The sequence below is a fragment of the Xenopus tropicalis genome, chromosome 7 (genome assembly GCF_000004195.4).
Source record: "Xenopus tropicalis strain Nigerian chromosome 7, UCB_Xtro_10.0, whole genome shotgun sequence".
In the NCBI taxonomy this organism is placed as follows: Eukaryota; Metazoa; Chordata; class Amphibia; order Anura; family Pipidae; genus Xenopus; species Xenopus tropicalis.
The window spans coordinates 57,969,791-58,258,148 of NC_030683.2; the positions used below are offsets into that span (position 1 = coordinate 57,969,791).

The 288,358-nt window shown below is 40.3% G+C and overlaps 3 protein-coding genes and 1 long non-coding RNA gene across 4 annotated transcripts in view; 2 read left to right on the forward strand and 2 right to left on the reverse strand.

Moving 5' to 3' along the window:
* kdm2a (lysine (K)-specific demethylase 2A) overlaps window positions 1-10,546 on the forward strand; it is a 145,047-nt gene extending 134,501 nt beyond the window's left edge. The window contains 3 exon segments of the mRNA NM_001011176.1: window positions 4,463-4,621; window positions 4,715-4,930; window positions 9,543-10,546. Coding sequence (NP_001011176.1) covers window positions 4,463-4,621; window positions 4,715-4,930; window positions 9,543-9,724 — 557 coding nt within the window. The 3' untranslated portion in view covers window positions 9,725-10,546.
* A 34,538-nt stretch (window positions 10,547-45,084) lies between these two features.
* Window positions 45,085-46,287, reverse strand: LOC101730767. Its single transcript, XR_208488.4, has 2 exons — window positions 46,198-46,287; window positions 45,085-45,188 (listed from the first exon to the last, which is right to left on the reverse strand). It is a non-coding gene; the product is annotated as an uncharacterized LOC101730767 (long non-coding RNA).
* Window positions 46,288-46,573: 286 nt separating this feature from the next.
* Window positions 46,574-211,954, forward strand: ssh3 (slingshot protein phosphatase 3). The gene is made up of 14 exons (XM_002938500.5): window positions 46,574-46,652; window positions 70,628-70,665; window positions 70,776-70,935; window positions 124,573-124,691; window positions 162,774-162,845; window positions 162,927-162,992; window positions 163,067-163,255; window positions 179,083-179,164; window positions 191,155-191,283; window positions 193,680-193,726; window positions 193,881-194,027; window positions 197,065-197,265; window positions 197,387-197,888; window positions 210,722-211,954. The coding sequence occupies exons 1-14, from the start codon at window positions 46,590-46,592 to the stop codon at window positions 210,971-210,973; spliced, it is 2,067 nt and encodes a 688-aa protein (XP_002938546.1). The 5' UTR covers window positions 46,574-46,589; the 3' UTR covers window positions 210,974-211,954.
* A 38,830-nt stretch (window positions 211,955-250,784) lies between these two features.
* On the reverse strand, window positions 250,785-259,653 carry clcf1 (cardiotrophin like cytokine factor 1). The gene is made up of 3 exons (NM_001016067.2): window positions 259,592-259,653; window positions 256,877-257,040; window positions 250,785-251,910 (listed from the first exon to the last, which is right to left on the reverse strand). The coding sequence occupies exons 1-3, from the start codon at window positions 259,605-259,607 to the stop codon at window positions 251,419-251,421; spliced, it is 672 nt and encodes a 223-aa protein (NP_001016067.1). The 5' UTR covers window positions 259,608-259,653; the 3' UTR covers window positions 250,785-251,418.
* Between the last annotated feature and the right edge of the window lie 28,705 nt (window positions 259,654-288,358).

The following is a 288,358-nucleotide window of genomic DNA, read 5'->3' on the forward strand; positions in this document are numbered from 1 at the left end:
AGTTAGAGATTTGAGTCTCAGTTTCGACTGTTAACGAAGGGGTCGAAAAGTAAATTTGGGTATCATCAGCATACAGATGATATTTAAAGCCGAATGAACGGATCTCCCAAAGACAGCGTGTAAAGGGAGAACAACAACGGCCCAAGTACAGAGCCTTGGGGTACCCCCACATTAAGAGGAACTGGAGATGAGGTTTTGTTCGCATAGGAGACAGTGAATGAATGGTTAGAGAGGTAATAAGAGATCCAGGATGCAGCCTGACTACGGAGACCAATCGAATGCAGAATTTGCATCAGGAGGGAGTGGTCAACCGTATCAAACGCAGGCGATAGATCTAGGAGGATTGGTATAGAAAAGTGACATTTGGCTTTGGCAACCTGAAGATCATTCGTAACTCTGCACAACGCCGTCTCAGTAGAGTGCGCAGGCCGAAAGCCAGATTGCAGCGGGTCCAATAAATTATGTGCATTAAGAAAGTTAGTAATACGGTAAAAGACAATACGCTCTAAGATTTTGGAGGCAAGCGGTAGAAGCAGGACAGGACGGTAGTTAGAGAGACAGGACGGGTCCAGCGTGACCTTTTTAAGGATAGGCTTGACACAGGCCTGTTTGAAGGAAGAGGGGAAACTTCCAGAAGTCAGAGAAGAGTTGAAGATGTGAGTAAGAGCTGTAGTAAGTTCAGCAGCACAGTGTTTAAGCAGAGAAGAAGGTATAGGGTCTAGAGAACAAGTGGTGAGGGGAACCGACAATAGAAGCCTGGAGACTTCAGAGATAGTTAAGGGACCAAAAGAGCTAAGACATGCAGAAGGGGGCTGAGGAAGGAGGAGCTGGTTATTATTAATAGAGGGGGGAATTTGATTGCGGATGGACTCCACTTTGTTCATGAAGAAATCAGCAAAGTCCTGGGGAGAGTGCATAAAGTGAGGTAATGGAGTCTGTGAGGGACGCAGAAGGGTATTGAATATAGAAAACAGGTGTTTCGGGTTGGATTTATTATTGTTTATAAGGGTGTTGTAGTATTCCTGCTTAGCCTTCGACAAGGCAGAGTTGAGGCAGGCCAATAGGAATTTATAATGGATTAAGTCTGCTTGCGTACGGGATTTCCTCCACATACATTCCACAGGCCTCGCACAGGAGCGTAAGAATTTGGTGCGCACATTCAGCCAGGGGCGTGGGTTTTGAACTTGAGTACGCTTAGGCTGAAGGGGTGCAAATGAGTCAATGGTGGAGGCTAGTATACTGTTGTACTCGCTAACCAGAGTGTCAGGGTCAGGCATCTCATTAAAGGAGGAGAGACTGGATCTGAAAGAACGAGCTAAGGCCGTGAGGTCTATGTCACGTGTATTTTGAACTAGTAAAGTGGGGGAAGGAGCAGGTTGGGAAGGGGATTGAGAGACAGAAAATGTAACCAGGTGATGGTCAGAGAAGGGGAAGGGGACACTGTTCAAATCAGAAAGGGACAGATTTTTGGTAAAGACTAAATCCAGAAAGTGGCCATCCTTATGAGTCGGAGCGTTTGTCCACTGCTGGAGTTCAAAGGAGGAGGTTAGGCGGAGTTAATGTGAGGGCCAGGGTTGCGAGGGATCATCAATGTGGGAGTTGAAATCCCCAAGGATAATTGCAGGGCCATCAGTAGAGAGGAAAAAAGAGAGCCAGGTTTCAAAAATCAGAGAGGAAGGTAGCAGGGGAGGAGGCTGACGGGGGCCTGTAAATGACAGCCACCCGTACAGAGAGAGGATGGAAGATCTGAAGGGCATGCACTTCAAATTAGTTAAACAAAAAAGCCAGGGGAATAGGAATAGATGCAAAGCGGCAACAGGAGGAGAGGAGAATTCCAACTCCCCCACCGCGTCCATTGGTCCGGGGGGTGTGGGAGAAACACAAACTGCCATGAGAGAGCGCAGCTTCAGTGGCGGTGTAATTTTGCAAAAGCCAGGTTGCTGTTAGTGCAAGGAGATGAAATGATTTAGTCAGCCAGCAACAGGAGGAAAAAGAGTGAGAAGTTGTGAGCAGAGGATTTAAAATGAGAGCGCCTCCGCGTACGGACAGTAACCGGGGGACAGAGGTGTTGTAAATAATTATAAAGGGTGAAGGAGCTGGAGTATGTAGATGGCAGCAGGGAGGAGGATATGTGTATGGAGTATGAACAGACAACAGGGAGGTTAAAGGAAGCGACTACCTTAGGGAGCACCATGCTCCAAGTGAGTTTTGCCATTTGCAGGTCAAGTCCCAGATGGACTATGTTCACTGCTGTTCCAACTGGTGTCCAGCTCTGTCTAACTCATTGCAGTATACTTAAATTTGCTATACCTTAAGCAGCTATACTGCCGAGCTGCAACCCCCAAACTAGTTGAAGAACCTTTTGGTTTTATTACAGCACTCAGTCTTTTTGGGTAAGGCTTGGCACATCTGGACATGGCAATTTTTGCCAACTCCTCCTTTTTAAAAACTTTTCCCGATCTGTCAATTGCAAAGGCATCTCCTGGGCACAGGTCTCTTTGGGTAAACCGACTGATTTTCAATCAGTTTAAGGTCTGGGCTCTGGCTGGGTCATTCCAGAACATCGTTCTCTGGTGAAGCCATTGCTTTGTTGATTTATATGTATGATTTGGGTCATTGCCATGCTGAAAGGCTGAGTTCATCTTCAGCTTCCTAGCAGATGCATGAAGATTTTGTGACAAAATAGACTGAATTGGATAGTTGGGTGGTTTCAGGCAAACCTTCACACAGTGCTTGTGGGTGGGTTCGGTGCAGATGCAGGTATTTTGGCCCATAATTTATATTATGGGTCACATTTACATTATGGTCAGTAACATTTTAAAGGAGAACTGAAGCCTAACTAAAGAAGTAGGGCAGAAATGTTGTGCATCATGTTTTGGGCTTCTGTACCAGCCTATTGCAGGGAAGATCTGTGCCTCCACAGATGCCCAGTAACTCCCCATCTGATTCACTGCAGATGCTCTGTGCTGGTTTCAGTTACTGAGCTTAGGGACAGACTCAAAATATACTGCATGAATACAATATAAATGTAACAGTAAAAGGCTGATTAGTAATTCATTGAGATTCACTTTAAATGACAGATCTGAAACCAGGGCAACTGCATCAGAACTGAATAATTGACCAAGTAGAATCAGCTTATAGACATAGCTCATTTTCTGCTTGATAATTTGCAATGACCCCTAAGCTTAGCTTCTCAACAGCTGCCCGAAGCCCACTGAGCATGTGCACTGTCCTGGACAGTTCTAACAAAATCCAAGATAGGAAACTACTGTGACAACTATAAATACCTATAGCATTACTACTATAGAGATGCTGAAACTTTGAGCCAGTCCAGTCAGTTTATTATATAAAATATGGCATTTTTAGCCATATTCATTTTTAGGGTTTAGTTCTCCTTTAAGGCTCCAAATCACTAGTTGTATAGCATTGTGATATGACACCCTCAGGCCAGTGTGTGTGCGAATATATTTTGCTTATTGTTGTAATTAAAGTTTTTTGCTATTTTTAAAGCATTAGTGGAAAATTGTGGCTTCTACCGTCTCTCTTGCCCCCGTGTAACAAGGTTATTTATTAATATGGAAATAATGGGCTCTGTGTAAACAAACCTTGTGAGGAGAAGCTTACTATACAGAGGGCTTATCTATGGACTGGTAATGAAGTTGGGAAGTCAAACTGGCTTCAATTCAGTTTCCTCTTTCGCTGGTATTTAACCCCAATTAGACTAGCAAAAATAAATTAAAAAAAAAAAAGGCCTAAGCAACACTTTTTAGAGGTTGCTGAAATCAAGGTACTATGGGCACTGCCCAAAAGTAATTAGATTCTGGGTGAGAGTCTACAACCTGATTTTTTTGTTTTCCACTTAATTTTGCTTAAAAATCCATAGTTAGCTTAGCTTGACTAGGCTTACACCAGGAAACTAGTTTCCATTAGTTAAGTTTTATTGATTTGCATAAATCTACAGTTAATGTTTTATTCTATTTTTTCTTCATTATCACTGATGGGATGTGAAATTCCAGAATATAAACCCACTGCTTCCAGTGTGATATTAAAGTGGCAATATTCACGTTATGGATAAAAACATGCTTTAGGGGTTAAACTCCAACTTTATATGCATAACCGGGTAAAAATGTTAGATATTCTCTGTTAGATATATTCTGTCAAAACTACCTGTCAACTTTCATGTGTAATAAGCAATTTTGATGACTGATGTGAAAAATTTCTAAAAATAAAAATATTAAAAAAAAAAAAAAATAGGCAAAAAGTATATTCAGCACAAGTCCTGTTCAGTGAACTAATGTACTGCTTGTTTAAATGTCCCCCTTGTCTACCTATGCCACACATTCATTTTCATAGCATGCATGTTTTTTCCATAGTTTTATGAATGCATGAAATTTGACACAAACTTAAAATGAGTGATTCTTATATATAAAAAATGAACATTGAACTTTTATATGTGTAACAGGTCTGAAGGACTTAATCCTTGCTGGTTGCACTTGGTCTGCTGTCTCTGCCCTTGCTAGCTGTAGTTGTCCCCTTCTGCGTACTCTGGACCTGCGCTGGACAGTTGGAATCAAAGATACTCAGATTAGAGATTTGCTTACACCAGCCTCGGACAAATCAGGTAAATTTTGAAGAAGGCTGTCATTATGTGTTTTTTGCTGTGTTATGGTATCTCTAATATTTGTGTCCACCCATTGCTTTTTTTTTCTATCAGGACATGATTCTCGCAGCAAGCTACGCCTGCTAACAGATCTGCGCCTGTCTGGCCTTGATATTTCTGATGTTACTTTGAGGTTAATCATACGCCATTGCCCACTTCTGTCTAAGCTTGACCTTAGCCACTGTCCACTGCTTTCTGATCAGTCTGTAAACCTCCTTACAGCTGTAGGCTCTTCTACAAGGGGAACTCTCACTCACATACACTTAGCAGGTAAGCAACCTCTACATCTCTTGTAAAATATATTATTTTTTTTGAGAATTATTTGATATTGTAATCTATTAACAGACTTCAAATGAAATTGCTTTGAGGATTGCTTTGATTATGGCCTAAACACATTTACATAGTACATGTGAATCTCCTAAACGTAAACAGTATAGGTTGTTAGACACAGCTGACACCACTTACCTTTACCTTAGGCTAATGCCACAAGGGGCTGATCCTCGGCCTGCGGAAAAATGCAGTGTTTGAGAATTAAACTTTTTTTCACATATATAATAAAATATATTTTTGATGCATGTCTCTATGGTATAAAAAATTAAATTTTCATATTATATAGAAGTTGTACTAAAGTGAAATTGCACAAATTCGGCCAGACTTAGAAAGTCCTGTAAAAACAGTGTATAGATTTCATATGTAAACTAATAGTTTCCCTAGGAAATGCCCCTAAATGCCTCTGGGGCATATTAGAAAGGCTTTAAAAGACTACAAGATGGCAATCAAACCAGTCCCTGGATCAACTATGAGCTATCTTCAAGATCCTGTATTTTCTCACTTGCTAAAAAGCTGCCCAATCCCTCCTTGAAGCTATCTAATGTATCAGCCAGCACGACTGATTCAGGGAGAGAATGCCACAACTTTACTGCTCTCACAATAAAAAAACGTTTCTGAGTATTACCATGAAACATCAGAATGGGTGCTCGCACGTGTCTGTTGGAAGGACCTACTGGTAAATAAAGCATTAGAGAGCTTATTACATGATTCCCTTATATATTTATACATAGTTGTCATACCGCCCCCAAGCACCTCTTCTTCAGCATAAACAATCCCAGCCTGGCCCGTCTTTCTTCGTAACTGAGACTTTCATAACATTTATAACATTTTATTATTGTTGTATATTATACTGTATATTATTATATCATGATATATTTTAGTAGTATTTTATTATTATACAGTATATATACAGTGGAGGAAATAATTATTTGACCCCTCACTGATTTTGTAAGTTTGTCCAATGACAAAGAAATAAAGTCTCAGAACAGTATCATTTCAATGGTAGGTTTATTTTAACAGTGGCAGATAGCACATTAAAAGGAAAATCGAAAAAATAACTTTAAATAAAAGATAGCAACTGATTTGCATTTCATTGAGTGAAATACGTTTTTGAACCCTCTAACAAAAAAAGACTTAATACTTAGTGGAAAAACCCTTGTTTGCAAGCACAGAGGTCAAACGTTTCTTGTAATTGATGACCAAGTTTGCGCACATTTTAGGAGGAATGTTGGTCCACTCCTCTTTGCAGATCATCTCTAAATCCCTAAGGTTTCGAGGCTGTCTCTGTGCAACTCTGAGCTTGAGCTCCCTCCATAGGTTTTCTATTGGATTAAGGTCCGGAGACTGACTAGGCCACTCCATGACCTTAATGTGCTTCTTCTTGAGCCACTCCTTTGTTGCCTTTGCTGTATGTTTTGGGTCATTGTCGTGCTGGAACACCCATCCACGACCCATTTTCAGTTTCCTGGCAGAGGGAAGGAGGTTGTCGTTCAGGATTTCACAATACATGGCTCCGTCCATTTTCCCGTTAATGCGAATAAGTTGTCCTGTGCCCTTAGCAGAAAAACACCCCAAAGCAAAATGTTTCCACCCCCATGCTTGACGGTGGGGACGGTGTTTTGGGGGTCATAGGCAGCATTTTTCTTCCTCCAAACACAGCGAGTTGAGTTAATGCCAAAGAGCTCTATTTTGGTCTCATCAGACCACAGCACCTTCTCCCAGTCACTCACAGAATCATTCAGGTGTTCATTGGCAAACTTCAGACGGGCCTGCACATGTGCCTTCTTGAGCAGGAGGACCTTGCGAGCCCTGCAGGATTTTAATCCATTGCGGTGTAATGTGTTTCCAATGGTTTTCTTGGTGACTGTGGTCCCTGCTAATTTGAGGTCATTAACTAACTCCTCCCGTGTAGTTCTAGGATGCTTTTTCACCTTTCTCAGAATCATTGACACCCCACGAGGTGAGATCTTGCGTGGAGCCCCAGAGCGAGGTCAATTGATGGTCATTTTGTGCTCCTTCCATTTTCGAACAATCGCACCAACAGTTGTCACCTTCTCTCCCAGCTTCTTGCTAATGGTTTTGTAGCCCATTCCAGCCTTGTGCAGGTCTACAATTTTGTCTCTGACATCCTTGGACAGCTCTTTGGTCTTTCCCATGTTGGAGAGTTTGGAGTCTGCTTGATTGATTGATTCTGTGGACAGGTGTCTTTTATACAGGTGACTAGTTAAGACAGGTGTCCTTAATGAGATTGACTAATTGAGTAGAAGTGTCTAACCACTCTGTGGGAGCCAGAACTCTTAATGGTTGGTAGGGGTTCAAAAACTTATTTCACTCAATGAAATGCAAATCAGTTGCTATCTTTTATTTAAAGTTATTTTTTCGATTTTCCTTTTGATGTGCTATCTGCCACTGTTAAAATAAACCTACCATTGAAATGATACTGTTCTGAGACTTTTCATTTCTTTGTCATTGGACAAACTTACAAAATCAGTGAGGGGTCAAATAATTATTTCCTCCACTGTGTGTGTGTGTATATATATATATATATATATATATTATATTATATATATATATATATATATATATATATATATATATATATATATATATATATATATATATATATATATAGGAATTTATTTCAATAAAAACACTTTGTATCAAGTCCCTGTGTGTGCAGCACTCTTTCTATTATATTTTCGTTTTTGACCTGCACCAAGGCATTTGGACTTACACCACCATTTTTAAATATACCATTGCCTAAATATATTACTGAACCTTTATTATTTACCTCAGCTCAATCAAAAATTATTTTGATAAAAATTACAATTCAAGAGATGTTGCCATGTTAAACTAATTTAAAATTAAATATGTGCCAGCAAACAGTGTGTACACTATATGCTTTATTTCTGACCATGTTATCTTTTGTTCTGCTAACAAAAAGCTAATTTATCTTTAGTGATGTGATTGTAAAATAGTTTCTAAAAATGGGAGTCCTGTGATGCTGCAAAGATTTTTAATTATTTAGAACAGAGCTTTAGGAGGATGATTTACCAAATACTGAACTTGAAATCCTGAAAGAATTGCAGCAGTGTTATATTTACCCCATTTAGCACAATGTTTTTGCATAAGTTATGTAAACTGTGTAATTTTAGGGGCCCATTTACAACCTGGGCTCTGGGGTCAGAAGTTGTTCACAAAATAATTAATGTAACATAGTAACATAGTAAGTTAGGTTGAAAAAAGACATACATCCATCACATTCAACCATAATGCCTATATATAACCTGCCTAACTTCTAGTTGATCCAGAGGAAGGCAAAAAACCCCATCTGAAGCCTCTCTAATTTGCCGCAGAGAGGAAAAAATTCCTTCCTGATTTCAAGATGGCAATCGGACCAGTCCCTGGATCAACTTGTACTAAGAGCCATCTCCCATAACCCTGTATTCCCTCACTTGCTAAGAATCCATCCAGCCCCTTCTTAAAGCTATATAATGTATCAGCCAGCACGACTGATTTGGGAGGGAATTCCACAACTACACAGCTTTCAGTAAAAAAACCTTTCTGAATATTTAAATGGAACCTCTCGTGTCTGTTGGAAGGACCTACTGGTGAATAAAACATTAAAAAGGTTATTATATGATCCCCTTATATATTTATACATAGTTATCATGTCACCTCTTAAGCGCCTCTTCTCCAGTGTAAACAGACCCAACTTGGCCAGTCTTTCTTCATAACTGAGACTTTCCATACCCTTTACCAACTTAGTTGCCCTTCTCTGGACCCTCTCTAACTCAATAATGTCCCGTTTGAGCACTGGAGACTAAAACTGAACAGCATATTCTAGATGGGGCCTTACCAGTGCTCTGTAAAGGGGAAGAATAGCCCCCTCCTCCCGTGAATCTATACCCCTTTTAATACAGCTAAAAACCTTGTTTGCCCTTGCAGCTGCTGCCTGGCATTGCTTGCTACAGCCAAGTTTATTATCTACAAGGACTTTCTCCATTATGGATTTGCCTAGTGCAGTCCCATTAAGGGTATACGTGGCTTGCATATTTTTACATCCCAGGTGCATGACCTTACATTTATCCACATTAAATATCATCTGCCACTTAGCAGCCCAGATTGGCAGTTGGTCAAGATCCTGCTGCAAGGATGCCACACCCTGGATAGAATTGACTGGTCTGCAGAGTTTTGTGTCATCTGCAAACATCTGCTTGTGTCAATCTTCTTCTTTAAAAGCAATGTAAGTTTTTGCATAAGTTACATAAATTGCGTAAGCATAGGAGTCCTATGATGTTGCTGCGGGGCCCACTGCTGGAAAGTTCATGTAGAAGTAGCGCATATAAATTAGTAAATAGCGTCCAATAGCATGCCTAGAATCTAGGCACTTTTGCGGAGTGGCAGGTCCCCCATTGAGAAAGTGTTCACAGGGTTTGGCACAGGTACCCCTCCTGGTGGTAGCCCTGCATGTGTAAAAAAAAATGTCAAATGTATTGTATTTTAGAAACTGTAAGCTAGGTTTAACCAAGCTATTCTCTTTTTCTCACAGGTTGTAAAGGGGTAACAGACGAGTCTCTTCTATATCTGCGACGCGCCACTAATCTGTCCCTTATTGACTTGCATGGTTGCAAGCAGGTTACTCGGGGAGCTTGTGAGGAATTTATTTCAGACCTCTCTGTGAGCACCTTGTATTGTTTATCAGATGATAAACTCATCCAGAGGATCAGCTAGAGTGAAAGGACCTGTTAAAAGGACCGGAAGTAGTTATCTGCTTTCTCCTGCCACTCCATAACATACAAAGAAGGAGCAATAATTGGTATCTCCACCTACATCATTTACCATCTACAGTGAAACCATTGTTTGGTCCAAGGAAGTGTGCCATTAAAACGGGTATATAACTAACTCTGGTTGCCCTAGTGCCCTAATAGTTGGAGGAGCACTTTTTTCCCTTAAATGCTGACATCAATAGAACCAGATTTTCATCTCCACAGAGCAAAGAACACTCTATTTTTCTTACTCTTAATTTTTGCTTAGTTCACACTCTCCTTAAGGCTGGTCAGCATGGAGAGCAAGGGTGGAGGAAGGTTTTGTTTTTGTTTGTTTTGCTTGTTAGGAATTTGTGAGAGAGAATGTTCTGCTAATGTTATATGGGTGTCTGATGAGTTGTGTGTTTCATTATATTTTGGAGAGGAAGGAGGCAGCTTTTGTGATAGAGTTAATATTTTTTTTTATTATTATTATTTAATTGAATTGTAGCTTTTTTTCCATTACCTCTCATACAGAGTACACACATTCATTTACCCTTAACAGTAAATTTATTTCATGCAACCAGTGCAGCCATGTGTGGATATATACATATATAAATATATATAAATGCCGGTATGGCACACAGAGTGTTATGTGTGTCAGTGCCACTTATTTTGGCACAATCGGCTGTCCTCTCCCTTGACCCTGGGATTAGATTGTATAAAAAAAGAGCCTGGATAATATTTTTCTCTGTGGAGGCGATCTCGCTTTCTCTTTATTTCTTTTGCAATAAAAAAAAGTTTATGATACAATGGTCCTGTGTTTCTGATATGTTTGCAATAACTATTCTAACAACCTATTTTGTATTATTTGAACTTCGTAATGGAAAAAGATTTCCTTCAATATGGTGTCCACAAGCGGATCAATTTAATGGGATTCTGTCATGTTTTTTATGGTGTCCTTTTTACTTCTAAATTACACTTACATTGCTAATAATTCTACTCTTAAATATTTTATTCTTGGACCAATGTATGTATGTATAACTTTATTTATAAAGCGCCACAAGGTTACGCAGGGCTGTACAATCTTACAATATACAAAATTACACACAGGGAGGACAAGTGTTACAATAAATACAATAAATAAGTATAAATACACAGGGAGTAAGTGCCATGTGGTATGAGACACAGTAGGAAGGAGGTCCCTGCCCCGTAGAGCTTACAATCTAAGTGGTTGGGTAAGAGTGCACTAGGTATGGGCATTTGCCCTTAACTGCAGGACTAGGCAAAATAATGTTTTTAGTACTCCACAAGGTAGCATCTGAGTTTTATCTTAAAGAGAGAGGGTGAGTGTTCCCTACGGAGGGATTCAAGGATAGAGTTCCAGAGGTAAGGAGCAGCGAGATAGAAAGGTTGAAGATGAGAGAGCGCAGTGGGTATGGATGGTGTACAAAGATGGAGGCTCTGAGAGGAAAGGAGGAGACGACCAGGAATGTGCAGAGAGACCAGTGAAGAAATGTAGTGAGGAGCAGAGGAGTGAAGGGCTTTGAATGTTAGCAGAAGGATTTTGTAAGCTATCCTTTGCTTAACAGGCAATCATGCAAGAGAGTTTAAGTGAGGCTGAGCAGGTTCCCTCTTAGGAGAGAGCAGGAGGATCCTGGCAGCAGAGTTTAAGATTGATTGCAGGGGAGAGAGGTGGGAGACCTGAACAGGAAGTGGGGGCGGGGCTTCACTCTGCACAAGGAGCAAAGAAAAACGAACACCTTCTGACTGAGGAACCAGGTCAGAGAGAATGCTGTGACAAAGGTAGGTAATTCTGGAGGCTGTTTAGAGTAATTTTACTGATAAAAAAAAGGTTTACTTATTCTTTTAAGTTTGAGGTGGCATTGGTTCATCCAGGAGGAGGAAGCCAGGAGGCAGTTAGCAATCTGGGTTTGAACATCAGAGGTTAGTTCAGGGGTGTCTAAAAATATCTGGATGTCATCTGCATATGTGATATTTAAGACCAAAAGAAGAAATAAGGTCTCCTAAGGAGAGAGTGTACAGGGAGAACATAAAGAACCAAACACAGAGCCCTGAGGCACCCCCACACTAAGCGGAACCGGGGTAGAGGATTTGTTAGCAAGAGCAACAGAGAAGGAGCAGTTAGAGAGATAGGAAGAGAACCAGGATGCAGCTTGATCCCAGATACCCAGAGAATAGAGAATTTGGATAAGGACTGAATGGTCGACAGTATCAAAAGCAGAGGAAAGGTCAAGGAGAATGAGGACCAAATAGCGTCCTTTGGCCTTGGCAGTCTGGAGATCATTTGCCACTTGAACATAAGGCCATCTCAGTGGAGTGCTCAGGCCGAAAACCAGACTGCATAGGGTCCAGCAGATTATGGGTGCAGAGGAAGTTAGTGACACGAGAAAAGACAAGACGTTCCAGAAGTTTAGAGGCTAGGGGCAGGAGCGAGTAGGGACAGTAGTTAGATTGGCAGGATGGGTACTTTGTAGAATGAGTTTGTAGTAGGCGGAGAGGAACGGAGAAGCTTCGGAATCTGCTACGAGATCAAAGGAGCTGAATACGGAAAGAGGAGATTCTGGAAGGTTGAGATTATTGGTATCTGAAGGTTGGGAAAATTGGTACTTTCACTTTTTGATAGATATGCCTCCATGTCCTTAAAAGAATGAAGTATATATAACTAATTGTAGGGGAATGTGATTAACCTTTGAAAAAGAATGCAGAAACAGCCATTTTGTGAAACATGCCAGCCTTGGACAAAAAGAATTATGAAAGGAAATAAAGTGCTGGTGTTTCAGAAACAGGAAAAATGAAGGATGAAGATGGTAAAATAAATGTGTAGGAGAGAAATTAGGCTACAAGCAAGAGAGGAGCGGCTGGTAAGAAGAAGGAATTCCTAAGCTCCAGCAGAGAAAAAGACCTAAAGTTAGATTTTTAAAAAAAGGTTCAAAGTTTAAGGGCCACAGCTGATGTAGAAATTAATTGCCCACCGTTAAATCTCTACCATAGGCCGCTAATCTCCCCAAAATGCCTTTCCACTGGCTATAAATTGAATCGCTGGTAGGAAGGCATACGTGGTGCTTTATCTTACAAAGTTGCCTGAAGATTCCTCCAGGAGGAAAATTCTGTATGAAGTGCCACATATGCCTTCCTACTGAAGTGGATCCACACCTTGGTAAAACTGCAGTTATAAGTATGGCTTCCACCTCTGCTCAGCTACATGGAGCAATACTGAGCAGGGATCAGCCTGAAAAGTGAAAGAAGGCACTTTCTGACTGATCCCTGCTTGGCTGAAGGCAGAAGCTGTGCTTGTCAATCCAGTTTTACTGAGGTGCATTAAGCGATAAGATCTGCTGCACTCAGACTGCAAAAAAAAAATGCAGGCTGAGAACAGCGGAGCAAATACTCTGTGTGAGTTCCAATGGATTTCTATGGATAAGCATTCCTCGATGTTTTGGCACAAAGACCAGCGAATTTATTTGAGTTTTTCTGCTGCAATTTATATCTAATTGAGTTTTTAAATGAAAAACTCATGTGGTCCCTTTCTGAAAAGTGTAGTAGGAGGATGTGCTTTAGAGAGCTGCCCAGATTAACAGGCTAAATTCAAAATTGGCAGTTGGAGGGAGGAGGAAGGGGAGTATTACTCCAGCTCTGAGGAGTTGGAGGTCAGGCTGGAGAGGAAAGTTAGAGGAGTCCTACAACGCAGTTTGTGGGATCTGAGTGGACGCAGGAGGGGGAAGGCTAGAGAGTTGGAGGAAAGGTAGGGGGTCAGAGGGAGTGGTGTTTGGGGGGGGTGGAATGGCCATCCGAGCCTGGGTGGGGGGGAGCAGGCTTGTGAACCTTCGGAGGTTAGGGGAAGTAGGGATCACAAGGTAGGGAGGACGGGGAGGGTAGGCAGGGCAACAAGGGAGTGAGGACAGGGGGGAGGGTAGGTGGGGGAAACACAGGAGTGAAAAAGGGGAGGGTAGGTGGGGGTAAGCACAGGAGTGAGGACAGGGAGGGTAGGTATAAGGGGAAGCAAGGGAGTTCGGACGGGTGGGTAAGTAGGCGGGAGCAAGGGAGTATGGAGGAGGGTAGAGTGGGCAGGAGGAGAGGCAGTCTAGAAGGAGACCTGATAAGCTCTAAGATTCACTCATTTGGGGATGTTGCCAAGCAAGCAGATCTTCTCCAGATATGCAATATTAGGCTAATTCATCATTTGGCCCTAGGTGGGCATAGGCACAGTTGGTTTGGGGACCACATCAACGAGCCAATGAGGACCACGATCCAACAGAAAAATCAAACCTGCTCAATCAAGATCTGTCCCATTTCAGGCCAGATGTCAGTCAGGCAGATAAGCTGCAGAATTGCCCCGTGTATGGCCACCTTTAGAGAGCCCTCAAGGAACGAGGAAGACCCTGGGGCCTAGATTTACCAGTGATAAGAATGCAGCACTAGTTGATGAAGTGATTGCACAATGTGACATTTTATTTGAGGCTCAGCCACATCACATTATTGCTGCAAAAAAAAAAATGCTGCTGAAAAGCCCGGTGCAACATGCAGAGAAGGCACAACTGCGTGCAAGAGTTTTATCGACTTGAAGCGGTGTATTCAGTATGTGACCAGGAGTACCAAAGTGCAAAAGGCAGGGGGGGCCTCTCCCTGAAGTCAGGCTCAGGCCATATAGTAACATAGTAAGTTAGGTTGAAAAAAGATGTACGTCCATCACATTCAACCACAATGCCTATATATAACCTGCCTAACTTTTAGTTGATCCAGAGGAAGGCCAAAGACCCCATCTGAAGCCTCTCAAATTTGCCGCAGAGGGGAAGAAATTCCTTCCTGACTCCAAGATGGCAATCGGACCAGTCCCTGGATCAACTTGTACTAAGAGCTATCTCCCATAACCCTGTATTCCCTCACTTGCTAAGAATCCATCCAGCCCCTTCTTACAGCTATATAATGTATCAGCAAGTATGACTGATTCAGGGAGGGAATTCCACAACTTCACAGCAAAAAAAACCTTTCCGAATATTTAAACGGAACCTCCCTTCTTCTAAACAGAGTGGGTGCCCTCGTGTCCGTTGGAAGGACCTACTGGTAAATAAAGCATTAGAGAGTTTATTATATGATCCCCTTATATATTTATACATAGTTATCATGTCACCCCTTAAACGCCTCTTCTCCAGTGTAAACAGACCCAACTTGGCCAGTCTTTCTTCATAACTGAGACTTTCCATACCCTTTACCAGCTTAGTTGCCCTTCTCTGGACCCTTTCTAATTCAATAATGTCCTGTTTGAGCACTGGAGACCAAAACTGAAAAGAATATTTTAGATGGGGCCTTACCAGTGCTCTGTAAAGGGAAAGAATAACCCCCTCCTCCTGTGAATCTATACCCCTTTTAATACAGCTCAAAACCTTGTTTGCCCTTGCAGCTGCTGCCTGGCATTGCTTGCTACAGCCAAGTTTATTATCTACAAGGACTTCAAGGTCCTTCTCCATTATGGATTTGCAGTCCCATTAAGGGTATGTGGCTTGCATATTTTTACACCCTAGGTGCATGACCTTACATTTATCCACAATAAATCTCATCTGCCACTTAGCCACCCAGATTGCCAGTTGGTCAACCTGCTGCAAGGATGCCACATCCTGGATAGAATTGACTGGAGTTTTGTGTCATCTACAAACACTGATACATTGCTTATAATACCCTCCCCTAAGTCATTTATGAACAAGTTAAACAAAAGTGGACCCAGTACAGAACCCAGAGGGACCCCACCAAGAACCTTACTCCAAGTAGAGAATGTACCACTGATAACCACCCTCTGTACCCAATCCTGTAGCCAGTTTTCTATCCAGGTGCAAACTTTACTAAGACCAATAGACCTTAGTTTAGAAAGCAGTCATTTGTAAGTAACACGTTCTGCATGGGCAAAGTGATTTTTTAGGGGTTGGGAGGTGAACACCTTGACACTTATGTTAGATATAAGAATACTGTTATTTATGTTCCTAATGCATTTTTTTTACCCAAATTTGCCATGATTTTTACAATAATCTTTATTAGTATATGCACTTAACTATTAAATCTTAGATATATATTTTCACGTGAGTCCCAGTCTTCCATGTGGTTGCTAGGGTGAGTTCCTTTCTCTTTTTTCAGTAGAATTACTACAAGGGCCCACAGACAGGGACTAGGGCCAGCATGCTGAACATGCCCAAGAAGAGGCAGAGGTACATCAGCATTGTTGAGTGGGCTGCAGAAGTAGAAGAACAAGCCCTGGAGGCTCAAGGTAAATACTGTATATGTTTCTTTGCTTGCTCAACTCTTAAAGACAAAGCAAAGGTCTAATCACCTGGGGGGTGACAACATTTAAGGCACCCCCCCAGTAAATGTAATCACTTGATTGCCCGGCCAGGGCATCTGTGAATGAGCATTTCTCTTCCATCTTCTGTATTTGCACCACATGGGCAGTAGAGTGAAAAGCCAAACTTTTCTGCTACTTTTTTTGCACCGGCCTGTGGTATCTAGCCATCATTGCTACTGCATGTAAAGTGTCTAAGTAGCAGTGTAAGGATGATAGACCTGTTTATTAATGACCTGGAGGTGGGCATAGAAAGTACTGTTTCTATTTTTGCTGACGATACTAAATTGTGCAAAACTATAAGTTCAGTGCAAGATGCTGCCACTTTGCAGAGCAATTGGAAAACTAGGCAGCAAAATGGAAAATGAGGTTCAGTGTTGAATGCACTAGCCAAGAAATGGTGACCAAATTGAAACATGTGAATAAAAAGGTCATTGTGAGTTAAGCACAGGGATGCACAGAATCCAGGATTTGGTTCGGGATATGGCCAGAATTCTGCGTTTTTTTTGACAGGATTCGGATTTGGACGAATACACGCTCCTGGCCGAAACGAATCCGAATTCTAAAAATCATGTGAGTTTTTGTCACATAAACACAGATGTTGATTCGGGGGTTCTGCCAAATCCAATGAAGTGGATTCAGTGAATCCCTAGTTTAGCACTGGGGCAGCGTTACATTACATATGAGCTAGATTTGTGAGTGCTTTACATCTTATTGTGCATGTATGCTAAACCATGTTAATGCAACTGTCCAAAATTTCAGTAAAAAATTGCTGTTTGTAACTTACCATTTCCTGCCCACCCTGTTTTTTTGAAATAACAACTCACTGGTGCGCTGGTGCCTTTAAATGCCAAAAGTATTGCAATTGTTGCCTGTCAAATGCCTACTTTATGTTGGCAGCACTGCTAATCTGGGCAACCCTTTAACCCTTTAAGTGCCAGCACAATTTCACATTTCTGTTCCCCTCAGTGGCAGATGTTTTGTAAACATTCTGTGCTCTCTCATTTTAGACGCATTTACTGGGGTTGGGGGGGTTTAAGTTTGGTAGGCAAACTATATATCGTTTTTTTCAAGAGAACCTGAGCTTTGCAAATCTACCAGAGTTTTTGTGTATTTTCATGGGATTTATACCAGAAACATATTTTATTTTATGGACAAAAAATTAACTGATTTTGAAAGCCTGATTTTGATGTCTCCCAAATCTGCCAATACCTGATATGTATAGTTTTATGGAGATTTCTGACTTCTATAGATCGAAAACTCCCAGCGGTAAATTACCAAATTTTCAAAGCATTACAGCAGAATACGGCATACTTTACATTCCAAAGCCAAAAATCCAAAAAATTAGGTTTACCCCAAGAAACCATATATTTTTGAAAAGTACACATTCCGAAATGGGTAACCATGTCTTTAATTTTTAATTACCAAACAGCAATGCTTTCCTGAATTTAGCATTTTCTATAAAAAATTATGAAAATTCTAAAAAAAAATGCCTCAAAGCTTCCACTTTCAAGCATCATATCTCTCACATAACATTAGGTATCAATTTTTGCACCTGGTATGTGTATTATGTGCCATAAGATCCCCTAACAGTACGGAGACCCTAGAATACTATACATTTTCCGAAAGTACACATTCTGATGAAACAAAAATGGGTAAATACATCTTTCTACTGCAAACTACCAAAATACATAGCTATGCTAAACAGAACGGTTCTTATAACACTTCTGAAAATCGTCACAAAGCTTGCATTTTACCCCTGTATGTACCCCCACAATTTGTAACATATCAACATAAAACATTATAAATATGATTGCATAGATAATGCATAGACCAAACTATGTGGTGTATAGGGGCATCCAAATAAAAACAGTTCATATGAATTTTAACATCTGACGCGCTGGCTGGTGAAATTTTTGCACACAGTATGTGTATTATGTGCCATAAGACCCCCTAACAGTACGGAGACCCTAGAAAACCATATATTTTCCAAAAGTTCACATTCTGATGAAACAAAAATGGGTAAGTGCATCTTAACTATCAAACTACAAAGCTATGCTAAACATAACTTTTTTATTAAATTTCTGCCAATCGTCACAAAGCTTGCATTTTGCCCCATTATGTACCGCACATTTCGTAACATATCAACACTTTAAATATGACTGTCAGGGGTCTGCTGAACAGTTTGATGCCCAATATGGATAAATTTACCAAACTATTTGGTGTACAGAGGGACCCAAATTTATTTATAGCAAAAATTTCCATGTGCAAAGACAAGTAACAAAGAAGAATGCGAAATGCAATAAAATCGCTAAAATCCCCCAAAAAACACTAAAATCAATGTTTTTTTTTTTTCACCTAGTGTAATCTGCAGTGAGAATCACAGTTTGAGTATTTTGGCTTGGGCAAATCAGGTTACGGTCAAAATCAAGCGAACAACACCTATGCAGAACTGAAAATGCAATAAAATGGCTAAAAATGCATAAAATGTAATAAAAGCACCAAAATAATATACAAAAGGTATTGCATAGTGTGGTTAGTGAATACGCTATCCGCAATGGCAATAAAACATTTTTTTTAAGGCAAAAAAAAAAAAACGCAATAAAAAAAATACACAAAATTGTGTAAGTGTGTATGTACACTTGGCAAAATGCATGTTGTGTGCATGTGCAAGTACATGCTGTAGTGTGTATTAGTATAATAAGTGTGTGTTTGCATTTTTTTGTGACACTAACCTGGGGACAAGCAGGCTGGAGATCCGCAGGAGTGACTCAGGCACCGGAGGACCCTCTTCATGGCCGGATCAGGTGAGTGGGTGCGCAGGGAGGGGGGAGGCAGGAGATCAGGAAAGGGCAAGCACATAGTAACCACGTGCCTGCCGTTTCCTATGGAGCCCCTGGGCGATCGCGCCTCAGTGGCCACTCATTCCCCGCCTCTGCGGGGAATGAGTGGCCCCTGCGGCACGTTGATTCTACAATCTGTAGCATTTAGGGTTAAATACCTCATCCTCCTCCTGTGTTTTCTAAATAGCAAGTCACAGGTACATTTGTGCTTTGAAAGGCCAAAAGTATATGTAACCCTTTCTTGGCACATTCACTTAATATGGGCTGTATTTTCACAGGAGATGTGTGTTTTCAAAGAATATTGATACTGGGAACTGGGAACAGCGCAGTGCCTCCACTCTTTAGTCCCCCCAGGTAGCGCTACCTGCCCCAGAGTACCTTCCCTGTTGAAAAGGGTGGCTGCTCCCACGTAGCAGGTAATTGCAATACCTGTTCCTCCAGGGGACACACACACACACAGAGTACCACAGAGGACTTTATATTCCCTGGCAGTCCAGCAGACTTTTATCCTTTCCAGTCTAAACACACACTGTTTGTGCTAACTGCTCACTCTGGGTCTTCCTCTGACTGGCAAACAACAGCAGGGGCTCCCTTTATAAACTGCTGGGCCCGCCCCTAGATTTTTTGGCTCCAAAGCTTAGGCACACCTCTCCCAGACGTGCACTGGGGCAGCCAGCCAACCGGATCCCTCCCCAGGCTGTAGCTAGGCTGGATGAGATCACAGACTGAGAAACAGGGGACAGGGTTCTCTGATCCCCTACATATACTTTACCTGCACAGCATTAAACCTTTGTTAGGTGCACCAGGAGACCAGCGCACCTTCCTACCTCCAAGCATTTCTGTGTTCCTGATTTTGCTAAAGCCCTTCTCGTGTTAGTTTCTACTGGTTTTGACTCTTGCCTGTTTCTGATTTTGATCCCTTTTGGTGCCATGTATTTGGATTAGCCTTGGCCGTGTTTATGATGCCTGTTAATTGCGCAGCAGAAAGTTGCCTGGCAAGGCTCTCCTGCTACACCTAAAAGGTTAATCCTGCCAGTCTACAGGCTTCTCTACTTTACAGTCTGTAACAACCTCTATCTGTGCATGTTTAGAAATAGGTCACATTAATTACACATATTTTGTAATATGTCATTGGATTCTTGTTTTTATTTACAGAAGGTCTATCTTTACAAACCATATTTTGTATGCATACAAAGTGCATGCATGCACCATATTCCTGGGGCTTGCAAGGCCTATGGTAAATCTTTTATGTTTTTGAGAAATGTGTTAATGAAACACAATAAATTTGTCATCAGTATCTCTTGTTTGTAATCATAAACTATTTTTTTTATTTGTAAAAACAATTCCAACTCTAGACAACTTATAACCTTTATATTCACAGCCACTGAGCAACTGCCAGTAAGCCAAATCATGGCTTACCCCTTTTATTTCACTCCCTCCGCTCAAAACACATAATACTAAAATTATTTTAGAGAGGCTTCAGATGGGGTTTTTTTACCTTCCTCTGGATCAACTAGTAGTTAGGCAGGTTATATATAGGCATTATGGTTGAACTTGATGGACATATGTCTTTTTTAAACCCAACTTACTATGATTAATGAAAAATTGATCTTATATTATCTGGAAGCCTTGGGCATTAAGAGCCAGACTTATCCCTCCTCTCAATATTTTATTGAAAATAAGTATAAAAAGAAGGTTACCATTATGTTATTAAACGATTTCCTAGTACTTTTTTATTGTGTTCTTTAACATTATAGGAGTATTACTATGGTCCTATGATATTAAGACACTGAGTAAGTCTTTTTTGCCAGTTTTTGGTTACCACTTATTCCAGAACAAAATACATTAGGCACTTTGTTTTTTTTAATATTTAGGCAATATTTAAAGACATATACAGGTAATTGTAATGACGTATTTTTACTAATGTCTTTAATTAAATATTTTAATCATTCTTTGCCTACTCTTTTGTTACCTGTACAAATATAAAGCTTTAACATGGTATAAAACAATAAATATTTGAAGAAAAAAAAAAGCTATACAAAAACAACTTCTGCCATCTAAATTATGCAGCCAGATAAATAATTAGCTGCTAACCTTATCTCCCTAATTTGCACATCTAGTCAGATGCTTGACACTATGCTGGCAGCTGGTTCACTATTTGGTTAGTGACATATATGCCATTCCTCAGACTACACAGTATGTGTATGCTGTGTTTGTCTCCACTCCAGAATTTGTACTGAACCATTCAGCCACTGTGTCCACTAGAGCATTTGGCACAGTGGGGGTTATTTATCAACACTGGACAAATTTTCCCATGGGCAGTAACCCATGGCAACAAATCAAATTGTTGAGTTCATTGTTCTACTTGCACTTGACTGTGTGTTCTCACCATCAGAATCTTATACTCTGAACCCACTTTGATGTTAATTAATCTGTGTCCCCTGCTCAAAAAGCACCCTGTGGAGCCTCTTCATTTAACTCTGCTGATGCATAGTATCACTACCATCTGCTTAAATGTATTCTAACATGATATTTATGGTGTACCTTTTATTTCTACATTATACCATTTACATTGCAAATAATTAATTCTACCATTTAGATATTTATTCTTGAACTAATGCAGTTGAAATATTCTCTAGCATTCAGGAAACCTGCTTTTTGGAAGGGTAAGGGGATCTGGGGTGCCAGAAATGAATGCATCTGTGGTGACACTACCCCATGACTCTTACTGAATTTAATGTATTTTTGGTGCCACTACTACAGCCCCTCACTGTATAATGTATTTAGGATCTGGAGTTATTGTTTAATAAGTCAAGGTAGCATTATTTACAATGGCATACTGTGTGTAAATATCTTTATTGTACAAGCTAATTGGGGCTAATGGCACATGGGGCTAGCAGGGAACTGTCTGAAGCCACCCTAAATTATTGGAAGGCAATATAAGCAGTTTTGCCTGTTTATCCACTTGCTAAAATTCAGGACAGTACCAGCTGTGCGATTTGCCCATGAAGCTTCTAACAGTTCAGGCAGCTGAATCCTTTAAGGTGGCCATACATGGCATAGTCAGAATTTCAATAAGGCTAGGGGAGGCTAAGCTGTTCTATACCTGCTTGGCATCTTAGAAAAAAAAAACCCTCCATTTCTGCACTGCTCTGGAACCTTTAACATCGAGAAATCTTCTTGCATTCCTCCTTCCTGCAATCTCTGGTTCTGTTGTAATCAGCTGTGCTCTGATTGGATATTTCTTCTTGTGGCTTCTCCAATCAGAGCACAGCTCTCTTAACAGGCAGTAAAATTGACCAATCAAGGCACAGATGTAGTTACAAACTGATGGCGCTGCAGAAATGAAGAGTGATAATAAGGATTTGCAGGCTGTAACTACCTAAGAACCTCACCTACATGCATGTCATTTTTTTTGTCATTGTTTTGTTCATTTATAGTTAGAGTGAAGCCCTCATAAGACTGCATACCTGTGAAACAAACCAAAATTGTGTTTCAGTGCCAATATTATAGTAAGAGGGCATGCCTCAATATCTGCCATCAGTACCACTGCATCTCATTGCATATAATGTGCTGGTTTTGTAAATATAACCCTGCCCGACCAAGATCTTCTTATTCACAAAGGTAATATCATATACTCCTCGAATTTGGTAGTCTTGCAAAGCCAGGATCTTATCGGCTGTCAGCTGGAATAATCCAAATAAAAACATTTTTACAATATATTCTAATCCTCTTTCTCCTTCTTGAACTTCATTCTCATAGAATTAACCCGCGCATAAGCCGAGATAGATGCATTTGTGGCCCCCTCCAATGCTGTACTGCCTGTTTTCCCTCACCAAAATGGCTCAGGCTCCCAGACAAACAGGATGAAAAACAGCCTTGGAAGGACCCTCCCCCAATAGCAGCATGGGGCTTAAGGTCAAAGACCGATGCCCCAAGGTCGAGGGTTGGTGCTCCTTAGATACCCAGCCAGCAGATGGAAAAATAAACGTTAAAGAAAACTGCTCAAAGGCAAAAAAGCAGTTTCAAAGAGCTTTATTGAAACCAATTTCATAGTAAAATCATAAATAACATTTGTTTCACAGAAGATAAGATTATAAAATCATGAATTATAACACAGTTTTTATAAAAAGATACAGATCACAATAAAATTTTAAAATAACCTACATAAAAGTAAATTACTTAAAACACTTGAGACCATTCTTTTTGGCACCATAAAAGTTCATGTTTTGTCCCCTTCTTTTTGTCAATTAAAAAATACAAATGCATTATGCTAAAAGCCAGGGCTATGCAATCACTCATTAAAATATCATCAGAGTTATAATACAGCATGTTCCGGATTCTCCAAAGAGCTTCTTTAAAACAATTTATCATTTTCCATAAAACGAGCCTGTGATGCACATTGCATGTGTCCATAAAGAATGACATTATAGTCCAGTTTTTTTAGTCCCCCTACCAGCTTTAATAAAGGGCTTACTTTTTTCCATAGTTCTTGTGCATAAAAACAATTCCAAAAGAGGTGCAATACAGCCTCTTCTTGCAAGCAATTCTTTCTGAGGCATTTAGACCGCGCCGACACACCTCTTTTATATTGAAAAGCCCTGGTAGGGAGACATTCATGCACACAGGCCCAAGCCAAGTCTTTCTGGCTATTAAAAAGCTCTTTGTGGCACACCCTGGTCCACACACATTCTGTGTCTTTCACGTTTACGTTTAAAATCGGGATCATACTCTCCGAGATATAAAAGAACTGTTTCATTTTTAACTTATTTAAAAGGTACCCCATACTTTTGTTTTGCAGATTAAAATCACTTATGGTGGCTCTTAAAATCTCATAAAACCAGGAAGGGCTAAAACAACAGGGTTTTTAAGAGATAAAACACACCACCCATGTCTCTTGAAAATAAAACCTGCAGAATATTGGATAAAAAAGGACCAGTAATTATCAGAATTATAATTCTTTAGACATAAAATCAAATATTTTATGTATAAAAACCGTTTTATGTCCACCATACCTTTTCCACCCTTCTCAGGGGGTTTTATCATAAATATCCTTTTCAGTGTCTCCATTCTTGATCCCCATATAAAGACAAAACATGTTCTTATTATTTGCTTTAAAACCAACACAGATGGAGCATAGGTAAGAGCAGTATACAATAAAATGAGCATTAAAACCATTTTGATCAATAAAACCTTTCCCTCCATAGTGAGGTGCCTTGTGGTCCATGATATAATCTGACCATTTACATTATTCAATACCATATTTCATGATTCATTTCCATCATTCTGTGAATTAAAAACCATACCTAAAATCTTAACAGACTCCCTTTGCTGTATTGGGCAGTCTGACAAGGAGTCCCAGTACCCGACTGTCAGCATGCAACCTTTCTTAAAATTTAATCTTAAGCCAGAGGCGGCACAGAAATGTTCCGTCCTCTGAACCACTCTTTTTATAGATAATACATCCGTGCATAATAACATAATATCGTCCATATACCCAGTCACTTTTGCCTGCAACCCTCCACCACCTGGTACATGGACTCCGCAAATAATTTTATCACGTCTTATTGATGATAGAAGCGGTTCAATGGCACAGATAAAAAGCAGTGGGGACAAAGGACAACCTTGTTTAACACCACATTTTAAGTTAAAACATTCTGTCATAAAACCATTTACTAAAACCTGGCTAGTGCAGTTGTCATAAAAGGCTCTTAAGGATGATAAAAAACCTTCAGGGATACCCATTTTCTTTAAAACATTAAAAAGATACACATGGGATATGCGCTCAAAAGCCTTTTCAAAATCAAGTGATAAAATTGCCAACTGCTGCCTATGATCTTTCACATACCAAATGCCGTCTCTTATTAAATTAGTTATTTGGTGGATCATGCGCCCAGGGATCCCACACACTTGGTTGGTATGGATGACTTGGTCTAAAACCTCCTTTAATCGGTTTGCAAAGGTTGGCAAGGATTTTATAATCAGTGTTAAGCAAGGTGATAGGCCTCCAGTTTCTTAAATCGGTCTTGTTGCCTTCCTTAGGGAGAAGAGAAATCACCCCTTTTTGCCAGGAGGCTGGCAGCTTTTTATCATAAAAACACTTGTTAAAAAGACATAAAAGATCGTCCTTTAAAATATCCCGAAACCGCACATAAAACTCAATGGGTATCCCATCTAACCCAGAAACCTTATTTCTTTTAAAACTTTGTATAGTATCAAAAAGAGCTCTTTCTCTTTAATAAAATCATTAAGGCCATCTGCATCATTATGATTTAAAACAAGAGTAATATCTTGTTTATTAATGACCTGGAGGTGGGCATAGACAGTACTGTTTCTATTTTTGCTGATGACACTAAATTGTGCAAAACTATAAGTTCCATGGAGGATGCTGCCGCTTTGCAGAGCGATTTGACAAAATTGGAAAACTGGGCAGCAAACTGGTGCAAAGTTATGCATTTTGGTAGAAATAATATAAACGCAAACTATCTACTGAATGGTAGTGTGTTGGGGGTTTCATTAATGGAGAAAGATCTAGGGGTTTTTGTAGATAACAAGTTCTCTAATTCCAGGCAGTGTCATTCTGTGGCTACTAAAGCAAATAAAGTGCTGTCTTGTATAAAAAAAAGGCATTGACTCAAGGGATGAGAACATAATTTTGCCCCTTTATAGGAAAGGCTAAGTCACTTGGGGGTGCCAAAATGTTAAGCACCCCCAAGTGACTTAGATCGCTTACCTTGTACCCTGGGCTGGTGCCCCTGTTAGGAGAAAAAAGCACCAGCCCAGGGTACCTGTAGGAAGCACTTCCTCCTTCCTCTCTCTTCTCCCGGCGAAATCCGGCTAGAACACATTACAAGCATATACATAAATGCTATATTTATTCTGCAGAAAGCTTTACCATACCTGAGTAAACAGCTTTAGAAGCGCCGCTGTCATTTTAGCTTTGTAGCTTCCATGCTGTAGCTCTAGCTGCTTGTAGTTTAGATCACACATTCTGATGGGAGGGGGAGTGAATTCTTATGAGAGGGGGGGCGCAGGAAAGAGCTAAGCAGACTCGGGCTTTGGAATGAAGAGAGAGGAAGGCCGAAGAACATGTTTAGAAAAAAGAAGACAAGAAATCCTGAGGGTTTTTTTTTTTTTTTATAGACAACACAGTGTAGCTTTTCTGTGAGTTCCTATGGCTGTATTTACATAGACCTTTCTGATAAAGCTTACTTAGTTTACCTTTCCTTCTCCTTTCATGTGTGCACCCATTTATTGTACAATGCTGCAAAATGTGTTGGTGTTTTATAAATACATAATGTTAATAATAATGTCTTATACTGCACATACATACACAGTGAAATGTGAAAACATAATTTTGCCCCTTTATAGGTCCCTGGTAAGGCCTCACCTTGAGTATGCAGTGCAGTTTTGGGCTCCAGTCCTTAACAAGGATATTAAAGGAGAAGGAAAGGCTAAGTCACTTGGGGGTGCCAAAATGTTAAGCACCCCCAAGTGACTTAGATCGCTTACCTTGTACCCTGGGCTGGTGCCCCTGTTAGGAGAAAAAAGCACCAGCCCAGGGTACCTGTAGGAAGCACTTCCTCCTTCCTCTCTCTTCTCCCGGCGAAATCCGTCGGCCGGCGCATGCGCAGTAGAGTAAAAAGCCGACTTTGTTTTTTAAGTTTGGCTTTGCACTCTACTGCGCATGCGCGCGCGGCGCTACAGGAAGGAGGAAGTGATCGCTGCTACCCCGGGCTGGTGCTGTTCTCTCCGTACAGGGGCACCAGTCCAGGGTATGAGGTGAGCGATCTAAGTCACTTGGGGGTGCCTAACATTTTGGCACCCCCAAGTGACTTAGCCTTTCCTTCTCCTTTAATGAGCTGGAGAGAGTGCAGAGACGTGCAACTAAACTGGTTAAGGGGATGGAAGATTTAAACTATGAGGTTAGACTGTCGAGGTTGGGGTTGTTTTCTCTGGAAAAGAGGCGCTTGCGAGGGGACATGATTACTCTGTGCAAGTACATTAGAGGGGATTATAGGCAGATGGGGGATGTTCTTTTTTCCCATAAAAACAATCAACGCACCAGAGGTCACCCCTTTAGATTAGAGGAACAGAGCTTCCATTTGAAGCAGCGTAGGTGGTTTTTCACGGTGAGGGCAGTGAGGTTGTGGAATGCCCTTCCTAGTGATGTGGTAATGGCAGATTCTGTTAATGCCTTTAAGAGGGGCCTGGATAAGTTCTTTAATGATCAGAATATCCAAGGCTATTGTGATACTAATATCTACAGTTAGTATTAGTGGTTGTATATATAGTTTATGTATGTGAGTATATAGATTGGTAGGTGTGGGTTGTGTGTGCTGGGTTTACTTGGATGGGTTGAACTTGATGGACTCTTTTTTCAACCCTATGTAACTATGTAACTATGTAACTATCATTAAAAGCATCTTCCATAAAATCACTATTAATATTCTTGGTACTATATAAATTTTGATAAAAATTAAAAACATTTTTAAGAATACCGCCTCTGGACTTCTCACCCTCTATCTCAGTAATTCATTCTCTGGATAACTCAATTTTTCTAAAAAAGTACCTGGTACATTTTTCATTTTCCTCAACATGCTGGACTCTGGTCTTAAAAATAAAATTTCTTGCTTTCTCATCCAGAGAATTTTTAATGCTTTGTTTTACTATTTAAAGTAATTAAAATTTTCATAAAACTCTCTTTTCTTTTGCTTTCAGTACCCCTAAGCTGTATAAAATAGCGCTTAATCCTTTCTTTAACAATTTCCCACCATGTTAAAATATCAGCATTGTGCACATTTTCCTGTTGCCACACTTTAAAAAAAGTGCTAAAATCATCATAAATGTTCTTATCATTGAGCAAGGTGGAATTTAGTTTCCAAAAACCCCTTCCCACTTTTTGCTCAGCTGGACTAAAAATATTAAAACTCACAACTTTATGGTCAGAGATGACGTTTTCCTCGTGTATGCATTCTAACGGTATAAAAGATTTGGATATAAAAACATAATCAAGTCTGGAACCAAAAGTATTGCTTTTCCAGGTGATTGTCTTTTCTATGGGCGCATCTTGATGTAAACACATAAAAGCATCTTTATACTTAAAATCATTCACAATATTCTTTAAAATAGTGGCTGCTGACCTATCAGCATGCCTAATTCCCAGACCATAATCTGTCAAAATCATTTAAAACACAGTTAAAATCACCAGCTAAAACTGTTGGTTTAAAATTTGCTATAAAAACATATAAAGTTTCAAATAGTTCAATACTATTTTGGCTCTGGTGAGGCATACACATTTAAAAGATTCCATAAAACACCATCAATAAAAACAGATACTAACAAAGCCCTTCCTGGTAAAATATCTTGTACAGTCTGTATCTTAACCGGCCCTTTAAACAGTATGGCAACTCCCACACATCTGTTTTCATTAGATCCAGACCACACGGATGGGCCATAAGTCCAGTCTTTGGCATAGTTCTCATAGTTGCCCAATTGTGGAATGGCACATTCTTGCAGGAATAAAACATTAAAAGCCGCATTAAAAGCCACATTAAAAGCCGCTTCTTAGTTGTCTCTGAATGCTGCACACATTAAAAGAAAGACCTTTTAAAACAGCCATGGTGAGATAAAAAAGTTTTTAATGGAGACTTACTCAGTGTCCATACTGCTCCCTGACGGAAAAAAATCCAAAACTCCTGACAAATTGGGCACAGAAGCCAGAAAATCTGAGCAAGGGGAAGCCTGTCTCGCTGGGATTTCTTCGCCTTCTGAAGAATCGCTGGAGATATCCTCAAACAGCAGACATGTGTTCCCTGCTTCCTCAGACGGTACTGCAGCAACTGCTTTAGCAACGTCGGTGTAGGATTTCCCTTGCGCTTGTCCTCCCGGTGACCACGTACGCTGTTTCTTTGACTTCGACGCTGGAAGAGATTCAAGGGGTTCACCCACAGAAGACTGTAAATCCTCTGCAAGGTCACCCCTCTCCTCTCTTGCTCTGGCCAGTCTCGCGGCGGCAGGTGCAGACTCCTCAATCGACAAACTCCATCTCTTCTGAAATAGCGGACTCCTCCCTCAGGGCTGGATCTGGAGCTGGAACCTCTGCCATGGCATCACCGGGACCTCTCTCCTCAGGACCTCTTGTGTCAGGAACCCCCTCTGGAACCGCTGCTCTCGAACTGCCTTCCACAGGAACACGATCAGCTTTCTCCACAGGTTTGGCTGCAGGCTTCACTCGATCCCCCCCCACCAGGGGCAGCATTTTGCACTTTACTTCTGCTTGGGCAGTTGTAATAAACATGACCTTCCCCAAGGCAGAAATTGCAGCGTTTAGCCTTGGGGCACTCCTTTGTCGCCTGCTCAAAAGAATTACAGTTTCTGCATCTGCAAACTTGCTGGTAATCATTAGTAGAATGTCCATATTCATGACACATGCGACAGAATCTGCCCATGCCATCAAAGAACAAGTCCCCATTAAACTTTCCGATATTAAAACAGGCTGGTGGTAAAATTCCCTTTTTAAAAGTGACCAGGTACTTGCGCTTACTAGTCCAGAGTACAAACTGGTTTACCACATTATGCAGGAATTTAACTTTTTCACAGTATAGAGAGAGCCATGTGGTAATATCTTCTTGGGGTACATTGGGGTTATACATCTTAACCACCAAAGGTTTAACGTCCTCCATGTCATAATGAGAAGTCACAATAATACCTTTTAAAAGTTCATGGTTGCGATGTTGTTCCAGTTTTTTAACAAAATCTTCTTATTCACAAAGGTAATATCATATACTCCTCAAATGTGGTAGTCTTGCAAAGCCAGGATCTTATCGGCTGTCAGCTGGAATAATCCAAATAAAAACATTTTTACAATATATTCTAATCCTCTTTCTCCTCTCTTCTCCTTCTCGAACTTCATTCTCACAGAATTATTAACCCGCGCATAAGCCGGGATAGATGCGTTTGTGGCCACTGCCATTGCTGCACTGCCTGTTTTTCCTCACCAAAATGGCTCAGGCTCCCAGACAAACAGGATGAAAAACAGCCTTGGAAGGACCCTCCCCCAATAGAAGCATGGGGCTTAAGGTCAAAGACCGTTGCACCAAGGCCGAGGGTTGGTGCTCCTTAGATACCCAGCCAGCAGATGGAAAAATAAACGTTAAAGAAAACTGCTCAAAGACAAAAAAGCGCTCAGGCTCAGCAGGAACGATGATCGAGCACCAGGAGTTGCCAGGGGCAGGTTTATAAAGGCTGCTAATTGTAAGACTAGCAAGACATGCAATTAACAAGATGGGTGGAGCAAAGAGGGAATACATCAGGGCAACTGACCCCACATAGCTCAAAGAGCATCCTGTGGCTCAGCAAGCAAGTGCAACTGAAGTTTAGCACAAAGTCCAGGGTTTGATTCCTCACAGTTCCTGACACAGCTTGAGACTAACAGGACATAAGTGTAACACAGAGAATCTTAAGGAACGAAGGAAGCTGCATATGCCATTACCTACAGCTGAGCCATCCAGAGGAATAACCTAGTTACCTATTACTGGTGTCTGCTCAGATAGTCATTGCACTGCTCACAGAATAGACAAACTAGTGTTAAGAAACATGGAAATCAGGCTTGTATCCTGAGCATTACCTCTATGCACTCGCTTACAATGCCCCCCTTTTTTTTGGAGGGGGGGGAATATCTCATCTTTGGGAAAGATGTGTGAGAGAGGCAGCTGGCTCTAAAATACTCCATTTGAAAAAAAAAAATGTTCCCCAGTATAGGGGAAAAGAAAAGGATGCCATAAGCTTAGGCCCTAAAGTAAGCCTGCGTCTCCCAGGGATATCTGCTAACCCGGTCCCATCAGGGCAAACCAGGACTCCCCAGCAGGAGTGAGTCACCCCAATGGGATAGGTCAGCTAAAACCCCAGACACTTAGCTAACTGCCACCTCTCCCTTCTGTAAAAATGAGAAGGGTTGTAGGGGGCCACAGACACCAGTGCCACTGGAAACTTCGTAAGCAAGCCCAGTAAGGCACACAGATGTGGGGACAAGCACTTGCCACCAGACCTTCTAACTGCAGCCTGGGAGGACACATGGATTAAGAACAAACAAGTTATATCTGCCATAGCACCATAGTCTCCTACCGCATTCCAGACTTTAGGTAATGTGCTTGGGGGATAAAATACCAAAAACCCCAGTCCCTAGGATGCTTTCAGGCAAGCCCTAGTGCTTTCTCAAGGCTAAAAAAAATTGCCTTCAATGGGAGCAAAACAAAAAGGGGGGTGACGTTTGCTTCAGTTGCATACGTTGGCCCCTTTTCAGAGTTCTGTGGTGGGCAAGGGACTTCCTCTGTTTGCACCTTATACCAGAAAATGACACATGCATAGTAGCATGTGTTGACGTTGCTATAGGCTCTGCTCTGACAGTAGCACCCATATTAAAGGAGTGGCAGAAATAAATAACACAAATTTATGAAGCACCAACATATTCCACAGTTCTGTACAATAAATTGGTGCATACATTAAACATACAGATTTACATACCGCGGCATTCCACAACCTCACTGCCCTCACTGTGAAAAACCACCTACGCTGCTTCAAATGGAAGCTCCGTTCCTCTAATCTAAAGCGTTGATCGCTTTTATGGGAAAACACAACACCCCCTATCTGCCTATAATCCCCTCTAATGTACTTGTCATGGCAGCAGTAGTGCCCTGGCATGGTAAATTGTTAAACCTGGCAGCATTTTACTTTGTGTCCACCAGACACCCCTAATTAACCCAATACACACTATCAACATCTGGTCTCGGGCTCCCGCAGAGACCCTTAATTAAATATGCAACCAGAGACTGTGGGAAGGTGACAAATTCATCAGACAATGCGGGACCAGCCCGTTGAGGCAGGAAGCTGGTTTCTTTGATCTGTTAATCAAAGAGAGGCAAAGTGTGGACCTAGAAACAGCAGGGGGGAACAGCATACAGAAAAATATGGATTATAGAAAGGGATCCATATCTCTGTTGCTTTAGGGTTGACATCCTCATAAATCACGTATTGTTTATGAGGGGCCCCATGCTTCCCAATGATACCAAACAAGGACTTCCTGTACCCACCAGTTAGGAGGGATAGTTTTAGGGGGACTGGGACATGAGATACCCCTCATGTTTGGTATCATTTTGATCGCCCACATATGGTCAAAACAAGCCCCTACTTTCATAATAATATTGGGCACTGGCAAGTACCAATATTATATGACAAGAAACTGGCATGAGAAGTACAGCTCTCTACAGAGGGGGGGTCATGTGACCAGTTCCTGGGCACTCCCTCCTCATGCATACGGTTTTGAGGAAGCGGCCCAGCAGCACATAAAAAGCACACATGCTCAGGTATTCTTTAGCTCATTCTGGAGGTCTCAACTTATGTTGGGGGATGGGCTTAGGATTTCCAACCTCTTGCCTCAGAGGACACAAAAGATAACTCAGTAATGTACATAGGGTTTTCTCTGTGTTTTATTTCCTTTTATTTACTGTTTTGTATGTATATGTCTCTTTTTGTAAAACCTTTTTTTGCACTGTTACCTTTGTAATATTAAATATAAAATTTAATAAGTTCTGTCCTTTGGCTCTATAAAGATTCCCACGTACCTTGTATAATTGCTCAGGCCTAAATGTAGTAACTGCTTAGTTGTATGTGTATTGAGTAGAGGGCAAGTTTTGTGTAAATTAACTAGCGAGCTGCTAGCGGGGGGGGGTGTTTGACTGTGATTTTAACCCTGTGGCTGCTAGTGTGCTGTTAAATTAGTGGAAACTAACCCTAACTGCAGTAAGAAAGTTTGTGTGTGATATATTTGTGTATTAGGTTTCTATCGCCTGTTAATGATAGATGGTGGCAGCGAATAGTTATTTGGGGTGGTGGTGTGTTTGGGGGTGCTTGATGTTAGTCTAACCTGTGTGAAAGGTGGCTGAGTGTAACCCCTTAGTTCCCCGTCCCGGGTTCAGGCGCGTCTGAGGGTGGCGTGTTCCTGACAGTACTTGTACAGAGTAATCATGTCCCCTCGATAGCGCCTCTTTTCCAGAGAAAACAACCCCAACCTCAACAGTCTAACCTCATAGCTTAAATCTTCCATCCCCTTTACCAGTTTAGTTGCATGTCTCTGTACTCTCTCCAGCTCATTAATATCCTTCTTAAGGACAGGAGCCCAAAACTGCACCACATACTCAACACATACTCATTACCAGGGACCTATAAAGAGGCAAAATTATGTTTTCACATTTCACTGTGTATGTATGTGCAGTATAAGACATTATTATTAACATTATGTATTTATAAAACACCAACACATTTTGCAGCATTGTACAATAAATGGGTGCACACATGAAAGGAGAAGGAAAGGTAAACTAAGTAAGCTTTATCAGAAAGGTCTATGTAAATACAGCCATAGGAACTCACAGAAAAGCTACACTGTGTTGTCTATAAAAAAAAACAAAAACCCTCAGGATTTCTTGTCTTCTTTTTTCTAAACATGTTCTTCGGCCTTCCTCTCTCTTCATTCCAAAGCCCGAGTCTGCTTAGCTCTTTCCTGCGCCCCCCCTCTCATAAGAATTCACTCCCCCTCCCATCAGAATGTGTGATCTAAACTACAAGCAGCTAGAGCGACAGCATGGAAGCTACAAAGCTAAAATGACAGCGGCGCTTCTAAAGCTGTTTACTCAGGTATGGTAAAGCTTTCTGCAGAATAAATATAGCATTTATGTATATGCTTGTAATGTGTTCTAGCTTGCACTAATGTGCCTTTCCTTCTTCTTTAAAAACATAAGAAAACATACCAAATAACCAATACAAGAGGCAAACCTCTGTATTTACAATGCCAACCTCAAAGTCATTAATAAACAATTTAAAAAGCAATAGGTCAAGTACTGATCCTTTGGGTACTTCACTAATAACCATGGGCTATTTAAAAATGTTCCATTTACCACCACTCTTTGACGTCATAAAAGCAGCTCTCTATCCAAACACAAATATTGTGTTTCAGGCGTTGTTCACCTTTGAGCTAGCTTTTAGTATGATGTAGAGAGTACTATGCTGAGACAATCTGAAATTGGTTTTCATTGTTTATTATGTGTTTTTTTAATTATTTCACTTTTAGTTCAGCAAATCTCCAGTTTGGAATTTCAGTTATCTGGTTGTTAGGGTCAAAATTACCTTACCGACCAGGAAGTGGTTTGAATGGCAGATTAATATATTCATAGGAGAGGATCTAAACAGAAAAGTAATAAAAAGTAACAATAACATTGTAGCATTACAGAGCAATAGAAGAAGGCAAATAATTTAAAAACTTAAAAAATAATAAAGACCAGTTGAAAAGTTGCTTAGAACTGGCAATTCTATGAGATACTAAAAGTTAACTGACTTAATTTTTCAACCACTGATGTGGGTCAGTTCTTCTGATGGAAATGAGGTCCCTTTCCCTTTTAATGTCAAGCCTTTCAATTAATCAATGAAGGGGATTTATAAGCCTGCTACAAGCAACTCCTGGTTGCTTGATCATTAGGCCTTAGGGCTGCCTTGAGAGGAAACTTCCACGACTTCAGCAAATCACAACACCGCGTATGCCATCCCACCAGCAATTTACATTCTAGCAGGTGGGATGGCATTTCGGGGAGATTAGTCGTCTGCAACAAGGGAGATTTGTCGCGTGGCGACTAATCTACCTGTGTGTCACAGCCCTAATAGCCTGATTTTGTGTTATCTATTTTTCCGGTGTTTGCTTCTCTGCCTTTTGGCTAAGAAGTAGTGAAGGGTCTTGTGCCTGCAGACACAGCCCCTCAGCCTTTGGGCATTGGCAGCTTTTTGAGAGCTGCTTTAAGCCCATCGGGGGAGGTAATTCTGCAGGCAGTGGGAGGCCTTACTCCAGTTTATCCTTAATGGGGATACTGGGTGTTTCACTACAATGGATGTGGAGAAGCATCTAGTCTCGAATTATGCTTGGGTGAAGAACTCGATCAGAATCATTGTTGATGAGGACGTGAGTTTCAAGAATAGGTTGCCGTATATCGTTGAGGTCGTCCTTTGTGATTTCGGTGGAGTCTGAAAAGGAAGGAGATTCTGCCCATTCAAGACTACTGAAGAAGAGGATTGTACGGTATTACGTTTGATGGAGTTGGCTACTATTCAAGCTTTTTGAATATTTGGCAGTCCTGGTGATAATAAACTTAGGAGTTTTAAGATCTTGCCTCATTTTCCTGAGGAAGAGGTTATTTTGGTGGCAAAATCTTATTCACCTTTTGTTCTTTTTGTTAAGTGAGACTTAACTTAGACTTAATGCCTAATTTTTGTAAAAAAAATGTCGAACATACAGTGGATATAAAAAGTCTACACACCCCTGATAAAATGTCAGGTTCCTGTGCTGTACAAAAATGACACAAAGATAAATCATTTCAGAACTTTTTCCACCTTTAATGTGACCTATAAACTGTACCACTCAATTGAAAAACAAACTAAAATCTTTTAGGTGGAGGGAAGAAAACCAAAAAAACTAAAATAATGTGGTTGCATAAGTGTGCACACCCTTAAACTAATACTTTGTTGAAGCACCTTTTGATTTTATTACAGCACTCAGCCTTTTTGGGTATGAGTCTATCAGCATAGCACATTTTGACTTTGCAAGATTTGCCCACTCTTCTTTGCAGAAACACTCCAAATCTGTCAGATTGTGAGGGTATCTCCTGTGCACAGCCCTCTTCAGATCACCCCACAGATTTTCAATCGGATTCAGGTCTGGGCTCTGACTGGGCCATTTCAAAACTTTAATCTTCTTCCGATGAATCCATTCCTTTGTTGATTTGTTGCAGTATTGTTTTTGCGCCAAACATATTTTTTGGAATTATGGCCAAAAAGTTCAACCTTGGTTTCATCAGACCAAACCACCTTTTCCCACATGCTTTTGGGAGACTTCAGATGTGTTTTTGCAAAATGTAGCCTGGCTTGGATGTTTTTCTTCGTAAGAAAAGGCTTTCGTCTTGCCACTCTACCCCATAGCCCAGACATATGAAGAATACGGGAGATTGTTGTCACATGTACCACACAGCCAGTACTTGCCAGATATTCCTGCAGCTCCTTTAATGTTGCTGTAGGCCTCTTTGTAGCCTCCCTGACCAGTTTTCTTCTCGTCTTTTCATCAATTTTGGAGGGACGTCCAATTCTTGGTAATGTCATTGTTGTGCCATATTTTCTCCACTTGACAATGACTGTCTTCACTGTGTTCCATGGTATATCTAATGCCTTGGAAATTCTTTTGTACCCTTCTCCTGACTGATATCTTTTAACAATGAGATCCCTCTGATGCTTTGGAAGCTCTCTGGGGACCATGGCTTTTGCTGTGGGATGCAACTAAAAAAATGTCAGGAAAGACCAACTAGTGCAGCTGAACTTTATTTGGGGTTATCAGGCACTTTAAATGATGGCAGGTGTATGCGGACTCCTATTTAACATGAACGCAGCTACATCCCCAGTTAGAAGAGGGTGTGCACAGTTATGCAACCACATTATTTTAGTTTTTTTGGTTTTCTTCCCTCCGCCTAAAAGATTTCAGTTTGTTTTTCAATTGAGTGGTACAGTTTATAGGTCACATTAAAGGTGGAAAAAGTTCTGAAATGATTTATCTTTGTCTCATTTTTGTACAGCACAAGAATCTGACATTTTACCAGGGGTGTGTAGACTTTTTATATCCACTGTATGGGCATTTTGTGGATTCCTGCAAGATGTGTTCCAATTGTGGTAGTTCTGCTCATGTTGGTGAGGACTGTACAGAAAAGTAATCTTTGGAAAAGATTGCATGATTCATGTCCTTTCAGGAAGTCCAGGAAGGTAAGGTGTGTTGGAAGAAAATCCTGTGCAATAGAATCCTTATCAAGTTTTTTTGGATATTTTTAGTGAAGGTGATTGGGGTGTTTCTTCTCAAGAGATGGTGGAGATTAGAGAGCCATTGGTAAAAAAGAAATTGGCCAATTTGAAGAATTTGCCTGGAAGTCCTGAGAAAAAAAAAGTCGGACTGTAAATCCTTTAACTAAGGGGGAAGTACTTATTGATTTTAGTAAAGAGAAAACTGATGTGGAAATCAGAGAGTATTTTGAAAGCTAGAGGAGAAAAGATCTTTTTGGAAACGTATGGATCTTGGGAGAATTTCAGAAAAAGATTCTTAATTTTATAAGGAAATGGAAATAAAGTCTTTTTAATATTAAAATAAAGAATGACTACTATGATGGTATGGGTACTGGTTTGGTTTTTGTTTAAATTCATTTTGAGTATTAAATAAGAAAAAAAAACAAAAACATTGTTCTGGTGTTTCCCTTGCTTTGTCCCTGCTTGTTTCCTCTTGCCTTACTCTATTGGATATCCTGGTATTTGACCTCGGCCTGTTTACTGGACTGCCCTCTGTCTTTAGCCTGCCCCTGACTTTGGCCTGTTAACCAGACATTCCTTGCTTGCTGCCAGTACAGACCCTCTGCCTGTTACATGGACTTGTGATTGTTTGCTGCCTGCCTCTGACCTTTGGCCCGGTGTAAGGATTTACCTATTTCTTCTATTTTGCTCTAAATTTGTTGTATTGTTTTCCGCTTCAATAAGTCACCTTTCTCAGTAACAATATGTTTCCAACCTAACATCAAGTCAAATACCCACTTTACCTTTGTTATATAGCATATAGGCTCCTACCTGCCAGCTACTTATCTGTGACCCAACCTGACATTCTGTGTGGTACTGTATCAAATTATTACACATAAAACCATACAGGCACAATCTCATTGTGATGATGTCTGACACCCCAGACCCCCTTAAGCCTTCCAAAAAGCAGGTTTCCTGAAGGCTGTAGAAATCAAAATGAGTTCAGAAATTGTTTGCATCGCTAAAGGTAGAATTAGCTACTTGTATAAAGTTTAATTAAGAAATAAATGCACACCATAAAATCATAACAGAATCCATTTAACCCTTTAAGTGCCAGCCGAATTCGTCATTTCAGTTCCCCCCAGTGCCAGACGTTTTGTAAACATTCTGTGCTCTCTCAATGTAGGGGCTTTTACTGGGGGCAGGGTTAAGTTTAGGTAGGCAAACTATATATTGTTTTTTTCAGGAGAACCTGAGCTTTCCAAATCTACCTGAGTTTTTGTGTATTTCCACTTCTGGAACAAGATTTAGAGCTTGAAATACAAAAAAAAAAAGAAAAAATGCTATTTTTCATGATATAAGGATTTATACCAGAAACACATTTTATTTTATGGACAAAAATTCTACTGATTTGGAAAGCCTCATGTCTCCCGAACGTGCCAATACCTGATATGTATAGTTTTATTGAGATTTCTGACTTCTATAGATCAAAAACTCCCAGCAGTAAATTACTAAATTTTCAAAGCATTACAGCAGAATACGGCGTACTTTACATTCCAAAGCCAAAAATCCTGGAATATTAGGTTTACCCCAGGAAACCATACATTTTTGAAAACTACACATTCTGACGAATCCGAAATGGGTAACTATGTCTTCCAACTCCTAAGTACCAAACAGCAATGCTTTACTGAATTTAGCATTTTCTATAAAAAATTATGAAAATTCTAAAAAATCACCTCAAATCTTCCATTTTCAAGCACCTTATCTCCCACATAACATTAGGTACGAAGAAAACACACCCTAAATATGAAAGCCAGGGGTCCACTGAACAGTTTGATGCCCATTGTGCATAGGATCACCGATGTATCTGGAATTTAGAGACCCCAAAAGGAAGTTAGTACATACAAATTGCCCAGGAGATCTCTTTAGCTACTGAAAATTCAACACATTTACTGCATTTTCTGTGGGGTAAAAACACAAAAAAATACATTGACCCCCCAAAATCATATATTTTTGGAAAGTACACATTCGGACGAATTCAAAATTGGTACCCATGTCTTTCTACTCCAAACTACTGAGTCGCAATTCTTTCCCAAAATTGCCAGTTTTGATGAAATACCTAAAAATCACATCAAATCTTCCACTTTCAAGCACCTTATCTCCCACATAACATTAGGTACCAAAAGAACACACCCTAAATATGAAAGCCAAGGGTCCGCTGAACAGTTTGATGCCCATTGTGCATAGGATCACCAATGTATCTGGCATTTAGAGACCCCATAAGGAAGTTAGTGCATACAAATTGCCCAGGAGATCTCTTTAGCTACTGAAAATTCAACACGTTTACTGCATTTTCTGTGGGGTAAAAACCCAAAAAAATACATTGACCCCCAAAACCATATATTTTTGGAAAGTACACATTCGGGCGAATTCAAAATTGGTACCCATGTCTTTCTACTCCAAACTACAGAGTCGCAGTGCTTTCCCAAAATTGCTAGTTTTGGTGAAATACCTGAAAATCACATCAAATCTTCCACTTTCAAGCACCATATCTCCCACATAACATTAGGTACAAAGAAAACACACCCTAAATATGAAAGCCAAGGGTCCGCTGAACAGTTTGATGCCCATTGTGCATAGGATCAGCACTGTATCTGGCATTTAGAGACCCCATAAGGACGTCAGTGCATAGAGATTGCCCCAGGGGTCTCTTTAGCTACTGAAAATTCAACACGTTTACTGTATTTTCTGTGGGGTAAAAACACAAAAAAATACTTTGACCCCCCAAAACCATATATTTTTGGAAAGTACACATTCGGGCGAATTCAAAATTGGTACCCATGTCTTTCTACTCCAAACTACAGAGTCGCAGTGCTTTCCCAAAATTGCTAGTTTTGGTGAAATACCTGAAAAACACATCAAATCTTCGACTTTCAAGCACCTTATCTCCCACATAACATTAGGTACCAAAAGAACACACCCTAAATATGAAAGCCAAGGGTCCACTGAACAGTTTGATGCCCATTGTGCATAGGATCACCGATGTATCTGGCATTTAGAGACCCCAAAAGGAAGTTAGTGCATACAAAGTGTATACACTGCAATATAAGCTACCGGCATGTGCATTATGCGGCATAAGACCCCCTAACAGTAAGGAGACCCTAGAAAACTATACATTTTCCGAAAGTACACAATCTGACAAAACAAAAATGGGTAAATACATCTTTCTACTGCAAACTACCAAACTACAAAGCTATGCTAAACAGAAAGATTTTTTTGACATTTCTGAAAATTGTCACAAAGCTTGCATTTTACCCCATTATGTACCCCCACATTTTGTACCGTATTCACATATAACATTCTAAATATGAACGCCAGGGGTCTACTGAACAGTTTGATGCCCTATATGCATAGATTTACCAAACTATGTGGGGTACAGGGGCACCCAAGTAAAAATAGTGCATATGAATTTTCACATAAGATGCTTCGGCTCATGCAGTTTTTGCACCCCGTATGTGTATTATGTGCCATACGACCCCCTAACAGTAAGGAAACCCTAGAAAACCATATATTTTCCGAAAGTACACATTCTGACAAAACAAAAATGGGTACATACATCTTTCTACTACAAACTACAAAGCTATGCTAAACAGAACGGTTTTTATGACATTTCTGAAAATTGTCACAAAGCTTGCATTTTACCCCATTATGTACCCCCACATTTTGTACCGTATCAACATAAAACATTCTAAATATAAACGCCAGGGGTCTACTGAACAGTTTGATGCCCTATATGCATAGATTTACCAAACTATGTGGGGTACAGGGGCACCCAAGTAAAAATAGTGCATATGAATTTTCACATACGATGCTTCGGCTCATGCAGTTTTTGCACCCGGTATGTGTATTATGTGCCATACGACCACCTAAGAGTAAGGAGACCCTAGAAAACCATATATTTTCCGAAAGTACACATTCTGACAAAACAAAAATGGGTAAATACATCTTTCTACTACAAACTACCAAACTACAAAGCTATGCTAAACAGAACGGTTTTTATGCCATTTCTGAAAATTGTCACAAAGCTTGCATTTTACCCCATTATGTACCCCCACATTTTGTACCGTATCAACATAAAACATTCTAAATATAAACGCCAGGGGTCTACTGAACAGTTTGATGCCCTATATGCATAGATTTACCAAACTATGTGGGGTACAGGGGCACCCAAGTAAAAATAGTGCATATGAATTTTCACATAAGATGCTTCGGCTCATGCAATTTTTGCACCCGGTATGTGTATTATGTGCCATACGACCACCTAACAGTAAGGAGACCCTAGAAAACCATATATTTTCCGAAAGTACACATTCTGACAAAACAAAAATGGGTAAATACATCTTTCTACTGCAAACTACCAAACTACAAAGCTATGCTAAACAGAACGGTTTTTATGACATTTCTGAAAATTGTCACAAAGCTTGCATTTTACCCCATTATGTACCCCCACATTTTGTACCGTATCAACATAAAACATTCTAAATATGAATGCCAGGGGTCTACTGAACAGTTTGATGCCCTATATGCATAGATTTACCAAACTATGTGGGGTACAGGGGCACCCAAGTAAAAATAGTGCATATGAATTTTCACATAAGATGCTTCGGCTCATGCAGTTTTTGCACCCGGTATGTGTATTATGTGCCATACGACCACCTAACAGTAAGGAGACCCTAGAAAACCATATATTTTCCGAAAGTACACATTCTGACAAAACAAAAATGGGTACATACATCTTTCTACTACAAACTACCAAACTACAAAGCTATGCTAAACAGAACGGTTTTTATGACATTTCTGAAAATTGTCACAAAGCTTGCATTTTACCCCATTATGTACCCCCACATTTTGTACCGTATCAACATAAAACATTCTAAATATAAACGCCAGGGGTCTACTGAACAGTTTGATGCCCTATATGCATAGATTTACCAAACTATGTGGGGTACAGGGGCACCCAAGTAAAAATAGTGCATATGAATTTTCACATAAGATGCTTCGGCTCATGCAGTTTTTGCACCCGGTATGTGTATTATGTGCCATACGACCACCTAACAGTAAGGAGACCCTAGAAAACAATATATTTTCCGAAAGTACACATTCTGACAAAACAAAAATGGGTAAATACATCTTTCTACTACAAACTAACAAACTACAAAGCTATGCTAAACAGAACGGTTTTTATGACATTTCTGAAAATTGTCACAAAGCTTGCATTTTACCCCATTATGTACCCCCACATTTTGTACCGTATCAACATAAAACATTCTAAATATGAACGCCAGGGGTCTACTGAACAGTTTGATGCCCTATATGCATAGATTTACCAAACTATGTGGGGTACAGGGGCACCCAAGTAAAAATAGTGCATATGAATTTTCACATAAGATGCTTCGGCTCATGCAGTTTTTGCACCCGGTATGTGTATTATGTGCCATACGACCACCTAACAGTAAGGAGACCCTAGAAAACCATATATTTTCCGATAGTACACATTCTGACAAAACAAAAATGGGTAAATACATCTTTCTACTACAAACTACCAAACTACAAAGCTATGCTAAACAGAACGGTTTTTACGACATTTCTGAAAATTGTCACAAAGCTTGCATTTTACCCCATTATGTACCTCCACATTTTGTACCGTATCAACATAAAACATTCTAAATATGAACGCCAGGGGTCTACTGAACAGTTTGATTCCCTATATGCATAGATTTACCAAACTATGTGGGGTACAGGGGCACCCAAGTAAAAATAGTGCATATGAATTTTCACATAAGATGCTTCGGCTCATGCAGTTTTTGCACCCGGTATGTGTATTATGTGCCATACGACCACCTAACAGTAAGGAGACCCTAGAAAACCATATATTTTCCGAAAGTACACATCCTGACAAAACAAAAATGGGTAAATAAAACTTTCTACTACAAACTACAAAGCTATGCTAAACAGAACGGTTTTTGTGACATTTCTGAAAATCAAGCGAACAAGAACTATGCATAACTGAAAATGCTATAAAATGGCTAAACATGCAGTAAAATACCCCAAAATCCACCAAAATCACAGAAAATGTAGTAGAAACACCAAAATAATACACAAAAGATATTGCGCAGTGCGGTTAGCGAATACACTATCCGCAATGGCAATAAAACATTTTTTTCAGGCAGGAATAAAAACGATGCGATTAGAAAAAAAAAAAAATTACAAAATTACATAAGTGTGTAAGTGTGTGTGTACATTAGGTAAAATGTGTTTTGTGTGCATGTATGCAAGTAAGTGTGTGTAAGTGTTGTGAATGTTTGAAATCTCCCAACTCCCCTAAAATGTTTGTGTGTAAATGTGAGTATAAGTGTGTATTAGTGTATTATTAGTGTATTATGTGTGTGTATGTGTGTTTTTGCCACTTACCTGTGTAGGAGATCGTGGATCTGCAGGGAGACACACACGCAGCCATTCCGGCAGTGAGTATCTGCAGCAGGAAGGAGGGGGGCCAGCAGGGGGGGGAGCAGAGAAAGGCAGAAGGCGATCGTGAAATCCAGGAATGGATTTCACGTGCCTGCCTTTTCTTATGTGGCCCCTGGGCGATCGCGCCCCAGGGGCCACTCGTTCCCCACCTCTGACTGTTGTCTGGAGGCTGGGGAACGAGCGGGGAGCGAAGGAGCGGCTTGAAAAGCCGCTTCTCCGCTCCCAAACCCGGAAGTGCCCCAGGACGTAGAATCTACGTTCTGTGGCACTTAGGTCCTTTAGTACCCAGGACGTAGATTCTACGTCCTGTGGCACTAAAAAGGTTAAAGTAAATTGTATTTATAGGAACTACTACATCAACTGTTTATATTTATCGAACTATTTACTATATTGTATAAGCTAACACCTACATGAAATTTCAACAGTGGAATTTTTTTGGAGTTATTGAGCCCCTGTAACTCCTGCATCAAGCAATGATAGAAAGGAGAGTACTGTAGTAGTGATGTACCCAAACCTAACCCGCCCATTTTCCACCCCACAGCTTTGGGTCTGTTTTTAGACCCGAACGCACCTCACCTATGACATCACGGAGGAGATGCTGCCAGACCCGGACAAGGGGCGGGCGGGGAGGCAGAGGGCCTCGACCCGCACCTGCCCATGACCAGCTTTTGATGTTGAGTTGTCGGTCAGAACCTGCCCCACCCGCAGGTAAACTGCGGCCCGAACATCACTAGTGAGTAGGGTTTAACACCTTATCAGAGCTACACAGCTGTTTATATTGTGATTTATTTGCTTAATTAAATGAGCTATTTCCTACATTAACTTTTCTGCAATGGAATGACTAGTTATTGGGCCCCACAGCAAGATCATTGGGCCCCTCAAACTGTGGGAACAAGATATCTTACATAAACATACATTACAGATTCTTATTAGTTCTGCAGTTGCAGGGCCTGTTGCCTCTATAGTTACACCCCTGATTTTCAGTAAAATAATTGGTACTATGCGTTTGTGTTTATTGGGGGCCCAGATAATTATCTGGTATGGGGGCCCCAATGTTTCTGATGATGGTCCTGCTTCTTGTACCATCAATTGTACCATTAGTAACAATTTCTACCATGGGTAGCTGGGTCATGCACTTCCCTGCCCAGTCATTTGCCTACCTGATTGACCTCACACTGAACCCTGGCACAAGGGAGACAGCAATCTGTCCAGTTGTAGCGATTCAGATGACAGATTACTGATTCACTTTCCCCTCTGAATCTTCTCAAGTCACACTTTGCCTAGGCCTAGAATCTTTCTCTGGGTGCACATTCCTCTGAAAATCTCTTCGATTTCACATAATAATGTTAATAATAACCACATGTGTTGTATATTAGCCTATTTATAGTCTGTAACATACCACCATCTAGTGGCCATTAATTAGATAAAAATAGCACAACATAGAAAAACAGTTAAAACATCAGCTATCTTTTTTTATGTTATATATATAAGTTCAGTTAGCTTGTAGGGCACTGGTTCTCAACCATCCTAATGCCGCGACCCTTTTAATACAGTTCCTCATGTTGTGATGACCCCGAACCATAAAATTATTCCTGAGACCATCGAAATATGTGTTTTCTGATGGTCTTAGGCGACCCCTGTGAAAGCGTTGTTCGACCCCCAAAGGGGTCGCGACCCACAGGTTGAGAACCGCTGTAAATGTAGGGGAACTTCCTTGCTACTGCGTTTCTTGACCTAAAAACAAATATATAACAGTTTTTTACTCTATTATCAATAAAACAACCATGAATCAATCTTTATTTTTTCTGTTCTCCACTTCTGCTCCAAATATGCATACATATCGCAAACTGATTCAGACATCCAATCTTGTACTGCACAAAAACAGAAAAGAACAAATTCGATTTAAAAAAAAAAACAAAAAAAAAAAACTTCAGTTACAGAGCAGCTATTAACAGGAGCAGTCTATTTAGGGCTCGTTAGGGTGTTTTTCCTGCACTCCCCTGTGGTGGGGTTCTCCTGTGGTCCTCTGCAGGGGAGCACAGAAAGAAATGCACCCCATTCTTCCTTATGGAGCTGTACTAATGCTAGCGCAGGTAAGTGCCAAACACAGGTGGAACGCAACACCTTACATGCTTTTGTGTTAATACAGTCCCATAAGGAAGAATGGGTTGGTTGACCTTTCATGTGTTTTACCACAGGGGAACACAAAGAAATGCAGCCCATGCCTCCTGGTTGGGTTGTACTCACTGAGGCGCATGCAAGTTGCAAGTTGAACATATCAAGTTGCATTCTTCCTGAGTGAGTACCAGCTCAATTAGGAAGTATGGGCCAGCCTATTAGTAAGCTATTTATCGAACTCCCTGAAAACCCTCCAGCCATTTTGTCCCTTGAGTGTAAATCTTACATCCTTTGTTGCTTTGTGTAGGAATTGCATCTGTAGTTCTGTTGTTCCCCAGGTCTGCATTAAAATACAGTGTTTCACATGATTGATGCAGCTGATCTATATGGTAGCAGGCACCAGGTTAAAGGAATTGCTGTGGCTTTTTTAACAGCCATAAGGGTGATCCCTGCTTATGGAGATTTCAATACATCAATATGGTTGTGTGCTTTTGGTTAATAAAAGAGCCATTTAACCATCTGTCACCAACACCCCATTGTGATCAAACCCCCTGTGGCCCCTTTTTCATATGTCTCATTTCTATGATGCTCTGGACTTCTCCCCCTTTTTGTTGGAAATTCTGTTAATGTTTTTATTGGTGGGCCAGCCTGAGTGTGAACTATTCTCCCTGGTGGCCCTGTGCTCATTTTGGTAGTGGACCAGAGGAAATCTGGAGTAAGCTTTCTGATGAATGCCCATATTACCCCCCAGCTCCCACTCACCTTCTCCGCAAAACTCCCTGGTGGCCCAGCCCCAGGGTAAGACGCATAACTTTCCTACTGTTTGTTCCAGAGAGCCAGAAGTGGCATGATGGGACATCGGTGTCACTTCCTTCCTCCCCAGTTAGAAAGCAGCTAGCCTGTGTTCCACACAGACGTCCGTATTGTCAATCTCCGCCCAGCCATCCCACCCAAACGCTTTCCTCCATCTAGGGGCATGCCTTACAGCTGAGGCGCTCTCTTCCTCTGCATACCTCTAGCTTTAAGATAGCCCCTCCTTTAGGGGTTGTCTAATACTTTCTTCCTGATTTTGCAGGAAAAGTTGTCGTCAAGTAAAAAAAAAGAGAGCAAAAGAAGCTAAATTAAACAGGGATATCGTTTAAAGTTCCCGTGCCATGGCTCTGGTAACTCTTCAGGTTTCTTCGCTCGATGCGGGTTCGAATATTACACCTGTCCAGGTGAGCCTATGGGTAACAGTTTCTCCGAACATCAGTCAGGGCAGTTTGAAATGTTTTCTCAGGCTTCCCCATGTTGGAAATGGCAGTGGGGCAAGGTTTGTCCGTTGCCCAAGAATGCTGAACATTAACTTTTGTTTGTTTCCATAACCATAACCTCGTAATATTTCTATATTATATAATATTATATAATTGCACAGTCTTTCTGCTGTCATAGCAAACGTATTTGATATTTTTACGTCCGAGTTGAATTTAGAGCACGAAGAATGTTTACACTTATAATGAATAGAGCTCAGCAGTAACAGTCCTGTAAAAATGATTTCCAGTATAAGTATTACCAACACAGCATTAAACAAAAACGATTGATTTTGCAACCTGTAATATATGAAAGTAAATGCGATTGAGTGAGGTCCTGCTACAATACGTTTCCGGTATCTCCAAAAACAGTATAACAGTGTAGTTTGTGCAAATGTGTTGGTTATGTTTTGTAGTTAAGAATAAAAGGCGCCAGGCTTACACAGAAACTACATGCAAGCTCAGGCGCATACAGAACGCTACACGACTTAATAATTTAATTAATTTAAGGGTGTATAAATGCTGACAGCATGCCTGTTGGTACCTTAGTGCTTGGTTTCTTTTTAAGCAGATTTGCCACCAGTATTTAAAATTATGTAGAAATAGTTTAAAGAAGACAAAGTGTAAGTGAAAATATATGAAATATCAGATTTTCCTCTGGGCTAAAAATGTATTATTATCTTTAAAGGAGAAGGAAAGGCTAAGTCACTTGGGGGTGCCAAAATGTTAGGCACCCCCAAGTGACTTAAATCGCTTACCTTTTACCCCGGGCTGGTGCCCCTGTTAGGAGAGAACAGCACCAGCCCGGGGTAGCAGCGACCGCTTCCTTCTTCCAATTTTGCACACATGCGCAGTAAAGTGAAAAGCCGAACTTTAACAAGAAAGTCGGCTTTTCACTCTACTGCGCATGCGCCGGCCCAGGGAATTCGCCGGCAGAAGGAAGAATAAGAAGGAAGCGCTCGCTACAGGTACCCTGGGCTGGTGCTGTTTTCTCCTAACAGGGGCACCAGCCCGGGGTACAAGGTAAGCGATTAAAGTCACTTGGAGCCTTTCCTTCTCCTTTAAAAAATTGCCCCTTAATTGAAGCTTCCCATAGATCTGATACTGTCCCTAGCCATGTTGCAAATAAGGGGTGGACATGTTTTAATGGTAGGAGGAGGATTGCCAGTCATAGTCCTGCGTCCACACAAGCAAAGACAGGCAGACAGGCTTTAGTTCTTTATCAGGTCAGTCTAGCTGCTGATTGTTTCCTATTTTACAGTTCTGTTGTTCTGAGTGTCCTCTGCTCTGCTGCACAATCCTGGGAAAGGAGGCAGCAGGAAGTAGAATACATGGGCCTAGTAGTGTTTTTGGACAAATGTTTTAATAAAGCAGCCCAAAACACATATTTATACATAAATACATTTGCATTGTTTCTATATTTATGATTATAATGCACATTGCTTTTTTTACACAATATGTCCCCTTTAAGCACACTCCAAAGCACTTTAAAGGAGAACTAAACCCTAAAAATGAATATGGCTAGAAATGCCATATTTTATATACTAAACCAGGGGTCGGGAACCTTTTTGGCTGAGAGAGCCATAAACACCACATATTTTAAAATGTAATTCCGTGAGAGCCATACAATATGTTTGGCCGCTGATGCTGCGGGCGGGGCAAGGTAGGGTGAGTCCCAAGGATGCCGGATGCGATGCAGAGGAGGTTCCCTACCCCTGTACTAAACTAGACTGCACAAGCTAAAAGTTTTAACATCCCTATACAGTAGTAGTAATGATGATCTTGGATTCTGTTAGAACTGCCCGGGACAGTGCACATGGTCCGTTTGTTCCGGGCAGCTGTTGAGAAGCTAAGCTTAGAGGCCGCCACAAGTTATTGAGCAGAAAATTAGGCTGACCTGTCATATGAACTGATGCTACTGGTCTTATTACATTTTGATGCTAACTGCACTGGTTTCAGAACTGGCATGTAATGTGACTGAATGAATTACTAATCAGCCTTATACTTTATATTTATATTTTATATATACAGTATATTGTGAGTCGGTCCCTAACCTCAGTAACTGACAGCAGCACAGATTGTGTGCCTGAATCAGCAAAAAAGAAGATGGGGAGCTACTGGGGGCATCTTCAGAGGCATAGATCTTTCCTGCTAAGGGCTGTGGCTGCCTAGGCTGGAACAGAAGCCCAAAACATAATGTACAACAATTCTAGCCTACTGCTTTATTTAAGCTTTTAATTGAACATATTCCCTCTTTCTAATATGAGCTCATTCAGTTTGTGTAGAAAAGGTACATAAACATCTAAGCTTCAAAAATGAATATTTTATACAAACACAAATTAAAAGGAAGCCATTTTATTTTTATGAAGCATTTCCAAACTTAGGCTTACAGTTTCATGGAACCCCTCCCTCAAACTCTTTCATTCTAAAGTGATGGGTTTGTAGCGCCTGTGCTTTCTATGGTGACTGATGCACAGATTCTCTGGAAAATTCTCTGTGGGCCGAAGGGGGTGAAAAAATGCTTTCTGCAGCAAAGACAGGTTGTTATGGTTTCACTAGGAGTTGGGTATGTCCATGGCTTGGCTTGGCGCCAAATAATGCATTTAATCTCTGTTTCTGTACACACTCTTGCTTCCCTGACGAAGGTTCCAGTAGAGAACCGAAACGTAGGACTAAATAAACCTCACCGTTTGCATTTACCCATGAGTATTCTCTTCAATATGATCGTGGAAACCCTTTGAGTGCCGACACCTTTCTATGCTATTTTACAAACGCCGCTCGGGCACCAAGGTAGTGCAAAAAATTCCTCTGGTGTGCTCTCCATTTGGCATTTTATATATATATATATATAGATATAGATATATATAATATATAATATTTATAAGTAGAGATACTAATTATTCACATTTCTTACATATGTCTAACTCATTGAGTGTTAAAAAGGAATTTTATTTTACCTTTTTTCTGGAAACAGTACAGCTCATACTAACTTTTAGGTGTTTTCTCCTAACAAAAAAGAGAAATACTGAACTGGTGTCAACCCTGCCTACAGAAATCGCGCTTCTTTAACAGTATCTAGTAGAATTAAATCTAAAACAACTGGACTTTTCTGAGTTTTTCTTGAAAACAGTTCACCTTCTTTAACAGTTTATGTTTGTCTTATATATATATATATATATATATAAAATAAAATAAAGGGAACACTTAAACAACACAATGTAACTCCAAGGCAATCACACTTCTGTGAAATCAAACTGTCCACTTAGTTTGTGTATGTGTCTGCTGAAACGGTCAGAAACAGACTCCATAAGGGTGGTATGAAGGCCAATATCCACAGGTGGGGGTTGGGCTTTCAGCCCAACACCATGCAGGACATTTGGCATTTGCCAGAGAACACCAAGATTGCCAAATTCGCCACTGGCGATGAAAGTAGGTTCACACTGAGAACATAAGACAGACATGACTGGAGATGCCGTGGAGAACGTTCTGCTGCCTGCAACATCCTCCAGCATGACCGGTTTGGCAGTGGGTAATGGTAGTGGCAGTAATGGTGTGGGGTGACATTTCTTTGGGGGTGCCGCACAGCCCTTCATGTGCTCGCCAGAGGTAGCCTGACTGCCATTAGGTACCGAGATGAGATCCTCAGACCCCATGTGAGACCATATTCTGGTGCGGTTGGCCCTGGGTTCCTCCTAATGCAAGACAATGCTAGACCTCATGTGGCTGGAGTGTGTCAGCAGTTCCTGCAGGATGAAGGCATTGATGCTATGGACTGGCCCGCCCGTTCCCCAGACCTGAATCCAATTGAGCACATCTGGGACATCATGTCTCGCTCCATCCACCAACGCCACGTTGCACCACGGACTGTCCAGGAGTTGGTTGATGCTTTAGTCCAGGTCTGGGAGGAGACCCCTCAGGAGACCATCCACCACCTCATCAGGAGCATGCCCAGGTGTTGTAGGGAGGTCATACAGGCACGTGGAGGCCACACACACTACTGAGCCTCATTTTGACTTGTTTTAAGGACATTACATCAAAGTTGGATCAGCCTGTAGTGTTTTTTTCCACTTTAATTTTGTGTGACTCCAAATCCAGACCTCCATAGGTTGATAAATTTGATTTCCATTGATAATTTTTGTGTGATTTTGTTGTCCGCACATTCAACTATGTAAAGAACGAAGTATTTAATAAGAATATTTCATTCATTCAGATCTAGGATGTCATATTTTTGTGTTCCCTTTATTTTTTTGAGCAGTGTAATATACCGTATATACATATACAGTGCTCTACATTTTTGTAATGCAGTAGAAGTATTAAATCCAAGCCATAATGACTATATTTAGTACCCTTCTATGTCCCTATTAACATAATTGCTCAACCTCATGCACTGTCCTCAGGACTTTGCTGATTTCTTTGAATACAAACAAAAACAAATTAGAATGCAGACTTTGCATAAGGAGCGGGGGGGGGGGCTTCTGCAACAGTCTGTACTAGGTCCATTGTTATTCTTCTTGTACACTTTTCTTTGACTTTAACTATCATCTGTATGCTGATGATAGCCAAATATATTTATCAACCCCTTCATTAACAGCTTAAAACTGAACAGTTTCCTAGCATTATCTAACCTAGATGACTGAGCACTATCTTAAACAAAAACTTAATTGAAAATGTTCCCGCTTAAAGGTGCCCATACACCAGTGATCCCCAACCAGTAGCTCGTGAGCAACATGTTGCTCCCCAACCCCTTGGCTGTTGCTCCCAGTGGCCTCAAAGGAGGTGTTCATTTTTTGATAACTTGGCTTGGAGGCAAGTTTTGGTGGCATAAAACCAAGTGTAAAGACAAACAGAGCTGCCATTCCACATAGGGGCTTCCAAATAGCCAATCATAGCCATTATTTGGCAGCTCCATGTACCTTTTTTATGCTTGTGTTGCTCCCCAACTCTTTTTACATTTGAATGTTGCTCACGAGTAAAAAAGGTTGGGGATCCCTGCCATACACTATAAGATCCGCTCGCTTAGCGATGTCGCCAAGCGAGCGGATCTCATTTGTGGTTATGGGGCAGTCAGCTCGTTGATGTGGTCCCCGATCCAACCGGATTTTCTAACCTGGCTGATCGAGATCTGGCCAATTTCAGGCCAGATATCGGTCAGCCAGGCCGCTCTGTTCTGCCCATACACGGGCCGATTAGCTGCCGAATCAGTCCAAGGGACCGATATCGCCAGCTATAGTCGGCCCATGTATGGGGACCTTAAGCCTGGTCCTACTGCTCCTTAACTTTTGAAGTGCCAGCAGAATTTGACATTTCTGTTCCCCCCAGTGCCAGGCGTTTTGTAAACATTCTGTGCTCTCTCATTTTAGGGGCATTTACTGGAGGGGGGTTTTGTTTAGGTAGGAAAACTGTGTATCAGTTTTTTTCAGGAGAACCTGAGCTTTCCAAATCTGGAGTTTTTGTGTATTTCCACTTCTGAAACAAGATTTAAAATTGATATTTTTCATAATATAGGGAATTTTACCAGAAACATAATTTTATTGACAAAAATTCATCTGATTTGGAAAGCCTCATGTCTCACGAACGTGTCAATACCTAGGGGCTGATTTACGAATCCGAATCCGAATGAGAAAAATTCGGATTGGAAAACGAACATTTTGCGACTTTTTCGTATTTTTTCCGGTGCCGATACGACTTTCCCGTAAATTGTCGCGACTTTTTCATAGCCATAACAAATTTTGTGAATTGTCGCGACTTTTCCATTGCCATTATGCCTTTGGAGAATTGTCGCGACTTTTTCATTGCCATTATGCCTTTGGAGAATTGTAGCGACTTTTTCATTGCCATTATGCCTTTGGAGAATTATAGCGACTTTTCCATTGCCATTATGCCTTTGGAGAATTGTCGCGACTTTTTCATTGCCATTATAACTTTCGTGAATTGTCGCGACTTTTTCATAGCCATTACGACTTTCGCGAATTATCGCAACTTTCGTATTGAGAGCTCGAAAAAGTCGCGACAATTCGCGAAAAAGTCGCAAAGTACCGATCATTACGAAAAAAACGCATTTGGACGCTTTTCAGACCTTCGTGGATTAGTAAATGTGCCCCCTAATATGTATAGTTTTATGGAGATTTCTGACTTCTATAGATCAAAAACTCCCAGCAGTAAGTTACCTAATTTTCAAAGCATTACAGCAGAATACAGCATACTTTAGATTCCAAAGCCAAAAATCTTGGAACATTTTTTTTACACATTCTGCCGAATTCGAAATTGGTAACCATGTCTTTCAACTTCTAAGTTCCAAACAGCAATGGTTTCCTGAAGTTAGCAGTTTCTATAAAAAATTATGAAAATTCTAAAAATTGCCTAAATGCTTCCTCTTTCAAGCATCATATCTTCCACATAGCATTAGGTACCAAGAAAAAACATTCTTAACATGAAAGCCAAGGTTTCACTGAACAGTTTGATGCCCATTGTGCCTAGGATCAGCAATGTATCTGGCATTTAGAGACCTACAAATTGCCCTGGAGATCTCTTTAGCTACTGAAAATTCAACACATTTACTGCAATTTTGTGGAGTAAAAACACAAAAATACGTTGACCCCCCCCCCCCCCCAAACCATATATTTTTAGAAAGTACACATTCTGGTGAGTTCAAAATGGGCACCCATGTCTTTCTACTCCAAACTAAAGAGTCGCAATGCTTTGCCAAAATTGGTGGTTTTGAAGAAATACCTGAAAATTGCACCTTATCTCCCACATAGCATTAGGTAACAAGAAAACAAATCCTAAATATGAAACCAAGGGTCCACTGAACAGTTTGATGCCCATTGTGCATAGGATCACCAAAGTATCTCGTATTTAGAGACCCCAAAAGGAAGTTAGTGCATACAAATTGCATAAGCTGCGATATAAGCTCCCGTATTGTGTATGTGTGTGCATGTGTATTATGTGCCATAAGGCTTCCAAACAGTACAGAGACCCTAGAAAACCATATATTTTCTGAAAGTACACATTCTGACAAAACAAAAATGGGTAAATACATCTTTCTACTGCAAACTACCAAACTACAAAGCTATGCTAAACAGAACATTTTTTATGAGATTTCTGCAAATAGTCACACAGCTTGTATTTTGCCCCATTATGTACCCCATATTTCATAGCATATCAACATCAAACACTTTAAATATGAACATCAGGGGTCTACTGAACAGTTTGATGCCCAATATGCATAGATTTACCAAACTATGTGGTGTACAGAGGCACCCAAATTGAAATATAGCAGACAAAATGTCCTTGGGCAAAGACAAGTAACGAAATGCAATAAAATCACTAAAACCAATTGGGATTTTTTTTTTCGCCTAGTGAAATCTGCAGTCAGAATCACAGTTTGAGTATTTTGTATTGGGCAAATAAGTTTTACAGACAAAGTTAAGTGAACACCTCTGCATAACTGAAAATGCAATAAAATGGCTAAAAATGCACCAAAATCACAGAAAATGTAATAAAAGCACCAAAATAACATACAAAAGGTATTGTGCAGTGCGGTTAGCGAATACGCTATCCGCAATGGCAATAAAACATTTTTTCAAGCAAAAAAAAAAAAAATGATACAAAAAAAATCCACAAAATTGTGTAAGTGTAACTATGTGTGTACACTTGGCAAAATGTGTGTTGTGTGTGTGCATGTGCAGTAACTCCCCCCCTCCAAAATGTATGTATGTATGTATGAATGTGTGTGTGAAAGTATAAGTGTGTGTTTGCACGTGTGATGCTAACCTGGGGACAAGCAGGCTAAAGAACCACAGGAGGGACCCAGGAACTGGAGTAGTAGTCTTCTCTGCTGGATCCTGTGAGTGGGCAGTGCAGGGGGGAAACAAGAAACGACAGACACTTTAAAAGCTTTTCCTCCTCTCCTAAACTCGGAAGCACTGCAGAACATAGAATCTACGTTCTGTGGCACTTGGGTACTTTTATCCACAGAACGTAGATTCTGTGTTCTGTGGCACTTATAGGGGAACTATCATGAAAAAAAAATTGATATAAGGTAGATCTCATTACAGTAAATTTTGTAAATATGATTGATTAAAAGTTATGAATCGTTTCATTGTTATAGTATGCTTTTCTGTATCTGACTGGCTGCACACATTCTTTGACTCCGTATCTTACTGAGCCCTAATTTGGGGTCGGGTTTTGAAGGTGAAGCTCAAGTTCTTATTGGTTGCTAGCATCTGCACAGGTCCTTTACCTTTAATGGTTTTTCTCAGGATACCAGGCCTGTGAAACTGATTTGCGTTAATATTTTGTGGGCAAAAGGCAAAAGCACATTTAGCATAGTGAGAGCTAGTGAGATGTGTAGGTTGCAGGACCTGACCGATGCATTACACCGCACAACAGCCATATGGGATGGGGGGGGGGTGGGCAGAATGGCAATTGCAAAGTTATGCAATCGGCTTCTCCACAGTGAAAGACTCCTATCATCGATGGTGTGTGCGATCTGCACCACCATGGTGTCCGCGACCGTCGCTTGTCAGTGGGGGTGGGGAGACACAGCAATGTCTCCAAGTTGGCGGCTAATGCACATGATCGGCGCATGGGGGGGGGGCGCGATGGGACAAGTTACGAGATCAGTGTCAGTGAAGGTCTCCTATCAGCACCGCTATCCCCCCTCCTTCCCCGACAAGTGCCGGTGCTACCACAGTAGCCACACTCCATGGTGCACATGATCGGCGCATGGGGGGGGGGCGCCATGGCACAAGTTACGTGATCGCGACTCCACAATGAAGTTCTCCTATCAGTGACACTATTAGCACCATTATCAGTAGCCAGTGCTACCACTTACCACAGTAGCCACACTCCATGGTGATTGGCGATTGGTGTCCGCGATTGGCGCTTGTTGGGGGGGCGGGGACAATTTCCCCAAGTTGCCGGCTTGAGGGTCTCCTATCAGCACCACTAACAGCCCCCCCGCCCCACCCCCCAAAAAGTAAAGTATGTATTGTTTGCTACAAAAGTATGTATCACTTGCTACAAATGTATGTATACTTGCTAAAAAAAGTATGCATTGCTACAAATGTACGTATACTTGCTACAAAAGTATGTATTGTTTGCTATAAATACTATTTCCCATTCTTATTGTTTATATATATAAACTTGTATGGAGTATACATTTTATTCGGAGACTTCCAAACAAGAAAAAGATTTTGCAAACTATTTCTACCCATAACATAGTGCCTTTTGACAACATGCGCTAGGTTATTGGGGAAAGCATGTTTAGTTTCGTATACATTTACTTTATCATTTATAAAGTGAGAAGAGGTATTTAGGTCATTTCAAGATACAATAAATCCTTGCAAAATATATTAAAATAAATAATTGTTATAGGGAAAAATAACTGTCCTTTCTGCAAAGAAAAATGGCACAAAATGTCATTTTATGCTTACAAATTAGGCATTTCACTCTTGATAATTTACTTGAGTAAAAATTACTCAGGAACCAATCATGGTTAATTTGTATACTCAGTTAGTAAGTGAGTCAAAACCTACATTGCTGGTTTTAAAGTGCCACTTGTAAAGGTCAAAAACTACCAAATTTCCTAAGCACTGCTCCAGAAAGCTGCATACTTTGGATTTCAAGGCCAAAAAGTCCACAAACAGAAGGTTTATCCCAGAAAATTATACATTTTTAACAGGGAACAGATTCTGGGGAATCCAGAATAGGCACAATTGTCTGTCTACTCCAAACTACCAAGTGATTTTTAAAAAAAATCTTTGCAAAGCTTTCAGTCTATAGTATCTTATCTCCTACAGGTCATAAAGTAACCAGATAAAACACCCTAAATATGAATGCCAGGGTCCACTGAACAGTTTGATGCCCAATATGTAAAATCCAATATCATAAATGAAGATGGCGGCGCGGCAGTAGCTCGCAGCGGCCGCTCCGGAGCCAAAAAAACTTTGAAGCTACTATACGTTTGTTTTTCGTTCGTATTTTGGTTGCAAACGTTTGTATTTTTGGTTGCAAACGTTCAGATTTACCTCTGTACCTGAACTGCTCTTAGCAATTTGCAATTATTTTAAATTTTTTAATTTATGTTGTGAAACTTATGTTGTGTTGTAATTTTTTTTTTTTTTCATGAGTTGCATGTATGTAGCATCTTGGGCCTGGAGGAACGCTGTTTTGTTTTACTGTGTACTGTACTGTACTGTATATGGTTGAAATGACAATAAAAAACCTACTGCTACTACTACTATAGGTTTACTGAAGTATGTGGCATGTAGGGGCCCCAATGTGAACATACCCCCATATGATCTATCATTTCTGTAATTTCAGCTCCAGCAAAATCAACACATTTACATAATTTTATGTGGGATAAAGCTACAAAAAAGTACACTCACCCCAGAAAGCCATATATTTTTAGAAAGTACAAATTCCCCTGAATTCATGGGTACCCATGTCTTTCTACTCCAAAGTACCAAGCTGCCAAGCTTTCCTAACTTTGCCAATTTTTATGACATTTTGATGCACATGGTGTGCAGGCATAACTCTGCCAATAAAATCAGAAAGTTCATGTATATGAAAAGAACCGCCTTACATTTCTCACAAGGAGTTTTCAAAATAACAGTTGATGTGAGGATGCTATTCAGTATGGAGGAGGGAGGGTGGGACTTTGCTAGTTGCTAAGTGACATCACAACAAGGGTGTAGCCACTCCCATTCAGCAATTGCTTGAACCAGGGGTCCCCAACCGCCGGGCCGCGGACCAGTTCCGGGCCATGGACGGCATGGCAGCGGGCCGCAGCGCACCGCATGTATTACGTGCCTGAAGTTCGCGCCACGCCCCGCACCCCTCCCCTCTGCCTCCAGTCCGTGGAAAAAAATTTTTGCCTCCTACCAGCCCGTGGTGCTAAAAAGGTTGGGGACCCCTGGCTTGAACTGTCTCTCAGAGAAAGCAACATAACTCTATGTAATAATATCTAATTTTTTTTAAAAAAGTAAGCATTTCTTATAAAGAAATATATTTGAAGATTTTAATATTTTCATCTGCACTATCCATTTGGACAATTAGATTTTCACGTTAGATCCCCTTTAAAGGGTTAAAGGGGCATTTTTTTATTTTTTTATGGCCAGTGGTATGCTCATTATAATTCTCCTTATGGTGTTTGATATTGTTTTCTCCTTGGTACAGGGTTTCTTTTAATTTTGACACATGACTGGAATGACTTGTGCCATTGGGTGTGGGTTTGTGCTTTTATCTATTTATAGCTTTGATGGTTTTTACATGTTTAAGGTCTTGACAAAGGCCCAAGATGGGGGCCGAAACGTTGACCTATTTCTCCATGTATTAAGTTTTATATATTTCAATAAAAGCTAATTTTTAAAGGATTCCCAGTGTGCACCGCTATACCTGTGGACTTTATTGAAATTGCTTGAATCGGTAGCACCTGGGTCAATTAGCCATTTGCTAAGGAGTGCTGAACCCTCGTGGTTTGTATATATATATATATATATATATATATATATCAATCCAAATGGTGTCCGCACTCCAAGGCTCAATATTCTGCGGGGTGCTTAGCCAAAATTATGTATGCATAGAAAATAATCATCTGTGGCCAGCACACCCTTCAATGTTTCATCAAAAATTTTTAACAATATATCTGCAATAAAAATTTTTTTGATGAAACATTGAAGGGTGTGCAGGCCACAGATTATATATATATATATATATATATATATATAATTAGATGATTATTTTCTATATATATATACAGTGGAGGAAATAATTATTTGACCCCTCACTGATTTTGTAAGTTTGTCCAATGACAAAGAAATGAAAAGTCTCAGAACAGTATCATTTCAATGGTAGGTTTATTTTAACAGTGGCAGATAGCACATCAAAAGGAAAATCGAAAAAATAACTTTAAATAAAAGATAGCAACTGATTTGCATTTCATTGAGTGAAATAAGTTTTTGAACCCTCTAACAAAAAAAGACTTAATACTTAGTGGAAAAACCCTTGTTTGCAAGCACAGAGGTCAAACGTTTCTTGTAATTGATGACCAAGTTTGCGCACATTTTAGGAGGAATGTTGGTCCACTCCTCTTTGCAGATCATCTCTAAATCCCTAAGGTTTCGAGGCTGTCTCTGTGCAACTCTGAGCTTGAGCTCCCTCCATAGGTTTTCTATTGGATTAAGGTCCGGAGACTGACTAGGCCACTCCATGACCTTAATGTGCTTCTTCTTGAGCCACTCCTTTGTTGCCTTTGCTGTATGTTTTGGGTCATTGTCGTGCTGGAACACCCATCCACGACCCATTATCAGTTTCCTGGCAGAGGGAAGGAGGTTGTCGTTCAGGATTTCACGATACATGGCTCCGTCCATTTTCCCGTTAATGCGAATAAGTTGTCCTGTGCCCTTAGCAGAAAAACACCCCCAAAGCAAAATGTTTCCACCCCCATTCTTGACGGTGGGGACGGTGTTTTGGGGGTCATAGGCAGCATTTTTCTTCCTCCAAACACAGTGAGTTGAGTTAATGCCAAAGAGCTCTATTTTGGTCTCATCAGACCACAGCACCTTCTCCCAGTCACTCACAGAATCATTCAGGTGTTCATTGGCAAACTTCAGACGGGCCTGCACATGTGCCTTCTTGAGCAGGGGGACCTTGCGAGCCCTGCAGGATTTTAATCCATTGCGGTGTAATGTGTTTCCAATGGTTTTCTTGGTGACTGTGGTCCCTGCTAATTTGAGGTCATTAACTAACTCCTCCCGTGTAGTTCTAGGATGCTTTTTCACCTTTCTCAGAATCATTGACACCCCACGAGGTGAGATCTTGCGTGGAGCCCCAGAGCGAGGTCAATTGATGGTCATTTTGTGCTCCTTCCATTTTCGAACAATCGCACCAACAGTTGTCACCTTCTCTCCCAGCTTCTTGCTAATGGTTTTGTAGCCCATTCCAGCCTTGTGCAGGTCTACAATTTTGTCTCTGACATCCTTGGACAGCTCTTTGGTCTTTCCCATGTTGGAGAGTTTGGAGTCTGCTTGATTGATTGATTCTGTGGACAGGTGTCTTTTATACAGGTGACTAGTTAAGACAGGTGTCCTTAATGAGGTTGACTAATTGAGTAGAAGTGTCTAACCACTCTGTGGGAGCCAGAACTCTTAATGGTTGGTAGGGGTTCAAAAACTTATTTCACTCAATGAAATGCAAATCAGTTGCTATCTTTTATTTAAAGTTATTTTTTCGATTTTCCTTTTGATGTGCTATCTGCCACTGTTAAAATAAACCTACCATTGAAATGATACTGTTCTGAGACTTTTCATTTCTTTGTCATTGGACAAACTTACAAAATCAGTGAGGGGTCAAATAATTATTTCCTCCACTGTATATATAATATATATATATATATATATATATATATATATATATATATATATAAAGTTGGGCACTTAAACCTTTAACTGCCAGCCGATTTGGTCAAAGCGGAACTTGTATTTCCAGACAATTTTATTTTTGAACATTTTGTGCTCTTTTAATTTAGGGGCCTTTCCTAGAGGATACTTTTAGTTTACCTGGGAAAACAATATATTGTATTTTTCGGGACAACCTAAGCTTTCAAAATATGCTAGAATTTTTGTGTAATTCCACTTCTGTAACAAGATATAGGCTTCTAAATGTCTACCAAATAAAGAAAAATAATATTTAAACACATTTATCAGAAACATGAATTATTTTTTGCACGAAAAAAGTGATTTGGAAGTGAAATGTCTCTTGAATGCGCCAATACCAAATATATATAGTTTTATGAAGATTTCTCACTTTCAAGGCCAAATATTCCACTTAGAATAGGTTTACCCTACAAAACTATACATTTTTAGAAAGAACAAATTCTGGTGAATCCTGAATAGGCACAACTGTCTTTCTAAATTGCAGTGCTTTCCTAAATGTACCAGTTTTTATAAAAATTTGTGAATTTGTGAATCATTTGAAAGCATCCAATTTGCAGCTTCTTATCTCCCACATATCATTAGATACCAAGATAAAATACCCTAAATATGAATAGCAGGGGTCCACTAAATAGTTTGATACCCAATGTGCATAGGTTTACCTAAGTATGTGGAATGTAGGGGCCCCAAAATGAAAATACCCCAATATGGTGTATCATTTCTGTCATTTCAATTACTGCAAAATCAATACATTTACTGCATTTTATGTACCCCAGAAAACCATATATTATTGGAAATTATACATTCCTCCAAATCTAAAATAGGTACCCGTGTCTTTCTACTCCAAAGTACCAAGCCCCAAAGCTTTTCTAAAATTGGTGATTTTGAGGAGATTTCCGAAAATCACCTCAAAGCTTTTACTTTGTAGCATGTTTTATGCCATATACCAGTGCTGTCCAACTGGCGGCCCGCGGGCCGCATGCGGCCCGCGACCCCCCTCTGTGTGGCCCCCCACCTGTCTGGCTGCTTTGATGGCTTACTCTTGTGTAAGCTTTAAATGGTATCAGTACTGTGATTAACTGCCCCCCCCTGCATGGTTCTCACCTCAGATTCAGGCTGTAATCAGGCTGTATTGTTTAAATATGTAATTCCCTATGTTGTTCACACCTTTTAATCTCTGCATTGTTCACCCCCTGCAGTGTTCACACCTCAGGCTCAGGCTGTAATCACCCATATTGTTCCCCTGTTCACACCTCAGGAGCAGTAGAAACCCACAAATAATCCCTGCACACTACAAAAAGAACATATACTGAGGTGGTACTGCAATTAAAAAGTTTTTTAATATATAGTTATTGTGCAGACTGTAGGAGCAGTGCCAGCATTGTGTCACTGTATGCTGCCTGTGTGTGCCATACACACAGGCAGCATAGGGCAAGCAGAGTATGGCACACACAGGCAGGGTAGGGCAGGCAGAGTATGGCACACACAGGCAGGGTAGGGCAGGCAGAGTATGGCACACACAGGCAGGGTAGGGCAGGCAGAGTATGGAACACACAGGCAGGGTAGGGCAGGCAGAGTATGGCACACACAGGCCAAGTTTGGCACAAACCAGCCAAGTATGGCACACAGGCAGGGTAGGGAAGGCAGAGTCTGGCACACACAGGCAGGGTAGGGAAGGCAGATTATGGCACACACAGGCAGCATAGGGCAGGCAGAGTATGACAGGTTTTTGCTGTACTACAACCATTAACATGGGTATGGTCATGTGATAACATGGGTGTGGTTTCAAGTGGGTGCAGTTTCAAAAAGGGGAGTGGTCAAAACTGGCTTCCATTATCGGCCCTCCACTACGTAGGTCAGAAAAATTCCGGCCCTCGGTACAACAGAAGTTGGACAGCACTGCCATATACTATTGGGTATAAAGATGCAACACCCTAATTATGTACCCTAGGGGCCAATGAACAGTTTGATGCCCAATGTGCGTAGGTTTGCCTAAGTGTGTGGCATGTAGGGGCAACAAGGTGAAGATACCCCATCTGTTATTTCAGCTATTGCAAAAGCATCAGCTTCTGAGGAAGTGGCGACAGGCCACAAAACGCGTTAAGCGTTAGACCCTGAGGGATGTGCATGTGCCTTTTATCTATGATGGAATAAAGATGGGATTTTAATCATATCCTCGTGGTGCTCCGCCATTCATTATCCTTCTGATTACTGCCACACCTGTTTCAATCAAGAAATCACTTAAATAGGAGCTACCTGACACAGAGAAGTAGACCAAAAGCACCTCAAAAGCTAGACATCATGCCAAGATCCAAAGAAATTCAGGAACAAATGAGAACAAAAGTAATTGAGATCTATCAGTCTGGTAAAGGTTATAAAGCCATTTCTAAAGCTTTGGGACTCCAGCGAACCACAGTGAGAGCCGTTATCCACAAATGGCAAAAACATGGAACAGTGGTGAACCTTCCCAGGAGTGGCCGGCCGACCAAAATTACCCCAAGAGCGCAGAGACAACTCATCCGAGAGGCCACAAAAGACCCCAGGACAACATCTAAAGAACTGCAGGCCTCACTTGCCTCAATTAAGGTCAGTGTTCACGACTCCACCATAAGAAAGAGACTGGGCAAAAACGGCCTGCATGGCAGATTTCCAAGGCGCAAACCACTTTTAAGCAAAAAGAACATTAAGGCTCGTCTCAATTTTGCTAAAAAACATCTCAATGATTGCCAAGACGTTTGGGAAAATACCTTGTGGACCGACGAGACAAAAGTTGAACTTTTTGGAAGGTGCGTGTCCCGTTACATCTGGCGTAAAAGTAACACAGCATTTCAGAAAAAGAACATCATACCAACAGTAAAATATGGTGGTGGTAGTGTGATGGTCTGGGGTTGTTTTGCTGCTTCAGGACCTGGAAGGCTTGCTGTGATAGATGGAACCATGAATTCTACTGTCTACCAAAAAATCCTGAAGGAGAATGTCCGGCCATCTGTTCGTCAACTCAAGCTGAAGCGATCTTGGGTGCTGCAGCAGGACAATGACCCAAAACACACCAGCAAATCCACCTCTGAATGGCTGAAGAAAAACAAAATGAAGACTTTGGAGTGGCCTAGTCAAAGTCCTGACCTGAATCCTATTGAGATGTTGTGGCATGACCTTAAAAAGGTGGTTCATGCTAGAAAACCATCAAATAAAGCTGAATTACAACAATTCTGCAAAGATGAGTGGGCCAAAATTCCTCCAGAGCGCTGTAAAAGACTCGTTGCAAGTTATCGCAAACGCTTGATTGCAGTTATTGCTGCTTAGGGTGGCCCAACCAGTTATTAGGTTCAGGGGGCAATTACTTTTTCACACAGGGCCATGTAGGTTTGGATTTTTTTTCTCCCTAAATAATAAAAACCCTCATTTAAAAACTGCATTTTGTGTTTACTTGTGTTATCTTTGACTAATAGTTAAATGTATTTGATGATCAGAAACATTTTGTGTGACAAACATGCAAAAGAATAAGAAATCAGGAAGGGGGCAAATAGTTTTTCACACCACTGTATATATATATATATATATATATATATATAGAATATATAGAAAGATGTATTTATCCATTTTTGTTTTTGTCAGAATGTGTACTTAAGGAAAATGTATGGTTTTCTAAGGTCTCCGTAGTGTTAGGGGGTCTTATGGCACATAATACACATACCGGAGCACATTGCACGAGCCGGAGCATCATATGTGAAAATTCATATGCACTATTTATATTTGGGTGCCCCTGTAAGCCACATAGTTTACTCTATGCATATAGGGCATCAAACTGTTCAGTAGACCATTGGTGTTCCTATTTGGGGTGATTTGCCTTTGTATGAAAGAAATTGTGTGAGATAAATGCGTCAAATTGCAACATTTGTAGGCGATTTTCTGAAATGTCATAGAAACCACTAACTTTAGGAAAGCTTTGCTGATTGGTACTTTGGTGTTGAAAGGACTCTTTACCCATGTTGGATTTGTCAGAATGTGTACTTTCCAAAAATATATGGTTTTCTGGGGATCTCTGTATAGTTAGGGGGTCTTGCAGAATATAATACACTGTGCAAAAGCTGAGTTGGCAGGCGAGGAAGCCATATGCCCTATTTTCGTTTTGGGGTCAATACACACTACAGACTTTAGCATATCTTCGCATTTTGGGCATCAAACTGTTAAGTAGACCTCTGGTGTTCCTATTTGGGCTGATTTGCCTTTGTATGCAAGAAATTGTGTGAGATACATTCGGCAAATTGCAACATTATGGGGCGATTTTCTGAAATTTCATAGAAACACCTAACTTTAGGAAAGCTTTGCTGATTGGTACTTTGATGTAGAAAGGACTCTTTACCCATGTTGGATTTGTCAGAATGTGTACTTCCCAAAAATATATGGTTTTCAGGGGTCACCCTACATTTCTGCAGCTTCTATCTCAGATAAAACTGCCATGTGTTTATGAATTAGGTAAATGTAAGCCAAGTGCCATGTGCTTTGATAAATGTTCAGTGGGCTTAAAACTGTTCAGAAGACCTCTGGGGTTCATATTTAGGGTGTTTTATTTAGTTACCTAATGACCTGTAGAAAATAAGATGTTGCATATTGGAAGTTTTGAGGTGATTTTTGGAAATGTCATAAAAATCTGCAAACTGATGAAAACTTTTGCGGCTTGGTACTTTGGAGTAGAAAGACATGGGTACCCATGTATCCAAAAATATATGACTTTCTGGGGTAAGTGTACATTTTACTAGCTTTATACCATAAAATGATTTAAATGTGTTGATTTTGCAGAAGCTGAAATTACAGAAATGGTAGATCATATGTGGGTATGTTCACATTGGGGCCCCTACATACCACACTTAGGTAAACCTATGCATATTGGGTATCAAACTGTTGAGTGGACCCCTGGCATTGATATTTAGGGTGTTTTATCTGGTTACTTTATGACCTGTAGGAGATAAGATACTATAGACTGGAAGCTTTAAAGTGATTTTTAAAAAATTTCACAAATTTTGATAAAAACCAATAACTTTAGGAAAGCATTGCAACTTGGTAGTTTGGAGTAAACAGATAGTTCTACCTATTCTGGATTTCCCAGAATCTTTTCTTTCTAAAAATGTATAATTTTCTGGGATAAGCCTTATGGTAGTGGAACTTTTTTCCTTGAAATATTAAAGTATGCAGCTTGGAGCAGTGCTTTGGAAATTTGATAGTGTGCTGCTGGGAGTTTTTGACCTATACTAGTGAGAAATCTCCATAAAACTATTTATATTTGGTATTGGCATGTTCAGGAGACATGGGGCTTTCCAAATCAGTTGTATTTTCATGCATAAAGTGATTTTTGTTTTTTTTTAATTTTTTTTAGACATTTAGAAGCCTATATCTTGTTACAGAATTGGAATTACACAAAATATTGATTTAGATTTGATAGCTTTTTAGTGTTTTTTAGCCTTTCATCAGTTTTTAGTGATATTTTATAACTATATTTATTGTATATAAGTATATAAATCAGGGGTCTCAAACTCGCGGCCAGCGGGCCATTTGCGGCCCTCGGTACAATATTTTGTGGCCCGCACCAACGCCTTCTCAAAAGCAATGAATGGATCGCGATTTTTATTGCGATTCAAGGGATAATGCAAGGCAAGGCGGGCGGGAGCTGCTGATTGCGGAAATGACGTTATGCCATCATAACAGTTATTATGGGAAGACGTTCTGTGTGCACAATTAGCTGCTAAGGAGCTAATTGTGCACACAGAACGTCTTCCCATAATAACTGTTATGATGGCATAACGTCATTTCCGCAATCAGCAGCTCCCGCCCGCCGTGCCTTGCATTATCCCTTGAAAGCCAATTTTTTGTGAAATCCCTTATGCGGCCCAGCCTCATCCTAACTTTGCCTCCTGCGGCCCCCAGGTAAATTGAGTTTGAGCCCTCTGATATAAATGAAGTAAACATTTATTTATTTTTTTACTACTTTTTACTGTTTTTCACCTTATATGTACAGCATGCATTTATTTTAACTTACATTTATTGTATATGCGTATGAATTTTGAAGATATTTTATTAGTTTAAGTTAAATAAGCACTGAACACGCGCATTTTTGTTGTTGCTATGTATCTCCATGGTATAGCAATTTCCCTTGCACGTCTTCTATTGGCTGACTACGTGTGTGCTGTAGGATGGCACCAGATTCCTGCACGTTGTGTGTGCTGTGGCATCCATTGGGCCATCAGTATTTGCGCAGTGCAAGATACGCGCATACGAAGACATGTTGCTCACACTTGTGCATTGCATTCCAGAAGAGAGAGGTTATTCTTTAAATAGACATATTGATTTGGTTCCTGAGGAAGCTCGGCTTTTTCCACTTAAAACGATTTATTTCACAACATAACCATTGGATCAGGTATTCTGACCACTAACCACACTGTAAAATAATAGTTTTGTTATTCCATTGATTTGCTTAATTGTATTTTATTTTGTAATATTTTACTGCAGTTTATCACTTGCATTGTTGTTCATTGCAGTTCTTTTAGCATAGCTTTTGGTTTGGTATTTTGGTGTAGAAAGATGTCTTCACCTGTTTTGGATTTGTCAGAATGTGTACTTTTCAAAAATATATGGTTACACACAGGAGCACCCATCCAAAAGATCAAAAGCCCTGGGTGCTGGCAAAAACAATAATAAAGAAGCAGAGAGCCACACACACAGGGACTTTGCAAAAAGGTAAAGCATTTATTGAAAAAGATCTGACGTTTCGAGCACTAACGGCGCTCTTCTTCAGGAACAAACCACGTTTCACCTATTTATACACATTTTATTAAATACAAAATGTGTAACCATGTCTTTCTAAGTACCAAATATCAATGCTTTTCTTAACTTAGCAGTTTCTATCAAAAATTTTGAAAACTAAAACAAAATCACCTCGGAGCTTCAACTTTCAAGCATCTTCTCTCCCACATACAGTGGTTCTTTTAAAATTGTCTTTATTTTTATATGAATGTTACCTAAAACATACTTTTTTTGTTTGTTACCAAACAAATCCTAAAAGGAGAGGAAGAAAACCTAGTTAAACAAATGTAGAAAAGTAAGTGAATCTTTAGCATTATCATCTAATTTAAAAGGTGAAATCAGTCTGGTGTTTTCAGTCAGTGGAAAACCCACCAACATCCAAAAACTGAAGCTGTGCTGTATGGTGGAATGAGCTAAAATTCCTTAGGTTCTATGTGCAGGACTGATCAACAGTTACTCAAACATTTAGTTGCAGTTATTGCTGCACAAGGGGGTCACCCCAAATACTGAGAGCATGATTTACTTACTTTTGCCACACACAGATGTTGGATTATTATTTCAATAAATACATGACCAATTATAATAATTTTTGTTCCACTTGTTTAAGTTTTCTTCTTTTCTGCTTTTAGGACTTGAATATCAGATTATGTTTTAGCTCACAGTCATATAAAATATAGAAAATTTTAAAGGGTTTGCAGACATTCAAGCACCAATGTAGCATTAGATACCAAGAGAAAAACATCCTAAATATGAATGCCAAGGGTTCACTGAACAGCTTAATGCCCATTCTGCATAGGATTACCAAAGTATCTGGCATTTAGAGACCCCAAAATGAAGTTAGTGCATACAAATTGGCCTGGTGATTACTTCACACACACATTTTATGCATTTTTTGGGGGCAAAAACACAAAAAAATACATGAGATATTGTACAGTGTGGTTAGTGAATATGCTATTTGCAATGGCAATAAAACATTTTTTTCAGGCAAAAAAAAAAGATATTATAAAAAAAAAAAGCCACAAATTTGTGTACCTGTATATGTGTGTGTGTACACTTGGTGAATTGCGTGTTGTTTGCGCCTGTATGTGCATGCAAGTATGTGTAAGTGGTGTGAATGTTTAAAAGCCCCCTGATCTCCCAAAAATGTATGTGTGTGTGTAAGTAAATTTAAGTGCGTATCACTGCAACAAGTTTGTGTGTATTTGAAACTAACATTGGCTATGATGGCTTGAAAATCTGTCTGGAGGAAGAGGAAGCCTCCTCAGAGGGGGGCAGCTCTGGGAGGACCAGAAAGTAGAGGAAGCAACAGGCACAGAGCTTACACATGCCTGCTGCTTTCACACCTCAGGGACCACTTGTTCCCCACTCCACTTGTTGCTTAGGGGCTGGGGAATGAGCAGGGAGTGAAGAGTGGCTTTAAAAGCTGCTTCTCTGCTCCCCTAGTAGGAAATGCTGCAGAACATAAAATCTATGTTCTGTGGCATTTCAGCCCTTTCATACACAGAATATTGATTCTATGTTCTGTGGCACATAAAGGGTTAATAGGGCAAATTCTAACACAATGTAATAAAAATTGATTGGGGTGGATGACTCAGGAGAAAATTCAAGACTAGAACAGCAAACAAAGGTCCAGGACAAAATGGTATGCAATCCAGGGTATTATTATACCTTTTACATGCCAAGTGGTACTACATTCTGTACAGGTACCTACGTGCTTTGCAGTAAAGGCTTTTTTTCTGTACTGGTGACTTATGCTGCCAGTTAAGAGAGTCAGATTGGCCTCCATCCCCCTTGGCAGGAGGCTGTCAAGTCGGTCCTGCAACACGATTGTCACAGACATGACTTCTAACAGCAGGCACCCATGTGTCTGCTGTTTGAACTCCACCTTCCAGCCCCCAGTGCTTGCCCACACACTTCTTGCTGCGAAGGCTCTGTGATCCTGTGACCCATCATCACTGAAAAGGACCCTCCTGTGCACAGAAACAATAAGTGTCCTTTACATACAAATATTTACATACACATACATGCATTTACACACACTTTTTTTTTTGCTTTTGCACACTTTTGTACATATTTAGACATTCACGCTCTTTTTAGAAGTGTACACACATACAATTACTTTTTTAGCTTTGTCATTTAGTATAGAAAGATGTCTTTATGTATTTTGAATTTGTCAGAATCTGTACTTTACAAAAAATATATTTTTTTGGGGGGTTTTATACAGTTAGGGGATTTACGACACATAATACACTTGTGGGGGCTCTGTTTTTCTGTATTTCCATACGTATCGCATACTTTGGTATATCTATGCATCTTGGTCATCAAACTGTTCAGCAGACCTCTGGTGTTCACATTTAAGGTAATTTGCCTTTGTATGTAAAACACTGTGTGCAAAATTTTTAGGTGATTTTTAGAAATGCCATCAAAACCGCTAAGTTTATGAAAGCTTTGCATTTTTTTGGGGAGTTTTGGGTAGACATAAATATTTACTCATTTTGGATTTGTCTGAATGAGTACTTTCTAAAAGTATATGGTTTTCAGGGGTCACCTTACGTTTTTGCAGCTTCTATCATGAAATTTGTATGTACAAGGTATATTTTGGTGCCATGTACTATGATAAACTGATTCACATTGGGTATCAAACTGTTCAGTTGACCCTTGGTTTTTATATTTAGGATGTTTTATCTTAGTACCTAATGATATGTGAGAGATAAGATGCAGCAAAGGGAAAGCTTTGAGGTGATTTTTGGAAATGTCATCAAAATCTCCAATTTAAAAAAAATTAGAATTGAAAGATGCCTACCCATTTTGGACTTGGGGAATTTTGGATGTCTAACTGTTCAGGGAACCCGTGGCATTCATATTTAGGACACTTTATCTGGTTACCTTATGACCTGTAGGAGATAAGATGCTATAGATTGGAAGATTTTGGCCCTAAACTTAAAGTATGCAGCTTTCTGGACCAATGCTTTGGAAATTCGGTAGTGTGCTGCTGGGAGTTTTTTGACCTATACAAGTGAGAGGTCTCCATTAAACTATATATATATCGCATTCAGGAGATGTGGGACTTTCTAAATCAGTTCACATATAAATTAGAAATATAAATAATTTTATGCATGAAAATACATTTCTAATTTATATGTATATTATGGCACATATTTTTTTTTTCATATTTTTGACATTTAGAAGCCTATATCTTGTTACAGAATTGGAATAACACACAAATTCTAGCATATTTTGAAAGCTTAGGTTGTAATAAAAAATGATATATTGTTTTCCTGGGTAAACTGAAAGTCCCTCCAAGAAAAGGCCTTAGAGTTGCAGTTAGAGTCCTAAAGCAATTTATGTACTGTCTTGGATAAAATAGGGCACTAACTCGAGGGATGAAAACATAATTTTTCCTCTTTAAAGGTCCCTAGTATGCAGTGCAGTTGAGGGGATGTGAAATGTGGTATCATATGATTGCAGACTCTGTGTCAAATACTACAGGCAGGTGGGGACCGAAATGATACCTGCAAAGCTGTAATAAATAATTTTTTATAAATTATTTTATTAAAAATATTTTTGTCTCTTAATAGCATGTGATTTGTGGGCATTATGAACCTATGTTAACTGTTTTATAATGCATCTAATCTATAGATATGAAAATAATGTATACTTTTCTTTAAGGATGATGAAAAAAGCAGAAGGAAGCGAATGCAGAGACGGTAAGGGAAATCATTTTCTGTAACACTTCCCTTTTAATCTAGTTTTAGTTCATGCTTTTATCAAATCAAATATTCCTGTTTCTGATCTTGCCTAGTTTACTCTAATTCAGGCAGAGCTTTGTTATGGTGAAAGGAGCAGCACTTCTTCTGCAGGATGAAGGAGAGCATGCAGTTACTACAGAACCACTTCCCTCATATGGCCCTAATGAGCAGCAAATACACCTACAGTCGATGCTAAGGCTGCTTAGAGAAGAAGACACACTTAAACTGGTGAGCTTAAACATATTATATCATCAGAAGAAAATGTACTTGTCTATGTACAGTCATGGCCCAAATTGTTGGCACCCCAGAAATTTTTCCAAAAAAACAAGAATTTCTCACAGAAAAGTATTGCAGTAACAAATGTTTTGCTATACACATGTTTATTCCCTTTGTGTGTATTGGAACAGAACAAAAAATGGAGGAAAAAAGCAAATTGGACATAATGTCACACAAAACTCCAGAAAAAAATAAAAAAAAATAGGCTGTACAAAATTATTGGCACCCATAACTTAATATTTGGTTGCACACCCTTTGGAAAAAAATAACTGAATTCAGTCACTTCCTATAACCATCAATAAGCTTCTTACACCTCTCACTGGGAATTTTGGACCACTCTTCCTTTGCAAACTGCTCCAGGTCTCTCTTATTGGAAGGGCGCCTTTTCCCAACAGCAATTTTAAGATCTCTCCACCGATGTTCAATGAGATTTAGATCTGGACTCATTACTTCAGAACTCTCCAGCGCTTTGTTGCCATCCATTTCTGGTTGCTTTTTGATATATGTTTGGGGTCATTGTCCTGCTGGAAGATCCAAGATCTTGGACGCAAACCCGGCCTCTACAGTGCAACCCAAAATCCTTTGTTAATCCTCAGATTTCATGATGCCTTGCACATATTCAAGGCACCCAGTGCCAGAGGCAGCAAAACAACCCCAAAACATCATTAAACCTCCACCATATTTCACTGTAGGTATTGTGTTCTTTTCTTTGTAGGCCTCATTCAGTTTTTGGTAAACAGTAGAATGATGTGCTTTACCAAAAAGCTTTATCTTAAACTCATCTGTCCACAAGACGTTTTCTCAGAAGGACTGTGGCTTACTCAAGTAAATTTTGGCAAGCTGTAGTCTTGCTTTTTTATGTCTGTGTCAGGAGTGTGGTCCTCCTGGGTCTCCTGCCATAGCGTTTCATTTCATTTAAATATCGATGGATAGTTCGCGCTCATCAATTTTTCTCTTCCGTCCACGCCCAGGAAGATTAGCTACAGTGCCATGGGTTGCAAACTTCTTGATAATGTTGCGCACTGTGGACAAAGGCAAATCTAGATCTCTGGAGATGGACTTGTAACCTTGAGATTGTTGATATTTTTCCACAATTTTGGTTCTCAAGTCCTCCGACAGTTCTGTTCTCTTTCTGTTGTCCATGCTTAGAGTGGCACACACAATGCAAAGACTAAGGGGCTGATTTACTAATCCACGAACGGTCCGAAGGCTTCCGAATGCGTTTTTTTTCGTAAATTGTCGCGACTTTTTCTTAGCTGTTACGACTGTTTCGCAAATTGTCGCGACTTTTTCGTAGCGTTACGACTTGCGCAAATTGTTGTGACTTTTTTGTAGCCTTCGCGCCGAGTACGAAAGTTTCGGATTCATTCAAGCTTCAGTATCGTGACTTTTCTTGGGCCAGGTTGGAGCTGCAGAGTGCCATTGAGTCCTATGGGAGGCTTCCAAAATCATGCAAAGTCTGAAAGTTTTGCCCGCCGTTTACAAGCGCTCAATACGAAAAAGTTGCGACAATGTACGAGCAAATCGTAACGGCTACGAAAAAGTTGCGACAATTTATGATAGAGTCGTAACGGCTACGAAAAAATCGTAAAAATACGAAAAAGTTGCAAGATGTTCGTTTCCAATTCAAATTTTTCCCATTCGAATTTGTGGATTAGTAAATCAGCCCCTATGTGAACTTCTCTCCTTTTTATCTGCTTTCAGGTGTAATTTTTATATTACCCACAACTATTACTTGCCCCAGGTGAGTTTAAAGGAGCTTCACATGTTTGAAACAATCTTATTCATCCACAGTTTTGAAAGGGTGCCAATAATATTGTCCAGCCCGTTTTTGGAGTTTTGTGTGACATTATCCTCCCTTTTTTTTTGTTCTGTTCCAATACACACAAAGGGAATAAACATGTGTATAGCAAAACATGTGTTACTGCAATACTTTTCTGTGAGAAATACTTGATTTTCTGGAAAAATTTCTGGGGTGCCAACAATTTGGGCCATGACTGTATGTATGTGTACTTCATATGGCAACACCACTGATGCATAAAAATCTTAAAAGGTAAAAAAGGGGTGTCCATGCAATAAAAAGAATGCACGCCTTTAAAGTATATGCAGCTCAATAAGGCACAGCATTTTTCTCTTGCGTGCCAGTGCTACACAGGGTCGGACTGGGGGTTGCAGGGCCCACTGGGGCTCCCGCCCCAGGGTCCCTGCAGGTGCCCCCGCTGGCTGCGTCCCCTAATTCCCCCCCACAGGGGCCCCCACCCAACGTCCTCCCCGAGCACATAGATTTAACGCATCAGGGGAGGAACAGTTTGCCGGGGGAGTTCCGGCAAGGGTCGGCCCCAGTCCTAAAAGCAATACAATTCTTAGGCAGCATTCGCAGACAACACAGCTTTAATGTTTCTGAAGCATCCATTCCCTTTATCAAGCCATAATGTCAGATTAGCCTGCCTGAGCTTCATAGAGCACTACAGGTCACATGATAATATCACATTACCTACCTAAAGCAGTGAAAAGTTGTGTAGCATTATAGTCTTTGAATTAAGGCGCATTAAAAAATACATTCTCAATGTTAAGACAAAAAAAAAATCTACAGCATATAAGCAAAATGCAAATTATTAACAATATTAATATTTAAATGTAATTAAAATATTTATATTTTGTAATTAATATTAAAAATTAAAGAAAGTCCCAGTAAAGTTGCATGGGAATTGTAGTTCAAACATCACCCTCTAGCCTATCCAATCCCCACTATATAGATATCACCATGCTGTTTTAAAGTTATTAAAGTTTTGTGGCAGTAAGAAAAGCTGTGCAGGAGAAAGAACATCCAGGCAACTTAGCTCATGCCCTCCCTACTCAAGTCTGCAGCTCACTGACAGCAGGGGGACCCAGCTAAACTAATTACGTGTAGCAGGAAAGGGCCCTGCTTTGGAGATATTAGTGCACCATGTACTTCTGTGGTTTTTCTGTTTTACATCAATTATTTTTCTTTTAATCCCATCAATTGACTTAGAATTCTACCCCTATGTTGCTATGTTGCATACAGTACAAACATAAATGGCGACGAGGAGCCCAGAGCCTGATGGAGCCATAATGTGTTGAGCTCAGAGACATTTATCTAATCTGACAACCAGTTACATGCTAGGACCAGAGAGCAGTTATGCAGACTACCACAGCAGAAATTCCTAGAGAATGGCAACTCAGTAAGGCAATTCCTTCAGAAATGGGGATGGTCTCAAATAGATACTATGGCTCCTCCCAAAAATAGTAGTAAAAAGCAATGGCACTCAGAGCAGTTACAAGCAGGGCAAGCCCTTGCAAATTTTATTGCGGAAAAAAAAAACCCCTTTGTCAAGCATTACAGACCAGTGAGACTGAAACTCATTTAAGCACAATTCATTTACATAATTAAAATAGTTAATTGATAAAGGCACATTGTGACAGGTGCCCTGTGCCAGTAGCGGGGACTGACTGTTTATGTATATAGTTTTACTTTGGTTGCAGTCAGTACAAGGTATTTATAAATAGATCCGGCATTGTGTCACGGTGCCTATCCTCAGAGTGAAGGGGTCTTTAAATTCCAACAGCCAATGGAGCTCAACTGTATTCACTGGCCAATCTGAGAAGCTCAAGAGAAGAAGCTTGTAACTGGGGACTTGCCAGTTGAAGCTTTCAGTTAGGAGTTTTTCTATATTAAAGAAGTTTTTTCTCTTGCAATTGTGTTTGCTGGTGAGCAGTCATTGATTAGATCACAGTACCTCCTGTGACAGAAAGGGATGGCAGCGGTGTGATAATTTTTATGCAGAGTGTAAGAATAGGGGAATCAAAACTACTGGTCTAACTAAAGCCCAGATGGCAGCTCTTATTGCCCAACACACAAAGGCTACTCAGCCAGGGCTGACAGATATGGCAAGTTTATGGATCAGGAAGAGGAGCAGACAGGTCCGTCCTCAATCCAGATGACATATGCAAGTGAAATGGATGCTGAGACTGAACTGCCAATACACGGAGCAGCAGTGTGTCAGGGAGAGGATGACCCCACTATGGTGAAGTATCAGTCAAGGCTTACGGCTCTGGGATTGAACCTCACTGGTTCAGAATGTCTTAAACTGCTGGAATTGACCATTCAGGAGGAGCAGATGAGGAGAGTCCTACTTCCCACTATGATCACAGAACTGCAGCACCCAAATACTGAGCATTGCAAACCTGTTGACAAGCTCACCCATGCAGCCTTTCCCTCTTTTGATAACTACCGAGAAGGAATTGACACTTACCTGCACATCTTTGAGATTATGTGTGAGGATTACGCTGTTCCTAAAGCAGAATGGACCAAGATACTTGCTGGTAAACTGGGGGGGAAAGCAAGTGACATCTATAGAGAGATCCCATATCCCCAACGTGCTGATTATCAGGAAGTAAAGCGCGTATTGCTGAATCATTATGCTATCTCTCCAGAAACATATCGGCAGTCATTCAGCACTCTAAATAAACTTGCCTCTGATACATACTGGGATTTTTGGAATCGATTGCGGAGAGCCTTCGACCAATGGGATAACACAGGCCAAGTTCAGACAATACAGGATATGCGTCAATTGTGCCTACTAGAACAGTTTATGGAGAAATGCTCACCAGAAATCAGGGGATGGTTATGGGATCAATCCCAAAAAACTTTGGAGGAAGCAGCTCGGCTGGCTGACAAGTGCTTAGAAGGACAGGCTCAAGCTCGACTTGGCAGAGGTAATATGCCTTCCACAGTTCTGCCATCTGTTTGGGCCCGTCCTGGAACAAAACCACAGGCAGGTTCTTCAACTCCATGCTCTGTCTGGCCAACACCAAAACAACCTTCTGCACTAAACAGGAACTGTTTCTGCTGTGGTTCTAATACACATCTTATATCACAGTGTCCAAAACCACCCAGAACCTCCATTAACCTATCTAGTATAAATAAATTAAAAGCAACTGGACTTGTTTGGTAATCATTGAAGACGTTTCACTACTCATCCGAGCAGCTTCTTCAGTTCAACTGACTGGTATGGGAAGTCCTCAGCATATATACTCTTCCACTAATCCAATCACAATGGCACTTTGTAACTCAGACAGGTGACATCTGAAACTCACAGAGGTGTGAATACTGTGGAGTTGAAAGGATTACCAAAGTATCATGCAACTCTTCAAAACAACAGGTGTTACTTGTTAGAGTTGCATGAATGGATGTGTGAAGAGTTCTGAAACTGTCGGGGTACAGATGTTAGAACAGCATTGTATGTAACGGACAGATGGTGTCGAAGTCCCCCGCCTCTGTTTAGGGATGGTTTCTCCACTTTGACATGAATGGCCTCTTTTACACCTCTTTCAAACCAGCAATCTTCTTTGTCCAAAATGTGGACGTTGCTATTTTCAAAGGAGTGTCCCTTGTTTTTTAGGTGTAGAAATACAGCAGAGTCCTGGCCTGTAGTGTTCGCCCTCCTATTCTGAGCCATTCGCTTGGAGAGCAGTTGCTTTGTCTCACCAATGTAAAGGTCTGTGCACTGCTCGCTACACTGGACTGCATATACAACATTGCTTTGTTTTTCCTTTGGTGTTGGATCCTTTGGGTGTACAAGTTTTTGTCTCAGTGTGTTGCTAGGTTTGAAAAACACAGGGATGTGTTTCTCCGACACTCCTGCTACATATTGGATGACTATATTGCGCCTTCTCTCTGCCTCAGGACGGCTTGTTTTGACAAAGGCCCAGTCTGGGTAGCCACAAGCTTTCAGTGCTCCTCTGAGATGTTTACATTCCTTGTCCTTGGACTCTGTATCAGTTGTCACACTTTCCGCCCTGTGGTGTAGAGTTCTAATGACACCCAGTTTGTGTTCCAGCGGATGGTGGGAATCGAACAACAGATATTAATCCGTGTGAGTGGGTTTCCTGTATACTTCTGTTTTCAAGATACCACCCTCTTGAATGGATATCAAACAGTCCAAAAAAGCAAGTTTGTTCTCATGGACATCCTCCCTTGTGAACTTGATGTTGTTGTCCACTGAGTTAATGTGTTCTGAAAAGGCCGCCACTTAGTTGGATCTGATTTTAAACTCACGTGTCATCTACATATCTGAACCAGTGACTTGGTGTAGTTCCATTAAATGTGAGTAGGGCCTTCCTTTCCACTTCCTCCATATACAAGCTTGCTACAATGGGAGAAACTGGTGAACCCATTGCACAGCCATGTTTTTGCTTGTAAAATTGGTCCTTGTATTTGAAGTATGTGGTGTTAAGGCACAAATCTAACAACAAACATATTTGGTTCGGACTGAGTTTCGTTCTGCTGCTGAGGGTGTTATCTTTCTGCAGTCGATTTCCTACAGTCTCAATAGCCTCTGTGGTAGGTATACATGTGAACAGTGAAGTGACATCATATGATACTATAGTTTCTTCTGCCTCTAGTTTAACTCCTTGAATCTTGGTGACAATGGGGCTAAGATGTTGGCCAAGTATTTTGCAATATATATGCTGAGGACTTCCCATACCAGTCAGTTGAACTGAAGAAGCTGCTCGGATGAGTAGTGAAACGTCTTCAATGATTACCAAGTAACTGCTCTCAGACGGGAGTTAACTGCTGCTCAAGGACAGGCCATTCAAGCAGTACAACAACACACCCATGGGGTATCGCTACCCAAACAAAAGGAGTATGTCCTTCTGGAAGTTCATTGGAATGATCACATTTCCCGTCCCAAGCATATCATCTCAGTGATGCTCAATGGGAAACCGGCTGAAGGTTTTCTGGATTCTGGGGCCTACATTACCCTAGTGGAACCTCACATGCTCTCGGATGTCCTCCCAGGACAGTCTGCTCATATTTTTCTTTTTTTATCATTAAATTTTTATTGTTTTATAGCAATCAGTTCAATATTTCACATTTTGTACACGAAATTGCATTCTTTTTTGTTTTTTTACAAACATTAGCATTTAGGAAGTAATGTCATGTTGTTACAGATTGCAAATTTAGTATCAAATCTAACCGATAACAGTAGCAAGTATTATTTTCGTATATAATTAAAAGCTAACATGCTATTCACTATCAAAAAACGGGGAACAACAAGGGGATAGTTAGTATCAGAGGAGCATGATGTTAAACATAAGTGTATTAAAACTTTTCACTACAAATTGTTAAGCAGATAGTGTCGTGGTAGAAAGAGTTCCTCCAAACCTATAGTCAATCCACGGTTGCCAAATTTTAAGAAACAGTGGGTATTTATCTAAGGCAATACTAGTTAGCTTTTCATTTGTGAATATCCAGTCTATCTTGGGTTTAAGTAAATTGTAATTGATGGAAGGGGATTTCCAAGATTTCGCTAAAACTTGCCTTGCAGCTAAGAATATTTGATTGATTAGTTTCTGCTGTATATTGGCCGTCTGCTCATATTTTTCTACCTGGAGGAACTAAGAAGGAGATTTCAGTGGCTCAAGTCAGTTGGGATGTGGGTAATGGACCTATACAACATACAGTTGGGGTCCTTGATCATCTTCCCGCTCCGGTATTGGTGGGCAATGATATTGGCGACATTCATTGCAATCTCACAGGAGGAGATATGTCATGTGTATCCTCAACAACTTTATAACTGACAGCTAGCAACACATCGGAACAGGTAACCAGAGACACTAACCTAACAGACCTTTTTAAACCTTTAAATGACGAACAACTGACTGCTTTTAGGGAAGCCCAAGAAACTGACCCAAGCCTGCTGGCAATCAGAAAAAGGGTTGGGAAACTAGATGATCACAGGGGTGACAGGATTGTGTTTGAGCAAGAGCAAGTTATTATAGGGTCACCAAGGCACCTCTGGGGTGACCATCGGCTGGCACTCGACAATTGGTAATTCCCCATTCATATCGCCTACAGTTATTGCATTTAGCCCCTATCTGGACACCAAGGAGTGAAACGAACCCGACACAGGTTAACAGAAAACTTCTACTGGCACGGGGCACCTGTCACACACATTATTAACCCAAAAAGTCAGTGTACCCAAGATGGGTTAGGTCATATCATACAACAGTGCAAAAAAGTGTGAAAATTGTGTATAGTCCATTAAAAGTCCATACAAATCCAAAATTTGAGTCCTTTTAACAAACGATGATGTAGAATTTCGAAAACAAGCAAGCCCTACAGAATGTTATGATGCAAAACCATGTTACCACATTAGTAAAACTCAACTGATAAAAAAGTTACAAACTAAGCTGCAGCTGGGGAAATTGTCAGTTAGATAAAATATAGATAAAAGGGTAAGCAAAGTACCTGTCTCTGATGTACATTCAAGGAGATTATTTATCTGTAATTAAAATACATGTATTAATAATCAGCACAGGATTATAAAAAACATGAATTAATAATCAGCACAGGTTTATAAAAAACAAGATGTTAAATTCATTGTTTAAACCTTTTGAATGGCATGATTGCAGTAGCCAAATTTAATAACATTCTCTCTGAAGCAATGTTTTCTTTTTGTTCTGTCCTTGTTTGTTTATAACTTTTTTAAGGATCTGCCATCTGACTTGCGACACCTGGTGTCCATGTGTAAAAAAGTGTTTGGCTAAGAGGGTCTCCCTTTTTGTTTTCTCTGTGTCATTACCCTTTTCATTTTTTTTTTTTTTGCAGAGATTGGGGATGGTAATTACGTATGGTAGGCTTATGTTTGTTAAGCCTAACCTTAATAGCTTTTCTGCTCTGTCTGACATACACCAATCCGCATGGGCACTTAATATAGTAAATTACATTCTTACTGTTGGATGGAAAAAAGCCATTTCGTTTCATACCATGTTGAGGATGTGATACAAAATTACCGGGAATAATACCATTACAGTGGCCACAATTTGTACAAGGGTCTGTGGAAATTGCAGAGTCCTGAGTGGAACTTGATCTATGTTTAAAAAGTTCACCTATGTTCTTACCCCTTCTATATGAAAAAAAAAACGGTGGCAATTTGAATAGATGTCCAAATATAAGAATAAAGGGAATTCTTTTGGATTTTTCAGTTGTTTTAGTTTCTATATTAAGGGCATCTTTTCTTTAAATCAGTTTAACCTCATTCCTCAGGGCTTTTAAGAAGCCCTTTAAAGAGACCTTGAGGATGAAAACTCAATGGTCTCAAAAGGTTGTTCTTATCAGTTGGTTTGTTAAAATTGGAAGTAACAAACTTGGAACCAGAGAATTTAATCATAACATCCACAATATGTATTTCACTGGAACCCACCTCTAAAGTGAATGTAATTGTAGAATGGATATTAATTAGGTAAGATACAAAATCATGTAACAAATCCAGAATACCAGTCCAAATGAAAAAAGTATCAACATAATGCATATAACCATAAAAAAGTGTTGGAAAAACTATGAGCCTTTTCAAAGTGGTCCATAAAAATGTTGGCATAAGCTGGTGCCATGTTAGCCATGTTACCCATGGCGCAACCCTGCAGCTGTAAAAAAAGTCAGGGCCATTTCCTATAAATCTCAAAGTTAACCTTGTAAGTATGTAGCCTCAGTTAAGTACCCGCGTATACATTCTATCCCCTCTTTGTGTGGAATGGATGTAAAGAGATATTTTAACATCCAAAGAGCAAAGGAAGAACTCACCTGATGTTATAGTTATATCATTCAATCTGTTTAAAAAATCAGTGGTGTCAGTCAAGCAAGACTTTAGGGAAGGTAGTATTTCCTGTAAATACATATCAATAAATATAGCCAGTGGCTGCCATAGTGATCCGACATTAGAAACAAAGGGTCTTCCTGGTGGGTTGACCAAACTCTTGTGGATTTTAGATATTGGGTACTTTAGGATACTGTAAATAAATAAACTGGAATATCTCATCAGTTATTACTCCTTCCATTACTGCAGCATTTAGGAAAATATTTAACTCATTCTTAAACTTTATTGTGGGGTCACAATTAAGCTTTTCATAATGCATGTTGGGTGTGCTAGGAAGGTCTCCTTTTTGACTCCTCCCAAAAAGAGGGTAGTAGCAATTATGACCCCTTTTGGCCATGCAAAGGGCGCCCCCTGCCACAGGGAGTGGTTGTTCATCCACACTTGTCTTCAACCTAAAAGACTGGAAACTCAGCAGAACAGACTGAGAAAACAAGGGTTCTCAAATTCAGTAATATAACTTTGTTTAAATCAGTCAAGTTTTTCTCTCTGGCTATTAGAGAATGCTTTACTCACTGTGGTCAACAGATTCTTTTGTTTCTGCAGAATGGTTTTGACCTGGGTCTTAGTTTCAATACCTTTAAAGCAGGGATCCCCAGCCTTTTATACCCTTAAGCCACATTCAAATGGAAAAAGTGTTGGGGAGCAACACAAGCATTAAAAAGGTTCTTGGGGGTGACAATAAGAGCTATAATTTGCTACTTAATAGCCCCTTTGTGGACTGGCACCCTACTGAAGTCTCTGTTTGGCATTATACTTGGTTTTTATGCAATCAAAACTTGCCTCCTTACCAGAAATTCAAAAATGAGCACCTGCTTTAAAGCCATGGGGCGCAACATCCAAGGAGTTGGTGAGCAACATGTTGCCTACGAGCCACTGGTTTGGGAACACTGCCTTAAAGGTTTAGGTGTTTACAGGCTGACGATTAAGTTACCTCTTAGATCTTCACATCCTGGGATCATCTTAAAGTTCTAGAAGCTATATTTAGTTTTTTTGAGTATTTAGAATTGTGACCTTAACGTGCAACCTTATCCTTCCAGTAACAATTTTCAAGCCAAAGTGATCTTGAGTTTCCATCTCAATGCGGAGATTGTTCTTTCCTCATTTTTTTTCTGAACCTACGTGTCAAAAAAGCAGAATTGTCATAACTTGGATGTATGCAGGTGTCCTTATCTATATTCACACAGTGAAAGCAAACCCAGTCCTCATTCAGATTAGTCACTTTCAACCAGAGCAATTGCAACCTTTTGGGTTTTAGAAAGAGGTTGCTCCAGAGTCTTTATATAAGGCTGCAGTTTGGTCTTGAGACTTGATGCTTCCTTTGGCCGTTCAATTTTCAATGTTGCTACTGCCTTATAAAATCTTCATAGCAGTCAGTATTCGACCCTAGATAGATATTTGATAGATGTTTATATTGTAAGTATATCCACACACAGATATAAAAAAATATGTTCTAAGGCAAATGAGTGTACTTAGCCAGTCAGTATCTGTGTAGTAATGGTGTAGTAAAAGTCCTTACAAAAATACAGTTCAGAGTTCACACACTTGTATACAAAATATCAATTTGTGTCTGGAAATGCCCACTTATGGTCTTAATGCAGTTATCCACAAAAGATAAAAAAGGTAACCAATTATGGTGCAGTAAATAAACACAACACAGGCTTTATACCTTTTCTTGTAACAACCAACAAGAGATCCTGATTGTTAATATACATGTGGAATCAACAGTTGCAAGGCTAGAAATCAACCGTTGCAGGAGCTAGTATCGAACACTTCCCTTTTTAGACAGTCTTGCTAGTTACATAGTTACATTGGGTTGAAAGAAGACCAGAGTCCATCAAGTTCAACCCATCCAAGTAAACCCAGCACACACAACCCACACCTACTAATCTATACACTCACATACATAAACTATATATACAACCACTAATACTAACTGTAGATATTAGTATCACAATAGCCTTGGATATTCTGATCATTCAAGAATTTATCCAGGCCCCTCTTAAAGGCATTAACAGAATCTGCCATTACCACATCACTAGGAAGGGCATTCCACAACCTCACTGCCCTCACCGTGAAAAACCACCTACGCTGCTTCAAATGGAAGCTCCGTTACTCTAATCTAAAGGGGTGACATCTGGTGCGTTGATTGTTTTTATGGGAAAAAAGAACATCCCCATCTGCCTATAATCCCCTCTAATGAACTTGTACAGAGTAATCATGTCCCCTCACAAGCGCCTCTTTTCCAGAGAAAACAACCCCAACCTCGACAGTCTAACCTCATAGTTTAAATCTCTTGTTGGTAACAACCAACAAGAGATCCTGATTGTTAATATACATGTGGAATCAACAGTTGCAAGGCTAGAAATCAACCGTTGCAGGAGCTAGTATCGAACACTTCCCTTTTTAGACAGTCTTGCTAGTTACATAGTTACATTGGGTTGAAAGAAGACCAGAGTCCATCAAGTTCAACCCATCCAAGTAAACCCAGCACACACAACCCACACCTACTAATCTATACACTCACATACATAAACTATATATACAACCACTAATACTAACTGTAGATATTAGTATCACAATAGCCTTGGATATTCTGATCATTCAAGAATTTATCCAGGCCCCTCTTAAAGGCATTAACAGAATCTGCCATTACCACATCACTAGGAAGGGCATTCCACAACCTCACTGCCCTCACCGTGAAAAACCACCTACGCTGCTTCAAATGGAAGCTCCGTTACTCTAATCTAAAGGGGTGACATCTGGTGCGTTGATTGTTTTTATGGGAAAAAAGAACATCCCCATCTGCCTATAATCCCCTCTAATGAACTTGTACAGAGTAATCATGTCCCCTCACAAGCGCCTCTTTTCCAGAGAAAACAACCCCAACCTCGACAGTCTAACCTCATAGTTTAAATCTTCCATCCCCTTAACCAGTTTAGTTGCACGTCTCTGCACTCTCTCCAGCTCATTAATATCCTTCTTAGGGACTGGAGCCCAAAACTGCACTGCATACTCAAGGTGAGGCCTTACCAGGGACCTATAAAGGGGCAAAATGATGTTCTCATCCCTTGAGTCAATGCCTTTTTTTATACAAGACAGCACTTTATTTGCTTTAGTAGCCACAGAATGACACTGCCTGGAATTAGACAACTTGTTATCTACAAAAACATTAAGGATACCCCCAACACACTACCATTCAGTAGATGGTTCACATTTATATTATTTCTACCAAAATGCATAACTTTGCACCAGTTTGCTGCCCAGTTTTCCAATTTTGTCAAATCGCTCTGCAAAGCAGCAGCATCCTGCATGGAACTTATAGTTTTGCACAATTTTGTGTCATCAGCAAAAATAGAAACAGTACTCTCTATGCCCACCTCCAGGTCATTAATAAACAAGTTAAAAAGCAAAGGACTGACCCCTGCGGTACTCCACTAACCACACTGGTCCAATTAGAAAATGTTCCATTTACCACCACTCTTTGTAATCTATCCTTCAGCCAATTCTCTATCCAATTACAAATATTATGTTCTAGGCCAATATTACTCAATTTGATCATTAACCTTCTGTGAGGTACTGTATCAAACGCTTTAGCAAAGTCCAAGTAGATGACATCAACTGCCATTCCAGCATCGAGGTTCCTGCTCACCTCCTCATAAAAGGCGACTAAATTAGTCTGGCAAGATCTGTTACGCATAAAACCATGCTGGCACAAACTTATAGTATTGTGAACTGCAATGTATTCAAGTACCCTATCCCTTATTACCCCTTCCAAAAGTTTTTCTACTACTGACACATGGAACTGGATGACTGGTTGAAAATGCTTTTATGTTCTTTCTCAGTGTAAGATCGCCTGGGACACCAGTGCGTTTCCTTACCTCTTGACTCACTGGTCCCTAGGTCTATTTGTGTATGTTGCATCCAGTGCTATGCCTTTATGTCATTTGGCACTACTTTTGAATTTTAAAAAACTGTCCCACATTGCCCAAGCTCATTTTGTGTTCCTACACTTTCTGTTTGGAGGACATTGAAGTCTCCTATGCTTATTAGTTCCTGTTTCATTTATTGGTTATTGATCCCTGCCTGTGATTGTGAATAACAAGGCTGAAGGAAACAAGACTGTAAGACAATAATTTATATAGTGTAAGTAAAGTTTATTTTGCTTGACAAACACAATGGAAAACAATTTGGAATTCTTGTTCAGGGTGGCATGTCCCCTTTAAGATTAATGCTTCTGTCTGTCTGATAAAAATTACCCTGGGGTCACTCTCTGTGGCAGAATATGCCATAAACTTTTGCACTCAGGGTCTGAATGATGATCTCTATAATGAATTGGCAGCTTGTAATTTGCCCTCTCAATTTGCATTGACACAAGAATTGAAGGGAAGACAATCACAGAAACTGCAGAGTTGCAAGTCTCTTTTGGTATCTCCCTCTCTAGCCTTGGAACCCAAGTAGCTCTGTTATTTTGTTGGACTCCAGAGGAAAGAACTCGCTGAAGAACATCTGGTTTATGTTTATATTGTGCTCAGAGGGGCCATCTTTTTAAGTCTTACCCAACTAAATCTAAGGGGCACATTTACTAAAAATCGATTTTTTGGGGGGGGGCTTAAAACACACTATGGTAAAAATTCAGAGTAACCACGATAATTTCCACGAGTTTATCAGTCGAGTTTACATCCCGAAAATCCTGAATTTTTTGAGTTGAAAGCATTGTTAAAACTCGAAAAATTTGAGTTTAAACGTACATTCGTTTCTTTGAATCCTTTTTATTTTTCCCAAACATTTTAGGAGCATTGGCACTCATTCTTGGAAAACAATAATGTGTTAAAGTTTCAGTTGATGGGTGAAACTGAAAACAATGATGGGATTAATTTTTACCGTGAAAGGTGTAAAACTGCAAACAATGAGGAGATTACGTTCCCCTTTGAAGCTGGGTGCAACTGAAAACAATGAGGAGATTAGCTTGTCCTTTAAGGACAAGCTGTCACTGACTATTCTATTCCTCTGCTATTCTAAGCCTCCATAGGACTCGACAGATCAAACCTGTCAAATTTTTATTTTACAAAAAAAAGTTAACTAAACATTAATAAATCACGAATCATGGGAGTTATTTTCGAAAAACTCAAATTTTTCTGTGAATAATAATGAAAAAATCAAGTTCTGGTGAAAACCCACTTTTCTCAGTCGGCCCTACCTGTCAGTGCAGGACGACTGGGGTTAAGTTGATCCTCTCTGGAGGCAGAACAAACTGAAAAAAATGTTCTCCCATCTCTTTCTCCATCGTAGCTCCACCTCTTCCTCCAGTTTTTTCAGTTTGTCCTGCCTTGGAGGCAGCAACTTTTCCTATCTCTTAGATCAGTGCTGTCCAACTTCTGTTGTACCGAGGGCCGGAATTTTACCGACCTACGTGGTGGAGGGCCGATAATGGAAGCCAGTTTTGACCACTCCCCTTTTTGAAACCGCACCCACTTGAAACCACACCCATGTTATCACATGACCATACCCATATTAATGGTTGTAGTACAGCAAAAACCTCCCATACTCTGCCTGCCCTACCCTGCCTGTGTGTGTGCCATACTCTGCCTGCCCTACCCTGCCTTTGTGTGTGCCATACTCTGCCTTCCCTACCCTGCCTGTGTGTGCCATACTCTGCCTGCCCTACCCTGCCTGCGTGCCATACTTTCACTGTGTGTGCCATTCTTGGCTGGTTTGTGCCATACTTGGCCTGTGTGTGCAATACTCTGCCTGCCCTACCCTGCCTGTGTGTGCCATACTCTGCCTTCCCTACCCTGCCTGTGTGTCCATACTCTGCTTGCCCTATGCTGCCTGTGTGTATGGCACACACAGGCAGCCTATAGTGACACAATGCTGGCACTGCTCCTACAGTCTGCACAATAACTATATATTAAAAAACTTTTTAATTGCAGTACCACCTCAGTATATGTTCTTTTTGTAGTATGCAGGGATTATTTGTGGGTTTCTACTGCTCCTGGGCTGTGAACAGGGGAACAATATGGGTGATTACAGCCTGAGGTGTGAACACTGCAGGGGGTGAACAATGCAGAGATTAAAAGGTGTGAACAACACAGGGGATTACATATTTAAACAATACAGCCTGATTACAGCCTGAATCTGAGGTGAGAACCATGCAGGGGGGCAGTTAATCACAGTACTGATACCATTTAAAGTTTACACAAGAGTAAGCCATCAAAGCAGCCAGACAGGTGGGGGGCCACACAGAGGGGGGTCTGCGGGCCGCCAGTTAGACAGCACTGTCTTAGATTATTCTTATTTGATTATTTTATCATTATTATATTATCTATCCAGTTCACAACAATCATCTCCTGACTCGGATGAAACTTGAATCCAGGATTATCTATGGTGAAGCCCCTCTGTGCGTGCTCCCATAGATCTACATGGTGGATAGCGCTGGTAGAGCCCTGGTGAGTGCTTCCTTACTATCCCCAATAACCTCTTCACAGCATAAGAGGTATGAAACAGTAGAGCCCTTTAAAGTGTGTGCTCCTGAGATAGCCTAACAGGCTACACTGGTTGAGCCCTTTGCGTGCTCCCAACAGGGGAGCACTTATGGCAGCGTGCTCAGCCACTGTGCGCTCCCAGGCCTTACCCCTGGTTCAACCCCGATAAGCCCGCGATCAAACGCGCCTAATGCGGCGGCGGGGAGGCGCCTGTTCCGACAAGCCGCACTTCCGGGTTTCAGGCGCTTCGCGCCTACACAACGCGGCGCACGGTGACGTCACCTGGGGTGCCCTACTTAGACGCGCCACTCCGAACGCGCTTCCTTGTTCGCAGCCAATCCTGTCTGCACAACACGCACCTACGCAATACTAGGTGTCCCTTCAGTGCACAGCGCATCTTCCCGGGGTTCTAAAAGTACAGCAAGTGAAGTCACAAGCACTTTTCCTGTCGGCTCACACACGCAGCTAATAAGAGCACTTGCCTACCTTAGGGCTGCATAGCGCTTCCCTATGATAGATCTGCCTGCACAAGCATTCTCCAGCAGAGCTACTTCAGCCAAGGAGAAAGTTTAACTCTCCACAGGCTACATCGATCCTATTGTCAAATCACACCAGGTACATTTATTATGTCTAATCCTGATGATGAGTTGTTATGCTTAATTGAGGACATAGATCTCCCTGATAAACCACAGAAAATGAAAGCAAAAATAAAAAAGCAGGTTAAAAATACTGCTAAACCCAAGGAACACTCTCCATCTCATGGCCATTCTGAGACTGGCCAAAATGAGAGTATACCTGATCCCTCAAAAATGACTACTACAGCCATTGTCCATGCCCCTCAGGACTTTCAGTCCCAGTCACTTAATTCGGGTTTAATTGATTCACCAACACCGAGTGTGGCACAGAATTCTGTAGATTCGCCTGACCTTTCAAAACTTATGTCTTGGATTCAATCCACAGTACAATCATCTGTACAGCAAGCATTATCTGCCAACTCACTACCAGAAAGCAGTAGGAGAAAGCGTAAACGCTCACATTCGCCAGTTTCAAAGCGTAAACGCTCACCCTCTCCAGTTACATGAGATAAACACTCTCCTTCTCATCTACAAAGCTCTGATTCTCAATCAGGCCACTCTTCTGAGGAGATAAGTGACAGATTCAGATGAGGAATTTTCTTCTGAAGGTCATTCTAGCGAATCAGATGACCAATCCAAACAACCCGAAGAGGTTAAAAATATCCTAGATATATTTGCCACCTTAGAGATCAGAGAAGAGCAAATAGCAGTTTCAAAAGCAGATAAGGTTTTAGGCAATGCTTCTAAGAAAGCTAGAGCCTTTCCAGTCTGTAAATCAATTTCCAGTTGCGTTGAAACGGAATGGCATCAACCAGATAAAAAATCCAATATCCCTCACAAGTTTTTTTCAATGTACCCTATACCTGACGAATACAAACATTGGGACAGAATTCCAAAAGTAGATCCACCTATTGTTAGGTTGGCACGCAATACTACTTTACCAGCGGAGGACGCAGGCTATCTTAAAGATCCTATGGACAAGAAAATAGACTCAGCACTAAAGAAAGAATTTCAAAACACAACAGCCATCCTGAGACCTGCGGCAGCATCCGCCACAGTCGCCAGAACAGCTAAATACTGGTGTCAAGAACTGCAAAGACACCCCCCTACTGATCCAAATCAGTTCAACGCAGAATTAGAGAAAATTAAATCCACCCTAGCATTCCTAGGTGAGGCAGCCATGGAGACAACTAAACTATCGGCCAGAGCTTCAGCAGCATCAGTCATGGCGCGTAGAGCCCTCTGGTTGCGCCAATGGTCAGGTGATACAGCTTCCAAGCATAAGCTTACATCTTTGAAATTTACTGGGTCACAACTCTTCGGCCCAGAGCTGAAACAGATTTTATCAATGGTCACAGGTGGCAAAGGGGCCTTTTGCCTCATGGGAAGCGACCCAGAAAAGATTACCATAGAAGGAATTACCACCACCGCTCATACCCTCCCAACAACAGGCAACAGAGAGGCCCTAGAACACAATCTCAATCTCAACCGAATAGGAGATTCAAACCCACCTGGCAGACCCAATCCAAGTCTTCCCGCAAGATTACGCCACTAAAAGGGCAGGAGTCTTGACCCTCACTATCACAGCTCAGACAAATCTCCAGTAGGAGGAAGATTACACAACTTTGTGCAAACCTGGCAAAATTCCATCACAGATCCCTGGGTGCTAGATATTCTAGATCACGGTTACAGTATTCCCTTCACCAAAAAGCCACCAGAACACAGGTTCGTCACATCCTCCATCCCTTCAGATCCGACCAAACCTCAAGCACTGCTAGGCATTGTTCAAGATCTGCTAAGCAACAAAGTAATATCCCCAGTACCGCAGGAATATCGTTTCCACAGATTTTACTCAAACATTTTCCTGGTAGCAAAAAAGGATGGAGGCTTTCGCCCAGTACTCAACTTACATCCACTAAACAAATTTGTAAAATAAGGAACGCTTTAAAATGGAGTCTCTTCCATCAATCATAAAAATTCTATCGCCAGATGTATTCATGTCAAAAATCGACATCAAAGATGCATATCTCCACATTCCTCACTCTAGGACAATCTCACTACCAATTTCAAGCCCTGCCATTCGGATTGACGTCAGCTCCAAGGGTGTTCACCAAGGTCCTAGGAGCCGTGCTAGCAGTACTCAGACTTCACGGCATTCATGTGACAGCCTATCTCGACGACCTCATTGTCACAGCACAATCAGAGAAGGAAGCCAATTCCCACACCCAAGAGTGCCTGCACACACTACAACAACACGGTTGGCTAATCAACCACAAAAAGAGCCTCCTCAGCCTGACGCAGACGTTAGAATTCTTAGGCATGCAGATCAACACAGTGGACAAGAAAGTGTTCCTTCCACTACACAAAGCTGTCACACTACAACGCACAGCCCAAGACATAATGCTACAATCTCAGTCATCAGCCCACGACATTCTCAGACTACTGGGCCTTATGGCCGCCAGCATAGAAGCAGTACCATTCTCAAAATTTAATCTCCGACCACTCCAATGGGAGTTCCTGAGACTATGGGACAAAAACCACCAAGATCAGTCCCAAAGAATCAGCCTATCCAGCAAGGTAAAACAAAGCCTATATTGGTGGATATACCTTCCCAACCTCACACAAGGCAGAAACTGGGACCGTCCAGTTCAAGAAATAGTCACGACCGAGTAGGCTGGGGAGCGACTTGGCCACCAAAGGTTTGCCAAGGCACATGGTCACATCAAGAGCTCAAACTCCACATCAACGCATTGGAGCTGAAGGCAGTGTTTTACGCCCTCCTTCATTGGCAGGCTCACATGAAGGGCAAACATGTAAGAATCCAATCCGACAACAGCACCACAGTAGCCTACTTGAATCGGCAAGGGGGAACAAGAAGTGCATCTGCACTTCGAGAAGTATCCCGGATCATGACTTGGGCAGAAACTCACCAGGTTCTTTTATCGGCAGTATTCATCCCGGGCATCCAGAACTGGGAAGCGGACTACTTGAGTCGCACCACACTGGACCCAGGGGAATGGAAACTCAAGTCAGAAGTTTTCCAACAAATTGTAAGCAAATGGGGTCTACCAGACCTAGACGTAATGGCATCGAGATTCAACCATCAGACCCCAAAAGTACACAATCCCAAAGCGGAAGGTGTAGACGCACTCATCAGCCCATGGCACTGTCAACTAGCATACGCGTTCCCACCCATACCACTTATCCCTTGACTACTACACAAGATCAGGAGAGACAAGATTCCCACCATTCTCAGCGCCCCATGGTGGCCACGCAGAGCATGGTTTGCAGAACTGATCCAGATGTTGGCGGAGCAACCGTGGACACTTCCCCTAGACGCCGATCTCCTGTCACAGGGTCCGGCAAAGGCAGAAAACATACACAAGCTGAATTTAACGGCGAGGATGTTGAAACCGGCTTATGGAATGAGAAAGGATTCTCAAACCAAGTAATCCATACACTACTCACAGCAAAGAAGCAGTCCACACACGCAGCATATCACAGAGTGTGGAAGCGGTTCCTCACTTGGAGTCAAGCACGCAATATACCTTGGCAGTCCTGTGTCTCCACTCACATTCTGGATTTCTTACAAGAAGGAGTAGACAAACAATTAAGTATTTCAGCGCTGAAGGTTCAGACATCTGCCCTTTCGGCTCTGTTCCATAAACAGTGGGCGGACCTACCTGAAGTTAGATTATTCTTCCAAGCACTCCAAAGTATCCAACCACCATTGAGAGATCCAGTTCCCCCCTGGGACCTCAACTTAGTTCTACGGGCACTTCAAAAAGCCCCATTTGAACCTATGGCTTCGGTAGATCTAAAATTTCTGTCTTGGAAAGTAGCCTTCCTCCTCGCAATCTGCTCAGCTAGAAGAGTCTCGGATCTAACGGCCTTGCCAAACCTACAACCTTGGACAATATTCCATCAGGATAAAGTTGTCCTTCGCACGATCCCATCGCACCTTCCAAAGGTCACATCAAAATTTCATATCAACCAAGAGATAATTCTGCCGTCCTTTTGCCCTAAGCCGGCCAACGATCAAGAAAGACAACTTCATTCGCTGGATGCTGTAAGGGCGCTAAAGTTCTATCTACATAGAACAGCTGAATTCAGACGCTCCAATGCCTTATTCGTGTTGTTCGGCAACAACAAAAGAGGTCTACAGGCCTCCAAACGATCCTTAGCAAGATGGATAGTCTCAGCCATATTTGAAGCTTATAGATCCATGAAAAGAGAAGCCCCCTTTTCTGTAAAAGCACACTCCACTAGGAAAATGAGTGCTTCATGGGCTCTACACAATTTTGCTTCAGTACAAGCCATATGCAAAGCGGCTACTTGGAGCTCATTACACACCTTTTCAAAATTCTATAGACTAGACGTGATGGCCTCCTCAGAGGCGGCCTTTGGCAGGAAGGTGCTATAAGCAGCAGTAGCACATAGCTAGCTCCTGCATTAGTTAGTTACCATGTTTTTTTCTCCATCTGTTAATGTTTTACCCCCCCCTTGTTTTTGGACTGCTTTGGGACATCCCCAGTTCTGCACTGACAGGTAGGGCCGACTGAGAAAAGGAGATTTTCTTACCCGTAAAATCTTTTTCTCGTAGGCCCGTACTGTCAGTGCAGCATCCCTCCCTATGGGGTGCCGGGTTTTTTGCTGCTCGTCACTTGTTAGTATAGTATATGATGCTTAAAGGTTTACACAAGATTAATGTGAACAAGGCACCAGGCCCAGATGGAATACACCTTTGTGTACTATGAGAGTTTTGGTCAGTTTACAGTGGTCTCTGTTTCTGATATTCTCAGACTTGCTTTCATCTGGTATGGTACCTATGAATTGGAAGAAGGCTAATGTCATTCCTATATTTAAAAAGGTGTAAGATCTCAGCCTGGCAATTATAGGCCTGTAAGTTTGACCAGTCAATTATATCCAGGATGTGGCATCCTTGCAGCAAAATCTTGACAAACTGGCAATCTGGGTGGCTAAGTGGCAGGTGAGATTTAATGTGGATATATGTAAAGTCATGCACCTGGGATGTAAAAATATGCAAGCCACTTATACCCTGAATGGGACTGCACTAGGCAAATCCATAATGGAGAAGGACCTTGGAGCCCTTGTAGAGAATAAACTTAATAATATAAGAGTAAAAGGCTGTAGCAAGCAATGCCAGGCAGCAGCTGCAAGGGAAAACAAGGTTTTGAGCTGTATTAAAAGGGGCATAGATTCACGAGGAGGGTGTTATTCTTCAGAGGGTCCAGAGAAAGGAAACTAAGCAGGTAAAGGGTATAGAAAGTCTCAGTTATGAAGAAAGTCTGGGAAAGTTGGGTTTGTTGACACTGGAGAAGAGGCGCTTAAGAGGTGACATGATAACTGTGTATAAATATATAAGGGGATCATATAATAACCTCTCTAATGCTTTATTTACCAGTAGGTCCTTCCAACTGACACAAGGGCACCCAATCCATTTAGAAGAAGGGAGGTTCCGCTTAAATATTCGGAGAGGATTTTTCACTGTGAGAGCTGTGAAGTTGTGGAATTCCCTCCCTGAACCAGTCATACTGGCTGATACATTAAATAGCTTTAAGAAGGGGCTGGATAGCTTTTTCGCAAGTGAGGGAATACAGGGTTATGGGAGATAGCTCTTAGTACAAGTTGATCCAGGGACAGGTCGGATTGCCATCTTGGAGTCTGGAAGGATTTTTTTTCCCTCTGAGGCACATTAGAGAGGCTTCAGATGGGGTTTTTTGCCTTCCTCTGGATAAAATAGCAGTTAGACAGGTTAGGCATTATTGTTAAACTTGAATTTTTTTAATTCCTGATTGATATCCAGGTTATTCATCCTGTGCCTGTTCCTGAAGATAATTGTTGGCTGCCTGCGCAGACTGTACTGCACTTTTGTATCAATCCCTGCGTTTTGTTATCAATCCCTGCTTTTTAAGGTTCTCCCTCCCTGACAGCAGAGAGCTCTGGGGCCACAAAAGGTGAAGACCAGTCCCACCCCGGCTTTCCTGCTCACCAAAGGGTGCTATCTTACTGCTTAACAGAATGTGATACTCAACTTACTGTTCACAGGGATGGGTGTCCACCACTTAATGCACAAGTCTATTAAATCCTCCAACTGGCTGGGCAGATTGCTGAATACAACATTGTCCTTTAACCTATCAGGCAGTCATTGCCAAATTTCTTCCATCAAGGTATTATTATTTCAACCAATCCCTGCCATAAGGGTCCAAAAATACTGGCAGCATGTGTGTTTGTTATAAAGAGGGCACTGCCATTTTTCAAGGAGCATGGACTGTCCAAAAAGGTTGCAGAAAGGCTTTAGTATCATTTTAATTGGGTTTTCTACTTCCAGAAGGTAGATGACAACTTCAAAGGCTTGCCTTCTAACAGTAAAATAATATAGCCCATTTTAGTTCACTCTGAATTGAAGTGAGACAGCAATTTTTCACTCTGTATAGGGTATTGACAAAGTGGATGAGGTGACTAACTATAGAGTTGGCATTCTTCCAAATATTCAGAAATAAATTGTGTTAAATAAAAATCAATCTTTATTTTTGTTTATTCCATGATAACAAAATCCTAATACATTAAAAATAGATAGACATAGTTGGAGTGTGTATATATATATATTGTGTATATATATATATATATATATATATATATATATATATATATATATATATATATATATATATATACTGTAAGGTACCGCACTCACAGGACTTAAGCAAAATCAAAATAATTTATTTCAAAGACAAAGTAAGACAGTGACTGTGCACTAATAAACACAAAATGGAGTGAAAACAGTGATGTCACAGAGGGGAAAATACAAATAAAATACATGGTATACCAATGTAAACAAATAATAAATAAAATACAAGCTGTGAAACCTTAAAAACACATTAATATCAGTGTGAAAGCACTGAAACCAACAAATAGCGCATAGACAGAGAGGGAAACCAGAAAGGAAAACAGGAAAACTGTGACCGGTGTACAAAGGTATAACTATAACTCACCCACGCCTGGAGCTGTAGGATTGTAGGAGTCTACTTCGTCCATTCTTTTTAGGTCCCAGCACTCATTCACACAACACGGACACCCGGAGAGGTGGGCATAAGCACCCGATCCACGAAACTTGGGAAACCACGGATCAGGTAGTATTCAATTTAAGCTCTCATACACTCACCACTTCTGAACTTTCTCTACTTTCTAAGGGCTTGTCTTTTGTACCTACCACTACATCACAGTTTTCAACGAACAATGAAACTTAGGGACCACTTTTGCAATACACAGTGTTCCAGTACTTTGTTCAAGGCTCCCAGCCAATTTGAACTGTCGAACACCCCTAAATCCATCGAGGCATTCACGAGACTCCTTGTTGACGAGACACGCAAACAGTCCAAACCACATACTGTCTACCAAAACCTCTCAAACACCGAGAGGCTAGCGATTAAGTGTCTGTCCCAGAATTCTAACATTATTATTCGGCCTGCGGATAAAAGGGGGGCAGTGGTAATACAGGACTACACTGACTACAGACAAGTGATTGTTAACCAATTGTCTGACACCAACACATACAGAGAGACCCTACATGCACCTTCAAAAAGAAAATTGATGCCTCTTTACGACTGGGTTTGGATTGTGGATACATCAATAATGACACTTTTAATTTTCTGACTAAGGACCATCCTAAATGCCCGATTTTCTACACTTAACCAAAAATTCACAAACATCCCGCGAAACCTCCAGGACGTCCCATTGTCAGCGCAAGGGATTCTTTACTTCAACCTTTGTCAATGTACGTAGACCATTATCTGCAACCATTGGTCAAGTTAACACCCACTTACATTAAGGACACCGGAGATCTGTTACTCAAGCTACGGGAACTACTTCCATTACCTGGGGCCTTAGACTAGCCACAATGGATGTGTCCTTGCTATACACAGTGATACCAATTGACGATGGCATCACCAATGTCCAGAGATTCCTCATGGCTCGTCCCGACTCGGACAGACCACCAATTGAGTTTCTTACTTTGCTACTCCATCATTGTTTAACACTTAATTACTTTAAATTTGAACTGTCATACTTTTTACAAACAAGTGGCACCAGCATGGGTTCTAACGTTGCTCCCTCCTTTGCAAACCTTTATATGGCACACTATGAACAAACCCACATCATCCCTGTTTATGGCAAGCATATTTTCCAGTTATTTCACTTCATCTTTGATCTACTACTGTTATGGTCAGGGACTGCTGAGCAATTTTGGACAATGCTTAATGAACTTAATCAACTTCCATCAACCATACGCTTTACAGCACATCTCAACAAATTGTCTCTCTCTTTCCTTGACCTGAATCTAACCATCAACAACACTGATTTAACAACTTCTACCTTCAGAAAAGAGACTGACCGCAATACCCTTTTACACCATTCTTCGTGTCACCCTCCACATACGCTGACGAGTATCCCGTACTCCCAGATGGTGAGGATGGTAAGGAACAATTCCAATCCTCTTACACTACACCAACAAGTAGATAACCTCAGAGACCGCTTCCTTCATGTGGGTACCATCCTCGGGAACTTGAACACAGTATGACTAAGGCCCTTGTACTGACCCAGGAACAAGTACTTATGACCAAAAAAACTCCTACACCAACATCACAGGAAGAACGATTAACCTTTATTACCATATACCCCGGACAAGAAACCTCTTATCAATTCCATTTTTTACCATTGGTCAGTACTCGAGAAGGACAGAACCCTTCCACCTGTATTCAGGAATCCTCCCCGGATAGCCTATAGATGTGCAAACAGCCTGAGGGACTTGCTGGTTAAAACCGATCCCATACATTGCTATCAGCCGCAAACCCGGGAAACATGGCTTCCTTCCACCAGCCTGGGGTGTTATAGGTGCCCTAACTGCACAACTTGTAGCTTCCTAATGACAGGGGCAACGTTTAATCACCCTCACTCCGGCCACATCATTCCTATTCCTATTCTCCACAGACTTACATGCACGTCAAAGTTTATCGTCTATTTTATCAAATGTCCTTGTGGTCTTTTGTATATAGGGAAGACAGTCACCACGTTCCGTGATCGTATGGCGAACCACTGGTGAGCAATTCATGCGGCGTTAGCCACGGGCAAAGCCGACACACCAGTAGCTGCCCTTCCTACCCCCCACCGTGTTCTATAAGCGAGTCACTAAGCCTTTTACATCCACCGCTCAGGACCAGTAAGTAAACCGATCTCCTTTGTGAACCCTGTGTGTTTCTATCCCATTATTAATGCCCATAAGTAGTTTACAGTCCCATGCGTGTGCTTGCATGCTGAGCCCGCCCGTAACTGTGCCTCTTGATACAGCCGCACTATTGATCTGTCAGAGGCTCTGCTGATGATCGGCTGCATATGGAATGGTCCCTTACTCCCGGATGACATTCCGCTGCTTTATCTGTTTCCTACAAGAACTGCTTTGCTTATGATCGGCTGTATACGGAACGGTCCCTTTGTCCCTGATGACGTTTTTTGTATAAGATTCTACCTTCTGCAAGAATCGCTGTGTTCGTTACTTAGTGTGACATCTGCCATTATAGTTCTCAGAAGCAGCGATCCTACATCTCCAGGTGTGGGTGAGTTATAGTTCTACCTTAGTACACCGGTCACTGTATTTCTTTTTTCCTTTCTTGTTTCCCTCTCTGTCTATGCGCTATTTGTTGGTTTGAGTGCTTTCACACTGATTTTAATGTGTTTTTAATGTTTCGCAGATTGTATTTTATTTATTATTTGTTTACATTGGTATACCATGTATTTTATTTGTATTTTCCACTCTGTGGCTTCACTGTTTTCGCGCCATTTTGTGTTTATTAGTGCACAGTCAATGCCTCACTTTGTCTTTGAGAAAGGCTGCAGTGGCAGCCGAAACGTTAGATGCAATTCTGAAATAAATTATTTTGATTTTGCTTAAAGGAGAAGGAAAGGCTAATAAAGAGTTAAAGGAAAAGTAATGCTAAAAATTTTTAACTAAAAAATCTATTATACCCTCCCCCAATAATTGCCCTATCCTGAAAACTATTTGTTATTTATAATGCTTTAGAAGAAAATACCTGTAAAAAACTTCCGGTTTGACTCGATTGATCGAGTCTAGCCTGACTCCTTCCTATACAGAAGGAAGGCTAGACTCGATCAGTCGATCGCCGCATAGTTAAACTTCACCCGATACTTTCTCCTGCATGGCCATATCCCCTGAAACTTTCCTTGCATTGCCATATCGCCTTTGTTGAAATGACCGGAAGCCAAGTTTTTTACAGGTATTTTCTTCTAAAGCATTATAGATAACAAATAGTTTTCAGGATAGGGCAATTATTGGGGGAGGGTAGAATAGATTTTTTAGTTAAAAATTTTTAGCGTTACTTTTCCTTTAATCTCAAACTGCAGGCATACCTTCAGTTGTCTCAATAGTGCCCTTAAGTCTCCCCACATTTCACCTGTTCAGAAGATCTGAAGCCAAACAGGAAGAAAAAAACGCTGAGCTGAAGTTCCCATAATGCCTCACTCCTGCACAGACACCCAGACCAAGTTGAAAATGCTCAGTTAGTAAGACTATGAGTCAGCATCCTGCTGAAGGGCTCTTTATAGACCTTTATAGACCTTTCTGATAAAGCTTACTTTGTTTTTACTTTTCTTTCTCCTTTAAGTCTTGTGAGTGCGGTACCTTCTATTTTTGTTACATTATTACATCCTTTTTTGGACTGCACCCAGGCATTTTCGAATATCTTTTACATGAGTGCCTGTTGATACTCTGAAGAGATATATATATATATATAATATATAATATAATAATAATATATATGATCAAAAAGTGAACCAGATCAACAGCGTTCTCTATATGAATTATATATAATTAATCACAGGGGGAGCCAGTTCACAATCACTATCCAAATAAATACAAACATTGTTATTGTTATGTTGCTAAAATATATAAATTTACTCCTTAATCATGTGCACCTCCAAAATTTCGTTACCTCAATAAAACATGTTCTTCTAATATGAGAATTAATAGTACAAATTATAAAATTTTTCTTACATACAGCTTCACTATTATACATATGCAGTACAAGTATATAGGAGTACATTCATTCCCGTTTTAATGTGGGGGAAAGGACCACTAGTTACTGGATAAAAAGGTTAAGTAGCGATACTCATGGGGACTACTCAGGAATATGTCTTTGTGCCCCCCCCCCCCCCCCGTGCTATTAAAACAACAATTGTCCCGGCCGGGAACTTACAGAAGAGTTAAGCAGGTATCTCCCGTGCGGCGCGGTTTCCTTCCGTGGCGTCTGACGTCACACTCACTTCACAGCTACGGAAGGCCCGTGCACTCAATCTCGCAACGCGTTTCGCGCACCTGCGCTTTCTCAAGAACCAATAGCAGAGGGCATATTACCTTCCTTTTATATCCCTAGAGATCTATGATCCTTCATACATTCATTGGATTAACCCCTTGAGTTTCCCTAAAGTTGTGTATCAATTCTTCCTTGCACAATCCACTTAGAGTAAATTTATTCCTTTGTAAACTTAAACATTTATAACATCTACATTTAAAAAAATATATATATATATAAAAAAGTATAGAAAAAGGGAGCATCCCAAACATTCGAAATCTATCTAAATTTGACAAATAAATGGTTTGAGGTTCCAATTTTCATTAAACCCTGTGGGTTTAATTGTGTTCAATGTAAACATACATTACTTTTCTCTCTTATCTAGGGCTTCCACCCTTTCTCCCCCTCTATAATCAATTCCCACCTGCTCGATTGCCCCTGCTTTCAAATGCCTCACGTTTGAACCATGTACATTGTGGAAATGTCTTTACAACAGCATTTTGACCGATCCTATTCTGATTTTTCTCAAATGTTCATATAATATGGTTCGAAAAGAACGAACTGTACGGCCTACATATCTTCCACCACAGCTACATTCTATTAAATAAATCACATGTTGCGACCAACATGATAAGTGGTTCCTGATACTATATTTCTCATGATTTTCTCCCACTTCCATCGTAAGGATTTTCTTAGGGCAAAAGCTACACTGGGAACACTTCCCACAAACATGCCAACCTCCAAGGACTCCTGAGGATCTCCCCTCTGAATTGTTCTTGCACCAACTAACTAGACTGCTTGACCCTTTGTTCTTACTTCTGTCCTATATTTCTCTATGTTGTCTCAGTGCTGTAGTTGCCAATATTCTTTTATTGTTTTGTTCTTTTTATATACAGTAACAGGTAATTGATTTGGTATTGTTTTTCTCAAATGGGGGTCATGCATTAATATTAGCCAATACTTTTTTTTTATCTTATTCAAGACCTTATCTAATTTGTAAGGATATCTCACCACCATGGCAAACTCACCATACTCTCTGGATGGCTCATTCTTGGAGGTTGGCATATGGTAGTTCCGTTCTCCCAAAGTTTCCTCATTGAGGTACAGAGTGAGCAGGTCCCTCCCCACTTTCTCACAATTTAAAAGTTGTGATACCGTCTCAATCTGATCTGCTCTAAATATATCCCCTAATTTGGGTATGTAGGTACTAAAATCTTCGGTCAGATGTTCCTTGTTATAATTCTTTTCCTGGAACCAATTATAAATATAGCAACTCTGTTCAAAAAAATCATAATCTGTTGTACAGTTTCTACGAATCCTTAAAAACTGTCCCCTCGGGACATTATTTAGCCAGATTTCTTTATGATGGCTGTTCTTTAGGATATAAGTATTTCTATCAACAACTTTAAAGAAGGTTCTAGTGCATAGTCTATTTTTCTGTACATAGATTTCAAGAATTTAAAGGACAATGAAAGGTTAATATAAATTAAAAGTAAGTCTAAAGGCATTCTTTTTAAGTACTTACTGCATATCTAAATTCCCAGATCCCTGCTTGCTTCTCTGAGATATGGTGCTGGCAGCCTACAGCAGTGTGAAGTCTACAGTGACATCACCGAAATATCTCTGACCTTCCTGTAGGCTTCCTATTCTCTGAGCATGTGTGTAACTTGATCCTGTCTCCTGTTCTGAGCTACACATGCCCACCAGCCAATCAGAAGCGGATCTGGCAGAGGGGAGGGAATGAAACACATGTGCAGTATGAAGCAAGGAGGGAAAGGAAGGGAGAATACTTTTTTTATTAGGTGAGCCAAAAGTGTGGCGTTTTTACTAAACAATAGGAGGACTATTGGGCAGTATGCTTTTTAAATTTTGACTTGCATTCTCCTTTAAGGCCTTCTTCATTATTGTTAAGATTTTCAAAAAAGAGATCTATGGATGAAATCTTGGTGTCCCAAATAATCAAAAGATCATCTATATAGCAACGATATACCTTCATACCAGGGGGATGGCACGGGCCCCAGACATGATGATCTTCCCAATTTCCCAGATACAAATTTGCGTAACTGGGAGCAAATCGGGTTCCCATAGCGGTCCCCCTGGTCTGGAGGTAAAAATCCTCGCCAAATTTGAAATAATTATGTTGTAAAATAAATATCATACTTTCACCCACAAATTCTTTTTGTTTAGTCTCGGGAAGTTATACTTATCAAACATTTCCAACACACCCCTTACTCCCCTTGAATGTTCTATCGAGGAATACAGGGCCGAGATATCTGCCGTTACTAGTATAAATCCTGGTTCCCTCTCACAATTTTCTATTAAATCAATAACTGCACTGGAGTCCTTTAAATATGATGGTATACAGGGTACTACTGGTTGGAGAAATAAATCGATAAACAGAGGCAATCTTGATGTCAGGGAATCGATTCCTGATATTATGGGGCGGCCCTCAGGATTTTTATGAATCTTCGGTAAATGATAAAATAATGCTATTCTGGGATGCTTGACCCATAAACAATCAAAATCTTTCTGTTGTATTATGCCCTTACAAAAAAGCCTTCCTCAATATTGTTAACAATTTTAATTGAAATCCCTCCGTTGGGTCTTTCTTCAATTTAACAAACGTTGTTGTATCTCCCAATAGCCTATAGGCCTCCTTCAGTTACTCTTCCTGGTTTTGTAACACAACTCCTCCCCCTTTATCTGATGTCCCTGTTCTGTCTCAGAGATGGGAGTGCTTCTCTCTCTTAAGCTGTTAAATTATCTTCCGGGTTACTTCTTTCATTCCTATTAACTCCCCTAAAACCATATGATATAAGGGCCTTTTGTTTCATTAGGGTAAAATTTGGACACCTTCCATACATTTGTCTGCACTTTTAAACCTTCTATTTCATGAGATTCATTTAGTAGACTATGCATAAGTGTCAAGCCACTCATGTCTTTCTTTGTCAGAAAGCTTTTTACAGTTCCCAAAAATGGGTCTTTTTTTTAATATTAAAAAATCGTAAATTGTACTATTAAAAAAGTGTAAGCTTCCTGACAAATAGCTCAAAATCTATGAATAACACAAACCTGTCCACATTAGATCTTGGTGCAAAATTAAGACCCTTGTTTAACAAACTGATTTGTCCCAAAGTTAGGCAGACTCCAGATAGATTGAAAATACCATATTTGTATAGTTCTTCTGGATTAATATTTCTAACATGATCTTTTAGTGTCCAGATCTGTTCCATCTTGATCGTAGTAGGGGTTGTTTTCGATTTTGGTTCCAATCTCCCTTCATTCTCTCTCCTTCCTTTCATGTTTCCAATCCTTGATATTTTTTTCTTCTCCTGAAAAGGGGATGGTGTCATCATTTCAGAGCTTTCTTGGGTCATTAGCCTCTGTGCTTTATCCACCAATGGAAGAAATCTATTAGAGAATTGAGAAACTTGAGAACTGTGGATTTTCACCTCCTCTATCCCCTTCCTTGTGTTTTTGATTTAAAAGAAGGTCTGCAATTTTCATTCTTATTTCTCTCCACATATTCTTTATTTACCTTCCAATTTCCTTTTTAAGTTCTTTTTCATATCATTAGTCCATATGCTCTCCACTTTGTTCCATCTAACTTTCATACTGTCATTGGGTTTTTTCTTTCTATATGTTCTATTCGGTTGATTATTAGCATTAGCTTTACATTTCTCTGTCTATTCCAATCAAATACATTCCCATTCATATAATATTTCCTATCCCTTTCAAATATCTTCTGTTTCCTCTCTGCGATTTCTGTATTTATATTATTCATATGTTTTTCTAATTCTCTCTTACAATCCTAAAATATCTGTAATTTTTCCATCTCTATCATTTTCTTGTTCTGTTCCTTTAATTCTCCCTCTATCTGTCTTAACCTACTTTGTTTCTCTTTAACTATTTGCTCCATTAGCTGTAATGAGCTCTGATTAAGGATTTCATCCCACCTGACCTTAAAGTCAGTGGACCCATTCTCAAAAGCAGGTCTTTTATTTAAACGTAATCCTCTTGGTACTATCTATTATTTCCCACCAACATTTAATTGGAGACAGTTCACAATCACTCTCCAAATAAATACAATCATTAATGTTATTAAAATGTATAAATTTACTCCTTAATCATGTGCACCTCAGTAAAACATGTTATCACAATAGGGGACAAGCAGTCTAGTTAGTCTAGGAGTCCTTGGAGGTTGGCATGTTTGTGGGAAGTGTTCCCAGTGTTGCTTTTGCCCTAAGAAAATCCTTACGATGGAATTGGGAGAAAATCATAAGAAATATAGGGGCCGATTCACTAAAGTGCGATAAATTTTATCGCACGTTTTTTTGCGTTAAATAAGTTGCGACAATTATCGCGTGATTTACAACAGTAGTTTTAACACATGCGTTAATTAGCGCGCAGAAAAGAATACTAACGCATGATTCACAAACAGTAAGGCGCGCTAAATATCGCATTAGGCTATGTGAAAATTAACACCTACTTGAGGCAGGCGATAATTATAGAAAAGTACTGTTAATGAGCTTTTGGCAATAAAATATGGACTTTGCAGTGTTATTTATTCAAGTATGTGTTTCCCCTAGAGTGATGCAGCCGCCAGTTTGCAGCGAAATGGTCATTTTTATTACAGTAATTTTCTGCAAGTATTGGCGTGCATGGCTAACATGTTGTGCGTTTATTCGCACGATTATTTATATGCGGCTACAAGTGATGAAATGTTTCGCCAGGCATGCGGCATTCGCAGTGAATTTTTGGACGTGCGTCAAATTTTTTGGTGGCAAATTTTTTCATGCGTTTCGCAAAACAATCTGCCAATGGCAAAATGCATGAAAAAATTCACCACGCAAAAATTCACCGCACGTCCAAAAATTGACACAGGCATCAAAAACATTGACACAGGCGCACAACACTTTTGCCGTTTCGTGGATCTTTCAAAAGATTTGCGAATTTTTCACCAAAGATAACCAGAACACATTTGCTCATAACTAGTGGCTACTATTTATAAGCATCTACTATTTATATGCTACCATTTATATGTGGCTACTATTTATATACACTATTTATATGCTACTATTTATATGCTGCAACTAAACGCGGGCGTTATTTAGCGCATGTACCGTCAAATAACTATAGTAAATATTTAGTCACCATAATATGCAGTACTATAGCTTTAAATATTTAGTCGCCATAATATGCAGTACTATAGCGGTAAATATTTAGTCGCCATAATATGCAGTACTATAGCGGTAAATATTTAGTCGCCATAAATACAGGTATATTTTGGTGACTTATTTGTTGCGACTTTGTAATCTCGCGACTTGCGGCCATTTTATAGCGACTTTGTAATCTCGTGACATGTGCGACTTGCGCCCATTTTGTGTCATTGAGCCTGCAGTCACACTGAGAGGAGAATCATGCCTGGGGTATCTGAGCTGCTACCGGGGGAGAGGCGCTTTATAATTGAGCGTTTCCTGCGCTCAGGGTATGACAGGCTGCCGCTGGGGCCCATAGGGGTCCATGAGAGGAAGAGGGCTATCCTGCGTGACCTAATAGACAGGTTGCGCAGGGGCTTCAACCTTCAAATGGACCTCCGCCTTCTCCAGCGAATTTGGACCTCTAGCATCAACAAGGCATTTTCGCCCACAGGACTGCCGCATACTGAGTAACATATGCAGTAACTGAGCAGATTGTGAAATATATACATTGAAGCAACTGCCATGTGATTGGTTGATTAGATAATTGCATTAATGAGAAATTGAACAGGTGTTCCTAATAAACCTTTAGGTGAGTATATATATATATATATATATATATATATATATATATGTGTGTGTGTGTATATATATATATATATATACTAAAGGCAAAGTGACAGCACTCATGGGGTTTTTTCAAAATAAGTAAAAATAACAAAGATGTAGAGTTGCAATGAGGTGAGGTTTTATTGATCCTACGTTTCGATCCTACGTTTTCAATCCTACGTTTTCGGTTTCTTACTGGAAACTTTTGGAGTGCTTCCAAATCCGCACATATATATATACAGTGGCTTGCAAAAGTATTCGGCCCCCGTGAACTTTTCCACATTTTGTCACATTACAGCCACAAACATGAATCAATTTTATTGGAATTCCACGTGAAAGACCAATACAAAGTGGTTTACACGTGAGAAGTGGAATGAAAATCATACATGATTCCATACATTTTTTACAAATAAATAACTGCAAAGTGGGGTGTGCGTAATTATTCAGCCCCCTTTGGTCTGAGTGCAGTCAGTTGCCCATAGACATTGCCTGATGAGTGCTAATGACTAAATAGAGTGCACCTGTGTGTAATCTAATGTCAGTACAAATACAGCTGCTCTGTGACGGCCTCAGAGGTTGTCTAAGAAAATATTGGGAGCAACAACACCATGAAGTCCAAAGAACACACCAGACAGGTCAGGGATAAAGTTATTGAGAAATTTAAAGCAGGCTTAGGCTACAAAAAGATTTCCAAAGCCTTGAACATCCCACGGAGCACTGTTCAAGCGATCATTCAGATATGGAAGGAGTATGGCACAACTGTAAACCTACCAAGACAAGGCCGTCCAAGGAGAGCGCTGATCAGAAATGCAGCCAAGAGGCCCATGGTGACTCTAGACGAGCTGCAGAGATCTACAGCTCAGGTGGGGGAATCTGTTCATAGGACAACTATTAGTCGAGCACTGCACAAAGTTGGCCTTTATGGAAGAGTGGCAAGAAGAAAGCCATTGTTAACAGAAAACCATAAGAAGTCCCGTTTGCAGTTTGCCACAAGGCATGTGGGGGACACAGCAAACATGTGGAAGAAGGTGCTCTGGTCAGATGAGACCAAAATTGAACTTTTTGGCCAAAATGCAAAACGCTATGTGAGGCGGAAAACTAACACTGCACATCACTCTGAACACACCATCCCCACTGTCAAATATGGTGGTGGCAGCATCATGCTCTGGTGCTTCTCTTCAGCAGGGACAGGGAAGCTGGTCAGAGTTGATGGGAAGATGGATGGAGCCAAATACAGGGCAATCTTGGAAGAAAACCTCTTGGAGTCTGCAAAAGACTTGAGACTGGGGCACAGGTTCAACTTCTAGCAGGACAACGACCCTAAACATAAAGCCAGGGCAACAATGGAATGGTTTAAAACAAAACATATCCATGTGTTAGAATGGCCCAGTCAAAGTCCAGATCTAAATCCAATCGAGAATCTGTGGCAAGATCTGAAAACTGCTGTTCACAAATGCTGTCCATCTAATCTGACTGAGCTGGAGCTGTTTTGCAAAGAAGAATGGGCAAGGATTTCAGTCTGTAGATGTGCAAAGCTGGTAGAGACATACCCTAAAAGACTGGCAGCTGTAATTGCAGCAAAAGGTGGTTCTACAAAGTATTGACTCAGGGGGCTGAATAATTACGCACACCCCACTTTGCAGTCATTTATTTGTAAAAAATGTTTGGAATCATGTATGATTTTCGTTCCACTTCTCCCGTTATTTATGATGGTGGCCCTCTGTGTATGAATGTGTATATATATATATATATATATATATATATATATATATATATATATATATGTATAATAGATTTAAATAACATCTTGCAATACTATCTCACAGAACTCTAGCTCGATATTGCGCCTCTTCTCCATCCAGAGGCCCAACCCCAGGCACACCAGGCTCCAGAGGCCCACTAGGCTCCAGAGGCCCCAGCACCCGCCCAGGCCCCCTAGGCCCCAGCCCCGCCAGAGGCCCCAGCGCCACAAGAGGCCCCAGAGTCCCCCGAGGCCCCGGACACTCCCCCCCTTCATTTCTCCCCCAGTTTCCCCCCCAGGCCCTTGAGTTCTCCCCCCAGTCCCCGGACTCACCCCAGGCCAAGCGCTGGGCACCAGGTTCTCCTGCAGACGAGGGACCATCATGACGGACCGGAGATGTGGGGACCCAAACAACACCTGGGTGGACTGACCCCACACTCCGGTCAATGCAGGAGGACCTGGATACCATCAAGGCCGAGTTGGCCCAGCTCCAGGGGGACATGGCCGAGCTGCAGAGGGACATGCAAGAACTCAAGGGCAGCAAGCCCTAAGTTTTATTTTTTCTCTTTTTTCTATTTTAAAAGTTTTTATTGTTAAAATAAAAGTTTTAATTTTTCTACTTTTGAACTGGTTATAATGTCTAATTATTTTGCCTTCCTTGATATGGTATTCTATACTTTCATGTAGTTTCTGCTACACTCTTACATTTATCAGTAACAGCATCAATATGCTATATGGGTTAAATTTTTGCAAATATTCTGACAACAATTTTGTCTTTAGCCCATTTTGCTGAATAGTAAAACTTGCGTTAATTAGTACGTAGCGTATTTTCTGGCAAGTGTGATAACTGCCAATCAAATGTTTTGTTGCCAGAATAATTGCAATATTATATTTGTCCCCGTTTAATAAAGTGCCCATAACATATTTGCTATTTATTATGTGTCTAAAACCTCCCACTTAATTTAAGCCACTTTAGCAAACGGACCCCTACGTATTTGGCTAAATATTCTTAAATGCCCCCACCCCCTATTTTATTATCTATAGCGCTCCTTTTTTTTTATTACTTATATTTTTATTGTTTTTAGGGGGGTTTTTTGGAAATAAACATTTATACAGCACCTCTCTAGCACTTCTGTGCTCTCCCAGGGCAAAATGTCGCCAGTTTTATGCTGATTATCGCCGCTTGCACAATGCCGCGACAATTAGCGCGCGTGTAAAAGCTATTGCACTTGCGATAATTAGCGTGCATGCGGAAAATACCGTGATGCGCGTGCGTTATTTAGCGCACATGCGAAAAGTAGCGCACACGTTATTTAGCGCGACTAAAATATCGCATGCAGTATCGTGTGTAAATTAGCGCAAGTGTGCTTATAGTGAATCGTTCGATAAGTCACGAAAATTTAGACGCGGTAAAATTTTTATCGCACGTTTTATCGCACTTTAGTGAATCGGCCCTATAGTATCAGGAACCACTTATCATGTTGGTCGCAATATGTGATTTATTTAATAGAATGTAGTTGTGGTAGAAGATATTTAGGCCATACAGTTCATTCTTTTCAAACCAGATTATATGAATATTTGAGAAATCAGAATAGGATCGGTCGAGATGCTGTTTTATAGACATTTCCACAATGTACATGGTTCAAACATGAGACATTTGAAAGCATGGGCAATTGAGCAGGTGGGAATTGATTATAGAGGGGGAGAAACGGTGGAAGCCCTAGTTAAGAGAGAAACATATTGGATGTTTAAATTAAACACATTTGAACCCACAGGCTTCAATGAAAATTAGAACCTAAAACCATTTATTTGCCAAACTTAGATAGATTTTGAATGTCTGGGATGCTACCTTTTTATATATATTTTATATACTTTTTTTTATATATATATTTTTTTCAAGTACCGTATATACTCGAGTATAAGCCGATCCGAGTATAAGCCGAGGTACCTAATTTTACCTAAAAAAACTGGAAAAACATATTGGCTCGTGTATAAGCCTAGGGTGGGAAATGTAGCCGCTACTGCTAAGTTTCAATAATCAAATAAATAATAAAAGGACACTCAGCGTGACCCCCTGTGAACGGCCCCCCACCAGCCTGATAAATAGTGACTGTCTATAGCATCTTACAGCAGCCCCTATGGCCAACACTTAGCCTTACTCTCCCCATCTTGCTCTATTATGTGCTTAATTCACTACTCTTTCTAAAATCCTACCTACCACCTGCAGGGCCCTGAGACATTGACCCTATTTGCAACCCACCAAACACTTCTGAGCCCAGATATTAAACAAGAGGTGTTGAATCTGGGCCCTAAGTTCAACCCTATACTACTTATATTGCATCAGTGCATATACATGCGCTTCTTTGGCCACCCTTATTCCTCACCCCGACGTACATTATTTACAGTTGAATAACCATAGAGATCACAGGGTTGGGGCCTCGACAGCAGTGTCTGCTTCCTATATAGTTTTTATAAATCCCCCTCTTGCCAGCTGCTCTCTTATCTACTCTGGAGAATGGCCAAGAAGTAGTATACTACTCACATTGCATCAGTGGATATATGTACAGGCTGCATACACGGGGAAGGTGCCGTATCATATCCATGCTCCATCGTGTAAGCATTCGTATTCGATCAGCACAGCGCTCCCAGCAGACTTACACGCGCGCGAGTATATACGGTATGTATATGTTTAAGTTTTATGTTGTCCTCGCTCGCATTCCAACCCCTGGCCCGTTCGTAATGCGCAAAATAAAAATAAAAGGAATATCACACGAGCACCACCCCTTCCATGCGCTGGCTCAGCACGCACACGCGTCGCGTCTTGCGAGTACGCGCCGTGTGTGCTTGCTGGAGCTAAGCTCAGGGGACAAAGGGATTCTCCAGGTTGAACAAGGATGCGTCGGGTGATATTGGTGATATTGCTGTTTTTATTTTGCGCAGTACGAACGGGCAGGGGGGTGGAATGCGAGCGAGTGCAGAACAGACATCCACGGGCAGGGGGGGTTGGGGGGGGTGCGAGCGATGGCACGCTCCAGGGCACTCGTGTATATACTCGTGTATAAGCCGAGGGTGCCTTTTTGAGCACATTATTGGTGTTGAAAAACTCGGCTTATACTCGAGTATATACGGTACTTATTTGGGGTTTGGTTATTTACTTTTAGGTACTTTGTGTGAGTTACAATATTGTCTTCCCTTTATAATATGACTGTTTACCTACTGTCTTGAGTAATACTAATGACTATAATAAAGTCAGTCAGGTTAGGATTTGGGGGTGCGTTTGAAAGCAATCGATTGCCACTGTGCTATTTAACAAATGAATTCTATATACACTTGATTCTGATCTTCGGAGGATGTGCTGAGTGTGAGTCATCCCCGTATATAAACTTGGGGTGATCTCTGATGTGGATTTGGGATTCCCCACTTACTCTCCCTTTTTCCCCTCCCCTTTTCCCTTTCCTTTTTTTTTTTTTTATGTAGATGTTGTAAATGTTTAGGTTTACAAAGGAATACATTTACTTTAAGTGGATTGTGCAAGGAAGAATTGGTACACAACTTTAGGGGAACTCAAGGGGTAAATCCAATGAATGTATGAAGGATCATAGATCTCTAGGGATATAAAAGGAAGCTAATATGCCCCTGCTGTCGGCTCTTGAGAAAGCGCAGGTGCGCGAAACGTGGCGAGAGATTGAGTGCGCAAGCTTCCGTAGCTGTGAAGTGAGTGTGACGTCTGACACCACGGACCACGTGATGAGAAGGAAACCGCGCCACTCGGGATACCTGCTTAACTCTGCTGTAAGTTCCTGGCCAGGACAATTGTTGTTTTAATAGCACGGGAGGGCACAAAGAACTATTCCCCATGAGTATGGCTACCTAACCTTTTTATCCAGTATTTAGTGGTCTTTTCCCCCACTTTAAAATGGGAATGTATGTACTCCTATAGACTTATAGTGCATATGTAGTGAAGCTGTATATAAGAAAATTTTTATAATTTTTACTATTAATTCTGATATTGTGAGAACATGTTTTATTGAGGTAACGGAATTTTGGAGGTGCACATGATTAAGGAGTAAATTTATTTATTTTAACAACATTAATGACTGTATTTATTTGGAGAGTGATTGTGAACTGGCTCCCTCTGTGATTAATTATATATAATTCATATAGAGAACACTGTTGATCTGGTTCACTTCTTGATCAATTATATATATATATATAATCATGGGAAGCCAGCACTCATGTAAAAAATAGTATATTTTGCCTGGGTGCAGATACCACAACGGTTTATATACGAATTATAGCCAGGGTTCAGTTTATTAAGGTGAACAAACGACTAACGTTTCGGCTGACACACCAGCAAAGGCTGGTGTGTCAGCCGAAACGTTAGTCGTTTGTTCACCTTAATAAATTGATTTCAAGCTACATAAGACCTGTGTGTGCGGTTCCTGAACCCTGGCTATAATTTATATATATTGTGACACTTGAACCTACAGGGGGATCTGGTTCAGTGTCTTAGGGCTGCTTCCCACAGTCTTTTAGGGTAAACATAGCAGTCACAGAGGTTGCTCTCTTAAAGGCAAGTGCCAGCAGTTTATTTTGTTACAAAACTTCAGTAACAAACACAAAATAAGAAACAGGAAAATAAACCCTTGCACCAGAGCGCTGACTAAACACCATTGGCAGCCTAACTACAGTCGGGTGGCTTTTCCAACTTAGTAGAAGCAAACAAAATCAGAAATCATAAGTACCTTTCCCATGCACCTGCTACCTGTGTAGTGGGGAAGAGACTCTCCCTCCCCCCACTGGAGTCTTTTTAAAAGGCTCTCAGCTGCAGCAATCACCTTGCTGCTAAGGTCTGTATTTAAGGGCTGGGTTTGTGATTAATTATTCCATGTTCCAGGGTACCAACTATGCAGAACCCTGGGAGAAACATATCGTCCATCTACAACTAACCCAGCCATTTTATTACACATCCCCCCACCCAGCTCTGCCCTAGAGGGGTGAGCGACCATGGACATTAAGGAAATATAACCTTGAGAGCCCATCAGCATTGCCTTGTTTAATTCCAGCCCTGTGTTCCACAGTGAAACTGAAGGGTTGCAAACTCAGGAACTACCTTGTAACCCTTGCATTTTTCTCTTTGTTTTGGCTCATCCAAGTAAGCGGGGCATGGTCTGTAATGAGCCTAAACTGTCTACCCAAGAGATAATATCTTAGGGATTCTAGAGCCCATTTTATGGCTAAACATTCTTTTTCTACAATTGAATAATTCCTCTCCTGGGAATTAAGTTTCCTACTCAAGTAGTAAACTGGGTGCTCCTCACCATTAATCTCCTGTGACAGAACAGCTCCTAAGCTGACATCTGAGGCATCTGTTTGCACAATAAATCCCTTCCTAGAATCAGGTGCCACCAAAACTGGATGGGCACAGAGGGCTTCTTTTAATTTGACAAAAACTTCTTCAGCTTCTGTTGACCACCGTACCACTACAGGGGCTTTTGCTTTAGTAAGGTCAGTTAAAGGGCTGGCAATAGTAGCAAAGTCAGGTATGAACCTTCTGGAGTAGCTAGTTAAGCCCAGAAATGTCCTGACTTGTTTCTTGGTGGAAGGCCTTGGCCAATTTTGAATAGATTCCACCTTTGTGACTTGTGGTTTAACTAGTCCCCTTCCTATTGAGAACCCCAAGTATTTGGCCTATTCAAGCCCAATAGTACATTTTGCGGGATTGGCAGTTGGGGGGGGTGCGAGCGATGGCACGCTCCAGGGCACTCGTGTATATACTCGTGTATAAGCTGAGGGTGCCTTTTTGAGCACATTATTGGTGTTGAAAAACTCGGCTTATACTCGAGTATATACGGTACTTATTTGGGGTTTGGTTATTTACTTTTAGGTACTTTGTGTGAGTTACAATATTGTCTTCCCTTTATAATATGACTGTTTACCTACTGTCTTGAGTAATACTAATGACTATAATAAAGTCAGTCAGGTTAGGATTTGGGGGTGCGTTTGAAAGCAATCGATTGCCACTGTGCTATTTAACAAATGAATTCTATATACACTTGATTCTGATCTTCGGAGGATGTGCTGAGTGTGAGTCATCCCCGTATATAAACTTGGGGTGATCTCTGATGTGGATTTGGGATTCCCCACTTACTCTCCCTTTTTCCCCTCCCCTTTTCCCTTTCCTTTTTTTTTTTTTATGTAGATGTTGTAAATGTTTAGGTTTACAAAGGAATACATTTACTTTAAGTGGATTGTGCAAGGAAGAATTGGTACACAACTTTAGGGGAACTCAAGGGGTAAATCCAATGAATGTATGAAGGATCATAGATCTCTAGGGATATAAAAGGAAGCTAATATGCCCCCTGCTGTCGGCTCTTGAGAAAGCGCAGGTGCGCGAAACGTGGCGAGAGATTGAGTGCGCAAGCTTCCGTAGCTGTGAAGTGAGTGTGACGTCTGACACCACGGACCACGTGATGAGAAGGAAACCGCGCCACTCGGGATACCTGCTTAACTCTGCTGTAAGTTCCTGGCCAGGACAATTGTTGTTTTAATAGCACGGGAGGGCACAAAGAACTATTCCCCATGAGTATGGCTACCTAACCTTTTTATCCAGTATCTAGTGGTCTTTTCCCCCACTTTAAAATGGGAATGTATGTACTCCTATAGACTTATAGTGCATATGTAGTGAAGCTGTATATAAGAAAATTTTTATAATTTTTACTATTAATTCTGATATTGTGAGAACATGTTTTATTGAGGTAACGGAATTTTGGAGGTGCACATGATTAAGGAGTAAATTTATTTATTTTAACAACATTAATGACTGTATTTATTTGGAGAGTGATTGTGAACTGGCTCCCTCTGTGATTAATTATATATAATTCATATAGAGAACACTGTTGATCTGGTTCACTTCTTGATATATTATATATATATATATATATAATCATGGGAAGCCAGCACTCACGTAAAAAATAGTATATTTCGCCTGGGTGCAGATACCACAACGGTTTATATACGAATTATAGCCAGGGTTCAGTTTATTAAGGTGAACAAACGACTAACGTTTCGGCTGACACACCAGCAAAGGCTGGTGTGTCAGCCGAAACGTTAGTCGTTTGTTCACCTTAATAAATTGATTTCAAGCTACATAAGACCTGTGTGTGCGGTTCCTGAACCCTGGCTATAATTTATATATATATATATTGTGACACTTGAACCTACAGGGGGATCTGGTTCAGTGTCTTAGGGCTGCTTCCCACAGTCTTTTAGGGTAAACATAGCAGTCACAGAGGTTGCTCTCTTAAAGGCAAGTGCCAGCAGTTTATTTTGTTACAAAACTTCAGTAACAAACACAAAATAAGAAACAGGAAAATAAACCCTTGCACCAGAGCGCTGACTAAACACCATTGGCAGCCTAACTACAGTCGGGTGGCTTTTCCAACTTAGTAGAAGCAAACAAAATCAGAAATCATAAGTACCTTTCCCATGCACCTGCTACCTGTGTAGTGGGGAAGAGACTCTCCCTCCCCCCACTGGAGTCTTTTTAAAAGGCTCTCAGCTGCAGCAATCACCTTGCTGCTAAGGTCTGTATTTAAGGGCTGGGTTTGTGATTAATTATTCCATGTTCCAGGGTACCAACTATGCAAAACCCTGGGAGAAACATATCGTCCATCTACAACTAACCCAGCCATTTTATTACACATCCCCCCACCCAGCTCTGCCCTAGAGGGGTGAGCGACCATGGACATTAAGGAAATATAACCTTGAGAGCCCATCAGCATTGCCTTGTTTAATTCCAGCCCTGTGTTCCACAGTGAAACTGAAGGGTTGCAAACTCAGGAACTACCTTGTAACCCTTGCATTTTTCTCTTTGTTTTGGCTCATCCAAGTAAGCGGGGCATGGTCTGTAATGAGCCTAAACTGTCTACCCAAGAGATAATATCTTAGGGATTCTAGAGCCCATTTTATGGCTAAACATTCTTTTTCTACAATTGAATAATTCCTCTCCTGGGAATTAAGTTTCCTACTCAAGTAGTAAACTGGGTGCTCCTCACCATTAATCTCCTGTGACAGAACAGCTCCTAAGCGGACATCTGAGGCATCTGTTTGCACAATAAATCCCTTCCTAGAATCAGGTGCCACCAAAACTGGATGGGCACAGAGGGCTTCTTTTAATTTGACAAAAACTTCTTCAGCTTCTGTTGACCACCGTACCACTACAGGGGCTTTTGCTTTAGTAAGGTCAGTTAAAGGGCTGGCAATAGTAGCAAAGTCAGGTATGAACCTTCTGGAGTAGCTAGTTAAGCCCAGAAATGTCCTGACTTGTTTCTTGGTGGAAGGCCTTGGCCAATTTTGAATAGATTCCACCTTTGTGACTTGTGGTTTAACTAGTCCCCTTCCTATTGAGAACCCCAAGTATTTGGCCTATTCAAGCCCAATAGTACATTTTGCGGGATTGGCAGTTAAACCAGCATTTCTAATTGAGTCCACCACAGCCTGAACTTTTGCTAGGTGTGATTCCCAATCTGTGCTATGAATGACTATATCGTCAAGGTAGGCAGCAGCATAACGACCATGGGGCTTTAGAATTCGGTCCATCATTCTTTGAAAGGTTGCTGGGGCCCCATGTAGCCCAAAAGGTAGGACCTTATATTGGAACAGCCCATCTGGAGTGGAAAATGCAGTTTTTCCCTTGCTTGTTTTGTAAGAGGCACCTGCCAATAACCTTTTGTCAGGTCAATAGTTGTGAGGTATCTTGCTTTGCCTAACCGCTCTATCAGTTCGTCAACCCTGGGCATGGGATAAGCATCAAATTTAGATATAGCATTTACCTTGCGGTAATCATTGCAGAACCTAATTTCCCCATTGGGTTTTGGGACAAGGACAATGGGACTACTCCAATCACATCAAGCTCCAGCATTTTCTTTATCTCTCTACTAACAACCTCTCTACGAGCTTCTGGTATTCTGTATGGTTTAAGATGTACCCTGTTACCCGATTCTGTAATAACGTCATGTTCAATTATTTTAGTTCGCCCTGGCATAGCTGAGAAAACATCATTGTTACGGTTAACAAATTCTCTGACCTCACGCTTTTGGGGAGTTGACAGGGTGTCTGCTCTATTAACCTCTGGGCTTCTTTCATATCAATCGGAGAGTCTGGAGACTGTGTTGCCATTAAGACTTCCCTGTCTTTCCATGGCTTTAGCAGGTTAACATGATATATCTGTTCAGGCTTCCTTCTACCTGGTTGCAGTATTTTATAGTTAACCACGCCAACTCTTTCAATTACCTCATAAGGGCCCTGCCAGGTTGCTAGAAATTTATTCTCTACAGTAGGGACTAAAACAAGTACTCTGTCCCCTGGCTGAAATACACGCAGCCTAGCGTTCTTATTGTATGAGTTTCTTTGAGCTTCCTGTGCTTTTAGCATGTGCTCACGTACAATAGGTATAATGGCCTCAATCCTATCTTGCATCTGAGCCACATGTTCTATCACACTACGGTGAGGGGTAGTTTCATGCTCCCAGGTTTCTTTAACTGTGTCCAGCAACCCTCTGGGGTGCCGACCATACAACAATTAAAACGGGGAAAAACCTGTTGAAGATTGGGGAACTTCCCCGATTGCAAACATTAGGTAAGGCAGCAAGAAGTCCCAATTTTTCCCATCCTTATCAATCACTCTACGGAGCATGGTTTTTAAGGTTTTATTAAACCTTTCAACAAGACCATCTGACTGCGGGTGGTATACAGATGTCCTGAGATGCTTTATTTGCAACAATTTGCACAACTCTTTTGTAACCCTGGACATAAATTGTGTCCCTTGGTCTGTCAGAATTTCCCTGGATACCCACCCTACTAAACATGAACATTAGTTCTTTCGCTATACTCTTTGCTGTAGTATTGCGTAGGGGAATAGCCTCAGGGTAATGTGTGGCATAGTCCACAACAACTAGAATGCAGACTTTATAAGTGGACCGACCAGGTCCATTGCTATCCTATCAAACGGTACATCAATTATTGGCAAAGGCACAAGTGGGCTCCTATATGCTTTCTGGGGAGCAGTACGCTGGCAGTCAGGGCATGAGGAACAATAGTTGCTAATGGCAGCAAACACCCCAGGCCAGTAAAATCGCCTTAAAACGCGTTCTTTTGTTTTCTCCACCCCTAAATGCCCTCCTAATACGTGACTGTGTGCTAGCCTTAGCACAGTATTATGGAAGGCCTGGGGAACCAACAAATGTTTATGTATGTCATCACCTCTCTTTTCTACACGATATAGAAGGTCATTAGACACTTCAAAATAAGGATAAGAAAGGGAGCCATCTGGGTTATTTCTAACACCATTTGTCACCTGAACATTACGCCTAGGTTCCAGCAAAGTGGGATCTTCCCACTGTGCACTCTTAAAATTAACGGGGCTGACTTCTAAGTCAGCTAATTCCCTCTCAGGCTCATCAGAGGTGCGGGGCTCTGTATCACTGCTTGTGTTGTCCCCTACCAAAACCTGAAGCGGGGTTGGGGCCTTGCAGCCTACCTCACTACGTAATACCTCATCAGACTGCACATCAGCAAAGGGAAATGCATATTCAAGGTCATTCGTACCCCTTAAGGACTCTTGTGACTTATAGGTGACAAAAGCCCATAAATTCAGAAAATAAGGAAAATCTCTCCCCAAAACCACTTCGTATGCCAGCTGGGGAACCACTCCGACTTAGTAATACATAGACCCAGATGGGGTAGACAGGGTGACTTGGGCGGTAGGATAATCCTGTCTATCTCCATGTACACAGACAACTCCCACTTGTTTTGCATGATTAATTTTACTTTGAGGCACAAATGACCTGGTTACTAGGGTTACCATACTCCCTGAGTCAAGTAATGCTTGTACCTCTTTCCCATTTACTTTTATGGTACACCATTGTGGTTTCCCCGCAAAACAACTTACAACATCTGAACCTGCCTTTCTTGTAATCAACGAGTGGGGTTTACCCCTGTAACTCATATCACATTGCATAGGTTCAACATTTAAAGGGCAGTCTTTAGACATATGTCCATATTCAAAACATTTGAAACATTTTACTGTATTATCAAACTGCCGTCTACTGCCAAGCTGATCCCCATTGTCCTTTAACTTTGAACCAGTCTTACCAGACCTAGTGTGACTTAGGATCTTGGTACCAGAGAACCGCTCTGCTCTTGGTGGGTTACTAAGTTCTCCAGCAGCAATGTATCTTTCGACCAAGGCGACCAACTGGTCAACATTCTGGGGGTCACTTTGACTTACCCACCGTTGTAGTGAAGCTGGTAAAGCCCTCAGGAAGCGATCCATTACAAGCAACTCTACAATATGGATGGCAGAGTTGATGTCAGGCTGTAACCACTTCCTAGCCAAATGTATCAGGTCAAACATCTGCGATCGGGCAGCCTTGTCTGGAACAAAAGACCAAGAGTGGAACCTTTGGGCCCGGACTGCAGCTGTCACTCCCAGACGTGCAAGAATTTCTGCCTTCAATTTACTGTAGTTGCTGGCCTCTGCAGGTTCCAGATCATAATATGCCTTCTGGGGTTCTCCACTTAGGAAAGGCGCTAGTAAACTTGCCCATTCTCCAGCTGGCCATCCTTCCCTTTCAGCGGTGCGTTCAAAGGCTAGTAGGTATGCCTCAACATCATCAGTGGCTGCCATCTTTTGCAGGTAATGACTTGCCCGTATCACCTTATTCGCTTGCTGTGTGGCCACAGGGTTTGCATTGACCTTTTCTGATAAGGCCTGGATTTCCTGTTGCACCATTTGTACAGCCGCATGCTGTTCCTCACGGGCCTCTGCCTGTACTTCTGCCAATTGTCGCACTAACGTTTCAGTGCTTTCCTTCTGGATTTTGGCAAGGGTAGCAACACTTTCTCCTTGTTGTACAACCAGCTGCTGCAAAGCTGCAACACTCTGAGCAGCTTGTCTGTTTGTTTCTTGCTGCACTGCAGTGGACTGAATGAGAGCTTTTATAACATCCTCCATCTTGGCAACAACAGTACTTTTACCCTCAGACTTGAGTGTGGTGCCCGCGTCCTCCACCACGTGTGACACTTGAACCTACAGGGGGATCTGGTTCAGTGTCTTAGGGCCGCTTCCCACAGTCTTTTAGGGTAAACCTAGCAGTCACAGAGGTTGCTCTCTTAAAGGCAAGTGCCAGCAGTTTATTTTGTTACAAAACTTCTGTAACAAACACAAAATAAGAAACAGGAAAATAAACCCTTGCACCAGAGCGCTGGCTAAACACCATTGGCAGCCTAACTACAGTTGGGTGGCTTTTCCAACTTAGTAGAAGCAAACAAAATCAGAAATCATAAGTACCTTTCCCATGCAGCGCAGCTCCTGCTACCTGTGTAGTGGGGAAGAGACTCTCCCTCCCCCCACTGGAGTCTTTTTAAAAGGCTCTCAGCTGCAGCAATCACCTTGCTGCTAAGGTCTGTATTAAAGGGCTGGGTTTGTGATTAATTATTCCATGTTCCAGGGTACAACTATGCAAAACCCTGGGAGAAACATATCGTCCAACTACAACTAACCCAGCCATTTTATTACAATATATATATATATATATATATATATATATATATATATATATATATATATATATATAAGCAAGACAGTGAGCTGCACACATCAGGACTTGGCAAAAAAATTATAAGTTTATTTAAGCAAAGAAATCCAACGTTTCGAGCACTAACTGTGCTCTTCCTCTGAGTCCTGGTGTGTGCAGCTCACTGTCTTGCTTTATATATTTTTGCTAGCACCCTGGGCATTTGAACTTTAATAGGGTGTGCTCCATTTGTTCCTGTATATATATATATATATACAGTGGTGTGAAAAACTATTTGCCCCCTTCCTGATTTCTTATTCTTTTGCATGTTTGTCACACAAAATGTTTCTGATCATCAAACACATTTAACTATTAGTCAAAGATAACACAAGTAAACACAAAATGCAGTTTTTAAATGAGGGTTTTTATTATTTAGGGAGAAAAAAAATCCAAACCTACATGGCCCTGTGTGAAAAAGTAATTGCCCCCTGAACCTAATAACTGGTTGGGCCACCCTTAGCAGCAATAACTGCAATCAAGCGTTTGCGATAACTTGCAACAAGTCTTTTACAGCGCTCTGGAGGAATTTTGGCCCACTCATCTTTGCAGAATTGTTGTAATTCAGCTTTATTTGAGGGTTTTCTAGCATGAACCGCCTTTTTAAGGTCATGCCACAACATCTCAATAGGATTCAGGTCAGGACTTTGACTAGGCCACTCCAAAGTCTTCATTTTGTTTTTCTTCAGCCATTCAGAGGTGGATTTGCTGGTGTGTTTTGGGTCATTGTCCTGCTGCAGCACCCAAGATCGATTCAGCTTGAGTTGACGAACAGATGGCCGGACATTCTCCTTCAGGATTTTTTGGTAGACAGTAGAATTCATGGTTCCATCTATCACAGCAAGCCTTCCAGGTCCTGAAGCAGCAAAACAACCCCAGACCATCACACTACCACCAACATATTTTACTGTTGGTATGATGTTCTTTTTCTGAAATGCTGTGTTACTTTTACGCCAGATGTAACGGGACACGCACCTTCCAAAAAGTTCAACTTTTGTCTCGTCGGTCCACAAGGTATTTTCCCAAAAGTCTTGGCAATCATTGAGATGTTTTTTAGCAAAATTGAGATGAGCCTTAATGTTCTTTTTGCTTAAAAGTGGTTTGCGCCTTGGAAATCTGCCATGCAGGCCGTTTTTGCCCAGTCTCTTTCTTATGGTGGAGTCGTGAACACTGACCTTAACTGAGGCAAGTGAGGCCTGCAGTTCTTTAGATGTTGTCCTGGGGTCTTTTGTGGCCTCTCGGATGAGTTGTCTCTGCGCTCTTGGGGTAATTTTGGTCGGCCGGCCACTCCTGGGAGGTTCACCACTGTTCCATGTTTTTGCCATTTGTGGATAATGGCTCTCACTGTGGTTCGCTGAAGTCCCAAAGCTTTAGAAATGGCTTTATAACCTTTACCAGACTGATAGATCTCAATTACTTTTGTTCTCATTTGTTCCTGAATTTCTTTGGATCTTGGCATGATGTCTAGCTTTTGAGGTGCTTTTGGTCTACTTCTCTGTGTCAGGTAGCTCCTACTTAAGTGATTTCTTGATTGAAACAGGTGTGGCAGTAATCAGGCCTGGGGGTGACTACACAAAATGGAACTCAAGTGTGATAAACCACAGTTACGTTATTGTTTAACAAGGGGGCAATCACTTTTTCACACAGGGCCATGTAGATTTGGAGTTTTTTTTCTCCCTTAATAACGTAAACCTTCATTTAAAAACTGCATTTTGTGTTCAATTATGTTATCTTTGACTAATAGTTAAATGTGTTTGATGAGCAGAAACATTTTGTGTGACAAACATGCAAAAGAATAAGAAATCAGGAAGGGGGCAAATAGTTTTTCACACCACTGTATATATATATATATATATATATATATATATACATATATATATATATATATATATACATACAGGTATAGGACCCATTATCCAGAATGCTCGGGACCAAGGGTATTCCGTATAAGGGGTCTTTCCATAATTTGGATCTCCATACCTTAAGTCTACTAAAACATTAATAAAACATTAATTAAACCCAGTAAGATTGTTTTGCAACCAATAAGGATTATTTATATCTTAGTTGGGATCAATTACAAGGTTCTGTTTTATTTCTACATAAAAAAAGGAAATCAGTTTTAAAATTCTGAATTATTTGCTTATAATGGAGTCTATGGGAGACGGGCTTTCCATAATTCGGAGCTTTCTGGATAACGGGTTTCCGGATAAGGGGTCCGATACCTGTGTATATATATATATATATATATATATATATATATATATACTGTATATATATAAACTGCTCCTTCAGTTGTTCCCTACTGTTTTTAAAAAAAATCTTAATCATGTTTTATAAATATCCAACTATGTCTATTTATTTTTAAAGTATTAGGATTTTATTATCATGGAGTAAATAGAAACAAAAATAAAGATTGATTTTGATTTAACACAATTTATTTCTGAATATTTGGAAGAGCGCCAACTCTATAGTTAGTCACTTTTTAACAATAGATAGGATTAGGTGGAGGAAGGCGGCACTTAATTCCGAATACTAATTTTAGTTGTAAAGAAAGTATTTGGTGGTGTGTAATACGAATGCTAAATAAATAAATAAATAAATAAATATATATACAGGTCCTTTTCAAAAAATTAGCATATTGTGATAAAGTTCATTATTTTCTGTAATGTACTGATAAACATTAGACTTTCATATATTTTAGATTCATTACACACAACTGAAGTAGTTCAAGCCTTTTCTTGTTTTAATATTGATGATTGTGGCATACAGCTCATGAAAACTCAAAATTCCTATCTCAAAAAATTAGCATATCATGAAAAGGTTCTCTAAACGAGCTATTAACCTAATCATCTGAATCAACAAATTAACTCTAAAAACCTGCAAAAGATTCCTGAGGCTTTTAAAAACTCCCAGCCTGGTTCATTACTCAAAACCGCAATCATGGGTAAGACTGCCGACCTGACTGCTGTCCAGAAGGCCATCATTGACACCCTCAAGCAAGAGGGTAAGACACAGAAAGAAATTTCTGAACAAATAGGCTGTTCCCAGAGTGCTGTATCAAGGCACCTCAGTGGGAAGTCTGTGGGAAGGAAAAAGTGTGGCAGAAAACGCTGCACAACGAGAAGAGGTGACTGGGCCCTGAGGAAGATTGTGGAGAAGGACCGATTCCTGACCTTGGGGGACCTGCGGAAGCAGTGGACTGAGTCTGGAGTAGAAACATCCAGAGCCACCGTGTACAGGCGCGTGCAGGAAATGGGCTACAGGTGCCGCATTCCCCAGGTCAAGCCACTTTTGAACCAGAAACAGCGGCAGAAGCGCCTGACCTGGGCTACAGAGAAGCAGCACTGGACTGTTGCTCAGTGGTCCAAAGTATGTCATTCGGAAATCAAGGTGCCAGAGTCTGGAGGAAGACTGGGGAGAGGGAAATGCCAAAATGCCTGAAGTCCAGTGTCAAGTACCCACAGTCAGTGATGGTCTGGGGTGCCATGTCAGCTGCTGGTGTTGGTCCACTGTGTTTTATCAAGGGCAGGGTCAATGCAGCTAGCTATCAGGAGATTTTGGAGCACTTCATGCTTCCATCTGCTGAAAAGCTTTATGGAGATGAAGATTTCATTTTTCAGCACGACCTGGCACCTGCTCACAGTGCCAAAACCACTGGTAAATGGTTTACTGACCATGGTATTACTGTGCTCAATTGGCCTGCCAACTCTCCTGACCTGAACCCCATAGAGAATCTGTGGGATATTGTGAAGAGAAAGTTGAGAGACACAAGACCCAACACTCTGGATGAGCTTAAGGCCGCTATTGAAGCATCCTGGGCCTCCATAACACCTGAGCAGTGCCACAGGCTGATTGCCTCCATGCCACGCCACATTGAAGCAGTCATTTCTGCAAAAGGATTCCCGACCAAGTATTGAGTGCATAACTGAACATAATTATTTGAAGGTTGACTTTTTTTGTATTAAAAACACTTTTCTTTTATTGGGCGGATGAAATATGCTAATTTTTTGAGATAGGAATTTTGGGTTTTCATGAGCTGTATGCCACAATCATCAATATTAAAACAAGAAAAGGCTTGAACTACTTCAGTTGTGTGTAATGAATCTAAAATATATGAAAGTCTAATGTTTATCAGTACATTACAGAAAATAATGAACTTTATCACAATATGCTAATTTTTTGAAAAGGACCTGTATATATATATATATATATATCTACCATTTCTGTTATAAAGAGACTTAAAAATCTCTCAGCTGTCGACATAGAGGTGGGGCAGGCAATTACTTTCGCTTTTCATTTAGTCGTTGCTAGATGTTGCTGTCCTCCTTTTATTCCACCTCCCTGCTTGTGGTTCATAATTGTGTAGAATGTGCATGGTCATTAGGTACTACTGATTTCAATCTTATACAAAATATATAATCAAGATTTATATAATCAAGTCTAACAGTGCTAAGCAATTAATTTTTTTACCCTATATCCCTTTCATTTTTTTTTTTGGTACTGTATCCAACACATGTATCCACATGTCCTGTTTCTGCAAAATGTTTTGTTGATGGAATCAGTGTAAGGAACATCAAGGGACAGATATTAATAGTCTGTGGCCCAACTGAATTGTCAGAGCCACGCAGCATTTTGGGTTGGAAGGTGGATTGTCAGAATACAGCCATAGTCAGGGCTGATTACAAATAGAATAGTCAAGAGCAGGCTAAGAGTAAACAACCAGACCAGAGTAAACAACCAGAGATCAAAAATTACTGTGCACACAGTCACTAAGCAAAGTAAGACCTACAATCTGGCATTGATCACATATATCCAGGGTTGCCTAATTGACTGGAATCAAATTGCCTAGGGTAGAAGATATGTTGGTGGTTATGTAGGTGGTTTCGATCCAAAGTGATTTGGAATCAGTTATGCACCTAGCTTGAAATACTGCTTTTTTTGTAGGAAGTAATTTAATTGTATTAAAGGGAATCAAGAGACTTACTCTAAGCAGCATGGGTTATTACTTCTAGTTCCCAACTTAAATGAGGTTCCTTCAATTGTGGAGAACTCCCCCCCCCCTTCTGTGATTCCTAATGTCAAATGCATAGAAGTCCAGGTGTGAGCATGTTCGATTAGAAAAATGTATATACCTATGCTCCTATTGATCTCATACTTCACCAAGGCTACTATCTATCTACCTATCTATCGGTCAGTCAAACCTGTGAACATTAGGTGTAACACGTATATCTCTAAGACTATAGTTTTTGTTATGCAGTCATTGTTAACAGTATATTTTTACAACAGGCTGTACGACTGGAGCCTGTCCGATCATGCCTTATCCGCTATCTGTTAGTGGTTTCCTCTACTGGAAAATCCAATGAGGAAGAGACAGTTTTACTCGGTGTTGACTTTCCCCATGATGGGTAAGACATTTAGTTTATTTATATATATGATGTATAGTTATTATTATCTATTATTATTATCTATTATCTTTATATACTGAAATTACTCTACCAGCCCAAAGGTTCAGCATATTCGTAACAGTAATGACTTTGCCTCCCATACTAAATTTTGTTGTACTGTCTTTTACATTAAAAAGGGATTGTAATGTAAGTAATTTTAATGCTTGTCAGCTTGTTTCAGTAAACAAACACATGACATAATGGCAATTTGCTTGAGTTCAGGTTCAAGAACATGAGTCAAACCAAAAAAATGAAATAAGTAAAAATAAGTAAAACTATTTACTATAATCTACATTTTATTGTTACTGTTACATTTTATAGTTTATTTTTTTTATTCAGGCCCCCCTTGTTCATGTTCTGGTCTCTTATTCAAACCACTCCCTGGTTGCTAAGGTAATTTACACTTAGCAAAAAGATAATAGCTGAAACTATAAACTGGAGAGCTGCTGAACAAAAGGTTAAATAACTACAAATAATAAAAATGAAGATCAGATCAATTTGTTTCAAAATATTACTCTCTACATCATACTGAAAGTTAACCTAAATGTGAACAACCCCTTTAAGAGTGAAATTAATTACTGTATATACTCAACTATTTTTTCAGCACCCAAAATGTGCTGAAAAAGTCACCCTCGGTTTATACTCGAGTCAGGTGCCATGGGTCCCTCCAGACTAGCACCCTCTGTCCTTTGTGTGCAAATTAGGCCACCTGCAACCTCCACTGCCCTGGCCCGCTCTCAGTCACAATACTTATTTCCCCCTTTTGTGTCCTCTGGGACTGGGTCTGCTGCCAGTTTGTCAATGCAAAGTGATCTTCCCAGTAGACCCAGGTGGGAATAGAGACCCCGCACATGGTCCACAACTTCAATGGGTAGATAGATTCAGGTATCTAGAAATTGAAATCTACAAAGATCTCTCAAAATAACCTAACCACAATCATATGATCCTTAATGCTTCCTTGCACGAATGATTTTCCCACCCAAATTTCTACACGTGTTCCACAGCTCCCCAGTATTACTATCTAAGAAATGGTTCAGGAACCTGCAATAGTCAGGGGGTTCATATGGGCAGGGGAACATCCCAGAATAAAATGTCAGACCCTACAAGCTCTATTTAACAGAGGGGGCTTAGCTCTACCCAATTTCCAGTTGTGTACTACACAAGCCTACTAGTGTTCACCTCAATCCTTGGTACTGGAAGCAGGGGCACTTCCTCCATATACCCCCTTACACCGGCCGTGAAAACAGTAGTGGTAAATTTGTATAGTAAATTACCCAAATGGTCTAAGTAGACAATACTGTGGGGCAATGATGCCCTTTCCCACCTCTGCACAATACCAGACGTCAGTGCCTGGGCAGCGGTGGGGGTGAAATATCTTGGGGATGTAATCTCAGCTGGGAGATTAAAGCAGTTTGCACAACTGCAGACCGAACTTGAGCTGCATAACCATATGCTGTTTAGATTTCTTCAACTACGGCATGCATTCACTACTCAATTCCTGGGTGATGCCCCTGATATAACGGTAACATCACTTGAGCGCTACCTGAGGAGCCCAGACCTCACTAAACTGGTGAGCTGGTTTCTCTTACAGGACAATTTTGACCCACCTAAGCATTTTGCCAAAAGTGGCAGCAGGACTTCCCTCATTAGACGAGGGTACTTTGAAGGAAATTCTAAGCCTGGCCCAGATTTACCCGGGTCATCCAGATGTATGCCCTAAATGTAACATAGAGCAAGGTAATGACCTGCTGCGTTACAGACCTGGACCCCAAGTTTGTGCTTGGTTGGACACATGGAAGGTCTGTCACTCAACAAATATGATGAAATATGCCTCCTCCAAATTCTTCACTTCGCCAAAAAAACAATTTTAATGACCTGGAAGGCAACGGCTCCTCCAACCCTGGGCTTTTGAAAATTCGATAAGATATGGGATAACTGGCTGAAAGACATACGTTAACCTTGAACGCCGCCACATGCAATAACCTGGAAACAATAATAGGACAAATTAACATGAACTCAATAAAGAGGCATGGACATACCAAAAGGACACAATGAATGGACACTATATCAGCAGCTTTGATTAATAGCTTCTTTATTAAAAACACAACAAATTACCATGGGACAAACGCAAGACAAAGCCAGTAATGCACTTGATATGCAAAGAAGCCCAGCAAACCCAACCCCCCCCCTGTTTCCCTCTACAACTATTTTTCTTACTTTATTTCTTTTTTTTTTTCTTGCTTTCTGTACTTAAAAGTTGAAAAATTCAATCAATCAAAATTCAAGAAAATCTTTAAAAAACAAAACAAAACACAAAAAACAAAGAATGGTCCAGACCACAAAGTTGTGATGACCCAATACCAGATTAAAAACAAAAACTCTGGGATAAAACTCCCAAGGTAGACTTAGCTGTACACGCCTGTCAAAGCACAATGATTTGCCCATGGAGGATGCAACTTAGAACCAATAGACAAAAGATTAGAGGTTACTCTGTGTAAGGATTTTAGCCACACAACAGCCACACAACCGGCCTCCTATTCAAGGCCAGATTCTGGTGCCAAGGTTTCTACTCCAATTTATTTATGGTCTCCAAGAAGGAAGGAACCTTCTGACCCTTGCTGAACTTGAAGTAGCTAAATCATTTGACAGGTTCGGTTTCAGCAATGGTAGAGGTTAATTTTTCCTTCCCCTCTCCCCCAAACAGCAACAGGAGAAACCTTTTTTATAGACCTGGCCTTGCTTTTCCCCTTATCTGAGCAAACAGGTTCTGTTGAGAGTTTAGCATTTGTGCTTTAGTTAGAAATAGTGTTGTGAAATCTTTGTTAGACCTTGCTAATTCCTAATCCTCTGGTACTTTATTGTTGTTGATTTCTGTGAATGATTTTGGTTTGTTTCCTGACCATCCGCTTAGACTCATTCTTTGGTGCTGCGTGTCTGTGTATGAACTGGCTATGCCTCCCAAACTGCTCTTTTGTGTGTCCTGATTGATGCTTTCCCCCACAGACTGCCCTAACATCTGCCTTTCTGAATTACTGCTATCTGTGCCTGCACAGTTCTCTAGCCTGTAGCAGGTCTTGTAGTACTCATTACAAGGGTTGTATTCAGTGTAAACACCCTGCAGCCTGTTCTTGGATGACTCAGCTACTGTGGTTTAAAAAACACTTTATGTGATTCCCTAGCATCAGTTTGCCTGCAAACATACATTTTGAATTGAAACCCTCTCTTATATTACAACCATAGACCTAAAGGACATGTACTTCACGTCCCCATTAGAGAGAGCTCCCAAAAATACCTTAGCATCACTATTGCCCAGGAACATTACCAATTCACAGCACTTCCTTTTATTACAGTCTTTACCAAAATCCTAAGCCCACTTTTGGCAACTCTGGAAAATGGGCATCATGATTGTGCACTAACTGGATGGCATTTTAATCTGAGCCCTGTCAAAGGATCAGGCTCTTCAGGATACTCGGCTATGCTTCACAATAAAGATGCATCATGGCTGGCTAATCAACCACAGAAAATGCCAGCCACAAACACAGTCTATCTGGCTCTGGAAGCACTCCGATTCATTCTATTCCACATGAGGCAATTCCAAAACCATTATCTTAAACTTTGGAACAAGGTCCGCTCCAACCTCATGCAGTGCATCCTATAGCCACGCAGAATCAGACAGTCTTTGATGTGATGGACTCACCCCCCCCCCCCCCCCAATCTGGCAGGCGGAAGAAAGTGGTCTCTACCACTATGGATTGTAATAACAATGCCAGCCCAAGAGGCTGGGATTGGGATTCTTTCACTGCACACATGCCAGGGCAAAAGGTCCACAACAGAAGCTATGCTGCCAATCAGCATCTTGGAGATCAGGGCCATTTAGAATGCTCTCGACCACTGGTTAGTTACCTTGGAAGGGCCTACATCAACAAACAAGGTGGCAATCACTGCAGTCTTAGGCCAGGAGGGTACCGGACGTTACAGCCTTCTCTTGCAGATACCCTTGGCTATTAATCTACCAGCATAGAGTAGTCTTCAGAACTATCCCGTCTTATTCACCATAGGTTGTACATCAATTCATTATTAATGAGGAGATTACTCTCCCCTCCCTATGTTCTCATCCCACAAATGCGAGGCAAAGGAGCCTCCACAAACTTAATGTAGTCAGAGTGGTCAGACACTATGTAGACAGGACCAAATTATTCAGAAAGACAGACGCCTTGTTGGTCACTCACGGTACCCACAGATACCCAGCATCCAAACGCACCAAAGCCAGATGGCTGGTGGAGACTATCAATATAGCCTATGACATTAAGGGCCAAGCCAGACCCTTCCCAATCAAGGCCCACTCAACCAGAGCAATGTGTACAGCATAAGCCCTGTATAATTCAGTTACACCAGAACAGATATATAGGGCTGCCACTTGGGCATCTCTGTTTACGTTTACTAACTTTTAAAGTCTACATGTTTTCTATTTGGCACCTGCAGCTTTTGGGAGGAAAGTTCTCCAAGCTGTGGTGCCAGATTAATGCGGCTTTTTCTGAAACTCCCTATAAAGGGGACAGCTTTTGGACATCCCCACTGTGTCTGCACTGACAGTTTGGGCCCGCCCTAATCAGTCCATTTAGTTAGTTAGATTAACCAGTTCAGGTTAGACAGTGTAGATTAGTGGTTTTAGTTACCCTTTTAGTGGTGAAAGTGCAAAATAAAAAAATATTTGTTATATAATTAGGTAAAAATGTAATCTATAAAGGCTGTAGTGTGTGGATGTCTAAAGTAATAGCCAGAACACTACTTCCAGCTCTCTAACCTTTAGGTGGGGCCACATGGGACAAGCAAGTCACTGATTGGTTACTGACTGCTAACAGCTAAGAGAGCTGTAAAGGAGTAAGTAGTGTTCTGGCTATTGTGTTGGACATATAACTTATATATAACTTATAGTTATAGTTATAACTTATATAACTTATATAGTTGCCTCTGAAGGGTAAGGTTTAACCCCGCTGAGTCCGCACTATCAGTTTGGGCCTTTGAGGGTCTAAAATCCCCCTTTTTCACGAATAGCTTTGCTATCCTAATCCCTTTTACCTTTCAGTTACAGCTTCTAAGGCTAACTACTGCAGCACAAATATGACAGCCCCCTCATAGAGGAACATGGGGGATCATATAAGTAATGCAAAAGCGCGAGGTAGATACTTTTAATGCAAAATTATAAATAGCATTTAAACAGTATTATGATAGATGTAAAAAAGGTTTCATTTCTGGTGTCAGTATGTCTTTAAAGCAATATTGTCATGGGAAACCATTTTCAAAACGACGCATCAGTTAATAGAACTTCTCCAGAAAAGTCCTATATTGAAATCAGTTTTTTAAAAGCACAAACAGATTTTTACATAGTTACATAGGGTTGAAAAAAGAGTACATCAAGTTCACCCTTCCAAGTGAACCCAGCACACACAAACCTATATTGACCTATTTATACACTCACATACATCAACCATATATACCAACATCAATACTAACTGTAAATTTTAGCATCATAATAGCCTTGGATATTATGCTTGTTCAAGAAATCACCCAAGCCCATCTGAAAGGCATTAACAGAATCTGCCATCACAACATCACTTGGAAGATCATTCCACAACCTCATTACCCTGTGAAAAACCACCTACGCTGCTTCAAATTAAAGTTCCGTTCCTCCAATCTAAAGGTGTGGCCTCTTGTGCGCTGATCATTTTTATGGGAAAAAAGAACATCCGCTATCTGCCTATAATCCCCTCTAATGTACTTGTAAAGAGTAATCATGTCCCCTTGCAAGTGCCTTTTTCCAGAGAAAACAACCCCAATTTTGACTAGTTTAGTTGCATGTCTCTGCACTCTCTCCAGCTCATTAATATCCTTCTTAAAGACTGGAGCCCAAAACTGCACAGCATACTCAAGGTGAGGCCTTACTAGAGACCTATAAAGAGGCAAAATTATGTTTTCATTCCTTGAGTCAATACCTTTTCATAAAAGACAGTACTTTATTTGCTTTAGTAGCCACGGAATAACACTGCCAGGATTAGACAATTTATCTACAAAAATCCCCAGATCCTTCTCAATTAAGCATACTACCATTTAGTATATAACTCACATTTATATTATTTTAGCCAAAGTGCATAACCATAACATAACCATTTTGCTGCCCAGTTTTCAAATTGTGTCAAATCGCTCTGCAAAGTGTCAGCATCATGCATTGAACTTATAGCCTTCCCATTTTAGTATCGTCAGCAAAAATAGAAACAGTACTTTGTATGCCCACTTCCAGGTCATTAATAAATAAATTAAAAAGCAAAGGACTGACCCCTGCGGTACTCCACTAACAACTCTGGCCCAATTAGAAAATATTCCATTTACCACCACTCTTTGTAATCTATCCTTTAGCCAGTTTTCTATCCAAGTACAAATATTATGTTTTAGGCCAATATTCCTCCGTTTTGTAATTTACTTTGTGAGGTACTTTATCAAATGCTTTAGCAAAGTCTAAACATTCCAGAATGGAGGTTCCTGCTCACCCTCATAAAAGGCAACTAAATTAGTCTGGCATGCCATCAGGTGATAGAGAATTTATCAAAAATCCATCTACTTTCTCTTTTAAGGAGGGCCTCTGTGATGTTACCACCACATATTCCAAGAGTTACATGTTCTGTTCTCCAAAACTTCAACTTCTTGGGGTTTGCTTTACGGTATCTTAAAAAATGGTTAGCTACTGTTGTTGATGTTCTCTTTTTTTTTTTTTTTTTTTTTGATATCTTTGAGGGCATTATTAATAGTACTAACATGGTTTTAGTCATACCTATATATTTTTTGTTACAGGGACATTTGAAGCAGTAAATCATATTAGTTGTTTTGCAGTTAATATAATCGTTTATAAGATGGGAGTTACCAAAACGACCTTGAAGAAATGCAGTTCCCACACTTATAACATTCTTTCGTTGGAGGTATTCGTTTTCTATTCATAAAGTAACTTCTTGTCAATTATTGAATTACCTTTTGAATTTGTGAGACATGTGGACCAAATGTAGATATAAATTTAATCTCCTGGTCTTGTTTTTCAAACTAAACTGGTTTCAAAAGATTGTCCCGATTAGTTTTTAGGGCTTAATGATAGGCTTGTTTTAAAACAAGGGTAAACCCTTGCTCAAAGTTTCTCTTTAACCCTTTCCCTGCTAAGCACGTAGCTCCTACGTGCTGGCATAAAAAGATGTTAAATGGCGAGCATGTAGGAGCTACGTTTTCTTTATCTTGCGCTCGTTTTCTGCGCTCCCTGCTTAATCCGAGTGCAGAGAGCGAGCACAGGGTAAAGAACCCCCTAGGGAATGAGCAGAGGGGGGGTAAATAGTGGCCCCTGGGGCGTGATTGCCCAGGGGCCCCACACAATCACACACTTATTACACTAATACACAATTATTCTTACACTTATACACACACAGTTACATTTTGGGGGGGTTTCACACATTCACAGCACTTACAGCACTCACACTTACTTGCGCACACACACATGCACACAAAACACATTTTGCCATGTTTACACACACACTTACACACCTATGCAATTTAGTAATTTTTTTTTTTATCGCATCTTTTTTTCTTCCCTGAAAAAAATGTTTTACATTTTCTGTGATTTTGATGCATTTTTAGTCATTTTATTGCATTTCTAGCCATTTTATTGCATTTTCAGTTATGCATAGTTGTTGTTCGCTTGACTTTGTCTGTAAAACTAATTTGCCCAAGCCAAAATACTCAAACTGTGATTCTGACTGCAGATATAACTAGGAAAAAAACATTGATTTTAGGTTTTGGATTTTAGCAATTATACTGCATTTCACAATGTTCTTTGTTACTTGTCTTTGCACATGGACATTTTGTCTGCTGTATTTCAATTTGGCTTCCTCTGTACCCCACATAGTTTGGTAAATCTATGCATATAGGGCATCAAACTGTTCAGTAGACCCCTGGCGTTCATATTTAGAGTGTTTTATGTTGGTACGTTATGAAATGTGGGGTACATAATGGGGCAAAATGCAAGCTTTGTGACAATTTCCAGAAAATTTATAAAAACTTTTCTGTTTAGCATAGCTTGTAATTTGGTAGTTTGTAGTAGAAAGATGTATTTACCCATTTTTGTTTTGTCAGAATGTGTACTTTCGGAAAATGTATGGTTTTCTAAGGTCTCCGTAGTGTTAGGGGGTTTTATGGCACATAATACACATATCAGGTGCAAAAACTGCACGAGCCGGAGCGTCATTTGTGAAAATTCATATGCACTATTTTCATTTGGGTGCCCTTGCACGCCGCATAGTTTGGTAAATCTATGTATATAGGGCATCAAACTGTTCAGTAGACCCCTGGTGTTCATATTTAGAGTGTTTTATGTTAATAAGTTACAAATTGTGGGGGTATATAGAGGTAAAATGCAAGCTTTGTGGAGATTTTCAGAAATGTCATAAAAACCGTTCTGTTTAGCATAGCTTTGTAGTTTGGTAGTTTGCAGTAGAAAGATGTATTTACCCATTTTTGTTTTGTCAGAATGTGTACTTTCGGAAAATGTATGATTTTCTAGAGTCTTCGTAGTGTTAGGGGGTCTTATGGCACATAATAAACATTACCGGGTGCAAAAACTGCACGAGCCGGAGCACTATTTTTATTTGGGTGTCCCTGTACTCCGCATAGTTTGGTAAATCTATGTATATAGGGCATCAAACTGTTCAGTAGACCTCTGGTGTTCCTATTTGGGGTGATTTTCCTTTGTATGCAAGAAATTTTGTGAGATAAATGCGGCAAATTGCAACATTTTTAGGCGATTTTCTGAAATGTCATAGAAACCACTAGCTTTAGGAAAGCTTTGCAGATTGGTACTTTGGTGCAGAAAGGACTCTTTACCCATTTTGGATTTGTCAGAACGTGTACTTTCCAAAAATATATGGTTTTCAGGGGTTACCCTACATTTCTGCAGTTTCTATCCCATATAAAACTGCCATGTGTTTATGAATTAGGTAAAGATAAGCCATGAAATTAGTGTGCACAAGGTATATTTTGGGGTTTCTAAGTGCCATGTGCTTTGATAAACCTATGTACAGTGGGCATCAAACTGTTCAGTAGACCTCTGGAGTTCATATTTAGGGTGTTTTATCTTGGTACCTAATGACCTATAGAAAATAAGATGCTGCATATTGGAAGTTTTGAGGTGATTTTTGGAAATGTTATAAAAATCGGCAAACTTAGGAAACCTTTGCGGCTTGGTACTTTGCAGTAGAAAGACATGGATACCCATTTTAGATTTCAGGGAATGTGTACTTTCCAAAAATATATACCCATTTTAGATTTCAGGGAATGTGTACTTTCCAAAAATATATGGCTTTCTGGGGTGAGTGTACTTTTTTTGTAGCATTTTCCCACACAAAATGATGTAAATGTGTTGATTTTGCAGAAGCTGAAATGGCAGATCACATGGGGTATGTTCACATTGGGGCCCCTACATGCCACATACTTAGGTAAACCTATACATATTGGGCATCAAACTATTCAGTGAACCCCTGGCATTCATATTTAGGGTGTTTTATCTGGTTACTTTATGACCTGTAGGAGATAAGATACTATAGACAGCAAGCTTTGAAGCGATTTTTAAGAAATTTCACAAATTTTGATAAAAAAACAATAAATTTAGGAAAGCATTGCAACTTGGTAGTTTGGAGTAGACAGGCAGTTCTACCTATTCTGGATTCCCCAGAATCTGTTCTTTCTAAAAATGTATAATTTTCTGGGATAAACCTGGAATTTTTGACCTTGAAATCTAAAGTATGCAGCTTTCTGGAGCAGTGCTTTGGAAATTTGGTAGTATACTGCTGGGAGTTTTTGACCTATACAAGTGAGAAATCTCCGTAAAACTAAATATACTTGGTATTGGCATGTTCAGAAGACATGGGACTTTCCAAATCAGTTGTATTTTCATGCGTAAAATAATTTTTGTTTCTGGTGTATGTGTTTATATTCTGGAAAATATTATTTGTTTTCATTTTTTAGACATTTAGAAGCCTATATCTGGTTACAGAATTGGAATTACACAAAAATTCCACCATATTTTGAAAGCTTAGGTTGTCCTGAAAAAAAAGCCCCTAAAAGGAAACAGTGCAAAATGTTCAAAAACTGTCTGGCAGTAGAAGTTCCACTTTGTTCAAAATGGCTGGCAGTGAAAGTGTTAAGCTGTTTGGCCCTTTCTTTAAAAATTTCTGTTGACGTACAATTATGTCTAATTCTCAGACATTCTCCAATCGGGAGGGTTTTTTTAACTGTACTTTTAGGACAACTGTTATGTAGGACTGTATTAGTTGCAGGACACTGATGTCTAGGAAAATGTTTTTGTTAGTTTGATATTTAAATCAATGTTATTGAGGATTTCACAGAAAATGATCCATAATGGGATATTAGTTGTATAAAAGTTTATATCATCACTAAAAACATTCTCTTGCTCCCAATTACCTAAGAAATTATTCACATATGTAGGTGCTCAGGCCGTGCCCATCACGGTCCCCTATACTTGCAAATAAATAATGTTGTCAAACATAAAATAGTTGTGTTATAGAATAAAATCATTTTATAAGGAATTTCCCAAACTCTTGGTCCATGGTATAGTCATTTTGTAAGAAATTTTTTACTGCTTGTACCTTACTGCTTATACCATCCTGATGTCCAATTGATGTATATAAAGCCTCTACATCCAAAGTCACTAATATGGTATCCCTAGTTACATGAATTTCTTCTTATTTAGCTAATACTTCCATGGTGTCTTATACATATGACGGAAGTGAAGTTACATATTTTCTCAAGTGTTGATCTAAGAATTTACTTGCATTTTTTCGTTCAGATTAGCTTTGCCAGAAACTGTGGGTCGACCTGGAGGTTTAATACTATTTTTATGTATTTTTGGTAGGAGGTAAAATGTTGCTATTCTTGGATTTTCCATCATTAAGAACTCTTTCCATCGCATTTGGCGGTGCCGAGGGCCGGAATTTCTCTAGTATTCATGGTGGAAGGCCGCTAATGCGAGCCAGTTTTGACCACCACCCCTTTTTAAACCACACCCACTTGAAACCACACCCATTTTATCACAATGGGGGGCAGCAAAAACCCAAATGCTTGGTCCTCACTGCGGGGATATAAACTGTCATTTATATGTGAAAGAATTATATTATGTCATATTAAGACATACCCTTAAAGGAGAATGCAAGTCAAAATTTAAAAAGCATACTGCCCAATAGTCCTCCTATTGTTTAGTAAAAACGCCACACTTTTGGCTCACCTAATCAAATATTTACTCAATCACACTTCACATTTTCTAGAACAGGCAGCCATCTCTAAAAATGTATTATTATATAGTTATTCTCCCTTCCTTTCCCTCCTTGCTTCATACTGCACATGTGTTTCATTCCCTCCTCCCCCTCCCCTCTGGCAGATCCGCTTCTGATTGGCTGGTGGGCATGTGTAGCTCAGAACAGGAGACAGGATCAAGTTAAACACATGCTCAGAGAATAGGAAGGCTGCCGCTGGCAGCCTACAGGAAGGGGAGAGAGATTTCAGTGATGTCACTGTAGTCTTCACACTGCTGTAGGCTGCCAGCACCATATCTCAGAGAAGTAAGCAGGGATCTGGGAATTTAGATATGCAGTAAGTACTTAAAAATAATGCATTTAGACTTACTTTTAATTTATATTAACCTTTCATTGTCCTTTAAATTAAAATCTTCATAGTTATTAGACCTTATTACTTAATTCCCTCCTTTATCCGAAGGTTTTATTTGCACATCATCCCCGTCTTTGAACACTTGAACATGTTGGCTGATTCCCTATGGTAGAGTAAAATCTGATTTTTTTTCTCTATATTTCATAGTGGCTTCCTCACTTTACTGTAAGAGGCTATCTATGATTTTAAGAGTTTCTTTTTCCTCCAATGTAAAATTTGGGTCTACTTTTCTCCCACCTTTAAAATGTTTTTTTTTTACAAAATTTTTGACAAAATGTTCTACCCATGGTGTAGAATAAAATGTAAGACTCTTCTTTAAAACTGAAATATGTCATCTAATATATGTTTAGACAGGTTAATAACCTACATTTTCTCCATATCTTGGGAGGTAAACTCTACATTTTCCGATAGTACCTCCAGTGGGTTTAGCTGTAATCTCTCCTTTCTAATGGTTTTAACCCTCTCATTTCTTTTACTTTGTTTGATTTTCGTCTGTCTTTTGGATTGGGTGATTTTTTGGTGGTCCCCACACCATTCTGTTTCTCCTTATATGTGGTCTGTCCTCTCTCCAAGATCACTTGTCTAAAAATATCTGATCTAAATCTCCTATCTTGTGTGGTATGAACTTCCGTATACATATCTGATGTGTCTAGTTTCTCTTCTTTTGTGGCCAATTATATATTTTACATGTATCAAAATCTTGTTTATCTCTCATTAAAGGAGACATATCATATAAAAATTAAGAATGTACCAGTGAATTATACTCCTCTAAATATAGAAGGATTGTGCTTAAAAAAGTTGTGTTTCAGACTGATTTATTGAGAAATTCCACCAAAACCTGCCCATCTGTTCGACTTTCTGCTGGCTTTACTAATCCATGAATCCGAATGGGAAAAAATCGGAAAGGAACATTTTGCGACTTTTTCGTATTTTTTGCAATTTTTTTCGTCACCGTCGCGACTTTTTCGTGAATTGTCGCGACTTTTTCATAGCCGTTACGACTTGCACGAATTGTCGCGACTTTTTCATAGCCGTTACGACTTGCACGAATTGTCGCGACTTTTTCATAGCCGTTACGACTTGCACGAATTGTCGCGACTTTTTCATAGCCGTTACGACTTTCGTGAATTGTTGCGACTTTTTCATAGCCATTACAACTTTCGCGAATTGTTGCGACTTTTTCGTATTGAGCGCTCGAAAAATTCGCGAAAAAGTTGTGACGGCGACGAAAGAGTCCCAAAATACCGTTCATTACGAAAAAAACTCATTCGGATGCTTTTCGGACGTTCGTGGATTAGTAAATGTGCCCCTAATTGTACATTACTTTCCAATTTATTGTTTTCAATCTCTCTTCGTAAAACTTCTATTTTTTCTCAAGTTTGTCTAATTTCTCTTTTTCATTAATAATCAGAATTCCCATTAATTTTAAGGAGGAAGTGGTTAATGTATCCTCTCATGTTTCTTTTAATTCAGGGTTGACCAACATACAGTGGTGTGAAAAACTATTTGCCCCCTTCCTGATTTCTTATTCTTTTGCATGTTTGTCACACAAAATGTTTCTGATCATCAAACACATTTAACTATTAGTCAAAGATAACACAAGTAAACACAAAATGCTGTTTTTAAATTAGGGTTTTTATTATTTAGGGAGAAAAAAAATCCAAACCTACATGGCCCTGTGTGAAAAAGTAATTGCCCCCTGAACCTAATAACTGGTTGGGCCACCCTTAGCAGCAATAACTGCAATCAAGCGTTTGCGATAACTTGCAACAAGTCTTTGACAGCGCTCTGGAGGAATTTTGGCCCACTCATCTTTGCAGATTTTTTGTAATTCAGCTTTATTTGAGGGTTTTCTAGCATGAACCGCCTTTTTAAGGTCATGCCACAACATCTCAATAGGATTCAGGTCAGGACTTTGACTAGGCTGCTCCAAAGTCTTCATTTTGTTTTTCTTCAGCCATTCAGAGGTGGATTTGCTGGTGTGTTTTGGGTCATTGTCCTGTTGCAGCACCCAAGATCGCTTCAGCTTGAGTTGACGAACAGATGGCCGGACATTCTCCTTCAGGATTTTTTGGTAGACAGTAGTATTCATGGTTCCATCTATCACAGCAAGCCTTCCAGGTCCTGAAGCAGCAAAACAACCCCAGACCATCACACTACCAACACCATATTTTACTGTTGGTATGATGTTCTTTTTCTGAAATGCTGTGTTACTTTTACGCCAGATGTAACGGGACACGCACCTTCCAAAAAGTTCAACTTTTGTCTCGTCGGTCCACAAGGTATTTTCCCAAAAGTCTTGGCAATCATGGAGATGTTTTTTAGCAAAATTGAGACGAGCCTTAATGTTCTTTTTGCTTAAAAGTGGTTTGCGCCTTGGAAATCTGCCATGCAGGCTGTTTTTGCCCAGTCTCTTTCTTATGGTGGAGTCGTGAACACTGACCTTAATTGAGGCAAGTGAGGCCTGCAGTTCTTTAGATGTTGTCCTGGGGTCTTTTGTGGCCTCTCGAATGAGTTGTCTCTGCGCTCTTGGGGTAATTTTGGTCGGCAGGCCACTCCTGGGAAGGTTCACCACTGTTCCATGTTTTTGCCATTTGTGGATAATGGCTCTCACTGTGGTTCGCTGGAGTCCCAAAGCTTTAGAAATGGCTTTATAACCTTTACCAGACTGATAGATCTCAATTACTTTTGTTCTCATTTGTTCCTGAATTTCTTTGGATCTTGGCATGATGTCTAGTTTTTGAGGTGCTTTTGGTCTACTTCTCTGTGTCAGGTAGCTCCTATTTAAGTGATTTCTTGATTGAAACAGGTGTGGCAGTAATCAGGCCTGGGGGTGACTACAGAAATTGAACTCAGGTGTGATAAACCACAGTTAAGTTATTTTTTAACAAGGGGGGCAATCACTTTTTCACACAGGGCCATGTAGATTTGGAGTTTTTTTTCTCCCTTAATAACGTAAACCTTCATTTAAAAACTGCATTTTGTGTTCAATTATGTTATCTTTGACTAATAGTTAACGGTTTTTGATGAGCAGAAACATTTAAGTGTGACAAACATGCAAAAGAATAAGAAATCAGGAAGGGGGCAAATAGTTTTTCACACCACTGTATGTAGGGCATGTGTGTATTCTAAGACCTCTGGGAATTAACTGTTGTATGAGTATGTCACTTCTTAATACACTGCTCTATGATAGCATCAATTTTATCATCTCTAGTAGATGTCTTTAGTCACTGATATTGTAATGTACTAGCTCATTCTAGTGGGATATGAGCATTACACTTTATTCTTTATTAGTTACATGTATGTTTAATATATAAATGAACTAATTCACATCAATTCACATTTTCTCTAATTATAATTAATTGAAATTGGATGGTAAGATAATCTGTCTCCTATTTGATGGAAATTTGAATCAGCTCCCATAACTTTAGTGAAACCTGTTTGATAAACTTGATGTAATTATGGGGGTGAACAAACAAAGGTAATGTGATTGGATAGGGAAGATTTAAAAGTGCTGCGATGAGAGCAGAAATACTATTTGCCTTGATCAAGTGAATAGTGAATAGTTGCGGTGCAGATGTATCACATACGTCTGGTTTTCCACAGCTGTGCCGAGGTATACTTATACAAGTATATAGTTATACATGCCTAATGCACTACTGTAGGTGGAACAGCTAATAAATGTGTGAAATATTGATGCAAAGTTGTAATACGGGTCGAGGTCAATGACTCTAGTGTAAGAGCTCCAGCCATGCAGAGGTATATGCAGTTGTGGTAGTAGGCATGTCTTTGGTGCGCTGGGGTGATCAGTTGATTGATGAAGTGGAGATTATTAGTTGTATTGTTACACACACTTCAACTGGTCAGCTACTCAATAGATTAATGGTGGGTGGCTAAGATCATCAAATTGAGTAGCTGCAGTAACCTTAATTCGTAAATAAAGAGTTTAAACCATGCTGAGGTATTAGAAAGTTGGTAGTAGGCACAACTGTTTAGACTGCTAGTAGTTTATCAGATAATCAATCTCTTTAACAATAACCCATGAAAAGTTGCGGTGATCCTGTTTTTGTATTTAACCAGTTGCAGCTGTGTCAAGGTATATGGATGTTGGGTAGTAGGCATGACAGATGAGAATGGTATTGGTTTAGCAGTATGTTGAACACACTGAGCGGCCATTTATAGAGAATTGCGGTGTCCTTGTGCTAGTGTTTGTTGCGTTTTACCCGTGCAGAGTATACGAATGTTGAGTAGTAGGCACGACTATTTAGTATTGTAATCAATAATCAGCACACAGACAACTTACAAGTAGCAACAGTTGGGATTTTGTAAACCTACTGATTGTGGATGGTCTCCTCCACAAGTGAATTATAGTAACATAGTAAGTTAGGTTGAAAAAAGACGTATGTCCATCATGTTCAACCATAATGCCTATATATAACCTGCCTAACATCTAGTTGATCCAGAGGAAGGCAAAAAAAACCCCCATCTGAAGCCTCTCTAATTTTTCGCAGAGGGAAAAAAATTATTTCCTGACTCCAAGATGGCAATTGGACCAGTCCCTGGATCAACTTGTACTAAGAGCTATCTCCCATAACCCTGTATTCCCTTACTTGCTAAGAAGCCATCCAGCCCCTTCTTAAAGCTATGTAATGCAACAGCCAGTACGACTGATTTGGGGAGGGAATTCCACAACTTCACAGCTCTCACACTAAAAAAACCTTTCCGAATATTTAAATGGATCCTTCCTTCTTCTAAATGGAGTGGGTTCCCTTGTGTCTGTTGGAAGGACCTACTGGTAAATAAATCATTAGAGAGGTTATTATATGATCCCCTTATATAGTTATATATAGTTATCATGTCACCTCTTAAGTGCCTCTTCTCCAGTGTAAACAGACCCAACTTAGCCAGTCTTTCTTCATAACTGTTACTTTCCATACCCTTTACCAGCTTAGTTGCCCTTCACTGGACACTCTCTAATTCAATAATGTCCAGTTTAAGCACTGGAGACCAAAACTGAACAGCATATTCTAGATGGGGCCTTACCAGCACTCTATAAAGGGGAAAAATAACACCCTCCTCCAGTGAATCTATACCCCTTTTAATACAGCTCAAAACCTTGTTTGCTCTTGCAGTTGCTGCCTGGCATTGCTTGCTACAGCCAAGTTTATTATCTACAAGGACTCCAAGGTCCTTCTCCATTATGGATTTGCAGTCCCATCAAGGGTATGTGGCTTGCATAATTTTACATCCCAGGTGCATGACCTTACATTTATCCACATTAAATCTCATCTGCCACTTAGCCGCCCAGATTGCCAGTTGGTCAACCTGCTGCAAGGATGCCACATCCTGGATAGAATTGACTGGTCTGCAGAGTTTTGTGTCATTTGCAAACACTGATACATTACTTATAATACCCTCCCCTAAGTAATTTATGAACAAGAAAAACAAAAGTGGACCCAGTACAGAACCCTGAGGGACCCCACTGAGAATGTACCATTAACAACCACCCTCTGTACCAGTTTTCTATCCATATGCAAACGACTTTACTAAGACCAATAGACCTTAGTTTAGAAAGCAGTCATTTGTGGGGAATGGTGTCAAATGCTTTGGGGAAAATCCAAATAGATATATAATATGTCTACTGCATCCCCACTGTCCAGCTTCTTACTTACCTCATCATAAAAAGCAATTAAATTGTTCTGACATGACCTGTTCCTCATAAAGCAATGCTGATTACTGCTCATAATGCCACTCATTTCCGCAAATCAGACAGTGGAGTAGGGACTGAATTTATCATATACATTATTATATTATTACTAGAAATATATCGCTGCTTAAAACCTGATGAATTGATATAAGAGTGTTATAATCTAATTTAGCAACTGTTGTTTCTCTGTGTTACAATTATATCAATTTAGTAATATATTGGCTGCAGTCAGCAAGTCAGGTTTCAAGTTTTTAACTTTCCTACATTTCTAACTTTAATGATTGATTATAAGGTTTAAATAAAAAGTTAGTTTTTATTTGTAAGCATTCAGTGTTGAAAAGTGCAAAGTTATGCACTTTGGTAGAAATAATATAAATGTGAGGTTATACACTAAATGGTAGTGTTACATAGTTACATAGTTACATAGGGTTGAAAAAAGACCATTGTCCATCAAGTTCAACCCATCCGAGTAAACCCAGCACACAACCTATACTAACCAATCTATACACTCACATACATAAACTATATATATACAACCAGTAATACTAACTGTAGATATTAGTATCACAATAGCCTTGGATATTCTGCTTGTTCAAAAACTCATCCAGGCCCCTCTTAAAGGCATTAACAGAGTCTGCCATTACCACATCACTAGGAAGGGCATTCCACAGCCTCACTGCCCTCACCGTGAAAAACCACCTACGCTGCTTCAAATGGAAGCTCTGTTCCTCTAATCTATAGGGGTGACCTCTGGTGCGCTGATTGTTTTTATGGGAAAAAAGAACATCCCCCAACTGCCTATAATCCCCTCTAATGTACTTGTACAGAGTAATCATGTCCCTTCGCAAGCGCCTCTTTTCCAGAGAAAACAACCCCAACCTCGACAGTCTAACCTCATAGCTTAAATCTTCCATCCCCTTTACCAGTTTAGTTGCACGTCTCTGCACTCTCTCCAGCTCATTAATATCCTTCTTAAGGACTGGAGCCCAAAACTGCACTGCATACTCAAGGTGAGGCATAATTATGTTTTCATCCCTTGAGTGCTTATACAAGACATCACTTTATTTGCTTTAGTTGGCCACTGAATGACACTGCCTGGAATTAGACAACTTGTTATCTACAAAAATCACCAGATCCTTCTCAATTGAGGATACCCCAACACACATTGGTATCACTGAGACCTGGTGGGATGAAAAATGCGACTGGGCTGTGAATTTAAATGGGTATACGCTTTTTAGGAGGGACAGAGGGATTAAAAAGGGTGGAGGGGTTTGTCTTTATGTAAAGTCAGATTTAAAGCCATGTAATAAAGACATTACAAATGAAAACGTTGAATCTCTTTGGGTAGAAATTTCAGTAGGGCTGAAGGTCACAAAGAAAATGATCATTGGTGTATGCTATAAACCACCCCGTATAGATGAGGGGGATGAGTCCCAGCTACTTTTGCAAATGGAGGAGGCTTCAAAATTGGGTCAAGTTGTTATTATGGGGGACTTTAATTATCCGGACATTGACTGGAGTAATGGGGTGGCTAAGTCAGAAAAAGCTAGTAGGTTTGTAAATATGCTAAATGACAACTTTTTATTTCAGGTGGTTCAAGAACCTACTAGGAATGACTCTATTTTGGACCTGGTAATATCTAATAATACTGAACTTATCTCTAACATTTGTGTGGGTGAGCATTTGGGGAACAGTGATCACAACATGGTCTCCTTTGAGATAATGCTACAGAGACAGCTCTATAAGGGAGTAACTAAAACGCTCAATTTTAGACGTGCAGACTTTGCCAGTTTAAGGGCATCTCTGCAATGTGTCAACTGGGAAAGGCTTTTCATGGGGTTAGACACAGAAGGAAAATGGAACATCTTTAAAACATTGCTTTGCAAGTATACACAACAGTATATTCCCCTTGTAAGCAAGGAGAGGCATCGCAAAGCAAAACCTTTATGGCTGAATAAAAGAGTTAAGGTCGAGGTTGGTAATAAAAAACGTGCTTTTAAAGCATTCAAGTTAGCTGGGACAGCGGAAACTTTCATCAGGTACAAGGAAGCAAATAAAGCATGCAAAAAAGCTATCAGGCAAGCTAAAATAGAGATGGAAAGGGATATTGCAGCTAGGAGTAAAAAGAATCCAAAATTATTTTTTAATTATGTGAATAGTAAAAAAATGAAGCAAGAAGGGGTGGGAACTTTATTATCACGGGGAGGTACGTTGGTTGATGAGAACGGGGAAAAAGCAGAAATTTTGAACTCTTATTTTTCATCTGTCTATACATCTGAGGAGCCAGATAATGAAGGCTTCCCTTTTAATATACCCAGTGCTAGTAATTTAGCTACTGACGCGTGGGTCACTCAGGAGGAAATTTAAGAGAGACTTGAACATGTAAAGGTAAACAAAGGTCCAGGACCGGATGGGATTCATCCCAGGGTATTAAATGAGCTGAGCGCTGTGATTGCCAAGCCTCTTCATATAATTTTTCAGGATTCGTTGAGGTTTGGCATGGTGCCGAGAGACTGGCGGATTGCTAATGTGGTGCCGTTATTTAAAAAGGGATCTCGTTCTCAGCCTGAAAACTATAGGCCTGTTAGTCTGACATCAGTAGTAGGAAAGCTTCTGGAAGGGGTAATAAGGGATAGGATAGTTGAATACATTGCAGTTCACAATACTATTAGTTTGTGCCAGCATGGTTTTATGCGTAACAGATCTTGCCAGACTAATTTAGTTGCCTTTTATGAGGAGGTGAGCAGGAACCTTGATGCTGGAATGGCAGTTGATGTCATCTACTTAGATTTTGCTAAAGCGTTTGATACAGTACCTCACAGAAGGTTAATGATCAAATTGAGGAATATTGGCCTAGAACATAATATTTGTAATTGGATAGAAAACTGGCTGAAGGATAGAGTACAAAGAGTGGTGGTAAATGGAACATTTTCTAATTGGGCCAGTGTGGTTAGTGGAGTACCGCAGGGGTCAGTCCTTGGTCCTTTGCTTTTTAACTTGTTTATTAATGACCTGGAGGTGGGCATAGAGAGTACTGTTTCTATTTTTGCTGATGACACTAAATTGTGCAAAACTATAAGTTCCATGCAGAATGCTGCCGCTTTGCAGAGCGATTTGACAAAATTGGAAAACTGGGCAGCAAACTGGAAAATGAGGTTCAATGTTGACAAGTGCAAAGTTATGCACTTTGGTAGGAATAATATTAACGCGAACTATCTACTGAATGGTAGTGTGTTGGGGGCATCCTTAATGGAGAAGGATCTAGGGGTTTTTGTAGATCACAAGTTGTCTAATTCCAGGCAGTGTCATTCTGTGGCTACTACAGCAAATAAAGTGCTGTCTTGTATAAAAAAGGGCATTGACTCAAGGGATGAGGACATATTTTTGCCCCTTTATAGGTCCCTGGTAAGGCCTCACCTTGAGTATGCGGTGCAGTTTTGGGCTCCAGTCCTTAAGAAGGATATTAATGAGCTGGAGAGAGAGTGCAACTAAACTGGTAAAGGGGATGGAAGATTTCAACTATGTGGTTAGACTGTCAGATAGGGGATAGGGGATACGGGATGTTCACTTTTACCATAAAAACGATTGGTGCACCAGAGGCCACCCCTTAAGATTGGAGGAACGGAACTTTTATTTAAAGCAGTGTAGGTGGTTTTTCATGGTGAGGACAGTGAGATTGTGGAATGCCCTTCCGGGCGATGTTGTGATGGTAGATTCTGTAAATGTGTTTAAGAGGGGCTTGGATGAGTCCTTGAACGAGCATAATATCCAAGGCTATTGTGATACTAAAATCTACAGATAGTATTTATGTTGGTATATATGGTTTATGTGATTGTATAGATAAGTCAGTCATATAGGTTTGTGTGTGCTGTGTTTACTTGGAAGAGTTGAACTTGATGGACTCAGGTCTTTTTGAACCCTATGTAACTATATGTTAAATATTCATACAGGGGGTATAGTTATCCTTTAAGACTGAAGTTCTCTTCACTTAGCCTTTCATTCTGAGTTTAAGGGCCCTTACATATGAGTGTTTCACCCTGCGTTCTCCTACAGTGGATTTCTCCTTTATTTTTCCATAGGGGAGTGCAGGAGAAAATGCAGACCATTCAAACTTATCAGCCTTTACTGACATAGGCGCATACAAGCAGGAGAATGCAGGGTGAAATGCTCATTCGGTAGAGCCCTTAAGAGCCTGGTATGATATCTGTGTATTCCCAAACTCTCATACTTTTTTTTTTTTAGAATCCCACACAGATACAATGAGTATGTATAAAGTCCTAGCAGAGAGACTGGTAAATTGCTAATGTGGTACCTAAAGGTGCTAAAGAGATCCCGTTCTGCATGAAAATTGTAGGTCTGTTAGTCTAACATCAGTGATAGGAAAGCTTTTGGAAGGCGTAATCGGGGATAGGATACTTGAATACATTAAATTACATTTGCAGATGATACTAAATTGTGCAGAACTAAAAGTATACCGCCCAACATTTTGAAAATGGAAAGAGTGATATAATGAAATGCTGCGTGCAGCGTGGCAAATTTTAAGTTGACCACACCCCCAAAAACACTCCCATTTGACTAAATTTGTCAGGTTATTTAAAGTTTGAACACATTTCTGGGGGTTTTGGGTTCTTGTTTCATGTGTTATAACAGTTTTGCTAAAAAAGCTTAAATTGCCCATTAAGGCTAATGCCACATGTAGTGTATGGCAAATATTTTCGGCAAGTCGAAAAAATGTTTGCTGGGAATATACTCCATACACTTAAAACTCCCCCTACCTGTGTCTGCACCTGAACCGAACACGCTCGGATGTGGGCACATGTATCCGTTATTCTCATAAAAACATGATACTTCGTATTTTCTCATGTGTTTATGCGGATATTGGCTACATGTGCCTGCAACCAAGTGTATTCAATTCATTTGGGTTCAGACACAGGTAGGGGGAGTTTTAAGCACATGGAGCGTATTCTCGGCAAGGGTTTTTTGGCTTGACAAAAATATGCGCCCTACGATTCATGTGACATTAGCCTTCGCTGCAAGTCTCAGTTCCCCCAAGAGACCTGTTTAGCTTATTAGTTACAATTGTATCTAAGTGCAGGTGAAGTTTCTTTAACTTTCTGGGCTCTCTGCCAAAAGCTACTTTTCAATTAAATTTGTATCTTTTTTTTAGTGTTTCAGTAAGAATCCGGGACTGCGGGTTGATCTGTAAAAAGAGGGACTGTACTTCGAAAAACTGAGCAACAAAATTGAAAATGAGGTGCAAAATTATGCACTTTGGTAGAAATAATATTAATGGGAGTTGCACACTAAATGGTAGTGTGTTGGAGTATCATTAATTAAAAAGGATCTGGTGATTTTGTAAATAACATGTTGTCTAATTCCAGGCAGTGTCATCCTGTGGCTACTAAAGCAAATAAAGTGCTGTCTTGTATATAAAAGGGATATTTTGGGCTCCAGTCCTTAAGAAGGATATTAATAAACTGGAGTGAGAACAGAGATGTGCAACTAAACTGGTAAAGGAGATTGAAGGTTTAACCCTTTAAGTGCCAGCAGAATTTCACATTGCGGTTCCCCTCAGTGTCAGATGTTTTGTGAACACTCAGTGCTCTCTCATTTTTTGGACATTTAGTGGGAAACTACGTAGAAACTATGTGCCTGCCGTTTCCTATAGGGGCCCCTGTGCGATCGCACCCCAGGGGCCACTCGTTCCCCGCCTCTGCTAGTTGCCTAGGGGTTGGGGAACGAGCGGGGAGTGAAGGAGCAGCTTTAAAAGTCACTTCTCCACTCCCAGAACCCGGAAGTACTGCAGAACGTAGAATCTACGTTCTGTGGCACTTGGGTACTTTTATCCACAGGACGTAGATTCTACGTTCTGTGGCACTTAAAGGAGAAGGAAAGGCTAGTAAAGAGTTCATCTCAAAATGCAGGCATACCTTCAGTTGTTTCAATAGTGTATGTATGTATAACTTTATTTATAAAGCGCCACAAGGGTACGCAGCGCTGTACAGTCTTACAGAATACAAAATTACACACAGGGAGGACAAGTGATATAATAAATAAATACATATATGTATATATATATATATAAGTGCCATGTGGTATGAGACACAGTAGGAAGGAGGTCCCTGCCCCGTAGAGCTTACAATCTAAGTGGTTGGGTAACATACAGGCACAAACTGGAAGGTAAGAGTGCATCAGGTATGGGCATTTGCCCTTAAGCGCGGGACTGGGCAAAATAATGTCTTAGTGCTCCAGAAGGTAACAGCTGAGTTTTTTCTTAAAGAGAGTGGGTGAGTTTTCCCTACGGAGGGATTCAGGGATAGAGTTCCAGAGGTAAGGAGCAGCGAGATAGAAAGGTTTAAGACGAGAGAGCGCAGTGGGTGTAGATGGTGTAAAGAGACGGAGGCTCTGAGAGGAGCGGAGGAGACAACCAGGAACATGTAGGGAGACCAGTGAAGAAATGTAGTGAGGAGCAGAGGAGTGAAGGGCTTTGAATGTCAGCAGAAGGATTTTGTAAGCTATCCTTTGCTTGACAGGCAGCCATGCTAGTGAGCTTAATTGAGGCTGAGCAGGATCCCTCTTAGGAGAGAGCAGGAGGATCCTGGCAGCAGAGTTTAAGATTGATTGCAGGGGAGAGAGGTGGGAGTCTGGGAGGCCGGTTAGTAGGAGATTGCAGTAATCTTAGCGGGAAAGGATAAGGGCATAGATTAGTGTTTTAGCTGTTGCTTGTGAAAGAAAGGGGCGTATCTTGGCAATATTGCGGAGGAAAAAGCGGCAGGTTTTGGCAGTGTTATTAATATGGTTAGAGAAGGAGAGAGACTGGTCAAAGATAACCCCAAGGCAGCGTGCAGAATTTACAGGGTTGATGGTCATGCCATCAATAGTAATGGTGAAAGGAGGAGGAGGGCCAGGTTTTGGCGGGAAGACCATGAGCTCTGTTTTAGCTAGGTTAAGTTTGAGCTGGCGTCGGTTCATCCAGGAGGAGATAGCCAGGAGGCAGTTACCAATCTGGGTTTGGACATCAGCAGTTAGTGCAGGGGTGTCTTAAGTCTCCCCATATTTCAATAGTTCAGATGATCAGAAGCCAAACAGGAAGAAAAAACGCTGATTTGGGTAGAGAAGATTCCCATAATGCAATGCTCCTGCAGAGACAGTAGGACCAGGACTGTATGTGGCGCATGCGCACAAGCAGGAGCGCTCCCCATAGCGTCCGGTTGCTATGGCGACCATTGCCCTTATAAGATGCGCATGCAGTGGCAGCTGGGGCCATTACAATAGAACGCTGCCGGCAAGCAGGTGCTGGGGGGGAGGAGAGGCAAACGGGGAGCGGAGAGGGGGGGCAGCAAAGTGACTGGAGGACACAGACGGCAGACAGATGCTGGGGGGAGGAGAGGCAAACGGGGAGCGGAGCGGGGGGGGCGCGGGGTTGGCCACAGTGACAGGAGGACACAGACGGCAGACAGGTGCTGGGGGAGGAGAGGAAAATGGGGATCAAAGCAGGGGAGGGGGGCGCACGGGGTTGGCCACAGTGACAGGAGGACACAGCCGACAGACAGGTGCTGGGGGGGAGAGGCAAGCAGGGGGAGTTGAGTGTGTGTGGTGTGTGAGCTGGGGGGAGACACAGAAGGACGCAGGGGGGGAGCGGGGGACACATGCGAGTGAGGGAAAGGGAGTGGGCATCCCTTGTTAAAGATGGTGGTGCCGTTCACTGAAACAAGTATGTAGAATGTAGTAGGTGTATCTCTGTAAATCTTTCATTAGGCAAGCCAGGAATATAGTGTTTTTACACAGCAATAGTAGTACTATTTAATAGTGTGCTTAATAGATTTTGACTTTACTTGTCCTTTAAAGGGTTAAAGGAAAAGTAACACTAGAAATTTTTAAGTAAAAAAATCTATTCTATCCTGCCCCAATCATTGCCCTATCCTGCAAACCATTTAGTATTTTTAATGCTTTATTAGAAAATACCTGTTAAAACTTGGATTCCGGTCATTTGAAAAAAAGGCAATACGGCGATGCAGGGAAAGCATTCGCTATGTGGCGATCGATTGATCTAGCCTGACTCCTTCCTATACAGAAGGAAGGCTAGGCTTGATCAATCAATTGCTGCATAGGGGATGCTTCCCCTGCATCGCCGTATCGCTTTTTTTCAAATGACCAGAAGCCAAGTTTTAACAGGTATTTGTTAAAAAGGCATTCAAAATACTAAATGGTTTGCAGGATAGGGCAATTATTGGGGCAGGATAGAATAGATTTTTACTTAAAAAATTGTAGTGTTACTTTCCCTTTAAACTATGACTAGACTGTAAAGGTTGGGGTTGTTTTCTTTGGGGGAAAAAAGGCACTTGCGAGGGGACATGTACAAATACATTATATACAGAAAGGGGGTGGTCTTTTTCCCCCATAAAAATATCAGCCCACCAGAAGCCACCCCTTTAGATTAGACATTAGAGGAATGGAACCTTCATTTGAAGCAGCGCAGGTGTTTTTTTACAATGAGAGCAGTGCGGTTTTGGAATGCCTTTCAGTGATGTGGTGATGGCAGATTCTGTTAATGCCTTTAAGAATGGCTTGGATGATTTCTTGAAAAAGCATTAAATCCAAGGCTATTGTGATACTAAAATATACAACTAGAAAGGGAAGTTTGAGAACAAACTTCATGTTGGGTTGAAAAACATGAAGTCACTGAATGGGCTCTGCCCACTTTCTCTAACCTTGGGCCACAGTTATACAGTAAAAACCACTGTGCAAAGTTTGGGGACCCTGGTTTTAATAGTGTCTGAATGGCAGCAATTTAAATTTCCCCACTGAGTCAACGACATCTGATTGGCGGTTGGTGGCTCCACCCCATTTTTCTAACCTGGAACTGCAGTTACCCAGTGACTAACTCTGTGAAGTTTAGGGACCCTAGGATTAATAGTTACAGAACAGCAGCAATTAAAATTGAAACTAATAAAAGTCAATAGGTGAATTGTGATTGGTGGTTCCGCCCACTTTTTCTAACCTTGAGTTGAAGTCACCCAGTGACAAACAGTGGGCACCCTGGCATAAATAGTTTGAGAATGACAGCATTTTAAATTTAAACCAATAAAATTCAATGGATGAAATCTGATTGGCTGTTAGTGGCCCAACCTACTTTTCCTATTTTTGAACCCCCAGTGACCAACTTTGCAAATTTTGGGGACTCAGGCATTCATTGTGAGGCTGACAGCATTTTACACTTCACCATTGAAAGTAAATAGGTGAAATGTTATTGGCTGTTGGTGGCTCCGCCCACTTTTTTCTAACTTTGAATGGCAAATACCCAGTGACTAACTCTGGAATCTTTAACAACCCTGGAATTAATATTTAAATAATGGCATCTAATGGGTGGAAATGGCTGTTGGTGGCTCTTCCCACTTGTTTGGGAACCCTGACATAAATGGTGTGAGAAAAGCAACATTTTAAATATAAACCAAAAAATTTCAATAGGTGAAGTCTGATTGGCTGTTGGTGGCTCCACCCACTTTTTAAAACCTAAAAATGCAGTTCCCTAGTGACCCTGGTGTTAACACTGTGAGAATGGCAGCAGGTTGAATTTCCCATTGAAAATCAATAGGTAAAATCTGATTGGCTGTTGTTGGCTCCACCCACTTTTCCTAACTCTGAACTGCAGTTACCAGGTGACTAGCTCTGCAAAGTTTGGAGACCTTAGTATTAATATTTAAAGAATGGCCGCAGTTTAAATTTAAACATATGAAGTCTATAGGTGAAATCTAATCTGGTTGTTGTTGGCCCCACCCACTTTTCTAAACTTGGAACATAGTCACCTAGTGACAAACTGTGCAAAGTTTGGGGACCCTGACATTAAACATGTGAGAATGGCAGCAGTTAAAATTTTCCCACTGAAAACAATGAAAGAAATGTGATTGGCTTTTGGCGGCCCCGTCCACTTTTTCTAACCTTGACTACAAAGTCATGCAGTGACTGACTGTGCAAAGTTTACGAACTCTGGCATCAAACCAATAAAATTCAATAGGTGAAATCTGATTGGCTGTTGGTGGCCCTGCCCACTTTTTCTAAACTAAAACTGTAGTCCTCTAGTGACCAACTGTGAAAAGTTTGGGGACCCTGGTAATAATACTGTGAGAATGGCAGCAGGTTGAATTTCCCCATTTAGAGTCAATAGGTAAAATCTGATTGGCTGTTGGTGGCTCCACCCACTTACAAAAATACAAAAAACCTTAAATGAGTAGTCACCCAGTGTCTGACTATGCAAAGTTTGGGCTGCCTGGCAACAAACCAATAAAAATCAATAGGTGAAATCTGATTGGTTGTTGGTGGCTCTGCCCACTTTTCAAAACTAAAATTGCAGTCCCCTAGTGACCAACTGTGAAAAGTTTGGGGACCCTGGTGTTAGTACTGTGAGAATTGCAGCAGGTTGGATTTCCCCATTGAAAGTCAATAGGTAAACTCTGATTGGCTGTTGGTGGCTCCGCCCACTTTTTCTTACCTTGAACCACAGTTACCTGGTGCCTAACTCTGCAAAGTTTGGGGACCCTGGTGTTATTACTGTGAGAATGGCAGCAGGTTGGATTTCCGCCAAGTCAATAGGTAAAATCTGATTGGCTGTTCACATCTCCGCCCACTTTTGGGCATCCAACAATCATCATATTTTCATTCAGGCTGAGCCCATGACGGTGTGATTTAAGTTTGGAGAGTGTAGCCTCAAAGCTGTAAGTTTGGCAGCAGTTTCAATTTCCAAATAAAAGTCAATGGGTACAATATGATTGGCTGCTGTTGGCCCCTCCCACTTTGCAGGTTTTTTTAAAAAAACAAAAACCTGAATGCGTAGTCACCCAGTGACTGACTGTGCAAAGTTTGGAAAATCTGGCATCAAACCAATAAAAATCAATAGGTGAAATTTGAATGGCTGTTGGTGGCTCCGCCCACTTTTCCAAAACTTAAACTGCAGTCCCCTAGTGACCAAGTGTAAAAAGTTTGGGGACACCGACATTATTACTGTGAGAATGGCAGCAGGTTGAATTTCCGCCAAATCAATAGGTAAAATCTGATTGGCGGTTCACAGCTCCGCCCACTTTTGGGCATCCAATAATCATCCTATTTTCATTCAGGCTGACCCCATGACTATGTGATTCAAGTTTGCGGAGCTTAGCCTCAAAGCTGTAAGATTGGCAGCTGTTTCAATTTCCCCATTAAAGTCAATGATTAAAATTTGATTGGCTGTTGTTGGCCCCTCCCACTTTGGGGTCATCCAACAAATGTTGCTGCTTCATTCGGGGTGACCCCATGACTATGTTATTCAAGTTTGGGGGGTGTAGCTTCAAAGCTGTAAGTGTGGCAGCAGTTTGAAAATCTTCCCTGTCAAAGTCAATTGAGGACTGATTGGGGGGTTCGGAGCGGCGCCAAAAAAAGACGGGGGGTACAACCGCTTAGAAAAGCACAAGCAACCTGCTCCGCTATAGGGCGAAGATGTGTGGGGAGTTTGGGTATTGTACCCCTAAAACTGTAGGAGGAGTAGCGTTTAGAAAATGGGGCCACTAAGAAGAAGAAGAAAGAAGAAGCGGAAGAATAAGCTAAAGTCGAAGAACAGTATGTTGGGGTTTTCAACCCAACACAATTAGTATTGATGTTGGTATATATCAGGGGTCAGGAACCCTTTTGGCTAAGAGAGCCATAAACACCACATATTTTAAAATGTAATTCCGTGAGAGCCATACAATATGTTTGGCCGCGGATGCTGCGGGGCAAGGTAGGGTGGGTCCCAAGGATGCCGGATGTGGATGCGATGCAGAGGAGGGTGTGGCCTGCGCTCGGCGTATAGAATATGTGTTCTAAGGCTTAGAACACGTCTTCTATCCATTGAGCGCAGGAGCAAGGTAGGGTGGGTGCCAAGGATGCCGGATGCAGATGCGATGCGGAGGAGGGCATGGCCTGCGCTCGGCGGATAGAAGACGTGTTCTAAGGCCACGCCCCCCGTTATTTTTTTTTTTTATTAAAGATTTGGCAGCGAGCCAGATGCAGCCATCAAAAGAGCCACATCTGGCTCGCGAGCCATAGTTTCCCTACCCCTGGTATATATAGTTTAGGTAAGTGAGTGTATACATAGGTTGGTGTGTATGCACTGTGGTTTGCTAGGAAAAGTTGAACTTGATGGACTTTCAACCCAACTTAACTATGTAGCAGGTAGTTTCCTTGATGGAATCTAGTCTAGGACCCCAGTACTGCAAGGCAGCAGTGCGTATCTGGATACTTACCTGCAGTTTTTAGATGGATAAAATATACTCTGCGTTCACAAAATTGTGAAGTTATATATTATGAAGGCCACAAATGTCTGTATCCTATAGTCCAATGAAAAAAAAGTTATGTAGATATGACTTTAGCTGTTGGCATAGCAATAAGGAAAATATAAATATGAGTAGCTAGTGACTTATTATACATTCAGGCATTAGCACATAATTAAATGTTTGCAGCGGTATGTTTTCTATTCCATAGGGCCCATGGCTAGGGCAAAAGTTTAGTTAGCTGCTGCCCTAGGCAAGGGCCCATGGGTTCATATATGAAAAAAAATAAGGAGTCTGTGCCTAGTGCAGCATACCTGCCAACATTTTGAAAACGTAAAGAGGGACAAAAATAAATGCTGCATGCAGTGCGGTGAATGTTTTTACCATGCCCATTTTTGCGACCACACCCCCTAAATACCACTCCCATTTGACTAAATTTGGCAGGTTATTTAAAGTTTGAACACATTTCTGGGGGTTTCTCAGTTTCCCTGAGAGACCTGTTTGGCTTATTAGTTACGATTGTATCTAAGTGCAGGTGTGGATTTTTACCTTTCTGGGCTCTCTGCCAAAAGCCCACTTATTTAATTAAAAGCGAGAAACAATGTATCTCAGTGCAGGTGACGCTTGTTAAGATTTCTGGGCTCTCTGCCAAAAGCTACTCTTAATTAAATTTGTATCTTTTTTTTTTTGTATCTTTATCTTCAGTGCAGGAGATCAGGGAAATGAGGGACTTTTCAGTAAGAATCTGGGACTGCGGGTTGAACTGTCAAAAGAGGGAGGGAGGTATGATGCAGCAGTTTAGCCACACTAAGCTGGGTCCTGCAGGTGCCTTTATGTAAAAATAAAATGATGGAAATGTTCTAAAAGCCCTCAGCTCGCTGCCAAGGCCAGGACTGTTTCTAGTGTACTTGGATATTTTGCATTTCTGACATGCATATGTACATGTAAGCTTATTAAAGAGGTAGTATAGCCTCTTTTGAATATGAATTCAGTAGGCAAAAAGCATGTTCAGTAGAAGCTCTTATAATTGAACTCATGTTGAAAATTGTATGTGTGATTGTATGTATATCTTTATTTAAAAAGCGCTACTTATGTGCGCAGTGCTGTACAGTAGGATGCATGAATACAAACAGGGGGGTTATTAAGATAATAATGGATAAATACAAAGTATAACAACAAATACAAGATACAATATATTGTATCTTGTAGATATTCTGTCCCTTTAAAAGAAAACTATACCCCCCCAATACTTAACCAACAGATATTTTATATTATGCTAAGTGACTTATTAAAGAATCTTGCCTAACTGTAATTTAAATTTCAGTAAATATTGCCATTTTGCATCTTTTCCCTTGAGCCACAATTTTGTGATGGGCGTTGTGCTCCCTCAAAGATCACCTGACAAGAAAGAATGCAGCTCTAACTGTAACACGAAGAAGTGTAGAAGCAAAAGAGAGAACTCTGTCGATTCATTGGCTGATGTGGCTTAGCATGTATGTGTGCACTGTGAATCCTACAATCCCAGGAGGTGGTCCTTAATTCTTAAAATGGCAATTTTCTATTTAGGATTACCCAATGGCACAATCTACTAAAAAAGTATGAAAATGGTTTATTTAGATAAAGCAGGGTTTTACATTAGAGCTGGTTTATGCAATATATTTTTATAGAGACCTACATTGTTTGGGGGGTATAGTATTCCTTTAACCCTTTAAGTGCCGCAGGATGTAGAATCTACGTCCTGTGTATCAAAGTACCTAAGTGCCACAGGACGTAGATTCTACATCCTGCAGCTGCTCCTTCACTCCCCACTCGTTCCCCAGCCTCTAGACAACTAGCAGAGGCAGGGAACGAGTGGCCCCTGGGGCTCAATTGCCCAGGGGCCCCATAAGAAATGTCAGGACACGATGTCTGTGCGTGTCTGACACTTCCTGCTCTCCCTTCCCTCCCTCCTCCCTCTGAAGACTCACCATCGATGGCAGGGAGAAGCTGCAGCACGGCTCCTGGGCTCTTCCTCCCACCTCCAGAGGATCTGTGTGACTGCTTGTCCCAGGTAAGTGTTAAAAAACACACATACACACATAATACACTAATACAAACTTATACTCACACTTACACACAAACACATACATTTTGGGGGGGTTTCACACATTCACAGCACTTACAGCACTCACACTTACTTGTACACACACACAAAACACATTTTACCTAGTGTACACACACATTTACACACTTATGTAATTTTGTAATTTTTTTTTTATCGCATCGTTTTTATTCTTGCCTGAAAAAAAATGTTTTATTGTCATTGCAGATAGTTTATTTGCTAACCGCACTGCGCAATACCTTTTGTGTATTATTTTGGTGTTTCTACTACATTTTCTGTGATTTTGGTGCATTTTTAGGTATTTTATTGCATTTTTAGCCATTTTCAGTTATGCATAGTTGTTGTTCGCTTGATTTTGTCTGTAAAACTTATTTGCCCAAGCCAAAATACTCAAACTATTATTCTGACCGCAGATATTATTAGGCAAAAAAAAAATGATTTTAGTGATTTTTTTTTTATTTTTATCAATTTTATTGCATTTCAGTTCTTTTTTACTTGTCTTTGCACATGGACATTTTGTCTGCAGGCATCCTCTGTACCCCACATAGTTTGGTAAATCTATGCATATTGGGCATCAAACTGTTCAGTAGACCCCTGGCGTTCATATTTAGGGTGTTTTATGTTGGTACGTTACTAAATGTGGGGTACATAATGGGGCAACATGCAAGCTTTGTGCCGATTTTCAGAAATGTCACAAAAACCGTTCTGTTTAGCATAGCTTTGTAGTTTGCAGTAGAAAGTTGTATTTACCCACTTTTGTTTTGTCAGAATGTGTACTTTCGGAAAATATATGGTTTTCTAGGGTCTCCGTACTGTTAAGGGGGTCTTATGGCACATAATACACATACCGGGTGCAAAAACTGCATGAGCCGGAGCATCTTATGTGAAAATTTATATGCACTATTTATATTTGGGTGCCACATAGTTTGGTAAATCTATGCATATAGGGCATCAAACTGTTCAGTAAACCCTTGGCGTTCACATTTAGAATGTTTTATGTTGATACGTTACAAAATGTGGGGGTACATAATGTGGTAAAATGCAAGCTTTGTGACGATTTTCAGAAATGTCATAAAAACCGTTCTGTTTAGCATAGCTTTGTAGTTTGGTGGTTTGCAGTAGAAAGATGTATTTACCCATTTTTGTTTTGTCAGAATATGTACTTTCAGAAAATGTATAGTTTTCTAGGGTCTCCGTACTGTTAGGGGGTCTTATGGCACATAATGCACATGCCGGTAGCTTATATTGCAGCGTATATACTTTGTATGCACTAACTTCCTTTTGGGGTCTCTAAATGCCAGATACATCGGTGATCCTATGCGCAATGGGCATCAAACTGTTCAGTGGACCCTTGGCTTTCATATTTAGGATGTGTTTTCTTGGTACCTAATGTTATTTGGGAGATAAGGTGTTTGAAAGTGGAAGATTTGATGGGATTTTCAGGTATTTTATCAAAACCGACAATTTTGGGAAAGCATTGTGACTCTGTAGTTTGGAGTTGAAAGACATGGGTACCAATTTTGAATTCGCCCGAATGTGTACTTTCCAAAAATATATGGTTTTTGGGGGGGTCAATGTATTTTTTTGTGTTTTTACCTCACAGAAAATGCAGTAAACGTATTGAATTTTCAGTAGCTAAAGAGACCTCTGGGGCAATTTGTATGCACTAACTTCCTTATGGGGTCTCTAAATGCCAGATACATTGGTGATCCTATGCACAATGGGCATCAAACTGTTCTGTGAACCATTGGCTTTCATACTTAGGATGTATTTTCTTGGTACCTAACAATATGTGGGAGATATGATGCTTGAAAGTGGAAGATTTGAGGCGGTTTTTTAGAATTGTCATTATTTTTTATAGAAAATGCCAAATTCAGTAAAGCATTGCCATTTGGTACTTTGGAGTTGGAAGACATAATTACCCATTTCGGATTCAGCAGAATGTGTACTTTTCAAAAATATATGGTTTCCTGGGGTAAACCTAATGTTCCAGGATTTTTGGCTTTGGAATCTAAAGTATGCCGTATTCTGCTGTAATGCTTTGAAAATTTAGTAATTTACTGCTGGTAGTTTTTGATCTATAGAAGTCAGAAATCTCCATAAAACTATACCTATCAGGTATTGGCACGTTCGGGAGACATGAGGCTTTCCAAATCAGTTGAATTTTTGTCCATAAAATAAAATATGTTTCTGGTATAAATCCCTATATCATGAAAAATAGCATTTTTTCTTTCTTTTTTTTTTTGTATTTCAAGCTCTATCTTGTTCCAGAAGTGGAAATACACAAAAACGCAGGCAAATTTGGAAAGCTCAGGTTCTCCTGAAAAAAACAATATATAGTTTGCCTACCTAAACTTAACCCTTCCCCTAGTAAAAGCCCCTAAATTGAGAGAGCACAGAATGTTTACAAAACGTCTGGCACTGAGGGGAACCAAAATGTCAAATTCTGCTGGCACTTAAAGGGTTAAGCTTTGTTTTATCTTGCTATGGATATGGTTAATTTTATCCTAGTCAAAGCATTAAAGTATGAGCATCTGGGATATAGATCCATTAGTGTGCAAAGAGATTTCCCCTATCCTTATCGGAGAACATGATTACGCATACAACCCCCCCCCCCCCCCAGCTTATGAATACAAGATATAGAGGTGTAAATCTATGGATTTACATCAGCCATTGGGGAGCAACTTAGGATTTCAGTAGCTGGTAACTGTGAATGCTCTTAGCCTTTGATGAACTGACACTTTAGAGGCAAATTGCACATTCAGATTTTATTTAATTTTAATAATGTGTTCCAATTTAAATTTGGGGGCCATAGTCCAGTCATAGGGTTACTCTGTTAACCTCATCATTCCTGTCCTGACTTCAATCATACATTAGCGAATTATCTTGATAGAGAGAGATTCCTGCTGAATAGGAAAAGACCTTTATCCAATGAGTGATTAACTCCAGTTTGAAGTGTGCCTGCTTGTACAATTCGTTACTTTTCCTTTTGTTTATTTTATTTCCTGTTTCAATAGAGTATTGTTGAAGATTTTTACAATATAAATTCCAGTGCAAATGAAAAAAGTATAAATATAATGCATATTTCACAAGAAGTAATAGCATCATTATTTAGTTCCATATTTGGTAGAGAAAAATGTAAATGGATCTTTGGTTTAGAAGGTATACATTATCACTGGAGAATATGTAACATTGATCTGTGTGCTTTTATATATGAAGTAAACCAAATATAAACATAAAAGGGAAAGGAAAAAGAAAAATGAAAAGAAAGACAATAAAAAAAGAAGAAAAGGAAAAGAAAAATTTATATTGCATATTTAACAATATTCAACCTCAAGTGACAATCTCCTTTAGAACTGATTTCTATCGCCAATCTTCTCACAGTCTCCCAACTTTGCACAAAGTCCCACAATATAAAAATAGATCAGCGCCTTTGGCAAAAATGGAGAAATAAGGTCTCTCTGCTATCTGTGCATCCTTAGACTATGCAAAAAAATGCAACTACAAATCATTAGGGAATATATATAGATCTAAGCCTTTTTTTTTTTTATTTTTAGAAAAGAATGTGCTGCTAACACAATACTTAATGCCACTTTTAGTCACCCTAAACATCTAATTAACAACATGCTCATACAGCCAATTTTTGCGTCTTAAACGCATCTGTTCTAAAGAAAAAGACTTCTTTTTTAAATCTAGGGACCTTTTCCAGAGATTAAAAGAGAGGGGCTATGCAACGCATATCCTCAATCAGGCTTTTCAGAGAGCAGCATCTACTAATAGATCGGATCTTTTTGATAGATGCAAGACAAAAAATGAGACCAGTACAACTCTTCGTAAAAATGTACCCTGTGAACAAAAATATAAATATAAACATTTGAAGAATAAGGATGATCAAAGGAAACACTCCTGGGATTTTTTTGCATAGGAAGCACATAGATGAGATAGGCAGGCACTCCGGAAATCCAATAAGGTAGAATAGTAGCTCAAAAATTAAAGTAAAATCAAAAGTAATTTATTGAAGAATACACATAAATTCTGTCCCTCAGTACCACAAAAGTTGGAAAGCACTGGCTTAAAGAGTTGTGAAAGGAGGAAGTAGTGTTCTGGCTATTATGTTAGACATCTGCCCACTCCAGCCACTATAGATTAAATTTTTGCCTAACTAACTATATTGAAAACATTTTTTATTTTGCACAGTCTATCTATTTTACCCAGTTTTATTTTTTACACTGGACTGTTCCTTTAATCTAGTCAGTGGTTAATGTAGGATATTGTACATAATGGTTTACTAAAAAAAGTAATATGAGCAAGGCACTGGGGCTAGATCGAATACACCATTAGGTGCTAAGAGAACTTAGTTTTAGCCAGGCCTCTATTTCTGATTTTCTAGAAAATAGACATTGCCCATGTATTGAAGGACATGTAAACCCCACACACAAAAAAATAATCAGTGAACAGCTTCTTTGAAATCTTTCAATACCTGCCACACTGGTTGTCCACAGGTTAATAGGAAGGCTTAATCACTTAGATTTCCTTCTCCTCCTGAAATCCACTTGGCCCCCTCCCTCAGGAATTAGCTTTGATATCTGGCTTGTAGGCATGCTCATTTGTTCTGAGCTCAGATTACTAAACACGCCCTCCAGTCTAACCGCCAGTGAAGAGATGGCATTGCTGGTTCCCATAGAAACTCAGCTCTAGCTGTCTGATTCAATTTTTTTCTCATAACCTCCTCTCCTGAGCTCAGCTCAAACAAAGCAGAACTTTTATCAAAGACAGTTCTGCCTGTGTGAGCCTGTATTCTTGATGAAATGTGTGCTGAATAAGGGTCTTTGTGTGTGTATGCGGTTTGCAGATTTAAATGTATCCAATTATGTATCCCAATTATGCCCCGCTTGCACTTTACTTGTTGTGCCGGCTGATTCAAGTTTATAGATTCATACCTGTCTGTCTTGCTCCTTTCCTGATGTCAGACAGGCTCAGATCTATAAATACCGAGGCTCAGTGGGTTAGGTTTGGTTGCAGGTTGATTTTTTTGTCTGATATAACCTAGCAGACTTAAAATTGGAGGTTTTCAATTTAGGATTATCCAATATCACATACTTATAGAAAACTATATTTTTCATGAATAGGCTCTTATATGAAAGGAAGTCTATTACTCATGGGTTGTTTATTGTGATATGTTTAAAAATATCTGCAATATTCGCTTTTAAACCAGGGGTACTTTTTAATTCAATAGAAACATGATACAGGAATGGGCTTCATTATCCAGAAAGCTCCGGATAATGGGAAGGCCATTTTCTAGAGACTCCATTTTATACAAATGATTAAAAATTTAAAAAATGTTTTCCCTTTTCTCTGTAGTAATAAAATAGCACCTTGCGCTTGAGCCCAGATAAGACATAATTATTCCCTATTAGAGGCAAAATGATCCTGTTGGGTTTAACTGATGTTTAAATCTTTTAGTAAGCTTAAATTGGTTGTAAAGTCAAAAACAATAATTTTTCTGTGCGTTATTTGAACCAAATGAAAAAAAATTGCAATATATACAATATTTGATATTATCGCCTGACAAGCTCTCTGCTCACAGCTGTTTTAGGCCCCCACAGGCAGTGGGCGTCTGTTTCTCTTGCTCATCCTGGCTGCCAATAGACGGAGGGGGCGTGTATGTTTACTATGCAAGTCACAAGAGGTGTGCACATTGTTGACACATGAATGCTTTTATAAATCCTGTTGTAAAAGGAAACTACAGTGCTCTGCACCAGACATAAAAAAACTGTTTGGTTTGTTTTAAAAGAAGTATCATTAGCCATGCTGTCATTAGGCGATATCAGTCCAAAGCGTTTCTAAGTATATGGTAATTCGAATTACAAAAAGACCCCTTATCTGGAAAACCCCAGGTCCCAAGTATCCTTGACAACAGGTCCCATACCTGTACTTGATCCTAATAAAGCTGTATGAATCCATATTGGTGGCAAAAACTCCAACTGTTTAATGTTAAAATGATTTTAGCATTTAGCATCTTAATTACAGAAATATCTTTTATCCAGAAAACCCCAGGTCCCAAACATTCAAGATGAAAGACCCCCATACTTGTTCTGGTATTAACAGAAGTGTGTAGACATGTTTCATTATCATGGTAATATAAAAGAATCTAGTTGTCAACGTGTCACCCTATATATTTGCAGGTCCCTTTGCTGCACAGTTGGCACTGTGCTGCCCATATGGAGCAACACACAAGTTTTCCTGGATGGAGATGGGTAAGCTCTCATGTTATTGGTATTATACCAGTGTGTGCCTTCATAGTTATAACCAGAACGTCTTTTTTTTTTTTTTTTAAGTGGATTCACTGTCACATCTGGGATGGATATCTGTCCATTTAAACCTATATCAGTTCAAACCATGTGGTGAGTCACCTGCCTATTCTTAAGTCATGCATAGTGATTTATTGATTCCTAGTGAAAATGTTCTTTTCCTTTAGGTCACTCTTACAGATGCTCCACAAAGCGTGCGAAAGTGCATTATATAATAATGTCATATCAAGCAGCAGTCTCCATTCTGGATTAATTTATTACCAAAGTAGTCGTGGTTCACCACAGGGTTGTTTGAATGCATGGACAGCTTCTCCAGACATTGAATCTGTGCGAAGGGACCCTGCCACCCCAGAGAGGTGAGAAAAAGTTTAAGGAATACTGTCATGGGAAACATGTTTTTTTCAAAACGCATGTTATGTATGTATGTATAACTTTATTTATAAGCGCTACAAGGATACAAAGTGCTGTACAATCTTATATTATACACAGGGAGGACAAGTTGTATAATAAATACAATAAATAATTATAAATACAAAGAGATGCCATGTGGTGTGAGACACAATAGGAAGGAGGTCCCTGCCCACAGAGCTTACAATCTAATTGCATCAATTAATAGAGCTTCTCCAGCAGAATCCTGCATTGAAATCTGTTTTTCAAAAACACAAACTGATTTTTTAAAATTTAAATAAAAATATGGCTATGGCTAGTCATATTCTTCATTTCCCAGGGTGCCACAGCCATGTGACCTGTGCTCTGATAAACTTTAGTCCCTTTACTGCTGCACTACAAGTTGGAGTAATATTGCCCCCAGCAGCCGAACAATGGGAAGGTAGCAAGATAGCAGCTCCCAGTATCAGAATATCAGAATAGCACTCAATAGTAAGAAATCCAAGTCTGGCTTGCGACTCCTCCAGTTATATGGTAGTAGGAGAAACAATAGGTTATCTGAAAGCAGTTCTAATGTGTAGCACTGGCTCCATCTGAAAACTCAGGATTAAGCACAATGCACTGAGATGTCTACCTATACACCAATATTACAACAACAAAAATACATTTGTTGGTTCAAGAATAAAATTTTAAATGGTAGAGTGATGTATTTACTATGTAAACAGTGTAATTTAGAATTAAAAATGACACCATAAAAATCATGACAGTACCAGTTAAAAGGACATGTCAACCCCCTAACCAAAAATTTTAGCAGAGAAAAGCCTCACAGCACTGTTTAAATACCTGCCACTCCTGTCCCTCAGAAGCAAACACTGAAGCTGCAGCGATCTGCAGCAAAATGGCCGCCTGGTGACATGCAAAACGGAGCAAAAAAGAATGCGGTGGTGCAGGCTGTAGGAGGAGATTGAGGGAGCGGCACTTATGCGGTTTAAGTGGGGGTAAGGCACCCTATCCATTAGAAGTGAAATTAAAATTAGGGTTGACATCTCCTTTAACATGACACTTACCAATAAAGAGGTTAGTAAAAATCTTTTACAGTGGTTATGGTTTTAAGTAATTTACCAGATACTGAGACTATTTATGGCAGATTGTTTTTCATATTTGATGGTTACCAGCCCATGGTTGTATAAATTGATAGGAATGCAATGCACCCATCATTGCACACACTTGTTGATTTAGAGACAAGACGCTCAGGTGTCCAGTGAGAAAGCTGAATCAGCACCCTCTCTAGTTGCATTAGCCTTAAATTAGCAAAAGCTTTTTATTTAAATGGATCTTTTGCACGCTTACAATTAACCATTTTTGCAGCCTCGTGTTTTTATACTCTATTGTGATAACCACAAGCAAAAATCACATTTTGTTTTTGATTTCACTTATTTGATTGCATTGTTATTTGTAGCTGATTTTTAGCAATGTTTTTCATTTACAGTTCTGTGTTGCTGTTGGTTGCTTGTTTTTGTTGATAAAGCTATAAGGAGGCGGAGAAAAAGGAACTTTGTGTAGTATTTTAGTAAAAAGAACATGCATTATAAAGTGACAGTATTTACTGTATTTAGTGACAACAGTGATCCACCTTCACCTGCCGCACAGTGAGCCAACCTACTCACCAGACTGAGATGGGTATCAAATTCACATCAGTCATATCCAAAAGGCTGTCACAGAATCCAATTTCTCAGTGGGATGGCAAAACCATCATATCGAAAACAATAAAATCACATATAGCATAATACATTTATTAAAAGGATTAAAAGTAAACATTCAAGGTACTCACATAAGTCTACTTGGCACAATGCGTATAAAAATCACTGATTCTTAGTAGTCCTGTGCGTTTTGTTTGGTAAATGCCAGTCTTCCTCAGGGAATTTATACATATCTGACGTCAATTTATACATATCCTTATAGCTTTGCTATCAATATAGCTTTTGTTTGGCTCCTAGACAGGGAGAAGGAAGGAAGCTGCATTTATTGCTGGCGATAACCCACTTTCATAAAGTGACCACAAATATCAGTATCTTTTTTTACTAATGCCTTTACTTTTTTTAGTGATTTTGTTGCATTCTGAATTGTTTTCCATTATTTTGTGTATGTTCTATATGCTGCACAGGTTTGTATACTTTCTGGGCATAAAACTGCTAAAAAAAAACTTCTAAATTTATATTTGTAATATATCTTTATTCTGTAAAACATGTAGAAGATGAGATCTGTAAAGTGTATGGAAATCTGGTTAAAACATCAGACAGAGAGTCGGTTGTCAATGGTGTATTCTCAGCTTGAAAAAGGGGTTTTGGTGGGGTGTGTTTAGTATTGTATAGGGCCACTTTTATTTTATTGTTCATTAATATGTTGGGGCAAAGCTTTGTAACTCATATATCTGCTTGCTGATGATACAAAACTGTGCAACAGGGTCTGGACAAACTGGAAATTTAGGCGGCTATGTGGCAGATGAGGATTAGTCTTGATAAATGTAAGGTTGTGCGTCCGGGATTTAAAAATATGCAAGCTTTTATTTTATAACTTAATAGGGGCCAGTTTAGTGAAATCCTTGATGGAGAATGGTCTAGGTGTAGATGTGAATAGCAAACTTACCTGTTACAAGTACAGATGCAGCCAAGATCCTTTACCATCCACGTGGTGCATGGTCCATGGCATTTTCTAAAGTGTTTTACTGGCAAGGTTTCTGTATGGGAGCCTTGACTGTAGAAGCTGGGGCTTTCTGCTTTACATTCTTATTCTGCTAGACCATGATCCCTTCTGTTTTCTTCTTCCACTCCACATTTGTCCCTCACAAAGATATGGTGGCAATATAAATAAGACATGAGAAATTAATGGGGTGCAAGAAGAAAACATAATTTAATGCTGATTTTAATATTGATTAGAGAGAGTAGAATTTTGGTCAGAAAAGGCAATTGGACCTCCAACCTCTTCCACTAGGCGAGTGCTGTCCAACTGGCGGCCGGGGACCCCCCTCTGTGTGGCCCCCCACCTGTCTGGCTGCTTTGATGGCTTACTTTTGTGTAACCTTTAAATAGTATCAGTACTGAGATAACCTTGGCCCCCTGCATGGTTCTCACCTCAGATTCAGGCTGTAATCCCCCAGTATTGTTTAAACATGTAATCCCCTGTGTTTTTCACACCTTTTAGTTTCTGCATTGTTCACCCCCTGGGTATGGAACACACAGGCAGCACAGGGTAGGCAGAGTATGGCATACACAGACAGCTAAAGGCAGGCAGAGTATGGCACACACAGGCAGCATAGGGCAGGCAGAGTATGGCACACACAGGTAGGGCAGGCAGAGTATGGCACACACAGGCAGCATAGGGCAGGCAGAGTATGGCACACACAGGCAGCATAGGACAGGCAGAGTATGGCACACATAGGCAGCTAAGGGCAGGCAGAGTATGGCACACACAGGCAGCATAGGGCAGACCGAGTATGGCACACACAGGCAGCATAGGGCAGGCAGAGTATGGCACACACAGGCAGCATAAGGGACGCAGAGTGCTGCCTGTGTGTGCTATACTCTGCCTGCCCTATGCTGCCTGTGAGAGGTGAACCTGGCAGGGGTTTGTTCTGGGAGTTTGTTAGTAGTTGGAAACAGCCATTAAATGGTCCCTAAGGTGTGTAATTATGTTGCTGGGGGTTGCTGTGCTATCCACAGGGGAGGAGGAGGCATATGGATTTAAGGGTGTGTCTTAATATGACACAATATAATTCTTTCATATATGAATAACTGTTGATATCCCTGCAGTGAGGACCAAGCATTTGGGTTTTTGCTGCACTACCACCATTGTGGTAAAATGGGTGTGGTTTGAAGTGGGTGTGGTTCAAAAAGGGGAGTGTCCAAAACTGGCTTCCATTAGCAGCCCTCCACCATGTATGCTAGAGAAATTCTGGCCCTCGGCACGGCAGAAGTTGGACAGCACTGCACTAGGCTATTTGAGTGCTTTAAAACAACCTTATTTTTATTACAATTATTTAAAAAACTAAACTGTAGTTTAGTGTACTAAACAATGAATGTATTTTCACATTTGGCTGCAGCATGTGCATTTCTGCTATTAGTTTCTGAACGATCAGGCTGCCTTTTTTGGTGAGGGAGGAGGGCAATTGCTCAATACCCGGAAAATGTTTAAACTATTTCCCAGAATCCCCTGGCAGCCATTGCCCTAATCTATAGATTTCAAACTCTATTTCTTTATTTTACATTATGTTTTCTAAATCCAAACATTAAACAATGATCCAGTCACAATGGTACCATGATTCTCATTGATTCCTCAAAGTACATGACTGGAAGTGTGAACGGTTGTGAAACCGCTAGGGTAAGGATGTCAAAGCAGCATTGTATGTTGATGACAAGCAGAAGGATTAACACTTTCATAAGTGAGAGTGATTGTACCATACCGTCTTTAACCTGTCAGTTTTAGCAAACACCTAATTGAATAAGTTCAATGGAACCATTGTGATTGGATGTCTGTGACTGTACTACCCTCAAGGGTTTAAATGCAGGGGAATTCCCTACCACTCATTTGAACTGAAGAAGCCACTCATATGAGTGGTGAAATGTTTTCAAGAAAAACTCAGAAAAGTCCAGTTGTTTTAGACTTAGTTCTACTACATACTGTATATCATTACCTGGATGAATAAGAATCTTCATAGACATACTGTAGGAAAACTATAGCCAACCCCCCCCCCCCCTGTGAAAGAAATGCAAATGTTGCACAAGCCATTGTTATCCATTGTTTTGTGTGATGACTCTATCCGCGCTCTTATAAAGTTACCTTAAACCTATTTAATGGGAAGAAAAAAAAAAGACAGTGTTACTTATTTGAAAATACACAAAAATTTGTGCTTTTGAGCTGCCTTCCTCCACCTAATCCTTATGTTGCCCTTCGTGAATTAACTACATTGAGTAGGCGCTCTCAATCAATTAACGTCAAATAAAAACCCGTGACTTATAGAATAAAGTGAATTTAATTTTTATTTTACACTGTGAAATTAAATAAAAAAATAAAAAATTGACCATTTATCGTTCAACCAGTTCATATATCAGAAATAGAAAACATGGAATTCGAGTATCTTACTAATTCAGATAAATACATTGGTGGAAACTAAATAAGAGATAAAAGAATTTTAACCATTTATCATTCAGACAATTCATATATTGGGAATGTCAAGTATCTTACTAATTCGGATAAATACATTAATGGATAAATTAGGGTTAAAAATCAAATATCTCACCCAATGATTAAAAACCAAATTGATATACACATTTAAAAGTTAAAAACCCCCAAAATACCCAATTCGCTAATACTGATAATGTCTCTATATTATACTTCTAGTTTTGAGGACCACTCAGGATTTTAATTAAGAATACATCCGATATAAAAAATAATACTGCTGATCCGTTCATAATGACCCACAGACGAGGGTTTTTACATCGCTCATGTATTATTAATGTATTAATGGCAGGCTTCCGAATTTGGTGAAATAACCACTTAAAGAGCTGTTCCAAACACCAATTATATATACCTCTTAAACCCACTGGGACAGAGCCCCCAGGAAAGATTAAACCAGTATTGCAATCAGAGTCCCGGGCGGGAACTTATCCATTGTTTTGTAAACTTTATTGCAGACAAAGAAAGTGTGTTATTTTACACTACAGCTTTTTCATATAACTATAATAAAAATAAGGTTGTTTTAAAGCCTCAGAGATAGCAATGTCTTAAATAGCCTAGTAGGAAATGCATATGGCAGCAATGTAAAAGGTTGGAAGTACATTCCCTTTAATTCCCCCAAAAAATTCTACTCTCTCATCAGTATTAAAATCAATGTTTTATTTTGTTTTCTTCTTGCACCCCATTATTTCCTCTTGGCTTCATCTTTATTTTCCACCATATCTTTTTGAAGGACCAGTTCTGAGCAATATGTGAAATATGTACTGCACATCTGTTACTCTACTAATAAGAATATGTGTAGTAGAAAAGGAAAATTAAAAGGGATAATGGTTGAGCAGAAAAAGGGAAATGAAAATGAAATTAAAGAAATGGATAAAGCAGAATGCAAAGTTAGAGGAGGAAGAAAAGCTTTGGTTAGTTTAAGGAATTAAACCCCCAACCTTTAACACTACTGCAATGTGCCTACCCCACTAGACTATCAGAGCCATTGTTAATACTGGTGGTTCAAAATGATCTTATACAACTGTTCCTCAGGACCACTCACATACATAAGAATGCAAACCCCCTTCATTTTGCCAGCAGAGACATAGGTTAGAGGGTTAAAAAAAAAAAAAAGTAGGTGTTTTGGCTATTACATTAGGCATCTATTTAACCCAACTATATTGGAAACATTTCTTATTGTGCTGAGGCTTTTTAACCACTGAACTGTTACTTTAATAACTTACCACCTCAGGCCTGTGACTTTTGGCCTTCCCTCAACCCTGGGCATGTCTACAGCCTTAGGCTTTGGGCACACTGGTCATTTTTTCCACTTCTATGAGAGAAGTGGATTTGCTTCCATCAGTAAAACTGCACTGACAAGTACAGATTCTGCTTGCATGCAGGCACATGCAGAGGAGCGGAGGTCAGCCCAAAAATGCCTGCTTTCATGTTTTTAGAGCTGACCTCTGCTCCAGTCACGCTTTACTGCTGAGTTGGAGTGATATCACCCCCCTCCCAGCAGACGATCAGCAGAACAATGGGAAGGTATCAAGATCACAGCTCCCAGTAGGTATCAGAATAGCACTCAATAGTAAGAAATTCAAGTCCGGTTTGTGACTCCTCCTGTTACATGGGAGTAGGAGAAACAATAGGTTATCTGAAAGCAGTTGTAACGTGTAGCGCTGGCTCTTTCTAAATGATCAGACTCAGGCACAATGCACTGAGATGGCTGCCTACACACCAATATTACAACTAAAAAAATACTTTTGTTGGTTCAAGAACAACATTTTAAATGGTAGAGTGAATTATTTGCTATGTTAACAGTGTGATTTAGAGATAAAATTATACCATAAAAGTCATGACAGTAACCCTTTAAAAAGGACATTAAGAAAAAAGGAATAAAGAGTGACTGAGCTTTTATGAATCAAGGCTGCCCAAACTGGGATTGTTCACAGATGAGAAGATGAGCTTAAGGTTGGATAAGATAACTCTTTATAAATATTTAACATGGGGCATGGCCTACATGTGGTCTAAGTAGGATGCACTGAGAAGGAGCTCCGTTTCTGGGCCCATAATATACTGAACTGAACTGTTCACTGGCCAAATACCAGTTCCTGGGCTGGTATTTCTTTTCTTCACTGGAGGAAGTGATAACCTGACTTGAGAACTGTCCATGGAACTTGCTGCTTTGCACTAGATGAGAGCTTCACCTTTCCAGGCAACCCACCAAATATGCTGTCCATTTATGAGGTCATGTTGGGGACACTCTATCAATCCAACAGAATGGAAATGGAACGGAAATGGAACAGAATCTCTCAACAACTCTGCACATAATCTTAAAATTCCAATGTTGGACTGGTTTGGAAGATACACTTCCCCCTACCTTGACTGGTATAAGTTTTATTCTTTAGGAGTAAACTCACAGTTTGGTTAGGGATGGAATGGGTACTACTGTACTACTGTACAGGGAATGGAGTTAAAAGTTTGTGTTTAATACATGTTCTTCTGGCAAAGCACAAAATGCCTAGGGCTTTGATTGTCTATTTGGTAGCCCCATGTCAGCTTTGTCTCTGTGCTTCCAAAACTTGCCTCCAAGGCTGAAATTAAAAAATGGGCACTTAATTTCAGGCCACTGGGAGCAAAGTCAAAGGGGGAGGTGAGCAACATGTTACTGGTCTCAGCAGAGACGGATTACCTATTGAGTGGTACCAATAACACACCAAACAAATGACACCCTCCTTACTTTAAAACATATGAATGTTTGATTTGCCCTTTAATCTGGGATTTGGAACACACAGAGGTGGGGTTGTAGGCTTCCAGTTGGACAGCATTGCTCTATAGGGATTATTATACCTGTTCTGAACATTTATAATATAAAAATTGGGAACACATTTAGTAATCTTAGTGATCTTAAGGCACCTGCCCAAAAAGCTTCTTTAGAAGAGCTAGGTTTAGAACTTTAAGTGTGGGTTTAAGTGTTTCCACTCCCTGTGAAGTGAAGGGCGCCAGTGCATTTATACCCTGTAGGACGGAGGACCCTTGTGTCTCCTGTGGAGCAGAAAGCTCTGGGGCTTTATAACTAGGAGCCACGTTTAAATCTTCTATTGGGGTTGCTCAGAGCTTGATTTAATTTCCTTTGAGCATCTGTATTAAATGAGACAAATCATATAAAAATTAAGAATGCACCAGTGAATTATACTCCTAAATATAGAAGGATTGTGCTTAAAAATGTTGTGTTTCAGACTGATTTATTGAGAAATTCCACCAAAACTTTACTAGTCCCGCCCATCTGTTCCAGTTCATGTTGGCTGAATTCTCGTGATGTGCAGGGGAGCTGCCGGCTCTCAGTACACTGCACTGTAGGATAGGAACCAATCGGCTGCTAGGCTGACCTGATAGGGAACTGAAGCCTGTCTTTGCTAGTGTGAGTGCTGTTTTTGGCTATCCCCCTCCTGCTGTGCTTCTGGCAGGGACTGTTAGGACATGCCCACCCTTCATTTGAAACACAGAGAACTGATAGGATCTATAGGGAGCTTCAATAGAGGGGCCATTTTTGCAGACTGCATTCAATTTTAGCCCAAAGTGAAACCAGCACCATATGTTATTCATAATTGCCTATAAAATTAGGGTTTTTTTCATTTATCCAATATGTCTCCTTTAAGGACAGAATATAGGGTAGTAGAAATAGGAGCAGAATCTAAGTCAGCAAGTAGGGGTAAACTATGGATATAAGTAGGAATTATAAGCAAACGTTTTAACTCAAAATCTCAACTTTTACACTTATTTGTAATCTGCTCTAACAAGTTAGCAAGGTCTTGAGAATCAATGTTGTTGTTTTCTGGCCAGGAAAATGTAAATTTTTTCTCTTTACCCCATTTTTTTAAGACCTGATGAATTTACGAGGTTTTGGCTATACAATTCTTCTAACATAGCTGGTAAGGGTTTCGATTTAAACAGATGAAACATTTTCTCTATGCAGACAATAGTCACAAGTGTGTAATAGAAAGAAAAGGAATCGATAAATACCAAAAAAGTGTGTGAAATGAACAGAGATAAATCTCAATAACCTTTATCAAAGAGGGGCAGCGTGGGGCGATGTTTTACAAGGCGATTGCTTGAGAGTTTCTTGGTAAGGAAGTTCTGTTAAATTCACAGATGTTACTACTGATAATACTTAGATACTAACCACTTATTCTACAGTACATCTGTGAATTTAGGCAGAAACATGAATATGAAAAGCAATCACACACCACACACTAAGGGAATTCCCATTAGAGGGCCTAGTCCCCCCCAAGTCCCAACCAGTGGGGTCGCCCCCAAAACCATTGCCAGAGCCAATCCGAAGTCATTCAGATTTTGAAATGAGGTTGTAAGTGCCCTCATGGCTGGTTCACAAAGGGATTTTTATTTTTATTAAAGGATTACATGCACATACTAGAGCATGATATTCCACTGAGTTATGGCTCCCAGTGTATGTCCCAGCTCAGTACCATATATATATAATATATATATACACAACCCGGATTCCAAAAAAGTTGGGACACTAAACAAATTGTGAATAAAAACTGAACGCAATGATGTGGAGGTGCCAACTTCTAATATTTTATTCAGAATAGAACATAAATCACGGAACAAAAGATAAACTGAGAAAATGTACCATTTTAAGGGAAAAATATGTTGATTAAGAATTTCATGGTGTCAACAAATCCCCAAAAAGTTGGGACAAGGCCATTTTCACCACTGTGTGGCATCTCCCCTTCTTCTTACAACACTCAACAGATGTCTGGGGACCGAGGAGACCAGTTTCTCAAATTTAGGAATAGGAATGCTCTCCCATTCTTGTCTAATACAGGCCTCTAACTGTTAAATCGTCTTGGGCCTTCTTTGTCGCACCTTCCTCTTTATGATGCGCCAAATGTTCTCTATAGGTGAAAGATCTGGACTGCAGACTGGCCATTTCAGTACCCGGATCCTTCTCCTACGCAGCCATGATGTTGTGATTGATGCAGAATGTGGTCTGGCATTATCTTGTTGAAAAATGCAGGGTCTTCCCTGAAAGAGGTGACGTCTGGATGGGAGCATATGTTGTTCTAGAACCTGAATATATTTTTCTGCATTGATGCTGCCTTTCCAGACATGCAAGCTGCCCATGCCACACGCACTCATGCAACCCCATACCATCAGAGGTGCAGGCTTCTGAACTGAGCATTGATAACAACTTGGGTTGTCCTTGTCCTCTTTGGTCCGGATGACATGGCGTCCCAGATTTCCAAAAAGAACTTCAAATCGTGACTTGTCTGACCACAGAACAGTCTTCCATTTTGCCACACTCCATTTTAAATGATCCCTGGCCCAGTGAAAACGCCTGAGCTTGTGGATCTTGCTTAGAAATGGCTTCTTCTTTGCACTGTAGAGTTTCAGCTTGCAACGGCGGATGGCACGGTGGATTGTGTTCACTGACAATGGTTTCTGGAAGTATTCCTGAGCCCATTCTGTGATTTCCTTTACAGTAGCATTCCTGTTTGTGGTGCAGTGTCGTTTAAGGGCCCGGAGATCACGGGCATCCAGTATGGTTTTACGGCCTTGACCCTTATGCACAGAGATTGTTCCAGATTCTCTGAATCTTCGGATGATGTTATGCACAGTTGATGATGATAGATGCAAAATCTTTGCAATTTTTCGCTGGGTAACACCTTTCTGATATTGCTCCACTATCTTTCTGCGCAACATTGTGGGAATTGGTGATCCTCTACCCATCTTGGCTTCTGAGAGACACTGCCACTCTGAGAAGCTCTTTTTATACCCAATCATGTTGCCAATTGACCTAAATAGTGTTATTTGGTCTTCCAGCTCTTCGTTATGCTCAAATTAACGTTTTCCAGCCTCTTATTGCTACTTGTCCCAACTTTTTTGGGATTTGTTGACACCATGAAATTCTGAATCAACATATTTTTCCCTTAAAATGGTACATTTTCTCAGTTTAAACTTTTGTTCCATGATTTATGTGTTCTGAATAAAATATTAGAAGTTGGCACCTCCACGTCATTGCGTTCAGTTTTTATTCACAATTTGTTTAGTGTGCCAACTTTTTTGGAATCCGGTTTGTATATCCATAGGACTCAATGGCACTCTACAGCTCAAACCTGGCCAAAAGATAGTCACGATACCAAAGCCTGAATGAATTCCGAAATAGTTGTAGTGGGGTGGGATCACTTAGAAAAGCTCTGAAAATCACAGGGATGTGGTGTTTGTTGAAAATTCTTTTGAGTTTCTCAGACACTCCTGCTACATATGGGATGACTATATTGCACCTACTCTGTGTCTCAGGACGGTTATTCCTTTTGGTGTTCCTGTTGGGTATAGTTGCTGTTGTTTTGACAAAGGCCCAGTCTAGGTAGCCACAAGCTTTCAGTGCTCCTCTAAGATGTTTTCGTTCCTTGTCCTTGGACTCTGTATTGGTTGTCACACTTTTCGCCCTGTGGTGTAGAGTTCTAATGTCACCCAGTCTGTGTGCCAGCAGATGGTGGGAATCGAACAACAGATATTAATCCGTATAAGTGGGTTTCCTTTATACTTCTATTTTCAAGTTATCCCCCTCTTAAATGGATATCAAACAGCCCAAAAAAACAAGTTTGTTCTCATGGACATCCTCCCTTGTGAACTTTATGTTATTGTCCACTGAGTTAATGTGTTCTGAAAAGGCCGCCACTTCATTGGATCTGATTTTAACCCAAGTGGCATCTACATACCTCAATGATTACTTAACAAGTCCAGTTGCATTAGATTTATTTATACTAGATATAACAGTATGTTGGGTTTTTCAACCCAACATAAGAATACAAAAAGAAAAATTATTGGGCATACAAATTACCACAGGGTTTGAATAAAATGTCTGAAATTATATGAATTTAGCTTCTTTTTAGAAATGTGATCCCAATTTATTTTGTTGGTTTGAAAAAAACAACATACTGTTCTTTGACTTCAGTTTATTCTTCCACTTCTTAATCTTTTTTTTCTTTGCCTTCTTATTCTAACTGCCCCAATCAGATTTTACCTGTCACTTTCAATGGCGAAATTTAACCTTCTGCCATTCTCACAGTATTAATACCAGGGTACCCAAACTCACAGTTGGTCACTATGGGACTGCATTTTTAGGTTTGAAAAACTGGGTGGAGCCACCAACATCTAATCAGATTTCATATACTGATTTATGTTTGGTTTAAATTTAAAATTCTGCCATTCTTATACTAGTTAAACCAGGGTCCCCAAACTTTGCAGAGTTAGTCCCTGGGTGACAATAATTCAAGGTTTGAAAAAAGTGGGTGGAGCCACAGACAGCCGCTCAAATTTATTTTTTATTATTTCATTCACTCAGATTTCATTTCCATTGCCATTTTCACATGTTTAATGCCAGTGTCCCCAAACTTTTCACAGTTGGCCAGTGGGGGGGACTAAGGTAAAGGTTAGAAAAAGTTGGCGGAGCCACCAACAGCCAATCAGATTTCACCAATTGAATTTAATTTGTTTATATTTATACTGCTGCCTTTCTCACTCTGTATATGCCAGGGTTCCCAAACTTGCATAGTCAGGCACTGGATGACTACGTATTCAGGGTTATAAAAAGTGGGCGGAGCCACCAACAGCCAAATTGTTTCAAACCATTAAATTTCATTGGTTTATATTTAAAATGATGACATTATTTAAGTATTAATTCCAGGGTTGTTATACTTTGCAAAGTTAGTCACTTGGTATTTGCGATTCAAAGATAGAAAAGGTGGGCAGAGACACCAACAGCCAATTACAACTTATAATGGTGAAATGTAAAATGTTGTCAGTCCCACAATTTTTAAGCCTGAGTCCCCAAACTTTGCAGAGTTGGTCACTGGGGGACTGCAGTTCAAAAATAGGAAAACCTATTCTTATAGGAAAGTGGGTTGGGCCACTAATAGCCAATCAGATTTCAGCCATTGAGTTTCATTGGTTTAAATTTAAAATGCTGTCATTTTCACACTATCTATGCCAGGGTGGCCAAACTTTGCAGTTTGTCACTGGGTGACTTCAACTCAAGGTTAGAAAAAGGGGTCACACCCACCAACCACCAATTACAATTCACCTATTGACTTTTATTGGTTTAAATTTAAACTGCTGCCATTCTTTAACTATTAATTCTAGGGTCCCTAAACTTTGCAGAGTTAGTCACTGGGTAACTGCAGTATCAGGTTAGAAAAAGTAGGTGGATCCGCCAACCCCCAATCAGATGTCACTCATTGACTTTCAGTTGGTAAATTTAAATTGCTGCCATTCAGACACTATTAAAACCAGGGGCCCCAAAAGTTGCACAGGGGTTTTTGCTATATAACTGTGGTCCAATATTATAAAAACTGGGTGGGGCCAAAAACAGCCAATCAGATTTCATTCAGTGACTTTACGTTTTTCAAACCAACATGAAGTTTGTTCTCAAGAAGGTTGTCTTTAGATCTCTATTTAACCATTCTCTTATATATGCTTACTACACCTTTTGTGCTCTAATTCAGTGAAAAGTGGTTTGTAAGTAGTAAAATGTCCCTTCCCTGTTGTTAGGATGATTAAATAATATGCTCGACAATTAATGCTATATTGGATACACCTTCAACTTAAATTATTTGTATAATTATCTGCCAACATTCTTTAAGCTTTTTTAAAGGAGACATATACCATTGTTTTTAACTTTATTCTAAATTGTAGCTAGTACTATAAAATTGAATAAAACAACTTTTATTTCTCACCTATTATTCAAGAACACTGTGCAATTGTTGTGAAACTGCTGAAGCCCCTCCTGTTTCCAGGGCTTCCGGCTAGCAGAAACAGGCTGACTGTAGCTGGGGCCACTGGCTCTGGCTTCTTTCTATAGAGGAGCCGCATCCACTAGACCAGTGCTGTCCAACTTCTGCGGTGCCAAGGGCCGGAATTTCTCTCACATACGTGGCGGAGGGCCGCTAATGGAAGCCAGTGTTGGCCACTCCCCCATTTTAAACACACCCACTTCAAACCACCCATTTTATCACAATGGTCGCTGCAGGGGTATCAACCATCATTCATATGTTAAAGAATTATATTATGTCATATTAAGACACACCCTTAAATCCATATGCCTCCTCCTCCCCTGTGGATAGCACAGCAACCCCCAGCACATAATTACACATCTTAGGGACCATTTAATGGCTATTTCAGCTGCTAACAAACTCCCAGAACAAACCCCTGCCAGGTTCACCTCCCACAGGCAGCATAGGGCAGGCAGAGTATGGAACACACAGGCAGCACTCTGCCTGTCCTATGCTGCCTGTGTGTGCCATACTCTGCCTGTCCTATGCAGCCTGTGTGTGCCATACTCTGCCTGCCCTATGTGCCATACTCTCAGGTGTGAACAGGGGAACAATGTGGATGATTACAGCCTGAGCCTGAGGTGTGAACACTGCAGGGGGTGAACAATGCATAGATTAAAAAGTGTGAACAACACAGGGGATTACATTTTTAAACAATACAGAGGGATTACAGCCTGAATCTGAGGTGATAACCATGCAGGGGCCAGTTAATCTCAGTACTGATACCATTTAAAGTTAACACAAAGTTAAGCCATCAAAGCAGCCAGACAGGTGGGGGGCCACACAGAGGGGGGTCGAGGGCCGCCAGTTGGACAGCACTGCACTAGACGAAAGCCTGGGGGTGGAGATGTGGGCGGTGATTTTGATGACATCATTTTGGCAGGCACGTCAGTCACACTTGGGTCCTGCTCTCCTCTGCTGCTCCTGTCCCGCCCAGCCCTCCCAACTAGCATTTTAGTGCACATTCTGCCAGATTCATTGCCTCTGTGGCTCATAAATGCTGCTGTAACTGCCCATTTCTTTATAAAAGAGTCAAATCTTTTTCTGCTACTTAGTAAAAGCAATATACTGTACCTAATGCTAACTGTGTAACTGGTAACAGATACACAGGCAGGGAGGTGGGAGGGGTTTTCCCTGCTACAGCAGAGTTTAGCCTGTCTGTTAGTGCTGTGACCATTTCCTGTGGGAGAATGAAGAGACACTCCCACCTCTCATTTCAGCTTGGCTTCAGAAGAGTGAAGATCTCTCTGCAGCTCTGATATAAAAATGCTTTTAGCAGGTAAAATGCATTCAGATCGGTTTTTTTCCTGCAAGATTCCACAGGTTGAGGAAAGATGAATCATATAACTGAATATGAAGGTTATATGAAATGTCTCCTTTAAAATATTCAGTCCAGTCTTGGTTCAAATAATCAATAATCATCCCTGCCTTGTATAGCAGTTTTGCTGTTCCAGACTGTGGAAATATTGTTACTGATTGGAGACCCAGTAACAGGAAGCCTTGCCCTTTCTATCTGGTAGAGGTTTAGGATCACAAGTTATCACAGATCCTATTTTATTCTCATATACTGAGTAATTGAAAACTTTTCTACTAACTAGCTAAAGATATCTAAAATGTTTGCTTTTTCTTATAGTGTCTCAGAACCATAGCATAAAGTTGAATTTTCTAAGTAAACATGTTGTTGTAATAAAGATTACTTTTTATATTTTTCTATCACATAGAGAAGAGACAGAGCGAATTATTAGACTAAAACTGCGAGATATCCTGAGAGAGAGTGATTTGGAAAACATAACATCCAAGGAGGTAAGTTAATGGGCAAAGATACTAAAATATGTAATTTATAATATAAATGTATGGAATATTGTATTCTCCACTGTAAATCATGAGGAGTTTCATTACCATAATAGGCAACCACTAGAAAACTATTTTTTAATGTGATATGTATTAACATTTTATTACATAACAGGATATAAACATTGTAAAGAGTAAGTTACATGTAGTTAGTGGTAACTAAACATCAAATTTAAACTAAATCAAGCAGTACACTAAGGCAAGTTATTTTGACCTTGCGATACCCAGTGTTACTAATAATATCTTAGATGACCATTAATATATTCATGCAATTACATAGTAACCAACTATGCACAACCATTATGCCTATACCTGTATATAACCTGCCTAAGTTCTAGTTTATCCAGAGGAAGGCAAAAAACCCCATCTGAAGCCTCTCTAACTTGCCGCAGAGGGGAAAAAATTCCTTCCTGACTCCAAGATGGCAATTGGACCAGTCCCTGGATCAACTTGTACTAAGAGCTATCTCCCATAACCCTGTATTCCCTCACTTGCTAAGCATCTATCCAGCCCCTTCTTAAAGTTATATAATGTATCAGCCAGCAAGACTGATTTGGGGAGGGAATTCCACAACTTCACAGCTCTCATAGTAAAAAATCCTTTCCGAATATTTAAATGGAACCTCCCTTCTTCCAAACGGAGTGGGTGCCCTTGTGTCCATTGGAAGGACCTACTGGTAAATAAAACATTAAAAAGGTTATTATATGATCCCCTTATATATTTATACATAGTTATCATGTCACCTCTTAAGCGCCTCTTCTCCAGTGTAAACAGACCCAACTTGGCCAGTCTTTCTTCATAACTGAGACTTTCCATACCCTTTACCAGCTTAGTTGCCCTTCTCTAGACCCTCTCTAACTCAATCATGTCCCGTTTGAGCACTGGAGATCAAAACTGAACAGCATATTCTAGATGGGGCCTTACCAGCGCTCTGTAAAGGGGAAGAATAACCCCCTCCTCCCATGAATCTATACTCCTTTTAATACAGCTCAAAACCTTGTTTGCTCTTGCAGCTGCTGCCTGGCATTGCTTGCTACAGCCAAGTTTATTATCTACAAGGACTCCAAGGTCCTTCTCCATTATTGCCTAGTGCAGTCCCATTAAGGGTATAAGTGGCTTGCATATTTTTACATCCCAGGTGCATGACCTTACATTTATCCACATTAAATCTCATCTACCACTTAGCCGCCCAGATTGCCAGTTGGTCAAGATCCTGCTGCAAGGATGCCACATCCTGGATAGAATTGACTGGTCTGCAGAGTTTTGTGTCATCTGCAAACACTGATACATTACTTATTATACCCTTCCCTCATTTATGAACAAGTTAAACAAAAGTGGACCCAGTACAGAACCCAGAAGGACCCCACTGAGAACCTTATTCCAAGTAAAACATGATTCCAAGGAAGCGTATCAATAGGTTTGCATATGTATGTAAAAATATAATCTTGAAGCTACTTTATATAATGTATTGGCCAGGTAGAAAATGTATATGATTTAGGTAGAGAAATACACAACTTTACAGCTCTTACTGTAAAAACCTCATTCCAAATATCTAGTATAAATAAATCTAAAGCAACTGGACTTGTTAAAGGAACAGTAACACCAAAAAATTAAAGAGTAAAGTAAATAAAATATAATATACTAGTGCCCTGCACAGGTAAACGTTGTGTGTTTGCTACAGTAACTCTACTATAGTTTATATATAATAAGCTGCTGTGTAGCCCTGGGGGCAGCCATTCGAGCTGGAAAAAAGGAGAAAAGGCACAGGTTACATAGCAGATAACGGATAAGCTCTGTAGAATACAATAGTGTTTTATCTGTTATCTGCTAAATGCCTGTACCTTTTCTCCTTAGAATGGCTGCCCCCATGGCTACACAGCTGCATTCTTTATATAAACCATAGTAGTGTTTCTGAGGCAAACACACCAGTTGCACCAGTACATTATATTGGAATTTCTTTTATACACTTTTTTGGTGTTACTGTTCCTTTAAGTAATCATTGAAGACATACAAGTTCAGTTGCTTTAGATTTATTTATACTAGATATACCATGACTTGGATGAATGAAAATCATCATAGTCATACTCTTTACAAATATTTTGTTAGAACCTCCTTTCTTCTAATATGAATTGATGCCCTTGTGCCTGCTCAAAGGACTTACTGGTAAATAAAGAGTAAATTTAACCCTTTCACTGCCAGTCATTTTGGACAAAGCGGAACTTCTACTGCCAGACAGTTTTTGAACATTTTGCACTTTCCTCGGGGGGACTTTTAGTTTATCCAGGAAAACTATATAGTGTTTTTTCAGGACAACCTAAGCTTTCAAAATATGGTAGAATTTTGGTGTAATTCCATTTCTGTAACAAGATATAGGCTTCTAAATGTCTACAAAATTAAAAAAAAATATTTTCCATAATATAAACACACATACCAGAAACAAAAATTATTTTATGCACAAAAATACAACTGATTTAGAAAAGTCCCATGCCTCCTGAACGTGCCAATACCAAATATATATAGTTTAATGGAGATTTCTCACTTGTATAGGTCAAAAACTCCCAACAGTACACTACCTGCTTCAGAAAGCTGCATACTTTAGATTTCAAGGCCAAAAATTCCACTAACAGAAGGTTTATCCCAGAAAATTACACATTTCTTAAAAGAACAGATTCTGGGGAATCCAGAATAGGCACAACTGTCTGTCTACTCCAAACTATCAAGTCACAATGCTTTCCTAAAGTTATTGGTTTATATCAAAATTTGTGAATTTTTTTTTAAAAATCACTTCAAAGCTTCCAGTCTATAGTATCTTATCTCCTATTGGTCATAAAATAACCAAATAAAACACCCTAAATATGAAACTAAACATAGCAATTTTGATGACATTTCCAAAAATCCCCTCAAAGCTTCCACTTTGCAGCATCTTATCTTCCACATAGCATTACCAAGATAAAACACCCTAAATTTGGACACCAGGGGTCCACTAAACAGTTTGATGCCCAATATGCATAGGTTTACCTAAGTATGTGGCATGGGAACATACCCCCATATGATCTGCCATTTCAGCTTCTGCAAAATCAACACTTTTACATCATTTTGTGTGGGATGCTACAAAAAAGTACGCTCACCCCAGAAAGCCATATATTTTTGGAAAGTACACATTCCCCCAAATCTAAAATGGGTACCTGTGTCTTTGTACTCCAAAGTACCAAGCCGCAAAGCATTTCTAAAGTTAGCAATTTTGATGACATTTCCAAAAATCCCCTCAAAGCTTCCACTTTGCAGCATCTTATCTCCCACATAGCATTAGGTACCAAGATAAAATACCCTAAATTTGAACGCCAGGGGTCCACTGAACAGTTTGATGACCAATATGTATAGGTTTACCTACGTATGTGGCATGTAGGGGCCCCAAAGTGAACATACCCCCATATGATCTATCATTTCTGTCCTTTCAGCTCCAACAAAATCAACACATTTACATCATTATATGTGGAATAAAGCTAGTCTAAAGTACGCTTACCCCAGAAAGTCATATATTTTTCCCCCAAATCTAAAATGGGTACCCGTGTCTTTCTACTCTAAAGTACCAAACCACAAAGCTTTTCTAAAGTTCCTAAAGCTGGCAATTTTGATGACCTTTCCAAAAATCCCCTCAAAGCTTCCACTTTGCAGCATCTTATCTCCACATAGCATTAGGTACCAAGATTAAACACCCTAAATTTGAACGCCAGGGGTCCACTGAACAGCTTGATACCCAATATGTATAGGTTTACCCAAATATGTGGCATGTAGTGGCCCCAATGGGAACATACCCCCATATGATCTTTCATTTCAGCTCCTGCAAAAACAACATATTTACATACTTTATGTGGGATAATGCTACAAAAAAGTACACTCACCCCAGAAAGTCATATATTTTTGAAAAGTACACATTCCCCTGAATCTATAATGGGTACACATTTCTTTCTACTCCAAAGTACCAAGCCGCAAAGCTTTCCTGTTTGCCGAATTTTATTTCAGAAAATCGCATAAAAATGTTGCAATTTGACCCCAAAATGAAAATAGCGCATATGGATTTCTCTCCTGCCAACTCAGCTTTTGCACATAGAGGCCCCTGACAGCGTATTATGTGCCGTAACCCCCCCTAACTATACAGAGACCCCCAGAAAACCATATATTTTTGGAAAGTACACATTCTGATGAATTCAAAATAGTGTATACAGGTACATGTGTGTAAAAGTTGTGTGACGGTGTGTAAGTGTGTGCATGAGTGTATATAGGTGTGCAAAATGAAAAAAAACAAAAAAAACCTGCAGAATTGTGTGCTGTATGTGTGTATAAATGTATGAAAGTTTGTGTAAGCGTATGTAAGTGTGTGTAAATGTGTATAAATGCAAAAAAAAAAAAAATCACCCTTACCTGTCTTGAAGCTTGCCTGGTCCTGGTGATGCAGTCCTGTCTTCCATGTGGCAGGAACTCAGTGGGCCGGCGCTGGGGGGGAAGCAGGAAGTGGTACCAAGCAGCAGACGCGATGCGATCGCTTCTGCAGAGAGTATCTTTATCTGCCAAACATGGTATGGTGCACGTTGTTGACAGATAAAGCCTTTTACTGCAACAACGTACGCCATATGTACATAGTTATCCTATCCCTACTTAAGTGCCGCTTCTCCAGCAGAAACAACCCCAACTTGGCCAACCCTTTCTAATTCAATAATATCCCCACTGGAGGCCAAACCTGCATGACATATTTTATATGGGGCCTTACCAGTGCCCTGTACAGTGTAAGAATGGCCCCCTTCTTCCTTGAACTTATGCCGTTGCAGCTGCTGGCTGCTATTGTTTGCTAAAGCCAAGTTTATTATGTATGTATGTATGTATATTTTTATTTGTAAGGCACCTGGGCCAGATGAAATACACCCTTGGGTACTGAGAGAGCTAGGGGCAGAATTGCAGTGGCCCTTGTTTCTGATATTCTCAGACTCGCTTTCATCAGGTATGGTACCTAGGGATTGGAAGAAGGCGAATGTCATTCCCATATTTAAAAAGGGAGTAAGATCTCAGCCTGGCAATTATAGGCCTGTAAGTTTGACATCCGTGGTGGGCAAGTTATTTGAAGGCTTGTTAAGGGATCACATACAAAATTATGTAGTAGAGGATGGCATTATGAGCAGTAATCAGCATGGCTTTATGAAGGACAGGTCATGTCAGACCAATTTAATTGCTTTTTATGATGAGGTAAGTAAGAAGCTGGACAGTGGGGATGCAGTAGATATAATCTATTTGGATTTTGCCAAAGCATTTGATACCGTTCCCCACAAACGACTGCTTTCTAAGCTAAGGTATATTGGTCTTAGTGAAGTCGTTTGCACATGGATAGAAAACTGGCTACAGGATCGGGTACAGAAAGTGGTTGTTAATGGCACATTCTCAGATGAGATTTAATGTGGATAAATGTAAGGTCATGCACCTGGGATGTAAAAATATGCAAGCCCCGTATACCCTTAATGGGACTGCACTAGGCAAATCCATAATGGAGAAGGACCTTGGAGTCCTTGTAGATAATAAACTTGGCTGTAGCAAGCAATGCCAGGCAGCAGCTTCAAGGGCAAACAAGGTTTTGAGCTGTATTAAAAGGGGTATAGATTCACGGGAGGAGGGGGTTATTCTTCCCCTTTACAGAGCGCTGGTAAGGCCCCATCTAGAATATGCTGTTCAGTTTTGGTCTCCAGTGCTCAAACGGGACATTATTGAGTTAGAGAGGGTCCAGAGAAGGGCAACTAAGCTGGTAAAGGGTATGGAAAGTCTCAGTTATGAAGAAAGACTGGCCAAGTTGGGTCTGTTTACACTGTAGAAGAGGCGCTTAAGAGGTGACATGATAACTATGTATAAATATATAAGGGGATCATATAATAACCTTTCTAATGCTTTATTTACCAGTAGGTCCTTCAAACGGACACGAGGGCACCCACTCCGTTTAGAAGAAGGGAGGTTCCATTTAAATATTCGGAAAGGATTTTTTACTGTGAGAGCTGTGAAGTTCTGGAATTCCCTCCCCGAATCAGTCTTGCTGGCTGATACATTATATAACTTTAAGAAGGGGCTGGATGGATTCTTAGCAAGTGAGGGAATACAGGGTTATGGGAGATAGCTCTTAGTACTAGTTGATCCAGGGACTGGTCCGATTGCCATCTTGGAGTCAGGAAGGAATTTTTTCCCCTCTGCGGCAAATTAGAGAGGCTTCAGATGGGGTTTTTTGCCTTCCTCTGGATCAACTAGTAGTTAGGCAGGTTATATATAGGCATTATGGTTGAACTTGATGGACGTATGTCTTTTTTCAACCCAACTTACTATGTTACAATCCTGCAATGGATAAATCCAATACAACACAGACACCCAAGGACATCAAACTTGCCAGGGCAACCCAAGATACATCCTTAACACAGCTTGCTTTGTAGATTCATTGAGAGAATTACACCCTAAGACACGTGGATACACCTTCTATTCCGCCTCCCATAACCAATATTCTAGGATTGATGCTAATTTAGTACAATATCCAATCCCAACCCTCCCAAAATCTGCTTAAAAAAAGACTGAGGATATTACAACAGAAAATTTTGCAGAGGCTATTAAAAATCTTTAGAAAGGGAGGGCTACAGGGCCAGAAGGCCTATCAGCCTGCCATTACGAAAAATTCTCAGAAATACTGAAGTCTCTATACAATCGTATTGCTGAAGGCAAGATTATTTTTATTATTAGCAGCACATATCACACTAATACCGAAACCAAATAAGGACCCCTGACACCCAAAACACTACCGTCCCATCTCTCTCCTAAATCTAGATATAAATATTAACTTCTGTTCTCTCCAAGAGACTCTCAGCATTACTTCCTCAACTAATCCACAAAGATCAGGTAGGATTTATACTCCTTAGACAAGCAGGAGATAATATTAAGCAGATACTAAGTAAAAAAAGCAAGCAAAAGCTACAAATACTCAATTGGGAATCCTGGCTCTAGACATAGAAAAGGCCTTTGATTCACTTAACTGGGAATATCTTAGAGCAGTATTGCACTCAATATACCAATACCACATGCCATGTGGTATTCCCATTCTCACTAAACTTATTGAGCTTAACAGATTTCCAAATAAGGGAAAAATGTAACCCCTACTTTAGATACCATGTATGAACACAATTATCCCCAGTTATATATAGAATTTTAACACAAAAAATACAGGAATTGAGTAAGAAACAGATTTCCTGGATAGGAAAGATTAACAATATGATGACTCTACTGAAGTTGTTATATTACTTTAGGGCCCTACCCATAGCAGACTTACAAGGCTTTTATTTGGGACAATAAAAGACCAAGAATTAACAAAAAAAAAAAAAAATGTACCTACATAAACCCAAAGGAGGAGTGGGAGTCCCAAACCTACAACAATATTACAGGATGTGCTCAAATTGCTTCACTACATGGAGAAAATCCAGCTCCCCTCTGGGTTGAAATTGAATCTGCTTTAGCAAATCCAATCTCCCTGTTAAGCCTAGTATGAAACCCTGTTCCAGACCTTAAAAATTGCAAGCTTATGTCACCAATAACTCGCCAAATGTAACTCGCCAAATGTTACAATTGTGGCATATATTACAATACCAATATGGCCTGGCATCAAAGATTTTGAGGTTGACACCAACATGGGGAAATAGACTCTGCCCTCCAGGTCTAAACAATAAACCCTATTTTAATGGTGGGTTAAACAAGGGATAATCTACTCACACCAATTTACAGATGAAATAAAATCTTAAAAACTCAGACAATGCAAAAATGTGGAGAACCACCTACCGAGCACTTTCATGCAATACAGATAACCCACTTCATTCACCAGCTGTGGGGCAAAATCAGTATATCATGGACATCCGTGGAAACTATTTGTGAGATTTCACCAATGGGCTGGAAAACACTATCCATGCTATACTATCACCTGAACCATACACACTCTGATAAGCTGCAGCATATGCTGGACTGGAAAAAAGACCTTGGAGTAATACTCCCTCAGGAGACATGGCTTAAAAATTACCAAACTATTTTTAAAGGAAGCTATAATGTAACCATAATGGAAACCTCACTTAAACTACTTCTTAGAGCATATTATGTACCTGAACGGCTCCACCAAATTTATCCTACAACCACACCTCTCTGTTTTAGGAACGTCACCGCACAGGGAACTATGTGGCACATTTGGTGGGCTTGCCCAATAGTACTAGACCTGTGGACAAAAGTAGCTGCTATCCTCTCCAAACTGTTCTACAGAAATATTCCCCCATGCCCCAAGAATATGCTTCTGGGACATAAACTACAAGGTCTAAATAACGCAGCACAATGCCTCATACAATACATATGTATGGCAACCACGATTCTTAAACTCTACTGCCAGGATCCTCCTGCTCTCTCAAAAGGGGGAAACTGTTCAGCCTCACGTAGGGAACACTCACTCTCTTTAAGAAAAAGCTCAGCTGTTACCTTCTGGAGCACTAAAACATTATTTTGCCTAGTCCTGCGCTTAAGGGCAAATGCCCATACCTGGTGCACTCTTACCTTCCAATTTGTGCCTCTATGTTACCCAACCACTTAGACTGTTAGCTCTATGGGGCAGGGACCTCCTTCCAACCGTGTCTCATACCACATGGCACTTATTCCCTGTGCATTTATATATTTATTGTATTTATTTATTATAACACTTATCCTCCCTGTGTGAAATTTTGTATTTAGTAAGATTGTACAGTGCTGCATACCCTTGTGGCGCTTTAGAAATAAAGTTATACATACATACATACATTACATACATACATACATATTGCAGCCCAGGGGAAATCAAACATACTTTCCATCACAAAAGTCATGGACAAAATCGAATATATACATGCTAATGAGGTTATCAAATACCAACTGGATAATAAGATGGAATTATATCTCAAGATATGGGATATCTGGATACTAAACAGAGACGGTCTCTCTTGTTCACAATCCTATGGGTAGGGCCCCCTATTTTAGGCTATTATAAGTCAATATATATGACTATCCAATGCCGAGACGTTTGACCCTAAATACCTCCACCTTTAGTAATATGCAAACACCTAATGAGATAATACAGAGAGACCGAGAACGCAAATTGTTGTATTTTATTGTATTTTGTTTTATGATCATTCTGCATTATAATTTTCCTAACTTACTGTGACAAGTATGTATGGAATAATAGTCACTGTATTAATAAAAATCTACAAAAATAAGGTTTATAAAAAATACTCATCAGTGCTTTGTGGCAAGAAACATACTAAGTTCTGTTTCTGGTTGGTCTTGCTGGTGCTCTATGGACAGAGAAATTACTAAAATACAGTGTACAAAGAGTGGTCAGTGGTTTCAGGTCCTGTGTGGTTTAACACGGCTTTCTGTGTTGGTTTCACACAGCTTTCTGTGTTGGTTTCACACAGCTTTCTGTGTTGGTTTCGCACAGCTTTCTGTGTTGGTTTCACAATTTATTTATTTTAAGTAAACACTTAAAAGAGAAGGAAAGGTAAAAACTAAGTAAGCTTTATCAGAAAGGTATGTAAATACAGTCATAAGCTTTAAACGCTGCACTCTATCAAAAGAAACACAAGATTTCTTGTCTCCTTTTTGACAGTGCCAGAGTCTGTGCAGCTCTCTCCCCTCTCAGGGGAAGAGGGGAGAGAGCTGCACAGACTCCTGCTCCCCCATCCCATAAGAATGCTAAGAACTCTCTCCCACTTCCCTTAGGAATGTGTGATCTGAGCTATACAGCAGGAAGCTTCCTCATGGTCTTACAAACTTGACATATACAGGGTTTTTGGTGCAGGAGTGAGGCATTATGGGAATTTTGTTTACGAAGCTCAGAGGTTTTTTTTCTGATCATGAACAGGCGAAATATGGGGAGATTTAAGGGCACTATTGGGAGAACTGAAGGTATGCCTGTAGCTTGAGATTAACAATTTTTTAGCCTTTCCTTCTCCTTTAAAGGAGGGTGCTGAAAGCAATGTATATGTATCTGTCTATGATACAAAATTATGCAGACTTTAATGCATCCAGGATGTGCCATTTCTGGTGATGGATCTGGAAAAAGCAAATGAGCAAGATAGCTAACGCAGACAATAAATGTTTTAAGGTTAATCAAGATTTAATAAATGTAAGGTTATTAAATTGGAGAATGAAAAAAAATGCTGACTACTTCTATCCTTACTGGGCAAATTCTTGATGGAGAAGTACCTGGGGGAACATGCCAGTCAAAGCTAGGCAATGCTGGTCAGCAGCAGCAATTTAAGAGGGGTATACATTCAAGAAGGGGGGTCATTCTTCCCCTTTACAAAGCACTGGTAAGGTCCCATCTAGAATATGCAGAGTAGTTTTGGTCTCCAAAACTTAAAAAGGCATATTACTGAAATAGAAAAAGGCTAACAAAAAGCGAGCTTGCTGATAAAGTTTCTGTTATGAGGAAAGGCTGTCCAAAATGCAAATGTTAATGCTGGAAAAGATGGCGGATATGATAACTAATTCACCAAGGTCCTTCTAGCGGACATCAGGGCATCCATTTATATTTGAACAAAGAATCATAAGATGTAAAACGGGTTTTTACTGTGTGAATTCTACCCAAAGTATTTTTGTACTGGCAGATATTTTCAATAATTGGCTTTTCTGCCTTTTCAGAAAAATAAAAAGTTACTGAAATTTACACAATATTGGTCCAGGGACTGGTCTGATTGGCTTTAAAGAGTTGAGGAAATTCCCCCCTCCTCTAAACTAATTAGAGGGACTTCAGAAGCTTTTTTTTTTTTTTACCTTCCTTTGGATCAGCCTGGTTTCACTGAAATGTACTTGAAAATGTATCAACCTCATCTACTTTGTCTGTAAAATGTGTATTACCAATATATAGTTTGTATTAAATGGGATAAAGATGAATAGGAGGGGAATCTTCCCATTTACAAAGCATTTCAAATATACAGTGCAGCTTTGTTCTTAAGAAATGTAGTCAGACTCATCAACCCTAATACCCCAATACTCCAATACATGTGCAGTGCTTAGCTACAACATGTAAAAATACAAATAACAGGAAAACAAAAACCCCAGAACAAATCTTAGTGAATAAGTATGTCACAGAGCATTAATTTTTAAATATATACATATGATATATTAAAACATTGTCTCTCAATACTTGCAATAGTTATCTGTTAATATAAATAACTTAATATGAATATACAACCTTAACAATGAAAAACAATGTAACTTTTTATCCACTGCACTTAACTAAAGTATCAATCATATAAATAAATAGAAAATGCATCTAGATATCAGTCAGGTCAAAAAAAATATATCATAAGTAGGTAAGTAGATGAGTACCTAAGTCCAGAATATACCTGGAGTACACTTGGAACAACGTAGTTCTGGGAGAGGCCCTGGCCTGGTGCATTACTACCCTGATGATGCTGTATGCCCTTGACCCCCTCAGACACCAAAGAGATAAGCATGGAATGGGTTAAGGGGGGTGGCAGCAGCCACAGAAATTCCCCTGCAACAGCAAAATGTCTACCTAATGTGTTTTTTTTTTTTAATTTATATTTCCAATATCAGAAAAAATGTTCTTATTCTAGGTTTGGACATGTGGGTAGTACATCCCGCAATCTGCATCTGCAAACTATACCCAGCAGATAAACTGCTTGTGTGGTGTTAAATTTTATAAAATTGAATATTTTTACAAGGCCTTCCTGTAAAATCTCTTGGACAACATGTAATGCACCTTTGAGGCTCCTCATTTTCTTCAGTTTTACTTTATTTCACATTTCTTATAAGGTCTCCCTTTTGGCCTCAACCTAATATGAAAACATGGAATCCATGTCACATAAATGTCTAATCTAGTTTTTTTTTTTTTTCAGGTACGGAGTGCTTTGGAGCAGCACACACTTTGTGCACTGCAGGACTACAAAGAGTTTATAGATAATGAGATGATAATCATCCTTGCCCAGATGGATAGACCATCTGAGATCTTCCCATATCTTTATCTGGTATAGACATCTTTTAAAATATATCTGCTTTTTTGCTCTTTAATATTTTTATTACAACCTCAAATAGCGGAGTTAAAAATCCCAGAGTAAAAATCAACTCCCAGTCTGAAATCACACCCCAGAGCACTGTGGATTACCGGAGCAATCAGTAAATGGGGTGCAATACACAAAAATAAAGTCTGCTCCAAATAGTTAGTCAACTGAAGTGAAAAGTCATGAAAATATTTTGCGCTGTGGGAAATTCACCACAATCCAAGTCTCTATGTTATAGTTCTTTAAAATTAAATTTACACATTTTTGTAATCAATTCAATGTGCTCTGATTTTGAAGGATAAATATGAAAAACCTTTTCTGTCAATTTGAATGTTCTCACAGAAAAAAAAATCCCAGCCTTTGTTCTCCATAGTCTTTCTCTCCCCATTAAAACTGTAGGACTTTTTTTGGGGGGGGAGGTGGGACAAGCAACACCCACACACATTATAAGCTCACCCTTCATTCATTCTAGGATCCGTATCTGTCTCCATTTCTGTTATTTATACTTACCCTCTTTGCTATTCAATTTTGTATTTTTGTCTCCCTTTTCTTGTTCCCTCTTCCTCCAACCCTTTCTCCTCACATGTGCTTCACTAATCTAATGCAAGTCCTTATCCTAATTATTCTCCCCTTTTAATCTTTTTTTCACCTTTATGTCTCTATTCCCATTTTCCCTCTCCATTTACTTTACACTTTCTTGCTCTCTCTATCTCTTACTCTTTATGAATTGCACCCCTCACAGGTTTCTCTCTTCCTCGTTCCTCTCTTCTTCATTCTAATTTTTTTCTCCTCTTCTTTAAAGGAGCAGTATAAAGGGCTTCTGCTCAACATATATTTTGTTTGTTAATTCAGTTAGGAAATATGTACTTTTTATGATAATCATAAAAATATTATAATGAAGTAGCAGTACAGGAAATCCCCTTGTTCAACATAAGTTCCATAAATAGGGATTGTGCTGAACACAAATTTTGCCTATTGTTTGAATCATCTATGTTTTGGCTTTTTTTTATGCCACACAGGGTGAATTGCAACTTCTTAATGTTTGGTACTTATAATGTAGATAATTAGATTAGTATCTTCACCCCTTTGTTGTAATTGTTTTGTTAGCAGGAGGCCAATATAAGGGTGGATTATATGTGCACTGGTAATTAAATTATCTACTAAACATGAGCAGTCTAATTTCCCGGCTTGCTTTGTTTAACTCAAAAACAAATAACAAAAAAACATATTTTTCTTGACAAAAACTATAGGCAAAAAGTATTCTCCCCTTTATAATTTAAGTCACATTCTATATTCGCACTCATTTTAGCACAATCAAAACAAATTAGCAGTTTGCTAATTCTTGTACTAATTTTGTGTAATGATTTATTCATTATCTCATCAGGCTGCAGCTTGGGGCAGAAAGGGCTCTGTTTGGGCTTCTTGTTGGATGGCTGAGTTGTTTTGATTGTGCTTGTATAAGTCAGGAAGTAGAATGTGATCTTCGTTCCAGCTTCTGATGCCTTGTAATCACGTAAAAATGTGAAAGAAGGCATTTCCCCCCAAACCAGATCACTGCATTCAATGTGTTTTACATGTGGCAATTGCCATGCAAAAAGTGTTTTTTTCACCAATGTGTCACCCACTGAATCAATGATTTACAGACAATACAACGCTGCATGTGATAATGCCCTTATTGTTTTATAGCAGAGGTCAGACTTTTAAATCTGCATTGCTTTAATTAGTGCATTGTTATAGTAACATGCATAGTAACATAGAAAGTGAGGCTGAAAAAAGATGGACGTCCATCATCGAGTTCAAACTTTTATGCCTATATAACCTGCCTAACTGCTAGTTGATCCAGAGAAAGGCTAAAATCCCCATCTGAAGCCTCTCCAATTTGGCACAGGGGGAAAAATTCCTTCCTGACTCCAAGATGGCAATCAGACCAGTCCCTGGATCAACTTGTACTATAAACTGTATTCCAAGAGCCCTGTATTTCCTCATTTGCTAAAAAGCAATCCAACCCCTTCTTGAAACTATATAATGTCAGCTTTCCTAATTGGAATGGGTGCTCTGTTTGGAAGGACCTACTGGTAAATAAAGCATGAGAAAGATTGTTACATGATCCCCATATTGTTATATGATGTTATTTGCTTTCTGTGAAAAGGTGACAAGGAGAGGTTTATTTGACTACAGATGTTTTCTGGCTTGTGCCAGTGTAGGTCAGAACTTCCCATTAGTCTTCAACCTAATAGTCTTAGGAGAATGCTGTAAAGTTAATACAAATCTAATACATATTTATTAGAAAACAGCATTGCAAATTCATCATAATATTCCCTTGTTTGGCTGCACTATATCCCATGATGGTTATTTTTTTGCAGGGCTCTGAGTGGAATGCATCTAATCTGGAAGAACTGCAGAAGAACAAGTGAGAGAATCTTTTAACTCACACAAATGTAACAAATGTGACTGTGGCATTCTATGGCTACTTGTAACAATTTTAAGTTACTGTGCATGCACATGCATATACAAAAACATATTAATCATTGTCTAATTTTTATCCATCTCGCATATTTTTCTAGGGTCAGTCATATTCTAAATGTTACTCGAGAGATTGATAACTTTTTCCCTGAGCTTTTTAAGTACTTAAATATCCGGGTTCTAGATGAGGAGAACACAAATCTCATGCAATACTGGAAGGAGACACATGCTTTCATCACTGCTGGCAGGTAATGCATCAAGGCAAAGGGAAGTAATCTGTGGTTTAATTTAACATATCCATACAACAAACATGTATGTAAGTATGCTAATAAAACATGTATGGTAATGCTTTGGTATGTCGGCAGTGAACTACAGACATCTTATTACAGGGCAGAAGCTGGAAAGGGCAGTGCATTCACTTGCAGGCACTAGTAAATAAGGGCATATTTAGAACCAAGGGTAAATACTTTTACTGGCAGCAAATAGCAAAAAGTATGCACTCCATTTCATAAGGTTACATGTTTGGGCGCAGGAGTGAGGACCTTGAGAAAGGTTTCTGTTGAGACCAAAATGTTTGTTCAATTAATTTTTTGCTTGACCTGTGAGTGCAGGGTTACATATTGTCCTGTACCAGCCCAAGCCAACCACAGCCCTTTAGCAATGAAGATCTGTGCCCCCAAAAATGCTTTAACATAGCTTTCGATCTTATTTTCTGCTGATTCACTGCACATTCTCTGAGCTGCTGTCAGTGAGCTTAGGGACCGACACACAATATTATATATATATATATTATAGAGGGAGGAGCATACCCTATACAAGTCCAAATGCCTTTGGTGCAGGTCAAAAACAAAAATATAATAGAAAGAGTGCCGCACACATAGGGACTTGATACAAAACAAAAAGTGGTTTTATTGAAAAAATTCCAACGTTTCGAGCACAATCTGTGCTCTTCCTCAGGGACAAACCAACAGACCATATCCCAACACCCACAGTAAATACCCCCACCACACAAAATGGCGCAAAAAAAACGGCCCTGGTTACCATGGCAACCAGTGTAAACAAGCCCCACACCCACCAGAGCAAGGTAAATTCAAATGTCAACACATACAGGCAAAAAGAATGGGAGTGCAGTGCTAGAAAACAAGGTTAAGTTTAAAATCATGTAGCTAGTAGGCAAATTGATACATGTTGCAAAGAACTGTTGCAAAAAATGTTGCAAAAAAAAAAACTATATGGGGTTATATGGTATATAACCGAATAGTTAATTTTATAGGGACATGATTTGAACATGCAATTTTATGATATTCTGTAAAAGTTTATGGTTGCTCAAAAAGTAGTGGGTGGGAAAAGTAACTTTTTTTATACCAGCCTGTAGCCTCATGTGTGCTTCTGTGGACTATCAGAAGACTTTCTCTTCATGACATTTCTCTTGTCTTGTGCCCTTTGTCCTATTTATTTTATGCTTTTACTTCCTCCTATTGCCATTGTCCTCTCTACTCCTTATAAAAATTTCTTTATTAACGCCAGAGGTGAAGTTGGATCAACTTTGCACTAAGAGTTAATTTTAGTAATCTTTGTTTTCAAACTTGTTAAAAAGACATCCAACCTTAAAACTATGTCAAAAGACGCCTTCAGGTCCTATGAAACTATCTACTATTGAATAAGGCATCAGAGAGTTCATTATATAGTGACTTTATAGCTTTTCACATATTGATCATGTTCCCCTATAAAGGGGAATCATCACAATTACGAGAAATCCACAGCAGTGTATTGGATAGATCAATTTTTTTTTCCGCAAATAAGTTTTACTATTTGTTATAATTTTTGAAAAATAAAAGGTGACTCTTTTCCTGGTGCACACAGAAATCTGCAGATACTGCCTCGGTGCAAGGTTACCATCACTTAATTAATAAATACAAAAAAACGCACTCTCAGGACTTTGTTTAAAGCAAAAAAAACACCATTCTTTTTGCTTTAAACAAAGTCCTGAGAGTGTGATTTTTTTTGTATATACATACACCAAAATTATTTCATGACTGGCACACCCTATGTTAAAAATCACAACTTTATTGTGCACAGAAGTAGTCCACTATTATTAGTCAATAAGTTTTCTGCACCATACCTACAGCACTAATGACCTGGGTGCTACTTTTTTGTACCAAATTATCCAAAAATCCCAAAGTAAGCAGGTGAACACCAGGATTCTTTATCTATTTATTTGCTGATTTTAATTTTCAATATGGTCTTGATAAAGGCCTGCTTTTTAATAGTATGACTAAATAATTTTTTTTTCTTAATTTATTTTAAAGAATCCTGGTGTGCTTACTTTGGGATTTATATATATAAATAGAAATCTTTCTCCCTTTCTCCTCTTTGTCCATGTGTGTAAAATTCCTGTGAGTGCCGTCATTTGCCTGACTACATTATGAATTCTGCACGAGCACCCAGGTATTAAAGGAACAGTAACGCCAAAAATTAAAGTGTATTGAAGTATTTAAAATACCGTGTTTCCCCGAACAGTCTTATATTTTTTTAAGCTCCAAAATATGCACTAGGTCTTATTTTCAGGGGATGTCTTATTTTTCCATGAAGAAGAATACAGTACACATTTATTCCATCGTTTGGGTGGGTGTCTTATTTTCGGGGGGTGCCTTATTTTCCGAGGGGGTGAAAAATCGGGGGGTGCCTTACTTTCGGAGGATGTTCTATTTTCGGGGAAACAGGGTATAATGTACTGTTACCCTGCACAGGTAAAGTTGTGTATTTGCTAAAGTAACAGTACTATAGTTTATATAAATAAGCTGCTGTGTAGCCATGGGGGCAGCCATTCAACCTGGAAAAAAGGAGAAAGGGCACAGGTTACATAGCAGATAACCGATAAGCTCTGTAGAATATAATGGGGCTTTATCTGTTATCTGCTGTGTGCCTGTGCCTTTTCTCCTTTGAATGGCTGCCCCCATGGCTACACAGCAGCTTTGTTTATATAAACTATAGTAGTCTTTCTAAGGCAAACACACCAGCTGTACCAGCACAGTGCAACAGTACATAATATCGTAATTATTTTTATACACTTTCATTTTTTGGTGTTACTGTTCCTTTAACTTCTTTTGGAGTGCTGCTTACCCGCTATCTATATCTACATGCTGTTTCTATTTAGTTGCCATCATCTGTTATTGTTATTGATAGCTTTCAGAGGTATTGTCCTAAAGTTATTATAACTATAATAGAGGTTTCATCTCTGTGTTGCCTTTTTATGAATATTTATGTTTTCCCTTACATTTTCAGACGTCAGGGGTCCCGTGTACTTGTACATTGTAAGATGGGAGTCTCTCGTTCAGCCTCCACAGTTATTGCTTATGCAATGAAAGAATATGAATGGACATTGGAAACTGCAATGAGACATGTAAAGGAAAGAAGAAACATTGTTCAACCTAATGCAGGGTTCATACGACAACTTCAAACATATCAAGGAATCCTAGGAGCCAGGTATAACAAAGAGAAACGGAGTGATGTAGGCACTTACAGAAATGGTTAACATACCAGATTGTTTGCTATAATTTTTCCAGTAACTTTACTTTCTTTAATCTGAATGTGTTATTTCTCCCAGTAAGCAAAGACACAGTTACCTCTGGGACCCTAGTTCAGCACCACCTTTACCTCAGGTGTTTCCTCCCCCCAAGAATTTTTCAAGACACACAACCTCACCACTTACACCAAGGTTGCAAAAGATGAATCTGCGTACTCTAATGCGGTCCATCAGTGAGATGGATGCAACTGACACTATTTCAGAAGAGAAGGAAAGCACTTCAGAATTGGAAGAAAACATTTTTAAGCAGAAGGTTAATATATTAGAAAGTACATCAAAAAATCTGCAAGGCACATTTCCTAAAAGAAATGAACATGTGCTATACAAGGAGCAGATTACACTGGAGGAAGACAAAAAATTAATGAAACTAGAAAAGGGACCAGAGTCCGAGGTGAAAAACCACACTCTTCAAGAAATTAAAGAGACAGAGGTATCAATAAGATTAAAGGAAGCAAAAGAGAAAGACCAAGAGACAAATAAGGAAAGCTCTTCTATTACTCAACAGAACAGTTCTTTGGATGAGGTAAGTGCACATAACAGAAAGAAAAAACAAAAAAGGTCAAAATTTAAGCAAATGCAGAAAACATTTTTTTTCAGTTGACGGACAATATGTATTGTCATGATTAACAGAGATTGGTTTATTAATAAACAAATAGTGTGGGCAAGAATAACAATAAGTTGTCATTCACTGGCAGAGAAAGAAGACTGAGTATGTATATTATGAATATAGTGAAACAAATTAAACAAAAATAATTATATCTGGTCATGTATTTATAGAAAAAATGAACCAATAACATATCTGTGGCAAAAGTACGTAAATTCTTAGGATTATCATATAATTTGAAGGTGAAATCAATAGGATTGACAATAGGATGACAATCAGTTCATTTTAGGTCTTTCCACAACATTTAAATAAGGTCAGGACTTCTTCTTCTTTAACCATTTCTTTGTAGAACATGTTGTGTGCTCATTGTCTTGCTGCATGACCCACTGTCTTTTGAGATTCCATTCACGGACAGATGTCTTGACATTTTCCTTTAGCATTATCTGTTATAGTTCAGAATTTATTGTTCCATCAATGAGGGCAAGGCCCAGATGTAGCAAAACAGGCCCAAACCAGAACACTCCAACCACCATGTTTCACAGATGAGATAACGTTCTTATGCTGGAATGCAGTGTTTTTCTTTATTCAAATCTAATGCTCCTCATTTAAGCCAAAAAAAAAAAAAAATGATTTTGGCATTGAGGGAGAGCAGTGGCTTTCTCCTTGTTACCCTGCCATACACACCATTGCTGTTCAGTGTTCTCCTGGTGGTGGAACATCAACATTCGCCAATGTAAGACAGGCCTTCAGTTGCTTAGAAGTTACCCTGGGTTTCTTTGTAACCTCTCAGACTATTAGAGGCATTGCAGTTGGAGTTATCTTTGATGGTGGACCACTTCTGTGTAGGGTAACAACGGTCTTGAATTTCCTCCATTTGTAAACAATCTGTCTGACTGTTGATTGGTGGCATCCAAACTCTTTAGAATTAGTCTCGTAACCTTATATCACAATAATATTTTATTTGGAAATACAACTTATTTAGAGCACCAGCAGAAATCAAGTACCTATGAGGAATCCAAAATTAGTAAATGTGGCTTTCTATTCCAAACTACAAAGCATTCCTTCATCTGGGGTCTTGAAATGCCAGCATGGATTTCAACTAGGAACATGCACATAGTTTTATACTGGTGTATTTGGGGGCTCATGGGAAGAAGTGAATCAAGGGCCCACCCCCTGCAATACTCTTACCACCATGCTACCACCACGCCACTGATTACTGGTTAACAGCAATTTGGCAGTGAGGTGGTCTTCACCAATGCCCTGTTGGGCCAGTCCAACTTTGAATTCACAGTACTCAAATATCCCAGTTTGGGTGCCAGTGTGCATGTGCTGCTTGCTGATCACCACGATGACTGCTGGAAACAGAAATGACACCGCTAAAGGCGGTCAGCTCTGTAGTTCTGGAAATGCTATGGGGGCACAGATAAGTTGGAACAAGTGTCAATAAAGTGATTAAAAGGTGGGCACTGCTGCTAAAACAAAGCAGTAGCCTGAAGGGCTTTACTTTTCCTTTAAATAAAGATTTATACAATATATATGTGACGATTCTCATTCATCCAGGTCATGATATACAGTATCTAGCAGAATTAAGTTTAATACCAACTGGACTTTTCCGAGTTTTTTGGAAAACATTTCACCACTTATCCGAGTGGCTTCTTCAGTTCAAATGATTGGTAGGGAATTCCCCAGCATTTCAACCCTTGAGGGTAGTACAGTCACATGCATCCAATCACAATGGTTCCATTGAACTTATTCAGTTAGGTGTTGGTTGAAACTGACAGGTGTAAGAAGGTATGATCCAGTCATAATGGTAACATGATTCTCATTGATGCAGGTGTTAATCCTTCAAAGTAAACAACTAGAAGTGTGAACTGTTGTGAAACCACCGGGGTAAGGATGTCAAAGCAGTATTGTATGTTGATGACAAGCAGTGTCGCAGGCCCTCTCCTCTGTTCAGGGATGGTTTTTCCAGACTGGCAAAAACAGCCTCTTTTACAAGTTACTGTCCTTAAAAGAGTGCCCTTTTTCCTTGAGGTGTAGATAGACTGCCGAGTCTTGTCCTGAGGAGTTAGCCCTCCTATGTTGGGCCATTTTGTTACAGAGTGTAAGGCGTCCCGTCTAAGGAATGTCTGGCGCCAAAAGTTCAGTTTAAAAGGATGCTGAAGGATTCAATCATTGCTTGGTTATCAGCCTAGCTCCTGGTTTCCTTGTTTTTCTGTTTTGACTTCTGCCTGATTCCCGGACTTTGCCTGAACTGACCTCTGCCTGTGTAACGAACTTTGCCTGACCTCTGCCTGTTTAACAGACTTTTCCGAAACTCTATTTCCTTGTCCTCAGCCTACTTCAGACTGTGAGAAACCATATTGCATTCATTTAAGTGGGTTGTTATATGCACAATAGACTTCCCTCATACTTTAGCTCCGCCATCCTGAGAATCGTGACACAGAGAGGTTGATTTGTCTCCCCAGTGTATAAGTCAGAGCACTCTTCACTACACTGGACGGCATAGACCACATTACATTTCATATGCTTTGGTGTAGGTTCTTTAGGGTGCACCAACTTTTGCCTCGGAGTGTTGCTGGGTTTGAGAAACACAGGAATGCGATGTTTGTTGAAAGTTTTTCTGATGTTCCGGCAACATATGGGATGACTGTTGCTTCTCCTGCTGTGTTCCTCCCTTCCCGCCCGATGATGTCCTAATAACACTCAGTTTATGTTCCAAAGGGTGGTGGGTATCAAACAACAAGTACTGATCTGTGTGGGAGGGTTTCCTGTATACTTCAATATCCAGGTTCCCTTATTTATCCTATTTGATAACTTTTGCACAGTCCAAAAATACCAGTTTGCTGTCTTCCACATCTTCTCTTGTAAATGTGATGTTTTTGTCCACTGAGTTTGTGTTCAGTGAAGGCTGGAACCTAGCATTGTTTAATTTTGACCCAGGTGTCATTGAGAGAAAGATCCAGTAAGGAACAAACTTGTTCTGGATTCAGCTCTGTTCTGCTGCTGAGGGTGCTGTCTTGTTTCAGCCGTTTCCTCACTGTTTCAGTTGCCTCGGTAGTGGGTATGCATGTGAACAGAGATGTAACGTCATAGGGCACCATTGTTTCATTGATCGGCAGCCACTGGTATCTTATTGTTGTGGATGGATGATTCTGTGGCTGTTATGAAGTCTACCACAGGGACATACTGTGGGCCACTGCAAAGTTTAGTCCCTAGACTAAGACATTCTTCTCTGGTTCTGTGAGTTCCCTGTCTGATAAATTCTTTACCCACAGATCCTTGATGTTCTGGCATGTCTTGTTCTCATCTTCCTTCCTCCCTGTTTATTTGTCTGTTGGCTGGGATTTGTTGGTACTTGACAATAAACTGGTGAATTTTGTTTTTTTGCCTCTCCTTGCTCTTGGCATGTTGTGCAAGTTGCGCACACTCTGTGAATTCAACCGCTCTTTGCAAAGTCGGCACTGGTAATTGTGCTGCCAGTCTTTGTTTCACATTATCAAATTTATAAACCAGGACCTCAACTGAGAAGTTAGTTGGTCTCACCCGTTCATTTAACAGTTGTTTCTGGGCTTTCTGAAGGATCACCTTGGCCCTTTAACCGAAGAACCCAGACGTAGGCTGCATGGTGGGATTTCCTGATATTGGGGTTAAAAACAAAGATGGTTTCTGTAATCCATAAGTAAGTCTGGCTGTTCTTTCAAATTCCCGTACCAATCTTAGGGTATTCTCCTCAAAATGAGTAGCAATATGAGTGAACAAGTTCAATGGAACCATTGTGATTGCTTGCCTGTGACTGTACGAGGGGTGGGCCGAGCCGATCAGGTTGCCTCGTCCCTGCACCTGCACTTTCGCATCGCACCCCCACCACTGCTCATGTGCAGTTCGGAGCACAGACTAGGGGTAGGCAAGAGAGGCTCCTGCCTGGCGCCCCCCCAATCGTTGCACCCTAGGCAGCTGCCTCTATTGCCTACCCCTAGTTCAGGCCCTGGACTGTAATTTGAACATAAGAAGACACTCCACATGAGTGGTGAAATGTTTTCCAAAAAATTCAAAAGTCCAGGTGTTTTAGACTTTATTCTACTAGATACTATTTATACAATATATTTACTCCAAACTTTATTATTACCTCATTCATTAAACTAAAATTAGCATAATAATGCAATGTGAGGTAAAAACTTTTTTTCAATACAAGATTGTATAAATTACACTTTTTTGTTTAATGAATGTTTTACTTGTTTATAAAAATGTTAGTGAGGCTTTTTGCACCTGTCATTAGATAGAAAATTGTCTACTTATAATAGGCTGCTAATCCTCATTAATATGCTAATGACCTCGTAATGGTGCACCTACAAGAGGCATAATTTGAAGACTGGGTGAAATAAAGTAAAACAAGAGTTAGAATTGATCTGACACTTTGAAAATACTTTATTTTGAAAATATTGAAATTAATGTTGGGTAAAATCTTGTTAAGACGTCATTTAAATGTCAATTAAATGATATATCTAAAGAAAATCTGTACTGTTTAAACTGTGATCAAGAAGTGGAAAATTCTGTAATGTAGACCAAGAAAGATTTTAGATACAACTGCCAGGAATATTTGTCAGGATCCAAAAACCCAAAAGCAGCTTCTTCTTAAATACAGACTTCTATGAAACAAAGTGGGGAGATACTTGAAAAAAATGGTTAAAATCCATTAATGCACCAATGCTACAAAACGGTCTGGTTATAATATGCCAAACAGCACTTAGAGATGCTTGGAAACCTATGGAACAAAATAATTTTGAGTTATGTGTCCATAAGTAAACAGGGTCAGAAGTACGGGTAGGCAGAAGAGGCACGTGCCTTGGGCACAGCGTTGGGGAGGATGCTAGGCACATACCTCTTCTGTCTGCCTGCCAATAGTATGGCCCCTCGAGTCCTGTGCTCAGTCCCCATGCTGCCTGCTCCCCACCTCCTGCTCATCATTCTTGATCCTCTCCAGTCTTCACCACGCACACAAGGGGAGGGGGCCAGGCACAAGGTGGCTGGTTAGACTGCCTAGGGTTTGGCCCAGCACTGATGCAGTGTTTGAAGAGGAGTAAACAAGGCCTGTAAAGAAAAGCACATTATCCTGGCTGTAAAGCATAGAGGTGGACCCTTGCTGTGTGGGAATTTAGTCAAAACTGATAAGTTTAATGCAGCATATTATCATAAAATATAGAGGGAAATTTGCATTTGGCAGGCTAAAAGCTGAGCATGGGGTATACATGAGGCCAAATTGACTGCTGCAGCAGAAAAAGTGTGAAGGTTTTGGAGTTGTTATCAAAGTCTCCTGACCTCAACATTTTTAAGCCACTTTGGGGAGATCTTAAGCATGCAGTTTATTATAGATAACCAAAGAATTTACTGGACCTGGAGTATTTCTGTGAATAAGAATGGACAGTTTCTCTTCATGAGAAAGGACCTCATTCAGAACTATAATAAATGACTTTTACAAATATAAATAAGTGCAATTTTCCGTGTATGCTCCTCACTTCAGATACCTTGTGTCCCAGGTCAAATAAAGTTCAATAAATTACTCCAAAGTGCCCTCTTCTGCTTTAGACTTAGCGATGAGGTCTTATGAGGAAAAAGAAAAAAGAAAAATAAATAAATAAAATATAGTGTAATACTGTTATTACTTCACAATGTGCACTCTCATGTGCTTTTTAACACCAGTGATAACTTTTACTTATATCACCCTTTTGTGCCCAGTTGTGATATCCCTTTCCGATTGCCAATCTACTTACAGACCCCCTTGGGTTTATATGGCATCCAATTGGTTCGCTTGTAGCTCATGACTCTGCTTTCCCACCTTTTAATTTCAGGCAGTGTTAGGAACCACTTCACATAAGTAAATTTCCAACTTTAGCAACTTTCTGTTTCCCTTCCCCTTCTGTGCACTTAAAACAGAGTATAGGATGCGCATGTCAGGAGTCACTGGTATGGATCAGGTGGCTGCTCCTTTTTCTTTCCATGTTCCCGACCTGCAGTGTTGTTCCTGGGTTCAGCAGTCCTGCCCTGTATAGTGCTCCTCCTCTGCGTCCTCCCTCACCGCTGACGCGTTTTGCCACTTCCGGCTTCCTCCTGAGCGTTTTTTTCTTTTTTTCCTCATAAGACTTGATTGCTAAGTCTAAAGCAGAAGAGGGCACTTTGGAGTAATTTATTGAACTATAATAAATGACTGCAAGCTGTCATTAATATGAAAAAGGGCAATATATAATATACTAGGACAGTGCTGTCCAACTTCTGTTGTACTGAGGGCCGGAATTTTTCCGACCTACGTGGTGGAGGGCCGATAATGGAAGCCAGTTTTGACCACTCCCCTTTTTGAAACTGCACCCACTTGAAACCACACCCATGTTATCACATGACCATACCCATATTAATGGTTGTAGTACAGCAAAAACCTGCCATACTCTGCCTGCCCTACCCTGCCTGTGTGCCATACTCTGCCTGCCCTACCCTGCCTGTGTGTGCCATACTCTGCCTTCCCTACCCTGCCTGTGTGTGCCATACTTTCACTGTGTGTGCCATTCTTGGCTGGTTTGTGCCAAACTTGGCCTGTGTGTGCCATACTCTGCCTGCCCTACTCTGCCTGTGTGTGCCATACTCTGCCTTCCCTACCCTGCCTGTGTGTGCCATACTCTGCTTGCCCTATGCTGCCTGTGTGTATGGCACACACAGGCAGCCTACAGTGACACAATGCTGGCACTGCTCCTACAGTCTGCACAATAACTATATATATTAAAAAACTTTTTAATTGCTGTACCACCTCAGTATATGTTCTTTTTGTAGTGTGCAGGGATTATTTGTGGGTTTCTACTGCTCCTGAGGTGTGAAGAAGTGAACAATGGGGGTGATTACAGCCTGAGGTGTGAACACTGCAGGGGGTGAACAATGCAGAGATTAAAAGGTGTGAACAGTACAGGGGATTACATATTTAAACAATACAGCCTGATTACAGCCTGAATCTGAGGTGAGAACCATGCAGGGGGGGGCAGTTAATCACAGTACTGATACCATTTAAAGCTTACACAAGAGTAAGCCATCAAAGCAGCCAGACAGGTGGGGGGCCACACAGAGGGGGGTCGCCAGTTGGACAGCACTGTACTAGGATATGCAAACTTTTGAACAGGACCATTTATTATTTCTTTTTTTACTATAGTTGTTTAATAACAAACCTCATGTTGGTTTGAAAAAAAATGAAGTCACTGAAAAAAATCTGGTTGTGGGACTGACAGCATTTTACATTTCACCATTGAAAGTAAATAGGTGAAATGTGATTGGTTGTTGGTGGCTCCACCCACTGTTTCTAACTTTGAACTGAATACCTAGTGAGTAACTTTGCAAAGGTCAACAACATTAGAATTAATACTTAAATAATGGCATCATTTTAAATATAAACCAATTAAATTTAATGGGTGGAAGTGAATTGGCTGTTGGTGGCTCTGATCACTTTTCCTAACCTTTAACCTTTGTCCCTCAGTGACCAGCTGTGAAAAGTTTGTGAACACTGATATTAAACGTGAGAATGGCAGCAGTTAAAATTTCCCCACTGAAATCAATTAAAGAAATGTAATTGCCTGTTGGTGGCCTCACCCACTTTTTCTAACCCTGAATACTCAGTCCGCAAGTGACTGACTGTGCAAAGTTTGGGAACCCTGGCATAAATAGTGTGAGAAAGACAGCATTTTAAATTTAAACCAAAAAAAATTCAATAGGTAAAGTCTGATTGGCTGTTGGTGGCTCCACCCACTTTTCAAAACCTAAAAATGCAGTCCCCTTGTGACCTTGGTGTTAATGGCAGCAGGTTGAATTTCCCCATTGAAAGTCAATAGGTAAAATCTGATTGGCTGTTGGTAGCTCCACCCACGTTTCCTAACTCTGAACCGCAGTTACCTGGTGACTAGCTCTGCAAAGTTTGGGGACCTTAATATTAATATTTAAAGAATGGCAGCAGTTTAAATTTAAATGTATGAATTCTATAGGTTAAATATGATTGGCTGTTGTTGGCCCTGCCCACTTTTCTAAACTTGCAATGTAGTCACAAACTGTAGTGACAAACTGTGCAAAGTTTGGGGACCCTGACATTAAACATGTAAGAATGGCAGCAGTTAAAATTTCCCCACTGAAACAATGAAAGAAATGTGATTGGCTTTTGGTAGCCCTACCTACTTTTTCTAACCTTGAGTATGTAATCACAGAGTGACTGACTGTGCAAATTTGGAAACCCTGGCATCAAACCAATAAAATTCAATAGGTGAAATCTGATTGGCTGTTGGTGGCTCTGTCCACTTTAAAACTAAAACCGCAGTCCTCTAGTGACCAACTGTGAAAAGTTTAGGGTTTTAATACTATGAGAATGGCAGCAGGTTGAATTGTTCCCTTTGAGTCAATATGTAAAATATGATTGGCTGTTGGTGGTGCCACCCACTTTTTTAAAACTTGAATATGTAGTCACCCAGTGACCGACTGTGCAAAGTTTTGGGAACCCTGGCATCAAACCAATAAAATTCAATAGGTGAAGTCTGATTTGCTGTTTGTGGCTCCGCCCACTTTTTCTAACCTTGAACCGCAGTTACCTGGTGCATAACTCTGCAAAGTTTGGAGACCCTGGCGTTATTACTGTGAGAATGGCAGCAGGTTGAATTTCCCCCATTGAAAGTCAATAGGTAAAATCTGATTGGCTGTTAACAGCTCTGCCCCCTTTTGGGCATCCAACAATCATCATATTTTCATTCAGGCTGACCCCATGACTATGTTATTCAAGTTTGGTGAGTGTAGCCTCAAAGCTGTAAGATTGGCAGCAGTTTTAATTTCCTTATTAAATCAATGGGTGAAATTTGATTGGTTGTTGTTGGCCCCTTCCACTTTGGGTCATCCAACAAATGTCGCTGTTTCATAGTAAAAAAAATTAAGCAAGGGGTGGGACCCTTATTATCACAGGGGGTCAGTTGGTTGATGAGAATAGGGGAAAAAGCAGAAATTCTAAACTCATATTTTTCATGTATCTACACAACTGAGGAGCCAGCTAATGAAGGCTTCTATTTTCACAGACCCAATTCTAGTAATATAACTACTGATGTATGGGTCACGAACATGTAAAGGTAAACAAAGGTCCAGGACTGTATGGTATTCAGCCTGAAAACTTTAGGCCTGTTAATCTGACATCAGGGTTCAGAAAGCTTTTAGGAAAGGTAATAAGAGATAATTATACTTGAATACATTGCAAGTACACTGTAGAGATGCCCTTATATCGGAAAATCTGTGTGTCTAAAATTTTGTGTTTTAGTTACTTCCTTATAGAGCTGTCTCCGCAACATTATCTCAAAGGAGACCATGTTATGATCACTATTCCCTAAATCAGGGATCCCCAATCTTATATACCCATGAGCCACATTCAAATGAAAAAAGTTTTGGAGAGCAACACAAGCATGAAAAATGTTCCTGGATGTGCCAATGAGAGCTATAATCGGCTATTTGATAGCCCCTATGCTGACTGGAAACCTACAGAAGGCTCTGTTTGGCAATTATAATTTTATGCTATAAACGTTTGCCCCCTAACCAGAAATTCAAAAATAATAAGCACCTGCTTATGAGCCCACTGGGAGCAACATCCAAAGGGCAAGCAACATGTTGCTCAGGAGCCACTGGTTGGGGATCACTGCCCTAAATGCATACCCACACAAATGTTAGAGATGAGTTCAGTAATTATTAGATATCACCAGTCCAATATAGAATTATTCCCAGAAGGTTCTTGCACTGCCTGAAATATAAAGTTGTCATTTAGCATATTTACAAACCTACTAGCTTTTTCTGACTTAGCCACCCCATTACTCTAGTCGATGTCCGGATAATTAAAGTCCCCCATAATATCAACTTGACCTAATTGTGAGGCCTCCTTTATTTGCAATAGTAGCTGGGCCTCATCCTCCTTACTTATATGGGGTGGTTTATAGCATACAACAATAATAATTTTCTTCCACACCTTCCCTGTTGCGGTCTCTGGTCATTTCTTTAGGACAAGGTTTTACATAAAGATAAACCCCTCCACCTTTTTTTAATCCCTCTGTTCCTCCTAAGAAGGTTGTAACCATTTAAATTCACAATCCAGTCGCATGTTTCATCCCTCCAGGTCTCAGCGATACCAATTATATCATAATTGTCAGTACATGCAATATACTCCAGCTCTCTGAGTTTCCATGAGAAGCTCTGTGAATTTGGCAGCATGCAGCAGAGGTCACTACTTTCCCCTCTGATATTTACATTAGGCAACAGTCGATTCTCTCCATGATCATGTGCAACAACTCATCATAAAATGCCCATTATGAGAATGAATGAGATAACATCCAGTTTTGCACCTTACAGTAACACACTGAATAAGTTTTTGCAATTCTAAATAACACCTCAAGTTAAAAGGAACTAAAGCCTAAAATGTATATGTTAATGCAATGCTGTATTGTATATGCACACTACCATAAGTTTGTGTCACCATGGTTTTATGCGTAACAAATCTTGCCAGACTAATTTAATTGAATTTTATGTGAAGGTGAGCAGAAACCTTGATGTTGGAATGGCAATGAATGGTATATACTTGGACTTTGCTAAAGCATTTGATACAGTACTGCACAGAAAGTCAATGATAAAATTGAGGAATATTGGCCTGGAACATAATATTTGTACTTGGATAGAGAACTAGCTGAAGGATAGATTACAAAGAGTGGTGTTAAATGGAACATTTTCTAACTAGACCAGTATTGTTAGTGGAGCACTGCAGGGGTCTATCCTTAGTCCTTTGTTGTTTAACTTGTTTGTTTATGACCTGGAGGTGGGCATAGAAAGATCCATGCAGGGTGCAGCCACTTTGCAGAGTGATTTGACAAAATTGGAAAACTGGGCAGTAAAATAGAAAATGAGGTTCAGTGTTGTAAAGTGGAAAGTCATGCACTTTGGTAGAAATAATATAAATGTTATACACTAAAAGGTAGTGTTTTGGAGAGATCCTTAATTGAGAAAGATCTGGGGATTTCTGTAGATAAAAAGTTGTCTAATTCCAAGCAATGTCAATCAGCAAATAAAGTGGTTTTCTCTCAAAAAAAAGGCACTTGCGAGGGGAAGATCAGAAATATTTTGAGCAGGAGTAACAGAAGGGGGTGGAAAGCAAGCAATTCTTCTTGCAATTAATTCAGATATGTGTTATACACACCTTGGGGCAGATTCACTTTTATATGTGCTAAATTGTAGCAATGAAGTTACCTAGTGCATCCAAACAGCAATCAGGTTTTATTATTCTGTTACTAGTTAGAAAATCAGCCACTCACCTGTACCAGCTTACATCTAATCACAGAAGGTATATTGGTCTTATTTGGTTTGGTTAAGGTATGTGTTTATGTGTTTTGGTTGTGTTATTGGAAGCTAATGTAATTTTAACAGGATAATAGTAATATAGATAGAGGAGAATATTTGTTGTCTGTGATTATTTAAAATAATATATATTTACTATTTTTGTAATATCATGATAGGTTTTTGAAAGCAGTACTCAAACTCGTTCTCCTCAGATGGCGAGATATGCATGCCACACACACACAGACCCTTATTCAGCATACATTTTATCAAGAATGCAGGCTCACACAGGCAGAACTGTCTCTGATAAAAGTTCTGCTTTGTTTGGGCTGAGCTCATGGGGACTTGGTTGGGAGAAAAAAATTGAAGCAGTCAGCAAAAGCTTAGTTTCTATGGGAACCAGCAATGCCATCTCTTTACTGGCTGCTTGACTGGGGTACGTGTTTAGTAATCTGAGCTTAGAACAACTGAGCATGCCCACAAGCCAACAGCCAAAGCAAATTCCCGAGGAGGGGGGCTGAGTGGGTTACAGGAGAAGAAAGGAAATCTAAGTGATTAAGGAGATGTTGCAGCCTTACTATTAACCTCTGGACAACCATTGTGGCAGGTATTGAAAGATTTCAAAGAGGCTGTTCACTGATTAAATTTTTGTGTGTGGAGATGGTGGGGATATTGGGTGAAGATTCGCTTGCTTGGTGATCTCGCCAAGCGAGCGAATCTTAACGTGTATGGGCACCTTTAGTGTCCACTCCCAAACTTCTGGGGTAGAAAACCAAAAAACAAGAGTGTGACCAAAAAAAAGGCATTTTAGAAAAGCAACTTCTTTTTTAAAAGCAAATATATCGGTTGCTATAGGAACTGCACCTGGGAAAACTTAGTATGTATGTATATCTTTATTTATAAAGCGCTACTTATGTACGCAGCGCTGTGTCTTTTACTACATATGGGGTAAGAGGGGGAGTCAAAGGTAGGGAACTGAAGATCAGAAATATTTTGAGCAGGAGTAACAGAAGGGGGTGGAAAGCAAGCAATTCTTCTTGCAATTAATTCAGATATGTGTTATACACACCTTGGGGCAGTTTCACTTTTATATGTGCTAAATTGTAGCAATGAAGTTACCTAGTGCATCCAAACAGCAATCAGGTTTTATTATTCTGTTACTAGTTAGAAAATCAGCCACTCACCTGTACCAGCTTACATCTAATCACAGAAGGTATATTGGTCTTATTTGGTTTGGTTAAGGTATGTGTTTATGTGTTTTGGTTGTGTTATTGGAAGCTAATGTAATTTTAACAGGATAATAGTAATATAGATAGAGGAGAATATTTGTTGTCTGTGATTATTTAAAATAATATATATTTACTATTTTTGTAATATCATGATAGGTTTTTGAAAGCAGTACTCCAACTCGTTCTCCTCAGATGGCGAGATATGCATGCCAAAAGTTTAAACACCCTGAACAACATCCAGAAGACATCCAGAATTCAAAAGTCTGCTTTGTAGCAAATTTACAGTCTTTATCAGAGGAGGAGAAGATAACACTTGTTTCCAGACAACTGAAAAAGGATGAACATGGAGAACGCAAAGCAAGATTCGCTCGGCAGCAAAATGTGGTAGACACACATGAAGAGCTGTAAACAATTTTGATATGGATACTGTTTATGTAGTTGTTGAGTGTACAAAGTTAAGTGTCATTCCCAATTATATTGAATATGTAGAATGTTACAAAGGTGCATAAAAGAAAAACAAAGACTCAGGGATCACCTTAAAATTTGTATTTTTTTTTTTTTTTTTAAATATGCAAGTTTTTAAGAAATGCGCTGTAAGTAGCAGTTAAACAGAATATACAATTACATACTGAACCCTTAAAATAGTGGTTTCTAAACTGTGGAGCTGACGTGGTTCAATCTAAGTTTGTTAGGTTAAGATTTGGGGAGAATGGCAAACTGCTCATCTTAAAAATCAGTTGAATGAGATTTGGGGTAAAACATATTGCTGCCTTAGATATGACAACCATATTGGCAGCTGGACAGTCACAAATAAAAGCTCACTGGCAAATGCAAAGAGTAAATGAATTTGAGCTGGCACTGGGATGAGAAATAAGATAAATACAGCTGAGCAAATTAAATATAGCACAAGTTGTCACAAGTTGCCACTCATGTTTTATTTAAAGATAAGGGTGAGAGGCTGCAGTAACACCTTACCGAAGTGACACCATAAGGAAATAGGATTTTGGAAAAGGGAAATTATTTTTATATAGCACTTTTCTTCTGTGGGACTTAAAATGATTTACATCAAGGAAAGAAAGCCATTGACACTGGGACACCAGAAGATTAAGTGACTTGTTATGGGTCACAAGGAGTTGCCACAGAGAATCGAATCAGGCTTTCTAGCATGACAATCCCACATCAAAGGCTAATCAGTTAAATATTAACTTATATACCAACTCCCAAATCTGCACAGAGACAGCATGCTAAGTCATAAAGAAGATTTCAGCAAGTCACTAAGTTAACCAGAAAGGACAACCTAAGGCCTTCATTCTCTATCATAATCAATGAATGCTTACAGAATGTAAGGATATTTGGATATGTATGAATAAAATTTAGGTTGAAGTTGAAGAAAGCCTACATTTTTCTATTATGTATAGAAGTTGGGCAAATCCATCTATCCAGTTTGTTTGCCAGCACTGAAACAAAAAGCAGAGTTCACATTTACATCTTCAATCAGCACATGAGTAGTGGCGAAATAATTTGGCAGGCATGGATTTCCGACAAGTTTCCATGCTTCACCATTGGCAGATTGTTTTGCAAAACGGGCGGCAAAATTCGCTATGTGGCAAAAAAGTGTCGCCCGCATAGTTTTTTTGATGTGTGAAACATTTTCACTGTTTCGCAAATTTTTTGGGGAAGCGAAACTGGACAGATTCGCTCATCACTACACATGAGTGCTATAAAGTTTGTGCAGTCAAGATGGCTTACACAGGCAGAACTTACTTTGATAAAAGTATTGCTTGGAATGAGCACTGTAATGGTTAAGCTAAGCTCAGGAGAGGAAGTTAGGAGAAAAAAACAGGGACGGACAGCTAGAGCAGAAATGCCATCTCTTCACTGGCTGCTAGACTGGAAGGTATGGTTAATATTGTGAGCTGAGAAGGATTGAGCATGCTTAGTAGCCAACAACCAAAGTAAATTCCTGAGGGAGGGGGCTGAGTGGGTTAGAGGAAGAGAAGGAATCCTAAGTGATTAAGGGGTGCTGCAGCCTTACTATTAACCTCGGAGTGAAAGGTATTTTAATATTTCAAAGAGGCTGTTCACTGAATAAGTTTCTGTGGTGGGTTTATATGTCCTTTAATTGTTTCTTTAAAGTTGTATACATAAATCTGTATTTAAAGCATTTTAATAGCAATAATGCTAAAATCTTAGGGGCGGAATTATGGGCATACACAAATATAGCTGCCAGTAGCAACCAGTTCATGTTGTTGCTTTCATTTTTCAGCTGGTAGTAACCAGTCAGATATTTGCTTTCATTTTCCAACTGTCAAAAACTAATTGCTGCTTGGTTGGTATTGGCAACTGCACTTTTGCAGTTTAGTACCTATATTCATAAGTCAGCCCCTAGCACAAGAAGTATTGGTATATTTTGGTAAGTTAAAGCTTTCCTATTTACGTGAATCTTTGACAATGTTTTCAGTTGGCTAAAATATTCATTATGATGTGTATACAGTCATAGCCAAAAATATCAGCACATTGGAACTTTTTTCAGATAACTCATAAATAAATTGGTTTTCTGCAAAATAGTTTTGACAGTTAAAATTACAGAATATTATTATTTCATTCAGACTTATCCTTTCTGATTATGGCACACATATCATATTTGATAGTACAGCCTTTGGGAAAAAAAATAAACCAAGTGCTTCTCATAGCTATAAAAAAGCCACATCTTGGACTAGTTTTGTTTTATGAACTGCTCCAGTTCTCTGATATATGAAGGATGCCATTTCACAACTGCAGTTTTCAGATTTCTTCTCAAATGTTCAGTGGGATTGATACCATTGCTGCTAGCAGTTTGTCATAAACCATTTCTAGGTGCTTTTTGAAGTAACCTTTGGACCATTGTCCTGCTGGTGACACAGCTTTTTGATACAGGGTTCAATATTGTACTTCAAAATGCCTTGGTAATATCTTGATTTCATGATGCTAGGCCTGGGGCCAAAAAATCAATTCAAACATAAATTCATACCAAACCAAACAACAGCTGTATCTTAAAGTGTCATCATTTATACTTTTTACCTTAACAATCAATCAAACAGGGTTCAAAAAGTTTACATAACTATATGTATATATACACGGAGCGACAAACAAATGTGCTTTGGAATATGTGAGATGGCCACGCTGCTGCTCTTGAGAAAGGGGGTACAAATTTCCCGAAACGTTGCGCTTAAGTGGTATGTCTGACAAACACTCATGTGTATCCTGTTATGGATTGCTCTTACATGGAACTCTTTTAAACGATTACCAATAAAGATTTCTCTTTATACTAACGGAGTGCGACTCGGTTGGAGGATATATGTATATATATACAGTGGTGTGAAAAACTATTTGCCCCCTTCCTGATTTCTTATTCTTTTGCATGTTTGTCACACAAAATGTTTCTGATCATCAAACACATTTAACTATTAGTCAAAGATAACACAAGTAAACACAAAATGCAGTTTTTAAATGAGGGTTTTTATTATTTAGGGAGAAAAAAAAATCCAAACCTACATGGCCCTGGTGAAAAAGTAATTGCCCCCTGAACCTAATAACTGGTTGGGCCACCCTTAGCAGCAATAACTGCAATCAAGCGTTTGCAATAACTTGCAACGAGTCTTTTACAGCGCTCTGGAGGAATTTTGGCCCACTCATCTTTGCAGAATTGTTGTAATTCAGCTTTATTTGAGGGTTTTCTAGCATGAACCGCCTTTTTAAGGTCATGCCACAACATCTCAATAGGATTGAGGTCAGGACTTTGACTAGGCCACTCCAAATCACAGCAAGCCTTCCAGGTCCTGAAGCAGCAAAACAACCCCAGACCATCACACTACCGCCACCATATTTTACTGTTGGTATGATGTTCTTTTTCTGAAATGCTGTGTTACTTTTACGCCAGATGTAACGGGACACGCACCTTCCAAAAAGTTCAACTTTTGTCTCGTCGGTCCACAAGATATTTTCCCAAAAGTCTTGGCAATCATTGAGATGTTTTTTAGCAAAATTGAGACGAGCCATAATGTTCTTTTTGCTTAAAAGTGGTTTGCGCCTTGGAAATCTGCCATGCAGGCCGTTTTTGCCCAGTCTCTTTCTTATGGTGGAGTCGTGAACACTGACCTTAATTGAGGCAAGTGAGGCCTGCAGTTCTTTAGATGTTGTCCTGGGGTCTTTTGTAGCCTCTCGGATGAGTTGTCTCTGCGCTCTTGGGGTAATTTGGGTCGGCCGGCCGGCCACTCCTGGGAAGGTTCACCACTGTTCCATGTTTTTGCCATTTGTGGATAATGGCTCTCACTGTGGTTCGCTGGAGTCCCAAAGCTTTAGAAATGGCTTTATAACCTTTACCAGACTGATAGATCTCAATTACTTTTGTTCTCATTTGTTCCTGAATTTCTTTGGATCTTGGCATGATGTCTAGCTTTTGAGGTGCTTTTGGTCTACTTCTCTGTGTCAGGTAGCTCCTATTTAAGTGATTTCTTGATTGAAACAGGTGTGGCAGTAATCAGGCCTGGGGGTGACTACAGAAATTGATATTGAAATTGAAAATTGATAAACCACAGTTAAGTTATTTTTTAACAAGGGGGGCAATCACTTTTTCACACAGGGCCATGTAGATTTGGAGTTTTTTTTCTCCCATAATAACGTAAACCTTCATTTAAAAACTGCATTTTGTGTTCAATTATGTTATCTTTGACTAATAGTTAACGGTTTTTGATGAGCAGAAACATTTAAGTGTGACAAACATGCAAAAGAATAAGAAATCAGGAAGGGGGCAAATAGTTTTTCACACCACTGTATATATATATATAATGTTTGTTAATCCAACGTTTCAAACACTAAATGTGTTCTTCAGGGACAAAACCAGGTTTTTACCCTGAAGAAGAACACATTTAGTGTTCAAAACGTTGAATTAAAGGAACTGTAACACAATTTTTTCACATTCAAAATATCCTCTCTAAATACTTTGATAGCAAATACAACATAGCAAAATATCAATAGAATAAGTGGTTTTTAAGAAAATTAACCTTATATAGCTCAGGAAGCAGCTCTCTTCCTACTTTTGCAGCACACTTCCGCGTTTCTCCCCCCTCCGCCCCCCCCCCCCTTCCCCATGCAGGCTCAGATAGCGATCCAATCCGTTCCTACAGGCAGACAGTGTTATCTAGGAAGAAGAAATGCTTTATTACCTATCCCTCTCCCAGCACCATCGCTGAAAAACCCAATAAATCACTCACAGGACGGAATCTCCAGCTCTAAAGAATGCGGCAAATGAACTTCCGGATTAACCCGGAAGTCAAGCAGTCGCCAGATCGCCGTTCAAGCTTTGCCCTATAAATCAGTGGTAATGTATTTTATTCAAAAACCAGTTATCATGCTGCAATTTTTGTCTGATACATATATTAATAAAAGTATGTAGAAGGGATATATTTAGAGTTAATTTTTGGTGTTACTTTTCCTTTAATAAAGGTTTTTGTTTTTTCTTGAATTCCCTGTGTATGTGGCATTCTGTCGTTTTATTAATAACTTTAGCCAGCACCTAAATGTGAGTACTTTCAAGCATACCACTGAAGCACAACGTTTTTGGAAACTTGTACCCCCTTTCTCAAGCGCAGTAGCGTGGCCATCTTGCACATTTCAAAGCACATTTGTTTGTTGCTCCGTACATAAGAAGACGACGGAAGTGACGTAGCGGGTCACCATAGAAACCGAACACACACAAGTGTTGAGCATACATGGAAGCCGGTACACCACCAGCGTCAGTATTACCTAAATATTAGCGAAATCAATATTAGCACAAAAGTTGTTAGGGCATAAGTCATACGTGAGGCAAACTTGACAGAAAAAACATGTAGCACATACACAGGTATTTCTGCTAAATTGTTGTACATTAAAGTAGAGGCATTATAACCAAATTATTATCACAGAAATAAATGTAAATCAAAATCCTATTCAGTCCTTTAGGGGCCAAAATACCCGACCGGTGTATCCATTAAACTTCAGTTTTTTTTCAAGATGGAAACAAGATCACCACCCCGCCTAGGGGGCGGTACGTATTGTATAACCCGAAATTTTAGGTCTTCTGATGTATGTCCCATTTCCAGACAATGTCTAGATACAGGAAGAGTTGTATTATCTGTATTTACAGTCGATCTATGCTGGGAAAACCTATCCCGTACTTTTTGGGTGGTTTCACCAATATAGATCAGACTGCACGGACATATTAGCATATAAACTACAAAGCTAGTGTCACAAGTATTGTGACCACAAATCTTATAAAGTCTCCCCGTTGTGGGGTTCGTAAACTCAGAACCTACTAAGACAAAGCGACATTGAGAACAGCCTTTACATTTATACATTCCCTCCTTTGGTGGATCAAGGAAGGTAATTTTTTTTGGTATGGGAGGGATTTCGGCACGTACCAACCTACTGCCTATAGTGCCCCCCCTGTGAAATGACATCATAGGGGGTTGTTGAAAAACTGAAATCGATGGATATGATTCTCTCAATAGGTGCCAATGTTTGTTTAAAACAGTCTGTACCTGATTACTATGTGCATGATATTGTGATATTGTGCACCGCAAATTGGATCAAATATATATATATATATATATATATATATATATATATATATACATACATACATACATACACATACAATCAAAAGAAGAATCAACACTCCAGTTTGATGTCCCACTGTTCTTTAACTTTATTTTACTTCATTTCAATGCTCTTTCTAGCTAAATGTATTTACATACATATACATCTTGAAAAGGTACAATAAACTTCATACATGCCATACATTAAAAATGAAATGCCCCAAAAAGCTACAAATAGTAACAACTTTATATTAGGTGGCATGGCAATGCAGCGGTAAGCACTGCTGACTTGTAGCACTGGTGTAAAGTGTTTATATGTATTGAATATACACAAACTGTACTTTCATGGATTTTTTCCATGTACTCTGGGTCCTTCCCTGACTTTAGAAACATGGCAGGACCTGCCACTGGGACAGGGACTGATTTATAATTGCTGCAAAGCTCTGCAAAGTATGTTGTTATAATGTAAATAAAGAATAATATTGGTGTATTTCCTCATTCTGTTTGTTTCCAAACTGCTGCACGAAATGGTTTTCACTTCTTTACTACTGCAGATCATAATATTTATGATATGCTTTTTTGTTTACCAGCTACTGAGCTTCCACCATTACAAAGGAAACCGCCTAATATTAACCTTAGATCTAACTCTGTTATTTAATCAGTGGTGCTTCTGCCATTAGGCGAGTTGAGAAACTCGCCTCAGGCGGCAGAAGCGCCTCAGTTACCAGGGGCGGCAAAAAGCTGCGTAACTTTAAGAGCTGAATTTCCGGTTTTCAAACCGGAAATTCAGCTCTTCTAGTGCAGAAAACGCAATTGCGCTCTCTGCACTAGCGATCTCACCGCCCCCGGACCCGCTCCTGCGCTCAGAAGGTAAGCGCTGGGGAGCGGGGGGGGGTGGCGGCATCCAGGAGCCGCCTCAGGCGGCGATATGCCCAGAATCGCCCCTGTATTTAATGTAAATATCAGAGGGAAAGTAATAATCTTTTTTTACCTTGTCAGGTAAATTAAGGGAGCTGGAGTCTACTGCATATACTGAATTTATGATTTAATCAGTGATACCTGGTGGGATGAAACATGAGACTGGGCTGTCAACTTAAATGGTTACACCCTTTTTAGGAGGGAGATTAAAAAGGGTGGAGGGATAAGGATATTAATGAGCTGGAGAACATGCAGAGATTAAACTGTTGAACTATACTGGTAAAGGGGATGGAAGATTTAAACTATGAGGTTAGACTTAGATATTTCTAGATTTTCTCTGGAAAAAAGGCACTTATGAGGGGACATGATTACTTTGTACAAGTACATTAGAGGGGATTATAGACAGAAAGGGGATGCTTTTTTCCCATAACAATGATCAGTGCACCAGAGGCCAGCCCTTTAGATTAGAGGTATGGATCTTTCAATTGAAGCAGTGTAGGTGGGGTTTTTTTACGGTGAGGGCAGTGAGGTTATGGAATGCCCTTCCGACTGATGTTGTAATGGCAGATTCTGTCAATACCTTTAAGAGGGTTTTAGATGAGCTCTTGAACAAGCATAGTATCCAAGACTATTGCGATACTAAAATCTGCAATTAGTACTGACGTTGGTATATATGGTTTATGTATGTGAGTGTATAGATAGGTCAGTGTAGGTTTGTGTGTGCTGGGTTTACTTGGAAGGGTTGAACTTGATAGACTTGATGGACATGCACAACATTGTTTGCATTACTGTTATTTTAAGAGGTTTCTACATGCTAAATAATTAGGTAATATTATGCACATTGGGCATCAAACTACCCACAAGACCCTGGAATTCATTTTTAGAGTGTTTTAACTTGCGTATCTGCAATGTACGAGATAAGATGCTAGCTAAAGATGCTGGAAAGTACAGAATTTGAGTCTAGATTTTTAGAAGATTAATCAAAAAATGGTAATTTCAGCAAAGCTTTTCAGTTTTTTAGTTTGGATAGGAAAGTTGTAATTGCCCATTTGACAGATTTGATAGACTGTTTTCTAAAAATATATGGTTTTCCAGGGTGAATGTACTTTTTGCTTTTTGTTACCATGCATAAAATGCAGGCAATGTGCAGTTACTGAAGTGACAGCTATGACAATGAATTTGCATTATGTTCATTTCAGGGGTCTGCACATATGTTAAAACTGTTCAGAAGACCCCAGGTATTATTATTTATTGTTTGTACCTAATGACATGGGAAATAAGATGCTGGAAACTTTGAGCTATTTTTTAAAATTCTTTAATACATATATGTTTTCCTAAAAAAATAAAAATAGGAAAAAAAAAACTTTGTTGCATTGTAGTGTTACATCATTAAGATTAGTTGTCAGGGCTGGCAAGGTGAGTGACTGACAGGTAGGAGCTGGTGTGCTGAGTAACCCAGAATATGCCCTTTAATGGCTGGATAATGACCAGAGGCCTTGGTATAATGCAAATAGGTTTAATAAACAGATGGGTAAATGTATTCAAAGTGTCTTTTTAAAAAGGTTTGCAATGCTGCATTAAATAAACTGTCCATATGCAAATTAAACTTGGAATCAGATCTGTGGAAATGATCGAGCAACTCCAAGTTTCAATGAGCAAGTTTATAAAGGCTAGACCAGTGACACGTGATTAAAAAGGTGTGAGATGAGGGCAGCAGGTAGAGATGCTGGATGTATAGTACATCAGGGCAACTCACCAAGTCCAGCTCAAAAAGCCTCCAGTGGCTCAGTAGATTAATGCAGTCACTGTTCTTCACACAGTCTAAAGTTTGATTCCCCAAAGTTCCTGACATCAGTATAGGAAGCAATATTGAAAATAATGACTGATTGTGCTTAGTCTGTACATATTAGCTTACAATACAGTTAGTTTATTTACCTATCTTTCAAATTATTAGATTTTTTTGAAAAAAAGGGAAGACACAGGTAATAGGGTGCATCCACTTACCCTAACGCAGTGAGCAAAGTGTACTTTTAGACAAAATCATCATTGTTTTTCCCACAATGCACCTGTTTCAGAGTTAATGTCATTGCGCGTGCAATGTGGGTGTTGAATTGGATACAGTTGCACTCCAGTGAGGCAGCAAGAACTAATCGCTGCTGAGCTCAACGATACAAAAGTACCTTTAACCCATTAAGTGCCAGCAAAATTTCCCATTTCCCGTTTCAGTCAGTTCCAGATGTTTTTTGAACATTTTTGCTCTCTCATTTTTACTTTTGGAACAATATTTAGAGCTCAATATTTAGAAACCCCCCCCCCCCCAAATGTATGTGTGTGTGTGTAAGTATAAGTGTGTATTAGTGTAATAAGTGTGTGTTGTATGAGACTAACCTGGGTTTGGCAGGCAGGCAAACTGTCCTGGAAGAGTTGGAGGGCATGCAGGAACCAAAGGATTGTCTTCTTTCAAAGGTCAGGTAAGTGGGCAGTGGTGGGGAAGGTAGAAGACAAGAAATTGACAGGCATGTAGTATCCACGTGTCCGCTGCTTCCTGTGGGGTCTCTGGGCGATCACACCCCAGGGACCACTTGTTCCCCTCCTTTGCTTGGTTCTTCGAGGCTTGGGAACAAGCAGGGAGCGAATAAGTGGCTTTAAAAGCAGTTCCTCAGCTCACAAGTGCTGCAGAATATAGAATCTATGATTTGTGGCACTTCAGTCTTTTATCCACAAGTTCTGTGGCACTTAAAGTGGTTTTAGGTGCAGATTGGCAAAAAAATATATGTATCAAAGATACATTTGTACTCTTCTGTCAGGGCCAGCGAAAAGTTTTAAGTTCTTTCTTTTATAGTTAATGTATCTCAGCTTTACATTTTTTCATCTCTTCATATACTTGGTAGTGGCATTTAAGCATGCTTAAAGGGCACCTATCACCCCTATATTGTTTCCCCCACCAGAGGTGTGGGCTAATAGTGCCCATACTCCAGATAGGGGAAACAATAGTTTTTTAACAAAAAGAATACTGCCCTTGCCAGTGCTGGGCTACTCGCACCAGGAGGGAGCCCCCAGTGCGGGGAGCCATGTTGGGACACACGCATTCGCATAATGAACGAGTGCCGCAACTCGCTCATTTTGTGCATGTGTGTGACTTAGGAGGGTGGTTTACATGCACCACTCCTCTGTCAGGTGCATTTGCATATTAAGCAAGTGGGGAGATTGCTTATTATGTGCATGCACGCCAACCAATATGGCCGCCTGCATTGGGAGCTCCCTCCCGCTGTGGGTACCACAGTGCTGGTGGGGGGGGGGTAGTTTTTTTTTAACTATTGTTTCCCTCAACTGGAGGGAAAAACTAAAATTATTGCTTATATTGAAGTCTATGGGAGATGACCTTCCCGGGAACTTCCTGGATAACAGGTTTCTGGATAATGGATCCCTGTATCATAATGTCACTTTTGTATAGTTTCTGTAGACCAATGTGTTTGAGATTTTGGAATCAATACTGTTATTTTTGCATGTGTTTATATAAGCGATTGCATACTTTATAGTTAAGTTCCTGAGAGCATATAGAATTCTTTACATTTATTATTATTGATAGCTAGTGATGAGTGAATTTTTTCGCCAGGCATGGATTCGCAGCAAATTTCCGCATTTTGCCATTGGGAATCGTTTCGCGAAACTTCAATGAAAATTCGCCTCTGAAAAAGTCGTTGGGCTGAATTTTTTTTGTCATGGGTCAAAACGCCCACGGTCATGTCAAAATAAGGACGCGGTCGCGTCAGAAAGCGTGGGTGACAAAAAAATCATGCGACAAATGCGTTTCGCAAATTTTTCGCAGTTTCGCAAATTTTATGGCGAAGCGAAACAGGACAGATTCGCTCATCACTATTGATAGCCTATTTCTTTTTTAAAGAAAAAACACTGACTTTACCAAAACATTGCAGTTTGGTAGGATGAAGAAAAAAAGATGTATTCTTTAGAATATGTACTTTCCAAAATTATATGATTTCCTGAGATAATCTTATTAGTGCTGAAACTGTGCTTTGAAAATATTATAGTGACCTGCTTGGAGCTTTTAATCTTTAATAGTCAGAAATCTCCATTAAAGTATACATACTGACCCTGGCACACTCAGGAGACTTTCCACATCAATTGTATTTTTGTTCACAAAATAAAATACATTTCTAATCTGCTTTTTTATACTATAAAATGGTTCTCTTTTAGTATTTAGAGTCCTATATCTTAGGATATTTTACAAAAGTGGAATTACATTTCTCTTGTGTCCACATCCAGGGTGTTTGTCAACAGTTCTATGGGCCTCAGACTTCTTTATAGCATTGCATATGGGGGACACAAGAACATTAAGGCACAGATGCAGACAGGGCTCTGGGAGATATTACAAACTAAAGGCAGTGCAGAAATGAAGACTGAAAATGAGAATCTGCAGGCTGTAAACTTTACCTAAGAACCAACTCTGAACAACTCCCACAGGTACAATAGGCAGGTGCAATACGCAGGTGCAATACGCAGATGCAATACCCAGGTGCAATACGCAAGTGCAGTACGCAAGTACTATACACAGGCGCTATACACAGGTACTATACAGTTCTAAAGGCTGAATCACTAGCTGAAATTACATTGTTTTTTGTCACCTGACATTTATAATATCCCTTTCAGCTATCCTAACAGATGGATGGTAAGTTAACTCTTTCCCCCTGAAAAAGCTCATTGTGCTTTTATATATTTGTTGTTTTTTCTACTTTTATCATTGTTTTGTTCATTTCTAGCTACAGTGGAGCCAATGTTGTGTATCAGTGCCAGTGTTATAGTGCCAGGGCCTGAATATCTGCTATCCACTGCATCTCACTGTATATAATGTGCTGGTTTTGTAACTACAGACTGCATCTCACTGTATATAATGTGCCTGGGATGTCAGTACCCACTGCCTTTCTTTTTATAAAACTAATGTAAACACATCTAAAGGGGTGGTTCACTCTTAAGTTAACTTTTAGTATGTTATAGAATGGCCTATTCCTAGCAACTTTGCAATTGCTCTTCCTAATTAATTTTTTTATAGTTCTTGAATAATTTGCCTTTGTCTTCTGCCTCTTTCCAGCTTTCAAATGCAGCCAAAAAGTATTGCTCTGCGAGGCTACAATTTTATTATTATTGTAATTTTTAATACTTATTTTTCCATGCAGGGCCCCTTAACTATTCATATTCCCATCTCTTGTTTAAACCACTACCTGGTTGCTAGGGTAAATAAGACCCTAAAGCTAAATAATTGAAAAACTATTAAAAATAAGAGGACCAATTGCAAATTGTCTCAGAATAGCTATGTCTACATAATATTAAAAGTTAATTTAAAGGTGAACTACCCCTTTCAACTAACTGATCCCAAACATGGAGAACCCCTCACAGAAGTAAATACTTTTATATGCTAAGCATTTTAGGGTAAAAAAAAAGCACTCCCATCTGCACTATTGCAAAGTATGCCTGGAAGTCATTGGGAACAGCAAGAGGTAGTGAATCCATTTAGTCTCACGTTAGCTTTAGGTCAGTCTATGTATGGCCCATCTTTAACCTCCTCAAACAAAAAAGTGACCCTCCGCCTATAGTGTACACACAGATACCATCAATAAGAATCATCAATGGAATAACACCTCTGGGTTATTCCACGCATTTACTAGCTGATCAGACAGAAAACAACTAACAATTTATTAACACCACTCTAAAACCCCTCCTCTATAATAGATCCCTGTCTTTTCTAGTCCTTGCATTCCTCTGGGAGGGGTCAGTGGTAGTGAATACTACCCATAGCAACCAAGAAATGAAGATTAGGGTAGGTATGAAATAAATTTTCCCTTTTCCCTGGTTACTGTGGCAGCCTTCACACCTTTGGGTTATTACGCAGAAAAGAAATTTTATTGTGAAGAACAAACTGGCCCCCAAAACGTCTTTGCCAAAAGAAGACCCAGCAGAAGCAAAAATATCCAGAAGGCATCCACTGCCATAGATCCTGACTCCCTTTTTCTTGAAAAGAACCTCTGACTTTTGCATTTTCCGTTGTAGCCATTAGATCCACAGCAGGATTTCCCCAGACATCCACTAGGCTGTCAGACAACTGATTCAGCTCCCACTCGTGATGATCGCAAACATGCCTGCTTAGGAAATCTCTTTCTCTGTTGGAGTGGCCTGGAATGTGAATGACGGAGAGACTTAGCAGATGCTTTTCTGCCCACTGGAAAATGGGAGAAACTTCCATGAGAAGATCTAGGCTTCTTGTACCCTTGTATCTTTTTAGGTAACAGACTGTTGACACATTGGCTATATTTTTTTACTTCCAGCTGATCATGAAAAGCCACCAGAGCCCTTAGGACTGTTTTGACTTCTAAGATATTTGATTGCAGACCACAAAATGAGTCAGGCCATGACCCTTGTGCTATTTGGTTTCTAATACAGCCCCCCCAGCTGACCCCATAGGCATCTGTTGTAAGTAATAGATCTGGCCTTTACCTCGCAGAAGACTTCCTGGGACTAACCATCTCTTCAGCTCCTCTCTGACCTCTTTTCCTAAATAGGTTGATCCAAGCTTCCCTTTTTCCACTGATTGAGGAAGGAAATCTGCAGTGCCATTGTGCCCACCATGCCTATGGATACCAACATTGACTCCAAACGTGCCATGACCTGACTGGCCAGAACCTGATCCCAAAGGAGACACTAGTTCATCTGAGCTATCATCTTCCTTTGCTGCACCAATGACAAGCTCAGTGTTCCTTGTTTCACATCTATCACTGCTCTTAATTATTGGAGTGACCGAGTTGGAAATAGATGACTTTTGGAGAGGTCGAGACACCAACTATGAGACTCCTGTCAACTGATGTGATATCTCAGCTGTCTCTCTAGCCTTTCGGAGAGGAAACTACAAGAAGCAGATCATCAAGTTACTGAAATTACGCCACTTCAGGCATAAGGCTACTACCAGGGAAACCAGGATTTTGGAGAACACCCAGGTGGCTGTCGACAGGCTGAAGGGAAGAGCACTGAATTGGAAATAATACCTGAGGTCCTGAGGTATCCGAAGTGCTGAAAATGGACCAGAACATGAAGATACACATCCAGTCCTCTGGAGCCAGAACCCTTTTGGTGGATAAGAGAGACTCCATCCTGAATTTTCTTAGGAAGTGAAGTATAGGTCTGCATTTCCCTGAATGCTTTTTGACCAGAAAAAAGACCAAATGCACTACCTTCCAATGCTCTTCTGCTGTAAATGGTGCAATAACCTTTGTTCTAACAAAATCAGAAGGCACTCCTGCAAGGCAGTTTCCTTTTCCATTACTAGAGGAACTGTTTATTATAAGACTAAAAACTGTATCTGGAGTTCCTTCTTTGAATTCTAGTCTGTATCCCGAGCCTTCAGAATTGCCTCTTAGGGAAGCAAGGACCTTTCCCCTTTACTTGTCTGAAGAATCTCCACTGGGGCTAAATAAAATGTTGCAGTTGTCTTTCCTGCTCACCCTGAGGAGAGGGAAGTGGTCCACTCGGAATGACTTTAGATTTTCATCCAGGTGTTAATGCAGACTAGATTTAACAAATGTAAAGATATCTGCATGATTCCAGTCATTGATGCTCCGGTAGTGAGTCTCACTAAGTCATCACTAATGCTTTACCCATTGATGATGCGTCAACTCTAGATGCTATGGCTAAGTTAATGGAATCAGACCTTATGAGGGCATGAGAATACAGGTGAAATGTGTAAACTGACCATGGCAAGCCCTGAAGGTCTGGATTGCCAATGTAGAACAAGCATTAAGATTGGAAAAGACAGAAAGGACATAATTGATGGCTTGGTGGAATTGAAGCTGGCAGCAGCATTTTTACCAACTGCAGCTGTAGACATCACTTGGTTGGCGTCTAGTTTCAGGGCATTTTCAGTGGCTACTCATAGATCCTTATGGCTTAGGTCTTGGGAAGCCGATACTCCATCCAAGGCTTTGTTATACTCATTGCCCTTCCAGGCTCAGAGTTTATTTGGCAAATTGTTGGAGGAAATTATTTCCAAGGCATCTGATCCAGGAAAAGTAAGTATCCCTTCAAGCAGTACATTCTGGGAAACCATCTTCTAGAGCAAGAATCCTTTAGGAACAGAACAGATTCATCTAGACACCCAGAGGGCAGAAAAGAGACCTTTGGGAATAAGGTCTTCAGTTCCTCCAAGGCCAGAGCATCTCTTATTGCTCCAAAAAAGACAGAGCCACTAACTACCTGAGATCAAGGATCAACAAACCATATGAAAAACAGCAAGGTAAAAGGAGCAAAATCCATGCTGCTGGACTGAACTCCTTGCACAGATATAAAGCTTCCTATCCTTGCGAGTCCTGCATGATCAGAACTTGCCCTTGCTTTGGAAGCACTGATCAATCCCCCAATTTCTTAATTTCAAGGCGGACTAGAGAAGGGCCTTAGTTTGGCTTCATTAAAGACTCAAACCTCAGCCCTTTTCTACCCTCTTCCACTTCCAACTTCCACCTCCTTAGCGAGGAAGAACTAATATGCTGCAACTATCGGGGAAAACTTCTAAAACCCCCGATCCCCAGAGCACAGACAGCAAGGAGGTGCTAATCCCAATGTAGCTGACATGGTATATGTAACCAGGGTAAAAGGAAATATATCTTCAACCTGGCTAACAGGTCATATACATTGGGTGGCTGCCAATAGTGCATTCGCTATAAAATATTAATGTACAATAAAAGTTACCTGTAGGTCATTGATTGTTTTTTGCTGATAGGTCCGCTTTTTTAAGTAATTGTTGCTTGAAGTTACTAAACCTGACTGTTTTGCCAACCTGACTGTCCCTTTTAATGCTAATGGACTACTGCTGCACAAATATGACACCCCTTCATAGAGGAACATGGGGGAACAGTTAATAAAAGTTAAAAGCATTAAATTAAATAAAAGGCAAAAAAATAAAAATAGCATGCAAAGACAATGTTATGATAGATGTAAAAAGATTCAATTTCTGGTGTCCGTATCTCTAAGTGGCAGATGCAAATCAATGTTGACTAGCAATTCAATGTTGACTAGCAATTCAATGTTGACTAGCAAAGGCAATAGCAGAGATAGCAACAGCATAACCAGTTACCAGTGGAAGGAAGTGTTTGAAAGTTTTTGAGCCAAATGCAGGTCAAAGTCAGTTCTACCCAACCTGCTAGCTCTCCACTGTTTAGGTATGTTTACCACTAGACAAATATCTGATTTTGAACAGCCAGTGTCATTACAAACATTATAAGAGGATTTTCTCCTGGGCCTGTACTATCAGTGCAGATGTCTGGGATTAAACCTGGTCACCTCCGGAGGCAGGACAATCCATCAAAAACTGTAGCTTTACCTTCGCCTAGTATCTACCGAGTCCTCTCCTCCCACTGGCAGTCTCTCATAACAAAGACAGGACTAGGGAAACAGTGGAGCATAGACAACCATAACATCCTTAACAATGTTAAAGAAGAACAACCACTAAGTTAGTAATGGGTTGGAAGGACCCTCGGCAAGATACACTTACTGCACTGACAGTATGGACCCAGGAGAAAAGGAGTTAGTGGTAAGAAACTCCTCTTTTCCCAGGGCGGCCTGTCCTGTCAGTGGAGACATTGGGGACCAGACAGGGAGGGTTTAGTCAGGAGCCAAAACTACTGCTTGGAGTACCTTTCTCCTAAAGGCCAATTCAGCTGAAGCAAAAGTGTGATATCTATAGAACTTGGTAAATGTGCGCACTGAGGACCAAGTGGCCGCTTTGCATATCTGTTCTGGGTAAGCCAAGTTCCTAAGTGTCCATGCAGTGCTGACTGCTCTAGTAGAATGTGCTTGTAACTGTGGGGGTCGAGATTTTCTGGCCTGCTTGTATGCCTTGTTTTTTGGCTCACGGCACAAGGATGGGACTATAATATCTTGGTTGATATGAAATGCCGAGACTACCTTGGACAGGAAAGTGGGGAAAGTTCTGAGTACTGCTTTGTCCTTGTGGAATACCAACCACGGCTCAGTGGCTGACAAGGGGTGGAGCACCGCTAGTAGGAATGCCGTCCCTATTCGCACTGCTGGCAAATGTCTGGGACAATCGCATGTGCAGTAGAGTGAAAAGCAGACTTTACAGTGCATGCGCGCGCGCACGTGAACCAGGAAGGAGGAAGCGATCGCAGCTACCCCGGGCAGGTGCAGTTCTCTCCGAACAGGGGCACCAGCCCAGGGTAAAGGGTAGGCAATTTAAGTCACTTGGTGGTGCCTAACATTTTGGCACCCCCAAGTGACTTAGCCTTTCCTTCTCCTTTAAGGGCAGGACAGCCAAGTGTGGTGGGGCAAAGATATTTAATAAAACCAAACAGAAAAAAAGAGTAAATATACAGGCCTGTGATGATAGGCAAGATAGACTGAGTCCGGTAACAGGCAATAAGGTCAGGGCTGGCAGAGTACTGGCAAGGTCCAAAGGCAGGCTGAGGTCAGTGGCAGGCAGCAGGCAAACAAATTTAAGTAACGGGCCGAAGGTCAAACCAGGGAGATCCACAAAAGACAGGGTACCAGGTGGGGACAGGAGAACGGAGACAGGAATCAGGCAGGGAATGCAGGAATCAGGAATCGCAGAAGTCAAAATCAGGACGAGGGGGGGGTTTCAAAGAGCTTTATTGTAAAAAAAGTAAAATCATAAATAACATTTGTTTCACAGAACATAAGAACATAAAATCATGAATCATAACACAGTTTTTATAAAAGATACAGATCGCAATAAATTTTTAAAATAACCTACATAAAAGTAAATTACTTAAAAACTTGTGACCATTCATTTCGGCACCATAAAAGTTCATGTTTTGTCCCCTTCTTTTTGTCAATTAAAAAATACAAATGCATTATGCTAAAAGCCAGGGCCATGCAATCACTCATTAAAATCTCATCAGAGTTTTAATACATCATGTTCCGGATTCTCCAAAGAGCTTCTTTAAAACAATTTATAATTTTCCATAAAACCATAAAATGAGCCTCTGATGCACACTGCATGTGTCCATAAAGAATTACATTATAGTCCAGTTTTTTAAGTCCCCCTACCAGCTTTAATAAAGGGCTTACTTTTATCCATAGTTCTTGTGGATAAAAACAATTCCAAAAGAGGTGCAATACAGTCTCTTCTTGAAAAGAAGACATTCTGAGGCATTTTGGCCGCCCCGACACACCTCTTTTATATTGAAAAGCCCTGGTAGGGAGACATTCATGCACACAGGCCCAAGCCAAGTCTTTCTGGTTATTAAAAAGCTCTTTGTGGCACACCCTGGCTCATACACATTCTGTGTCTTTCACATTTAAGTTTAAAACTGGGATCACACTCTCCAAGACATAAAAGAATTGCTTCATTTTTAACTTATTTAAAAGGTCCCCCAAACTTTTGTTTTGCAGATTAAAATCACTTATGGTGGCTCTTAAAATCTCATAAAACCAGGAAACAAACAGGGTTAAGAGATAAAACAGCACCCATGTCTCTTGAAAATAAAATCTGCAGAATATTGGATAAAAAAGGACCAGTAATTATCAGAATTATAATTCTTTAGGCATTAAATCAAATATTTTGTGTATAAAAACCATTTTATGTCCACCATGCCTTTTCCACCCTTCTCAGGAGGTTTAATCATAAAAATCCTTTTCAGTGTCTCCATTCTTGATCCCAATATAAAGACAAAACATGTTCTTATTATCAGGGGCGATTCTGGACATATAGTCGCCTGAGGAGGCTCCTGGATGCCGCCCACCCCCGCTCCCCAGCGCTTACCTTCTGAGCGCAGGAGCAGGTCCGGGGAGATCGCTAGTGCAGAGAGCGCAATTGTGCTCTCTGCACTAGAAGAGCCGAATTTCCAGTTTAAAAACCGGAAATTCGGCTCTTAAAGTTACCAGGAGCGGCTTTTGCCGCCCCTGGTAACTGGGGCGCTTCTGCCGCCTGAGGCGAGTTTCTCAACTCGCCTAATGGCAGAAGCGCCCCTGCTTATTATTTGCTTTAAAACCAACACAGATGGAGGATAGGTAAGAGCAGTATACAATAAAATGCGCATTAAAACCATTTTGATCAATAAAACCTTTCCCTCCATAGTAAGGTGCCTTGTGGTCCATGATATAATCTGACCATTTACATTATTCAATACCATATTTCATGATTCATTTCCATCATTCTGTGAATTAAAAACCATACCTAAAATCTTAACAGACTCCCTTTGCTGTATTGGGCAGTCTGACAAGGAGTCCCAGTCCCCGACTGTCAGCATGCAACTTTTCTTAAAATTTAATCTTAAGCCAGAGGCGGCACAGAAATGTTCTGTCCTCTGAACCGCTCTTTTTATAGATAATACATCCGTGCATAAAAACATAATATCGTCCATGTACCCAGTCACTTTTGCCTGCAACCCTCCACCACCTGGTACATGGACTCCGCAAATCATTTTATCACGTCTTATTGATGATAGAAGCAGTTCAATGGCACAGATAAAAAGCAGTGGGGACAAAGGACAACCTTGTTTAACACCACATTTTAAGTTAAAATATTCTGTCATAAAACCATTTACTAAAACCTGGCTAGTGCAGTTATCATAAAGGGTTCTTAAGGATGATAAAAAACCTTCAGGGATACCCATTTTCTTTAAAACGTTAAAAAGATACACATGGGATATGCGCTCAAAAGCCTTTTCAAAATCAAGTGATAAAATTGCCAACTGCTGCCTACAGTCTTTCACATACCAAATGCTGTCTCTTATTAAATTAGTTATTTGGTGGATCATGCGCCCAGGGATCCCACACACTTGGTTGGTATGGATGATTTGGTCTAAAACCTCCTTTAATCAGTTTGCAAACACTTTGGCAAGGATTTTATAATCAGTGTTAAAGGAACAGTAACACCAAAAAATTAAAGTGTATAAAAGTAACTAAAATATTATGTGCTGCTGCCCTGCACTGGTAAAAGTTGTGTGTTTACTTCAGAAAGTCTACTATAATTTATATAAATAAGCTGCTATGTAGCCATGGGGGCAGCCATTCAAAGGAGAAAAGGCACAGGCACATAGCAGATAACAGATAAAACACTATTGTATTCTACAGAACTTATCTGTTATCTGCTCTGTAACCTGTGCCTTTTCTCCTTTTTTCCAGCTTTAATGGCTGCCCCCGTGGCTATACAGCAGCTTATTATATAAATTATAGTAGTGTTACTGTAGCAAACACACCAGTTTTACCAGTGCAGGGCAACAGTGCATTATATTTTTAATACTTTAAAGCTCTTTCATTTTTTGGTGTTACTGTTCCTTTAAGCAAGGTGATAGGCCTCCAGTTTCTTAAATCGGTCTTGTTGCCTTCCTTAGGGAGAAGAGAAATCACCCCTTTTTGCCAGGAGGCTGGCAGCTTTTTATCATAAAAACACTTGTTAAAAAGACATAAAAGATCATCCTTTAAAATATCCCAAAACCGCACATAAAACTCAGTGGGTATCCCATCTAGCCCAGGAACCTTATTTCTTTTAAAACTTTGTATAGTATCAAAGAGCTCTCTGTAATAAAAACATTAAGGCCATCTGCGACATCATGATTTAAAACAAGAGTAATATCATTAAGAGCATCTTCCATAAAATCACTATTAATATTCTTGGTACTATATAAATTTTGATAAAAATTAAAAACATTTTTAAGAATACCGCCTCTGGACTTCTCACCCTCTATCTCAGTAATTCCTTCTCTGGATAACTCAATTTTTCTAAAAAAGTACCTGGTACATTTTTCATTTTCCTCAACATGCTGGACTCTGGTCTTAAAAATAAAATGTCTTGCTTTCTCATCCAGAGAATTTTTAATGCTTTATTTTACTATAGAAATCTCTCTATCAACATCGCAACCAATATCTTTAAACTTATAGAGGGTTTGCAAATGGGTATTTAAATTTTCATAAAACTCTCTTTTCTTTTGCTTTCAAATAAAATTATAAAATAGCGCTTAATCCTTTCTTTAATAATTTCCCACCATGTTAAAATATCAGTATTGTGCACATTTTCCTGTTGCCATTCTTTAAAAACAGTGCTAAAATCATCATAAATGTTCTTATCATTGAGCAAGGTGGAATTTAGTTTCCAAAAACCCCTTCCCACCTTTTGCTCGGCCGGACTATAAATATTGAAACATAAAACTTTATGGTCAGATATGATGTTTTTCTCATGTATGCATTCTAACAGTGTAAAAGATTTGGATATAAAAACATAATCAAGTCTGGAACCAAAAGTATTGCTTTTCCATGTGATTCTCTTTTCTATGGGCGCATCTTGATTTAAACACATAAAAGCATCTTTATACTTAAAATCATTCACAATATTCTTTAAAAGAGTGGCTGCTGACCTATCAGCACACCTAATTCCCAGACCATATCTGTCAAAATCATTTAAAACACAGTTAAAATCACCAGCTAAAACTGTTGGTTTAAAACTTGCCATAAAAACATATAAAGTTACAAATAGTTCAATATGTTCTTTTGGCTCTGGTGTCACGATCTCCCTGAGGAGGCGCCGTGGAGTACCAGGAAGGTGGGAGCCTGAAGACTGGGTAACCCGGAGTGGAACCATAGATCACAGAACTGGTGTCAGAGGCCAGGATTATAATGAAGAACTTTAATAACTAGAAGCGTAACAATGCACACAGTGGTAATACACACTGAATAAAGAACGGCAGGCAGAGGCAGATTCCAAAAACAGGCAAAAGGTCAGGGCAAGCGGCAAAGAAGCGAAGTCGAGGACAGGCCAAGGTCAAAACCGGGAGATCAATGCAGAACTAGGAAGGGCACCAGAGAACAGGAACAAAGTAGAATGCAGGAACAGGACACGGGAAAACTGGAGCTTGGAACCAGCACGAAAACAAGAAAAGTCACAGGAACCAGGAACACGGAGGCAGAGTCACAAGAAACAATTAATGACCAAGCAAGGGGCAATGGTCAGGGAAAGGCTTATAAAGGGTGAAGATTAGGAGATGGGAAACACATGAGGTTAATGAGGTGGGCGGAGGAAAGGGAGCAGACAGAAAGTAGAAGACAGACAAGAGAAGAATCAAACAGAGACAGCCCAAAATGCCTCCAGTGGCTACAGAGGCAAATGCACGCCGCCAGGAACACCCCAAGTGGTGTTCAAATCCTGGCTGATCCTGACATCTGGTGAGGCATACACATTTAAAAGATTCTCCTGTAGGAGAACCCTGCCCTTGAGGCCTGGGGATCAACATGCCCATTCAAAGGTTAATGTCCTTGGACCCCCAAGGAATGGACCTCTGGATAGCCATCTTTTGCCGGAAGCGGTCATCAGAAATAAACCAAGCAATACCTCCGCAAGCCTTATAAGCTTCGATATGCCCTAACTGGGGCTGATTACTACTTAAAATGTTGGAATAGATGCAAAAAGCCTGCAGCCAATTGGAAAAAGTCCTAATTACAGGTCTCCTCCTGTCAACTTCACTGTCTGCTTTCTTTTCTGCCTTGGCCAAAAATTCCTTAGACGCTGGCAGCAAAGAAAGCGAATCAATATACTCACCCCTTACAACCTTGTCCTTAATTGCCTGGAGGAGATGTAAACCCAAAGGGGTAGAATCACATAAAATAGAGTCCGTAAATGCATATTCAGAAACCCCTGTGCCTAATTGCTTTGATGCCGTGCCAGAGGAAATAACAGAAAACAATGCATTAACAACATTAGAATTATCATATTTACCTATGACTCTGATCTGCTCAGGCTCTGGTCCTGGTCCAGCTGGCTGTGGCTGACCCTTCACAGGCAGATTCATCTGTTGAGGAGGTGATGCAGGAGCCTGCCTTCCAATTGAGGTGGTAGTGGCAGCAGGCATGGGGGCAGCTACAGACCTGATGGTGCCTGTACTGCTGGTGGAAGCTGCGACAGGGGAAGGAGTGTTACAGCTCCTAAGTGCATGTATCCCCATACTGCTACTTGCAGCAGCTGCAGATGGGGTCCCATGCACTGGGGGGACATAGAGGGCCAGATTCATGCTGCCTCCTCCAGATCTGGGAGCCTCTTCTTTGCTGGCGCCAGATTTAAATCCGGCGGCTTTTTTACGCCGATCCTGCTCTGTGACGTCATCGGGGGGGTGAAGTCACTTCTTCTGAAGGCAGGCTTGCCGCTGCTGCCCTACACTGTGACCACAGGGACTGGATATCCTCGTCACCTGCTTCAGTCTTGATCCCCTGGATGATTTCTTGAAGCTTGCCGCTCCCCATCGTCGCTTGGGACTCTTCACAAGGCTGTCCCACACCGAATGCCAGGTATCCCTCAGGAATTCTCCTTTTATACCCCTACTTTTCCGGGCTTTTCCCGTTGCTAACCAGCTGACCCGCTTAACGACCAATAGTTTAACTGTAAATAGTGTGCCCTTGACACTAAGCTCCTCTTTCCCTGAACTATACTATACTGTAAATTTAACATTAACCCTTTGTTGGCTGTCACTCCCCCATGACCCTGCAGGCTTATAGCCCCCAGGTTGCAATCTCCTTAAGCTTCCACTGCCTTGCTCGTGGCACAGGTAACATCTCTCAGAAAATTACCTTGGAAGTCCTTGTCCTCAGCTTTTCACAATCGTTCTGGAAGACCTCCTCCCTCCCCTAATTTTGTCATTGGTACCTATGTGTACCAAGACTGCCGGGTCTTCCCCAGTCCCTCCCAATAATTTGTCCACTCATTCCACCACATGCCTGCTTTTATTCGTGATCTGTTTTGCTCTAAGTCCTTTCACCTGTTTGCCCTAACGGAGACCTGGCTCTCTCAGAATGATAATGCTATTGAGGCCTCTCTCTCTTATGGTGGTCTTTCCTTCTTTCATACTCCCTGTATTACTGGCCGCGGGGGATGGGTTGATGTTCTGCTCTCCCCTCATTGCCGGTTTAAACTAATCCCTATACCTCCTTCTTTCAGGTTTCCTTCCTTTGAGGTGCATGCAGTTCAGCGGTTCCACCCTCTCTCTGTGCAGGTGGCAGTTGTTTACAGACCTCCTTCTACAAAATCCTTGGCTACGTTCCTCTCTGACTTTGAATCCTGGCTCTCTTTTTTCAATGTTCTGACACCCCTGAAATTATTTTGGGAGATTTCAATTGATTCAATAGATGACCCCCCCTCAGTCCTGGTCATCTCGATTTCTCCATCTAACCACCTCCTTTGATCTCCAGCAGTTGACTAATACAGCTACCCATAAGGATGGTCATTTCCTAGATCTGATATTTTCTAGATCTGTCTGCATTTAACAGTGAGCCTTTTCCTCTTTCAGATCATCATCTTATCTCTTTTTCTACCTTGCACACATCTCCTTCTACTAACGCTCAACCTAAAACCCTCGCAACACTCGAAGGGTTGATATAACCACTCTCTCTAGCTCTCCTCCTTCTGTGCTTCTGCTGATCCTGAGTTACTGGTAAATACCTACAACTCTAATTTATCATCCGCAATAAACACCCATGCCCCCCTGCAGCCGCAACGCAGTCATGCCCACAATCCCCGCCCTTGGCTTAACCCTCAGATGCAATTTCTGCAGTCCTATGCACAATCCGCTGAGCACTTTTGGAGGATATATTGTCCAAAAGTGGATTTCCTTCACTATAAATTTCTTATGGCGTGTCTCAATACTGCCCTATCCCAGGCCAAACAAGTATACTATAACACACTTGTAAATAATAATAAAGCAAACCCAAGGCGATTATTTTCCATATTTAACACACTACTTTATCCTTCACCTAACGAATCAATTGCATCTGAACATACACCCCAGGACTTTGCTGACTTCTTTAAAAAGTCGATTCTATCCGCAAACAATTTTCACAACCTTCAGATACCAGTAATCTCAACCTTCCAGAATCTCCTCTTTCCATATTCAGCTCCTTTGATCTCGTAACAGAAGTTTCTCAGCTCGCTATGCCTTCATCGCTACTAAAACTATGTGCCCCTGCCCTTACTCCAGCTGTTACTCTTATATTCAATTCTGGTACTCTACCCTCTCTATTCAAACAAGCATGTGTAAAACCCATTCTTAAAAAGGCTACACTGGACCCGTCCTGCCTAACTATCATCCGGTCTCTCTCCTACCCCCAGCCTCTAAACTCCTGGAACGTCTTGTCTTTTCTAACTTCCTCTGCACCCATAATCTGCTGGAACCTATGCAGTCTGGTTTTCGGCCTGCGCACTCCACTGAGACAGCCTTATGTAGAGTGGCAAATGATCTCCAGACTGCCAAGGCCAAAGGACGCTACTCAGTCCTCATTCTCAGACCTTTCCTCTGCTTTTGATACTGTCGACCATTCTGTCCTTATGCAAATTCTCTATTCTCTGGGTATCCGGGATCAAGCTGCATCCTGGTTCTCTTGCTATCTCTCTAACCGTTTCTTTTCTGTTGCTCTTGCTAACAAATCTTCTACCTCGGTTCAACTTAGTGTGGTAGTGCCCCAGGGCTCTATGCTTGGTCCTTTGCTGTTCTCCCTGTACACTCTCTCTTTAGGAGACCTTATTTCTTCTTTTGGTCTTAAATATCACTTATATGCAGATGACATTCAGATATATTTAGACACCCCTGCACTAACCTCTGATGTTCAAATACAGATTGCTAACTGCCTCCTGGCTATCTTCTCCTGGATTCACCAATGCCACCTCAAACTTAACCTAGCTAAAACAGAGCTCATGGACATCCCACCAAAACCAAGCCCTTCTCCTCCTTTCACCATCACTATTGACGGCATGACCATTAACCCTGTTGATTCAGCACACTGCCTTGGGTTCATCTTTGACCAGTCACTCTCCTTCTCTAACCATATTAATAACACTGCCAAAACCTGCCGCTTTTTCCTCCGCAATATTGCCAAGATACGCCCCTTTCTTTCACACGTAACAGCTAAAACACTAATTGATGCCCTTATCCTTTCCCGTTTAGATTACTGCAATCTCCTACTAACCAGCCTCCCAGACTCCCACCTCTCTCCCGTGCAATCAATCTTAAAGGAAAAGTAACACTAAAAATTTTTAACTAAAAAATCTATTCTACCCTCCCTCAATAATTGCCCTATCCTGAAAACCATTTGTTATTTTGAATGCTTTAGAAGAAAATACCTGTTAAACTTGGCTTCCTGTCATTTGAACAAAGGCGATACGGCTATGCGGCGATTGATTGATCGAGCCTAGCCTGACTCCTTCCTGTACAGATATTTTCTACTAAAGCATTCAAAATAACAAATGGTTTTCAGGATAGGGCAATTATTGGGGGATGGTAGAATAGATTTTTTAGTTAAAATTTTTTAGTGTTACTTTTCCTTTAAGCTCTGCTGCCAGGATCCTCCTGCTCTCTCCTAAGAGGGAACCTGCTCAGCCTCACTTAAGCTCTCTAGCATGGCTGCCTGTTAAGCAAAGGATAGCATACAAAATCCTTCTGCTAACATTCAAAGCCCTTCACTCCTCTGCTCCTCACTACATTTCTTCACTGGTCTCCCTGCACGTTCCTGGTCGTCTTCCTCCTCAGAGCCACCTTTTTTTACACCAACACTCACTGCGTTTTCTCGTCTTAAACCTTTCTATTTCGCTGCCCCTTACGTCTGGAACTCTATCCCTGAATCTCTCCGTAGGAAACACTCACCCATTTTCTTTAAGATTAAACTCACATGCTACCTTCTGGAGCACTTAAACATTATTTTGCCTAGTCCTGCGTCTAAAGGCAAATGCCCATACCTAGTGCACTCTTGCCTTCCAATTTGTGCCTGTATGTTACCCAACCACTTAGAATGTAAGCTCTACAAGGCAGGGACCTCCTTCCTACTGTGTCTCATACCTCATGGCACTCATACCTGTGTATTTATACTTATTTATTGTATATATTCTAACACTTTTCCTCCCTGTATGTAATTTTGTATATTGTAAGATTGTACAGTGCTGCGTACCCTTGTGGCACTTAATAAATACATACATGCCGAACCCTAGCACCAGGCAAGCAACACACAGTTCGGCATGTAGGGTCCTTGCGACAAATTACCCTATCCACTTTTCTAATAACTGAATCCCCTACAACAGTGATCCCCAACCAGTGGTTCGTCAGTGCCCCCAAACCAGGTAGTTATTTTTAAATTCCTGACTTGTTGACACATTTTGGTTGAATAAAAACAAGATTTACTACCAAAGCCTTCTGTAAGCTAATAGTGTGCATAGAGGTTGCCCAATAGCAAATATTAGTCCTTATTTGGCACCTCCATGGACTTTTATGATGCTTGTTTTGCTCTCCAAGTCTTTTTACATTTGACTGTGGCTCACGAGTAAGAAGGGTTGGGGATCCCTGCCTTCCCTTCCTACCACTACTCCCCCCACCTGTATTAGAGGTGCTGTCTCCAAGGGTGCTCTGAGAGTCAGTCTGCTCCTTACATGCTAGATCAGAGCTGTTTTCCCCAGCATCTTCACCCACAATGGCAAATCTGTTGGTTTCTACAAGCTGAGGACCAGCCCCCCCTACCCTTCCATCCCCTACTTAACCTCTTGACTGTAACAAACTTGTCTCCCTCATTAACCTCCACTGCCCCTTCTCAACCCCCCACTGCACTGGCCCCTGCCAGTGGTTGCTCAGTGAGCCTCCTGTTCTCCCCCATGTTTTCAGCTGCCCTCAGTGCTGCCAGTTCTCCCCTTTGATTCTGCACTTCAGATTCCAAGAGGAAAACCCACCTGCATCTCTCATGAGTAAATGCTGTATGGAACTGCTGCTCCAGGATCACATAAATGCAACAAGATACACACTGAGTGAAACAGGCAATCACAATAGAACTTATATTGCCACTGGATACTTACAGTCTCCCAAGTGCAATTCCTTGTATAGTGCCTTTTTAGTTTTAAACATCTTTTTGTTTTTATGCAACACTTAGATCACATGCAACACTTGCTGTGAAGCCTGTAACTTATTGAGGTTCAAACCCAATAAACACAACATTACAAGTCTTATCATAAATATCTTTCTCCAAATAGCAAGTCAGCCTCTGTGAATAGGCCTTAAAGGTAATCATGCTTGACAATTACATGTCTCTCTCCTACTTTCTAATCAAGTAGTTAAAGTTATTAACAAAACCAGCAAAAGGAACCCTGCAATTACTGCCTGGCAATTGTTGCAGGGATCTCTTGAATCCATGCTTTGCAAGAGTGCTAGCTCTCAGACCAAACTGGACAGGTGCTTTAGAGCTCTACTCAAGTTGCTGGGAGCATATAAAAGTGAAACTACCTTTTGTGAATTCCATAATGCAAGCTCAATTTTGCATCCACTTGCATTTGTAAATTAGCCCTGCTGTATGATCATTTTTTATTGCTGATATTTCATTGAACTGTAAGTCATTTTATTATGTTGGGTTGAAAAACCCAACATACTGTTCTTCGACTTCAGCTTATTCTTGAGCTTTTTCTTCTTCTTCTTCTTAGCCCAAAAGTGGGCAGAGCTGTGAACAGCCAATCAGATTTTACCTATTTACTTAGCAGAAATTCTAACTGCTGCCATTCTCACAGTATTAACACCAGGGTCCCCAAACGTTTCCCAGTTGGTCACTAGGGGACTGTAGTTTTAGTTTTGAAAAGTGGGCGGGGCCACCAAAAGCAAATCAGATTCACCTATTGAATTTTATTGGTTTAATGCCAGGGTTGCCAAACTTTACGCAGTCAGTAACTGTGTGACTATCTACCCAAGGTTAGAAAAAGCGGTCAGGGCTGCTAAAAGCCAATCACATTTCTTTTATTGTTTTCAGTGGGAGAATTTTAACTGCTGCCATTCTCACATGTGTAATGTCAGGGTCCCCAAGCTTTGCACAGTTTGTCCCTGGGTGACTAGATTCCAAGTTTAGGTGGGGTGGAGCCACCAACAGCCAATCAGATTTCACCTATAGACTACATACGTTTAAATTTAAACTGCTGCCATTCTTTAAATGTTAATACTAAGGTCCCCAAACTTTGCAGAGCTAGTCTCCAGGTAACTGCGGTTCAGAGTTAGAAAAAGTGGGTGGAGCCACTAACAGATTTTACCTAATGATTTTCAAAGGGGAAAATTCAACCTGCTGCCAGTATCACTGCATTCTCACACTATTTATGCCAGGGTGCCTGCCCACTGTTTGTCACTGGGTGACTTCGACTCAAGGTTAGAAAAAGTGGGCACTTTTATTGGTTTAAATTTAAACTGCTGCCGTTCTTTAACTATTAATACTTAAGTCCCTAAACTTTGCAGAGTCAGTCACTGGGTAACTGTAGTTCCAGGTTAGAAAAGGCGGAGGAGGCGGAGCAAGCAACCACCAACCAGATGTCATTCGTTGACTTTCAGTGGGGAAATTTAAATTGCCGATTGCGTCCAATTGGGCCCCGCACCGAAGCTTTTTCTTTTGGCTCCGGTTGCAGTCCTGCCAGTCCTGTGACCTTTCTGAAAGTTCCCCATCTGCTGATCACTTTCTACTTCCGGGTCTGGCTTGTTCTGCACAATGTCTGTCATCCTGTGATTCTGTGAAAGAGGCAGACACACAGTGCAAGTCTGACCCCGTGACCTAGGAGAATGAAGCAATCTGCAGAGACAGAAATAATTAAAAAAAAACCACAAATACAAGAGTATTGTAGAAATGATACCTATATTGACTAACAATAAAAATACATTGCAAGCTTTCGGAGATCTAAGAATTGGTATTTTTTACATGTTACCCAAAATACATAAGGAAGGCAACCCAGGACGACCCATCATCTCTGATATTAACCGAGGGCATATCTGGCTGGGTAGAAAACATTCTGAAGCCAATTGTCAAGAGAACACCCAGTTTCATACAGGACACCACTGACTTTTTAAACAAACTGACTACCATAGGTCCACTTCCTAGCTACCATGGATGTGGAGTCTCTTTATACCAACAGCTCACATGAAGATGGTATTGCAGCCTGCCAGTATTTCCTTGAAAAATCTCATATGCCCACAATGCCAACTCTACAACTAATCAGATTTATACTAACACACAACTACTTCTCACTGGGAGATGCCGTATACCTCCAACTGCTATGGGAAGCAAAATGGTACCTCAGTATGCAAACTTGTTTATGGCCGAGTTAGAAGAAAATTCCCTGGCTTCCTGCAACATCAGACCGTTGACCTATTTACGGTATATAGATGACATACTTATAATATGGACAGCATCAGAAAAGGAACTATTGACATTCCACCAAAGATTCAACCAATTTCATCCCACGATTAACCTTACCATTCCTCTTCACACATCAATTTCCTGGATACCACTATCTACATCAAAAATGGAATCATACAAACATCCCTATACCAAAAACCAACCTGCCGTCCAGCATATCTTAGGTGGGACAGTTTCGATCCACATCACATTAAAAAATCAATTCTTTTTAGCCAGGCTCTTAGGTACAACCGGATTTGCTCAAACCCTGATGAAAGAAATAAACATCTCCATTTTTTACAGAAAACTTTTGTTAATCAGGGCTACCATCCACAGGTTATTGATGATCAGATCCACAGAGCAACTCAAATACCCAGAGACACACTCTTGGATTACAAACAAAAAATAGAAATCTACAGGGTACCTATTGTAGTCACCTACAACCCACAGCTGAACATTATAAGAAAAATAGCCAGAGACCTGCTGCCCATGCTCCATACAGATACCAGACTAAAGGAGATATTCCCTGAACTACCCCTTCTGTCCTATAGACAACCACCCAGTCTGAGGAAAATGATTGGTAGAAGTGCTCTTCCCCAAACAACTAAAGCAAGTACATTTCCCTGCAACAGCAAAAGATGTGAGACTTGCAAATACATCCTGTGCAAATATCAAATTGCAATACCGAATACACAAAAAGTCTACACCATTCGGGACTGCTATTCATGTGCTTCCTCCAATGTGGTTAATTCTAAAAGGGAACTTTGGAACTGAACGAGATAGGAAGATCTATGAATTCAAATGTATGGAGTTATACAACGCTACACTGCTTCAATGCTACACTGAAGCTGGGCTGTAAATGACACGCACATCAAAGTGGGGCAAAGAAGAGAGGGAAAGTGTCAGGACAAAAAAAAGGGGGGGGGGAGGGAAAGGAGAAGAGAGGGAGCCACATAAAAAAGGGCAAACAAGAAAAATTACAAATGCAGAGATTAAAGAAAGAATGGTATGTGGGCTAGTGAGGATTTATATTTTTCCTTTCCTCAGTATTGCTAAACTGTAGCTTTGCTTCACTTAGTTATGCTGCAAGATTGCTGGCTTATTGGCTGTGAGGGAAGCAAAACACAGGTGAGCAGTTCAGAAAGAAAATTGAAAGGAGAAAAAAAAGGAGGAACAGGGGATAGTGGAAATAGTAAAACCACATAAATAGTGTAAGAAAAGGGAGAGGAAAGTGGGGTACCATTACCAAAGAAATAACAGGGAGGGTGAAAAGTAGTGGATATAAGAAAGGAAATGTAGGGAGGAGAAATAAATAAGAAATACAAAAAAACAATGACCTGGACAATGGAAAAGGTTGTGTAGAGAGGAGAAAAAAAGGAAGGAGGTATAAAGTAAAATAAAATAGTCAAGGAAGGACAGAAAAAGATTAGCAGAAAATGAAAGGTGTTAAGGAGCAAGAAAAATAATAGCAGAAAGAGAACTAAATGCAAATGGGAAACTATTAAAAACAGGTGCATAGGATAAAAAGTTAGAAAAAAAATTAAAAGAACAGTCCTTTCAAGTGAAGTGAAAAACAGAAGGAAAGAGTAAAACTAGAAGAAAAGACCAGAAGATAATTTATTGAAATGCAGCAGAGGCCATTTAATAACAGAAGGTGAATCTGAAATACCTAGGTAGTCACATCACCCCCAAATATGGGGGCCTATATAAGGCAAACTATATTCCACTAATTAAACGAATCACACAAGATCTTAAGGAATGGAATAAACACTCTATCCTGGTTTGGCTGCATAGCTTCTATTAAAATGAACATCTTACCCACACTATTATATCAGAACCAGTTTAGAAGGTATTCAAAGGGAAATCTTGAGATTTATTGGGAAAGCAATGAGAGGTAGGATCCCAAGATCAGTTTTACTTATAAGCAGATATCAAGGAAGGTTAACGGTACCAGATATTTACAAATATGATGCAGGCCAACTAAGGCAAGTCCTATCATGGATCCAACCATCACCCCCCACAAGGTGGGCACAAATAGAAACATCTTACACCTACCCCTACCATATTAGCAATCTATGATTTACAGAAAGGGTTAGAACCCCTCTATCTGAGGCTGCACCTGCCTCAAAAAAAATCTGGGACAATGCCAACCGAATAGTTACTTGCACACAACAAAAAGAAAGTGTTTATAAGGTAATAATGAGATGGTATATGACACCAGACAGGCTATCAAAAACATTCCCAAACAGTTCCCCATACTGTTTGTATGCACAGCTAGGGGTACCTTGAGTCATATATTATGGCAATGCCTTTGGGTAATGAATTACTGGACAGAGGTGAGCAACCTTATTCGCTTGGTACTTGCAATTCCACTCAATATCAAACTACTACATCTCCTACTGGGACAACCTGTAGCGAAACTTAAACGCCTGGTTCAAAAAGTGATAAACCATATCGCAACGGCAGCACAACTAGCACTTACTTCCAAATGGAAATCACAAACAGTATCCAGTATATCCGAGGTCATAACAAGAGTGGAAAATAATAAGCAATTTGAAACTATGACTGCTCACATAACAAATAATGTACAATCAAATGCTAATGTATGGTCCTCGTGGGATGCTTATTTCGCACTGAACCCTCAGGGGAGATCAGAAACCACCACAATCACCATAAATGATGGGACTTAAATACCATACACTAATAATAGGCCACACAGAGGTTGTAGAACTACAAAATATATTATGTAAATATGTCTGGATTCCAATACTCACTGTTTTACCGGTTTTGCATATGTTTATACTATGTTTTTCTCTTTTACACATCAAAGGAAAATGTCAACTAATTGACTGTCAAAATACTCTGATATGCAAAATTCCACATGTATTCTGTGATAACTTTTCAAACTTGGCCAATAAAAAATCTGAGTTACAAAATAAAATAACAGAAGGTGAGCTCTATACATATATACAGTATTTATAATAACTGATTTAATTGTGGGCCTAGCAGTGTTCCAATTACTGGTGTAGCTCAGGAGAGCTGAGACAACCATAATTATAATCCAACAATATTGTCTAACCTGCACAAGAAATATATTTCCCACCTCATGAATGCAATCACTTCTACCTGTAACCTTCTACAGGTTAGACAGTGCTTCAGGCCTCCAGCTTCAGAAATATTTCTTGTTGGTAGGGAGAGTTGGGTAGTGTTTAGGTGCCAGTACCTACTGCCTATATAATGTGCTGTTGATGGCAGTACCAACTGTCCCTCACTGTATATAATTTGCTGTTGATGCCAGAGGCCACTGCCACTCACTGTTAGCAATATGCTTGGGGTTCTGGTACCCACTCTTATTAACTGCATATAGTATTTATGAGTGCCAGTACCAACTGTCCCTCACTGTATATAATGTGCTTGCCCGCTCTGCCTCCTGCTGTGTATAAATGTGCACTGGTTGGCAGTATCTACTGCCTCCCTCTCTCTGTATATTGTGCTTTAGATGCCTGTGCCCCCTGCTTTCACTATGTGCTTGGGGTGACACTCCCCACTGCTTCCTATTGTATAATCTGATTGGGGTATCAGTAGCCAACTATTGGTCTACTGCAGAGTAATCTTAATATACTGTTGCAGCAATTGTTGCTACTATTGCTATGGTTCTCCTTAAAATCTTGTGAAAGTAAACTTTAGGTTGGTTGAGGGTTTAAAGGACAAGGAAAGTCAAAATCAATTAAGCACACTATTCAATAGGACTACTATCGCTATGTAGAAACGCTATATTTCTGGCTTGCCTAGAGAAAGATTTACTGAGATACACATACTACATACTACAGACTCTTTTCAGTGAACAGCGCCGCCATCTTTAATAGGGATGCCCACTTCCTTTACCTCACTACTCTTTACTGCACATGCGTCCCCCCCAAAGCACTTGCAGGCTGTGTCTTTGTGATCCCATATGTCCATATAGTGCAGTGCTGTCCAACTGGCAGCCCCCCCCCCCCTCCTTGTGTGGCCCTCTTTATTTCTGCCTTCAGCTTTAAATGGTATCAGTATTGAGATTAACTGGCCTGCCTACATTGCTCATACCTCAGATTCATGCTGCAAGCCCCTGTATTATTCACAACTGTAAGTCCTTGTGCAGCTCACACTAATAAGCCCCTGCACTGTTCACAACTCTGTAGGAGCAGTGCTGGCATTGGGGTTGTCGCGATCAGTTGATATCATATGATGTACTGTATGACATGATAGGTTTCAATGTCTCCTGCCTGTGTGTGCCTGCCCTATGCTGCCAGTGGGAGTTGAACCTGGTGGGGGTATGTTCTCAGAGTTTACCATTTATATATGTTTTTAGAGGGCCCTTGAGGGGTTTAATTAAGTGCTATGGGTGGTTGTGCCACTTCTTTCACATGAGTGATGGATGATATCCCTGCAGTGAACACCAACCATTTGGTGTTTTTGGGTGCTGTTGCCATTAATGTGGGTATAGTTCTAAAAGCTCTTGTCATAACATGGGTGTGGTATAAAAAAAAAAAAAGGGGGGGGGGCATGGTCAAAATTGGCTTCTATGATGAGACTATTATGGACAATGCTCTTTTTTTTGTTTTTGTTTACATCTGTCCTCCATCCTATTAAAATGTTGTCTCATCCCTAAGCACGCTGTCACTCAAGAAGCTTTTCATCTTCAAGCCATGCAGGAGATCTTCACAGGTTAGTATGGAGTAAGCTTGGGGCAGGCAGGGGGTATATTAGTTAGTAAACAGTGGCACTAGGGTTTTAGTACTCATAGTCACAAGTTCCTGTTAAAGGAAAAGTAACAATTTTTTTACATTGCAAATATACATTTTAAACACTTTAGTTAACATATACAACAGACTGAAATTTAAATATAAGTGGTTATTTAATAAAAAATCATTACCGTGGCAGTATAGGACACAGCTAAAAAAGGCGATGTGGCGACTTCCTGTTAAAACTGGAAGTTAGATTTCTGTGTGAGTGGAGCGCACTGCTGACATTTTACAGGGAGGGGGAAGAGGGGGAAGTGACAGTTTGTCAAACGAAGTGCTGCAGCCTGAGTCCTGAGAATACCTGGTAATGCTACTTATTTAAAATCTACTTATGCTATTAACATTTCTGTATTTTAAATATGCTAATAAAAGTGTGTAGAAGGCCTATGCAAAAAAATTGTGTTACTGGTCCTTTAAAATTGGAATGTGTCACTATCCTTTAAGCAAAATATATAAATCACAAATAAAAAAAAAAGAAATGCATAAATAAATGCAGACAGAGATGCAGCCGATCCACTTAATCTGCTCCATGCTGTTAGGAAACAATAGTGGTGCTAGGGTTTAAGTAGGAATAGTGACAAGTGTTTGTTAAAACCAGAAATATCACAATCCTTTTAATGGAATACACTGTTAATTATTATACAGTACTTATACATATGCTTGTGTATAATTACACAAGTAATTATATACCAGTTCTGGTTTTACTTTTGTGTGAACACGAGAAAATGGGTTGATCCCCTGAAACATTCTCAGAATATTTCAATATACATGGAATAAGTAATATATATGCAAATATGAGTAACTGCCATCTGATTTTTTTTTTTTTATTTGGTGTATAAACTCTTTAGCAGCAGGGTATCCAGATAGAGCGCCACATGTATAATTATGAATGCATGCTGAGCTTGGAATTTGTTAATGGAAAAGGTGTAAAGCTACAGTGTAAAATTTCACGGTTTGTTTTAGAACAAGCGACCATAACACTAGAAACTTATAGTAAGTATTGGGGTTAAGCAAGACACATAAGGTGTTATTCATTTTTAAGTGCCAAGTTGCTATTATTTAGATTTAATTTATGGCTTCATGGCTCACATTAAAATTCTAAAATATATATAAATAGCATGCAAAATCATGTGTGTAGTATACATTTATGCACAATATTTAAAATAGCCTACATATAGAAAATTATTATTATAGGTTTATATATTTAACAATATCAATGTGTATTGAATAAATGTAGCATTATCCATGTGTTAGGAATTGCATATGGAAAAAACAAAATAGCATAAATCAACTACAATAAATGCTTGCATAATCAAGTTTATTAAACACTCTGAGGAACACAATGTGCCTATATCCACAGCTTCATGTATTTCATTTGCATAAATGGTTTATAAATTCTTAATAATGTACACAGTTCTTGGACACACAGATTATATACATGATGGTACTTATTTTATAATTTATAAAGAGACACTTGTATGTACTATTTATTTACAACTGGAAAAAAATGTGCTTTTAAAAATTGGCATGCCCTCATGTTTATACCAGAGATATTTTTGTGGTACATACAAGCAGTCTCATTTTATGTACACCTAAACAGCACCAGACTATTGGCCTCTAGGTAGACACTTTTACTGGTGGGTTTCTTCTAGATTTAAGAAGGCATGGATATACCTCCATTAACAGACTTGTAACACCAAGAGAAAATATATATATTTTTTTACATTGAAAGTTTGTATCTGTCCCACCATCAATTACTAAAATCTCTTGGCAAATCTCTTGGCAACAAATATATTTTAAATGAGAAAAAAAGATTTAATTCTACATTTCTGTAGAAAGCCATGAATGACATTTGACCCCCATTTATCTCCACTGTGTAAATGACACAGTTTTTAAGCTTCTACGGCTGTGCCAATGAGTACAATTTATTGATATATAAAGTACATGAGTCTCTGAAATAAATACAGCAAGAAAATAAATAACCTTTCAAATGCAATAAATAAATAGGTACATAACAAGGGAAATAACACTGAAGAAGCAAATATACAAAAACAGTTATACAGGCATATATACATACTATCACAAAGGAACATTAAAGAAAGAATCCTAAAATACACAGACTGGGGTCTGAAAAATTCTTGTGGCACTTTGGGTAGGGTTGCTACCTGTTCAATATTTAATAAGACAGCTCTTGCTGCCTGGCTCATCTTTACCTATCCATGTTTCAATAAGCAGAAACCAGTACAAAAATCCTTCTTAGATACCCAGCAATTACATCACTGTACAGCCTCTAAATGGCAATGTTCCATCCAAAGACATCAAGCCTGGCCCCTTACATGCCAAAGGTGGCAACCCTACCTATGGAGTAAACCAGAGACACTTTTAATGGCATTATTGCTAAGGGTAAACAGGGAGCAACTACCATGAGGCAAGGTGAGAACTCTTAGGTGGTAACCCCACAGGTTGCCAGGGACAGTAAAAATCTGCTCATGGTAACTTTGAGATCCCAAATCCCAGTTTTTGAACCAGAATTTTGGCTCTCCTAGGGTAATTGTGCTCTAAGCACTAGCAATGTGGTCTCAGATTGACCTGCTCCAAAAGTTAAGTGCTGAAGGCAAAGGACAGGGCAGCATCAGGAAAACACTGAAATTTTGCTATCTTAAGTTAACTTATACTTAATGTTTTAAGAGCTTTTATATTAACTGTATTCTCTGCTTGAGCAGCCAAATTCTCCACCTGAACAAAACTAGTCTTCACTTAAACCAGCTATTTCGATTACAAATTTACCCGCAATTACATTGGGCTGGTCACCGTTGGTATTTTATTGGCTAGGCACCTGGAACCACCTCATGAGTCCCTACTTTATGGACACATGAGGTGGTTTTGGGTGCCTAGCCTGTACAATACCAGCAGAGACCTGCGTGATGTAATTGCTGGTAAATTTGTAATCCTTAGTATTTCTGCCCCCAGCACACCTTCAATATATCCCCTGACACCTATTTAACCCTGCCCTAATCACCAAGTCACTACACAATTCTGCTGACAAAAAAAGGCAACCCTACGTATTTTAAACAGTCATGGTATAGAAACAGAAAAATGTATAATTAAAAAAAAAAAAAACAAACAAAAAACAAAACTGAAAAACACTGTTAATCCAGAAATAAAAACTAGCAATCCAAATCCAGTTGAAAAACTTTATTTAGCAACTACTGCTTCTTACAACATGATTGCCCTGCTTTGCTTCATAGGTACCTGTAAGAATACCTGGTTCAGTAGTTGAAGAAATCTTTCTGGTTTCGGAGCACTTTCTTTTTTGTTTCTGAATCATTGCTTCAGTAGGCAAAAGGCTCTGAGTAGCAGCACCCGAACCGGTGATTCCTATCTCCTGGTGATTTCCCTCTCCTTGGATTGTACTTATGTTTTTATAAATATTATATGCATTTAAGAAAGTTCTTTTGATTATTACACAAACTTTTGAAGGTCAGTACAAACTGTTTCTGATGGAAACATGGAATAGTAGTAGAAACAGAAACAGGATTCTGTAATAAAATAGCAAGTATCACACAGCACCATTTTTGTTTTACCAATGTTATTAAAGTGGTAATTATAACTTATCCAATAACTAGGCTGCCACACCATTTCACTCTTGCCTGGCTGACATCCTGTTTATGTATTGTTAATTTTGTACCTAGGCAGAATTATCTGTAATGTACAAATGAGGAGGGTTAGCTAGAAAAGGGTTTGCAGAGGAGACTGGGAGATCATGCACCTATGTGCAAGACAGGGTGAAAAGTTCAAAAGACAGGCACAATCGGTCATGTTTTTTCAACTTTGCGCTCTGTACTGCATGTAAAGCTGTTATAGGCTTGATGTGTTCATAAGGGGTGAACAGTGGACAGCATGTAAGCATCTTCAAACTTACAAGCCCTTCAGACATGCCCTGTGGCAGACAGCAAGATCAAGCAGGATTCTAATTTTGCCCTAGGTGCAAAGTGCAGACAGGTCTCAGACACAAGTGCTTTTTAAAGGTTTGATAGAGCCCAGTAGCACTTAAAACATTGCCCTTTTTGTGTGCATAAGCTAAATATAACTCTTGCATTTACCAAATATTAAGAGTGCTTTTCATTTCTGTATTGCATGAGACCCAAACAGCATGGAAGGTTCTTCCAGATATTAGTACCTGACACCTTCACAAGTCGGTTGAACTATACAACTTTGCACACTGCAAGTGCTTTTTAAATGAGCACCCCTTTTGTGGTTTTGCATTTTGACTTGGGTCAAAGTAAATGACCCCTCATGAATTAAAAGGTGTGTATTACCTTTGAATTTACTTGTATAATATTTTATGATGTGAATATTCTTAGAAGATATTACTTAAAAGATCTTTACTTTTGTGCAGTTTTTGAATTATTTCTTTTTTTTGTTCAGAAGCACTCCAGGTTGGAAGTTTGCCAACTATATGGTTACTAAGGTCTACTTTATCCTAGTAACCAGGCAGTCATTTAAATATCAGACTGTAAGATGAAAAAGAGCACCTGAATAAAAATATAAGAAATATAAAGTAACAATAACAATACAATTGTAGCCTGACATAGCTGTAGTTCTAAAAAAACAGTTGTTTAGAATAGGACATTCTATATCATACTAAAACATAATTTAAAAGAGAAATACCCTTTTTAGATGCATAGGGCCATCTACCCTAGGCATTAATGGTAGTTTTTTTTTTTTTTTTAGCTGTTCTGGTTCTTTTACAGTCCTATCTATAACCCATTGCCTTTGAAATATTCTTCATGTAGGCTTATTTGCAGTTGATATTTATTTAGTAGATTTAGTAAATATTTTTTCTCTTTGACTGCCACTGCAATTTGGGCAGCATTTCATACTGAGCCATAATTAAGAATGCCCTGTTTTATATCCTTTTTCCATATCTTTTTTATCGTGTAATTTAAATAGACCACACAGGCTCTTCCCATAAATAAAACAACCCTACGGTCTCTTGCACTACCCCCTCTGCATATTTGTGGTCACACTGCTCCCTTTATGGTTTTTGCTTGTTTTCCTTAAGTCAGTGATCATTTATTTGAATTCTCCACTTATTGTTAACCCATATTATTTCCCTTATGACTTTTTTTCAATTTCTGGGAACAAAATCTAAACTCCTCCTTGGGCTATAGTAATCTGTTATGACTTTGTATTCTCATATTCTTCCATTGACTTATATTCCAGTAACAAAAATGTGCAACATTCCATCTATATGCGAGCACAATAATACCATTGTGGCTTGCTCATTTTGGTTATTGCTGTATTAAGAAGTACAGCAACATGAGTCAACATCCTCATATCAACCAAATCACAGCCCACGGGATTCCACTCTGAAGGCCACAACAGATGGAACCTTTCTTTTGAGACGGTTGAAGTCCTTGGCTGACCTCCAAAGCCAAATTTGCAGCTCCTTTAGCAACCAGAAGTCCTCCATTTTTCTCAAAAAGTCATTTCCTCTTCCAAAACCCATTGCTGTTGGGGGAGAGGATGTTACTAGTTCTTGTGGTGGTTGATAGCCGAGGGAAGACATAACTCCAGCAATGCTCACCACAAGGCCCTGCAGGCTGGTGCAAAATCGGCCCAAGCTTCTCCTTAGTTCAGTGCGTGCTACCTCTTCATCAATTGATCGCAAGTAGCAGAGAAGCAAGCTGTATGCACGATGATTCTCCGCCAAACGGAGCCCATCATTCAGATTTCTCCACAGATGAAAGTCAACAGAAGCACTAGGAATTGTCTCAGGACCCCCAGCACGTGGTGGGTTAAAGTCTGGGTCATTGAAAGGAGGACCAAGATAATTAAGCTGAGAAGTAAAAGAAAGAAGAAGATATGATTAACATGAGAAAATAGGAAATGCTATAAATTCAATTTTGTGGATATGTAATTAATGAAATTGATTGGAACACAGCCATTCAAAGCAATTATATATATATATTATATTATACACACAAGTGACTAAGAATGCATTATATTTAAGTCTTGTGGATTTTCAATAAAGAAACCCTATGCTCTTTATATGAAAACACACACACAGGTATAGAATCCATTATCCATAATGCTCGGGACTAAGGGTATTTGGGTTAAGGGGTCTTACCGTAATTTGAAACTCCATACCTTAAGTCTACTAAAAAAATCAATAAAACCCAACAGGATTGTTTTGCACCCAATAAGGATTATTTATATCTTAGTTGGGGTCAATTACAAGGTACTGCTTTATTACTACAAAGAAAAAGAAAATCTGTTTTAAAATTCTGAATTATTTTATTAAAATGGAGTCTATGGGAGACGGGCTTTCCGTAATTTGGAGCTTTCTGGATAACGGGTTTCCGGATAAAGGATCCCATACCTATACTATATATTTATTATATGTCTATATTTTTTCATGTACCAGACTCTGCATAGATATGTGTTAAGGTTTTGCCAGTGTTTATTTACTTTTATGTCTACAAGAGGTTCAAAGGCTTTGCTTTATACATATTTACAAAATGAAATAGAGATGAAGACATGGAATAAAGAGAGGAGGGGGGAGTCCTTGAAGATATAATTACTTCTGAATGTCTGTTTATATATGAAATGTAGTTTATATAACAGTCTATATACATATATAAATTATACATATATATTTATAGATATATGATCCACAACACCTCATGCATATCCTCTGTATACAACACAGTTGATTTTTTTTCCTCAAGAGTATACTGTATGAATATCTACCTTTGTGTTTATACAAAAAAAGGATATTAGAGTGTATATGCAGAAAATTAAATTGTTTATATACAGTCATTCCTCAAATGAACAGGTTTCATATGTACACTCTGACTTTAATGCATGATGACCAAATGTCTTGAAAAATTCTCCATAACTTAGGATTTCTTTATCCAGTTTCTTTTAAAATGATAAGTGTGTTTTTCCCTTTAACCATTTTGGTGCTGCAGTCTGCTCTTTGATCAGAGCTATACATTGCCTTGTAAACAAACACATGGGCTCAAACAACTGACTGGAAATACAGAATCGACAGTGCTGTTTTGTTTTTATATATATAGTAGAATCCATGGCACACACACACACACATATATTATATATTACACATACATATATGTGCCATGGATTCTACTAACACAAATCCACCAAATATGCATTTTTGAGGATGCCATAATTGTCTCAGCCCATGCAAACTGCCTTACAGTGGCTGGCATGACAATTTAAAAAGAACAAACAAAATTACCATCAAACCAAATGGAGCTTCAAAAGAAATCTCATAAGTAACAGGCCATCTTATAATGACATCACAAAGCCTTCATTATAGAGTTCATGAAATAATCAGATGTTTTGAAAGTTTCATTGAAGCAAGGTTTTATATAGCATGTTTTAGTAATTTGTAATAAACTTCAAGGGAATACACTTATAATAAAAAAGTAAAAGTAAAAGAATTAGAGGGTTAAATGAAGAGAGAAGACCGTAGAGGTCTGTGAGGAGAGAAAGACACACAAAGTTTACACTGACTGTAGAAAGTGAGAAGGCTGTCTCATACTATAACTAGGCCATATTACAACCAAAACAGCACCTCTTTTTCTCTCAAATCTTCACCCCTCCCTGCTTCTGTTGAAATTAGTATAACTCTCTCCATATTTACTTATGTACCTCTACTCAACACACTGTCTTAAAGTAAGTGTGTGTGTGTGTGTGTGTGTATCTCAAAAAATATAATTTTAATGCCTTTGTTTTAATTTCTATTTCTCTAATGTACTGTACATCTGTCTCATTTTTCACCCTCTATTGGCTCAGTACTGCGGAAGCGGTCTCATTTTAGACAGCATTGAGCCAAACATCTTGAGAGCTGGAGACAGTAAAATGCGTAGAGACGAGTGGGTCTTATAAACCAATGTATACTGTGCTGCACCTGTGTTTATGTGTACACACCAACAAATATGTGCGCACTGTGGGATTTATGTGCAGAGAAATGTGATCATTATTACTCTGTTAATGCCTCCTATTGTGAAGGTTTCTGATTATGCATCCTTTTTTTCTAGATATATGTATACAACTATTAGTATTATCAAAATATAAATTAGTTCTCTTCAGCATTGGCTCTCTTCAGGATTACTTCAGCTTGAGTTGAACTTACCATTTTCCTTATTATTTTAATTAAGAAATGTAATTTTTTAATTTTTGCACTAAACAAGGCAAAGTCTAAAATTTGAAAAGCACATTCTTGATCCTGTCCAAACACAATCAAAACAAATCAGCAGTCTACTGAGAAGCCTTCTGTACAATGAGCTGCTCTTTTTCTACTAAATTAACAGACAGTTCAGTGGACAGGTTTTACAACTAACATTGTCCAGTCTGTCATCCGCTATACATAGTCTCCAAAACACATCAAAATCAGAAACATTTCTAATAAATGCAAGTTGTTGGGCAACATGATTTTTTCTGAAACAATGGGTCCCGTAATCATGTGGCATCTGCTACATTGTTTAAATATATGTTTGCAGTCTTTATTAATACAGGTTCTTAATTGTCACCTCCTTATATATGACTTTTTGGAAGACTTATATACTTATAAACATGAAACATTGTTGTGTAGGTTATTTTCTAACTTTGGTGTTGTAAAGTGGATTTTGATTTTGCATCAGTTAAATGCATGACAAAAAAATAGAAAATTAGCTCTTCAATAAACAAACATTTGTTTTATAAATGTTAGGCAATTTTTCTCTCTAATGCTTCATCTCACATTTGTAAACAGAACCCACAAGCTGTCAAGGGATGTTGGGAGAACTGATAAAGTGCACTGCCTGGGGTTGTATTTCTTTTGATTAATTTACAAGTACAGAATCTATAATCTGGAAGGCTTGGGGACCAGGGGTTTTCTAGATAATTTGGAGCTTCATATTTTATGCTTTTAAAAAGATTAAATAAATTAAAAACAAACCAAAACATTGTTTTGCAATGAACATGGTTTTATGCTAGCTTAGTTATCATCAAGTACAATATATTGTCTTATTATTATAAAGAACATTCAAATCAGTTAAAAATAAAGAATAGTTTTGAAATGGAAATAACATTTTTCTGATAAAAGGTTTTACATAATTGTTTCATACTAGTAAATTAGCTGCTAGAGTGTTTATACGGTATAGGGATCTACACAACCAAAATCTCCACAATCTAAGGCTAATGGCACATGGGGCCAATTCTCAGCCCATGGAAATACTTATTGAAATGGTTGGCCTTCTTCCTTGCCCGCACGCAGATCCATTGTATTGGCCCAGGTGCAGGCCCACACAATGGATTTTGGAGCAGAAACATGTGAGTACGCATTTTTGCATTGATATCTGCCATGTGTGGAAGGAAGAAGGCAGATGCCAATGTAAGGGCAGATTTTGGGCCTGCGTTTACCCACAGGCCGAGAATACACCACATGTGGCACTAGCCTAAAGGATGTCGGAAGCTGAAATAAACAGCTGCACATCCTGCCAGGTTCATTTATATTATCTCCTTTAAACCCATCCTGTGAACAACAGGGCAGCTAGAAACCTCTTGTTTCTGCAACCACATCAATCATAATACTGCATTCAACTGCTGTCTTTCATCATTGGCATGTTCAGTCGACAGACTAAACTTTTTATGAGATGCTTTAAAGGTTTTACAGAAGGGCAGCAGTTGTTGAGCAAGTCTTATTGGTGCCAAGGCCTAACTCACAGTATTGTGCTACACTGATAATTTTACAGATCTGTCACATTTGAAAAGATTACATTTCTCATAATGCATTTTTCAGATCTTCACTCATAGAAGGGAAGTAGTAAAACTTGGTAATAGTAAATACACTTATAAGTAGGACTATAGCCACTTTATAATTTAAATTCCTTTTAAATATATATCACCGACTTCCTTCAATTTATACAGTGAATAATTTAAGCCATTTCATAATATGAAAGGTTTAGCAGTCCCAGGAGTTTAAAGAACATTACAGACACCAAATAAAGGCACAAGGCCACAGGCTGACTGCTTTTATACAGGTCACAATACAACGCAAGGTGGCTTCTAATATAAAATAATGTATTGCTATTGTAAAAGGTATATACAAAAATAATTGACAGGATGTTTATTAGGGATGCACCGAATCCAGGATTCGGTATTTGGCCAAATCCACGGTCCTGGCCGAACTGAATCTGAACACGTGACTTTCTGTCATGTAAATAATGCTATGAGTAATCATCTACACATTAAATTACAGCATCCTCCAGCAATCATGAGTTGAAGTCTGATAACCTGTATCAAAGCAATTAGCCTGTGGCCTTGTGCCTTTATTTGGCAGGGCCGGAACTAGGGGTAGGCAGAAGAAGCAGCTGTCTCTCCTGCCTACCCCTAGTACGCGATCAGTTTTGCGTTGCGCCGCTTTGCATCGCACGCCGCAAACTGCGCATGCCCGTCAAAACACACGGGGGGGGGGGGGTGCGATGTAAGTGCAGGGGCGAGGAAGCCGACCGGTTTGCCTAGGGCATCTGGTTGGCTCGGACCGCCCCTGTTATTTGGTCACAGAATTCTTAGAGACTTCCAATATCCTTATTTTTTACAGTAGGCAGTACATCTTCCACTAAATAACCCAGTGGAGACCAGCACACCTTCTGCAACTTAGCCCAAGTTATATGAGATGACTTCAGGGAGCTTGTAGAAAGACTCCAGCATAAAGGTCAGAGAAATCCCTCTGTAGGTTGTTAATGTAGATTGCAAGTAAAACAAGTAACAGTTAGCACAGATGTTATACTCACGTACGGTCCGGCCAAAGAGCGAAGCTGGTGTTCCAAGTATTTTGTGAGATCGTAGCTTTTCTGAATTGATGTACGAGCTAGAGGATCTGTCACATTTAGAGCATCACTAGATACAATGTGAAAGAGAGATACCAAAGTGGCACACAGGACTCTGTAAGAGCCCCCTTCAGTTCCGCAGTCCAAGAGAGACAATAGGAAATTGTACAGAGGAAAAAAAGAAACATGGAATAAATAAGTTAGAAAGCAATGGAATACATCAATTGATATTTCACCAGTAACAAATATCATTGCCTACAAATTAGAGGTGCATCTGCAACATGCATGCAGCACAGTACATTATTTTACTGTGAAAGCTTACTTTATATAAATGCTATATATTAATATTGTATTGTATGTATTTTCTATGGGACAAGTAGTGCCAGCACCAGCAATGTAAAAAAAAAAAAAAAAATTGAACTATCATTCACAATCAATCTCCTTTTTATTGCTTGAGCCTTTATTTAGTCATACTGATGTTTTACCTATGCCTGCTCATAATTTAAAGCTATTAAGAAACATGTCAAATGTTAAAAATGTATAAGCTTTATACCACCTATTAAACAGTTATAAAATCATAATTTAGGAAAAATCAATTAAATTAAACATTTTACAAATGAGTTTAATTTTTAGAATGAGATACCATGTACAGTACCAGTAAAGAATTTAACTAGGTTTTGAACCTGGAGTCTTCTGGGTAAGGGTTCTTTCTGAAATTTGGATCATTATACCTCAGTATAATTTAAACATTAAATAAATGTAATAGGATTTTTTGCCACCAATATGGATTTATGCAGCTTAGTTAGGATGAAGTACAAAGTACTGTTTTATTATTACAGAGAAAATGGGAACCATTTTTCAAAATTAGAATTATTTGCTTAAGTTGTAGTCTTTGGAAAATGGCTTTCCCACCATTCAAAACCTTCTGGATAACTGGTTTCTGAATAAAGGATCCTACACCTGGATGGTTAAACATAATATTAAACAAATAACATGAATTAAGCTCTAATTTGTTGCTAGTGAAAACATTTGTGGACTTGATATTTAGCCCCTAGCTCCAAAGAAGTAGAAACACATGCTACTCACTCTATAATGAAAAAGATGAAAAAAAAATATGTTTGCACACTCGAACAATTAATGAAAATTTGAAATACATTTTTCAGATTTAATATATATTACAGGTATTGAATTTACCATCAGTAGACCTGTTATCTAGCAAAACCTGAAATACAGAAATGCCATTTGTCAAAGTGTCAGCTTTAAAGAAACTGCTCTTTATTTGCTTTTTGATGTGTACCTAGAGCATGTAACTAAGTTAGCATAAATCAGAATGATGGCTAAACAAGGCTACTTGACTTTTTAATGTTGCATAAAAAGATGGTGGTTTATTATGGAAATACCCTCAGGTCCCAAATATCCTGCATAATACATATCAGACCTGCAATATTTTCAATTTTTCTCTTTCTCCAGCTGTTTATTATCCATATAAACTTGATGTAAGACTATATGAATATTGCACATTAAAAAGTGTAGAAATGCAACATATTTCGTGAAAATCTGCTCAGGCATTATAAATTCTAACATTTGTACTAAGACAAAGGTCAGAACTATAGCAAACTGAATGGTTAATTCATCAACACCAATGAAATTACAGTGAAAACAGGAAAATGTAGCTCCTTAAATCACTTTATTTTCCCAGTATCTCTCTATTTTGGTCCCTTTCTCTGTTTTACATATAATATGAAGCATATGTGTGCATTACAGCAATGAAAGGAAACAGAGAAGAGAGCTGGGAAGTAATGAGGAAAGGAGAGAGAGAGAGAGAGAGAGAGAGAGAGAGAGAGAGAGAGAGAGAGAGAGAGAGAGAGAGAGAGAGAGAGAGAGATTGTGTTAAATGTAAGGGAGAGAAAGCATTTTTCTACTTGCCACTTACAGTTTTAACTGTAATGAAATATATGCTGTAGTATATGGAGAATGTGGAAATAAAGGAATGTACATGTGCAGGTCAGCTAAAATAAAAGTGAAATATGCTCCTGGTTAGAGACACAAGCGCTTCTCACGTGCTCTTTAAAGCTAGAATCCATAACCAATGCATTATCTATATTCGTTAAAAGTGACATGTTGCTAGGAATTTAAAGTGTCAGGCCGCTCTGAATTTTATGGTACATGTGACAGAAACACTTGCAGCTTTCTACCCCCACCCTCTGCCTTCTGCTACGGTGTCTGCAACAAAGTATTAACACCTCTTTTCTGATTGTTGTAAAGTAAGATCAGAACAGATACGTGCAGAAAAAAGTAGTTGCCGGCAAGCATTTTGTTTATATGAACAACAGCCAATTATAAGCTGGTAAACACAATAGTGTAAGAAGTTACATGAGATCCCTAACTAAACGAGCAAAAGAAAACAACTTCAAAGACATTACGTTTGGTGAGAAAATCTGGGTATTACACGGAGCGCAAACACTTTTATGCCAATATATAAAAGTACTGAAAAGTGTGGCAACAGATAGAAAGAGAACTGTAAAAAGTCCTCAGACAGTTCTGGATAAAGGGGTAAGTAAAGGGATAAAATGGTATGTAATAAAGTGTTGTGATGGAGGAGCAGTTTAAGGCGGCCCAGCCAAGGGCAGCGTAAGGAGCCCAAAAGGATGAAGAGAAATAGAAGAACAGGCTGGGTACCTGTAATAAGCAGCATGTCTGGGCCCAGGAGGGTTAGAGGGTGCTGGTCGCTAGAAGCCCAGCTGTGCCTTTAGTAGCCAGAGAAGAGAGTGCCATTTCTCTCTCCTACCTTCCTTTAAAACCGGACTGAGTAATCTGAGGGGGGAAGGGAGGGGAGGAGAGAATGATTTGAAAGGGGAAGGCAGGAATTTTTGGGAGGGAGGGAGAGAGAATTGTAGCCTCTCCCCTGACGTCAGATGAGTAACCACAGGGAGAAAAAGCGAGACTTAGAGGAAGTAGAGAAAGAAGAAGGGAGGGATGAAGTGATAAAAGTCTCTGAATATGAAGAGCTTTAAAGGGGGTACAGATCTAAGAAACAAAATTCTCTTATGTGTTCTCAGACTTAATATAAAGTTGTTTTTTTAGTGCATAAAGTACCTTATCTCATGTTACGGCTTAGGGGGTGTGTCCAGCCGACTGCTGACATTGTAAAAATTTTTTATCACATATTACCCATGCATTAGAAACAAACTATTTTACCCAGAATACATTTGCGCACTCTCTGTGTTCATCATAGCAGCTAGGGCATCAATAGGTATGTAATGTTTACAAACCAAAAGGTTAATAAATACAGCAGTCTCAGGTCAGTAGCAATAAAATAATTTAATACTATTCTGCTATTACAAAGCAGATCAAGGTCTTCACTGGGATGTAAATATGTATGTATAACTTTATTTATAAAGCACCACAAGGGTACGCAGCGCTGTACAATCTTACAAAATTACACAGAGGGAGGACAAGTGATATAATAAATAAATACAATAAATATATATATATATATATATATATATATATATATATAAATGCACAGGAAATAAGGGCCATGTGGTATGAGACACAGTAGGAAGGAGGTCCCTGCCCCGTAGAGCTTACAATCTAAGTGGTTGGGTAACATACAGGCACAAACTGGAAGGTAAGAGTGCACCAGGTATGGGCATTTGCCCTTAAGCGCAGGACTAGGAAAAATAATGTTTTAGTGCTCCAGAAGGTAACAGCTGAGCTTTTTCTTAAAGAGAGTGGATGAGTGTTCCCTACGGAGGGATTCAGGGATAGAGTTCCAGAGGTAAGGAGCAGCGAGGTAGAAAGGTTTAAGCTGAGAGAGCGCAGTGGGTGTAGATGGTGTAAAAAGACGGAGGCTCTGAGAGGAGCAGAGGAGACGACCAGGAACATGCAGGGAGACCACTGAAGAAATGTAGTGAGGAGCAGAGGAGTGAAGGGCTTTGAATGTTAGCAGAAGGATTTTGTAAGCTATCCTTTACTTAACAGGCAACCATGCAAAAGAGCTTAAGTGAGGCTGAACAGGTTCCCTCTTCGGAGAGAGCAGGAGGATCCTGGCAGCAGAGTTTAAGATTGATTGCAGGGGAGAGAGGTGGGAGTCTGGGAGGCCGGTTAGTAGGAGATTGCAGTAATCTAAGCGGGAAAGGATAAAGGCATGTATTAGTGTTTTAGCTGTTACTTGTGAACAAGTAACAAGTATTGCGTATCTTGGCAATATTGTGGAGGAAAAAACGGCAGGTTTTGGCAGTGTTATTAATATGGTTAGAGAAGGAGAGTGACTGGTCAAAGATAACCCCAAGGCAGTGTGCGGAATTTACAGGGTTGATGGTCATGCCATCAATAGTAATGGTGAAAGGAGAAGGAGGGCCAGGTTTAGGCGGGAAGACCATGAGCTCTGTTTTAGCTAGGTTAAGTTTGAGCTGGCGTCGGTTCATCTAGGAGGAGATAGCCAGGAGGCAGTTACCAATCTGGGTTTGAACCTCAGTGGTTAGTGCAGGGGTGTCTAAATATATCTGGATGTCATCTGCATATAAGTGATATTTAAGACCAAAAGAAGAAATAAGGTCTCCTAAAGAGAGAGTGTACAGGGAGAACAGCAAAGGACCAAGCACAGAGCCCTGAACACCCCCACACTAAGGGGAACCGGGGTAAAGGATTTGTTAGCAAGAGCAACAGAGAAGGAGCGGTTAGAGAGATAGGAAGAGAACCAGGATGCAGCCTGATCCCGGATACCCAGAGAAGAGAGAATTTACATAAGAACAGAATGGTCGGCAGTATCAAAAGCAGAGGAAAGGTCTAGGAGAATGAGGACCGAGTAACATCCTTTGGCCTTGTCAGTCTGGAGATCATTTGCCACTCTACATAAGGCCATCTCAGTGGAGTGCATAGGCCGAAAACCAGACTGCATAGGGGATTCAAAATAAGCCCAATACACAGCCCCCCACCAGTCCAATAAATTGCATCTGTCTATATCATCTTATAGCAGCCCATCTGGCATTTGCCAAAATACAGAGATTGCCATTGCTGGCAGTGCTGGAACTAGGATTAGGCAGAAGAGGTACCTGCCTAGCACCCTCAAATTTTTACTCCCAATTGTCCACAATCTCTTGCCCCCTGAAGCCCTAAAACGCTGCACTCTCTTCTAAGAATGTCATTGCACATACATGCACATGCAGTAGCAGAGGGAGGGGGTGGCAGGAGGCAAGGTAGCAGGCTGGGTTACCTAGGGTGTACAGGCTTGGGCAAAACACTATTACATTATGAACCTCTTTCTCTCAACTAGGGAGTCTGTAGGGTAAAGGTTTAGGAAGCTAAAATGTAATTTTTGAGGAATGAGGAACTTTGAGGAATGATTAAGTGCTAGTATTTCTTAACCACACTCGCTCACTTTCTGAGTACAATAATGGTGAGGCAATTAGAGATCAAAGTGATATAGCAAATGCTAAAGCAGGTACAGAAGATCATGAACTATTACCTGTAAAAGACAGCAGTTGTGTAGGGTTATTTTCACCAGTAGAGAGAAACCTTAGTGAAATGTATTTCCTCGATTGCAAGCCTCTCAAGCAATAGAAAAACTACATGTGCTAAATCAGTTCTTTTCTTCAGTGTGTACAATAAAGGAGCCAGAGTTCCAAGGCCCACCCAATAGCTGCTCTGTTGGCTCAAATCACACTCATTCTAGTCAGTGGCTGACGCAGGAAATGTACATAAAGGGCAGTGTCAGACTGGGGCCCCAGGGGCCCACCAGAAAACCTAAGACCACAGAACCACTCTCCAAACTATTTTCCTCCTTTCCCCACCCAACGTCTTTATTCTCCTCTTTTTTAGCTCTATATTTTTTAACATGTTAAGATATCACAATTCTGTAGATTGCTGGAATAAGGAATAAAGGAAGAAAGAAGGTGCAAAAAGAGAGAGGGAAAGAACAAAGGCTACATAAACAAAATATCAAAGGTTTAGGGTGAAGCAGTTGTAGTAGTAGCAGCTACTTGTCACAGCTACTAAATGCCAGAAAATACCCTGCTGTAGACAATACTGAGAATTGCCTCTTCTAAAATACGCGTATAGACAATTATCAGTAAATGATCAGCATTGTCTATTTTAGTAGCCACGACAAGTAGCTGCTACTAGTAGCTCTGTGTGTCTTCACCCTTAGGTTTGAGCCTGGGGGTCACTTTTTGCTTCATCAAAGATAGTCCTGTTGAGGTTGAGGAGGGGGTTAGCTCCAGCTAAATTAATCCTAAATGTTTGAGACTGATTTCTCCATTTAAGCCGGTGGGTGTACAGCGATCAATTGTCCAATTGGTGGTTATAACAAGTCGCATAATAACCAAACTTTTTTGAAGTTTGCGATTTGAGATTGGTGGAGGGCTGCTAAATATTCCATACGGCGGATGTCCCGAAACAGAATTCTAGTTCTGTTTTTGTTGGTGGGATTATTTTCTTCCAGTTCTGGGCAAGTAGCCTTTTGGCCACAGTTAATATTAAGTTAGCCAGTTTCTGGAAATGATTTTTAAGCTTTGGGAATGGGAGGCCAAAAAGAAATGTTGAAGGGTCCAGTTGCAGGTTTCTTTTATAACAGGACAATTCCAAAATATATGGTCTATTGTGCCTTCTTCTCCACATTGCCTCCAGAATGTGGAGGAGGTGTTTTGGGTATATGGTATGGAGCCTTGTGGGAGTCATGTACCAGCACATTAGAATTTTATCATTTCTTTTGTTATGTGTGACACAAACTGAAGCTTTTCTGAGATTGCCCCATATCTCAGTCCATGTGGAAAGTGGTCATTCTCTTTCTATAATTTGTTCCCATTTATGCATATATCCATGTTTAGCAAAGCTCTTCTCTGGAGAGGTATTGAGCAAGCTATATACAGGTCCTTTTCAAAAAATTAGCATATTGTGATAAAGTTCATTATTTTCTGTAATGTACTGATAAACATTAGACTTTCATATATTTTAGATTCATTACACACAACTGAAGTAGTCCAAGCCTTTTCTTGTTTTAATATTGATGATTGTGGCATACAGCTCATGAAAACCCAAAATTCCTATCTCAAAAAATTAGCATATCATGAAAAGGTTCTCTAAACGAGCTATTAACCTAATCATCTGAATCAACTAATTAACTCTAAAAACCTTAAAAAGATTCCTGAGGCTTTTAAAAACTCCCAGCCTGGTTCATTACTCAAAACCGCAATCATGGGTAAGACTGCCGACCTGACTGCTGTCCAGAAGGCCATCATTGACACCCTCAAGCAAGAGGGTAAGACACAGAAAGAAATTTCTGAACGAATAGGCTGTTCCCAGAGTGCTGTATCAAGGCACCTCAGTGGGAAGTCTGTGGGAAGGAAAAAGTGTGGCAGAAAATGCTGCACAACAAGAAGAGGTGACTGGGCCCTGAGGAAGATTGTGGAGAAGGACCGATTCCTGACCTTGGGGGACCTGCGGAAGCAGTGGACTGAGTCTGGAGTAGAAACATCCAGAGCCACCGTGTACAGGCGCGTGCAGGAAATGGGCTACAGGTGCCGCATTCCCCAGGTCAAGCCACTTTTGAACCAGAAACAGCGGCAGAAGCGCCTGACCTGGGCTACAGAGAAGCAGCACTGGACTGTTGCTCAGTGGTCCAAAGTATGTCATTCGGAAATCAAGGTGCCAGAGTCTGGAGGAAGACTGGGGAGAGGGAAATGCCAAAATGCCTGAAGTCCAGTGTCAAGAACCCACAGTCAGTGATGGTCTGGGGTGCCATGTCAGCTGCTGGTGTTGGTCCACTGTGTTTTATCAAGGGCAGGGTCAATGCAGCTAGCTATCAGGAGATTTTGGAGCACTTCATGCTTCCATCTGCTGAAAAGCTTTATGGAAATGAAGATTTCATTTTTCAGCATGACCTGGCACCTGCTCACAGTGCCAAAACCACTGGTAAATGGTTTACTGACCATGGTATTACTGTGCTCAATTGGCCTGCCAACTCTCCTGACCTGAACCCCATAGAGAATCTGTGGGATATTGTGAAGAGAAAGTTGAGAGACACAAGACCCAACACTCTGGATGAGCTTAAGGCCGCTATTGAAGCATCCTGGGCCTCCATAACACCTGAGCAGTGCCACAGGCTGATTGCCTCCATGCCACGCCACATTGCAGCAGTCATTTCTGCAAAAGGATTCCCGACCAAGTATTGAGTGCATAACTGAACATAATTATTTGAAGGTTGACTTTTTTTGTATTAAAAACACTTTTCTTTTATTGGTCGGATGAAATATGCTAATTTTTTGAGATAGGAATTTTGGGTTTTCATGAGCTGTATGCCACAATCATCAATATTAAAACAAGAAAAGGCTTGAACTACTTCAGTTGTGTGTAATGAATCTAAAATATATGAAAGTCTAATGTTTATCAGTACATTACAGAAAATAATGAACTTTATCACAATATGCTAATTTTTTGAAAAGGACCTGTATACTAGAAATAAGGCCACTGGAAGTTCGGGTGGCACCAATAGCATCTAATGGAGAGCATTCCCGTGGCAGTTGGGTTCCTCCCGATTGCTGGATAAAGTGAGGGATCTGAATGTATTGATAGAATAAGGTATTGGCAATATCAATTTTTGTTCTGGAGATCCTGGAATGTATACATTTTGCGAGTTCTTGCATCATAGAAGTCTCTTAGTTGTGGTAGGTCATGGCTTTTCCAGACTGTATATTAAGATTTGGCAATGCCAGGAGCAAAGCTTGGACTTCCAAACAGTGGGGTCAGTCTATATGGCTTCTGAGTGAAGTTATAATGACTATCTACATATTTCTATATTGAAAGAGTCAGTTTTATGGAGCTGAGGCGCTTCCCTTTTATGTCTGAAGGTATATGTGCATTCCATAACAGAGAAGAAATATTGTATGGCGTTACATTGTAATTTTTCAGAGCCACCCACTTCCCACACTGTACTCGGTCTGACCCTGCCGCAGCTTGGCTAATATTTGTATTGATCAGGGGCACCAGCATGGGGGAGCTTAAGATTTTGTGGGTAATTCTGTGTGATATGGAGCCCCCAAATACATTTTTTTTTATCATTTTGAGTATGGAAAGGGGGACTTGTACTGGTAGTATTTTGAAGCAGTAGAGGAACCTAAGGAGAGTGAACATTTTTACTGAGGCTATTCTACTCATGACAGGGTGTAGGGGTTCCATCTAGGTCTTTGAGTATCTTGGTTTTAAGGGGGGGGTGTAATTTTCTTTATATAAAGAAGTGTAGGTGGGGGGAGGCATATGCCCAAATATTTAATAGAGTCTTTTTTAAATGGAAGTTAAGCTTAAGTAGCTTTATCTGTGTCTGGGGTAGGTTGACTGGCAGTGCTTCTGATTTATCTTGATTAACTTTGTGATCGGATAGTTTGCTATATTTATCTTAGTAGTGCATGCAGATTTGGGAGGGAAGATAAAGGTTGTGTTAAAGTTAATAGTATGCGAAGAGAGATATTTTGTATTCCTTTACCCTGTATACAATTCCCATTATGTCTGGGGAATTTCTGCTATTACTAGAGGTTCAATTATAAGAACGCAGATAAGGGGTGATAGGGGCAGCCTTGCCTTGTCCCATTTGCTATTGTTATGGGTTGTGAGAGTCTTCCCTTTATTTTAACAGCTGCGGTTGGGTGGGAGTATAGGGCTGAGATAGCTTTGTGGAAGGATCCCTCGAGTCTAGTATTGTATTCATTTATGTCCAGTTCAAGCGATCAAAAGCCTTTTCTGCATTCAAACTCAAGGCCAGAAGTGGGGTTTTAGCCATGTTTGCTATATTAATCAAATCTATTACTTTTCTAGTTTTATCTCCCGCTTGCCTTACCGTAATAAATCCCACCTGGTCTTGGTCAATCAGTGAGGGCATAAGGCTAGTAAATCGATTGGCCAATATTATATATACTGAGTATCTTGATATCTGTATTTGATAATGCAATTTGGCGATAACTGGACTGAGGGTCCTTCCATCCTTCATAATTAAAGTAATGTGTGAGACTATACATTAAACCCCCATCAATTAGAGATAATAAACCAAATACTACAGGGAGCAGCCTTTCCCTCCTCCATTCTATTTAGCTTGCGAGCTAGAAGAGTAGGGCCTTGTTGCCATATTCATAGTACCTTTGGTGTTATACATACAGTTAGGTCCATAAATATTTGGATAGAGACAACTTTTTTCTAATTTTGGTTCTGTACATTACCACAATGAATTTTAAATAAAACAACTCAGATGCTGTTGAAGTGCAGACTTTCAGCTTTAATTCAGTGGGGTGAACAAAACGATTTCATAAAAATGTGAGGCCACTAAAGCATTTTTTTAACACAATCCCTTCATTTCAAGGGCTCAAAAGTAATTGGTCAATTGACTCAAAGGCTATTTCATGGGCAGGTGTTGGCAAGTCCGTCATTGTGTCATTATCAATTAAGCAGATTAAAGGCCTGGCGTTGATTTGAGGTGTGGTGCTTGCATGTGGAAGATTTTGCTGCGAACAGACAGCATGCGGTCAAAGGAGCTCTCCATGCAGGTGAAAGAAGCCATCCTTTAGCTGCGAAAACAGAAAAAAAGCATCTGAGAAATCACTACAATATTAGGAGTGACAAAATCTACAGTTTGGTACATCCTGAGAAAGAAAGAAAGAAAGCACTCAGCAACGCAAAAAGACCTGGACGTCCACGGAAAACAACAGTGGTGGATGATGGTAGAATTATTTCCATGGTGAAGAGAAACCCCTTCACAACAGCCAACCAAGTGAACAACACTCTCCAGGGGGTAGGCATATCGATATCCAAGTCTACCATAAAGAGAAGACTGCATGAAAGTAAATACAGAGGGTGCACTGCCAAGGTGCAAGCCTCTCATTAGCCTCAAGAATAGAAAGGCTAGATTGGACTTTGCTAAATAACATCTAAAAAAGCCAGCACAGTTCTGGAAATTCTGGACATTCTTTGGACAGATGAAACCAAGATCAACCTATACCAGAATGATGGCAAGAAAAAAGTATGAAGAAGGCGTGGGCAGCTCATTATCCAAAGCATGCCACATCATCTGTAAAACACATACTGTCTGCTCAAATCTTGCTAAATGCAGTCAAATTGATTGGGCGGCGTTTCATGATACAGATGGACAATGACCCAAAACACACAGCCAAAGCAACCCAGGAGTTTATTAAACCAAAGAAGTGGAAATTCTTGAATAGCCAAGTCAGTCACCTGATGTTAACCCAATTGAACATGCATTTCACGTGTTGAAGACTAAACTTCGGACAGAAAGGCCCACAAACAAACAGCAACTGAAAGCCGCTGCAGTAAAGGCCTGGCAGAGCATTAAAAAGAATGAAACCCAGCATCTGATGATGCCCATGACTTCAGGCTGTCATTGCCAGCGAAGGGTTTTCAACCAAGTATTAGAAATGAACATTTTATTTCCAGTTATTTAATTTGTCCAATTACTTTTGAGCCCCTGAAATGAAGGGATTGTGTTAAAAAAAATGCTTTAGTTGCCTCACATTTTTATGCAATCATTTTGTTCACCCCACTGAATTAAAGCTGAAAGTCTGCACTTCAACTGCATCTGAGTTGTTTCATTTAAAAATCATTGTGGTAATGTACAGAACAAAAATGAGAAAAACGTTGTCTCTGTCCAAATATTTATGGACCTGACTGTAATTGCTTTTTCCTCTTGCATGATAGAGAGATCCTTAAGTTGTGCTCTTAGTGAAGTGATTGTTGCTAGTCTAGTTATGGTAGGTTTCTGATTGTATTTATATTCTGCTTTTTTGAGTTGTTGTGTTATGAATGTTTGGTGGTGGGATCCTGTTTTTTTAGTTTGTGTGTAAAAAAAATCTGTGAGGCTTGATTCTAATTGGGATCTTGTCAAATGATTAGTTAGGAGGGACTCGTTGAGTCTCCACTGGAAGAGTTTGTGGGGGGCTGGTAGTATGTTTAAGATAACCTCCACTGGGGCATGGTAAGACCAGGGAATCTGATAAATGGCAGCTTGGTTTCAAAGATATCAATGTTTTGTGATTTATCAGCATATAATCTAGTTGTTGCTGGAGCCATGAGGGTGGGAATAAAAGGTGTATGTCTTTTCCTATGGCTGGCATATCCGCCATGAGTTGTATACTTATGTTGGATGGGAATTTTTTCCATTACTTTGTTAAAAAGAAATCTGCTTAGGGGTGTAGCCATGCCGCTGATCATTCCATCTCTCCGCTCCCAGAGGACTGATTAAGCTACATTGTTCTCTGAAATTTTAGCTTTACAGCCATATTTCCTTATCATTCGAGTCAGCGATTATTCAAATTCCCGCTCTCTCCTCTTCTTATCTCCCCTTCTCTTGTGCTCTTCTTAATACCCGCTCTGTAACTAACAAAGCCGCTTTTATTCATGATCTGTTCTGCTCCAAGTCCTTTCACCTGTTTGCCATAATAGAGACCTGGCTCTCTCAGAACGATAATGCTATTGAGGCAGCTCTCTCTTATGGCGGCCTTTCCTTCTCCCATACTCCCCGCATTACTGACCATGGGGGAGAGGTAGGGGTTCTGCTCTCCCCTCATTGCCGGTTTAAACTAATCCCTATACACCCTACTTTCAGGTTTCCTTCTTTTGAGGTGCATGCTGTTCAGCTGTTCCACCCTCTTTCTGTGCGGGTGGCAGTTGTTTACAGACCTCCTTCTTCAAAATCCTTGGCTACGTTTCTCTCTGACTTTGAATCCTGGCTCTCTTTTTTTCTATGCTGTGACACCCCTGCAATCATTTTAGGCGACTTCAATTGCCATATAGATGACCCCTCTCAGCCCTGGCCCTCTCGATTTCTCCATCTAACCTCCTCCTTTGATCTCCGGCAGTGGACTAATACAGCTACCCATAAGGATGGTCATTTTCTAGATCTGGTCTTTTCCAGAAATCTAGATCTATCTACATTTAACAGTGAGCCTTTTCCTCTGTCAGATCATCATCTTATCTCCTTTTCTATCTCGCACATGTCTCATTCTCCCTCTAACTCTCAGCCTAAAACCCTGATTTGCAACACGCAAATGGTTGATATAACTGCTCTCTCTAACTCTCTTAGTTCTAGCCTCTCCTCCTCCTATGCTTCCTCTGATCCTGAGTTACTGGTAAATACCTACAACTCTATTTTATCATCTGCAATTAACACCCATGCCCCTCTGCAGCCCCAACGCAGTCGTGCCCACAATCCCTGTCCCTGGCTTAACCCTCAGACGCAATTTCTGCGCTCCTGTGCACAATCTGCTGAGCGCATTTGGAGGAAATCACGCGTGAAAGCTGACTTCCTCCACTATAAATTTCTTAGGGTGTGCCTCAATACTGCCCTATCCCAGGCCAAGCAAGCATACTATAACACGCTTATAAATAATAATAAATCAAACCCGCGGTGCTTATTCTCCATATTTAACGTGCTACTTCATCCTTCACCTAATGAATCAATCATATCTGAACACACCCCCCAGGACTTCTTTAAAAGCAAAGTCGATTCTATCCGCAAACAATTTTCCCAACCCTCAGATACCGGTAATCTCAACCTTCCTAAATCTCCTCTCTCCCTATTCAGCTCCTTCAATCTCGTAACAGAGTCTGAAGTTTCTCAGCTTCTCCGATCCTCTCCGCCTACTACCTGCTCGCTGGATCCTATGCCCTCGTCCCTACTAAAACAGTGTGCCCCTGCCCTTACTCCAGCTCTTACCCACATATTCAATTCCTCTCTGGCTTCTGGTACTTTTCCCTCTCTCTTCAAACAAGCATGTGTCAAACCCATTCTTAAAAAGGCTACGCATCTTTGGCTCCACCAGTTATGCACTCACATCACCCTGAACCCAAGGTGCCCCTTCCTAAGAGTTTTTTTGGGGACAGACGGCAATTTCGGACTTTCTATAACAGCTGCCACCTCCTTTTTTCTTTACGCCCACAGACCCATGCATCTGAGCAGACCAAAGTGGGGGTAATTATTTCATTGCTTTCCTATCAAAGCCAAGAATGGGCCCATTGTCTTCTGGAATGCTAGAGCCCTTTTCTAAATGACTCCAATGTTTTTTTTCCAAATTGTGGGGTCATATCTTTCAAGTCTTTAAGTTGTTCCTTGTCTATAAGTTCTCACCATGTGGAACAAATTTCCTTTTTCATCATAGATTGCCCGCATACCCCGGTGATCTTATGGCCTCCCTTGGCTGCATAAGCACAATCCCCAAATTGATTGGCTAACTAGCAGGGCTCTGTGCTTGGTCCTTTGTTGTTCTCCCTGTACGCTTACTCCTTAGGAGACCTTATTTTTTCTTTTGGTCTTAAATATCACTTATATGCAGATGACATCCAGATATATTTAGACACCCCTGCACTAACCTCTGACGTTCAAACCCAGATTGGTAACTGCCTCCTGGCTATCTCCTCCTAGATGAACCGACGCCAGCTCAAACTTAACCTAGCTAAAACCTGGCCCTCCTCCTCCTTTCACCATTACTATTGATGGCATGACCATCAACCCTGTAAATTCTGCACGCTGCCTTGGAGTTATCTTTGACCAGTCACTCTCCTTCTCTAACCATATTAATAACACTGCCAAAACCTGCCGCTTTTTCCTCCACAATATTGCCAAGATACACCCCTTTCTTTCACAAGTGACAGCTAAAACACTAATCCATGCCCTTATCCTTTCCCGCTTAGATTACTGCAATCTCCTGTTAACCGGCCTCCCAGACTCCCACCTCTCTCCCCTGCAATCAATTTTAAACTCTGCTGCCAGGATCCTCCTGCTCTCTCCGAAGAGGGAACCATCTCAGCCTCAATTAAGCTCTCTTGCATGGTTACCTGTTAAGCAAAGGATAGCTTACAAAATCCTTCTGCTAACATTCAAAGCCCTTTACTCCTCTGCTCCTCACTACATTTCTTCACTGGTCTTCCTGAACTTTCCTGGTCGTCTCCTCCGCTCCTCTCAGAGCCTCCGTCTGTTTACACCATCCACACCCATTGCGCTCTCTCATCTTAAACCTTTCTATCTCGCTGCTCCTTACCTCTGGAACGCTATCCCTGAATCCCTCTGTAGGGAACACTCACCCACTCTCTTTAAGAAAATGCTCCGCTGTTACCTTCTGGAGCACTAAAACATTATTTTGCCATGTCCTGCGCTTAAGGGCAAATGCCCATACCTGGTGCACTCTTACCCTCCAGTTTGTGCCTGTATGTTACCCAACCACTTAGATTGTAAGCTCTACGGGGCAGGGACCTCCTTCCTACTGTGTCTCATACCACATGGCACTTATATATATACATATATATATTTATTGTATTTATTATATCACTTGTCCTCCCTGTGTGTAATTTTGTATTCTGTAAGACTGTACAGCGCTGCGTACCCTTGTGGCACTTTATAAATAAAGTTATACATACATACATACATCATGACGAGAGTCAGCTAAAGCAAAAAGACCCAAGCTCAAGAAAATCTGCCTAGAACGCCTCAGCTGTTGCAATATTGATGCAACATCAATATGGCGGTGTCAGGAACGCCAAACTTACCTGCCTTCTTGGCGTTTACATCAATCTCAGCACGTGCGCACAGCGTGTAAATAGATGCCGGGGCCTGCAGCTCACTGCAAAGTAATCATCCTGATCTGATTTCTGTTGTGACCTCGGCCTGTTTCCTGATTCTCCTGATTGCTGCCCATCCTGACCTCTGCCTGTTCTTTGATTTTGATTTCTGCCCTATGATTTACTGCTTTGACACTACCGGTGACTGCAAGTGCCATATACCACTTCCAGCTGGCACCTCTGCTACTCTGCATCTGGGCTTCTCCTGTTTCCATTGCCAGGTTTGAGTTCCAGTGAGAGGCATAGGGGAAGCTATTTCTTAGCAAAGACTTGTATCAACCCGTCTGATTTAGTGAGTCTGACAGTATCATTTCACCAAGAATGAAATCTGGTGAAGGTCATTCTACTGCTTCGCTGGATACCCTCTCGCAACAATTGACAGCCCTTACACAAGCAGTTTGTGAATGGAACACAGCCTTTAATTCCCACGATGGGCATTATTAATATCTGGTAATGCCCTTTGGGTTATGTAATGCTCCTGCTGTCTTCCAAGATTATTGCATCATGTAGACGTTGGGGAACTGCCCCAACAGGACAAGCATACCTCACAACTGTCCTGCTTTTTGAGGTTCAGTCCTTATTTTCGTGCTTCATCCTGCTGTCCTGGATTTGTTTTAATGTCCCACTTCTTGATATGCCATTAAACTTCTTTGGCACGTTCCACCCTCAGCACTGGAAAGAGCCAAAGTCTTCATTCACCTCCTTACGACACGCTCTCCTAAACATTTTCTTACAGTCTGATGCTTAGGGGAGCACTACAGAAGGAGTTGAATTAAGCCTTTGGCACAGGAAACAGCAGGGACTCACAAATGTAGGTGCAGAATCTCAAGGCTATGCTGTCATGTAGCAGATAAGGTTTTAACAGCTGGAACTCCATGCCACTGGCACATTTAACTTGCTAATTCAGTACATATAAGAGACTCAGCATTAAAGGCGATGTGAGCACAGTATACTTTTTACATAGGACTGGGCTGCTGTAATGCTTTCAACAGTATGACTAGTTATGACAAAACAGAAAGATAGAGCAACCTTACAATAATTTAAAAACCAAACAATGGTGGTATGAAGTAACAACAAATAAATGTCATAGGCTTTGAACAGGTACATGACCCTCAAACTTGGTCTGAGACATCTCAAGTCTTGTACCAACTTTTGCACTGCCTCCGGTAGCAAGTCTGTTTCTCCTAGCACCCCTTTTTCCCGAAGACGGTCTTACTTGTTGTCACAGGAGTCTGGATTTTTGTTGTTGGGTGTGTAGTGATGATTTTGGGTCCACCAGATCCTCAGCTGTGAGGGACCTCGCAACCATTTCTGTTATCTGGTTTACAGACTTTCTTTGTATTGACATGGCTTGCCCACTTGCAGAGTGTCACCGGGAGGGCCTTTAGGTACGGGTTCATGACAAGATGGCTTTTTTCACAATTTTCGAAGCTGAAAAGACCTCAGGCTGCAGATATTTTTACCAGGAAGACCAGGTCATGCATTTTGGGACTTGGCTGATGTGTAGCCTTAAATCTAGACTCTTTGCATTTGTACAGTTATGGTAAACCTCAGGCCTTTTAAAATTCACATGTAAGGAATGGAGCCAGGGGATCCGCCTACTTCTCCTTTGGCCAGGACTCACTTTCAGCAGTGCGTTCAAAAGTATGCAGGAATACCTCCACATCATCTTGTTGTGTCGCACAAAGTGGCTGGCTTTTATAGAAGCGCTTAGGTTTCAAGGGGAAATTGCTGAACCACCCGAGGTTCTGCCACTAGCTGCTGCTGCACTTCCAGCTCTTCTTCTAGGACAGCAACCTGGCCATTTGTAGCTTCTGTTTCCTCTTTCTGCACCCTGTGAAATCACAAAATGGTTTCTTGTTCTTTTAATTGCTGTTGCTGTAAAGCATTTTTTCTCTCTGGATAGCATTCCCTTGCTGAAAGGCTGCATTTATCTCTTTTGGGCAGCATTTGCTTGCTAGAGAGCCACAGTGGCGCCAAGAAACTTTCACACTTGCCTCTGTGTGGGAAACAATGCTTTATACTTAGTCCAGAAATGTTGTACTGGCCCTTTAATAATCTGTGCTTACTGTTTTCCTGTGTCAGTGCATCTACCACCATATGTGAGGCTCTGGTTAGCAGTGATCACAGCCATGGCACAATTTTAGCTCACCAAAAAGGACACCTTTTAAGAGTTTAATGGAGCTTGGTTGGCTTTTATGAAGAAAAATACACAATTTCAGCACACTAATTTCAACACAGGATTAGCAGTCCTGTTTCAACATGCAAATTGGTGTACAAAAACAAAAGATGTCCAGCCCTTTCAGCATTAGAAGCATAAAATCCCAGAAGCCTCTGTTAGAGTTTTCAGCACACAGTATTTTGTGTGCTATATCCAAACTCCTACTCAGACTGGAAAAATGCAGTCTCCTTCTCAGGACTTTCCCAGGTAATCAGTCATCCTATTACAATATATGTATAATAGAAACAACAACAAAAATATCTACACTCACTGGAGAAAACACCTGAGTGCACACTGTAAAATAGTAATAGTAATGCGATATAAAGCAAGACACTCACAGAGCTTTAAAATAATGCAGTAAAAAATGTTTATTCACTATTTAATTTATATATATAGTATATTAAATCTACCTTTCATCTTGTCTTGTATACCCTTCAGCAAGTCTGGATGACAACTTTTCACATCAAACCAAATGTGCTGGATTATCCTCAGTTCCAGGTTTTATCCAGATTTTCTTAGGAGTCCTGTCTCTTGTATCCCTTGGGTCCCCAAAGTAAAGTGGTCATATGCTGATCTCAGAGGAACTGAAGTCTCTGAGCTAATGATTTTCTAAAGAACAAATGCCAGCCATCCACTTCTAAAGTTCTAGGTTGGGTGTTGTCTGTTTATACTAACATATGCCATGTGTGGTGACACCTGAGACCTCCTCCGATGAAGCACCCAGTGGTGCAAAATGCGTAAATAGGCAGAGTATGGGTATCATGAAGCACTGGGAAGCACCTGGTTGTCGTTTGGTATAGTGTAATTTGTTTTTTGAATACTTGTTAAAAATATGAGCCAATAAATGGTTGTTTATTTCACTGTTAAATTTGTTGATTGTCAGTTGTTGTGTTACTGTGTTTACATTTACCCAAAGCACATTTACAGTATAGCCATTTTATTTCTGTTGATATGCATACTTATTTATATTTTTATATAAAAAAGGGGCAGGGTTGGGAGAGCAAGTATTCAATTAGGGAATAGCCACTTCCCCTTGTGCAAAATTGGTTTTTAATTTTCTCTTGAAGCTATATAATGGAGTGCTGTGGTAATGTGTATAGTATATAATACAAGCCACTCACCTATGTGCACCCAATTAGTTTTGATTGATTCATGGGATGAGCTGTATTTTTTGGATATATTTGTATGGTAAGGGGAAGTGACTATTCCCTAATTGAATACTTGCTCTCCCAACCCCTCCCCTTTAAAGTGATACTGACACTAAAAAAAGATACTTTTTAAAATATGAATCTACACAAAAAGTTACCTATAGGTCATGTTAATAATTTTTTGCTGATAGGGCTGGTTTTGTAACTAATTGTTACTTGAAGTCACTAAACCTGACTGTTTTGCCAACCTGACTGTCCTTTCTCAACCTGTCAGGTATAGCCTCTAATGCTAACGGCCTGCTGCTACACAAATATGGCAGCCCCCTCATAGAGGAACATTGGTGATCAGATAGGTAATGTAAAAGCATTGGACAAATACTTTTATGGCAAAATTATAAATGGCATGCAAAGGCATTGTTATTATAGCTGTAAAAAAGGTTTCATTTCTGGTGTCAGTATCTCTTTAAGGATAGCCTTGCAGCTAAGAAGGTATATATTAGCTTAATCACTGAATGGTTTCTTTGGAATAGGTCATGCCATATAAAGAGAAAAGCAGGTATGGTCTTTCTCCCCCAAAAAGAAAATATATTCTCTGTTTTAGCTTAGGTTAGGACTGATGCAAGGACACTGCCTTGACGGGGCGCATCAGCTTATGCATACTTTGTACAAACTGTGTAACTAAACGTGTCTCTTTTCACTAAAATGCAGACATTTTTCCTTCAGTGTGTGCAAAATTGGTTTTTAATTTTCTCTTGAAGCTATATAATGGAGTGCTGGGGTAATGTGTATAGTATATAATACAAGCCACTCACCTACGTGCACCCAATTAGTTTTGATTGATTCATGGGATGAGCTGTATTTTTGGGATATATTTATATATATATATATATCTCAAATCAAAGTAGCAAAAAAAAATATTATCTTACAAAGGTTATATTAATCCGACTCAGACTCACCGAATGAGGCGGCTTGATAGAACTAGCAGAGAAATAGCTTTCCCCTATGCCTCTCACTGGAACTCACACCTGGTAATGGAAACAGGGAGAGCCCAGATATAGAGTAGCAGAGGTGCCAACAGAAGTAGAACAAGGCACCTGCAGTCACCGGTAGTGTCAAAGCAGTCAAACGTAGGCAGAAATCAGAATCGAGGAACAGGCAGAAGTAAAGACAGGCAGCAAACTGGAGAATCAGAACAGGCCAAAGGTCACAACAGGAATCAATGCAGGAACAATTCTCAGCGTCTAAGCAGAAGGAGTGAATTGTAGGCCTCGGCGTCTATTTATGCGTTGTGCGCATGCGTCGAAATGTGCGCGTAAGTGCGCACGCCAATACGTGCGCACGATAAAGTATGTGCACCCGTGTGTGAAATCGCACGCAACCACCGCACATGCACAAAGATGGCCACGAATGCTGAGGGACGAAGTATGTTGCTCCTGATACCGAGGTTTCAGTTCCTTCCTGGAACTTTCATAAGGGAGACCAACACAGAGTGAACACAAACGCTTTAAATGTGCAAATTGGCACCAACAGGTGTTGCTAGGCAACCATTGTAGTATTATGTGCATAAACAAATAAAGGAAATAAAATAAAGTAGGAAAGCAAAAGGGAAAAATAAGATAAGAACAAAATCTAGCACGCAATGCTGTATGGAGACACATATAAAACCTTAATGCCTTCACACGCAACCCCCCCAAAAAGCAAGGCAATTCCAAGTGCGGAGTATAATGAGAGGGAATCGGCAGAGGTTCACTTAGTACAAGGTATCCGGTCCAACTTACTGCCACCGCGGAGGCAATTCGGAACCCTGATACCTGCTCCTTCACTGGAAGTGGCACGCACAGCTGACCGCATTGCTTAGCAACGCTAAGTGGAACGCGGCTGTCATAGTCTCCCTTATAGCCACTCTGCCTAGCGGCGGTGCATACATGCTCCCTTGTAACCGCTCTGACTCACGGCAGTGCATACAAATAAAAGACGCCCGTGGGGAGATCTTGGACCAACTATGATTAGAGCAAGGTCCCCCACTATCGAAAATGATGACCAACAAGGAGAATGTGCACCGGGGGGGGGGGGGGAGAGTTTAGTGGCCAAAGGGGTATTCAAATGTGGCTATTATACCGGGCCCACCCCATGCGGGGTACTTGATACCTGCCCAAAATCGGGCACTAATAAGTGTTACATAGTTACATAGGGTTGAAAAAAGACAAGTGTCCATCAAGTTCAACCCATCCAAGTAAACCCAGCACACCTAACCCACACCTACCAATCTATACACTCACATACATAAATTATAAATACAACCACTAGTACTAACTGTAGATATTAGTATCACAATAGCCTTGGATATTCTGATTGTTCAAGAACTCATCTAGGCCCCTCTTAAAGGCATTAACAGAATCTGCCATTACCACATCACTAGGAAGGGCATTCCACAACCTCACTGCCCTCACCGTGAAAAACCACCTACGCTGCTTCAAATGGAAGCTCCGTTCCTCTAATCTAAAGGGGTGACCTCTGGTGCGTTGATTGTTTTTATGGGAAAAAAGAACATCCCCCATGTGCCTATAATCCCCTCTAATGTACTTGTACAGAGTAATCATGTCCCCTCGCAAGCGCCTCTTTTCCAGAGAAAACAACCTCAACCTAGACAGTCTCTCCTCATAGTTTAAATCTTCCATCCCCTTTACCAGTTTAGTTGCACGTCTCTGCACTCTCTCCAGCTCATTAATATCCTTCTTAAGGACTGGAGCCCAAAACTGCACTGCATACTCAAGGTGAGGCCTTACCAGGGACCTATAAAGGGGCAAAATTATGTTCTCATCCCTTGAGTCAATGCCCTTTTTTATACAAGACAGCACTTTATTTGCTTTAGTAGCCACAGAATGACACTGCCTGGAATTAGACAATTTGTTATCAACAAAAACCCCTAGATCCGTAGATAGTTCGTGTTTATATTATTCCTACCAAAATGCATAACTTTGCACATTGAACCTCATTTTCCAGTTTGCTGCCCAGTTTTCCAATTTTGTCAAATCGCTCTGCAAAGCGGCAGCATCCTGCATGGAACTTATAGTTTTGCACAATTTTGTGTCATCAGCAAAAATAGAAACAGTACTCTCTATGCCCACCTCCAGGTCATTAATAAACAAGTTAAAAAGCAAAGGACCAAGCACTGACCCCTGCGGTACTCCACTAACCACACTGGTCCAATTAGAAAATGTTCCATTTACCACCACTCTTTGTACTCTATCCTTCAGCCAGTTCTCTATCCAATTACAAATATTATGTTCTAGGCCAATATTCCTTAATTTGATCATTAACCTTCTGTGAGGTACTGTATCAAACGCTTTAGCAAAGTCCAAGTAGATGACATCAACTGCCATTCCAGCATCGAGGTTCCTACTCACCTCCTCATAAAAGGCGACTAAATTAGTCTGGCAAGATCTGTTACGCATAAAACCATGCTGGCACAAACTAATAGTATTGTGAACTGCAATGTATTCAAGTACCCTATCCCTTATTACCCCTTCCAAAATTTTTCCTACTACTGATGTCAGACTAACAGGCCTATAGTTTTCAGGCTGAGATCCCTTTTTAAATAACGGCACCACATGAGCAATCCGCCAGTCTCTCGGCACCATGCCAGACCTCAATGAATCCTGAAAAATTAAGTGAAGAGGTTTGGCAATCACAGCGCTCAGCTCATTTAATACCCTGGGATGAATCCCATCCGGCCCTGGACCTTTGTTTAGCTTTACATGTTCAAGTCTCTTTTCAATTTCCTCCCGAGTGACCCATGCGTCAGTAGCTAAATTACTAGAACTGGGCATATTAAAAGGGAAGCCTTCATTATCTGGCTCCTCAGATGTATAGACAGATGAAAAATAAGAGTTCAAAATTTCAGCTTTTTCCCCGTTCTCATCAACCAACTTACCCCCCCGTGATAATAAGGTTCCCACCCCTTCTTGCTTCATTTTTTTACTATTCACATAATTAAAAAATAATTTTGGATTCTTTTTACTCCTAACTGCAATATCCCTTTCCATTTCTATTTTAGCTTGCCTGATAACTTTTTTGCATGCTTTATTTGCTTCCTTGTACCTGATGAAAGTTTCTGCTGTCCCAGCTAACTTGAATGCCCTAAAAGCACGTCTTTTCTTACCAACCTCAACACTAACACCTTTATTCAGCCATAAAGGTTTTGCTTTGCGATGCCTCTCCTTGCTTACAAGGGGGATATACTGTTGCGTATACCTGCAAAGCAATGTTTTAAAGATGTTCCATTTTCCTTCTGTGTCTAACCCCATGAAAAGCCTTTCCCAGTTGACACATTGCAGAGATGCCCTTATACTGGCAAAGTCTGCACGTCTAAAATTGAGCGTTTTAGTTACTCCCTTATAGAGCTGTCTCTGCAGCATTATCTCAAAGGAGACCATGTTGTGATCACTGTTCCCCAAATGCTCACCCACACAAATGTTAGAGATGAGTTCATTATTATTAGAAATCACCAGGTCCAAAATAGGGTCATTCCTAGTAGGTTCTTGAACCGCCTGAAATAAAAAGTTGTCATTTAGCATATTTACAAACCTACTAGCTTTTTGTGACTTAGCCACCCCATTACTCCAGTCAATGTCCGGATAATTAAAGTCCCCCATAATAACAACTTGACCCAGTTTTGAAGCCTCCTCCATTTGCAACAATAGCTAGGCCTCATCCCCCTCATCTATACGGGGTGGTTTATAGCATACACCAATGACCATTTTCTTTGTGACCTTCAGCCCTACTGAAATTTCTACCCAAAGAGATTCAACGTTTTCATTGGTAATGTCTTTATTACATGGCTTTAAATCTGACTTTACGTAAAGACAAACCCCTCCACCCTTTTTAATCTCTCTGTCCCTCCTAAAAAGTGTATAACCATTTAAATTCACAGCCAAGTCGCATTTATCATCCCACCAGGTCGCAGTGATACCTATTAAATCATAATTTTCAATACATGCAATAGCTTGCAGCTCCCCTTATTTACCCGACAAGCTATGCGCATTAGCCAGCATGCAGCGGAGATTACTACTTCTCCCTCTGATGTTTACATCAGCTAATGGAGAGTTAGGGCTCTGGTACACGGGGAGATTAGTCGCCCGCGGCAAAACTCCCTGCTCGCGGGCGACTAATCTCCCCGTGTACCAGAGCCCTTAGAGCTAAGGCTCCTTGTAACGGAAGCTCCTTATCTGATAAACTATATGCCCCCCTCACTCCTCCCCCACAACCCTTTGCTAGTCCCCCTGCCCCGTCTACACTAATATTCCCATAGAACTCTAGCTCACCCACCCCCCCCTTGTCTAGTTTAAACACTCCTCCATCCTCTTAACCATTCTCTCCCCTAGCACAGCAGACCCCCTTCCATTGAGGTGCAATCCGTCACGGCTGTATAGATTGTACCCCAAGGAAAAGTCAGCCCAGTGCTCTAGGAACCCAAACCCTTCCTTCCTACACCAAGACTTTAGCCACGCATTTAGCTCCCTAAGCTCCCGCTGTCTCCCTAAACTTGCACGTGGCACCGGCAAAATTTCCGAAAAAATGACATTGGAGGACCTTTGCTTAATCTTAGAGCCTAGATCCCTGAACTCACTCTTTAAGGTCCCCCACCTACCGTTCATTTTGTCGTTAGTACCGATATGTACCAAGACAGCCGGGTCATGCCCAGCCCCTCCCAATAATGTGTTAACCCGATCAACCACATGCCGAACCCCGGCACCAGGAAGACAGCAAACTGTCCGGTTGAAGCGATCCGCTTGACAGAGGAGTGTATCCTCTGTAAGCCAAACTGAGACACACCAGGGTACGCCTGCTACCCTATACTCCGAACAAACCACACATTCCTGGGGGGTCCATGATTGGGCCAGTAGAGGCACATATGGTGTAGTGAATCCATTATCAATACAGCGTTAGTGCAACAGTAGCAGTACATGGCAGGGATAGAAACAAATCAAAAGATACAAATGACAGGAGAAAAAATGTTGCAAATTAAGATGAGACCCAAAGGTAACAAGTTGGTTCAAAAAAGCAGCTGCAAAAGTACATACTGTAAGTAAATGACTAAAGTTCTATGTGAAACAGCCCAGTGGTAATGTCTCATTCAAGCCACTGGGAGCTACACAGTCCAATGTATGAATCCATCTGGATTCTCTGCAGAGTAGAGCCAAGTCTCTATCCCCCCCCCCCCCCCGCCCCGCATCAGGGGTGGTTGTTGGTCGATTGCCATACATTTAAAAGTAGGCAAAGGGTGACTTTTTGCAAAAAGTGTCTAGCCACTGGCTGAATAGATTTGCCCTCTTTCAGGGCTTTACTGATTGCTGACTGGTGATTCCCGATTCCCTCTTTTAGCATATTAACAGTCTTTCCTACATAATACAGTCCACAAGGGCAGGTAATGATTAATATAACATAACTAGAAGTGCAAGACAACCGGTGTCTGATTTTGATCCTTTTACCCGTGTGGGGGTGAGGGAAATCTGGACCTGACAGTAGACATCGACACGTCACACAGTCTGGACATCTGAAGGCTATTCCCCCTTCTGTAACTCATCAAGGGTCTATTGGAAAGATGTAGAGACAAGAACTCATCCTGACTCATATGCACTTGGAATTGCCTTGCTTTTTGGGGGGGTTGCATGTGAAGGCTGGTAAGAGCATTAAGGATACTCTTCACGGAGACTCCTTTGGACTTTGCTGTAAGTAAACCAAAGACTGATATTTACCATGACATTTTACACTTGAAAAAGAGAGAACTCGATCTACAGTTACACGGTGACTTTTTGTCAAACTACCACCGGCAAAGACTTATCCCCAGAGGTTTTTGCATTAATAATATCCCCACAATTGGCCGGAATAATCCAGACTTTTGCAGCAAATGGTGTGCAATATTAAATAAATGTTCATTTGACTTATTACTATTAGTAATTGAACAGGTGGGGAGGGAACTGGTTATGGTCAGGGATGATATCAAAAATCTAGAAGACCAATATCTAGACTCCCTCAGAACTGACAACAGCACAGATTGGGTCAACAAACTACAGACTAGTATTGACAAATACAGACAGGACTTAACAAGATTTAAACAAACTAAATTACAGAAGGTTGCGGATGACTAAGAATAAAAGGATGTATGGGTGGCTTCTGGGACTCAGACCTGACAAAAGGGCAAGACCGCCTCTGAGGAGAAAACGGTTACCGAAATCCCACCCCACGCTACATAGCTCAGACCAATCATCTCAGATGTGGGCACAGACACGAATAATGACAGGCCTTTTTTAGGGGTGACTACACGGTCAAAAAAAAAAAAAGACAAAGGAGAAGACGGTATACCAGACGGGGGGGGGGGGGGGCACAAACCCAAGGGGGAAATCACAGAGGGGGAGGAGAGTATAGTATTTAATCTTAGCCAACACATTTTGACACCTGGAGAATGGTCCTTACTCTCCAAGGGCCTTTCTTTCATACCTAATCTAAAGCCTAATATCTTTGATATGCTTGTCGACATTCACAGGTTTCAATGAAAGCTTATATTAAAGGAACACTTTAGAAACACACCCCAGGGACCCTGCCCTCAGTTCAAAACACAAAGTACATTTGAGCCCTCTAATACACCGGCCACCATAAAATACTTTGGGAAGGTCCTTAGTCCTTAGCCTCAGGCTTGGTCAGGTCACATCGTAATCTGTCCCCTGCAGAGCGACAGGCAATTGGATCACTTAAAGATGACAATGTATGTATGTATGTATAACTTTATTTATAAAGCGCCACAAGGGTACGCAGCGCTGTACAGTCTTACAGAATACAAAATTACACACAGGGAGGACAAGTGATATAATAAATAAATACAATAAATACATATATGTATATATATATATATATATAAAGTGCCATGTGGTATGAGACACAGTAGGAAGGAGGTCCCTGCCCCGTAGAGCTTACAATCTGAGTGGTTGGGTAACATACAGGCACAAACTGGAAGGTAAGAGTGCACCAGGTATGGGCATTTGCCCTTAAGCGCAGGACTGGGCAAAATAATGATTTAGTGCTCCAGAAGGTAACAGCTGAGCTTTTTCTTAAAGAGAGTCGGTGAGTTTTCCCTACGGAGGGATTCAGGGATAGAGTTCCAGAGGTAAGGAGCAGCGAGATAGAAAGGTTTAAGACGAGAGAGCGCAATGGGTGTGGATGGTGTAAACAGACGGAGGCTCTGAGAGGAGTGGAGGAGACGACCAGGAACGTGCAGGGAGACCAGTGAAGAAATGTAGTGATGAGCAGAGGAGTGAAGGGCTTTGAATGTCAGCAGAAGGATTTTGTAAGCTATCCTTTGCTTAACAGGCAATCATGCAAGAGAGCTTAATTGAGGCTGTGCAGGTACCCTCTTCGGAGAGAGCAGGAGGATCCTGGCAGCAGAGTTTAAAATTGATTGCAGGGGAGAGAGGTGGGAGTCTGGGAGGCCGGTTAACAGGAGATTGCAGTAATCTAAGCGGGAAAGGATAAGGGCATGGATTAGTGTTTTAGCTGTCGCTTGTGAAAGAAAGGGGCGTATCTTGGCAATATTGCGGAGGAAAAAGCGGCAGGTTTTGGCAGTGTTATTAATATGGTTAGAGAAGGAGAGTGACTGGTCAAAGATAACCCCAAGGCAGAGTGCAGAATTTACAGGGTTGATGGTCATGCCATCAATAGTAATGGTGAAAGGAGGAGGAGGGCCAGGTTTGGGCGGGAAGACCATGAGCTCTGTTTTAGCTAGGTTAAGTTTGAGCTGGCGTCGGTTCATCCAGGAGGAGATAGCCAGGAGGCAGTTACCAATCTGGGTTTGAACATCAGAGGTTAGTGCAGGGGTGTCTAAATATATCTGGATGTCATCTGCATATAAGTGATATTTAAGACCAAAAGAAGAAATAAGGTCTCCTAGAGAGAGAGTGTACAGGGAGAACAGCAGGGGACCAAGCACAGAGCCCTGAGGCACCCCCACACTAAGCGGAACCGGGGTAGAGGATTTGTTAGCAAGAGTGACAGAGAAGGAGCGGTTAGAGAGATAGGAAGAGAACCAGGATGCAGCCTGATCCCGGATACTCAGAGAATAGAGAATTTGCATAAGAATAGAATGGTCGACAGTATCAAAAGCAGAGGAAAGGTCTAGGAGAATGAGGACCGAGTAGCGTCCTTTGGCCTTGGCAGTCTGGAGATCATTTGCCACTCTACATAAGGTCATCTCAGTGGAGTGCGCAGGCCGAAAACCAGACTGCATAGGGTCCAGCAGATTATGGGTGCAGAGGAAGTTAGTGACACAAGAAAAGACAAGACGTTCCAGGAGTTTAGAGGCTAGGGGCAGGAGAGAGACAGGACGGTAATTAGAAAGGCAGGACGGGTCCAGTGTAGCCTTTTTAAGAATGGGTTTGACACCTGCTTGTTTGAAGAGAGAGGGAAAAGTACCAGAAGCCAGAGAGGAATTGAATATGTGGGTAAGAGCTGGAAAAAGGGCAGGGGCACACTGTTTTAGTAGGGATGAGGGCATAGGATCCAGCGAGCAGGTAGTAGGCGGAGAGGATCGGAGAAGCTGAGAAACTTCAGACTCTGTTACGAGATTGAAGGAGCTGAATACGGAGAGAGGAGATTTAGGAAGGTTGAGATTACCGGTATCTGAGGGTTGGGAAAATTGTTTGCGGATAGAATCGACTTTGCTTTTAAAGAAGTCAGCAAAGTCCTGGGGGGGGTGTTCAGATATGATTGATTCATTAGGTGAAGGATGAAGTAGCACGTTAAATATGGAGAATAAGCACCGCAGGTTTGATTTATTATTATTTATAAGTGTGTTATAGTATGCTTTCTTGGCCTGGGATAGGGCAGTATTGAGGCACACCATAAGAAATTTATAGTGGAGGAAGTCAGCTTTCACGCGTGATTTCCTCCAAATGTGCTCAGCAGATCGTGCACAGGAGAGCAGAAATCGCGTCTGAGGGTTAAGCCAGGGACGGGGATTGTGGGCATGACTGCGTTGGGGCTGCAGGGGGGCATGGGTGTTAATTGCAGATGATAAAATAGAGTTGTAGGTATTTACCAGTAACTCAGGATCAGAGGAAGCACAGGAGGAGGAGAGGCTAGAACTAAGAGAGTTAGAGAGAGCAGTTATATCAACCATTCGCGTGTTGCGAATCAGGGTTTTAGGCTGAGAGTTAGAGGGAAAATGAGACACGTGCGAGATAGAAAAGGAGATAAGATGATGATCTGAAAGAGGAAAAGGCTCACTGTTAAATGTAGATAGATCTAGATTTTTAGAAAAGACCAGATCTAGAAAATGACCATCCTTATGGGTAGCTGTATTAGTCCACTGCCGGAGATCAAAGGAGGAGGTTAGATGGAGAAATCGAGAGGGCCAGGGCTGAGAGGGGTCATCTATATGGCAATTGAAGTCGCCTAAAATGATTGCAGGGGTGTCAGAGCATAGAAAAAAAGAGAGCCAGGATTCAAAGTCAGAGAGAAACGTAGCCAAGGATTTTGAAGAAGGAGGTCTGTAAACAACTGCCACTCGCACAGAGAGAGGGTGGAACAGCTGAACCGTATGCACCTCAAAAGAAGGAAACCTGAAAGTAGGGGGTATAGGGATTAGTTTAAACCGGCAATGAGGGGAGAGCAGAACCCCCACCGGTCAGCAATCAGTAAAGCCCTGAAAGAGGGCAAATCTATTCAGCCAGTGGCTAGACACTGTGCAAAAACGTCACCCTTTGCCTAATTTTAAATGTATGGCAATTCACCAACAACCACCCCTGATGCGGGGGGGGGGTGGATAGAGACTTGGCTCTACTCCGCAGAGAATCCAGATAGATTCATACATTGGACTGTGTAGCCCCCAGGGGCTTGAATGAGACATTGCCACTGGGCTGTTTCACATAGAACTTTATTCATTTACTTATGTACTTTTGCAGCTGCTTTTTTGAACCAACTTGTTACCTTTGGGTCTCATCTTAATTTGCAACATTTTTTCTCCTGTCAATAAAAGTGCTAGTTCCCAGAGGTTCCCAAAAGGTTTAGTTTTAAAAAGACTGAGGGAGGATTCTCTCCGGAGGAAATCAGGCAGGGCATTCCTAATGTAAGGGGCAGCAAGGCAGAAAGGTTTAAGGCGGGAGACAGCAGTAGTAGTGGGAGGCACAATGAAGCGGTTGCTCTGCGAGGAACAAAGGAGTCGCCCAGGAACGTACAGAGACACAAGGGAGGATATGTAGTGAGGAACAGAGGAATAGAGGGCTTTGAAGTTTAAGAGAAGGAGTTTGTAAGATATTCTTTGTTTGAGGAGAAGAATTCTGACAGCAGTATTTAATATAGACTGTAGGGGGGAAAGATGGGAGTTAGGGAGGTCGTTTAGTAGCAGGTTACAGTAGTCAAGTCGGGATAGGATGAGAGCATGCATGAGCATGCATGAGCAGCCTAGCTGTTGCGGTAGAAAGAAAGGGACGGATTTTGGCAATATTGCGTAAGAAAAAGTGACAAGTTTTGACAGTGGTATTAATATGGTCAGAGAAGGAGAGGCAGGAGTCAAAGACCACCCCCAAGCAATGCGCCGAATCGACAGGGTTGATGAGGGTGCCATTAATAGAGACAGTAAAGGCGGGGGTAGGACCAGGCTTAGGCGGAAAGATCCTTAGTTCAGTTTTTGTGGCGTTGGTTCATCCAATTGGAGATAGCTAGGAGGCAGTTAGAGATTTGAGTCTCAGTTTCAACTGTTAATGAAGGGGTCGACAAATAAATTTGGATATCATCAACATACAGATAATATTTAAAGCCAAATGAATGGATAAGACCTCCCAAGGACAGCGTGTAGAGGGAGAACAACAACGGCCCAAGTACAGAGGAACTGGAGATGAGGTTTTGTTAGCATAGGGGACGGTGAATGAACAGTTAGAGAGGTAAGAAGAGATGCAGGATGCAGCCTGACTATGGAGACCAATCGAATGCAGAATTTGCATCAGGAGGGAGTGGTCAACCGTATCAAACGCAGTCGATAGATCAAGGAGGATTAGTATAGAAAAGTGACCTTTGGTTTTGGCAACCTGAAGATCATTTGTAACAATGCACAAGGCCGTCTCAGCAGAGTGCGCAGGCCAAAAACCAGATTGCAGCGGGTCTAATAAATTATGGGTGTTAAGAAAGTTAGTAATATGGGAGAAGACAATACGCTCTAAGATTTTGGAGGCAAGCAGTAGAAGCAAGACAGGACGGTAGTTAGAGAGACAGGACAGGTCGAGCGTGGCCTTTTTAAGGATAGGCTTGACACAGGCCTGTTTGAAGGAAGAGGGGAAAATTCCAGAAGTCAGAGCAGAGTTAAAGATGCGAGTAAGAACTGGAATAAGCTCAGCAACACAGTGTTTAATCAGAGAAGAAGGCATAGGGTCAAGAGAGCAAGTGGTAAGCGGAGCTGACAATAGAAGCCAGGAAACT

Coding starts and splice junctions, on each gene's coding strand:
- ssh3 (XM_002938500.5), top strand. CDS start 46,590: ATGGCTCTGGTAACTCTTCAGGTTTCTTCGCTCGATGCGGGTTCGAAT. Junction 70,936..124,572: donor AAGAAGACACACTTAAACTG/GTGAGCTTAAAC, acceptor TTTTTACAACAG/GCTGTACGACTGGAGCCTGT. Junction 193,727..193,880: donor GAAGAACTGCAGAAGAACAA/GTGAGAGAATCT, acceptor ATATTTTTCTAG/GGTCAGTCATATTCTAAATG.
- clcf1 (NM_001016067.2), bottom strand. Junction 251,911..256,876: donor GCTCTTTGGCCGGACCGTAC/GTGAGTATAACA, acceptor TTTACTTCTCAG/CTTAATTATCTTGGTCCTCC.